Consider the following 229,787-nt stretch of genomic DNA (forward strand, 5'->3'; position numbering starts at 1 on the left):
GCCTTCCTTGTAGGGCCAGTTCTCCTAGTTTGTGTTCCAAGTTTCTCCTAGTTTGGGTTCCTGGAGATATGGCTGGGAAGCACTCTCAGCGTACCTCCCATGACTTGGCTTACATGGGGCTAGACGCAGCCCAGCTAAACCTTGGAGCTGCTAGAAGGGGAATTTTAAGAAAGAAGGGCTCTTTCAGGCTTTGGGGAAGCCAGGTAGGGTTAAACTTATCAGTGAACCCAGAAATGTACCTTTGGCCAAAGGGGTTAGGATGAGAAAAGAAAGGTTTTGTGGGTGTGATGGGTTGTGGGGGAAGACTGGGGAGCCTGAAGAAGACCAGGACATGGAGGGGCTAAAGTGAGGCAGAAATGGTCAAGATGATCCAACTTGGGGTCTCCAGTTCTAGGAAGTTGCCCCCTTAAATATCTGTGTAAATGTGAAGGAGGAAGCAAAGTCCTGCTCTTAGATAAACAAAGTCCTGCCTCTGAAGAGTGAACATAGACTTCAAAGTCCTGATCCTGGGCTGGGATGAAAGCTAAACTGAGGGACTCTTCCTCTTAGTCTCATTCACATGTGGTATTATCCTGGGAGGGGTAGGGTGTGGAGGTTGATCAACAATCCCAGTTTGATACTGGGTGGGTGACTAGAGGGTAGGGGGTGGGGGCTGGGAGTTAGCAGGAAGGTTCCTGGTCACCTTGAGCTTTGGCTTAAGAGAGTGTGCAAGAACCTCAAGGGTTGGCTCCAGGACTGTGTTGTCCATGCATGTGTGTCTGCCATGGCCGATACCCGCTCTGAATTCCCTGGTTAGAGTGAAAGTGAAATAGAAGCCAGTACTTTCCCAGAAAGTACATTCTGTCCTTCCCAGAACCAGCTCTGGCCAGTTGTCAGCTCTCACTCTATTACAGGAAACAATGAAGAGAGCACTGCCTCCCTATGAGACTAGGTAAGTCCCCAACCCCTCTTTATGCGTCAGTTTCTCCATCCCTATAATGAAGGGTTTAGATTGGACTAGGACGGGGCTGCGGAGCTTACAGGAAGGACAGGGCCTCACGTGTAACTGGGATCTAGACAAGCTACTGAAGATAAAGGAGGAGGAGTTCATCATTTTCCCTCATCGCCCTGCAGAGAAAGGGGGAAGTTGTCACAGATATAGAGCCAGGCGCACCAGCACCTGACACATGCATCATGACCCTGAGACAGCACTGGACACCAGGTAGGGCTTTGGGGCTGTGCATGTGTGAGTGGGGTGGGGTGGGATCTGTGACTAGAATGGAACAGTGTGGCTAGCCCTGAGCCTTGGCCTCTGGGTGAACTCCACCCAACTGTGTTGCTATTATTTTATGCCTCTGTCCAGGTGTTGCGGCTCTACAAAGCCTACCTGTGCTCCATTCAAAAAGGGCTAAGGGGTGGGACTGAAGGGGTCTTGTGCCTCTGATGCCCTGGGCAGAACCCAGGAATTTCTGAGCTGGAGTTACATCTTCATCTAGGCACTAACTCCCTCTCCAGCCAGAATCCACCCTTTACAGCCAGGATGCTGGGTATTACCAGGCAGCTCCGATAGCTGCTGACCTCTATGACTGTCCTTTCCTTAGACCCCAGTCCCTTGTGGGTACTGCTTCTGTGTGCCCACATCATCACTCTCCCAGCCAGAGCCACGCCTATACCACCAACCACCACAGCTGCCACTGCCTCAACTGAGATCGCCCGGGACCCTTGCCCCTGCCGGCCTCCAACAGTCCCAGCAGCTAATCAGTGCCCTACATTGTCGATGACCTGGCCAGAGGTGGAAGTACCACTGAGTAAGGAGCAAGTATGATGGGAGCCTAGGAGTGCACAGTGGTGAGCGGGAGGGCTATGGGCAAAGAAGGAACGATGGTGGAGTTGACTCCTGAGCCCCTGCCCCACATTGTGGGGCGGGGGCTCAAGGCTGTGCATCTTGAGGAAACAGATTCAAAAGAGGAGTCATCACATGAACCAAATACTCTTCCCCCAAATTCCCCTTGCTCAGGCCTAGGGCCTCCCTGTAGGCAGCTGTACTTCCCCTTTAATGGACTTCCCCATCTGAGTGGTGAACACAGCAATGCTCCAGGTTCCTAATTTTGGTGGACTGGAATTGTGGGGCAGGGTGGATAGAGCAGAGGGGAGGGCCTGCTCTATGGAAGAGCTAATAGCCACACATGTCCCCAGATGGAACGCTGACCTTGTTCTGTACTGGCTGCAGCCGCTTCCCTCACTTCAGCATCCTCTACTGGCTGGGCAATGGTTCCTTCATCGAGCACCTCCCAGGCCGGCTGCGGGAAGGCAGCACCAGGTGAGAGACACAGCCAAAAGGCCAGCAGGAGGGCAGGCTCCTCCTGCAGTCCTCTCATGGCCCTTCCTTCCCCTCTGCCCCAGCTGGGAGCGTGGGAGAACAAGCACTCAGCTGTGGAGGGCCTTGGTGCTAGAAGAGCTGAGTCCCGCCCTGCGCAGCACCAACTTCTCCTGTGTTTTCGCGGATCCCGAACACATTGCCCAGCGTCACATCGTCCTAGCCCAGCTCTGGGTGAGGAACCTGAGGGGAGGTTTCTAGTGACAGGAGGAGCTCTGATGGGTGGCCCACATGGCAGATTTGGGAAGGAAGGCTCTGCCCAGCTTACCATTCCCCCAGGTCTCCATGCCTGTGGTGGGAACAAAAAGGATCTTAAGACTCTGGGGCAGGGTGGACACAGCCTGGAGGAACGTGCCAAGAGATATCCCTTGGCCCTGATCCTTGTCTGCCTTCACTTCTCCAGACTGGCCTGAGGACAATCCTGCCCCCCAACTCAAGAAGCCCTGCCCTCCAGCCACAGCTGCCCACATCAGCAGAGTCAGGAATCAGCACCCAGTCCCAGCAGCAGGACAGCAACCTTGACCAGAGTCTGGGCACCACCTAGCTCATCGTGACCCTTTCTTCTCTCAGGCTGTGCAAGGCAAGCAGTACAGCCTTCCCCACCCTATGCCTGTCCTGCCTTGGATTTGGCTCTGGAGTCCCTCTCCTCTTAAGGTTCCTGCTTTAATTCTCTCCTCTGCATCATCCCTGCTCTCATCAAATTCAGACTCCCCTCCCATCTACCTAGGGAATCATACAGTAACTTCCTAAATGTTTTTTCCTCCTGCCTGCTGCTCTTTCCACCCACTGATTTCATTTTTCTAATGTCCTACTCTGACCACACTGCTGTAGTACTCAGCAACCTCCAGGAACCATCAGTGGCTCAGCCTCACATTTCCAACGTAACCTTCCAGCATGCCAAAAAAGTATTCTTCTTTGTTCCCAGAGTACTCTTTTGTGCCTTTGCTCATTTGGTCCCCTCTGCCTAACCATCCCTACAGTTGAAATCCTTCCAAGCCTGTTGAAGTACCTCTTCAGTGAAGTCTACCCTGTCTCAGCTCTGGCCACATTCTGCATTGATTTACTATTGTGCCTGTATTCTGTTTGTATTTTTCTCTAATGGACTGCCCTCAGGGAAGCAATGGAGCAGAGGCTGCTTCTGATCCACAACTGTATCTTGGTCATTACCAGCTGAGTACTCATAAATGATTATTTACTGGAGGCCTCTGCTCAGTCATTTAGGTCCAAGTTCCAGTCACAGGAATTTGGCCTTGCCCAAGGAGGGAGGGACTGCCACACAGAAACTAAAGACAAAACCAGATTCAGGAGAACCGTTCAAAAAGAGAAGAGAAGAGAGAACAATTCTACACTGTTCCTCAGGAGCACAGGCCAGAAGGGATTTGAAGTAGGTGGTTCTAGAAGACTCAGCAGGGACAAAAGGTCAGATGATGGGGGTCAGAGTTGAAACCATTTTCCGGAGGAAATAGTAAACATGGTATGCCTCAAAGAGCCCAGATTTCCCTTCTTTTCCCACACAAGTCAAGGCAGCTCAGCACTCAAGGGAGAAAAAATAGACTTTATTTACAAGTAATAATATTTAGAAAAGATCCATCCCTGGCCTTAAAAAACATTCCCATCACTCCATATCCCACCCAGCCGAAGGCTGCCCCACCCTACCCGAGGCCCAGGGTCCATCGGTCCTGGAAAAAGAACATCCTCTGTATAACTCTGTCCTTGGGAATGGGAAGTTCCCATAGGTCAGTGCCGAGTCCTGGACTTCAATAGCAGGGGGTCTCTGCTAGGCCCCATCACCAAGAGCAGTAGGAACCAGGGCCTGCTCCTCCAATGGTCCCTTCTAGATCCAGAGGCTGAGTGGAAGACAGGCCAGACCCAACAACCCAGCCACTCAAAGCCAACCTGAAATCTGGTTCTGATGGAGAAGTGACTGCTTTAAGAAAAAAATCAGGAGGCAAGGTAGGGAAAGGGCCTGGAGGCCGCGCTGGTGAAGGTCCAGGTACCAGGCCAGGGTATGGGCAGGCATCACTAAGGGTTTGGCCACCACTGGCCTACTGGAGCTGAGAGAAGGCACTGAGAGGGACAGGAGTAGGACCAGGTAAGGTCAGCATCAGGGACACAGATGGGGCCACTCACTGCTACTGGCCCTTTAGTGCTTTGCCTGTAAGAGAGAAAGAGAGTGAGCCACATGGCTAGCTCAGGAAGACCTTTTCTGCTCCCATACATGCCTGTCTAGAATCTTCTCTTCTGTGAGGCCCCGGACACACTATTCAGTTACTGGCTGTGCCCATGAAGCTCTGGGAGCTTTCAGTAGGAAGAGAGTCATCTATGTTCTCTCCTCTTCAATAATGAGTAGCTAACTAGGATACGGACCACCTCTCTCTTCATGCCCCAGAGGCCCAACTTGGCCCTGCCTTGGATGCTTCCCCAGGCCCTTTCCCCGCTCTTTCCCCCTCCCTGCCAGTGCCTCCACCTTGCCCTTGGCCCGGGGAGTGGCAGCAGCAGCGCTTGCTGAGGTGGTGGCAATGCGAGGAGATCGGCGGGTTCCACTGCGGGTATTGGGGGATGCCTTGGACGGGGCCTTCTTTGAGGCCCCCCTCCGCAGAAGGCTATTCCCAAGCTTCTTCGGTGTGTTGAGGATGCTGAAGGCCATTGACTGACGCCGGTCAGCCTGGGGGGGAAGGGACTTGTCAAACTGGGAAGTCCACCACTGCCTTCCAGGCCAGCTGGTCCACAGCTCTGCCACCAAGTCCTCTAGGGCTTTCATCCTCCTTCACTCCCAGACTAACCTGTTTAACCACAGCTGGAGCTGTTTTCTTCTGGGCCTCCGTAGTGTTCTGCTTGCGCCCTTCATGTCGGTCACGGGGCGTCATAGGGCGTGGGAAACAGCTGGTGGCCTTCTTAGACTGTGGGAAAGAGGAAAAATTAGGCAAGGGGACTTTCAGGGCTATGTGGACCTTATAAGTTAACCTCTCCAACTTTCCCCCTAAATGCTGAGCCAAACCTGGGCAGAGTGCTAGGTAGAACAAGACACAGAGGAGTCAATATCGCTCACCTCAGGGGTGCCAGGGCCCTGGTGGGGCTCTGAGGAGACCCGTTTGCGCTGCTGCCGGGTGGTGATGCCAGCACCCTCAGCTATCTGAACTGGCTGCATGCTGGCTCGGCGCAGGGTTTCCCGGGGATCACCAGTTTTCATCTCCTCATCTGTGATGGCAACCAGGCTCAGGGAAGGCTGTATGGGGTGAAGAGGTCAGTGGACTATAGCTATAAGAAGATGGAGCAGGAGCCAGGGCTACCTTAGTACTCTCCTCACTGGCCCGACACTTGGAGCTGCTGGATCCTTCCTCAAAAGGCCTCCCTTTCTATTGTCTTCTACCCCTACAGCCTGGACACATGGCCATGAGAAGGGCAGCTCCAAGCAGACTCCTACCCACCCAGAAATTTCACTCCTGAGCAGGCACTAGTACAAAGGCTGGGTCAACAGGCAGCACTGGAAGTGGGAGTGCCAAGGAGGGAGGAGTCAGCCAGTGTGGATAGGCCCTGCTCAGAAGACCCCAGGCTCACCCTGGACTCCAGGGGATAGCAGGTCTTCAGGTGTGGGGGGCATACTCGATTGCGCTGCTGCAATTCTGCAATGCGATTCCAGTCATCCAGCTGCTCTGGCTCATCCTGGCAAGTGCCCATGTAGAAGCTGTTCCTTCCTGTGAAGGGCAGGGGTTTCAGAAGTGAGGATTGGAAGCAGCAGGTCACCCACTGGCCTTGCTGCCACCATTCCCTTCCACCTTCCCCATGGACTTCAAGCCCAGTACACCAGAGTGCTGCTCTGATTCAGTGCTGCAGGTACAGGGGCACCAAAACCCACTGTTCTTTCCCTGCAAAGGTCAAAATAGGTCATATGCAGAGATTGTGACTACATCTTATTCACCGGCAAAAACTTAGGTCCCAAAATCAAAAGAAACTAATTGAGGGCCAGGAATTGCTACACAGAGGGATCCTTGGGTCCAGCCTAACCCTTCCAGCTGTCTGTCACCACCTAAGAAGGGGCATAAAGGATTCCCAAAAGCAGCCAAGCTGTCAGTATCATGCTAGAAGTCCTAGTGCCCCGTGTGAGAATCCCTGGTTCACCCTAGCTGAGATTTAACATCAGACCGATGGCCCCAGCATGGCTCCCAGATAGACAGGCAAAGCCCGGAGGCTGCAGGGAACAGAGAAGGTGCTGGAAGGTAGCAAGGAGCCCAGCCCTGGATTTTCAAAACCACCTTGCTTCTTCTTGTGCCAGGATCTAGCCTAATTCTAGCTTAACATTGGGGTGCATTAAGTCCCCACAGTCCCCTCACCTGGAGGGGCCCCACTGGACACCCCCGCCTGGGAACGGCGAGCAGAGCTGCGAGTGGTGGGCCGGTAGCCAGGCAGGCTGAGCAGAGCGGAGTTGCCATCATCAGGAGAACCCAGGCGGGCTAGAGACTGGGTAGAGGAGGTAGCTCGCAGGCTGGCCTGGGACACAGGGGCAGACTGCGTGCTATAGAAGGATGAGTTGGCACTGTCTGGCTCCTCCACATCTAGCTTCTGGAAGAGAGAACTGATCTTTTACAGTGGGATGGGGGCTCTGACCCTCTATTAAGAAGTCCCCCATTACTCCTCCCCTAAAGCCCCTCAGATCTCATGGTGTGCCTGCATGTGTTCCCACACTGCTTTGCAACGGTTCTTAGCTGGCACATCACTAAGAAATTACTGCCAGAATCCCTCACCAGAAGCTTCCTATGCCACTGACCATCTATAGCTTCTCCAACTTCTTACCAGCAGGAAGGACCACTGTGAGCAGGGTCTTGCACCAAAGACACCTCCTCCCCAACTGCCTCCTTGGGCTATGGAAACAAAGGCAAAAGCCCACAAGCAGGCAGTCCACTGGGCAGCCACAAAGATACAGGGTGTGGTGGAAGCCACAGGATGGGTGCTACACAGGGAGAGGGCCTTAGAGTCAGGCAACAGGGATCTAGCTCCTGCCCGGATTACAAAAGAGGGCATAAGTAAGCCACGTCCCTTCACAGCATCCTAGTCTTCTCATTTGTAAAATATGGGTGGTAATCACAGCCTGCTTGCTGCCTTCTAAGGCTGAGGACCCAAGGAGAGATGCCCACTGCTGGCCTCTCACTGTCATTGCAGGAAATCCCTCCTGCCCCCTCCCAGCAGCCTGACCTTGGTCATGGTGATGTTGATGATTTGTGTGGTACGCCGACGAGCAGAGCGGGTCTTACGGCCAGAGTCCAGGAAGACATCCCCTAGGGAGTCCAGGCTGCTCTCCAGGGGGGCCTGACCCCGAGCAGGGATGGGTGTGAAGTAGAGACTCTCCAAGGATTCTACCTTGCGGGGTAGGCGCTGGGAGATGGGTGAGGCTGGCTCTCCAGGGATGCTGGTACCATCTGGCTGAGTACGAGGCAGCTTGCTGTGGAAAGCAAACCTACTGAGGTGACTTGGGGCCACAAGACATTTTATCTAACCCTTTGCTCCAAAGTATCTGTTTCTTTTTCTTATTAGAAGATGAGGTCAAGCACCCCATTCACTTGTTCTAGCCCTTGACCTGGGCCCTCCCTTTCAATCCACCCTCTCCCTAGGGAGCTCATTTCTTCCCTTGGCATCTCTTAATTAATCAAATGCTGGCTACTCCAAAACCCTGCACTCCACACCCATCTATTGAACTGCCCCCAGATGCTCAGAGGTACTTCACAATGAACATGCCCCAAACTAAGCCCGTTGGTCTCCTCCTTCCATATCAGTGATTGGGAACACCCCCACCCACGCCCCCAAGCCAAGCACATGGGCACAATCCCTACCTCTTCCCTCTCCTGCCAAACCCAATCACCAAGTCAACTAAACAGTTCTCCTCACCACACTCCTCCTCCATTCTCACATCTGTCCTGATTCTGCCTGTTCTCCTCTCACCTATAACAATGACTGAGAGGCAGCAGATCACCCCTTTAAGCCCCAGGGTCACTTATTACAGAAGATAATAATGGAAGCTACCTCAGGATTGTTGAGGGACAAATGAATTAATATTTTTCAAGCGCTTATAATACCATCTGGTGCATAAGTGTAATATAAGTGTTTTTAATAAACTAACATACATAAATATATTCATGAACATATAAATAAATGTATGTCTAGTCGCATCCTCTACACTGGCTATCGGAATACTCTAAGATCTGACCATATGTTCTTCAACTTAAAGCCCTTCAGAGTGTCCTCAATGCCCTTAAGATCAGGTCCGCATGACAGCCTCCTTCACCTGAGAGTCCATCTGGCCCTACTGAAACCTCCCCACCCTCACTCTTATCAAGCCTTGCCAGCTTTGCTCACATTGTTCTCCTTTGTCCACCTAGCGCACACACCTATGTATTTTCTTTGAAGACTCAGAGCAGTAGCAACAGCCTCCATGAAGTCTTTTCTGACCACTGGCTTCTTTTACTCCCACTGTCCCCTCTATAGGCATCTAGCATAACACCTATAATACTTTATTTTTCTTTATTCTCTTCTAAGAATAAGCTCCCAGAGTGCCACGGGACCACATCTTATTTATCTCACTAGCCCCAGTGCCCAGGATGCAGCCTAATACACATTAGGCACTCAATGAATAATAGACTTAGGGAAGAAGGGTCCTCCTGACCTGGTCATAGGAAGTGGGGTCCCCTCATCACAGCTCAGATCCAGGCTGTCAATGCTCAAGTCCAGCTGGGGCTTAGTCTGGGGTTCCCGGCTCTTTAAGGCATCAGTTGCCACTTGGAACTTGCCCAAGTCTCGAAGCTGCTGGTCAGCATGGGCAACCTGGGAAGGAGGGCCAGAAGAGTGAGAAAAGTATGAAGGCAGCAGGGGTAACTAGAACAAGAGGGCACAGAGGTCTAATGTGACAGGGGTAAGGGGTCTGGCCAGCAAGGAGCTTACCTGGGCCTCCAGGCTGCGCACCTGGGCAGTAAGGTGGCGGCAGGTCTGTTCGGCCTCCTTGGTCTTCAGCCCAGCCTGTTGCAGTTCACGACCCAGCCGCTCAGCTTCAGCCCGCAGCTCCTTGTTTTCCTTCTGCAACTGTTCTAGGCCCTGCAGCTGCTCCTGCAGCTCTTGGTTCTGCTGCTTCTTGGCATCATAGTGGGTCTTGGCTTTATCCATCTGTGTGGACAGAGGTGCAGGAAGGCCACGTGTGGCAGAGGTAGGAGGGCAGGAGGAAGGGCAGGGTGGGCCAGGATGGGGCTCCTCACCTGCAGCTTGTAGTGCTCGGCTGCCTGCTCCTTCTGTCTCAACTGGGCCTGCAGCTCATTGAGCTGGGCCTGAAGGCGTTGGGCCTCCAGCTGACTCTCACTGCCCTGGGCCTGGAAAGCATGAGGAGAACAAGGTCTGTCAGGGAGGCTGGTCTGGCTGTTCCACCCAAACCCACTGACTTGCCCTGCACAGGAATTCTCTCACAATACTTTAGGGGAAAAAAAAAAAAAAAAAAAAATCACTTCCTCCCTCTCAAACACACATTCCTCCCAACTCCAGCCTATCAAAACACCACACACCTTTTAAGATCCAAACTCTGGAAGCTTTCCCTGACCAGCTCATGCCATTGTGCTCTCTGACAGCTACTAGCTTTGCTGCCCTTGAGACAAGGCACCGACTCTCTCATTCTCTTTCCATGAGAATACTGTCTATCTCCCCAAGGAGGAAGGGAAACAGAGTTTCAGGGAACAGCTGGATGCCGAGTATGGAGCTAGACATGTGAGCTATCTGAGAATACAGGAACTCATTTTCCTCAAGATCACTCATTGTCCCCATTTTAGAGGTCTAAGCAAACTGACCAGGGTCAAAGTGACTAAATAGCAGAATAAGAGCTGACCTTGGTTCACCTAACTCCAAAGATGATGTGGGCTCACATATTATGACAGTTCTGCCTCCTATCCAGATCATAGGCTCCTTAAGAGCAGGGACTCTGTACACCTGATTTCCTGTGTACCTGCAATGCCTTGCACAGTGCTTAGCCTGTTGTGGATGCTGGACAGGGCCATCCTGCCCTTGCCTCTCCTACATCTAACACACGGCAGGCGCCTAAAAGAAGCATAATAAACATCTGTTTATCACCTAATCACGATGAGTATGGCATGTATGAAAGGGGGAAATGAGATTTTGAGCTCCTGCCAGCTCCTGGGACCCACCAGGGCTGTGGTGAGTTGCAAGGCCAATGGTGCCCATTTCCTTTATCCCTGACTAAAGACCATGAAGCCTAAAACTGCAAAAGCAAGTATTAAACAAAAGAAGGTAACATCACTGAAAACATTAAGAATATTATTGAGTTGCATTAAACTATTTAATGCCATCACCATTCACCCTGCACCCAAACTATCTAGATCAGCACTGTCTGATATATCTTTGTGATGATGGAAATGTTCTGTATCTGTGCTGATATGGGAGCCACTAGCCACACATAGCTATTGAGCATGTGAAATACGGTATTGTGACTGACTTTTTAATTTTATTTTATTTAAATTTAAATAGCCACACTTGACTAGTGGATATTGCACTGGACAGTGGTGAGCTAGTGGGATGGGAGCCGCTCCAGTCTACCCTCGAGCTTCCAGATGGCACAGGCAGATTGGCTAAGGTTGCCAGGCACCCAGGGTGCCCCACCTCTGCCCCATCACCCACTGCAGCCTGAGGGCACAGACAGCACCTCCTCTCCCAGTCCTCACTGGGAGGTAGAACAGAGGTCAGGCCCACTCCCCACCTGCCCCACCTTCAGCTTCTGCTGCTGTGCCTTGCTGGCTTGGTCATGGTCAGCTAGCTTCTTACTCAGGTCTTCCACCTGGGGTAGGGGGAGGGAAAAGGGAAAGTAAAATCTCGGGAAGCCTCCCCCTGGATGTCCAGACAAATTATGGCATTCCCCCTAAAAGAGGAAACTCAAGCCCTTTCTCTGGCCTCCAATTAGGGAGTAGACTGCTGCCCAGGCTGGATGACAGGACCTGAGTGAGGCAACCCAACCCACCACTGCTTCCTGAGCCACCTGCCCACCCTCCCCTCTACTCCCAAGTCAACAGAGACCCCTGTGGTTGCTAGAATCCGCTGGATTTAATGGGGAACTGACACCTCATCACCACCCTGCTGCTGCCACCACTCCCAGCCCAAACCTTCCCAGGCTGGGGGTGAGTAGAGGGGATCTTGTCTAGCACTCTAGCAAACATACTCCATGAATACTTCCCTCCCTCCTCCCAGAAACTGTCAGAACAAAACCCCACAGATGCTCAGACCTCTTCCCAACACGCACAGGCTGTTAGGGGCTGGTGCTAGCAGTGTGGCCACTGTGATTAGCACTGGGGGAACAGACTGCTGGAAGACATGAGAAGGGGCGGCACACATCTTCAAAGCCCACCCCATTCCCACAAAGAAGAACAAAGGGAGGCAGGAAATGAGAGGAAATGTAACAGCCACAAGCACCCCCTGGGCATCTAGGCATTGAGGGAACTCAAGCACGACCAGGCAAAAGGAGAGGCAAAGGCTCCATTGCTAACTGTTTGCTATTCAATCTGATTGTCCCCCATCATTTCAGCTCTTTGGAAGAGGAGAGGAAGGCCCAATTCCTCAGCAAGCCCGAGAGGCTGGGTAGGAGGGGTAGGTAGAGAAAAGGTACTCTCACTGAAAACGAGGTTCATAGCCTTCGTGTCTGAGGCAACATGTCGATAACCTTGTGACCTCCACTGCCTGGCAAGGACCCTCCTGCTCCTCTCAACCTTAGCTTCCTGCTCCCAGACATCTTTATCTTCTGGGGAAGCTGGGTTAAAACTCCAGAGGCTGACGGGCAGGCATCCTCAGGTCACAACCCTCCCTAACCTGTGAGGGGTGCCTTGCATGTCACCTTTAAGGCTTCAATAAATCCATATTCTCTGTGGGAAAAGAGGAAACAAGGCCCACAGGTAAGCCTGCTATTCCTCTAGTGAGTATCCCTAGCTTGAAACATGACTTGGAGGTTCTAGAACCCTGGGGGCTGAGTCTGTTATTGGTTCAGAAATGGGAAAGATGAAGCCCCTCCTACCCTTCCTCCCTAACAGGTAGATGAGAGAAAGTGCAGAAGGGTGGGGAGGCCGACCTGGGATGGGTGGGATGAGGCCCGAGAGCAGGCCCAGCACACCGCACGCCTGGGCAGCCCGGGCCTGGATTCCATGGCTTGACCCTGCCCCCTTCACAAACAGTTCACAACGAGAGCTGGCGGAGGCAAGCTGCAGCCGGGGTCATGCACCGAGACTGGTCACCGCTTAAGCAGCCAGCATTTAGCAAGGACCCCAGGCATTACCTGCTTAGTTTGCTCTCTCTGAAATAGCTCTAGCTGCTCCACCTGTGCATGGGGAGGAGCAACAGAGACAGAGTGAGATGGGGGCCAAAGAGGCACCAGCCTTGCTGCTAGGCTGACCTCACTGAGCTCTGAGACTTGCCCCCAAAGAATTAGACATCTAGTAATTTTTAAAATACCAAACTGGCTTATTCTAGCCCCCACAACACTATGGTGAGCTGATGGCCTTCACAACTTGACTCTCCAGGGGTAGCACCTTCAGGGGAGAGGAGGCTACTGGTATTTTTAAGACAATAGGGGGCAAGGGACTCAAACTCTCTTCTCCTCTGCCACCTGGTGAGTGAGGGTAGGTCCTTAACTAGCTCAAAGCAAGACACTATTCAGTAATATGGGAGCCAAAGGTCCTCGAATGCAGAGGGAACAATGTGCTCTCTTCTCTCAAGATCTGGATCTTTGGGGGTGTAGTTGAGCTGGGCACCTTACCTGGGCAGTGAGTTTCTGCCTCTCTTCCTGGAACCGCTGCCTCTCCTCCAGGACCTTGACCTTGGCACCCTCGTACTTGGCAGTCATCACCTCCAGCTCCCGAGCAGTGCTCTGTGCTTCCTGCCGCATCTCAGCCAGATGAGTCTCAGCATCAGCACGCACAGCTGCCAATTCCTGGCCATATTTCTCCCGGGCCTGGTCCAGCTCCACTTCCAGAAATTGCCGGCCAAGGTTGGCCCGCTCCCCCAGGCCCCGGTTCTCCTCTGCCAGCAGGCCATGAGCCTTTTTCAGCAAGCTCAGCTGCTCTGCATAGCTGGCCTTCTCTGCCCGCAGCTGCTGGGCTGCCCGCTCCTGCTCTGCTACCTTCTGCCGCAGGGGCACAAGCTCCCCAAGCTCCCGCTGCGCCCGCAACAGCTCAGCACGCAGCCCACCGGCTGCCTGCTTACTCTGTTCCAGCTCCTCACGAAGGCGTTTCTCAGCAGCTGCCTGGTCGGCCTGCAGCTGCTGGCAGAGGTGCTTGACAGGCAGCAGCTCACTCACCAGGGCCTGTGTGCTCGTGTGCTCGAGCTGCAGGGCAGAGAGGGCCTGCTCCTTCTGGAAGAACTTCTCCTGCCATGCCTTCAACTCTTGGCCCAGCTCCTCCGCGCGCTCTGCCTGCGAGGCCAGCTCCTGCCGCAGGTTCTCTGAAGCCAACCGCTGTTTCTCCGCTTCCTCCCGGAGAGTCTGGACCTCTTCCCGCAGAGCAGAGCTGCACTCCGCTGCTCTGGCGCTGCTGCTGGCGGTCTCTGCCTGGAGCAGGCGCAGCCTCTCTTCCAGCTTTTGGCTCTTCTCTGACTCGGCTATAATCAGCTGCTTCAACTCTTTGCTCTCACCCTCCTTCTCCAAGACCTGGCGGTTCAGGATGGATACCTCCTCCTCCAGGCTGCTGATGAGGCTGTTTTTTCTCTCAGACTCCTGCTGGCCCCGGGCCACCTGGGCCTTCCACTCATCCTCAGCCTTGCTATGGTCTTGGGCCTTGGCTCGGAGGGTGGCCAACTCCCTTTGGGCTGAGCCTAAGGCCTCCTGATTGTGCCCCAGCGCCTGGATCTTCTCCTCTAACTGGCCCCTCAAAGTCTCCAGAGTATTGTTTTGCTCGGCTTGGGAGGCCCGCTCACACTCTAGGCGGTGCTCCAGCCTGGAGGCCTTCTCCTGATGCTCCTGGCACTGCTGCTCCAGCTTGCTCACCTCTGCCCGCAGAGCTTCCAGCTCACAATCCAATGCCTCTGTCTTTCCAGTAGCCTCAGGCTGAGCATCTTCTCCACTGGCCATGCCTGGAGACTGCTGGCACTCCTCCTTCTTAGCCAGTTGTTCCTTCAGTTGCTCCGCTGTTCTCTGAAGTTCCCTCAGCTCTGTTCTCTGGGCTGCCTCCTGACCACGAAGCTTGGCCAGCTCCTGGTTCCTCTCTTCCTTTTCCATCAGAGCATGGGCCAGCGCCTCTTGCAGGGAAGCAAACTCCACACGCTGCTCATTGAGGGCATTCTGCAGCCGCATCTCCAGCTCTGCCTTGGCCGCCTTCTCCAGGGCAAGGTCTGCTTGGACCCGGCCCCGCTCCTGGGTCAGCCGCGCCACCTCCCTCTCCTGCTGCCCACGTTCCTCCTGCTGCTGACCCTGGCTCTCTATTAGTGCAGCCCGCAGCCTCTCCAGCTCACTGCCCATCTGCTCTGTCTGATGCTCCATGGCCTGCAGCGCTGCCTGCGTGCTGCAGAACTGGCGTCCCTGCTGCTCTTCCACCCACTCAGACTCTCTGTTTCCTGCCCTTGGATGCTCCTTGCGCAGCTCATGGGAGGCTGTTTCCTCCTGCTCTCCTGCCTTGCGCACCAAGGCCTCCAGGCGGACCACCTCTTTGCTGGTGGCAGCCATCTTCTCCTGCAGCACGGAGAGGTCATCTGCAAGCTTCTGGGCCCTGACCTCCTTCTCCTGGACCTGCTGGAGGGCTCTAGCCAGGCTGGCATGGAGCTGAGCTACCTCATTCTGCTGCCGGCTTATCTGGAGCTCACTGTGAGCCTCTATCCCTGTCACTTTCTCCTTTGCCTCCTGCAGTTCCTGGCGGGCCTTCTCGCATTCCTCTTTCAGAGCAATTAGCTGTTCCTGAAACATGGCACCATACTGCGCCTCCTCTTGCTGGCTTTCCTCATACCGCTCACGCCAGGTAGCTATCTCCTTAACGAGCTGCTCACACTCACTCTCGCCCCTGCACCGAGAGGCAATGGCCTCTGCCAGCTCCCGCCGCAGCGCTTCAGTCTCAGCATGATGAGTCTCCATAAGCTGCTTTAATTGGGCTTCCAGCCCATTGCGCTCAGTTGTCTTTTCTTCTAACTCCTTCTGTTCCTGCTTACATTGCTCCTCCAGTCTCCGGGTCTCTGACTCTAGCTCAGAGATACAACGCTGCTGCTCCTCCAGAGCTTCTGCGGCCCGGCGCTTCTCCTCTTCAAGGCTGCCCTTGGTGATCTTCAAGGACTCCTCAAGGGCTCGGAGCTGTTCCTGGAGATGGCCCTTCTCCTGGGCCACTCTTTCTCTCTCAGCTGCTTTTTGCTGCTCAGACCTCAGTTGGGTCTCCAGCTCTGCCACCTGAGCCTGGGCCTCACGCTGCTCCTGGTGGGCTCTCTCAATGCAAGCATGGAGTTCCTCCACCTTTTGGCTCACTTCTGCCTTTTCCCGCTGGGCCTGTGTCACTGAGGTCTGGGCACTGTCCCGGGCTTCATTAGCAGCCTGAAGTTGCTGTTGCAGACTCTCCAGCTTGGCATTCTTCTCCTTCTCCAATGCCTCCAGTTTCTGGAGAGCTGTATCTCTCTCCCTTAAGAAAGCCTCTCCCTCCTTGGCAGCAGTGGCCAGATGCTGGGCATGGTCTTGTCTAGTTGCCTCCTGCTCCTTTGCTGCCTCTTCCAATTGCTGCTCCTTCTGCTTCAGTCTGCTGCTCAACTGCTCCACCTGGTGGCGGAGGCCCTGGGAGGCCTGCTCGTACTGTTGGAGGGTCTCAGCTAGCTTGGCCTTCTCCTTTTCAACCTGCTGCTTCAAGCCAGCCAGTTCTTGATCCTGCTGCTGGAGGGTGGCATTGACTGTGTTGAGCTCGGAGGTCAGACTAGCCACCTGGGCAGTCAAGTGGGCCTTCTGAGCCTGGGAAGCCTGCTCTAGTTCTTCCTTGGCCTGGCTGAGGTTGGAAATGGAGCTCTGCAGTTCAGCAACCAGGCCAGCCAGCTGCTGCTTTTCTTCTTCAAAGTGATCCCGCTCAGCAAGCAGCTTGGTTTCCCGTTGGCCCTGCTCAGTCTCCAGTTCCTCTACCCTGGCTTGGAGCTGGGCATTGTTTGTAGCAAGAGTGGCTGCCTCTTGCTTCAGGGATTCTAGCTGGTGGGATAAAAAGACAAACAGAGATTAGAATGACTCCTCAGTCACTATGGCCCCTCTGGGAATTGAGGAGAGCTGGGAACTGGAACACACTGAACGTGTGCCCATGCCAACCCCAGCACACAGGGCTGACTGGCCGCTCCTGTGTATTCCTACCTGCAAAATGTCACCTAGTACCTCGCCCTTCTCCTGGGGTGGGTTCTCCTGCAGCTGGGCCAAATGTTCTTCCATCTGTGAAAGTTTCCCCTGAAGGATTTCATTCTTCTCTTCTAGGCATTTCTGGGAGTAAGCAAGAGACTCATGTGAAGAGAAAGGTGGAAGAGCCACTGGATTATACTACAGAGGTCCTTGTGTACATCAACAAAACTATCGTCTTGTTACCAACACTTCTTTTGCTCTGGCCTAGAAGACTCCAGAAACTGTGGACCTGGGACAGTGGAGGACCTGACTTTCTAGCCCTAGTCCCAAGACTGAAATAAGTTACAACGTGAAGTGCTTACTTCTCCAAGGCCTAAGTTTACTTCTAATTTCCTTACTGTATATCCCTTCTTGAACAAGTCTTGGCTCCCAGATTATCCAAACCACCAACTGCTTTAAAATATCCCCCGCCTGTCTAGGCATCAGCAGCAGCAGCAGCAGCACCCAGGCCCGTGCCCACTCCCCCACCACTGTTCACTAAGCACCCACTACAGGCCAGGCACTGTGCTTGGGTATGTCTCTGAATTTCTAATCTGTATAATAGACCTGGGAGGCAGCTATTACTATCCTTCTTTTACAGGGCAAGAAACTGAAGCTCAGCTAAGTTTTTTACTTACTGTTACGAAGAGGCAGAGTTGGATTTGGGTGATAACAACAATAATAGTAAGAGCAGCTAATTCACTCCGCACTTACTTTGTACCACACAGTGTGTTAAGCACTTCACCTTAATTCTCTTACAATAATCGATGAGGCAGCTATTCTTATCGTTTCCATGAAAGGAAAGGATGCTCAGAATGCTTAGTGAGATTAAGAAAGATTAAGACCACACCTTGTAAATAAGAGTCAGGACTCAAATTCAGGCATATGGACTTAAGCCCACAAACTCTCCACTGCAGCCCACTATTAAACCTTGAAGAGAAGTCAGCTTAGTTCCCAAAGGCCCAAAAGAATAGAGTGGATGACTGAATTCAGCTTCAAACATGTAGTCAACACTGTGGCTCTGACTCCCCAGAGCAGACGTTACCTTGTCTTGCAGGGCTGTGCTGAGCTCCTTCTCAAGATGGGCCTCCTTCTCCACCCACTCCCTAGTGGCCTTGCTGTGCTCCTCTGTCAATTCATCAAGGGCACCCTGTAGTTGCTGCAGGTGACTGGTAAACTCTCGCAGCTGAGGCAAACAAATGGAAATCACTGTCACCCAGGGTCAAAACTGTCAGCACCACTGCTGGCCCATCCCCTGGCCTGCAGGAGTTGAACACCTCCAGCTGTCCTTCCCACCCCTATTTTGAGACAACACATCAAAATTTAGGGCCATAACCCAGTACCATGGCAGCAGCCAATTATGGGACAAGAAAAGGGGCAAAGCACGCAGGTGTCTGGGGAAACTGAAGCATACAACAGGTGGTGGGACATTCTTTTCAACCCTCTCTTGGGGAGCTTTCCTGACCACCTCAGTCAGTCCTAAGGGGCTTCCATGCATGGACCAGGCCTCCCATCATTCACCTTAAAGGCAAGGTCCCCATTCTCCTCAGAGAGCTGGTTAATCTTGCGATCCATCTGGCTCTTCTCTGTCTTCAGGTCCTGGCACTGCTTCAGAGTTTCATGCAGCCGTATGGTGAGGCTGCAAGGAAGGGGAGCAGTGAGAAGAGAGTGGGGCTCCACCAATGGATGTGGGGGGCAGCCGGGAGTCAGGAAGGCAGCAGGGAGCACTATACCTCTCATTCTTGCCACGTAGCTCCTCAAGCTCCCTGGGCTCCAGCGGGCTGGCCGCTTGTTTCTCGTGCAGTAGAGCCAAGCGGTCAATGCGCTGCTGCATCATGGCTATCTGTGCATCTGCCCCAGAGTAGGGAGAAAGTAGAGGAGAGTCACAACAGAACTAAAGGGAGGGGCAGGAGGGAGTGGGGCAGGGAGGATGTGCTTATAAGGACAGAACCCAGCTCAGAGGTGGTCAGCCTGACAAAGGAGCAGTAGAAGGGAAAACATGAGAGGCTAAGGGGACATTCCCCAAGCCTGGCACTTCTCTGGATGCAATTCCCAAACACTGCCCATTCACACCTACCTGCCAATGTGCCAGTCACCTACCCTTCTCAGTGAGGAGTTTGCGGTTCTGGGCCAACTCCAGCTCTAGCTCATCCCGATTATTTCTCTCATCTGCAAGCTGCTTCTTCAGCCGTCTCATCTGGAATTGTGGGGTCTGCAGGATGTCGCCCATGGGGGAGGCTGGAGAACCTGACAGGAAGCTGAGGAAGGAGACAGCTCAGAAGCCATGGTCAGAGCCTGAAATCTGAGGCCTGAAGCAACCAGCAACAGCCAGCGTAGCGCAGAAAGGTCTCTAGACATGGACACTGGCTGGGAATTCCATGCAAATGGGTTCTGTTTATAGGGCTACTTCATGCCTCATGACATGACCTTAAGAAAACTTTTCTTTTCCCTTCTCCAGCCCTTAAGTTCTTTGTCCAATTAAAAGAAAAAAAAAAGTGATGAATTCTTCTTGTCTCTGCAGAGCTGCACTAAGAGAAGGGACAGCAGCATAGTCTCCAAGGAGGAAAGGTATTCCATAAGTGGAGGAATAGCCTTTGAGGGAGGCCTTCTGCCCAAAACAGATCCCAACCGATTGTCCCAACTAGTACTAGGTCAGGTGAGGAAATCCCAAATCTAAGGATACTCATATCATTCCCTGATGATGCCAGAGGCTGGTCAACAGCTTAGCCTCTGGAATGTAGGGATATGAGGATGGGATATTGAGGCCCCACCTCAGGAGAAGTAGCGCAACAACACATACTTGTTCCCACTGGAAGAGGAGGCAACCTTCTGTAGCTCTAGGAAGCAGACCTCTCTCTTGGCCTGGTGGCTGGGTGGAGAGAGCTCTTCAGAGACGGTTCTGGAACATGTGGAAGGGACAGGAGCTGAGGGGAAGAAGCAGACAGACAGACCTTAGAGAGGTTACCAAAAGGGTGAACAGATTTGCACTGCTATGCAATTTAAGAATTCGCCTTGGTGAGAGTGAATCCAGAGACACTTACATGTCAACTATGCAGGGCGGCTATGGGCAGAACCTAAAACTTGGTGTCTGGGTTATCCAGAGGTCAACATTCCTAAGCAAAATTAAGTGATGGGCTTCCATTTCCACCGATCATCAGTGTTCAAACAGAGCACTGTGGAGTGAGGATGTCCCCCATGCTCAGGAATAGAACCAAGTGTTCTTGCTTTTCCCTGCAGCGAACAGGGCAGAGGCAGCCTGGGGCGCTGAGCCAAGACCTCTCAGTCCCTCATGACCTCTCATTCAGAGCCACTGGCCTCCTGTCAGAACTCTTCCCTTCTGAAATCTCACAGAGCCAACACAACATGCCTTTTTTTTCTTACCCTTCTCTTCCCCTGGTTCCTGTGACCACTTTCACGTGGTTCTCCCACCCTTCTCATCACCCATTCTCAGACACCCTCATTTGCTCCTCCCTCCTCCACCCACCCTTTAAATGTTTTGTGGTTCTCCAGAGTTATGATGGGCCTTGTTGTCTCTGCCCACAGTGCCACAGCTTCAATGGCCATCCACACACTGTCTTTCAAACCCGTCTTCTGGCCCAGAGCCCCTCTCCTGCATTATAGACACATTTTCAAAATCTCCACCTGAAATTCATGCTTATGAGCAATGTGAATTGAAGGAACCTCAGATTCAATGGCTACAAGAGACTTTGCCTAGACCTACCTCTTACATTTGTACCAACATTAGATGATGTTAGTTGACATCTTAATTGGATGACAGGCAGAACTTTCACTCTATCTATTGTACTTCCAGCCGAGATACATCTATTTGGTATCTCTGTTTTAGCACTTACATTCCTTATCATGCTTACTGTTTATGAATCTGCCTTCCCACCTAGAACGTGAGCTTCACAAGGGTAGAAACCATGTTTTTTAGACCTTTTCTAAGCCTAGAGTAATGTTTGTTTGGGGGAAAAAAAAAAAAAAAAGTGGGGGTTGGGGGTAGAGAGAAGGTTTGTGATCAAGGACAACCTAACAGCAGGTATGATCAGTTAAAAATCACCTGCTTAACAGCAGCCAGGCGGCAAGAGGCATTCCTTCAAAGCTGGAATGACTGCCACATGGCCCAGAAATCTACCTCTTCTGTTACTTACAATTTTTCTAAAAACTAATTCTGTGCCTTGTGTTGGACACAGAAACCCCCACTACACTTCTCAACAGCTCAGGATCCTAGCAGACCTCAGCTTAGGGATGAGGGGGTCCTCAGGAGTATACCCCTACTCACCTTTCTGCAAGAAGTTCTCTAGATCCTCATTAAGATTTAGTCCATCCTCATGGTCCAGCACAAATTTGAGAATGACAGCTAACTCCGCCTGGGCCACAGAGAGAAAAAGGCATCACGGGTGTTAGACAAGTCCCTGAAGGGATGCAGCACTCCATCCTGGCAGTCCCGACCCCAGGTTTTTTGAGTCCCAGGAGCCTGAAGCCCCATGGCCCATCCAAGAACATTCGACTAAAGACATGTTCACTCCACTTGCCTCTTCTCCCTCTGCCTCCCCTAAATATGCACTCAGAGTCAGAGTTCCTAACTGACTCCACTCCTGACCACAAGAGAAGTGACCAGGCAAGGAAAGTAATACATTCAGAACGCTTTCTTTTTTTTTTAATTTTTATGTTATAACATATATATAGTCAGTCAGAAAGCTTTTATCCATAACTATGTCGGCCTCTTCCAGATTACGATTACTGTCTAAGACAGAACATCTCTGGGGCTCATCCAAAGATCCACCAGTTCAGCTGTAAAATCTTCCTTTCTTTGAATTTCAGAGCTACAGAGTTGATCTGATTTTCCTGGTCAGCTCTGCTATAGTTCCTTATATTTTAGAATTTCTGTTTCTACCAGGTCTATGATCAGCTTGGAACTGAGGAAAGGTCAGAGAAATGAAGGAGCTACCTATCCCTCCCAAGCCACTAAATTTCACTGCTAACCTCAGATAGGAGCCATGAGACGAGAGCATGAAATGGGATAGTACCTAGCAGATGATTCGACATTTCTGCCAGTACATGAAAGACCATGACTCTCTGCACACTGCCCCAACCAATCACTTATATTACTCACACTGGCACCACCCATTTGTTCTGGGAAATAAAAGATAGCTGTTGACACTGGAAGCAAAGCCAACATCCAGACCTACATGGCAGGTCGTACCTGGGAACTGTGTTAACTCCCTCTAAAATGAAGCTGGTGCCAATTCCTCTTCTCCCAGAGAGCACATAGAGGAGAGGATGGGAGGTAGCTACTCTGAGCTAGATTACTGCAGTGGACAAAGACATTCTATCTCATTAATCTTTCCTACTAGAGGAAAAGATTAAATAAAGAGGGGGGACAGTTTTGTGTAAAAAAATTATGCATGCACATATACACATACATGTGCATGTATACATTTGGGAACACATGAAGACTGAACAATTTCTATGTAATATTCAAATACATAGTACAGTTAAGGGGTACCATTAAACACATGCTTATAAAAAGGACTTGGAAGTATATCCTTTAAAAAATTAGCACTTATCTTGGAAATGAGATTATTGCCAACTGTTATTTCAATTATTTCCAGATTTTCTATAATAAACAGCTGTGATTACTATAATCATTTAGAAAAAACAATATATGCTTTCTTTTTATTTAAATTTAAATTTAAACAATATATGTGCCTAAAAAGAAACAAATGAAGTGAGGAAAGCATAGGGTGCAGGCCCAAGGGCTTACCTGAATCTTATATTCAAATTGGTCCCAGTCCCTGGGGCTTTTGGAGCTCATGGTAGAGTGGTACAACAGCAGCATGGTCATCTAGAAGCCAAACAGGAGGCAGTCACTGAGTGGGGCTGTTTCTCTTCTCAGAGCTCCCCCTTGGGCTGTTCTGGGGACTCAGGCCACTGCCCTTAACAACACCAGGGAACACTTTATTGACGACCCAATGTCCACTGTGCATAAAGCTGGGTGTTAGGACACCAGCCTGGCTACATTCCTGTACTCATGGAATCTTGGGTATGAAGCTTAGGCACCCTCTATAGACCAGCACCCAGAAAAAGCAGAAGGAATGAAGAAACTGAGATCAAAAGAAAAATATGATGATAGCCAGGGTGAAGCCTGATTCCTGCCAGGTGTCCATCAAGGCCCCAAGTAATGGTCTAATAAACTTTTCTGTCATAAGGCTGTGGCTCCTCGACTTCTTGAGCTGAATTAGCCTCTGCTTCAGGCAGGTGCCTATCAGCCCTACTTCCAATCTCTAAGAGCCCCAGAAATAAAGCACCCATGAACTTCCCCTAGATTGAACAAAGGCCCTGCAGGTCCCTCAGGTACCACCCTCATGCTCCCGCCAGTCTGGTGTTCCACAGGTACCTTGGCCAGTTCCAGCTCTGACCCCTCCATCAGCTTCTGCACAGATACTGGGCATCTCGGTGAAGAGGGATGTTTTCGATTTTCTGCAATAGCAACAATGTGGAAAACAGGGTGAGCTTCCAGGAGACCTTCCCCAAGATTATCAGAATGCCTGGGAGTCTAAAAACAAGAATCGCTGTCTCTGGTGAGGCTATGACATGTTGGGCTCCATGTTCCTATGTCTTCTTTCCCCTCACATACACTTTCCCATCTGAAGTCAGGTCTATCCTAGTTCAGTCCAAGGGCTACGGGGAAAGTTCAAGAAAAAAGCAGGCTGGGAATTCACAGCAACTGAGTTATGGCATTGTACTCACCCACCCACTCACAGCACCCACTAAGCACCATACAGAAGCAGGCAAAAAACTGCAACTCACTCTCCAGTCCTGTTCCAACTAGGGTCTACAGCTGAGTCAGAGAAGGAAATTGGGGCATACCTGGCTCTCATGCCACCCTAGGGCCTTGACCCAGTTACTAACACCTTGCTTTATCTAAGGATATTATCACCTTTCCTATAATTCTCTTGAAGTGGAGATGACAGGTAGCAACCTATGTTAAAGATGAGGACTCCATGGCCCAAGGCTGTACAAGGGAGCTGACAAGAACTGTGCTAGAAGCTTTGCATGTGTTCTTATTTAATCCACCCAATAACCTTAAGAACAATTATTATTTCTACTTTATGGACAGGGAACCTATGTCCAGAAAGGTCACACAGAAGTGCCAAAATCTCAGCCTAAATCTGTCTCTGTCCTATCACCTAAGCATTAATTCAAAATTATCTGGGGAATATTTTTTTTCCCCCAAGGGAAAGAGGGTACTACGGAGCCTTCCATCTCCTCTAACTCCTAACAGTGGGGAGAATGGGAGTGTAAGGTGATGAGTCTCAAAAACAGACCCTATGGCTCTACCTGTCTGGTGTAGGAATCACCAGACCCAGTTGTCGTCATCTCTATGCTAAAGAATCGGGAGCCCTGAACCTCTTTTCTCCTCTACTCCTCTGGACTCCAGTCCCAGGAACTGAGGAAGCAGACCCTTCCCAGAGAGATAAGAAAGGTGCTTACTCTGCAGAAAACTGCACACAAAATCCAGTCTCTCTGGCACTGGCTGTTGCAGGATTTGCTGCCCTTCTTCAGTGCCAAGGCTAGAAACAGAGCAAGAATTAGAAAAAGATTATTTAGCAATCCTTCCCTCTTTGCTGCTGCTTTACATACTACCTCCTCCTTCCTCAGGGCTCAGTCGACACTGGATTTAGAGAGAAAGAGCCAGATCCTGGAGGCAGGGAGAAGATACCAAGATATCATCTATTCAGATTGGATTGTGTAGAGGGTGAGAAGTAAGGACTTAAGGCATGAGGTCCTTCTGGAAAAGACTGCACTCTGCCATCCTATTTGTGAATATGAAAAAGATCTGGGGGAAGAGGGCCAAAAAGAGATAGTGGTGGCGCAGATGAATGGGAAGCTAGGTCAAATAGTCTGGAATGGCTCAACTATAAAAGCCCAGGAAGCCTGGAAAACATGGATAGTTGAGGGTGAGAGAGGACTACAGGAAAGAAACACCGGTTCAAGGACTGAATGAACAGGAGGGAACACGGCTCTGAAGTGATAGGGCCAAGTTCAACACACAGGAGGCTGAAGGCTGAGATGGCTAAAGCTTCCTAGAGGCCAAGCCAAGGGGCAATCATTCTTAGTCAGGAACTGCTGAGGGAGCTTAACTAGAAGGGCAAGCCAAGTGCAGAGAGCAACACAGGGAGGGAGACAGCAGGGGGAGCTCTCACACAGCCCAGGGACCTGGCTGCTGGATGCTCCAGCTGTCAAGTTTCCTTTTCAGAGATGAGTATCTTCACTTTAAGTTAGAAAGCTACCAAGCAGAGCCGACTTCCTTATCTAGGCTTCAGCTGGTAATAATAGCTAAAGGGCCTCCTGGTCCTCAGAACCCGGATCTCCAGATTTCAGCCGACTTTCTGGAGGGCACGGCAGGCCCTGGAAACTTCCAGTGCCAGAGTCATCCTGTGAAGAATAAGAGGCATCCCAACCAAGACCAAAGTTTACCTCCCCACAGCTCCCACATCATTACAAAGGCTTCTTCCAAGCTGAACTCCACAAGAGGCATTCTGGTTGGCTGATCTTGATTAGGAACTCCTACAAAGTCTTAAAGGGGTGCTTATTTCCTCATGGTCTCCCAAATAAGCCATCTTTCCCAGGCACACACAATCTGGAATGCTGTGACTCCTTCCCTCAGCCTAGAGCAGTACTTAGCTAAATGTAGTCCATTAGATAAAACAAAGAGGGTTCTCAGATTAATCATTTGAGAAATGCTGGGTTAAACCAATTGAACATTTTCTAAAGAAGTCATAATATGCATTATTTTCTAAACCTATTTAACCACAGCACCTCTTTTTCCCCACTACGTCCCTGGTGTAAGTAAAGTTCCACGGAACATGCTTTGGAAAATGCTGGTCCTGGAGAAATCCAGCCCATCCTACAATATTACATTCAAGTCTTATCTCTATTAGGAAGACATCCATAACTAATGCTAGTCAAACTTCCATTCTCCTTCTCAAGAATTCCTGTAGCACTCCTGGATATAACCGCACTCTTTAAAAGTGACTGCTCTCTGCAAAATCTTTATTTTCTGTAGCACACTAAATAATTTAACTTGTATGGTCAGTTTATTCAAACAGCATAATTACATGGAACCTTGAACAGGAAGTGACATCTGGTTGGTTTGTACAGGTTACTGTGAAGCTCCAAAACATCCCAGGGTAATTTGTGCAGAGAAGAAAACAGCATTTACAAAGCCCCCTTGAGGGACTGGGGGAAAACGTGGAAATAATAAACTTCTCCATGTGGGGAATTCCTGATATTCTTACAAGCACTGAGGACTACCAATTTAGAAGGCTGAGCCCTCGACCTTGGGGCTTGCCTTCATGAAGCTCGTTACTGCACAGGAGAAGTTAGGCCTACTTATAATTTTGCCTAAGTGTCACCCCCAGAGAACCTCTTTTGTTGCTCAGATGTGGTCTCTCTTTCTAAACCAACTCTGCAGGTAGACTTACAGCCCTCCCCACTACGTGGGACATGAATCCCAGGGGTGTAAATCTCCATGGCAACATGGGATATGACTTCCAGGAATGAGTCTGAACCCAGCATGGTGGGATTGAGTAAGCCTACTTGACCAAAATGGGGAAGAGAAATGAAACAAAGTTTCAGTGGCTGAGAGATTTCAAATGGAGTTGAGAGGTCATTCTGGAGATTATTCTTATGCATTATATAGATATCCCTTTTTAGTTTTTAGTGTATTACAATAGCTAGAAGGAAATACCTGAAACTGTTGAACTGCAATCCAGTATCCTTGATACTTGAAGACGATCATATAACTATATAGCTTATATGGCGTGATTATGTGATTGTGAAAACCTTGTGGCTCACACTCCCTTGATCCAGTGTACAGACAGATAAGTTGAAAAATGGGGACAAAAATTAAATGAATAATGGGGGGGAGGGAAGAGATGTTTTGGGTGTTCTTTTTTACTTTTTATTTTTATTTTTTGGAGTAATGAATATGTTCAAAAATTGATTGTAGTGATGAATGCACAACTATATGATGATACTGTGAACAACAGATTGTACACTTTGGATGATTGTATGGTATGTGAATATATCTCAACAAAATCGCATTTCAAAAAAAAAGAGAGCAGGGGTAGCTATACTAATATCAGACAAAACAGACTTTAAATGCAAAGATGTCATAAAAGGCAATAAAGAAAACTATGTATTAATAAAAGGGACAATTCACCAAGAAAAAATAACACATAAATGTTTATGTACCCAATCAAGGAGCTCCAAAGTACATGAGACAAACATTGGCTAAACCGAAGGGAGCAACAGGTGTTTCTACAATAATAGTGGGAGACCAATACACCACTCTCTTCTATAGATAACAACTAGACAGAGGACCAATAAGGAAACTGAGAACCTAAACAATGTGATAATGAATTAGACTTAACAGACATATATAGATCATTACATCCCAAAGCACCAGGGTATACCTTCTTCTGTAGTGCTCATGGAACATTCGCAAGGATAGATCATATGCCGGGGCACCAAACAAGTCTCAATAAATTTAAAAAGATTGAAATTATTCAAAGCACATTCTCTGACCATAATGAATACAACTAGAAATCAATAAAACACCAAAGAACCAGAACATTCACAAATATGTGGAGGTTAAACAATACAGTCCTAACCAATCAGTGGGTCAAAGAAGAAATTGCAAGAGAAATCAGTAAATATATAGAGACGAATGAAAACGAGAACACAACATATCAAAACCTATGGGCTGCAGTGCTGAGAGGGAAATTTATAGCTCTAAATGCATACATTAAAAAGGAAGAAAAAGTTAAAACCGAAGACCTAAAAGAACAATGGAGGAAGCTAGAAAATGATCAGCAAACTAACCCTAAAGCAAGTAGACAAAAAGAAATAGCAAAGATTAAAGCAGAAATAAATGATCTGGAGAACAAAAAAGCAATAGAGAAAATAAATAAAACCAAAAGTTGGTTCTTTGAGAAGATAAACAAGATTGACAAACCCTTAGATAAACTGACAAAGTAAAAAAGAGAGAAGACTCAAATAAACAATATTAGAAATGAAAGGGGGGACGTTACTGTGGATCATGAAGTAATTAAAAAAAAATCCTAAGAGGATACTATGAACAACTGTATGCCAACAAATTAGACAACTGAGAGGAAACGGATAATTTCCTGGAAACACATGAACAACCTAGAATGACCCTAGAAGATAAAGAAGACCTCAACAAACTAATCACAAGTAAAGAGATCCAATCAGTCATCAAAAACTGGTAGCAAAACATTGTGAATCCAATTAACAGCACTGAAAGCTGAATATGATTAAAAGGGAAAATGTTGGTTTCTATATATGGAAATAGAATAAACATTGTTTAAAAATCCACAGAACTACACTACATGAACAGTGAACTCTATGTTAATCCATGGACTTTAATAGTACAATTACATAAATTTTTTTGCTATTCTCAATTGTAACAAATGTACCACACCAATGTACAGTGTTGATGGTGGGGTGGTGTAAGGGAATCTTATATTTTATGCATAATTGTTCTGTAATGCCATATCTTCTCTAATTAAAAAAAAAAAAATTCTCAAATTAAAAAAAAATCTTCCTAGAAATAAAAGCCTAGGGCCAGATGGCTTCACAAGGGAATATCACCAAACTTTCCAAAAAGAACTGACACTACTTCTGCTCAAACTCTTTCAAGAAACTGAAGAAAAAGGAACACTTCCTAACTCATTTTATGGAGCTAACATCACTCTAATACCAAAACCAGATAAAGATACAAGAAAGAAAAACTACAGGCCAATCTCCTTGATGAATACAGATGCAAAAATTCTCAACAAAATACCTGCAAATCAAATCCAAAGGCACATTAAAAGAATCATATACCACAACCAAGTGGGGTTCATTCCAGGCATGAAAGTGTGGTTCAACGTAAGAAAATCAATGTAATTCAACACATTAACAAAATGAAAGGGAAAAATCACATGATCATCTCGATTGATGCTTAAAAAGCATTTGAGAAAATTCAGTATCCTTTTCTGATAAAAACACTTCAAAAAGTAGAAATTGAAGGAAACTTCCTCAATATGATAAAGGGCATATATGAAATAGAATAAAGACCTACAGCCAGCATAGTACTCAATGGTGAGAGACTGAAAGCCTACCAAGATCTGGAACAAGGCAAGGATGCCAGCTGTCACCACTATTACTCAACAATATGCTAGAAGTTCTAGCCAGAGCAATCAGACAAGACAAAGAAATAAAAGGCATCCAAATTGGAAAGGAGGAAGTAAAACTGCCATTATTTGCAGCTGATATGATTGTACATTTGGAAAATCCTGAGAAATTGATGACAAAGCTACTTGAGCTAATAAATTCAGCAGAGTGGCAGGATACAAGATTAATGCTAAAAGTCAGTAATATTCCTATACCCTAGTAATGACCTTATTCCTATACCCTAGTAATGACCTAACTGAAGGGGCAATCAAGAAAAAAATTCCATTCACACTAGCAACTAAAAAAAATCAAGTACTTAGGAATAAACTTAACCAAGAATGTAAAAGACCCCTACAAATTACAAAATTTTACTAAAAGAAATCAAAGAGGACCTAAAGAGGTGGAAGGATATTCCATGTTCATGGATAGGAAGGCTAAATGTCCTTAAGATGTCAATTCTACCCAAACTGATCTACAGATTCAATGCAATTCCAATCAAAATTCCAACCCATTTTGCAGACTTGGAAAAGCTAGTTATCAAATTTATTTGGAAGGGAAAGGGACCTCAAATTGTTCTTCTTTTTTAGAATTTTTTTTTGGCAAAGTGGGAGGACTTACACTTCTAGACTTTAAAACCTATTATAAAGCCACAGTGGTCAAAACAGCATGGTACTGGCACAAAGATAGACATATTGATCATTGGAATCTAATCAAGAGTTCGGAAATAGAACCCGAGATCTATGGTCAACTGATTTTTGATAAGACCCCCAAATCCACTGAACTGGGACAGAACAATCTCTTCAACAAATTGGGCTGGGAGAACTGGATATTACCTGTATCCAAAAAGAATCAAAGAGGAGTCCTACCTCACATGCTATACAAAAATCAACTCAAAGTGGATCAAAGGCCTTAATATAAGAGGCAGTACCATAGAACTCCTAGAAGATAATATGGGGAAACATCTTCAAGACCTAGTAATAGGAGGTAACTTCTTAGACCTCACACCCAAAGCAAAAGCAACAAGAAGAAAAAATAGATAAATGGGAACTCCTCAAAATCAAAAGCTTCTGTACCTCAAAGGAATTTGTCAAAAAGGTGAAGAGGCAGCCAACTTAATGGGAGCAAATATTTGGAAACCATGTATCTGATAAGAGACTGATATCCAGCATATATAAAGAAACCCTACAACCCAATGACAATAGTACAAACAGCCCAGTTATAAAATGGGCAAAATACATGAAAAGACATTTTTCTGAAGAGGAAATGCAAATGGGTAAAAAACACATGAAAAAATGTTCATCTTCACTAGCTATTAGGGAAATGCAAATCAAAACCAAAAAGAGATATCATCTCACACCAATAAGAACGGATGCCATTAAACAAACAGGAAACTATAAATGCTGGAGAGGATGTGGAGAAATTGGAACTCTTAATCATTGCTGGTGGAATGTATAATGGTACTGCTGTGGAAGACAGTTTGGTGGTTTCTTAGAAAACTAGTTATCGAGTTACCCTACAATCCGGCAATTCAACTTTATCGGCATATACCCCGAAGATCTGAAAGCAGTGACCCGAACATTTGCACACCGATGTTCATAGCAGCATTGTTCACAATTGCCAAAAGATGGAAACAATCCATGTATCCTTCAACAAATGAGTGGATAAACAAGATGTGGTATATACATACAATGGAATACTACGCGGCAGTAAGAAGGGACGAGGTCCTAAAATATATGGCAACATGGTTAACCTTGAAGACATAATGCTGAGTGAAATAAGTCAGACACAAAAGAAGAGATATTGTATGTTAGCACTAATATGAACTCCCTGAACAATGTAAAATCATTGTCTTATAATGTAGAATATAGGGGACCTAGAGATAGAAGCTAGTGAAGGGGATATGATTACCTAATATGTACAGACATGTTAATGAGGATGAACTTAAAGGTATGGGAATGTACAGGGGTGATGATTCTTCATTAATGGAATTATAAGTATCAGTGCTGCATTGAAGGCTAACATGACTGAAAGGTGTTGTTTAAAGGCATCTATCCCACAGATTAGCACTACAAATAGAAATAAGTGCTTGTATGATCTACTTCTAAGGTATGACGCTGGTACACAGAGTGGTATATGGGAAAAACTACCTATTGAATATTATAGACTATATTTAATAGGAATGCCTTATCAGTACCAAACTAATACTAAGGATAAATAATTGGGGGCTGATAAGAGCTTTGGGGTATTTGGGGTTATGATAATTGTTTAAAATTGAGAATGATGATTGTACAACTAAGTGAAGATAATGTGAGATATTGATTGTTTATCCTAGACAGAATATATGCTATGTGAAATTAAGAACCCCTACTTTACAATCAAGCCCTCAATCTTGAGGCTTGCTCTTGTGAAACTTAAAGCTGTCAAGGGGAGGCTAAGCCTACCTATAATTATGCCTAAGAGTAACCTCCAGAGAACCTTGTTTGTTGCTCAGATGTGGCCTCTCTCTCTAAGCCAAACTCTGCAAATAAATTCATTACTCTCTCCTCTAAGTGGCACATGACTCCCAGGGGAGTGAATCTCTACCTGGAGACATGGGACACAACCCCCAGGAATGAGCCTGGCCCTGGCATTGAGGGATTGGGAATGCCTTTTTGACCAAAAGGGGGAAAAGGTAACAAAACAAGGTTTTAGTGGCTAAGAGATTTCAAACAGAGTTGAGAGGCTATCCTGGAGGTTACTCTTATACAAGCTCCAGCTAGATATTCCAAATGCCCACAGTATGCCAAGCCCTAACCAACAGTAGTCCCAAAAATACTAAAGATTACCTAGGTCCCTATCTGAGACTCTATAAAAGTTTCACTCACTACATTTACTTTTCAGACACTTAAATCCTCCAGAGAGTTCCTATGCCAAAAAAGTCCCCAAAACCAGAGGGAACAGCCTCTCCAAGAATATCAACTAGATGCATCCCTCTTCACCATAATGTTGACAACCCTTTTCAGTATGAACAAGTTAGAGTGGTCCAGTTTAAGAAAGTGATCAAATGAGAGAGGTAGCAACAGAGAGGTAGCAACAGAGAGACAAGACAGGACTTAACAAAGGATTATGAATACTGAATCTTTATATAAATATATTTTTTTAGTTTCTAGGGTACTAGAATAGCTAGAAGGAAATAATTGAAATTGTGGAACTGTAACCCACAACATTCTTTGAAATTTGCTCTATAACTACTTATTAAATTGTACTTTGAAACTTACCACTTTTCTGTATATATGTTGTATTTCACAAAAAATGTAAAAAAAACAAAACAAAACAAAACCCTCACACCAGAAATGTTATAATGGCTTAGAAAGGGGTATATCTGTGCTGTGCTAACCAGTTAGTGATGAGATTTCTATTCTACATGTTTCTTATTTCCCTTGAGTGTAAGAGCTCCCTCTTCCTCCTCCTAGCCCCCGAGGTTGCAAGAAGGGCTTGTGAGATAGTGATGAGTCAAGAACAGAGGGTTGTAGAACATTCCCTCCTGTTGAGGAAGGAGGATAGGGAACCACCCTAGAGCAAGCTCTCGGTAAAGTGTGAAAACACAGAGACTAGGAGGCTCTTCTGTGAAGGGGTAAGGAAGTTGCAAGATGGGACAGAATGCAACCTCTGCCACAGCCAAAGGCACAGTGACTGGAGGAAGAGGTCAGTGTGTTCTTGCCTCTGGGTGTTCCACATTGGGTTATGACATCCCAATCCTGCCCATGCTATCTGGCCACAGCTGTCACCAAAGAAAGAGAGCAATACAGTCCCCAACCCAGCATGCAGCTTTGAAGGAAAGGCTCTGGTTCCCTTGAGGCTGGAGAGGGTGATGGGCACATACTCACATGCTGTCAATGATCCTGATGAAGATGCTGCAGTCCTGGAGCTGCAGCACAGCTTCCACAGGATCAGCCACATGCAGACTGTTCACCTGCGAGACAAAGGGAAGAGCCTAGTGAAATGTATGATAAAGGCCAGGAGCAATGTGGTTCACTCATTTTCCCAGATGTTGTCAACTCTCTGTTCACTGTGAGTGCCTACAGTTGTAAGCTACTGGAATGAAGAAACAAATGATTCTAGGAGTTTTAGTTTCAGCAAAGAAATGCTTCTGTAACCCACTTATCCCATTAATGTTAACTAATAACAGCCACATGAAATGCTACCATCAGAGAGTCCTTCCTTTGGCTTAAACTAAACAAGGGCTTAAATTCTCCTAGGATGTTCCAGTACTTTAAATATAATTAGGCATAAAATGATTTGGAAGGATATACAAGAAACTGGTACCACTGGTTATCTCTAGAGAGATAAACTTGATGGCCAGAGTCAGAGATGGGAAAAAGAAAGATGTTTTACATTATAATCCTTTGTGTCTCTTGAGTATCTACATTATAACCCTTTGTATCTCTTGAATTTTTATACTGCTTTGTATCTCTTGAATTTTGAAATACCTATTTAAAAATTACATAAATTTGTACACTCACACATGCACATAAAGTCTTGTTATAAATGCAATCCTAATTCTTTTCAACTTTGACTGAGAGGAATATCCTGGGGGAACAAGTTAATTAAAGGAGAAAAAAAGAGGAACCCTAAAGAAAAACTTCACAGTTCTAATTCAACTGAACCTTGAAGACATCATGTTGAGTAAAATAAGTCAGACACAAAAGAACAAATATTGTATGATCTCACTGATATGAAATAATTAGATTAAGAAAATTCATAATCAGAAACTAGAATACAGGTTACAAGAGGCACAGGTGGGGGTACAGAATGGGGCATTAATCCTTAATTGATACAGAATTTCTATTTAGAGTGATGGAAAAGTTTTGGTAATGGATGGTGGTGATGGTAGCACAACACTGCAAATGTAATTACCACCAAATTATATATCTGAATGTGGTTAAAAGGAGAAATTTTATGTGGTATATATATTACTAGAATAAAAAATTTAAAAAAAAACACATAAGACTGTACAACACAGTAAACTCTAATGTAAAGTATGAACTATAGTTAATAGTGCAATTATAAGTCTGTCATTAATTATAATGCAAATGTTAAAATGCAAAATGTTAAAAATGGTGGGTGGGTATATAGTATATGTTTTCTGCGTGATTTTTCTGTAAACCTACTACTTTTCTACGGAAAAAAAAGTTAGGAACCCCAAAGAAAGAAAAGCTTCACAACCTTGATTCAACTGCCCTGTTCCCCTTCTTTGGCTTCAGGCAGGCCTTCATCTAAATCAGTCTTTACCACTAGAAAATTCACCCAGCGCCAAATGCAAATAAATCAGGTACACGGTTATTCAACAGAAATATATGGTCTACTTTTACAGGAAAATTTAATGAATTCCAGGGGCACTAAAGTTCAGAAGTAACCTGGGCTGAAGCTTACCTTTGTATTACCCAAGGAAGGAAAGGTTTGCTAAACTATTTAAACACATATGCAAGATTAAGGGAGGAGGAAGAGATTTAACCTGCTTAAGAAACAAGGTATTTTTAAGAACTTCAGCATGATGATTATGTGCAAACAAGTAGATTCTGTTGCTTATAAATATGTTCTTTAAAAAGTACTGGGCTAGACACCTCCTCACACCAGGCAAGAATTATAGGCTAACAGGCGTCACCTGCTGGGCAGAAAAGCACAGTGACCCGAGGCATCAAAGGGTGGAGCAATTTTCTAAGACACACCCTCAGGGAAACCAGATACTGAATATTTCTTCCCTCTGTTCTGGTCTGGGAAAACCTGATTTGGATAAACAGGGAAACCATGCCTAGAGAACAGAAAATTACAACCTACACTAAGAAAAACAAAGTTATGGCCCAGTCAAAGGAACAAACGTACACTTCAACTGAGATACAGGAATTTAAACAACTAATGCTAAATCAATTCAAAAAGTTTAGAGAAGATATTGCAAAAGAGATAGAGGCTGTAAAGGAAGCACTGGACATGTATACGGCAGAAATCAAAAGTTCAAAAAACCTACTGGTAGAATCCATGGAAATGAAAGGCACAACACAAGAGATGAAAGACACAATGGAAACATACAACAGCAGATCTCAAGAGGCAGAAGAAAACACTCAGGAACTGGAGAACAAAACACCTGAAAGCCTACACACAAAGGAGCAGATGGAGAAAAGAATGAAAAAATATGAGCAACGTCTCCGGGAACTCAAAGATGAAACAAAGTACAATAATGTACGTATCATTGGTGTCCCAGAAGGAGAAGAGAGGGGAAAGGGGGCAGAAGCAATAATAGAGGAAATAATTAATGAAAATTTCCCATCTCTTAAGAAAGACATAAAATTACAGATCCAAGAAGCGCAGCGTACTCCAAACAGAAGAGATCTGAATAGGCCTACGCCAAGACACTTAATAATCAGATTATCAAATGTCAAAGACAAAGAGAGAATACTGAAAGCAGCAAGAGAAAAGCAATCCATTACATACAAAGGAAGCTTAATAAGACTATGTGCGGATCTCTCAGTAGAAACCATGGAGGCAAGAAGGAAGTGGTGTGATATGTTTAAGATACTGAAAGAGAAAAACCACCAACCAAGAATCCTGTATCCAGCAAAGCTGTCCTTCAAATATGAGGGAGAGCTCAAAATATTTTCTGACAAACAGACAATGAGAGACTTTGTGAACAAGATACCTGCCCTACAGGAAATACTAAAGGGAGCACTACAGGGTGATAGAAGACAGGAGTGTGTGGTTTGGAACACAATTTTGGGAGATGGTAGCACAACAATGTAAGTACACTGAACAAAGGTAACTATGAATACGGTTGAGAGAGGAAGATGGGGAGCACGTGAGACACCACAAGAAAGGAGGAAAGATAATGACTGGGACTGTGCAACTTGGTGAAATCTAGAGTATTCAACAATTGTGATAAAATGTACAAATATGTTCTTTTACGAGGGAGAACAAGCAAATGTCAACCTTGCAAGGTGTTAAAAATGGGGAGGCATTAGGGGAGGGATGCAATCAGCATAAACTAGAGACTGTAACTAATAGAATCATTGTATTATGCTTCCTTTAATGTAACAAAGGTGATATACTAAGGTAAATGCAGAAAAGAGGGGGGGATAGGAGAGGCATGTTAGACACTTGACATTGGTGGTATTGTCTGATTCTTTATGGTGAGCAATGTCCATGATCAACTGTACAAATACTAGAAATCACTTCATGAACCAGAACAAATGTATGACAATACAATTAGAAATTAATAATAGAGGGGCATATAGGAAAGAACTATATACCTATTACAAACTATATACTACAGTTAGTAGTATTTCAACATTTTTTCATAAACAATAACAAATGTACTATATCAATACTAGGAGTCAACAATTGAGGGGGGTTGGTTAGGGATAGGGGAGGATTAGAGTTTCCTTTTCTTTTTTTCTTTTTTCATCTTTCACTTTATTTCTCGTCTAGAGTAATGAAAAGTTTCTAAAAATTGAACAAAAATTAAGTGTGATGGATGCACAGCTGTATGAGGGTACCCAGGGGCAAGTGATTGTACACTTTGGATCTTTGGATAATTGTATGGTATCTGAACAATCTCAATAAAAATGAAAAAATGAAAAAAAAAAAAAAAAAAAAAGAGTAAAAACTAAAAAAAAAAAAAAAAAAAAAAAAAGTACTGGGCTAGGAAAAAATCCAGTCATGGATTTAAGGCCCAGATGCTCCACTAACTTGCTGGGATCTTTGTTATCAGCTTCATCTCTCTGTGCCTATTTTCTCACTTGTCAAATGGATGGAATTTCTATCTTATCTACCTCAAAGGAACAGTGTGGGCTCAAATGGGAGTATGGATGCAAAAACGCATTAAAAAATATAAAGTGCAAATGCAAGGCACTATTACTAGGTTAATAAAATTAAAATAATAAAGTTGATCCAGCAAAACTTCTACTTCTTAGCAGTTATAATAGCTGCATGCACTGAACAATCAAGATAAAAAGAAATCAATGATTCAACTACCAAGATGATAGTATTTATTGCAGTTAAATACTTTTCTATTAAAAACAACTTCTAGATGGATTGAAATTAAAGTATGTTAAAAGTAAAAAAAAAAAAAAAAAAGTATGGAATATAAAATACGACCTCTCATTGAAGTCTTAAAGATAATATATTTATACCATCTTTTGAAAAGTACTCAACCTAATTGATCAGGACAAGCCAGTGTAAGTTTTCCAGGAAGATTCTGAAAACCCCAGGCCAAGATCCCTTTTTCACCTGCTGATATTGAAGAGACAGCCAAGACTGAAGCATCCAAAAACTCATCTCTCTTTTATACCTGCAATCTAGGTAAAACATTCAAGAGATATGAATGCTTGTTTACTAACAAGACTGAAAAATCATACCAATTAGCTGATTTAAAGCCACTTAATCTGGATTTATCTCTTACACCAATGATCAATCTAGTAAGAGTTTCTTTTGTGGACATAAAAAAATATATATATATATTTTCTTCCTGTGAATTATTTTGCTCTCAAATGAGAAATCATTTGTAAATTGAGGAACAAGATATGCTCTCCATCTCTAGTCAGTGTATAAAACATGAGCATGAGAACCAAACTAACCCAAGAGCTGCATATAAGGTTGTTGAATCACAAAATTCCCTGTATCAATTTATTCATGACAACTTCTGGTTACAGAGTAATTTCAAGCTACACTTTAAGTAAAATAAAAAATATTTTTACATCATAAAACTTAGAAATTGCTGGAAATTTGGAAAGCAAAACAAACAAAAACACCACTCATTCTATTATTTTATGCATTTCCAGCATTTTGAGATATCTCTTTCTAGTCTTTATGCAATTTTTTAAAAATCAGTTATAATTACTATGTGTGTGTTTTCTATGCCACTCTTCTCGTTAGCATAACAGAAGCATTATTTCATGCTGCTCTAGTTTCATAAAATTCACTTTAGCTGCAACAATTTTTGTTTAAATTGAGAAATTCTATGTAACTATAGTTTAAGATTTTAGTGAAAGTTCATTGTGATTTTTGAGAAAAGTATACAAGTATTTGCTGTTAAATGAAACTAGTTTTGTGTGTAATGGTATTAGTCACCATAAAAACAAACTTGGGACCTAAATAAATAACCATATCAACTTAAAACAAGGTAGCTAAAGGATTTCCCAATATTCATAGTAACCCTGTTGTACTTTAGATGTAGCTCATGATTCCCCCAACCCAGCCATCCTTTTTTTTTTTTTTGGTGGGGGGTGGTGCAGACAGGAGGAAGAAGAGACAAAGTTTCTAATATAGGTATGAAACAATGAAATCTAATATATTAAAAATATAAATATGAAAATAAATACTTTAAAAATTCATTCAAAACTCTACAACTACTTCAGAAACTGAAGACTAAGAATGTACATTTTGAACATTAAACACCTATTTCCTGACTAGAGATTTGATCATTATTAAGAAAATCTGCCTTATTAAACCCACCCTAATTGGAAATTAAAAATTCATCTCCTTGTATCTGCCACCATATTAAGTGCTGAGACTACGACATGATACTCTGCAGAACTCAGCAAAATGATTCACAGCAAAATAAGAAAAATGGATTAAAATAGAACAAAATTAAGTGAAATAAAAATCAACTGGTAAAAAAAAAATTCATTTCCTTTAAAATATTCTCTAATTAAAAAAATAAAAGATAGCTTTTCAATTAGTCCTGACTGATCAATAGTCAGGGTGACTACTAAAATACCCGTTGCCAATCAGCATTCCCAGGCTATATTTTAAGTATCAAGAACTAATATTTATTTAGATACTGTGTTAAATGGTTTTGAGTATGTGTGTGCCAGATGTATTTTTACACAAATTATCCCATTACCCTCATAATAACCCCATGAGGTGGTATTATCATCTACAACATCATCATCATCATCATCATCATCCTCCCCCATTTTTTAAAATGTGGTGCTGAGAGGCTAAGTAACTTTCCCTGGGTCACACAGATAGGCCAGAGCTGGGATTCTAAGCTGGGCTGTCTGACTCCAGGGCCCATATTCAACAATACACTCCTTGGCCTCTTCTGTTTCTCTGTAGCTTTAAATACCTAATACTCTGTATTATTTTTTTCATTTGCCATTGTCTCTGGCAGAAAATATATGAAAGATCTAGTAGGGGGATTTTGGTGAAGTGATCAAGAAGGCAATAGGACCAAGTCAAAGCAGACAGAAACACGGTAGAGAGAGCAAAGAGAACCTTGTCCTAGGATTAAAAGCCTTTTAGAGACCAAAGTCCCTGTAGCTATCAGTCAACTACAACCTTTTAGTCAGAAAAATGCACAGGAAGCAGATGAAGATGGGTTTTCCATGCAGTCCTATGGTCTTCCCAAGGACAAAAGGGAATATATGCTTCAGAAAAGCCACTCTTCTAAGCAACATAAGTAGAGTCATGGATCACTGTCAGCAGCCACATCTTCAGAAATAGTAACAGTTAAAACTAAGGGGAAAGCAAAGGAAAACTTTATTTACTTAGTCTGGAGATGAGAAGATTTTACACAGCCCTGGCTCCTAGAAAACTCTGCTCCCTTCCCTCCCAAGCTTCCTGGAGAAGCTGAGCAGACAAAGGAGAGGAAGACCACTCACCCAAGAGAGGAGTGCAGCCGCCCGGGTGGCGTGGAGCGTCATCTTGGTGATGCCAGACAGTCACCCCAACACACCTGGAACCCAAAAGATGAAGAAGAGCAGTTAATCAATCAGATATCCATGATGAAGGAGGAGAGGGAAAATGGCTCCACTTATCAGCTCTGAACACTTAAACATATCACTCTTTACTCAGCACCTAATCTACCAAGGCACCATGGGAATTTTTAGAAATTTTAGAAATTTCAAATTTAGAAATTTTTAGTAAACACCAAAATTACTACAAAACTTATGTCAGAGCTGACAGTAAAGAATTCTGCATTTAATTCAATGTCCACAAGCTCCACCCACAATCATTCAGTTCCACAAAAAACACAACATTTAAAATTGGTCTTGAACCCTGCCCTATGGGACACGGCACCCTTAAACATGGAGTAAACATGGTTTTTCAGACAGATCTGAGTCTGAATGCTGACTCGAAGTGACCATGGTCATGTAACCTTAGACAAGTAACATAACCTCTTTTAGCCTCAGTTTCTTCACCCCCAAGACAGGATTTGCAAACTCTGTAGGTTATTGTGATCCTTAAAGATATAACAGATAAAGCAAACAGTGCAATGCCCGGCACATGGTATTCAATAAATGATCACTGTTCTTAAGCAGAAAGGTTGATTTCTGGATCTTTCTGCAGGTACCCAAATTCTACCTAATTTACAATAAGCAAAGTCCTTGCAGAAACCTCTCCAAATTCTGGATTTTTCTATCTCCACAGATATGTCAAAGACATGGATATCTCAGTAGGGGATTGGGTATATCCAAACCAATGTCTCTGGATGAGGCCAAGCCCAATTCTGGAGGAGATCCCAAGGGACATTTAATGAAACAATAGGTGCTTGTCCTGGTATCCTTAGCCTCAATTTCCCTTCCCATAGGGAATCTGCCATCTGCCTGCCAACCTGCCCAAGAAACCACAGACCCCTACTCCCCAGCAGCTCCTAGCAGGCCCCAAAATTCCCACAAGTCTCCATGGAGAAACTCACTCAGCCCCTCCCATCACCTCCTTCCATAGGTATGCAGTCTGTCACTACTCTAGAAGGAGGAATAACCCGGGGAGAGGCTTATCACCTATAAATCCCACATACACACATACACACATATTAGCATATCCAAGGTATGGGTTCTCTGGAACCAACCTTTGCTAAGAACCTATTGTATGCAAGGTGCTAGGAATAAGAAAAACACATTCTAGCCCAAAAATGTGCTGGCCAGTTGGGGAAAGAGATACATAAATCTGATAATTCACTCCCCATCATCTCTTGATCCCTCCTATCCAAGTATACTCTCATTATTGACCAACCAAAAAGGTATTGCTTTCATGCCTATATATGTTAATCCTATGCTGGAAGCTACAGAAAATGGGAGACAATCACACAGTCCCTGCCTTTGAGGGGCTTACAGCTGGCTGTAGAGTAAAATTAAACATTTATGAAGCACTAAATAATTGGAGAAAATAATTAAATGCTAAATATAACTAAAAGCTAATTAAAATTGCTTCCTGACTCTGCAAGACCCAACTTGATTTAACCTATCATACCAACATCTTGGAAGTAAGTCAATTCACCTGGGCTTCGATAAACGCAAGTTAAGTAGTTAAGGGAGCGCTCAGGAGGGGAGAAAAGGTAACGGGCTTATGTGTCCCTCGGATTTAGATGATTTTCACCAAACATGGCCTATCCTAGCCCTTGGGGCCAGGCAAGGATAAAGGCAGATGGCCTCAACTACTACACTGCAATAAAGTTTTTCTGGTGGCTGGCCATCTGGAAGCTAGAGGGACCAAGCCTGACCCTTGTGGTGAAGGGGGCAACAGCGTCTTTAAAGAAAATATTTTTAAGTCTCTGAGATATTCAGTAACAAAGGAAACAAAACCCAGATCACCACCCCACCATCCTTCCGCTGCTTATCAGACGTGCCCTCCTTTTGACAAGGTCCAAAACTTCAGTAAGAAATTTTATTTGCAACCAGAGATAGATCTTGCCCGCTTTGGGAGATTCCACAGTTGTGCAACTAAAAATCACCTAATGTTTAACCAACCTCTTCCCTTCACCTCAGAGGCAAAACATACATCCCCTTTAGATCCTCACAGGAGAGCCTGACTAAAACTGGTTCCACCCCTCAGGAAAAGTGGTGTCAAGTCCAAAATGCCTTTTTCTGTGTTCCCCAGGCACAGAAACAGAAGAAATCCAACACTCAACACCAGGAACTCCTGAAGGACCTTGTCGGCTCAAAGCCCACAGAAATGCACTTTCTCAGTGACGGGACACCCAGGCGAGTGTCTGGGTAATGAATGATTGAAGCCAGTGGTAAAGTTAGTCCTCGGCACTGGGACTATAGCTTTAAGCAGGCCTTGGCTTGGAACCCGAGGGCTCCCAGCCAGAGCACCGTCCTCCCCCCCCCACCCTCCCCCTGAAATATGAGGCAGCCCCACCCAAAAGACTGGGTGATGGTGATGGAAAAACAGATCCCCGCGATTATAGCCTGGAACAATTTCACAGAAGGATCCTCTGAGAGCCACCCCAACTTGATTAATTACACCTGCAACCTGCAATCAACAATCAACCAAACAAAATACCAGGATGAAGAATGCAGGCCCTCTGAGGGTACCTTCAGAGTTCCCACCAAGCTGGTTCTTTGAGAAAGAGAAATGCCCCCAGAATCCAAAACAGAGGCTTCACTGAGCTAGTAAGATGCCTTCTATTTTTTCTGGGCTCAAGAAGGAGCCATATCACAGAAGCAGCTTCCTTATAAACTAAAGGCCTTATATCCTCTTTACATTTTCCAAAACTGACATGAGGTAACTCTTCCACATCAGGACCACCTCCCACATTTACAGAAACCCCTTTCTGTTTCCAGGGAAGATCTATCAGGACAAGGAGAGTCACACACTAGACACACAGCCACCTGGACTGAGCCATTCTCCTGGGTCATAAAGAGTTAAACCCCAGCCACAGTTTCCTACCAGGGCTGAAGCTAATGCAAACCACCTGCTCAGACGGAAGGAACAGGACTGGAGGGTCAGGCTGCTAAGCTCTGGGGTCTGGTCTGAAAGAAGCTTCAGTTTTAGGGGCAGACCAAATGATAAGCCGAAGACCAAACCTGAGTTGTGGCAGCACTGCTCTCCTCACCCCACCCCATCTGGGGTGCCAGCTCCTTTTGAGACTGCCTTTAGCCACTATTGCCTGCCTGAACACTACCTCAAGATAACACTGAAGTGACCTTTGGTCCTAGAGAGCTGCTAAATTGTTCTGATCTCTCTCAGCTCATGGACACTGCCTGCCCTGACATTCCCTTAGGTGCCAGCTCCTACCCTCAGATTTCAGGGCCCAAAGCTCACACAAGCTCACACCTCAAAGGATCCTTCCACCTGGGCCCCAACCCTCTCTACCCAGTGGTTCTGAAGGCCCACAGACTCACAGCTCATAAAGGAAACGGCTGTCCCATCTGTGCCCACGCTCAGTGGCAAGATTTACCATCACTTACCCTGAGAGCCTGCCTTCCTGAAGCCATAAGAATCCCACAGTCTGCACCCATTTCTAAATGGGATACTTCTCCATCTGAGGGACACTTACACCCAAAGAGTGAACATCCTGATCTTGGGGCTCCTCCCCCTCTAAACCTGAGAGGGATAGGTCAGGAGGAACAGCCAAGCAAGCACCCAGTCCTCACCTGGTACGTTACTCCAGAGGGGCCCAGAAAAGGCCAAGCTATCTCACTGTAAGAACAGAATAGAAAATAACTTGGCTAAGGGCTTGGGGAAGGTAAAAGTCAAAAGACCAGCTGCTCCAAGAGAAGACAAGCAGGGGAAACCACAATCCTTTTCAACTCCTGGGGAGTCCTGAGTAAACTGTCTGGTCCAAGTCCAAAGGGTCCAGCTGGACCCCTGAGGTCCGAGGCAAAACCAGTTTGCTGGATGTTTTCCCTGGTTCCCCTAAAGAAACTAGCTCTGGGATCAACCTTCCTCCTCTTTATACAGACCATCCCTTCTTTGTAGCCTAGAGTTTGGCCCAGAGCCCCAAGGCCCTAGAGAGAAACAAGGAAGAGATTGCAGAGGAAACCAGGATTTCCCTGGTTTCTTCAAAAGTAACTTACTGATATCTATCCCTTTCCCCCATGCCTCTGTAGGGTTCAGATCAGAAGGATGTGGGCAAAAGGGTTGTAAACCTGAATCAGACCTGAGGCCTGCAGCCATGTATTTTACACACACACACACACACCCCAAGCCCACTCCTACAGTTCATCAGCACCTGCCCCCACGGCTCTCTTCACAGCCCCTGGTCCCTACCGGCTGAAAAAAATGAACCTTTCGCTCCCCACCACCACATACACACCTAGGGCCTCACGCAGCAATGGAGAAGCCCTCTCCTGAGCTGTCTCTACAGCTCAACATGCAGGCACACACACTTTCCCCCTCCGAACAAAAACACCCTGACATCTACACAAGGGGAAAAGAAAGCAACCCTTTGCTGTGAAAGGCTCCAACTCCCGGATGTTGGCAAGCTTTGCTCCCAGTGCCTGTTTCTGAGTATGTTTACGTGCTCTCCCTCTCCTCTCCCTCCCCTTTAAGGATGGCGCAGGAATGGGAGGTGAAGGGGGAGAATCCACCCCACCCCCTCGTCCATGTTTGAACAAAAACCCAGAGAAAGAGTGAGCGAGAAAAAGTCTCAGTGCGGGGGGGGGGGGGGGGGGGGCCTTACCAGACTCCTAAAGCCAACCGTATCTACAGGTTTTAATCCGCCATTAGCATTTAAATCTTGAAAGGAGAGGAGGGGGGGCTAGTGGAAAGTAACCCCATACACAAAAGAAAAGTTGTTGGTTTTCTTCTCAGTCAGCCTGGCAGGAGCGATCTTCCTGGCTGACAGCCAGAAGTGCGTCACAGCCAGGAGTCTGCTTTCTTTAAAGGCACAGCAAGCTTCCGCCATCTAAGAGGACAGCGAAGCAGGGAGCTCCGAGGGGAGGGGGCCGGCCAGGGTGAGGAGGGAGAGGGTGTTCTGGAGAAGCGGGGCCGCCAAGGCTTGGCCCACAAACAAGAGAATCAGACGCATTTACAAGGGGAGGGGGCCACGACCCAGCAGACAAAATTCCTGAACTGCAACAGCAGCAAGAGCCAAGCCAAACTGTGACACAAACACCTAAAACACATCTCACAGTGGCTTGCCTGAAAACCTGTTAATCGCCCGGACACTCAGAGCTTAAATCAGCAGTGATGGTCTGCCTGTCCATCTCTCTGGCCAGCACTGCAAGGGTAGGCCAAGGGCTGCCCTGATGATAAATAAGATCAGCCTCTGCTGATCTTAGCAGAGAGCAGGGCAGGGAGGAAGACCCAGGACCAGGGGCTTTGAAGAGCAGGCAAAACGAAGGCCCCTTTAATGGGGCCGGTCCTTACGCTCACACGCTGCTCTGCTCGCATACAAAGCGCCTTGCCTGCCCTGGGACATGGCCACCCCCAAGCCCATTCCCCAGGGAATCTCTCCAGCCCATACCTTCTGTGTGGCAAGGCCAGGATGTGCTCTGTGACCGCTCCTCCCCCAAACAAGAAGCCAGATTCTGGCCCTGGAGCGCAGGCCTGCGCTGTCCGGTCCCGGTGGTGGCTGCGTGCTATTGTCGGCTGTGGAATGGCCGCCAAAATCCCAGCTGTGCTGCCAGAACCTAATCCCCTGTTCCGCTGAGCATCTGTGGGGAAGGGCAGAGGGGCCACAGCACAGTACTGAGTACAGCAGGCACTGACTGGAGCCCTTAATGGACACAAGCACTGGGACCCGCTGACCAAGCCTACAGGGTCTGCCTCTCCTACAGACGCGAAAAGATGTCTGACTCTCAGAAGGCAAAACCACAGCATTTCCACCTAGTGAACAGCTACCCTCACCCAAGTCTGAGAGAAACCCAGTAGACAGTTTACTGGAACCCCCTCATCTTACACTTATACCACAAACATTTACTGAGCACCTACTATGTGCAAGGCACTGCTTTAGGGCACTGTAGAGAGTATACAAAAATGTAATTAGACCCAGCATCTGCACTGAGGTAACTTATAATTGCAATGGAGATGAAAAATGTAACTCAAAAATTACATTTCACAACATGTAATAACTACAACAAAAATATATAGAGAAAAATTCTAAACAGTTGTGGGTAAAGCAGGACTAAGAAAATGAAGTATTATTTTAATTTGGATCTTGAAATACATAGATAGAATTTCCCCAGATGGAAATGGGGAGAGTTGTGGGAAGAAAGGGAAAGCAGAGACAAGGTATGGAAGCAGGGGAGAACAGGCTAGAAAGGTGAGTAGGGGTCAGAGTTGGAGAATTTTGAACTTCAAACCAAGGAATTAACTAAAAGTTTGAAAGGTTATTTTGTTGTTTGTTTTTCATTTTTAACAAAGAAGTGTAGTACAAGAGCTGTGCATGAAGAAGATTATTGTGGTATATAGATGAATGAGACTAGCAGCAGCGAGATGAGTTAAGGGGCTGTCACAAAAGAGGTGACAGGGGACGAAGATACCTAGGATGGTGAGGTAAGAGAGAACAGAAAGATGGGGAATGATGAAACATTGTGGAGACACATGAAGAGACATTAATAACTGGACGCAGGGGGAGGAACTATAATGGAGAAGAAAGTGTAAGTGATGTCTGGAAGGATGGAGAGGCCATACACAGAATCAAATTAAGTGGGGACTCAGGTTTGGGGAGAGATGATGTGGACCATGTTAGAATTAGAGAGAAAGAGGGCATAATAAATGGCAGCTAATACATACTGACAGCATACTACGTGCCAGGCACCAGTCTACTAACCTAACGTGTATTAACTCATTACTCCTGAAAACTCCCTTTAGTAAAGGTGCACAATATCTGCAACTTACTCTCAAAAAGTTCAGAAAAAAATGCATATTTAAAGAGAGAGAAAGAAAGAGATAAAGCAAATATGGTAAAATGCTATTATTTGGAAAATCTGGTTACAGGGCATATGAGAATTCTTTGTTCTACTTTTGCAACTTTTCTGTCGGTTAGAAATCATGTCAAAATTAAAAGTTAAAAGGAAAACAAAAGTAAATTTACAATGGCATCAGAAAATATCAGATACCTAGAAATAAATCTGATAAATGGTATACAAGACCTTTACACAGAAAGCTGCAAAAAAAAAAAAAAAAAAAAAAAAAGTCACTGAAATTAATGAAGGCCTAAATAAATGAAGTAATATACCATGTTCATGGATGGAAAACTAAATATTGTAAAGATATCAGTTATCTTCAAATTGACCTATACATTCAATCCAGTCTCAATTAAAATCACAGTAGCTTGTATGCGTGAAGTGATAAGCTAATTTTAACTTTTTAATGGAATGCAGAAGGCCAAGATTAGCTAAAATAATCTTGAAGTAAAAAATGTTGGAGGACTTACACTATTAGATACAAAGTTACAGTAATTAAGATGATTTAGAATTAGGGCAAGGTAAAACAAATAGAAACTGGAACAAAATAGTGACCCAGACTTTTACAGTCACTTGATTTATGACAAAGATGATACCGCAGTACATAAAGGACAGTATTTTCAATAAATGTTGTCAATTGCATATCCATAAAGGAAAAAAATTAATCTTCACCCCTATCTCCTACAGTAAGTGGGGAAAAAAAGGAATTATACATCTTAATTTAAAGATTAAAAAGTGGCACTTCTGCAAGATAAGATAGTAAAATATATTCATCAATTTGAAGCAGGCAAAGATTTCCTAAATAGGACACAATAAGCACCAACTCTAAAGGAAAATACAAATACACTTGAATACATTAAAATTTAAAACTTTTGTTCACCATAGTCACCATTAAAAGAGTGAAAAGGCAATCCAGACTGGAAGAAGATATTTGCAATACATAAACCAACAGAACACTCATATCCAGATTAAATAGAGAACTTGTAGAGATCCATAAGAAAAAGATAACTTAGTAGAAAAATGATCAAAAGGCCTTAAGAGTTACTTTAAAAGTAAGTATAAAGGAACTCACCTCATTATGATCAAGGAAATGCAAATAAAGCCACAATGAAGTACTACTACACATTCCCCAGAATGGCTAAAAAGGATGCAGAAACCTCCTATATTCCTTGTGTGGATGTAAACTGACACAATCATTTAGGAAAAGTCTAAGTATTTACTAGAGCTGTTCACAAACCCCAAGGCCTAGCAGTTCTAATCCTCACTATATACCCAATTGAAATGCAAATATATAGGTACCAAAGATGTGAAGAATGGTCCTAGCAACACTATTCATAATGGCTAAAAATGGAAAACACAATATCCATCAACAAGAAAACCAAGAAATACATTCTGGTATATTCATTTAGTGAAATACTGCACAGTGAACTACTGTAACATGAAAAACATGGTTAAATCTCACAAACATAATGAATGAAGGAAATGGGTATAAAAGTACATATAGTATGATTTCATTTTTATAAAATTCAAAAAAAGGTAAGTCAGGAGAGTGGTGGAAGGGACTGAAGGGATGAGGGGGCCGTGTGGAATGCTGGTAGGTGCTCTCCGCCCTGATCTGCATGGTATTTACACAGTTGGGCTCAGACAGTAATGATTCATAGAACTTTTCATTCATGGTGTGCCTCTCTGTATCTGTGTTTGTGGTAGGCAGCCTCTGAGATGTCCCCCACTGATCCACGCCTCCTGGCATTCATGCCTTCCTTGAGTGCAGGCTGAACTTAACTCAATCTTAAAATGAATAGAACAGAAGTAACAGAATGTCACTTCCAAAATTAGGTTATAAAAAGACTGTGGCTTCCATCTGGGGTGTGCTCTATCACTTTCTGTTGGCTGGCTCACCACAGGGAAGCCAGCTGCTGTGTCACCAGGTAGCCTTATGGAGAGGGACACATGGTGAGAGATCAAGCCCTACCAACAAGCACGTGAGTGAGCTTAGCAGCAGATCTCCCTTCCACACCCACTCAAGCCTTCAGATGAAACTGTAGCCCCAGCTGAAAGCTTGACTGCACCTCCTGAGAAACTTTAAGCCAGAGTGAGGCATCCAACTAAGCTGCACCAGGATTCTAGACCCACAGAAATTGTTCAATAATAAATGTTTATAGCTTTAAGTTGGGAGGAGGGGGTGCTCCCTTAGTGAGGGAGGTACTACTATCACCTCATTTTAAAGATGAGAAAATTGAGCCACAGAGATTAAGTATCTTTTTCAAGATCACCGAGCTGGTAAGTGGCAGAACTCTGTACCACTTGTTGCCATGTGACCCTGACAAGTAACCTCTGAGCTTCAATATCTTTGTTTATAAAATAAGGATAAAGATACTTTATAAGGTTATAATGATTAATTCAATAACATATATAAGGTACCCAAGACACTGGCTAGCACATAAGGCACAGGTAGGTGCTTAACAAATATTATTTCCTATTTGGGCATCTTGGTCCCCAGTCACTGAAGAGTCTAAGCAGAAGCTGGATCACCGTTTGTCAGGGAAGCTAGTGAGGGTGCTCCACCCTGGAGAAGCCCACCTTCCTTCCATCAGTCTGCCTCTCTGGGTTTTACTTTGAAGTCCAGCTCAAATCCCAACTCCTCAAATATTTCCAGTTAATAGTGGTTATCCTGGGGGCAGGGTAGTTAGGTTATGAGGGACTTTCACTTTCCACCCTAAATGTTTGTACTTTTTAAATAACCATGTAATATTTTGGTGATCAGTAAAATGTGTCTACATCCTCCATTTGGTATTGGCACAGTCTTAACATGTATTTGCATGAACGTTGCCTTCATGTCTAGAACGTAAATTCCTCAATGGCATAGACAGTTCCATCTCACTATGATCTCCCACAGGACCCAGCACACAAGGGCTACTTGAATCTGTTCCTCATAACTACATCTCGATAGCAAGCTTCCAAATTCAACCTGCCAGCCAACCAAGAATGACTAGGCAGAGTGGGGGAATCAAACCAAGGCCCAATGCTGCAGAGACCTCCCATCACTCTGCTTCTTTTCACAAGCCCTTTAGCCAATTCCCACATTACCGTTTTTAATCTGTGGATAGCAATTCCCATTAGTAGGGGAAGTTCTTATTCAAAGGAGCATCACAAAAGCAAAAGCAAAGCAAAAACCAAAAACTTTTATAGGAAAGCAAAATGGCAAACACAATGCCATGACTGGCATAATCAACATTCCAGAAACATATGACAATTCGTGAAACATATGACAACATGGATGAACCTGAAGACATAATGCTGAGTGAAATAAGTCAGACACAAAAGGAGAGATACTGTATGTTACCACTAATGTGAACTCTGTGAAAAATGTAAAATAAGTATCTTATAATTCAGAATGTAGGGGATCTAAAAATAGAAGGTAGTGAAGGAGGAACGATAATCTAATATGTACAGATATGATAATGATGGTATGGGAATGGTCAGGTGTGACTATGGTTCTTTAATGGGATTATAAGGATCAGTGATGCATTGAAGGCAAACATGCTCATAAATGGTTGTTTAAAAGCATGTAATCCACAGAGTAGCACCACAAACCTAAATAAGTGTTAGCATGATATACTTACAAGGTATGACACTGGTGCAGAGGGTTAACAACAGAGTGGTATGGAAAAATTACCCATTATGTATTAATGATTATTTTTAATAGGAATATCTTACCAACTCTACGCTAATACTAGGATGAATAATTAGCAGCTGATAATTGTTTAAAGTTGAGATTGATGATGATTGTACAACCCAATGAAGATAATGTAAGAAACTGACCATTTATCTTGGAATAGAATATATATTAAGTGAAGTTAGGAACCCACTACTTAATAAATCAAACCCTCGACTTGAGGCTGGCTCTTGTGAAATTTAGGGTTGTAAATAGGAGGCTGAGCCCTCCTATAATTATGCCTAAGAGGCATCTATCTCCAGGGAACCTCTTTTGTTGCTCAAATGTGGCCTTTCTCTCTCTAAGCCCAACTCAGCAAACAAATTCATTAACCTCCCCGCCCCCACCCTGCCACATATGACTCCAGGGGAATGAATCTCCCTGGCAATATGGGACATGACTCCCAGGAATGAGCCTGGCCCTTGCAGCAAGGGATTGAAAATACCTACTTGACAAAAAGAGGGAAAAAAAGAAAGGTAACAAGCTGAGGTCACAGTGAAATTACCTGTATGACAGCTTGTTGAGCTGTACATCAAGATATGATACCTTTCTGTATGTATGTTAAATTTTACAATAATGAAAATGGCTTAAGTTGTGGAACTGTGACCCAGGACATTCCTTGAAATTTGCACCAACTACTTGTGAAATCGTACTTTGAAAGTTATCACTGTTATGCATATATGTTAAAGTTCACAATAAAAAAACAAACAAACACTCCAGAAAAATGTACAAAGTGCAAATAGGAGGCAAGTCTGCTAAAACCACTCTGTCCACATCTGGCATTGTAGCAGCCCTGAAGCTCCCAAGGAAACAAAAGAATTGATCTGTCTCAAAATAATTCAAAAGGTTCCTCCCCCGCCCCCCACTCCCACCCCAGCCCCTTGTTCTAAACTCAAGGTAACAGCTTCCAGCTGTGCAGCCTCAGAGATTCTGAACTCTCCTCTGGAACTTCTCTGCTGGAGTTGCCAAACCACCACACTGGGCCAGCTCTTCAGGACAGCCCAAAGAGCCGGCCAGTTTCTCCAGCCACTTCCCCCCACCACAGCCCAGCCACTCCCCTGCTGTGGCATCAGCAGATCCTCCCCAGCCCTCCTCTAGCCCAGCCAGGCAGCAGACAGGTCACATGGCTCCCGTCTAATTCTACCCACCCCTGCTTATTGTCTTCCAAAAGCCTGAGCTATGAGCGGTAAAACCATGTAAAAAAAAAAAAAAAAAAGAAGAAGAAGAAGAAAATGACTAACACAAAATTCAGGACAGAGATGTTACTGGGCTGTAGGATGGATTAGTTAGGAGTGCACAGGATACTACGTCACAGGGCCTGGTAATGTTCCATATCTCCTGAGCTGGGTGGCAGATGCACGGGTATTCATTTTATTTTATTCTTGTTTAAAATATCAACAATATAGTTTTTAAAGTATACTACCATTTTTGAAAGTTTAAACAAATAAGACTGGGAGAACAATTCCCCTATGTCTGTGCCCAGCAATGGGATGGTTCTAATACAAATTGATGTGGCATCCAAGTTCCTCCAAGACCTGGCACCAGTCTTACCTTTACTCAAACCCTCCACCATGCCAGGCTGGTCTTCTCACTGAAGGCCCTGTGAACTGCCCACTTCAACCTACTTGCCTGGAAGGGGAGCTTGCTGTAGGCTAGCGCCCAGTGAGAGCCTCTCCAACAGTTCCTACAAGCCGTCTCACCAGAGAAGTTGGCAGAGAAGATGCTCTTATAGGTCCACTGCCCTATGCAATACCTTCTACTCTTTTCTCTGCCACTTGATGTCCTCGCATAATAAATACCTAACAATTATTGTTATTGTTGTTGTTACTATTATAATTAACAGTATAAATTACTCAGCACTATGTGCCAAGCACTATGCGAAACACTTCCCGTGCTTTGTTTAATCCTCACAGTTAATCCAGTGAGGTAAATACCATGATTATTTCTATTTTACAGAAAAGAAAACAGAATTATTAAGATTTAAAAACTTGCCTAAGGTCACATAGCTAGTTAAGTGTTGGAGCCAAAATTTAAGCCCAACTGGTTGTGTCTCCGGAGCCCATCCTCTTATTTGGTCACTTCATCTAATCCTTGGTCAATATATAGGGTAGGTTTTATTTCTAATTTATAAAGAGAAATCCCAAGGCTCAGGAATTAAGTGATTTAGTTACATGACTTAGACACCTAGGTAGTGAGTTGTCTATCTAATCTCTACATTATTCTCTACTGTTCTTAAGCAAACAAACATTGAATGAATAAATAAAAGCAAGCACATTCTCAGTGGCCCAAAGAAACCATGTCCTTCTACATCCTAATAATTTTAAGATTTTGTTTTCATCAAAACAGAATCAAACATTTATAATTTCAAAGGTAATTCCTAAAGAACTTTTCTGAAGATATGAGAGCTTTTATAATAAACATTAAAGGACCAACACTCCCCTGAAGCATCTTACTAGAAGGGATGCTAGAGTTATCTCAAGGGTGCAAAGCCACAGAGAAAGGAGGCTAGAAGGAAATGATGGTGCTGTTTCAAAGGTCTGACCTCAAGCTTATTTACCACCTCCTCATTCTCCCTTCTCCAGAGGATAGTGATTAATGAGGCAATGTTGGTAAGCCTAAGGCTTCCTGGGGAGAAAGGAAGAGGACAAATCAAAACCCAGAGAGGGTTCATTATAACATCCAAGAGACCCATTCAGTTCTCCCTCAAGAAGGTTCTTCTACAAAACACCTAAGAACCTGTTCACCCTGTTTCATTGACACAGAGGAGTAAATATCCCTGTTCCTAGAGGCAAAATATGTAGCACAATGTTTGCTCATACACACCAAACTGATGATGACAAAAGCAAAAGAAACTGAAGCAAGAGGGTTTTACTGGTAAAGATTTGAACCTCCTAAAGACAGCCTCACTAGCAATAGAAAACACTAGATTTGGTGTTTGGACACTCTAGGCAAGTCACTTTCCCTAGTTTGGGTCTCATCAGTAAAAGAAGAGGATTGGGTTAGATTATACCTAAGGTACCTTTCCACCTCCCAAAATTCCCATGATTCTTTCCCCGGGACACCATTTTCAACAACAATGACAAATCTTACAACAGAAGTATTCTACACAGAATCTGGTCAAAACTTCACTTCAACTTCTGTGTGAGACCAAGGGAAGAGATGTTTATTTGATGCAGGGTATATATCTTCTACAGCACACTAAATAATTTAACTTGTACGGTCAATTTATTCAAACACCATAATTACATGGAACTTTGAATATGAAGTGAGATCTGTTAGGTTAGTACAGGTTAGTGTGAAATAGCGATACATCCCAAAGTAATATGAGCAGAGAATAAAAATATACACACAGGGCCCCCTGAGGAGCTGGGGGAAAATGCGGAAATGGTGGACATCACAACCTGGGTTATTGCTGCTATTCTCACAAACATTGAGGACTGACAATTTGGTGTGCCAAGCCCCTGATCTTGGGGCTTGCCCTTATGAAGCTTGTTGCTGCAAAGGAGAGGCTAAGCCTACTTACAATTGTGCCTAAGAGTCTCCCCCAAAGAACTTCTTTGTTGTTCAGATGTGGCCTCTCTCTCTAGCTAAGCCAACTCAGCAGGTGATCTCACTGCCCTCCCCACTCCACTCCATGGGACCTGACTCTCAGGGGTGTAAATCTCCCTGGCAATGCAGGATGTGACTCCGGGGGATGAGCCTGGACCTGGCAAAGTGGGACTGAAAAAATCTTCTTGACCAAAAGGGGGAAGTGAAATGAAACAAAATAAAGTTTCAGTGGCTGAGAGATTTCAAATGGAGTCGAGAGGTCACTCTGGAGGACACTCTTATGTACTACATAGATATCCCTTTTTAGTTTTTAGTGTAGTGGAATAGCTAGTAGTAAATACCTGAGACTGTCAAACAGCAACCCAGTAGCCTTGATTCTTAAAAACGATTATATAACTATGTAGCATACATGGGGTGATGGTGTGATTGTGAAAACCTTATGGCTCACACTCCCTTTATCCAATGTATGGATGAATGAGTAAAAAAATGGGGACTAAAACTAAATGAAAAACAGAGGGATAGGGAGGATGGAATGATTTGGGTGTTCTTTTATACTTTTATTTTTTATTCTTACTTTTATTCTTTCTGGTATAAGGAAAATGTTCAAAAATTGATTGGGGTGATGAATGCACAACTATATGATAGTATTGTGAAATTGATTATACACGATAGATGATTGTTTCGTATATGAATATATCTCAATAAAACTGAATTTTAAAAAAAAAGCTTCACCAGTTTGTTATTTATTTCCAAATAAATAGCAAATCTTCTAGAAACAGGCACTTTGTTACCCTACTAGGTCGTGTCTCCAAAGCGCAACACATGTAAGTGCTTCATGGATACTAATAAAAGGAGGAGGTCCTTGGAAACTGGTAGTAACAACTTTGTATGATGGTGACTAGAGCTATACTCAGGGCTTTACAAGGTAGCTTTTCATAAATAAGACACAGAGAAAGTACAATTTCTATTTACATCTGTCTAAAGAGCCTAAAATAAATGAAGCTTTCCATATCTGGTCAACAGATCACAGAATCTCAGGGTTGAAAGAGACCTTAACGGTTTATCTAGTCCAACTCTCCATCCATGCTGGAATACATGTAACCTTGGCTAAAATTTTACTATCTGCTACCTAAGGCAAACATTTTACAACTTACTTGAATGCCATGAGCAAGATCAACTGATTTGAGACAATAAAATTGTGATTTCAGGAGAAAGCAAGTGTAAAGAACAGGGGTCTCCCTACGATCTTTCATCTCCAACAGGCTGTGAGTAACTCCAAAGCTCAGACTGGATATCTATCTATCTATCTATCTATCTATCTATCTATCTATCTATCTATCTTTCTCTCTCTCTCTCCTTTATCTTTCATTAAAGACACATACCTCCCACATAGTACTGGGAACCATATTTTTCTGGTTCCAAATCAACTTCTCCTTGTACCATACCAGGATGCCTTTGATGGAAATGGCGTCTAAGGTGGGAATGATAAAGAAAAAAAAAAAAAAAAAACCCTAACATTTGAACAGACCAAGAATTGAGAGAGGCTGTCTCTCACATCTCAATTAACCACTCCCCCCCCTCCGCCACCATGCCCCACAAAGGAATCCTAACAAGAAAGCATGTTTTTTCCAATTTCATAGATTAGGAACCTAAGGCTCAGAAAGAAGAAACTACCTGCTCAAGGTCAAAATGCCAAGGTTACAGAGCCAAACTCATACTCAAGTCTTCTAAATCCATGCTCTGTCCAGCACACCTCAGCTACATGCTATACCATTTATCAGTATAGTCCTTTATATATACAAAACACTTTCACATTTATCATTCATTTTGCTTCTACCACAGCCCATGAAATGGGCAGGCAAATAACTTGATCAGCATTAGATGAAATAACATCCCCTGTACCTGGCATTGCTGAGAGGTGCCAAATTCCACACAAGCAATTTTCCAAATAATTGAAACTCCCAGCCCCCTATTTAAAAAAAAAAAAAAAAAAAAAAAAAATTGAGATAAAAATTCTACAAAATACATGACATTTTACTCTTTACTTGGAATTAAGAAAATTTAATCAAGGATATTCAACTACAAACATGAAATAAATAAATAAATTCCTCTACACACTGTGCTGTAGGATCAAAGTTGAATCCATCTTTGCACTTTACCATATAATCCTTTGGAGGAAGAAACATATCTATAACTAATAATAATACAAAGCCAAAAAAGGGTGCTGAGGAGTGCTGAAAGGAAGGTGAGATACAGTGGAAAGTCTGGTAGAGACCAAAGCAGTGGAAACAGGTAGCAGTTGTAGTGGTAGAGATAAAAGTGCTGCTGTTAGGGCATGGATAGAAGGAATTAAAAAGAAAAGTATATCTGAAAGGCTTGCAGAGGTGGATTCAGAGTTATAGCACACAGGGGTATTGAAGATGTGAAGTTGAAGAGGCTCTAAGATTCATCCTTTGGTGAAAAGATATCAGAATGGGTAAATAGGAGAGGAACTATGAGGGACTGATTAACTAAGGATGGGATGTTGGGGAAAGCAACATTTAAGCTGGGTCTTAAAGTATGAGTAGGATGAGTAGGGTTTCACCAAAAGAGAAGAAAAGAAAAAGCATTCTAGGCATAGAGAAGAGCATGTACAAAGACCAGAGCATATTATATTTGAGGAATGACTGCAGTTTTAGGAAGGTTAAACATATGATAAAAAGGGTAAGCAGTACCTAATCATGAGACATTGGCATCATGCTATGGAATTCAGATTGTAACCCATAGTTGTGGGAAACATCATGGTTTCTAAAGGGGGAAGAGGGGATAAAGGGGCGTAACATGACCAGATCTTTGTATCAGAAAGGGAACTGGCAGCAGCACGAAGTACAGACTGGAGTGGTAAAAAACAAGAGGAAAGAAACAAGAGTAAGGCAATACAGCAAAACTAGGAGCAAGGGATCTTAAAGTTAGACTATCTAATTCAAATCCTAGCTTTATAGCTTATTAGCTGTGTGACCTTGGCAAGTTACTTTATAGCTTATTAGCTGTGTGACCTTGGCAAGTTACTTAACTTCTCTATGCCTGTTTCCCCATGTGTAAATCAGGGACAATAATAGTACTCTCTCAGAGGGTTGTTAAGGCATCTACGAGATAGCATGTGTAAACTGCTCAGCACAATAACTGGTACAGAGATAAATGCTAGCTCCTATTAGAGGCTGCAAGTTCTTAGTAGAAAGTTACATCCGCATATGGTCTAGTATTGTCCATGCTCTTCCTTCCACCTGAAGCTTACTTTTCCTACATCTTCACCTAGCTAACTCCAAATGATCCTTGATATCTTAGCTCAAATGTCACTCCCTCATGTAAATCTACCTAACCCTCTAGGTTAGGTCAAGTGCCTACCAGGCATTCTTCTCTTAACACATATTCCTTTCCTTCACGGCATTCACCATTTCTAATTACACCTTTTTGTATTTGGTTAATTACTCTCATTCTTACCACCATAAGTTCCATGAGATCACACAGTGTGTGCTCACCACTGAATTCTTAGAACTTTGTACAATGCCTGGCACATAGTAGGTGAATGTAAGTATTTGTTGAATAAAAGGTTTCAAACTATATTTCTTCAAATGAAATCTTTATATAGAAACCCAGGATACAAAAGAGATAAAAGGAGACAGCTTGAAGTAAAGGATGTTTGGAACCCTGTCTCCTCAGCTCCCACCTAGTTCCTGAGCTGGTTTTGTACTTCTCTTAAGTTTTGCAGAATGCAGTGCAAAAGTCAGTTTACTCCTAGCAAGAAGTAAGTAAGGCAGTGACAATAGAGTAGAGGTGATGGCTTTGAGAATTACTTATGACAGGCCCTGAGAATCAATTATAAGAACAAGAAATGTCTTAACTTGAGTGAATGCAAAGATGAACATGTGTGCCAAAAACCAAGAAAAGAGTCCAAGAGCAAAAAGAATAGCTTCTATTAATTGAGCACTAGTATCAACCCTATCAAGTATTAATAACTATTAATAACCTCATTTATAGAAAAAGCAGCATGTCCAAGATCAGAAGGCTAATAAGTAGCAAAATTAAGATTCAAAACCAGGTCTGTCTCACTCCAAAGTTCATTACCTAAAACATCATACTATCCAAATAGTCAAAAATATGATTCAGGGCTAGAGTTACAGATTTGGGTCACATTTGGAATAGTATGAGTATAATCAGAAGAAGGTCTGTGGTAGAATCCATGCTTGCTTCTTAGGCCTAAAAAGGGGCAGTGTCATCATTTGCAATTGAAATTTGTTAATCCTTTGCCAAGGACTCTGTGCTGCACAGCTTCAGGGGTCACCAGCATTAAGAGAGGATGTGAGAGACTTTAAGAGAAATTCCAGATCTCTGGGGACTCCTTTTAGATCCCGTATATTACATCATCATTTCCATTTTGGGAGAATTTAGCCAGCGACCACAACAATGTCAACAACAACAACAAAAAAAAGGAGGCGGCAGCACAGCCTAGGATTAAGAGAATGGATTTGGAGTTCGAATGGATTTTGGGTTCAAACAGACTTCTTCAGTTATGATTTGTGTACTTTTCTGCAATATTTTAATAAAAATTAAAAAAAAAAAAAAAAAAAAAAGGCAAACACCTGGCAAAATTAACATAAAGAGACTAATCAAAGTTCAAGAGCACTAAGGTGATTCAGAGCCATGCATATATTTACCTTACTTCTGAATCAGTAACTACACATAAGATATCTACTAGTTAAGTAAGGATGCACAAAATCCTGGCATGCTCAAATAATTCATTCACACCTCCCCACCCCGAGGGTCTTGGCAATGTCAGTGAATCTGACGAGGTTGGGAGCAGGGAAAGCCTGAGGGTGGGTGGTGGTCAAGACAATATTAATGAAAAAAAATGGCATCGAAAAATGAAACTATTAAGTATCATATATGAGAAGATATCTCAATTTCAGAGTTATTCAAATATCAAAAAACGGCCAATGACAATTGAAAAATGCCACCAAATAAAAAATGCATACCAAATCAATTTCAAAGTGTTAAAATGTGGGATAAAAATAGCATTTTAAAATAAATGAAATACAGGAATCTAATCTGAAGAAGTGGTTTAATTGTGAGATTACAGACTCACAGTGTCAGGGCAAGAAAGGACCTTGAAGATCAGTGTCTCCTTGTACAAGTTCTTCATTTTAGTAGAGATGAGAAGACGAGGCTCACTAATATTAAATGGTCTTATTAAATGAAATCTTATCTACTGAATGACAAGATGTTCACAGTGAGAAGAGTGGGTTTTAAAACATTCTGTGTCATATGATCCTACTAAGATATGTGCATGGAAAAGGCAGCTCATCCATCAAAATATAAGCTGTCTCTCTCTCAAAAAAAAAAAAAAAAAAAAAAAAGCTCATGCATCAGAAAGTTTACTGCAACTACAAAGTTGGTTCTCTGCCTCCTGGTTCTCATTCCACTAACCAGATGCTTCCCTTAAACCCAGAAAATTTACATATTAACTCTATTTTTAGTTTCATAATTCTTTACTTCATTAACTCACCAAAAAAAGAAAGAAAAGGTACCTCTTAAAAGGCAATTAAAATGAAAAACTGATTAGGGAACTTGATTTCTTGTTTATACAAGTTTATTTTCCTTATTCTCCAAAACCAATGAAGTAATATAAAATTAAACAGAAGACAAAATTAATAATCTCTCAGCCTCTTTCCATTCCCCTCAAAGCCCTCCCACAAGATAAGAAATGTTAACAGATTTTTTCATGCTCCCAAAACATAAGTACACATATATTAGAGAGAATTTTTTGTTCCTTTCAATTTTTAGAAAACTAGAATTACACTTTACACACTGCTCAGCAATTTGTTTCTCTCAATTTATCCGGGACATCCTATCTCCCTCCCCAACACAAAAACTTGAACATACTTTTTAAAGCTGCATAATAATGGTCCATATAATGAATAGATCATTACGTATTCTCATATTTCCCTACTAATGGGACTTGACTATTTTCAATCCATTGGCATTTCAAGCAATAATGCCATATTTCTTTTTAAATGAAAGAAAAAAACATTTTCTACAAACACGCTTTCCTTGCTGTACCATGTTTTGATTGCTTCCTTTCCTATCATCATCCCTGCCTCACTTGCTCACAGAATTTTCCTCAGGGTCCAGTGTAGTACTGAGGGCAAAGCAATTTGGAGAATGTTAAGATGTGACATGTGATAGTTACTGTTGGTAAATTAGAACTGCCTTGTCTTGGCCGCCTTTCTCAGCCACCTGTGCAAGATCCCGCCTCCCTACCCCCCCCCAACCCCCACCCCATGCGCCCTGCTCTCCTCTCAACAGCTGCTCCCAACTCAGCTGATGAGGGCCAGAACTGCCTTGCAGAATTATTTCTACATGTCATATTCTTGATCCTGGCACACATGGATAGGCCCACAGTTATCCAAACAAGCAGGAAGGAGACAGGGAACACTGTCACTGTGAAATAATATAAGAAAAAAGCATCTAAAGTAAAATGTAAAAACTCCCCATTCACCAAACTTTCTCATCCACATTCACCAATACCTCTTCCCCTCTCAGAGGTGACCACTATTATCAGTTTATTGTATACCTTTTTGACTCTTCCTAAGCACATGCATGGTGTGTGTGTGTGTGTGTGTATATCTGTGTGTGTCTGTGAGTGGAGACAGAAAGAGTATGTGTGGTCTACATGCCTGTAATCATACTGCATAATTTGTCCTGCAACTTGGCTTTTTCACTTAAAAATTTCTTTTGCTGTCCGGACATTTAGGTTGTTCATTTAGAGTTTTGTCATGACAAAGAATGCTACCAATTATTCTGTACACACTTCTTTTTACACACAAGCAAATGTTTCTCTAAGGCAGATCTCCATCATTGGCATTGATGAGTCAAAAAGTTTGTGCATGTCAAAATTCCAACAAACAGTATAAAAATTCCTGTTTCTACACCGATCCATCAACAGATATTATTTTTAGTTTTACCAATATGGATAAAAAACAATATTATTGTTTTAATTTACATTTTCTTGATTTCCAGTAAAATTACACATCTACTCAAATGTGTAATCATTCATTCTTATTTCTTAGGGAAGGTAGTATTACCACTTCGACTGTAAACATGGGAACTCAGAGAGGCTAAGGTGACAGCTCTAGTAAGCAGTACACATCAAAGTTAAGTTTTTGAACAACTTCCCATCAAAGGTAGGCCTTCTGACTCTAGTCTGTCTAGTACTTTCCACTAACCAGGGGTTGGGACTGGGAAACTACAGCCTGGGGGCCAGCCACCTATTTTTGTAAATCAAGCTTTATCATAACACAGCCATGCCTATTCATTTGTGTACTGTCTATGACTGTTTTCACTCTCCAATGGCAAAAATGAGGATGTGCAAACATATGGCCTGCAAAGCCTAAAATATTTACTCTCTGGGTCTAAATAAAAATTACAAACTCCAGAACTCCATCCCCCTAACAGCTTTGAACAACCAGCAAGAATGGCAGAAATATCTTTCTAAAAAGCTCCAGGAAACAGTCAAAGGACTGCAGAAACACGTCGAGGGCCAAACCAAGAAAAAAAGGCTACTTAAAAGAGGTAGGATTTCCTGGCACCTGGCTGCCCCCTCCACCATCCCTCATCGGCTCAGCCAGCTCTCCAAGGAGCTGGGCCACTCTCCCGGTATGGATCCCTGGTCCTGGTTCCAGAGGGACCAGAGTAACCCTCATCCTGGCCCAATGTGTCTGGTAGTGGCCTGAGGAACACATTATCCCAGAATTTGCCCTCAGTGGCTCCCAGAGCTCTCCTACAGATCACTGTGAGAGCAGTCAAGTCATGCTGCCTGGGGCATGGGAATGGAGACTATAGGACACACGGTGCAGAGCCTGGGACAGTGAGGAAACGATTTCCTAAGGAAGAGGGGATATTTGTATGCATGCAAATGGAGGAATTCCTAGGGCCACACACACACAGGGCCAAGAAAAAGGCATGCCTGAAAGGATCAGGGAGAAGTGCCCTGGAGCTATTCTCCAAACCCATTGTATGGATAAGCCCTGAAGGAGAACGCAGGTAAATCCGTGAGACTGGGAAAGGTGGTTTTTTCCTCTTTTGTTGTTGTTGTTGTTGTTAGTTCCCGCATTCAAGGTAAACTGTCACAACACTAGCTGCATACAAACTTAAGGAACACATGCCTCAGAGTCTAAATTCCAGCAACAACACACTGAAAAATCAAAATGTCCAGGTTTCAACAATAGATTACAAAACAAAGAAAAGGAAGTGATGGTCCAAGCAAAGGAAAAGATTAAAGCATTAGAAACAATAATTTGAGGAGGCTCAGATCTGACATTCCAGACAAAAACTTTTAAAAAATGGTCCTAAATATGCTCAAAGGGCTCCAAGGGAAACACAGACAAAGTATTAAAGGAAATCAGGAAACTGCTAGATGAACACAAAGAGAATATCAACAGAGAGATGGAAATTAAGAAAAGTAACCATACAGAGTTGAAGACCACAATAAGAGAAATAAAAAATTCCCTAGAACGGAGAACATCTTCTTGACCAAAAGGGGGATGTGAAAGGAAATGAAATAAGCTTCAGTGGCAGAGAGAATCCAAAAGGAGCCGAGAGGTCACTCTGGTGGGCACTCTTACGCACACTTTAGACAACCCTTTTTAGGTTCTAAAGAATTGGGGTAGCTGGTGGTGGATACCTGAAACTATCAAACTACAACCCAGAACCCATGAATCTCGAAGACAGTTGTATAAAAATGTAGCTTATGAGGGGTGACAAGGGGATTGGGAAAGCCATAAGGACCACACTCCACTTTGTCTAGTTTATGGATGGATGAGTAGAAAAATAGGGGAAGGAAACAAACAGACAAAGGTACCCAGTGTTCTTTTTTACTTCAATTGCTCTTTTTCACTCTAATTATTATTCTTGTTATTCTTGTGTGTGTGCTAATGAAGGTGTCAGGGATTGATTTGGGTGATGAATGTACAACTATGTAATGGTACTGTGAACAATCGAAAGTACGATTTGTTTTGTATGACTGCGTGGTATATGAATATATCTCAATAAAATGAAGATTAAAAAAAAAAAAAAAAAAAGACATAATGCTGAGCAAAATAAGCCAGGCACAAAAAGAGAGATATTGTATGTTACCACTAATGTGAATTCTTTGAAAAATGTACAACGTTTTATACTGTAGAATGTAGGGGACCTAGAGATACCAATTAGTGGAGGGGGAATGATAATCTAATAAGAACAGATAAACTATGGAGGGTAATCTCAAGGTTATGGGAATGCTCAGGAATGATTATGGTTTGTAAACTTTCTTGGATATAGTAAGATCATGTTGGAAGCAATAGAGTTATTTTAGGTTTTTTTTTTCTCTTATTGCTTTGTTTTCTTAGGGGTTGTTAATTTTCTTGGGGTATGGTAGGAACATGTTGGAAGCAATGTAGTTATTTTAGATTATTTGTTTTTCTTACTCCTCTGTTTGGACATGGTTTATTAATTTTCTTGGGGTATGGTAGAAACATATTGGAAGCAAAGTAGTTATTTTAGGTTATTTGTTTTCCTTAATCCATTGCTTTGTTTGAAATGTTGTGGGGTTTTTTTGGTTGTTGTTTGCCTGTTTGTTTTTAATTTTTTGATAAACAAAGTTAAAAAATTGAAAAAAGATCAGTAGAAAAATGGGAGTAAAAACTAAATGACACATAGGGTGGGATGGGGGGATGGTTTGGGTATTCTCTTTTCACTTTTATTTTTTATTCTTATTCTGATTCTTTCTGATGTAAGGAAAATGTTCAGAAATAGATTGTGGTGATGAACGCATAACTATATGATCATACTGTGAACAGTTGATTGTATACCATGGATGACTGTATGGTTTGTGAATATATTTCAATAAAACTGAATTAAAAAAAAAAAAAAAATTCCCTAGAATGATTCAACAGTAGATTGGAGCTGACAGATAAAAGAATCAGAGAACTTGAAGACAAGGTAATTGAAACCATTCAGTCTAAGGAGCAGAAAGAGGAAAGAATGAAGAAAAGTGAAGAGAGCCTCTGGAACTTCTGAGACACTATCAAGAATACCAGTATACACATAATGGGGGTCCCAGAAGGAGAAGAAAGAGAGAAAGGGGCAGAGAGAATATTCAAAGAAATAACAGCTGAAATTTAATAAATTTAATAAAAACATGAACGTATACATCCAAGAGGCTCAATGAACTCCAAACAGGATAAACCCAAATAGACCTACGTTGTACCATGTTAGAATCAAACTGTTGAATGCCAAAGATAAACAGAATTCTGAAAGCTGCAAAGAGGAAGCAACGTGTCACATACAAGGGAGGCTCAATTAGATTAAGTACCGATTTCTCATCAGAAACCACAGAGGCAAGAAGGCAGTGGGAAGACATATTTAAAGTACTGACTGTACCAACCGAGAATTCTGTATCTGGCAAAACTGTCTCTCAAAAAAAAGGGAGAAATTGAGACATTCCCAGGTAAACAAGAGTCTTTGTCACCATGAGACCACCAAAAAATGCTAAAGCGAGTTCCTTCTGCAGGCTGAAAGGAAAGGACACTAGGCAATTGACTGAAGCCACATGAAGAAATGAAGATCTCTGGTAATGATAATGCAATGGGTAAACATAAATACCAGTACTATTGTATTTTCGATTTGTAAGTTCACTTTTTACTTCCTACAGGATTTAAAGGCAAATGCATAGAATGATAAATCAATTGTTTTGGACTCAGCGTATAAACATATAATTTGTGACAAGAAATACATAAAGGGGGGGAGAGAAGAGTAGAGGAACACAGTTTGTGTACGCTATTGAAATCAAGTTGGTATCAAAGCAAACAAGATTGCTATAGATTTAGGATGTTAAATTTAAGCCCCATGGTAACCACAAAGAAAATATCAGAGACTATGCAAACTCATAGAGACAGAAGGTAGAATACAGGTTACCAGGGTTGGTGGTCGGGGTAATGGGGAGTTAATGAAAAATTAATGTTGGATTTCTGTTTGAGGTGAAGGGAAAGTTCTAGTAGTGGATGGTGGTGAGGGTACTGCAACATTATGAATGTGATTAATTTCAATGAACAGTATGCTTGGGAGAGATGGGGATGGGAAGGACTACATTGTATGTATGTTTCCACAATTAAAAAAAATAAGAAAGAAAGAGAAACAAAAGAGATAATGACAATTAAATGCAATACATGATACCAGGTGGGATCTAAGAATGGAGGAGAAAAGGCTCAAAAGGACATTATTGGGACATAAGAAAAACTGGAATTCAGAATGTAAGCTTTATATCAATGTTAAATTTCTTGAACTTGATAACTGCACTTAAGGTGATTATATAAGTGAATATCCTTCTTCATAGGAAATGTACATGGAATTACCTGTTCAAGAAAATAGTTCAGGAAGTTCAGAAAATAGACAGGCGGGCAGCAGATAGAATGAATGACATGGCAAAGTGGCAAAATATTAAAATGGTGGATGTGGGTATCTAGGGGATGGGGATATGTTGGAGTCTTGTGCATGGGATTTGTATTACAGGCATACCTCAGAGATACTATGGGCTTGGTTCCAGACCACTGCAATAAAGCAAATATTGCAATAAAGCTAAGTCACACAAATTTTTGGTTTCCCAATGTATATAAAAATTATGTTTACCTTATACTGTAGTCTATTAAGGGTGCAATAGCATTATGTCTAAAACAACAATGTACATGTCTTAATTAAAATGTGACACAGAGATATGAAATGAGCATATGCTGTTGGAAAAATGGCACCAATAGACTTTCTTGACACAAGGTTGCCACAAACCTTCAATCTGTAAAAAAAACGCATTATCTGTGAAGCACAATAAAATGAGGTAAGCCTGTATTTTCGCAACTGTCCTGTAAGTCTGAAATTATTTCAAAATAAAAAGTAAAAAAAAAAAAACCTATAACTCATATTTGACATCTAAAGAAAAGCTTCTCAATGGGGATTAATTATGATCAAATTGTCTAGAATGTGGCCATATTAAAGAGTGTGGCTCATTTTCAAATATATTTATATGCAGTGTAGGTCTGGTGTATAGTATTGAAGATAATAGTCGCAAACACTCAAATGTCAGAAAAAAGAGACATCTTTCTACTTCTGGGTTGGGACACTTTTCCAAAGGGTTTCTCATAAGCGATCCTTCACCTTCCTTGTCTGTTTAATTTCAGCCAATGGGACACAGACAGGCAGATCTTACTCCTGCTGTCCTTCAACGGCTTTGACAAGCAACGTAGCTCCCACCCACAGACCACAATGATAATTTGTGCAAACTCTACTATGTCTGCTGTTAAACACTCCAAAACACAAAAACTTGTGCACACGTATGTGTGTACAATGCAACACAGGTGTCTCTCCTTCCCTTTTGCTTGTAAAGAGGAGATTCACCAGAAAGCAGCTGAAGATTTCCAGCATGTCTAGCCAACAGCTAAGAGTTAGAGCCTTACAGAAGCTATGACCTTTGATGGAAAAGAAGGCTAATTCTTCCCTCCAACTTCTACCCTTCTGAAGTCATTTCTACCAGGAACTTTGGGCCTTCAGTTCCTATAGGCAGACAAGGAAGGTGCCACCATGCCCGTTTTATAAATGGGCAAATTGAGACATTAAGTGACTTGTCTCTTTCCTTTCATTTCCAAAAGTCACTTTAGATAATAGGACTTCCTATTTGTAAGCCCTCCAATCTCTCCTCCCATTCTTCCTATATTTTAATTTTGTATAACAATGGCAAAGAAAGCTATCATACTCTCCAGGAAAGTTAACTTGATCTAATATTTTGAGTAAGAAACTGATAATCAAGGAAAGAATAGCATAGTTTCTGATTAGGCAAAAGTCACTTTTTCACACAGTAAGCAGGCATTCTTTAAACGGTTCTTTGGAAAGAAATTTGGTAATATGTATCAAGAAGCTTAAAAATGTTCATATTCTTTGAGCAAATAATCCCACTCCCAGCAATGAAGGCTTAGAAAATAATCTGAAATACTAAGATATATATATGCATTAAGAGTAGAATTATTTATCATTATGAAAAACCAGAGAAAAACTAAATATCTAACAATAACTCAAGTAAGTTCTGATACAGCCATGTGGTGAAACATTTTAAATGTTTTAAATCATTTTAAAATGTTTTAAATAATTTTAAGGACAAGGAGAAATGCTCAAGAAATATTGCTGAAGTGAAAAAAACAGGATATAAAACTTTATTATGGTATGATCCTAGTTTATTTTAAACTATGTATGTAAACGTTTATGTATATATATCATACACACACATATCATACACCTTCATATTTGTGAATGTGTAACTGTATGTGTATATTGATAACTAAATACACCAAATAATGTTTATTTCCAAGCTGTGGGATTTTGAGTGACGTCTACTTTCTCCCTTAAGATCTTATTTTTCATGTTTTCTCAACTGTGCCAAGATATACAACCAGGAAAAATAAATAAATTTCATACTCATTGACCCCATAATACACTTGCAGACACATGAGAAAATAACCAAAAATATGGACAAAAACTTATGCATAAAATGTTCATCCAAAGATGTTCCAGAAACTATTAATAGTTGCTGAGCAGGACAGGGTAAAGGGTGAAGTACACGGGACTTCTTTATTATATATATCATTTGTTATACATATTACTCTTATACTTTAGGGAAAAAATTCCATTACATGGTTGTTTAAAATAGGAAAAAAAAAAAGGCTGAAAACACTCTAAAAACCCAATATTTTAGACTAATATGCAGCCATTAGAAATACTTACGAAGTTTTAGTAAAGTTATAAATACATTATAAATTCCATTTATATAATGGAAAAATGAGAAATGGAAAAAAAATGGAGAAAAAGCAGAAAATAAATTGTAGGTAATGTATGATCTTGACAGTGCAAAACAGACACATGCAAAGGTACCAAACACTGGGAGGAAATACACTAAAATGTGAATGGCAGTTGTTCCGGTTTGCTAATGCTACTGTTATGCAAAAATACCAGAAACAGATTGGCTTCTATAAAGGGGATCTATTCAGTTACAAATTTACAGTTCCAAGGCCATAAACGTGTCCAAACTAAGGCATCAACAAAAGAATACCTTCAGTGAAGGAAGGCCAATGGCATCAGGAACACCTCTGTCAGTTGGGAAGGCAGCTGGCTAGCATCTGCTGTTCCTTTGCTCTCAGGTTGCATTTCTAAATGGTATTCTCCAGACTGTACCTCTGGGTTTCTATTAGCTTCTCCAGGGCAAACTCTGGGCTAGCATCTCCAAACACTTCCAAGCATCACTCAGCATCTCTGTCAGCTCCCAAGCATCAAAAAGTCTCTCTCAGCTGCTCTCTGTGTGAGCTCCCTTTAAAGGACTCCAGTAAACTAATCAAGACCTACCCTGAATGGGCAGGGTCAAATCTCCATGGAAACATTCAATCAAGAGGTCACACCCTAATTAAAAAGATTAATAACTATGCCCCCACAAGACTGTAATATAGAGCATGGCTTTTCCTGGGGGACATAATATATCCAAATTGGCACAGTAGTTTTCTCCAGAAAGTGGGATTATGGGTGACTGCTGTTTTCTTCTGTATACTTTTGTATAGTTTTCCTATTTCCTACCAAGAGGATATATTATTCTTCAATCAGGTTAAAAAAAATGTTTGTTTTCCACTCTCCAATAAAAAGTCCATCCCTTTTTCTTTCTCCCCTTGTGAGAAGTTCTATCTTCAAAGGATAAGCAGTAGTAAGTAGCTCACTAGCAAGGAGATGGGGCATCATGTATATGCCTAAGAAAACCATCTTTGAAATGGGGTGCTTAGTGTAAAAGGACACAGCTCTGACCACCTCCTGTCTTCTTGCTTTTGGAGTTGCTGTAGCATACATTAATGAGGAATCAAGTACCCAAACAGAATACACCTGACTATACTCTATGAACCAGATCCCCCCAGCTTCTCAACCCTAAAATCTAAGCCCTTACATTTACAAATATACCAAGACCTAAGAAACATGGATTGGCTCATTATTCCTTCTATAAAAACATCCAACACCTGTATACAGAGAACTACAAAGCATTGCTAAAAGAAATCAGAGAAGAACTAAATAAATGGAAGGACATTCTGTGTTCATGTGATTGGAAGGCTGAATGTTGTTAAGATGTCAATTCCACCCAAATTGATCTAGAGGTTCAATGTAATACCAATCAAAATACCAACAGCCTACTTTGCAAAAATGGAAAAGCTAGTTATCAAATTTATTTGGAAGGGTAAGGGGCCTTAAATAGCCAAAAGCATCTTGAAAAGAATGAAGTGGGAAGACTCACACTTCCTGAATTTAAAGCATATTATAAAGCCACAGTGGTCAAAACAGCATGGTACTGGCATAAAGACAGACATATTGATCAATGGAATCAAATTGAGAGTTCAGAAATAGACCCTCAGATCTACGGTCAACTGGTTTTTGACAAGGCTCCCAAGTCCGCTCAACTGGGATGAACAGTATCTTCAACAAATGGTGCTGGCTGAACTGGATATCCATATCCAAAAGAATGAAAGAGAACCCCTATCTCAAACCCTATACAAAAATTAACTCAAAATGGATCAAAGACCTACACATAAGAACCAATACCATAAAACTAGAAGAAAATGTAGGAAAGCATCTTTAAGATCTTGTGGTAAGCAGTGGTTTCTTCGACTTGAGACCCAAAGCACAAGCAACAAAAGAAAAATAGATTAAAGGGACCACCTCAAAATTGAATATTTTTGTGCATCAAAGGACACGGTCAAAAGGGTGAAAAGGTAGCTGACTCAATGGGGGAAAATATTTGGAAATCACATATCTGATAAGGGTTTGATATCCAGAATATATAAAGAAATCCTACAACACAACAATAAAAAAACAAACAATCCAATTTAAAAATGGCAAAAGATATGAACAGGTATTTTTCCAAAGAGGAAACACAAATGGCTAAAAAGCACATGAAAAGATGCTCATCTTCACTAACTACTAGGCAAATGCAAATCAAAACCATAATGAGGTATCATTTCACACCTATTAGAATGGCCACTATTAAACAAACAGGAAACTACAAGTGTTAGAGAGGATATGGAGAAATAGGAACTTATTCACTGCTGAAGGGAATGTAAAACGGTACAGCCAGCTGTGGAAGGCTGTTTGGCGGTTCCTCAGAAAGCTAAGTACAGAGTTGCCCTACAATTTCCAGCAATCTCGCTATTCAGTGTATACTCAGAAGAACTGAAAGCAGGGATGCAAACAGACATTTGCACACCTATGTTCATAGTGGCATTATTCACAATTGCCAAAAGATGGAAACATTCCAAGTGTCTATCAACTGATGAATGGATAAACAAAATGTGGGATATACATTCAATGGGACATTATTCAGAAGTAAGAAGGAATGAAGTTCTGAAGCATGAGACAACATGGATGAACACTGAGGACATTATGCTGAGTGAAATAAGTCAGACACAAAAGAACAAATACTGTATGATCTCACTAATATGAACTAATTACACTATGTAAACTCATGGACACAGAATCTAGAATATAGGTTACCAGGAGATAATGAGGCCAGAGAATGGGGAGCAGTTGCTTAAGATGTGCAGAATTTTTAACTAGGTTGAATTGAAATGAGTGGAAATGGATAGAGGTGATGGAAGCACAGTATTGTAAGCATAATTAACAGTGCTGAATGGTGTGTGAGTGTGGTTAATAACTGAAGTTTAGAGTTATATATGTCAACAGAAGGAAAGCCAGAAGGGAAAATATGGGAATGTATAACTCGGTAAATCTTGTGGTAGACTATGACTATGATTAATGGTACAAATATAAGACAATTCCTCCATTAACTAGAGCAAATGTTTGAAATTATTACAAGAAGTCAATAAGAGAGTGATTTATAGGGAAAAAAACACACCGACTACAAACTATGGACTACAGTCAACAGTAATATCATAATATTCTTTCATCAACACTGTGCCGGTTTGTATATATTACATCCCCCAGAAAAAGCTATATTCTTTAATGCAATCTCGTGGGGGCAGATGTATTAGTATTGATTAGGTTGGAACCTATTGATTCAGTGTTTCCATGGAGATGTGACTCAATCACCTGTGAGCAAGACCTTTCATTGGATTATTTCCATGGAGGTGTTGCCCCACCCATTCAGGGTGGGTCTTTATTGGATCACTGGGGTTCTTTAAAAAGAGCCACGCAGGCCCCAATGCAGAGCAGCTGCAGCTAAGAGAGGACAAAACGCCCCAAGAGCAACACTTTGGAGAATGCCATTTTGAAACCCAACCTGGGAGCAAGCAGACGCCAGCCACATGACTTCCCAGCTAACAGAGGCTTTCCAGATGCCAATGGCCTTTCTCCAGTGAAGGTGCCCTTTGTGGATGCCTTATCTTGGACACTTTTATGGCCTTAAGACTGTAACTCTGTAACCAAATAAACACCCTTTATAAAAGCCAATCCATTTCTGGTATTTTGCATAAAGGGCAGCATTAGAAAATCAGAACAGTCACAAACATACCGCACCAATGCTCGGGATCAATGATGGCAGTGGGGCAGGGATACAGGATGTTTTGGGCTTTTTTTTTTTTAATGCTTCCTTCAGTAATGAAAATGTTTGAAAATTTATTGTAGCAATGAACACACAACTATGTGATGATACTGTGAGTTATTGACTGTATATTTTGGATGGATTGGATGGTGTGTGAATATATCACAATAAAATTGCATTAAGGGAGGCGGGGCAAGATGGCAGACTGGTGAGCTGTAAGTTTTAGTTACTCCTCCAGGAAAGTAGGTAAAAAGCCAGGAACTGCGTGGACTGGACACCACAGAGCAATCTGTCTTTGGGCATACTTCATACAACACTCATGAAAACGTGGAACTGCTGAGATCAGCGAAATCTGTAAGTTTTTGCGGCCAGGGGACCCGCGCCCCTCCCTGCCAGGCTCAGTCCCGGGGGAGGAGGGGCTGTCAGCTCCGGGAAGGAGAAGGGAGAACTGCAGTCGCTGCTCTTATCGAAAACTCATTCTACTGATTCAAACTCCAACCATAGATAGACTGAGACCAGACACCAGAGACTCTGAGAGCAGCCAGCCCAGCAGAGAGGAGACAGGCATAGAAAAACAACAACACGAAAAACTCCAAAATAAAAGCAGAGGATTTTTGGAGTTCTGGTGAACACAGAAAGGGGAAGGGCGGAGCTCAGGCCTTGAGGCGCATATGCAAATCCCGAAGCAAAGCTGATCTCTCTGCCCTGTGCACCTTTCCTTAATGGCCCTGGTTGCTTTGTCTATTAGCATTTCAATAACCCATTAGATCTCTGAGGAGGGCCGTTTTTTTTTTTTTTTTTTTTTTTTTTTAAATCCTTTTTGCTTTTTCTAAAACAATTACTCTAAGAAGCTCAATACAGAAAGCTTCAAAGAAATGCAATTTGGGCACGTCAAGTCAAGAGCAGAACTAAGAGAGCTCTGAGACAAAAGGCAATAATCCAGTGGCTGAGAAAATTCACTAAACAACACAACTTCCCAAGAAAAGGGGGGTGTCCGCTCACAGCCACCATCCTGGTGGACAGGAAACACTCCTGCCCATCGCCAGCCCCATACCCCAGAGCTGCCCCAGACAACCCAGTGTGACGGAAGTGCTTCAAATAACAGGCACACACCACAAAACTGGGCGTGGACATTAGCCTTCCCTGCAACCTCAGCTGAATGTCCCAGAGCTGGGAAGGGGGAGCAGTGTGAATTAACAGAGCCCCATTCAGCCATCATTTGAGCAGACTGGGAGCCTCCCAACACAGCCCAGCAGCCCAGAACTGCCCTGGGGGGACGGCACTCACCCGTGACATAGCACAGTCATCCCTCAACAGAGGACCCGGGGTGCACAGCCTGGAAGAGGGGCCCACTTGCAAGTCTCAGGAGCCATACGCCAATACCAAAGACTTGTGGGTCAGTGGCAGAGACAAACTGTGGCAGGACTGAACTGAAGGATTAGACTATTGCAGCAGCTTTAAAACTCTAGGATCATCAGGGAGATTTGATTGTTAGGGCCACCCCCCCTCCCCGACTGCCCAGAAACACGCCCCACATACAGGGCAGGCAACACCAACTACACACGCAAGCTTGGTACACCAATTGGGCCCCACAAGACTCACTCCCCCTCTCACCAAAAAGGCTAAGCAGGGGAGATCTGGCTTGTGGAGAACAGGTGGCTCGTGGACGACACCTGCTGGTTAGTTAGAGAAAGTGTACTCCACGAAGCTGTAGATCTGATAAATTAGAGATAAGGACTTCAACTGGTCTACAAACCCTAAAAGAACCCTATCAAGTTCAGCAAATGCCACGAGGCCAAAAACAACAGAAAATTATAAAGCATATGAAAAAACCAGACGATATGGATAACCCAAGCCCAAGCACCCAAATCAAAAGACCAGAAGAGACACAGCACCTAGAGCAGCTACTCAAAGAACTAAAGATGAACAATGAGACCATAGTACGGGAGATAAAGGAAATCAAGAAGACCCTAGAAGAGCATAAAGAAGACATTGCAAGACTAAATAAAAAAATGGATGATCTTATGGAAATTAAAGAAACTGTTGACCAAATTAAAAAGATTCTGGACACTCATAGTACAAGACTAGAGGAAGTTGAACAACGAATCAGTGACCTGGAAGATGACAGAATGGAAAATGAAAGCATAAAAGAAAGAATGGGGAAAAAAATTGAAAAACTCGAAATGGACCTCAGGGATATGATAGATAATATGAAACGTCCGAATATAAGACTCATTGGTGTCCCAGAAGGGGAAGAAAAGGGTAAAGGTCTAGGAAGAGTATTCAAAGAAATTGTTGGGGAAAACTTCCCAAATCTTCTAAACAACATAAATACACAAATCATAAATGCTCAGCGAACTCCAAATAGAATAAATCCAAAAAAAACCCACTCCGAGACATATACTGATCACACTGTCAAACATAGAAGAGAAGGAGCAAGTTCTGAAAGCAGCAAGAGAAAAGCAATTCACCACATACAAAGGAAACAGCATAAGACTAAGTAGTGACTACTCAGCAGCCACCAAGGAGGCAAGAAGGCAGTGGCACGATATATTTAAAATTCTGAGTGAGAGGAATTTCCAGCCAAGAATACTTTATCCAGCAAAGCTCTCCTTCAAATTTGAGGGAGAGCTTAAATTTTTCACAGACAAAGAAATGCTGAGAGAATTTGCTAACAAGAGACCTGCCCTACTGGAGATACTAAAGGGAGCCCTACAGACAGAGAAACAAAGACAGGACAGAGAGACTTGGAGAAAGGTTCAGTACTAAAGAGATTCGGTATGGGTACAATAAAGGATATTAATAGAGAGAGGGAAAAATATGGCAAACATAATCCAAAGGATAAGATGGCCGATTCAAGAAATGCCTTCACGGTTTTAACGTTGAATGTAAATGGATTAAACTCCCCAATTAAAAGATATAGATTCGCAGAATGGATCAAAAAAAATGAACCATCAATATGTTGCATACAAGAGACTCATCTTAGACACAGGGACACAAAGAAACTGAAAGTGAAAGGATGGAAAAAAATATTTCATGCAAGCTACAGCCAAAAGAAAGCAGGTGTAGCAATATTAATCTCAGATAAAATAGACTTCAAATGCAGGGATGTTTTGAGAGACAAAGAAGGCCACTACATACTAATAAAAGGGGCAATTCAGCAAGAAGAAATAACAATCGTAAATGTCTATGCACCCAATCAAGGTGCCACAAAATACATGAGAGAAACATTGGCAAAACTAAAGGAAGCAACTGATGTTTCCACAATAATTGTGGGAGACTTCAACACATCATTCTCTCCTATAGATAGATCAACCAGACAGAAGACCAATAAGGAAATTGAAAACCTAAACAATCTGATAAATGAATTAGATTTAACAGACATCTACAGGACATTACATCCCAAATCACCAGGATACACATACTTTTCTAGTGCTCACGGAACTTTCTCCAGAATAGATCATATGCTGGGACATAAAACAAGCCTCAATAAATTTAAAAAGATTGAAATTATTCAAAGCACATTCTCTGACCACAATGGAATACAATTAGAAGTCAATAACCATCAGAGACTTAGAAAATTCACAAATACCTGGAGGTTAAACAACACACTCCTAAACAATCAGTGGGTTAAAGAAGAAATGGCAAGAGAAATTGCTAAATATATAGAGACGAATGAAAATGAGAACACAACATACCAAAACCTATGGGATGCAGCAAAAGCAGTGCTAAGGGGGAAATTTATAGCACTAAACGCATATATTAGAAAGGAAGAAAGAGCCAAAATCAAAGAACTAATGGATCAACTGAAGAAGCTAGAAAATGAACAGCAAACCAATCCTAAACCAAGTACAAGAAAAGAAATAACAAGGATTAAAGCAGAAATAAATGACATAGAGAACAAAAAAACAATAGAGACGATAAATATCACCAAAAGTTGGTTCTTTGAGAAGATCAACAAGACTGACAAGCCCCTAGCTAGACTGACAAAATCAAAAAGACAGAAGACCCATATAAACAAAATAATGAATGAAAAAGGTGACATAACTGCAGATCCTGAAGAAATTTAAAAAATTATAAGAGGATATTATGAACAACTGTATGGCAACAAACTGGATAATGTAGAAGAAATGGACAATTTCCTGGAAACATATGAACAACCTAGACTGACCAGAGAAGAAATAGAAGACCTCAACCAACCCATCACAAGCAAAGAGATCCAATCAGTCATCAAAAATCTTCCCACAAATAAATGCCCAGGGCCAGATGGCTTCACAGGGGAATTCTACCAAACTTTCCAGAAAGAACTGACACCAATCTTACTCAAACTCTTTCAAAACATTGAAAAAAATGGAACACTACCTAACTCATTTTATGAAGCTAACATCAATCTAATACCAAAACCAGGCAAAGATGCTACAAAAAAGGAAAACTACCGGCCAATCTCCCTAATGAATATAGATGCAAAAATCCTCAACAAAATACTTGCAAATCGAATCCAAAGACACATTAAAAAAATCATACACCATGACCAAGTGGGGTTCATTCCAGGCATGCAAGGATGGTTCAACATAAGAAAAACAATCAATGTATTACAACACATTAACAAGTCAAAAGGGAAAAACCAATTGATCATCTCAATAGATGCTGAAAAAGCATTTCACAAAATCCAACATCCCTTTTTGATAAAAACACTTCAAAAGGTAGGAATTGAAGGAAACTTCCTCAACATGATAAAGAGCATATATGAAAAACCCACAGCCAGCATAGTACTCAATGGTGAGAGACTGAAAGCCTTCCCTCTAAGATCAGGAACAAGACAAGGATGCCCGCTGTCACCACTGTTATTCAACATTGTGCTGGAGGTGCTAGCCAGGGCAATCCGGCAAGACAAAGAAATAAAAGGCATCCAAATTGGAAAAGAAGAAGTAAAACTGTCATTGTTTGCAGATGATATGATCTTATATCTAGAAAACCCTGAGAAATCAACGATACACCTACTAGAGCTAATAAACAAATTTAGCAAAGTAGCGGGATACAAGATTAATGCACATAAGTCAGTAATGTTTCTATATGCTAGAAATGAACAAACTGAAGAGACACTCAAGAAAAAGATACCATTTTCAATAGCAACTAAAGAAATCAAGTACCTAGGAATAAACTTAACCAAAGATGTAAAAGACCTATACAAAGAAAACTACATAACTCTACTAAAAGAAATAGAAGGGGACCTTAAAAGATGGAAAAATATTCCATGTTCATGGATAGGAAGGCTAAATGTCATTAAGATGTCAATTCTACCCAAACTCATCTACAGATTCAATGTAATCCCAATCAAAATTCCAACAACCTACTTTGCAGACTTGGAAAAGCTAGTTATCAAATTTATTTGGAAAGGGAAGATGCCTCGAATTGCTAAAGACACTCTAAAAAAGAAAAACGAAGTGGGAGGACTTACACTCCCTGACTTTGAAGCTTATTATAAAGCCACAGTTGCCAAAACAGCATGGTACTGGCACAAAGATAGACATATAGATCAATGGAATCGAATTGAGAATTCAGAGATAGACCCTCAGATCTATGGCCGACTGATCTTTGATAAGGCCCCCAAAGTCACCGAACTGAGCCATAATGGTCTTTTCAACAAATGGGGTTGGGAGAGTTGGATATCCATATCCAAAAGAATGAAAGAGGACCCCTACCTCACCCCCTACACAAAAATTAACTCAAAATGGACCAAAGATCTCAATATAAAAGAAAGTACCATTAAACTCCTAGAAGATAATGTAGGAAAACATCTTCAAGACCTTGTATTAGGAGGCCACTTCCTAGACTTTACACCCAAAGCACAAGCAACAAAAGAAAAAATAGATAAATGGGAACTCCTCAAGCTTAGAAGTTTCTGCACCTCAAAGGAATTTCTCAAAAAGGTAAAGAGGCAGCCAACTCAATGGGAAAAAATTTTTGGAAACCATGTATCTGACAAAAGACTGATATCTTGCATATACAAAGAAATCCTACAACTCAATGACAGTAGTACAGACAGCCCAATTATAAAATGGGCAAAAGATATGAAAAGACAGTTCTCTGAAGAGGAAATACAAATGGCCAAGAAACACATGAAAAAATGTTCAGCTTCACTAGCTATTAGAGAGATGCAAATTAAGACCACAATGAGATACCATCTAACACCGATTAGAATGGCTGCCATTAAACAAACAGGAAACTACAAATGCTGGAGGGGATGTGGAGAAACTGGAACTCTTATTCATTGTTGGTGGGACTGTATAATGGTTCAGCCACTCTGGAAGTCAGTCTGGCAGTTCCTTAGAAAACTAGATATAGAGCTACCATTCGATCCAGCGATTGCACTTCTCGGTATATACCCGGCAGATCGGAAAGCAATGACGCGAACAGATATCTGCACGCCAATGTTCATAGCAGCATTATTCACAATTGCCAAGAGATGGAAACAACCCAAATGTCCTTCAACAGATGAGTGGATAAATAAAATGTGGTATATACACACGATGGAATACTACGCGGCAGTAAGAAGGAACGATCTCGTGAAACATATGACAACATGGATGAACCTTGAAGACATAATGCTGAGCGAAATAAGCCAGGCACTAAAAGAGAAATATTATATGCTACCACTAATGTGAACTTTGAAAAATGTAAAACAAATGGTTTATAATGTAGAATGTAGGGGAACTAGCGATAGAGAGCAATTAAGGAAGGGGGAACAATAATCCAAGAAGAACAGATAAGCTATTTAATGTTCTGGGGATGCCCAGGAAGGACTATGGTCTGTTAATTTCTGATGGATATAGTAGGAACAAGTTCACAGAAATGTTGTTATATTAGGTAACTTTCTTGAGGTAAAGTAGGAACAGGTTGGAAGTAAAGCAGTTATCTTAGGTTAGTTGTCTTTTTCTTACTCCCTTGTTATGGTCTCTTTGAAATGTTCTTTTATTGTATGTTTGTTTTCTTTTTAACTTTTTTTTCATACAGTTGATTTAAAAAAGAAGGGAAAGTTAAAAAAAAAAAAAAGAAAAAAGACAAACAAGGAAAAAAAAAAAAAGATGTAGTGCCCCCTTGAGGAGCCTGTGGAGAATGCAGGGGTATTCGCCTACCCCACCTCCATGGTTGCTAACATGACCACAGACATAGGGGACTGGTGGTTTGATGGGTTGAGCCCTCTACCATAAGTTTTACCCTTGGGAAGACGGTTGCTGCAAAGGAGAGGCTAGGCCTCCCTGTATTTGTGCCTAAGAGTCTCCTCCTGAATGCCTCTTTGTTGCTCAGATGTGGCCCTCTCTCTCTGGCTAAGCCAACTTGAAAGGTGAAATCACTGCCCTCCCCCCTACGTGGGATCAGACACCCAGGGAAGTGAATCTCCCTGGCAACGTGGAATATGACTCCCCGGGGAGGAATGTAGACCCGGCATCGTGGGATGGAGAACATCTTCTTGACCAAAAGGGGGATGTGAAAGGAAATGAAATAAGCTTCAGTGGCAGAGAGATTCCAAAACGAGCCGAGAGATCACTCTGGTGGGCACTCTTACGCACACTTTAGACAACCTTTTTTAGGTTCTAAAGAATTGGGGTAGCTGGTGGTGGATACCTGAAACTATTAAACTACAACCCAGAACCCATGAATCTCGAAGACAGTTGTATAAAAATGTAGCTTATGAGGGGTGACAGTGGGATTGGGAATGCCATAAGGACCAAACTCCACTTTGTCTAGTTTATGGATGGATGTGTAGAAAAGTAGGGGAAGGAAACAAACAGACAAAGGTACCCAGTGTTCTTTTTTACTTCAATTGCTCTTTTTCACTCTAATTATTATTCTTGTTATTTTTGTGTGTGTGCTAATGAAGGTGTCAGGGATTGATTTAGGTGATGAATGTACAACTATGTAATGGTACTGTAAACAATCGAAAGTACAATTTGTTTTGTATGACTGCGTGGTATGTGAATATATCTCAATAAAATGATGATTTAAAAAAAAATTGCATTAAAAGAAAAGAAAATTATACTAAGCAAATCTATAGAGGCAAAAAGCAGATCAGTCATTCTTTGGAGCTGCATGTGGGAGCAGGGATTTGATGCAAATGGACTTGAGAGAATTTGGAGGGATAATGGAAAGGTTCTAAAACTGTTGTGATGATTGCACAACTGTTTGGCTAAAAAAAGTCCTTCAACAAGTACACTTCCAATGGCTAAATTTTATGATATGTAAATTATCCTCAATAAAGCTTTTTTTTGTTTTCTAAATCTAGATTATAGGTTACCAGGAGATAGAATGAAGCTAGAGAATGGCAAGTGGTTGCCTAATATGTGCAGAATTTTTAACTAGGTTGAATCTAAATGTTTAGAAATATAGGTGATGATAGTTCGTTACTGTGAGTGTAATTAACAGCACTGAATTGTGTGTGAATGTGGGTGAAAGGGGAATTTTAGAGTCATGTATGTTACCAGAAGGAAAGCCAGAGGTTAAAACAAGGGACTGTGTAATACAATAAAACTTGTAGTGGATGATGACTGTAATTAACAATAAAAATACTAAAAAGTTCTTTCGTGAACTAAAACAATTGTATGACACTATTACAAGCAGTTAATAGAGTGGTATATTGGAAAAAATGCACCAATTGCAAACTATGGACTATTAATATTTTAATACTTGCACTTATTTAGTAGAAACTTATGCTGCCTGACTCAGTGATGGCCTACTGGCCCTAGTCTAGTGAACTATTTCAGTGAGGCAGCCAGTGAACCCAAACTGTCAAAGAAGATAATCCCTCTAATTTAAAGTCACACACCTAGCATGAGTGGACAACAGAAAATGTCATGGACCTGCCACTTTAAGGAGACTGGCAAGCTGTGTTTACACAATCTTAATTAAAACCAAAGGGCACTGAGGGAAAGAAGAGAGATAGGGAGTTTAAGAGGTGTGGATTCTACAGATCACCTTGCCTATGTGTGAAGCCCAGATCTCCCAGCCTAGTGTCTAAAGAGCTCACTAAATGGTTTATCCTCTTTTTGGTGTCATCTGTAGGATCTAAGAATCGAAAAGTCACTTTGTCACTACAATAACTAGCTCTGCTCTTGGGCATCTGTGTAACTTCTAACTGGGGCTTTTTCTCTGAATGAATCCCACTGCACCAATCACTAGGAGAATCCCTTTAAAAAAAGACCTGAAATTAACAGCAGCAGGGAACAAATCCTCTAAACTAAATCCTCTAAATCACAATATCCAGGCTATCCATTTTGATGAAATTCACTCCCACCTCCTTCGAACAATAGGTCCTCCCTGGGAATGATTTCTCTCAGAACCAGCATGTCCTGTGATTGTTTTTCAGGGGAAAGCTCCCAGTGCCTGCTTCTCATTAAACAGCTACTTCATGTTTGATTGCCCAGCTGTAACTGAAAGTAAAGAGTAAAGTCACTATAATCTAGGGGTTAAAAAGGAAATTCCACTCCTACCCCTAATCCAACAGTCAAACCCTGATCAAGCAGCTGCAAACCTCCTTAGGTCTATCTGATTTCAGATCTAGAACAACCCCTTAGCATCTCTTTTATGAGCTTACAATATAAGAATAAGGAAAATGAAGCCTAGAGTAAGAAGGAGAATTGTAAATGATCCTAGACTAACTTAGTGACAGAACCTTTCCAACAGTCTGCCTAACATCTCAATTTACTTACAATTTATCAACAAGACCACCATTTCCAGGAACTGATTCCAGGATACTATGATCTGCCAAATTTGAATGCATTCAAGAAAGCCCCTCTGCTTTCATCACCCCATACCTACCATCTTCCCACCCACATCCATCCTCTCTCAAACCCACAAATGCTGACAAAAAAAAAAAAAAAAAAAAAAATCAATTAAGTGATTTGATATATCATTTCTCCTACAAAAGACTGGAACTACTAAACCATCTACTTGAGCCACACCACCGGGGATCATCCTGATCAACCACGATGGGCTATCAAGTGGGGGCTGTCACGGTCTGAAGAACTCTGTTTGACAGTAGGTGTTCTGGAGGTGCGACTACACTGGCTCCTCGGCTACAATTTCCTAAAGCAATACATCCAACCCTTTTTGGTCCTCAACACACTTGTGATTTGGGAGGACTACCAGGAGAAAGGCTAATTTTCTCCACTATCTAGTCACCTTGACCTAGAAACAAGCATATGCACAGTGAGTAAGTATAAAGGAAAGTGACTCCTTTTTTAGAAAACATTTCCAATCTCATTAAATCAAATGGAAACTGTAATCAAAACAGTCTCCTTAGAAAGCTATTTACTTATTCTAACAATTTTATCATTGCTCAAAATATTTATGAAACACTCCTTTGGGAACTGCCTTTTAAAGTCTACTTCATGTGAGACACTCTCAAAAATTAGGTCTTAACTCTTTTATAGTCACACCTCATTCTTCACCAAAAAAGGTACTGCCTTGCTTGATTCTTTGGCTTATGGTATCTTCTGGCTATTACCAAAAACTGAATCCACCAAGCAAGAGTGAAGATTTGCTACTCTGGAGAACACTCAAAAGATTGCATCAGAAACCAAAAATGTTCTGAACACTGGCAGCATCACCAGAATAATTGTAAAGGTGGAGAACACAATTACTTTGATAGGGACAAACTTCATGTGGATGTGCAATATGTCACATGTGCTAAAAATGAACTATTTGTTTACTTTACAAACACACATTATTTAATCATAAATTGCAGCTCTGGAGAAGTCTTCAAGATTGTATAATCCAAACTGTTCATTTTTACATAAGAGAAAATTTGAAGTTAGGTAATTTGTCACTGGTTACACAGCTGGTTAGCAATAGTTAGGTCTAGAAACCTAGTCACCCATAATATATAAATATAGATAAATAATACATAAATATATATTTATCCATACCCCTCTTTCTTCCCTGCTCCTCACTTCTCTCTTTCATTCCCCTGGTCGAAGGAGGGGGAGGCAACTTAGCAGACCAAGAAGGGTTCTGAAACCCAGGAACCGAAACATGATGGCTTAAGACCAGGGTCCCTCTGCATCTGCCCCACTATGGGTATGAGCCATTGTTTAGTGTCTGATTCACAAGAGTTCTGGGTAATATACCTCACAGCAGGGACCAGTGAAAACCTCATAACACAGCCCCCACAATGAAAGGAATATGCTTATGAAACCTCTCTGCCCACCTTTTGGCAGTAACCGAGACAGCTCAAGCCTTATTTGTTTCTGGTGGCTGGCTGAAAGGTTACTTTGAAGAACCTGGATCAGGGGGAATAAACAGTAGGAGAGATCCTGTTCAGAGAAAAAGCTGACCTATGAAAAAGCAGAGAGGTCAGGAACCATCTAGACTTACCTTGTGGCAGTCTCCTGAGGCTTGGACAAAGGGATCTCTGGCAGACTGGCTTGGAATTAGCCTCCACCCCAGCAGAGGAACAGGAGTGCGTGTTCATTCCCCCATCCCACCCACTGTTGGTCAGCTCAGCCTCACATCATTCTGGACAACTCCAGAGTTCTGTAGATCAGACAGCAACCGGAAGGGAAGCCACGCAGCCCAGGTCAACAGGGTGAGTCAGTGGCAGAGCAGGAAGAGTCACTGGGGCAGAAATTCTGGCCTCCCATGGCAGGTCTGCCAAACCACACCCCCGCTTGGTCAGCACTAAGAAGGCCCTGCCCTTTCAGGATTCATGTCTCCAAACCAGGAAAGGTCCTTCCCTGGGAGGCTCCATACCATTTCCAATTATCTCTCTTCTGTTCAAAAAACTTCCATGGTTTTCTTCTGCCTAAAGCATCTTATCTAAATTCTTTGGCTTAATTTTCCAAGTCTTCCATTACCTGGCCTCAATCATTTATTCAACCTCATTTTCCACCATTCCAGAGCAGATACTCAACTAATCAAGTCAGTCTTCCTACTTCTCTCCACATGAGCCAAGCTTATACTCATTTCCATGCCTTCAGTTATCCAGGACTGGTAAACTGAAACACTTAAGGGATCAGGCAGGTAATAGAAATGAATGTTCCAGTGGGGCATATGTCAGAAAAAGGGAGTGTTGCTCCACCTAAAGGCATTCAAATATTTCAATTCAGATATTTATGCAATATTTTATTGTGAGCTTCACAATAATCTTTTAAGTAGTTATTAATACTCATCTTGCAAGTGAGGAAATTTCGCCAAGGTGAGGGAGCTAACAGCTGAGAACAGCTCCCAGGCCTGTGTGAAGCCAGAGCAAGAGGTCTAAACTATTAGGCTTCTCAACAGTGCTAACACCATGGAAGAAAAAGATTTCTAAGCTCTTAAGAGGAAATTCAGTTTTCATGATATTCATCCTTAATAGAGGGATGGAAACTCCAAACTGGGGGCTTGTCTCACCATACTTCAACTGCCTCAAATTCTATTCATCTTCCAAACCCCTCTCCTCTTAATTCCCTCTCCTTTCAACTCCTATAGCATTTATAGATTAGACAGCACAATCCACTGCTGAATTATATACTCTTGCAAAATTGGATACTAATTCTCCATTTGTCTGTGTCTGCTTCACAAATCAAACTCTTGTATTAACCTATATAGTTCTCCTATTAACAATGTTTGACCTGATCTAATCAAGAAACAATCATACAAATCCAAAATAAGAAACATTCTGCAAAAAGACTGACCTGGACTCTTCAAAAACGTCAATGTTGAGAAAAACAAAAAAACATTCAAGATTAAGATATTAACAAACTGTTCTATATTAAAGAAAATTAGAGATATGACAAAAACATGACAATGATACAGGCATGTTCCTTCATTGAATCCTGAATAGAAAAACAAAATCTAAAAGATTACATTGGGAAAATTTGAGAAATGTGAATAAGTATTATACATGAAAAATGTATTGAATCAATGTTAAATTTCCTGAGTGTGCTAACTAAATATTATGGTTATATAGAAAGATACCCTTGTTTGGGAGAGATAATTACTGAGGTATTTAGGGATAAAGTAATATGATGTATGTATCTTACAACAATCAAAAAGTTCAGAAAATAAAGGATAGATAAGGGAGGGCAAATATGGCAAAATGTTAGTGAGTCTACATGAAAAGTATATAAATATTCATTATAGCATTCTTGCAAAGTATCTATAGATTTGAAATTTTTCCAAATAAAAAGTAGATGAGGAAGGAAATTCTGTATTATACACTTCTTTATACACTCAGCTTTCTAAGAGATATAATAGGCACTAATTTCCTATCTGCTGACTACCTGAGCAAACTGGGCTTTAAGGATCAATATCCAATCAAGTCCATTTTGCTGCAGTTCATGAAAGGTACAGTGGGAAAATTTTAGGGAACAAGGTTTCCCCCAAAACTAACATCTTCACACCACAGTAAATACTGAAAACTGGGGAAATCAAAGCTGTATTACCTCACCTCTCACTGAGGACATCACAAAAGTGCAAACACTTGATAAGTGCCCACTCACAATGCAGAACACTGTGTTGCCCACACAAAGGGCCAAGAGCTGAGATCACACTGCATCCATCTTGCCACAGGCACCAAAAACTTGCCAGCCTGCAAAACAAGTGTCTCTGGCCAGTCATAGGAAGAAGGCACTCAACTGGTCAAATAAATATACTGTACTTTAAATATGCAGTTTTTACTCCTAATCCAGAAAAATTAGTCCTTGGCTTCAGCCAGGCAGAGGAAATCTGCAAGGCTGAATCACTGGCATTTCCTGCACTGGCTTCAAAGAAACTAGCCCTTAAATAGGACAGAAAGGGTGGGCAATGCAACTGTCAACGGACACCTCAATTCAGAGGGAGCAAGCTATGGAATAATGCCCTCTTTCCTTCTACAATCACCAGTTCATCTTACTTCTGCAAAGTAGCCATTTATTAGAGTTACTGACTGCCCAATGGCCGCCAACCCTTAACCTTGGCTCTCTCCTCCCCTCAATTATAGCCAAAAAACCCTGCCCTTTCCAGAAAGCTCCCCCCACACTAATTTTTCAGAAGGAATAGTCAAAACTGTTCCCCCAAAACCTCTGTCAACTGGAGTAATCTATGCTGGTGTGACATAGTGCTTGCCTCTCAAACCCACCATTTTTAGTATATTTACCAAAGTCTTACAGTGAAAACATATAAGGTCTACTTATCGAGCTATGGAATTACAAGCTGTGAAGGACAGAAAGTCCAATGTTATAAGATAGGATCTGGATTCAAAAAGATCTCAACAGGTTTTATGCTACCAAAAATAACAAGATACAATTTAACAGGAATAAATGTAAAGTCCTGCATTTAGAATAAAAGATTCAACCAAACAAATCCAGGATGGAAAGACCTGGTACAGCAATCCATATCAAAAAGGCTGCCTTTAAAGGGGGGGGGGGGGGGCTGTGGGTGTTGGTGGAGGAGAGGATGTTACTGAGTATACTCTTAATGAGTCGTAAATCTGGCAGAGCTACCCAAACACCAATATACCAATACAGTCTCAGGTTGCAGTAGAAGAGGATGACTCTGTGTCCCCCTTTGAAAAGTCAGAGCATATGCAGGGAAAGAATGCCAACAACCATGGTGTGCCAGTTTGGATATATTATGTCCCCCCCAAAAGCCATATTCTTTAATGCAATCTTGTGGGGGGCAGACATATTAGTGTTGATTAGGTCGGAATCTTTTGAGTGTTTCCATGGAAATGTGACTCAATCAACTGTGGGCGAAACATTTGATTAAATTATTTCCCTGGAGATATGGACCCCACCCATTCAGAGTGGATCTCGATTTAATCACTGGAGTCCTATAAAAGCTCACAAACAGAAGGAGCTCAGAGTGGCTGAGAGGGACATTTTGGAGAAACTTTTGGAGAGATGCTTGCTGACGCCTGGAGATGTGGACAAAAGGACATTTAGAGATGCTAAACTGAGAGATGAAGCCCAAAGTTTGCCCCAGAGAAGCTAAGAGAGAACTCCCATACACTTAGAAAGAAACACCCTGGGAGAAAGAAGCAATGACGCACAGGAGCCAAGAGAGAGGAGCGAAGGCAAAAGCCCGGAGACATTGCGGAGAAAGGCATTTTGAAACATAACCCAGGAGCAAAGGAACAGCAGACACCAGTCACATGCCTTCCCAGCTGACAGAGGTGTTCGGACACCATCGGCCATTCTTCAGTGAAGTTATCATCTTGTTGATGCCTTAGTTTGGATACTTTTATGGCTGTAGAACTGTAAACTTGTAACCAAATAAACCCCCTTTATAAAAGCCAAACCATTTTGGGTATTTTGCATAATGGCAGCATTAACAAACCGGAACACATGGTGAAGGGTCTAGAAGTCATGTTGTGTCAGTATCATGTTACTTAGGGGACACATGGAAGCTTTTTTCAAATATATGCATACCTATCATGCAGATGAGGGGAAAGACTTATGGGTTCTCCAAGGAGACAAAACCAGAATTGGCAGGTACAGTTATAGGAAGACAGATTTTGGCTTGACATAGGAAGAACTTTTAGCATAATGTAGTAGTTAAGAATATGGGACATGAAACCCAGACTGCATGGGTTAGAACACCAACTCCACAGTTACAGACTATGTGGCTTTGGGAAAGTACTTTATTTGTGCCTAGGTTTCCTTGCTTATAAAGGGAATAATGATACTACCTACTTCCTAGAGCTTTGGGAAATAGTTCAGGAAAAGTACTTATAGCAGTGTCTGGCACACAGTATATGCTAAAAAAAAATGTTAACTGTTGCTATTACTGATTGTCGATATAATGAACCAGATAACCTGAAAACTTTTGTATAAAATACATCTGGAAATGCTTAGTAAAATGCAATAAACATTCTTTCAGATTGTGACAGTTACTAAATTATTGTCTCTCAGCTCCACAGCTACCCTGTTATACTCTGCTTTGTGATGCCAGGGCTTGGACTCCACCAACACCACACCACCATTTCACCTTTACCAGCTGGTGCCCTGCTAAGTACTGTCAATATGGGGCGCTAAAGGGAAAACAGAAGGCATGAGAAGGCTACAAGGGACTTCCTTCCTGTGGCTTGCTGTTTCTTGGCAACAGCAGTTGGTTCCTCTCAACTTCTTTCCAAACTCCCAGAACCAGCCTCATTGTGACCCCTCAGAGGTACCAGCATCAGCTGGGCAGGGCCAAAGTGAACCTGGCTCCTCCATGCCCCTTCTTTGAGTTCCTGAGAAACCAAGAGAATCCATGCAACACCCTCTTAGTCAATCTGGTTGCAGCTCCTCCAGATTCCTCCAGACGTCTAGGTCTGACAACTCCAACTCCCTCCCTTTGTTTCCCAGTCCTGAAGGAGGTAGCTGCTTAATGCACTTATGATATCAAAGTTACTTTAAGATTCCCTTTTGCTTCTTCAGCCCTCCAACAAGGATTTAAAAACTAATTCCCTTTATTGAGTTCACACTATTAAAATAACTAGTGTGTGGTTTCTGTTTTCCTAGTTGGATCCTAACTCAAAAACAGATAAACTGAGCTCACTTTCGGAAAAGTAAAGGAAATACCAGAAACTGAAAACAAAGAAGCTGTAAACCAGAGCAGTTTTCAGATATGAGCTGATGGCATATTTGTCACAACAGGGTAAGGAATTACGACAGACTCACAGTTATGGGAGACAGATCTTGAGTCCACAAAAGGCAATTAATATCCCACACAGAGGATCGACATGGCAACATAAACAGCTACTGAAAATTTCTCTCTAGAAATTCAACAACAAAAAGGACAATTCTGAATTGTTTGAATCTCTGGAAGAGGATATAGACTGGAGAAGGACCCTGCAAATGCTGAATTGAAGAAAGAGAAGAAATATCAGGTAGGAATCTTCCATCCTGGACCAGCCGGTCCTCTCCCCTCCCCCTTACTCAGTCTCATGTGGGAAAGCCACAGAATCAGCAGATCGGACCCCTCCCACCACAGACACAGACTACAAAATCTCTCAAGCAGTGAGACACACCCCCACTGTTTGAAGACCCAGGGGACAGGGAAGAATATTTCAAGGCCCAGGTAAGTGAGGGACAAAAAGACTGAGAAAACGTGGACACAGACTGTGTTTCCAGCCCTGGATCTGAAAGCCCTTTCCCCACCCTTGAGGGAAGCAGCAGCCAGCCGTTTCTTTGCCTGGGGGATGGCTGGAGTACTGGGTCAGCTGAGGGAGTACTTTGCCACAAGCAGAACCCCACATCAAGCCAAATTTTGGCCATCAAAGTGAGGGCATAGGAATCCCACAGTTTCACCTCACCTGTGTAGATGCAGCCTGTGGTCAGAGGCAAAGCAGCTTCTGAGATTAAGTTACCAAACAGCATCATCTGCTAGAAAGTCCAGAAGATGCAAGGGAATTGAAAAACTTTTAAAAAGATGCTCTGGATGCTTTCTTACAATGATAGGAGCTGCTCTACCTGCCCAGTACAGAAACCCAGCCCTGTTTTGACTGAGAAATATGGAAGATCCAACTGTTAAAGTAGGCCTCTAAAACTAACCCAGGTCTTGCTGGCCAATGGAAAGCAGAGCAGCACTGAAGCCAGTAGATTTGTATTATCACACACAATGACCTTGCTGGGGTGCCCAGCGCCTACCTCCCATCCCTGTGGCAGGCTATGGTGGGTACCTGATTTGGGTGGAAGACTGGGGGACAGAGCCAATCTAATAACTGGCCAGTGACAGACACAAAAAAAAGATAGAGATCAAAGACAAACCAACAAGAAAACCCTAAACAACCTCCAGAATAAACTAATCAAGAAAATCAGATGCTTAGACCGCAAAAAAAATCAGGAGCCACACCAGAAAACAAGAAGATATGGCCCAGTCAAAGGAACAAACTAACACCTCAACTAAGATCCAGGAGTGAAGCAACTAATTAAAAATGTCCAAACAAATCTTCTAATTCAAATCAATGAGTTGAAAGAATATGTGACAAAAGAGATGAAAGATATAAAGAAGACATTGGGTTACCATAAGGAAGAATTTGTACGCTTGAAAAAACAAATGGCAGAATTTATGGGAACGAAAAGCATAAAAGAAGAGATGAAAAACACAATGGAGACATACAACAGCAGACTTGAAGAGGCAGAATAAAGGATCAGTGAACTAGAAGACAAGACATCTGAAATCCTACACACAAAGAACAGACAGGGAAAGGAATGGAAAAATATGAGCAGGGTCCCAAGGAACTAAATGACAACGTGAAGCACATGAATATACATGTTATAGGTGTCCCCAAAGGAGAAGAGAAGGGAAAGGGGGCAGAAAGAATAATAGAGGCTATAATCAAGAAAATTTCACAACTCTTATGGAAGACATAAAATTACAAGTCCAAGAAGTGCAGCATACCCCAAACAGAATTGATCCAAAAAGACTTACTCCAAGATACTTACTAATCAAATTTTCAAATGTCAAGGAAAAAGAGAGAATTCTGAAAGCAGCAAGAGAAAAGCGATCCATCACATCAAGGGAAGCTTGATAAGACCAAGTGCTGATCTCTCAGCAGAAACCATGGAGGCAAGAAGGCAGTGGTATGGTATACTCAAGATACTGAAAGAGAAAAACTGCCAACAAGAATCCTATATCCAGCAAAACCGCCCTTCAAAAATGATGGAGAATTTAAAATATTTACAGATAAACAGATACTGAGAGAGTTTGTAAACAGGAGACCTCCTCTACAAGAAATACTAAAGGGAGTGCTGTAGACAGAAAAAGACAGGAGAGAGGGGTTTGGAAAAGAGTATAGAAATGAAGATATCAGGAGATAGAAAAAGGGTAGAGATCAGGCATTTGATGCTGACGGAGTATAGAATGTCCAAGAGGACTGATTTTATAGGTCCAGAAATAGCACAATACTGTGTGATGGTAGCCCAATATTGTAAGTACACTGAAAAAAATGACTGTGAGTATGGTTGAAAGAAGAAGGTTAGGTGTAGGTATGACACTAGAAAGAAAGAAGATAAAGACTGGAACTGTATAACTTAGAGAAACCTAGAGTGGTCAATGATTGTGATTAAATGTACAAATATAAGAATGTTTTTACATGAAGGAGAACAAATGAACATCAACTTTGCAAGGTGTTGAAAATGGGATGGTATTAGGGAAAAAATAAAATCAATGCAAACCAGTCTATAGTTAACAGTAACATTGTAATATACTTCCATTAATTGTAACAAAAGCAATATACCGAAGCTAAACATCTATAAGAGGGGGAAACAAGGGAGGGGCATGGGACTCTTGGCATTGGTGGTGTTGTCTGAACTGTTATATTTTATTTCAATTTTGGTTTTTTGTTGTTGTTGTCTTTTTTTTTTCTTTTTTGTCCTCTACCTCTTTCTTTGCAGAAGAAATGGAAATGTCCTCATACAGATAGTGGTGCTGAAAGCATAACTATGTGATTATACCGGGAACAGTGTTTTAATACTTCAACTTCTGTGTGAGACAAAAAATAAAATAAAATAAAGCATACTATACAGAGGCTGAGACCCTCAATGTTCCACCCAACAAAAAGACAGACTAGAAAAAAAAAATCTGTTCACAGGGATATTAAGGAAGCTTGCCTTGACTATCCAGTGAATGAAACCGTCTAGGAATTCAAAACCATAGGTGTACAACAGGTGGGTCTGGAGTTCAAATGTAAACTAAGCTTGTGGTCTGGAAGTTTATGAGTAGAGAAAATTTACATACATTTTGGTCCTAGATTAAGAATAGTCTTGGGTGCCCAGCAGAAGCAAACACAAAGCTGCTCTAGGAGATATACAAATGGCCAATAATCACATGAAAAGATGTTCAGCATCAGTAGCCATCAGGAAAATGCAAATTAAAAGTACAATAAGATTCCAATACACCTCCATGACAATGGCTAAAGTTGACAAGATTGAAAATACCAAGCACTGACAAGACTATGAAGCAACTGGAGCTCTCATACTGCCAGCGGGAACATCAAATGGTACAACCACTTTTTGGGCCATTTCTTTAAAAGTTAAACATACACCTGTCATACAACTCAGGCATTCCACTCCCAAAAGAAAGGAAAACACATACACTCAAAGACGTGTATGTGAATGCTCACAGCAGCTTTATTCAGAATAGGCAAAAACTGGAAATGACCCAAATGTCCATAAACAGGTGAATGATAAACAATATGTGATATAGCCATACAATGGACTACTATCAGCAATAAAAAGTAACAATAGTAGCCAATGTAGTAGCCATACAATGGACTACTAGTCAGCAATAAAAAGTAACAATATGTAATATAGCCATACAATGGACTACTAGCCAGCAATAAAAAGTAACAAATTACTGATACATGCAACCAAATGGATGAACCTCAAATTACGCTATGTGAAAGTCAGGCACAAAAAAGTAAATCCTGTATTATTCCATTTTTTATAAAATTCTAGAAAATGCAAACTAATCTGTAGTGAAAAAAAAGTCAATCAGGGGGCAGGGCAAGATGGCAGACTGGTGAGCTGTATGTTTTAGTTACTCCTCCAGGAAAGTAGGTAGAAAGCCAGGAACTGCGTGGACTGGACACCACAGAGCAATCTGACTTTGGGCATACTTCATACAACACTCATGAAAACGTGGAACTGCTGAGATCAGCGAAATCTGTAAGTTTTTGCGGCCAGGGGACCCGCGCCCCTCCCTGCCAGGCTCAGTCCCGGGGGAGGAGGGGCTGTCAGCTCCGGGAAGGAGAAGGGAGAACTGCAGTGGCTGCTCTTATCGGAAACTCATTCTACTGATACAGACTCCAACCATAGATAGACTGAGACCAGACACCAGAGAATCTGAGAGCAGCCAGCCCAGCAGAGAGGAGACAGGCATAGAAAAAAAACAACACGAAAAACACCAAAATAAAAGCGGAGGATTTTTGGAGTTCTGGTGAACATAGAAAGGGGAAGGGCCCTGAGGCGCATATGCAAATGCCGAAGAAAAGCTGATCTCTCTGCCCTGTGGACCTTTCCTTAACGGCCCTAATTGCTTTGTCTCTTAGCATTTCAATAACCCATTAGATCTCCCAGGAGGGCCCGTTTTTTTTGTTGTTTGTTTTTTTAATCCTTTTTTCTTTTTCTAAAACAATTACTCTAAGAAGCCCAATACAGAAAGCTTCAAAGACTTACTATTTGGGCAGGTCAAGTCAAGAGCAGAACTAGGAGAGCTCTGAGACAAAACGCAATAATCCAGTGGCTGAGAAAATTCACTAAACACCACAACTTCCCAAGAAAAGGGGGGTGTCCGCCCACAGCCATCATCCTGGTGGACAGGAAACACTCCTGCCCATCGCCAGCCCCATAGCCCAGAACTGCCCCAGACAACCCAGTGTGACGGAAGTGCTTCAAATAACAGGCACACACCACAAAACTGGGTGTGGACATTAGCCTTCCCTGCAACCTCAGCTGATAGTCCCAGAGTTGGGAAGGTAGAGCAGTGTGAATTAACAAAGCCCCATTCAGCCATCATTTCAGCAGACTGGGAGCCTCCCTACACAGCCCACCAGCCCAGAACTGCCCTGGGGGGACGGCACTCACCTGTGACATAGCACAGTCATCCCTGGACAGAGGACCCGGGGTGCACGGCCTGGAAGAGGGGCCCACTTGCAAGTCTCAGGAGCCATACGCCAATACCAAGGACTTGTGGGTCAGTGGCAGAGACAAACTGTGGCAGGACTGAACTGAAGGATTAGACTATTGCAGCAGCTTTAAAACTCTAGGATCACCAGGGAGATTTGATTGTTAGAGCCACCCCCCCCCTCCCTGACTGCCCAGAAACACGCCCCATATACAGGGCAGGCAACACCAACTACACACGCAAGCTTGGTACACCAATTGGACCCCACAAGACTCACTCCCCCACTCACCAAAAAGGCTAAGCAGGGGAGAACTGGCTTGTGGAGAACAGATGGCTCGTGGACGCCACCTGCTGGTTAGTTAGAGAAAGTGTACTCCACGAAGCTGTAGATCTGATAAATTAGAGATAAGGACTTCAATTGGTCTACAAATCCTAAAAAAAACCCTATCAAGTTCAGCAAATGCCACGAGGCCAAAAACAACAGAAAATTATAAAGCATATGAAAAAAACAGACGATATGGAGAACCCAAGCCCAAGCACCCAAACCAAAAGACCAGAAGAGACACAGCACCTAGAGCAGCTACTCAAAGAACTAAAGATGAACAATGAGACCATAGTACGGGAGATAAAGGAAATCAAGAAGACCCTAGAAGAGCATAAAGAAGACATTGCAAGACTAAATAAAAAAATGGATGATCTTATGGAAATTAAAGAAACTGTTGACCAAATTAAAAAGATTCTGGACACTCATAGTACAAGACTAGAGGAAGTTGAACAACGAATCAGTGACCTCGAAGATGACAGAATGGAAAATGAAAACATAAAAGAAAGAATGGGGAAAAAAATTGAAAAAATCGAAATGGACCTCAGGGATATGATAGATAATATGAAACGTCCAAATATAAGACTCATTGGTGTCCCAGAAGGGGAAGACAAGGGTAAAGGTCTAGGAAGAGTATTCAAAGAAATTGTTGGGGAAAACTTCCCAAATCTTCTAAACAACATAAATACACAAATCATAAATGCTCAGCGAACTCCAAATAGAATAAATCCAAATAAACCCACTCTGAGACATATACTGATCACACTGTCAAACAGAAGAGAAGGAGCAAGTTCTGAAAACAGCAAGAGAAAAGCAATTCACCACATACAAAGGAAACAGCATAAGACTAAGTAGTGACTACTCAGCAGCCACCATGGAGGCAAGAAGGCAGTGGCACGATATATTTAAAATTCTGAGTGAGAAAAATTTCCAGCCAAGAATACTTTATCCAGCAAAGCTCTCCTTCAAATTTGAGGGAGAGCTTAAATTTTTCACAGACAAACAAATGCTGAGAGAATTTGCTAACAAGAGACCTGCCCTACTGGAGATACTCAAGGGAGCCCTACAGACAGAGAAACAAAGACAGGACAGAGAGACTTGGAGAAAGGTTCAGTACTAAAGAGATTCGGTATGGGTACAATAAAGGATATTAATAGACAGAGGGGAAAAATTATGACAAACATAAACCAAAGGATAAGATGGCTGATTCAAGAAATGCCTTCACGGTTATAACGTTGAATGTAAATGGATTAAACTCCCCAATTAAAAGATATAGATTCGCAGAATGGATCAAAAAAAATGAACCATCAATATGCTGCATACAAGAGACTCATCTTAGACACAGGGACACAAAGAAACTGAAAGTGAAAGGATGGAAAAAAATATTTCATGCAAGCTACAGCCAAAAGAAAGCAGGTGTAGCAATATTAATCTCACATAAAATAGACTTCAAATGCAGGGATGTTTTGAGAGACAAAGAAGGCCACTACGTACTAATAAAAGGGGCAATTCAGCAAGAAGAAATAACAATCGTAAATGTCTATGCACCCAATCAAGGTGCCACAAAATACATGAGAGAAACACTGGCAAAACTAAAGGAAGCAATTGATGTTTCCACAATAATTGTGGGAGACTTCAACACATCACTCTCTCCTATAGATAGATCAACCAGACAGAAGACCAATAAGGAAATTGAAAACCTAAACAATCTGATAAATGAATTAGATTTAACAGACATATACAGGACATTACATCCCAAATCACCAGGATACACATACTTTTCTAGTGCTCATGGAACTTTCTCCAGAATAGATCATATGCTGGGACATAAAACAAGACTCAATAAATTTAAAAAGATTGAAATTATTCAAAGCACATTCTCTGACCACAATGGAATACAATTAGAAGTCAATAACCATCAGAGACTTAGAAAATTCACAAATACCTGGAGGTTAAACAACACACTCCTAAACAATCAGTGGGTTAAAGAAGAAATAGCAAGAGAAATTGCTAAATATATAGAGACGAATGAAAATGAGAACACAACATACCAAAACCTATGGGATGCAGCAAAAGCAGTGCTAAGGGGGAAATTTATAGCACTAAACGCATATATTAAAAAGGAAGAAAGAGCCAAAATCAAAGAACTAATGGATCAACTGAAGAAGCTAGAAAATGAACAGCAAACCAATCCTAAACCAAGTACAAGAAAAGAAATAACAAGGATTAAAGCAGAAATAAATGACATAGAGAACAAAAAAACAATAGAGAGGATAAATATCACCAAAAGTTGGTTCTTTGAGAAGATCAACAAGACTGACAAGCCCCTAGCTAGACTGACAAAATCAAAAAGACAGAAGACCCATATAAACAAAATAATGAATGAAAAAGGTGACATAACTGCAGATCCTGAAGAAATTTAAAAAATTATAAGAGGACACTATGAACAACTGTATGGCAACAAACTGGATAATGTAGAGGAAATGGACAATTTCCTGGAAACATATGAACAACCTAGACTGACCAGAGAAGAAATAGAAGACCTCAACCAACCCATCACAAGCAAAGAGATCCAATCAGTCATCAAAAATCTTCCCACAAATAAATGCCCAGGGCCAGATGGCTTCACAGGGGAATTCCACCAAACTTTCCAGAAAGAACTGACACCAATCTTACTCAAACTCTTTCAAAACACTGAAGAAAATGGAACACTACCTAACTCATTTTATGAAGCTAACATCAATCTAATATCAAAACCAGGCAAAGATGTTACAAAAAAGGAAAACTACCGGCCAATCTCCCTAATGAATATAGATGCAAAAATCCTCAACAAAATACTTGCAAATCGAATCCAAAGACACATTAAAAAAATCATACACCATGACCAAGTGGGGTTTATTCCAGGCATGCAAGCATGGTTCAACATAAGAAAATCAATCAATGTATTACAACACATTAACAAGTCAAAAGGGAAAAATCAATCGATCATCTCAATAGATGCTGAAAAAGCATTTGACAAAATCCAACATCCGTTTTTGATAAAAACACTTCAAAAGGTAGGAATTGAGGGAAACTTCCTCAACATGATAAAGAGCATATATGAAAAACCCACAGCCAGCATAGTACTCAATGGTGAGAGACTGAAAGCCTTCCCTCTAAGATCAGGAACAAGACAAGGATGCCCGCTGTCACCACTGTTATTCAACATTGTGCTGGAAGTGCTAGCCAGGGCAATCCGGCAAGACAAAGAAATAAAAGGCATCCAAATTGGAAAAGAAGAAGTAAAACTGTCATTGTTTGCAGATGATATGATCTTATATCTAGAAAACCCTGAGAAATCGACGATACAGCTACTAGAGCTAATAAACAAATTTAGCAAAGTAGCGGGATACAAGGTTAATGCACATAAGTCCGTAATGTTTCTATATGCTAGAAATGAACAAACTGAAGAGACACTCAGGAAAAAGATACCATTTTCAATAGCAACTAAAAAAATCAAGTACCTAGGAATAAACTTAACCAAAGATGTAAAAGACCTATACAAAGAAAACTACATAACTCTACTAAAAGAAATAGAAGGGGACCTTAAAAGATGGAAAAATATTCCATGTTCATGGATAGGAAGACTAAATGTCATTAAGATGTCAATTCTACCCAAACTCATCTACAGATTGAATGCAATCCCAATCAAAATTCCAACAACCTACTTTGCAGACTTGGAAAAGCTAGTTATTAAATTTATTTGGAAAGGGAAGATGCCTCGAATTGCTAAAGACACTCTAAAAAAGAAAAACGAAGTGGGAGGACTTACACTCCCTGACTTTGAAGCTTATTATAAAGCCACAGTTGCCAAAACAGCATGGTACTGGCACAAAGATAGACATATAGATCAATGGAATCGAATTGAGAATTCAGAGATAGACCCTCAGATCTATGGCCGACTGATCTTTGATAAGGCCCCCAAAGTCACTGAACTGAGTCATAATGGTCTTTTCAACAAATGGGGCTGGGAGAGTTGGATATCCATATCCAAAAGAATGAAAGAGGACCCCTACCTCACCCCCTACACAAAAATTAACTCAAAATGGACCAAAGATCTCAATATAAAAGAAAGTACCATAAAACTCCTAGAAGATAATGTAGGAAAACATCTTCAAGACCTTGTATTAGGCGGCCACTTCCTAGACTTTACACCCAAAGCACAAGCAACAAAAGAAAAAATAGATAAATGGGAACTCCTCAAGCTTAGAAGTTTCTGCACCTCAAAGGAATTTCTCAAAAAGGTAAAGAGGCAGCCAACTCAATGGGAAAAAATTTTTGGAAACCATGTATCTGACAAAAGACTGATATCTTGCACATATAAAGAAATCCTACAACTCAATGACAATAGTACAGTCGGCCCAATTATAAAATGGGCAAAAGATATGAAAAGACAGTTCTCTGAAGAGGAAATACAAATGGCCAAGAAACACATGAAAAAATGTTCAGCTTCACTAGCTATTAGAGAGATGCAAATTAAAACCACAATGAGATACCATCTAACACCGGTTAGAATGGCTGCCATTAAACAAACAGGAAACTACAAATGCTGGAGGGGATGTGGAGAAATTGGAACTCTTATTCACTGTTGGTGGGACTGTATAATGGTTCAGCCACTCTGGAAGTCAGTCTGGCAGTTCCTTAGAAAACTAGATATAGAGCTACCATTCGATCCGGCGATTGCGCTTCTCGGTATATACCCGGAAGATCGGAAAGCAGTGACACGAACAGATATCTGCACGCCAATGTTCATAGCAGCATTATTCACAATTGCCAAGAGATGGAAACAACCCAAATGTCCTTCAACAGATGAGTGGATAAATAAAATGTGGTATATACACACGATGGAATACTACGCGTCAGTAAGAAGGAACGATCTCGTGAAACATATGACAACATGGATGAACCTTGAAGACATAATGCTGAGTGAAATAAGCCAGGCACAAAAAGAGAAATATTATATGCTACCACTAATGTGAACTTTGAAAAATGTAAAACAAATGGCTTACAATGTAGAATGTAGGGGAACTAGCAATAGAGAGCAATTAAGGAAGGGGGAACAATAATCCAAGAAGAACAGATAAGCTATTTAACGTTCTGGGGATGCCCAGGAATGACTATGGTCTGTGAATTTCTGATGGATATAGTAGGAGCAAGTTCACAGAAATGTTGCTATATTAGGTAACTTTCTTGGGGTAAAGTAGGAACATGTTGGAAGTTAAGCAGTTATCTTAGGTTAGTTGTCTTTTTCTTACTCCCTTGTTATGGTCTCTTTGAAATGTTCTTTTATTGTATGTTTGTTTTCTTTTTAACTTTTTTTTCATACAGTTGATTTAAAAAAGAAGGGAAAGTTAAAAAAAAAAAAAAACAAGGAAAAAAAAAAGATGTAGTGCCCCCTTGAGGAGCCTGTGGAGAATGCAGGGGTATTCGCCTACCCCACCTCCATGGTTGCTAACATGACCACAGACATAGGGGACTGGTGGTTTGATGGGTTCAGCCCTCTACCACAGGTTTTACCATTGGGAAGACGGTTGCTGCAAAGGAGAGGCTAGGCCTCCCTATGGTTGTGCCTAAGAGCCTCCTCCCGAATGCCTCTTTGTTGCTCAGATGTGGCCCTGTCTCTCTAGCTAAGCCAACGTGAAAGGTGAAATCACTGCCCTCCCCCCTACGTGGGATCAGACACCCAGGGGAGTGAATCTCCCTGGCAACGTGGAATATGACTCCCGGGGAGGAATGTAGACCCGGCATCATGGGACGGAGAACATCTTCTTGACCAAAAGGGGGATGTGAAAGGAAATGAAATAAGCTTCAGTGGCAGAGAGAATCCAAAAGGAGCCGAGAGGTCACTCTGGTGGGCACTCTTACGCACACTTTAGACAACCCTTTTTAGGTTCTAAAGAATTGGGGTAGCTGGTGGTGGATACCTGAAACTATCAAACTACAACCCAGAACCCATGAATCTCGAAGACAGTTGTATAAAAATGTAGCTTATGAGGGGTGACAAGGGGATTGGGAAAGCCATAAGGACCACACTCCACTTTGTCTAGTTTATGGATGGATGAGTAGAAAACTAGGGGAAGGAAACAAACAGACAAAGGTACCCAGTGTTCTTTTTTACTTCAATTGCTCTTTTTCACTCTAATTATTATTCTTGTTATTCTTGTGTGTGTGCTAATGAAGGTGTCAGGGATTGATTTGGGTGATGAATGTACAACTATGTAATGGTACTGTGAACAATCGAAAGTACGATTTGTTTTGTATGACTGCGTGGTATATGAATATATATCAATAAAATGAAGATTAAAAAAAAAAAAAAAAAAAAAGACATAATGCTGAGCAAAATAAGCCAGGCACAAAAAGAGAGATATTGTATGTTACCACTAATGTGAATTCTGTGAAAAATGCACAATGTTTTATACTGTAGAATGTAGGGGACCTAGACATACCAATTAGTGGAGGGGAAATGATAATCTAATAAGAACAGATTATGATTATGATTATGGTTTGTAAACTTTCTTGGATATAGTAAGATCATGTTGGAAGCAATAGAGTCATTTTAGGTTTTTTTTTTCTCTTATTCCTTTGTTTTCTTAGGGGTTGTTAATTTTCTTGGGGTATGGAAGGAACATGTTGGAAGCAATGTAGTTATTTTAGATTATTTGTTTTTCTTACTCCTCTGTTTGGACATGGTTTATTAATTTTCTTGGGGTATGGTAGGAACATATTGGAAGCAAAGTAGTTATTTTAGGTTATTTGTTTTCCTTAATCCATTGCTTTGTTTGAAATGTTGTGGGGTTTTTTTGGTTGTTGTTTGCCTGTTTGTTTTTAATTTTTTGATAAACAAAGTTAAAAAATTGAAAAAAAATCAGTAGAAAAATGGGAGTAAAAACTAAATGGCAAATAGGGTGGGATGGGGGGATGGTTTGGGTATTCTCTTTTCACTTTTATTTTTTATTCTTATTCTGATTCTTTCTGATGTAAGGAAAATGTTCAGAAATAGATTGTGGTGATGAACGCATAACTATATGATCATACTGTGAACAGTTGATTGTATACCATGGATGACTGTATGGTTTGTGAATATATTTCAATAAAACTGAATTAAAAAAAAAAAAAAAAAAAAAAAAGTCAATCAGTGGTTGCCTGAGGCTAGGGTGAAGGGAAAGATGGATTACAAAGCATGAGAAAACTTTTGGGGATGGTGGAAATGCTCTGTGTCTTTACTGTGGCAGCTTTTCACAAGTGTACACATCTATCAAAACTCTTCACTTTAAATAAAGTTTACTGTACATAAGTTATTCCTAAACAAAGTTGATTTGGAAAAAAAAAAAAAAAAAAAACTGCTTAAAGGAGAACTGACCTCAACCCAAGCCACATAAGATTACCATAGATAATACTTCTCTGAGATGAATATGACTCAAAATCACAAAACCTTTGAGGAAACAATTCATCATGAGCAAGAGTTAGTTATAACAAATGGCAGGATAATTCCAAAAAAAACTTCAGATAATTGAACAATATGATAGAGATTATAAATTAACTTTATATAAAATTATAGACATGTAAGAATTGAAAACACAAGACAAAAACAAGATTCCATAAAAAACAAACAGGTAGATTTGAACATGAACCAAAGAATACTTCCAGGAATTAAAAAGTTACCTAATGAAAATAACTCAAAAAACAAATTAGACCTACATAAAGAGTAAATTAAGCATACTAGGAGACAGATCTAAAGAAATTACCCAGAAGTTTTCACAGAAAGATAAGAGTGGAAATTATGAAAGATTAAGAGCTGTGGAGGACAGAATGAGAAGTTAAATATGAGATCCATAAGAGGCACTACTTAAAGAAGTAATGACTAGGAATTTTTACAAAATTGATGAAAGATATGAAATCACAGATTGAAGAATCACTATATGCCCCCAGTAAATAAATAAAATTAAGTAAAACTGCAGAACAAAAATGACAAAAAAGAGGGTCTTAAAAGCAACCGGAAAAAATGTTAAACTGCGAGCAGAGTTCTCAACAGCAACAAAGACAAAAAGGCAGAACTTCAGTGAAATTTCAAGAGAAAATAATTAAAAGCCCAGTACCCAGGTAAACTATCATTCAAGACTGACAATGAAATAAAGACATTTTTAGACAAAGACAGTGCTTACTACTAACAGAATCCCATTAGAAAACAACTATTCAACACAAAAGGAAGGAATGAAGTGCAAAAGTGAAAAAAAAAATCAGTAAACACATATGGGTAAAACTAAACAATCACTTTAGTGACAGAGCAAAACAATAATTGTTAATTACAATTGTTCAACACTGAAATGGAATACCTTCTGGAGTGGTCTCCTTATTCTCGGAAGTGTTCATTTTGAGCCTGGAAAACACCTTTTGGTATATTTAATGCATAGTGGGTAAGAGGCTGAATTAAATGGCCTTCTGACCATAGGGTTTGATCAGATACAGCTGTCAAAACAACCCTTGATCAGCTCTGTTCAGCCATCTGAGCAGAGCTTTGCCCCCATTCTAACAGTTCTAGAACCAAAGCTTAGTTCAAAGCATTCTTCCTACTCCCCTATTTCACAAATAAAAAAGAACATTCTAAACAGAAATGTTTTTTATATGAGCTCTCAGGTGAGATCTTCCAGCTTTTGGGGAGTACAGCATTTGGCTGTGGGTTAAGATTCAGGCATAGCAATTAGCTGCTGGAAATTGAGCCAAAAGCACTTTGGAGGTTTTCAAGTATGTGCTCCTTCCTGGCAAAGGAGACAACACCACATAGGAACAGAGAGGGAGGGAACACATACACCCAACTCTGCTGATTAAAAGCTACCTTACTTGGTTTGAATGTTCCCCCCAGGTTTCTGATCTATTCAAAGCAGTAGGGAACCCCAACTCCTTTAACTTCAAAGGGTTCTGCCCCACCCTAGAAAGTAACACGCTTGACAAACTTTAGAAACACAGGACCAGGAACAGAGGACAGAGAGAGGGAAGCAAGGAGTAAAGCAAGTAAGTATTATGTTTCCAAGAAGCTGTGCCACTCCAGGTGGATGGATAGCTTACTACCGAGGCTCAAAAGCCATTAAATGAAGAGGAAAATTTATTCATTCCAAAGCATAGATTAATGACCATAACATGTCTCAGATCTTGTGTGGCATCAGGACACAGGGGCAAAAGACACTTTCTCTTATTATCTAGGAAGGCACACAAACATGCAGACTCCTGGAATACAGGTGACAAGTACTACCTTAGGACTAAGCAACAGAGGGAGCCTAGGAGAGCAGAATCAACTCTGCTGGACTCTCTCCCACCCACAATCTTCATATAGTCACACTACTTAGAGTCATCTATTTGTACTACACAAGGTGCCTTCACGAAACACCTTATCTGACTTGACCCTTACGAAATAGGTAAGACAGGTAAGATTTACATATATGAAAGGACCAAAATAAGCGACTCATCCAAGACAAGCCGCATCCTCACCGAATCCCTTCCCCCGTCCCCGTTTATGCCGAACCCCCCAAAACTCCAAATACAGCCAACCACGCACCAGCTACATGACCCTGGCCAAGTTAAACATTATAAACTTCGGATTCTCCATCCGTAAAACGGGGATAATAAGTATAATAAGGATGGGAAGATTAAAAAGATGTGCACAGTGCCTGAAACGTAGTTGGTGCTCAGAAAATGTTTGCTGCAGCTGCTACTACCTCTGCTACTATTGTTAATAACAGGCGAAGAGTTCACATTACAGCACCCCTCGGGTACAGGCCTTTCAGGAACCTGGACCATCCCCCATCCCGGTCGCCCTCAGACAGTATTCCACAGACACGCCCCCAAACAGACCCTCCCTCTGGGCACCCCCAAGCTCCTCCCCCTCGGACAAGCCCCTCACTCGACGCCCCCACAAACCTTACCCCCGATTGTTCTCCCCTTTCACACTCGGTTACGAAGGAGGCCTCCCGCTCGCACCGGCCTCTCCAGCAACCTTTTTAGGTCTGGGCATCCCTGAGGATCCCAGGCCCGACGCCAGCCGCGGGCCCGCGCCGGTTACCTGGCCGCACGCTCCCGCTCCTCCTCGCGCTTTCTCCGGATCGCAGCTCGTCGCGGGCTCGCGCCAGCGCTGAGCACACAATTAATTTAAACTATGGCCCCGCCCCCTCGCTCCGCCCTCTGATTGGCCCCAGACGACTGCAGTCGTAAGCTAGGGCAGCTTGAGGACCCGGGAAAAGGAAGTGTGCGTGAGGGCCTCTGGGAAGGAAGGAGTGTCACAACTTCCGGATCCCGGACTGGACTTGAGCCCAAAGGCAACTACAAATCCCACCACCTTCCGCGGTCTTGGAGCCTCTCCTCTGTCTTGTGCCAGGGAGAACTACAGGTCCCGGAAGCCACCGCGGCAGCGCTTACGGCGCCCGACAGGGACGTGGTGGCGAAAGCGGTTACCATGGAGTTGCGCTGAGTAACCCAGAGGTAGTGGGACGCCGAGGCTGGAGGGGAAGCAACTGCGGGTGAGTTGGGCGGGAAAACAGGGAATCTACCCCAGGGGACAAGAGCGCAATGGAGTGGAGAGGGGGCAACACACAAAGACTAGGGGACCTGAGTTACCCCCAATCCTAACCCCCTGTCTCATTGACCATGATACAACACACGTTTGGCATAAGAGATGGGCGAGGGAGGAGGGCGCTGAGATACATACCTATACACATCCGGGAGTGCCTGAGACCCTACCCCGTCACAAACATGAGGTCTCCTAATACGGATGCCTCAAGTCCCTGACACACCCTAGGAGATCTGAAATGCCCTCAGACATGGGGTTGTTTTTCCTCTGAGGAACTGAGACCCTCTTCAAGACCGGGAGTAAATCACGGTCCCTAATTCTGGAGTCTTTGTGCGGGCTTGAAGTATCCCCCTTACTTCCTCTCCCAGGGCCTCTTCTCAGAGAGTCAGTAGGAATCTCCCACTGCCCCCAAGTTACCTCCTTTTCCTCCACCTCCTCCATGGTCTGCTTATCAAAGCTCTACAGTGAGAGCTTCATTCCCTTTACATCCCTCAGACAGATCTATTATCCTTAGTAACTTACCTAGAACTGTCACATCCAGTTTCTGTTTTGACACACATAACATCTCAGTGAGTTGGGGTATTCATCCCCATTTCACAGATTGGAAAACTGAAACCCAGGGAGGATCGTTGACTTGCCCAAGGTAACACACCAAGTCAGTGACAGAACTAAGGCTATACCTAGTTCTCAAACTTCCAGCTGAATCTCTTTAGCTGTGCCTACTACCTCTATAGCTTAAGGACTTGTTCCAAGGAGTAGATTAAACTGCCCCAGTGAGAAGGAACCTGCATGGCCTGCATTGTGTTATTTACACTTCAGCCTGAATAGTTTCAGATCTTGCCCTGAAAGTTTAAATGGGGAAAGGGAATTAGAGAGACTGAAGACATTGGCAATCGAACAGATTTAATTAAACTAAACAGGAAACAATCTGTATGGCTAACACAGCACTCATGTCTGATGCTATCATGATTAGCTGGCCTCTAGCTAGCCCTGATCAGTCCACTTACTATCTAGGCCCACTTTCCCCCTCGCTCTGTATTCTCTTCTTGGGTGCTCTCATCCACATCCACAACTTCATTTACCACATGAATGCAAATATATATGAAAATTTATCTCCCACTCAGCCCTCACTCTAAGCTCCAGATCAGTATAGCCAATTGACTTCTCCATCTCTTCTTCAGGATGTCAATGGTAACCCAAACTCAAGTTCTGAAACTGAACTCCTAAACTCTATACACCCCAACCATGGATCCCAAGCCTGGATCTCTTCCACCTCTATCCACCCGTGTACACAAGCCAAACACCCAGGTTTTATCCTTAATAAGACCTCTTTCATTTCCGTCCATCATGAAGACCTGTCAGTTTTACTTCCTAAATATCCTTTCTCTAGAATCACCATCATTCTTTTGTCTACCCACATCCTTCCTGCCTTACTTCCCAGCTATTTTGTATACTATAGCCAGAGTAATCCTTAAAAATACAAATCTGATCTTTAGTCCCCCCCACCCCACCCCCATTTTGAAATATACTTTGTGGCTTCTTATTGCACTTACCATAAAGCAACATTTCAACGTGGCTCCTGCCTACCTCTCCAGCCTCCAAACTAACCATATGTTGTTCCCCTCCTTCTCTCCCTTCCAGTTCTATGGCATTCTTTAAGGTCTTCAAAATTTCCAAATAACCTCCCAGACTTTGCACATGCTGTTACTTTTGCTTGGAATGCTTGTCTTTCCCCCTGCTACAGTTGATTTGTACTTATCTTCCAGATTTCTCTCAATCATCACTTCTTCAGGAAAGTCTTCCCTGACTGCTCAGACTAGGTCAGATCCCTGAATTATAGCAACATTATGTTCCTCTTCATTATAGTGCTATTCACTGTTGCAGCTTTTGATTTATTTGTTAAACATCTACTACTTGTCACTACTACAGGGATACAGTCATGAGAAAAACATGGTTCCTGTCCTGGTGGAGTTTACTGACATACAGATAATAAATAGATTAATATAATGCTACCATGGCAATAAGTATAGGGTGCAGTGAAAAACTAGAAGAGAGGTTCTGCATCCAGATTTGGGAGTAAGAGTAGGCTCCTCAGAAAATGTGACACCTGAGCTGAGTCTTAAAGTATGAATTAGTAAGGCAAAAGGGGGAAAGAGGAAACTATTACAAGCAGAGGGAGCTATATGTGCAGAGGCCCAGAGGTGGGTTCAGTAAGCTGCAAGTAGATATATTTGGCAGGACCGCAAAACTGGAGGTGAAGATAAAATTATGTGTATAATCTCATACATAGAAAAGTGGAGAAGTGAGCAGGAGCCTGGTGGAATCTTGGGCCTCCCTTGGGTACCTGGGAATGTAACCTCCCAGAATACATTAGTTTACATGGCAGAATTTTCATGACATTCTTTGATTTTTCTTCCACCTGTGGCCCATAAACAGAAACCTCTCTAAGCCAGGCAGTTGAATCAGATCCCCTCAGGCTGTGGATTATTCCTCACAACCTTCCTGTACCATCATGTTGTTACTTGTCAGAGCAGACAAGAATAGGCTACCAATGAATCAAATTCCAGTTGTAATTTTCAAAAACTGAAAACAAATTTACATCAGCTTGGGATTGGTTAAAGCTAAATTAAGTAAAGTTGAAGTATGATACATCATACTATGGAACTCTTCAGCTGTTAAAAGGAGTAAGAGAGTCTACAACAATTTTACAAGAAAAAATAGGTTTACAAAAGAATAGAGTATGTATGCGCTTGTGTAAAAATATACATCATCTTGGTTATATACACATTCCAGGGGTTTGTGTTTTCTCAAACTGTTAATAGTAATTATCCTTAAGAGAGTGAAATGGAGATCCAGACTTTGTTTCTACTTGATATACTTCCCTATGTTGTTCAACTTTATTCAGCTATCGTATTAACTTTTACACTTAAAAAGTTAAAGACATTTCCAGCTTGGAAAAGAAAAAGTTCAGATTCTAAAACACAAGGCAGGTATGCCCCAACCCTGTCATTCATCAGATCAGCCTCATCAGATGAGCAAGGTCCTGGGATCTGGTCATGAGGCAGAATAGCAGCTGGGAAGGTCTGACTCCAAAAATATAGCCACAGGAGTAAGACAGCATCAAGGCCTCGGCAGTCCTCCCCAGCAGTCAGACCCTCTATGTGTCACCTTGAAGATACCATTAATTTATTCCTTCATTTCTTCTTTCATTTTGCCATTTATCAATTTGTCCTTAAAGCGTTTACTGAATACCCATTGTTTGCGAGACTCAATGCAGGGTCAGAGAAAGAGGTCTGACTGTCTCTGTCCTCAAGGTTACAGGGAAGGAATGGGAAATAGGTTATAAAGAAATAAGTGCAGAGTGCAACTACTTACATTTATTGAGCACCTTCTGGAGGACATACAACAGCTCTCAGGGTAGAGTTTGTCTCTGTTTTACAGATGAGGAAACAGATTGCAATACAATTTTGTTCAAAATATAGTGGGGGCATTTTGGTTAGCTATTGCTGCATAACAAGCCACCCCAAAACATAGTGGCTTAAAAATTATGCATTTATTATTGATTCCAAGCTTCTGAGTCAGCTGGGTGGTTCTTCTGGTCTTGGCTGGGCTCACTCATATATGTCTGCAATCATCTGTGGGTTGGGTGACTCTCCTGATCTTGACTGAGGACAAGCTGGCTATAGGCTAGTCCAGGATGACCTCAGCTGTGATCACTGGCTTTCTTTCTCATCTCTCATATCTCTCCAGCAGGCCAGCCATGTTCTCATGGCACAGGCAAAGATCAAGAGGGCAAGTGCCCTTTTAAGTTTCTATTGCCTCATATTTGCCAACATCCCTTTGGCCAAAGCAGGTCACATGGCTGGGCCAAGAATCAGATGAACTACAAAGTCACGGGGCAAAGGGCTGGGTACAGGGGAAAAAAACATGAATAGGGATCATTAATGCAACCAAAATAAAACAGGACACAATTATTTTTATCTGGAAAAGAAAGGCTTCATGGAAGAGGGTACACTAGAGCTGTGAATTGAAACATGAGAGAGTATTCACTAAGTGGGCAGCTATTACTTGGAACTGGGTGCAGGCTGGTTTGTCACAAACCAGTAGGAATCCAGCAAGTCTTTCTGCGCTTGTGACAGTCAGGGTTTTATTACTTGTTTCTTGGCTTCATTCCTTCTGGTCAGACACGGGGCAGCAGGCATTCAATAAATGTTTGTAGAATTGAATTGAATATCTTACTATGAATGAGGTGTGGACTCAAACAGCTGAACCTGGGAGCCAATTGTTAGAAAGAGAAGCTTAGCATCAACTCTACCAAAACAGAAATCCTTGTATTTGGCAATTTCTCATTCATTCATCCTACAAACAGCCTGGGCTACTGTTTACATGGACAAGACTAATAACCCTTTCCATCTGGCAAATTTATCCAGCTACCTGGGACTCCTTTTTTAAATTATTCATACAATAAGTATTTATTGCCTGCATTTTGTGCACCAACCTGAGCGCTAAGAACTGGGAATGTTTTGTGAATGAATAAAGCTGTTTCTTGGGAGCAGACTCCATTTTTAATGCTAACTCATCCAGAAAAAAATGCATCAGGTGAGAGTGCTAGACAAAATCAGAATTTCTTAGGAACTGTGCTGAGTTCTCTGTTGGTCAAGGAGGCTAACTGGTAAAAAATTTGGCCTTAAATATTTTAAGCTAAAATCCATGTCCAGTATTGCAGAATTCTGGGGTCCCAACCCAAGACCTACCCAAAGCCTAGGGCAGAAAATGCTTACTTAGAGAAAAGTATCCAATCCTGCTCAAAGGCATCAAACCTGATATTGGTGCTCAAGCAGGATGGGCTTCTGTCTGGTGAGAACATACACCATTTTCTCTTTTTACAAAATAATGTGTTCTTTGTTGTCTGCCCATAGATTTGGTGTATAAAAGATTCAGGTCTTCCTAATCAATGTCCTGTGCCCAGCCGGCCAGTCCAGCATTTGGCAGAGAATTTAGCTGTGAAGTGACTCGAACCAGCACTTCCCCTAAACTCCATTGAGACTGCTGCTTTTTGAGAGGAAGACAGTCACTTTCCATTCCTCTAAACCTGTTAAACTCTATCCTTGCATAACTTAAAGCACCAAAAAAAGGAACTTACCCAAACTGTATTAAGTTTAACCTGAATTACAAGCTGTTAGGTCCTTGGTTTTTCCACTTTAAGAACATTTGCCAATTTCATTATCTCTGCATAAAACTATTTGCTTCTTTGAATCGCAAGATAAAAATCACATATCCCTTTTTGCTTTGGCTGCCAGGAAATTCAGAGCTAAATTAGCTAATTAGCTGAGCTTCCTAAATTCCCTGGTACCTCTCTCTCCCCCATCCTTTAATCTGGCTTCTGAACTTTCTCTTCCATTTTTAATTACATCTGCTCTGTCCAATACAGTAGACACTAGTCACATATGACTATTGAGTACCTGATAACTAGTCCAAATTGGGATCTGGTGTAAAATATCTTAATTTTTAATACTGATTACATGTTAAAATATTTTGGATATACTGGGTTAAATAAAATATATTATTAAAATTAATTTCACCCATTTCTTTTTACTTATTGTGGCTACTAGAAAATTTTAAATTACGTCTGTGGCTTACATTATACGGGCAGCACTCTTCTACAGATTGTCCTGTTTCATGAGTGTATTAATGTGAACTATATTGAATGCTTTTGGAAAGCAGGTGGAGTAAATGCAAAGGAGGTGGTGACAGTGGATGGAGTGAAAAGGGGAAGTTAACTGGATGTGTACTTTTCTTTGTCAGTCTGTGTCTTTTGTATATGCACATACAAAACTCCTTGTTAATGTTTGTCTTCAGCCCTCTTCTCCACAGGTGAGTTGGTTCTCATGGCTCTCCCATCTCCAGCCAAACCTGTTCTTAGCTTTACTTTAGCTAACAAGTTGGAAAGGGTCTAATAAAAGATACCACACTGTAAATGACTGATAACATTGTGTTTACCCCTTTCAGGGGGTATTTCCATTTTAACAGGGAACAATCCCTGAACCCAAAGGAATGAATCTCTAATGGTGGAATTTCAGGCATCAGTGACAGGTGAGTGAGAGTGAGATAGACTCTGGTTTTAAGTGTATGTGTGTATTCGTGCGTATGTCTACACTCAGGATATGGCTGAAGGTAGGGTCTGTGTATGACAAGGTAACGGGGTTGACAGGCAGGCTGAGCAGAGAAAGCAGCAAATCCCCAGCTGGGTCAGACTGCAAAGGGCTATCTGACATCAGATGCAGTTCTGGCCTATAGGCATTTGTTAAGTCATAGAATAGTCCAGTCACCAGAGGATAGGTACCAAGGCAGTCTCCATGGGAACCACAGTGGGGTAGAGAAAAGGGCTCAAAGTAGGACTTAAGAAACTATCAATGCAGTCCACAACTGACTCACTGGCTTAACTTTGGGCAAGTCCTTTCACCACTTGGGTCTCAGTTTCTTCATCTGGAAAATGGAAATGGGTGTTGTAACTATCAAATAAGCCCTAAGAGATGAAGATGCTCTGAGAAGTAGAAGTGCCCTACAAATGCAAGGAATCATGATGAATATTTTAAAATGGAAATGCAGCCAGGGAGCTTGGAGTAGGGGAGGGTAGAGAACAGGGGCCAAGGGCTATGGGGAAGCTTGAGGGGCCAAGGCCCCATGTACCTGGAACACCAGTCCTTCTCTGTCCTCCCAGGGCCCATACTTGCACACAACAAATGATGGCCTGAGAGATGAACAAACGGGACCACATGAAGACTTCGGTACAGGAGCCCCCCCTGGACTACTCCTTCAGAAGCATCCACATCATCCAAGGTCAGCCCACAGAGCGCAGCATTCCACTCACCACAGCAGTTGGCCTGCTGTGGGCCCAAGGGAGAAGCCACAGGCGCCTATTGAAAAGCCTAAAGAGATTTTTCCTGTATGCCTGCAGATTTGTTATTGTTGTCTTCTTGGGGGCGGGGATAAGGTGTAGGAATGGAAGGGTTTGGCCTTTTTAAAAATTAGCAGCAAATTTGAAAGGAACCAGGGGACTCAGTAGTTGATGGATAATCTTCAAACAAAGCCAGACTATGACAGAAAACTTAGGTAGAAGAAAATCAGGAAGGCAAGCTATCAGGTAATAGTTTTATTCTCCTGTTTTTATCTTGAGAGAAGAGGAAACCAGTGAAAGGAAAACACAGGCTGCTGCCGAGTCCCAGCCAGCAGGCAGAACCCCATCTCCTCAGGGACATGCCTATTCTGATCACTGGTTGTAAAACATGAGAGGACTTGTTATCAACAAACTGGCATGTTTCCAGTTTAAATATTTATTGACAAATTTCTTATATTCTTTCCAACCATACCCAAATTGATTCATGATCACCCACACTTACTGCAGGTTCCAACACTGCCCACACTCATTCCCATCTACCATTCAATATATTTGTAAATGAGTAATTATTAGCCTTCAGGAGGGGACACAGGGCTCTCAGCAATATCATAGTCTCAAGGAGTCATCAGTTCTTCCCAGGGAAGTTCTGCCACCCCTGGCTTTTGTTATCTGGTCTCATAAAAGCGTCAGTACATCTGTCTTCACAGAAGACATGTATTCATCCACATATCCTAGCCCCATTATGTGGCTTTAGTCTTCTCTCTCAGGCAATTGGTGTCCACTTTAAGGCCAGCAAGCTGGTGAGTAGTTCCTCAGGAGGCACTAGCCTTGGCTTGGGTTTAGAACACTACTTGGGCTGGCATCTGCCATGATGGTAACTCAGTTTGTTCTCTCATGAGCACACACACCCCTACCATGATCTTTATTGTATACAGCATCACTTCTGATTGATGTAGTCCATGTTTCACAAGGGTTTGGGCTGCAATAATAGCTATGTACAAGATAGCTGAGGTTACAGAGGAGGGACGTTAAGTATGGCTCCTATGTACCCTAGAAATGTCCAGCTCTCAAAGGGGAGATACAGCTCTGCCCTCATTGGAGTCTTCACAATGAGGGGAGACAAACTACCAAAGATAAGTCCACAGCACAAAACATAATCTGTACATTCAACTGTTAAATATCTACTGAGCACTTATATACATATATGTATATTCTGGTGTATACATATAGGTGACAGGCATTGTACTTCTTTTTGAGTTTTTTGTTTTTTTTGGGGGGGGTGTGTATTAGGAGAGGAGGAGTGGTGCATTCCGACCCCAAAAGGCACTAGGTCCCCTCAGGTTCCTTGGAGCTTCCGGAACACTTACTAAAGATGGGTTAGAAGACAGGGTAGAGTTTGGGGGTACTTAGCACAACTCTATTTGGACCATAGAATCTGAAATGGCAGTGATTTTAGAAGGCATCTAATCTGCACTACCTCTAAATTATAATCCTCTAACTTCTGCTCACAAGTTAGTGGTAAGGGCATCTCCAATACACATATACCAACCCCTTCCAATATGGGATGAAGGATGACCCAAGTTCTTCATGTCAAACTGACTTCTGCAACCCGGGAACAAGTTGCATGGCAAACCTTCAGATATAGGAAGACCAGATCATGATTTCCCCAAGTCGTCTTGGGGCTGAATGCCCCCCAGCTCTCTGAACTTTGATATTCATGGGCCAGTTTGCAGACCCTTCAGTGCTCCTGGACTACTATGAACAAGAAGTTTTGACAGAGGTCCTCATGCAGTGCATGAGTCTGGGGGGAGCAGTAACCTATAGTAGTAACCTATAACCTGGATACCCCACCCCATCCCTGATTAACAGTAGCTCCAGGTGGCCTCAAGTTTTAGGCAACCTTATCTCACCAGTGACTCCCTCTGATCTTGGGTTCAGCCCCTGCTTGGAGGCATTCCCAAGCTGCTGCCGCATCAAACTGGGTGATAGTCCATGAGTTAGCTTATTTTAACTTATACTTGTATTCAACTGTCATTTCTTCTTAAGGTTTTCAGTCAGGAGGTATGTGTGCAGGGGTCAGGATGAGGAGTCAGGATGAGTTTATTGACAAACTGGAGTACTGTGCTTCACTGAGGCAAATAGCCCCCTTCTGCCACCTCCCGGCAGTCTCAGACCCAAAGTGTAAGATCCTGCTCTCTCCAGGACTCAGACAGAGCCCTCCGGTGGATGCTGACTGAACTGCAGCTGAGGAGAGGAAGTTGATGTTGGGTAGGGGTAGAATGAAGTATGTCCAGTAAGAGGGCTGAGGGGAAGGTGAAGACAGGCTGGTCAGATCTGCCGAATTCCAAATACTTCCCTGAAGGCAGCTTTGGACTAGTAATCAAAGCTTTACCGATAATGGGGGGGAAAAGTCAACTCTGGTTCTGGCTCTGCCAGTGACTGACCCCATCCTCTCTCTGGACCTCATTTGTTAGGAAAAAAAAAAAAAAAAAGGGTGGGGGGAGCCATATAGAGGAGTTCTAACCTCTTTCTTCCAGCCCCCACCCTTTTCCCTCTCCTCCTGAGCCAAATTTTCAGTGTGCTGTTTTTGCTACATGCTCATTATATTTACTTTCCTTCCCTTCATTCTCAAACTCACTTCAGTCTGGCTTTTGCCCCCATGCACTTGTTCATTTCACTGAAAACAGCCCTCACCAAGGTCACCAGGGACTTCTTAGATGCCAGAACTACTTTTCAAAACTGCTTACTGGATCTCACTCCCCCTACAAACGAATAAGTCCCAGTCCATCTCTAAAACTGCACTCTTCCTGCCACCTGTCCACTCCTGACTCTTAACTTCTCTCATGGCCCCCCTCTCCCTCCTTGACCCTCTTTACCCTCACTCTCCCTGAGAAATCTCATCTGCTCCCCTAGCTTGTATAGCCCCTATGCTAATGATTCTCAAGTCTGTCTCCTGGGCTTAAGACCTGCATATCTACCTGTTTGCTTGGCTACTTCACCTGAATATGCTATAGGTACCTCAAACACACCAAGACCAACCCTGAACCCATGAGCTTTCCAACTCTGTCCCTCTTTTGCTAATTCCTTATCAGATAATAAAACTGGTACCCAAACCAGAAACCCAGCACCATCTCTGAATGCTCCTCTATCCTTACACCCAGTCCATCATCAAGTCACACTGATTGCAACTCTCCCATAGTTCTCTATCCCTTTTACCATCATCTTGTTTCAGGTCTCTTGCCTGGATGACTGAAACTGACAAATTAGTCTTGCAGTCCACTCCCCCCTAAAATCCATACTTCACAATAATGCTTCAAAATTATCTTTCAAAAATGAAAATTTGGGTCTTTAAACCCACCACTGATTTCCCATCACCTGCAGGATACAGTCCAAGCTCCTTAGTCTGACATTCAAGGCCTTCACAACAGGGCTACTACCTCCTTGCTCCCCTTGCACAACACACACACACTCACACAAACATCACCATGCTATTCAGACTATGCCCTTGCTCATGCTGTTCTCTTACCCTTTCCTCCCTTTTTTGCCTAATCCACTGAGATCCAGCTTAGGCATCCTTTCCCTGGGAAACTTCTCTGAGCTCCTGTACTGGGTTAGGAATCTCTTCTGTTTCCATGACTACTACAAAGCACTTTCCACATTATATTGCCAGTTTATTCCCATCTTGCCCACACGAGCTCTTGTAGGACATAAGCGTCTGCTTCATACCTGCACTATTATTCAAAGCCTGGCACAGAGTATGTCTCCTTTTGCTTACCATTGTTTATCAAGTATCTGGCACACAGTAGTTACTCAACATTAGTGGAAGAGAAAGAAGACATGAGAGTCCTAAAGACTCTACTAGTAGATAATTGTGGATTCTGTGCTGTAATCTTGGTTGAAGCCCAGCAACTTTGGTTCTCAGTTTCCTCATCTATAAAATGGGAGTGGTTTTCCCCCCACACCCTTATTGAGTTGCTATACAAAGAACCCAATGAGACAGTAGACATGAGAGGGCCATGTGACCTGCAAAGCTAAGAGCCTGGGATGAGAAATCTTGAACCTTTAGTTGAAACTTACTGACTACTGGGTCCTATGGGACAGGGTCCTGAATTAACAGCAGATAGGGTCACACTAAGCTCAAGCACAAAGCCATGGCCCTGTCAGGCCCCTCCAGCTCCAGCTCAGGCTGCTAACTCTCCCAGCTTCACCCCTCCCAATCCTCCAGAGCCAGGAAGGCAAAGATAATGTATCCAAGCTTCACTCTGCCCCTGCAGATCTGACAAGTGAGGAGCCAAGGACAGGGCTACGACCACTGAGGCATTCAAAGTCAGGGAAGTCGCTGACCCAGTCCCTGTGGCTGAACAACAATGTTCTTAATGACCTGAGAGACTTCAACCAGGTGGTCTCACAACTGCTGGAGCACCCAGAGAACCTGGCCTGGATCGACCTGTCCTTCAATGACCTGACTTCCATCGACCCTGTGAGTTTCTGGCCCTGAGAGTTATCAGGGTGGGCACAAGGCCACCTTGTCCAGCACCCAGCCTCTCCACTTCCCAGGTGTCATTAAGGAAGTAGCAAGACAGCATGGTGCGGGGCAAAGCACATGGCTGTGGGTCAGACACATCAGTTCAAATCCTGGGTTTGCCTCTTACTGGCTGTGTGACTTTGGGCAAGTTATCTAACTTCTCAAAACCTCAGCCTCCCTGTCTGAAAAATGGGGATAATATACCAGCTTCATTAAGGTTTTGTGAGAATTAAAGTAGTTTAAAAAATCAACTGACACATAGGAGGCTGAAGTAAAATGGTAGCTCTCATTATTGGACACCCACTGTGTCTTGTGTGGGATTTTGTTATGGAAGAAGCAGGAAGTAAAAGTACAGCACTTGCTTTCTATGAACCTCAGACCCAAGTTTTAAAAAATAAACAAAACTGGCCCTTTCTTCCTGTCTAGGATCGCTGGTACGGGGGGAAAAAGCTGGAGTGTGACTTGGAAACTGTTCCCTTAGTGTAGTGATCTCAATTCAACTAATATTTTTTCAGTTTCTCTTATATGCCTAGTATGATGCTTTGTGTTCCTGTCTCCCTGCTGTGATAGAATCTTAGATCATCAAAGCTGGAAAGGTCCTCAATGAAGGGGCAACTGAGGCCCAGGGAGAGGCAGGGACTGGCCCAGTCACCTGGCAAGTCAGTGACAGAGCCGAAACCCAAGCCCATACCTCCTGCCTCTCAGATCACGGCTCTCTTTCAGTGTGATGCCCCTGTACCCCTTAAAAGGTAAACAAAAGTAGGTTAGAGTCATCCAGTATGGCTGTGGGGGGTGGAGGGCAAGTTATTCCTCAAACTCTTCCTTCTCTGTCCACATGACAGTCCTAAGCATAGATCCAGGCCCTTGACCAGCCTGGTTTTCGGTGTCTTTCCCCAACAGATCCTGACAACTTTTTTCAACCTGAGTGTCCTCTATCTCCATGGCAACAGCATCCAGCGTCTGGGGGAGGTGGATAAGCTGGCTGTCCTCCCTCAGCTCCGGAGCCTGACACTTCATGGGAATCCCGTGGAGGAAGAGAAAGGGTATAGGTAAGTGCCTTGATCACAGAGCTAAGTTCTAGCTAGGTTCCCCTGAGGAAATGGGGGAGGGGAGACAAGAAATTCAGACCATTCTTCTGCCACACTAAGGCCAGGGAATGGAGCAGCAGGCCTTAAAGTATTTCTTGCTGTCAGTTGGGATAAGCCCCATCTCCCCAAGACTTTACCCAAGTCCCTCCATTCCTTGCAGTCACGGAAAACAGCAGCAACTGGTGGGGGGGGGGTTCTGAGGGGGGGGGGCTGGCCCCCAGCCCGAGTCTTCCCCACAGGCAATACGTGCTGTGCGCTCTGCCCCACATCACCACATTCGACTTCAGTGGGGTCACCAAAGCAGACCGCACCACAGCTGAAGTCTGGAAACGCATGAACATCAAGCCCAAGAAGGCCCGGAACAAACAGAATGTACTCTGAGGTTCCCAAGACCCCAGCATTCCTATAGGCCTGAGAATGGTCAACTTAGTTTGACAATAAATGTGATTTGAACTGTTCAGCAGAACAGAAGTCACTTGTACCTTATAGCTGTGCCGTCCTACTCAGGCAACTGAAGGAGGCACTGGAGGAAAATGCCTGCTGACCTCAGTCACAGGAGACCTGGGTTTACTGCAGGCCTTGAGAAAGTTATCTACCCTCTCTGGGTCCCTTTTTTCACTCAGCCCAGATATCCTGGGATTAGAGTCAATCAGTAATTTCCAAACTCTTCACAGAGTACCAGGGATCTGCAGAGCTGCCTCAGAGGCTTCATGATGTGAGGCCAAGAAGGTGGGCTGTGATCTCTCAACCCCACTTCAAACGTATCAGAGTAGTTCCACTATTATGTTTGACATTTTGGGATTTTGCTTAAGATTTCACTTGATAAAAAGATTCTTCTGCTTAAAACATTTGTTTGCTGACTCCAGATCAGGTGCTCCCAGCAGAGCTTGGTCTGGTCCCTACGCCTGCCCTCCACTCCTAGGCTGCTGGTAATTCCACCAAGTCTGAGGCAGTGCCCCCAACAGTGACAGCTGTCCCAGAGTCAAGTCTGTCCAGCTTTGACAGTATCTCCATCACTGGAGAAAGGACAAGTCGAGTCTTATCATCCAATCTGAGGTTAACCTAGGTTGAGTCTCAGCTAAGACCTGGGAACACTGCATCCCCTTATCTCCTGTGCAACTCCTTAATGCCCCTAGAGGACACCCTGTCCCCCCATGTCACTGCTCAAAAACTTGAGTAGCCAGAAGTAAGTACTAGGCTGATGGGCAGGACAGAGGGACTGGAACCGGCACACAGATGAATACATTTCCTTTATCAAGGGTGACAAATCAAAACAAAAAGAAAAAAGACCAAACATGTAAAAACCCAGGGTGCTAGAAATACAAACTCAATTCATTCAAATTCAAGCTCGTCCAGACCCTGGTCACAAACCCTAGTGAGGTGCATGTGAGCACCAAGTCAGGGAGAGAGGGATGGGAGTGACTCTGAGGCCAAGAAATGGGGTGGGAAGAGGGTCCCCTGGGCCTCCAGGTGATTACCACCCCCACAGTGGTACCTCTACCTTCCCAGTGACTATGAAGACCTACCAGGCCCCGTCCTTTTGGTCCCCACCCCACCCCTGGCCAGGGCTTTGAAGGCTAATTCCAAACGGTTCTACCCTCCCTTGCTCCATCCTCATTTGCTCAGGCCTATGGCCTCACTCTTCTCTTCCTTCTCCACGTTCTTCTCCGTGATTAATAGCAGGTTAGGGTACTGTATAAGCCGCAGTGAGGCTGGGGGCCAGGGGAGGTGGGATGGAGACGGGGTGAAGAAAGGAGAAGAGCTGTCCAAGGACCCCTCTCTTCATGGGATCCCAAACTGCACAACCAGCTCCTCTTTTGCGTCCACACGGATCTGAGAAAGTGCACTGTAGGCATAAGCAGCTATCCTGGAGACCTGAGACAGAGAAGGGTCAGGAAGGAGAGGAACAGAGAGATGGGTGAGAGAGGAGATCAGGAAAGAAGGGGGGGAGGATGGTAATGGAGGAGGGAGGAGGGAGGAGGGAATGACAGAAGACAAGACACAAAAGAGAAAGGGATGGGAAAGGCAGAGGGAAAAGAACAAAGGGGAGAAAAAGAATAGAAGTTGAAGGTAGGAGATAGGAAGAATATAAAAAGCAAGAGAGTGAGATGGGAGTGAGTTGGGGCCCCCAAGCTACCAGGGCCTCTAAATCCACTTCCCTACCTCCTTTGAGGATGGGAGAGTGAACCCTTCTGCCATACCCTGGGCAGGGTAGGAAGGGTAGGCTGGGCTGGGGCATGGGGTGGCTCACCTGCTGCAAGTCGGAGAAGGGGATGGGCTCGCTGGCCAGCACTTGGTGGGGCTGGCTGGTAAGAGATGGCAGCGGCGGCAGCTTCTTCCAATGGGTCAGGCTGCTGCTCAGCACAGCCAGGCGGGTGCTGGCCAAGAGGGAGGGGTGGGTGTGGAGAGAAACAGGCTTACAGGGGGTCTCAGTGCATTACATATTCACTATATGCCCACCTCCCCTGGCCTCAGCACCCTCAAGAGCATAATAGGGCAAACAGACCTAACTTGAACACCTACTGAGGCACCCAAACAAGCCTGATTTGGGGTCCAGGCTCCAAAGCTGGATCAGGGAAGGGGGCTAGGGAAGAGCCCAAGTAACCTGTGGGACTGAAGCTGGCCAGGTGCTCACCTGTACTGCCTTGCCCGGTCCATGTACTCATGCTGCTCCATGCCCTGGGAGTCCGCAGCAGACACATCAATGATGTTGCTTTGCAGGGAAGAGACAGAGATGATGTGACAGGTGCTCCCGGGAGGGACAAACAAGACTTACTGGAGGGCGTCTGACTCCAGGGCTATCTGATATCAGTGTCCCTGCCTGCCCACTGGAGAGGCACCTCTCCCCACTGACCTTGTCCCAGCTCCCATGTCCTGGGCCCAGCAACCTCTATCCCAGCCTTTAATCTGTATGGAGAAATTTTGCCACAGGCCTAGTCCTGTGATGCTTACCTGGCTGTCTTGGCGAGGATGGAAGAGAGCAGGGCCTGCTCATCTGTGCGAGCAGAAGGCAGGCTGTGGTAGTTGGGCTCAGCTCCATTGAGGGCTTTGGTGGGGGGGCTGCTAGGATCCAGCAGCAACTTCCGCTCCTCTCGATCCTAGGAGAGGCCATGGTGGAGAAGTCAGGTTGGCTCAGTCCAACCTACCTTTCCTGAGGCGCTCCTTCTCTCAGCCCAGCTCTGACCTTTAAGCACCAATTACATTTTTACTAGGAATATTCAAAGTGCCCAATTTGGTGGAATGTCAGATAGGACTCGGTTCCTGCCTGCCTGTGGAAGCTTGGCTGAGTTGGCACAAAAGGGATGAACTGGAATGGAACTGAGCATTCCCAGAGGCCCTGAAAAGACAGACAGAGGCACTTAGCCTGGATGAAATGGCCCAGTAGCCAATGACAATTCTGAACAGCCCTGGAGCTTCAGAATAGTCCACCACCCAGTGAAGAAAGGATAGTTGAGGCTGGAAGACACAGGAGTTGTGAGCTACTGAGAAGAGTTTAGAGGGGAAACTGATGCAAGTCAGAAGCCCATGAATGGCCCTCCTGATCCCCCAGGACCAGGCCCTCCCCAGCAAGGCCCTAAGCCCCAAGGAAAAGCAAGCCCAACCTCTCAGTAGCCATTCCTCAAATCAGCTCAGGACTCCCAACCCCATCCTCTGGATCACACAGTCTAAGTGTGCTCCCTTTGTGAGGACAGGTGCCTTCTATTCTCAGGTGTTCACCATCCTCTCCTCTGAGGCTCTCTATGTATGTTATTCCCAAACCCAAACTGAGTATACCTGGTGTATCCTGACCTGAACAGTAGTGCTGTTTCCTCTCTGTCAAGCCACCATTGATGTGTCCTGAGAGGCTTCCTTAATTTTCAGCAGCCCTGTTACCACTAGCCTATGCTAATCTGGGGCCAAAGAAAGTCTTCCCAATCCTGTGTAATTCTGTAAGTATTTCTTCTTGTCCTGTTTCATCCCTTCTTCTAATCTACTATAATCTTTCTGGATATGATTCTGCCTTGAGCTCATCAGCTGCAAATCCCTGCTGACTTTGTGTCAGCAGCAAATGGATAAGCCAACCTGTTGGGTATCTTTATCCAAGTCATAAAGAGGACGGGTGCCAGGACAAAGTCAAGGACAGGAGAACCATCCTGGCTAATGCTGACTCACCAAACCTCAGTGCCAAACCCTGAATGCTCAGTGCTCCTCAGTGCTCCACCACAGGCCTATCTCAGCTCCTACCACACTTTCCTGCTGCAGGCTCCCAGCTCCCCCCAGCCCACAACTCTCCTAACCAGGGCTACTTCCTCCTGCCCTTTCTGTCCTGCCCTAGGCAGGCCCAGCCTTTTTACCTCACTCTTCCTCCTCAAGAGTCGGTTACCCAAGTGTACTCAGGCCATTTGATCCAGTTCCCAACATCACAAGACAGAAGCTGTAAGCTTCTATCTACCCCTTCACTTCCAAACTCCAAGATACCCTCTTTCCCTTCCAAAGACAAGGCACAGGATTAAAGGGCTAGAAAGACAAAATGCTTGCCAAAGATTAAACTGTCTCTAAGAAAGCCGACTCCATAATGGGGCCTGAGTTTGCTTCCCTTATGTTTGTCCTTCCCTCAGCCCCACGTTAGATGGATCTTCCTACAGGACAGGGCAGTTTCTCCCCTATCAGGAGTTCTCCAAGAACAAGATTGTTTCCTTGAGACCTAGACTCCCAGAAGACCATCAGAGTTGACAAATGTCACCCCACCCCCAAGGGCGAATGGAGCATGAGAGAGGCAAAGGCACTATGGCTTGTCCCCAAGTCAATGTAACCCAGGAGTCAGGGTTTCACTGTCTACCCTTGCACAGACACAGATGTCCACTGCCTGTGAATGGCCACCTAGTCTGTAAGCACAGCTGGAAGAGAAAGCTGGGCCGAATGGACACCAGAACACCGTGGCTATGCCACTTCTCAGCTTTGTAACCTTGGCTAAATCACTCAGCTTCTCTGAACCTTTTGCTCCCCTGTAAATAGTGATAACCCCCTACCTAGCTGATGAATGTATAGTAAGAATCAAATGAGATAAATGTAAAAGCCCTTTGCAAACAAATTGTTACACACTTTTTTATTATTATTATAATAAAGGGGCAGAAATGAGAGTAGGAGAGGAACTTGTCCAAGAGCTGAAAGAGAGGCTTGGGGGCAGAATCCCCACTCCATGACAACAGGATAATGATAATTACTGCTTTTGCCACATGAGTCCTCAAATCATTAAACAATGAGCAAGTGCCTTCTCTGGGGGTTAGAAACAGAAATGATAGCCCATTAAAGAGAAGATGAAGATTAAGGACACCACTCTATTCAGCCACAAGCTGGTATTCTTTCTCTCATGAGGCATTAACTCTTCTTGACTCACTCCCTGCAAGAGTCCATTGTTCTGCTTTAAGGAACAATTTCCCACTTCCAGATGCCTTCTCTGGCAAGGTCTTTCCTTCTCCAACCTCAGCGACTGAGAGGATACACAAATTCCTGATTCATCTCAAATTTCTCACCACTCTCCCAGTAGGCAGGGATATTGTCTCCTCCTCCTCTAACAAGCTGGGGTGAAGTGAGAAGAATGGAGCATGATTCATGTCTAACATAGGGCCCAGGATATATGAATATATACTCAACGGGTGTTTGGTCTATTAATGAGGGCCAGGTCTCCCACACAAATGACATTTTCCAAGTTTAAATCCTTAATCCAAGAACTGGGAAAGGACAGACTTTCCAAGTACCACTGACAATCTATTTCTGTGACCATCTTCCCCACCAGAATGTGAGCTACTTGATAAAATCTATTTATTGTCTCTGCACCCAGAATGTACTGAAGTGTAGAACCAGCCTTAGAGGCGATCAAAAACGTTGAGTAGCCATCAATTTTGAGACTTCATCCTTGGAAAGTTCTGCCCCTCCTCAAATGAGGGCAGGGATTAAAGTGGGGAGAGAAGTGAGACCCCCACCAAAGGGAAGAGGAGGCACTTAAAACTGTACAGGTGTCCCCAACCTAGTACTTTCTCCCAGGAGGTCAGATCTACAGCCAAATTCTCAGGGGAGGCACCCCTCTCGCTAGAAGAATCCTTAGGCTCGAGGCAGGGACTGCACTGAGGGAGGCCAAAATCAGTACCAAATAAGCACCCCATCCACCTCTCTTCCCCCAAATCCAGCCAAATCTAAATCCTATTTGCTCCTTTCCAAACAACTTTCCCACATGTACCGCGGCCCTCATTGTCTCTACCTATTAAATCCTTCACTGGCTAACTCAAATGCTACCAACTTCCAGAGACCTTCTCTGGCAAAGCCTTTCCCTTCTCCAGCCTCAGGGACTGAGACGATACACAAATTTCTGATTCATCTAGGGACAGGCTAACTTACAGCCTCCACTTACCCCCGTCTATTACGGATTCATAACGCCCGCTAAAACAAGCACAGAGAAGGCACGGGAAGCTGAAAAGGAAGTGCTTGTCAAGGACCTAGGGTGAAGATCCTTGAAGTTGTAAATAAAGTTTAAAGGCAGACAGAGAGAGAGAAGGGGCAGGAGCGAGTAGTTACAACGACAGCCTGCAGGCCCCCAAGGCACGGACTGTGCAGAGACCTAGGGTTTTAATAAGAGCAAGAGCCCAGCCTGGCCTCCTGTCTGTAACCTGTCCCCTTCAGGCCTCCGTACTAGCGAGCCCCGGGGTCCGACTAACCCCTCCCTGCACGGTATTTTTCTAGGCCCCACGCCCCAGGGTCTTAGCCCTGATTCTCAAGCCCCGCCCGCCCCGGCTGCACCTGATCCGAGTCCTCGTTCTCGCTGCTGTAGCAGCACCCCATGGCCGGGGTCGGGCCGGGCGCTCAGGCCGCGCCGAGGAGGGACGGCGTCCGTCAGGAGCCTTTCCGGTCACATGACCCGTGGCTGCGTCCCGCCGGCAACCTCCACCCCCGTGCCTTCCCCTTCCGAGCCTCTTCGTCGCCACCGCCAAGCCCCGCTTTCGGCCCCGCCCCACCACGTGATCGTCGCCAGCCAATAGGAAGACTCACCCTGTGGATTAGACGCAGGACACGTGACGCGAGGAAAGGGCAGGGTAGATCACGTGGCTTTATCTTTTCCTAGTTTCTAAGCTCCAGAGCTACTCTTTGGTTCTAAAAGACATGTAGAATCATTAACACTCGAGTCGTGTTATGTGTTTATGTGGCCTCGGGACCACCTTTCCGGGCCAGAAAACGAACTCTTATCCCAAATGCTGCCATTATACTCTCTTCTAAGTGCCGTGCGAGGGGCGAGTAAAATCCAGGCCCTACACTCCTAGAGCTTACAGTCTCGGTGCACACACTTAAGTCCCTGATGACCGGCGCGCGAGTCGAGGTGGCACCCAGAGGCGTTCCCAACCTGGCCTGAGGCCTGAGACCTACTGGAAGAAGGGACAGTATGCCTTCACCAGCCGAAGCAGGGTGGGATGAGTCCTGGTGAAAGAGATAGAAGCCTCGTCACTTGTCTCCTTGTCCTCAGCCATCTATCTCCCTTCAATGCAGCCATTTCAACATAGTAATCTAACACATGAAGCTGACTATCAATCCTTTTTTTAGAACCCTCTCGTATGTTCCCTTGGGCCCTGAACACTTGTCCAAGCCTGCCAATTCAAGATCTTGCAGAGCCTGAGACCTGCATCCCACTCCAGGCTGGGGTTGAAGGGGGTGCAGCGGGAAGGGTACTCACCAGCAACAGGGAAATACTTAGTTTCCCGACTGACTTCTTGGACTTTGCACATGCAGCCTGGTACACTGTCTCCCTACTGTACTTTTGCCAAGCCAATACAAATAAACTATCTTCTTCATTACCGTCTTTGACCCCATTTTCTGGGCATCTCTAGCTCCCTGGGTTTAATCCCTATCCCGTGTTCATTTATGAAGTCAGTATTCATTTATTATCAACAAATACTTTCAGGGTCTACTATACGCCAGGCACTGTTCTATCTGGATATGTAGCAGTTCACAGAACAGTCTCAAATCCTTGTACTCATGGAGCATCCAATCTAGTGATCACACTGTTTCATATTCTCTGTTCCTGGTCAGTCTATTCTACCAAACTGGGAGTTCCTGGAGGACAAAGGCAGAATCTGACTCTTCCCTGTGATCCAAGCATAGGTCATGCTTAGAGAAAACTTGAATTTTGAGTTAATGAATAAATGGCAGCCGCCCCCCCCCCCATCACCTTGGCTCACACCATCCCCCATGTTCTGATCCAAGGGGTTGCAGCTACCAGTTCCAGTAGCTCTTATTACCCCTCAAATCAAGACCCTCGAGTTCTGTAAGTTCTTTGAGGGCTCCTAAAGGGTTGAAGACAGCTCTACACTGTCTCCGGATCTAGTAACTCGAACCACAGGACTCAAGTGACAGCAGCAGCCTCATCATCAATAATTGAGAGCAGGTTCAGCCTCCTGCCTCAGAGTGCTCCCCCACCCAAAGTACTCCTCCTGTCCTGTGCTCTGGTCTTCCCCAAGAAGCCTCCAGCCCAGGTAAGCTGGGACCTTGAGTCTGGGTTCCCAGGCACACTGGCTTAAGCTCACCATTACTCACCTATTCACACCCATTCATACACTCTCTCTCACCTTTCATTTTTAGTCTCCCTCCACCACTACCACCACCACCAGGGTCCTTACAAGGGTCAGATCTGTAGGAGGAAGAGGCTGGCTGAGGGCATGGAAAAGGAGAGGGCACCCATCTCCCAAAGAGGACCCTAGGGAAGAGGGCTGAGTAGGGGGAAAGTGTGGGGTGTGTGTATCTGTGTGTATACTTATGTGCAGAGAATCCTGAGGGAGAGAATAGAAGAGGGGAATGCAGGGGGTGGGAGAGAGGACTGGAGAAGAAATATAGAATCAAGGTTTCCTATCACCTTCAGGGAAGAGTAAACAGAGGGAGAGTCCTCGGATGGGAAAAAGGATATTTTACCTTATTGTATAAGTGTTTTGATTGACTTTTACTGAGGCAAAAGGCAGTGACAGTAAAAGGAATTCCAGACCACAAAGCTGTGCTCTCTTGCTACACAGTGATGGGTCAGAGGAGACCAAGTGATGGGGGGCAGGGAGGACATCCAGAGAAGAACTGGTAAAAGGAGTCTGAAGAAGGGGTGACTATAGGAATGAAGGCAAATAGATGAGGGGAGAAAGGTGAAGATGGAGCTGGGGTCAGGACGGGGAAGAGGGATTTGGGGACAGCGTGGAGTCCTTGAAAGTACATGGGCTTGGGATCATACCAACCCAGCATATCCCAGTTCTATGTGACTCTGGACAGATAGCCTTTCTGATCCTTGACTTGTAGAATATAAGAGTAATAATTGCTACTGGTAAGGGCTGCACAAATGGCAGGCAAATCATTGGTATGGATTTTCCTCCCTCCCACCCCAGGGCACAGGAGGGAACCATGTCCCCTGCCATCGCACTGGCCTTCCTGCCACTGGTGGTGACATTGCTGGTGCGGTACCGGCACTACTTCCGGCTGCTGGTACGTACGGTCTTGCTGCGGAGCCTCCGAAACTGCCTTTCAGGGCTGCGAACCGAGGAGCGGGCCTTCAGCTACGTGCTCACCCATGCCCTGCCCGGGGACACTGGTCATATCCTCACCACCCTGGACCACTGGAGCAGCCACTGTGAATACCTGAGCCACATGGGGCCTGTCAAAGGTCAGTGTGTTGTAGCTTTCTGCTCTAGGAAGCCTTCCCAAAATGACCGTCTAGGACCTGCCTCTGCCTTACTGTGTGAAGTGGACCCCAGCTGATTGGGGGTGGCAGTGAGGCAGGTGAGCATTCTAGATCCCTTTCTATCAGGGGCCCTGCATCCAACTCCCATGTCTTTTGCAACAGCCATCTCATTGTACAGGTCAGATCCTGACCCGGCTGGTGAAGGAGAAGGCTCCTACCTGTGTGCTGGAGCTGGGAACCTACTGCGGATACTCCACACTGCTTATCGCCTGTGCCCTGCCCCCTGGGGGTCACCTTCTCACGGTGGAACGGGACCCACGTACAGCAGCAGTGGCTGAAAAACTGATCCGCCTGGCTGGCTTTGATGAGTGCACGGTCAGTCCCCCACCTCCTAAAATCTGGTCTCCTCTCTGCCAACCCTAGGCCTTGCCCAGGCCAGGCCTCCCCTGTGGGGGATCCCACCTACAGAGAAGGAAGCAACTCCGTTTAGAGGGCTCTAATCCTGGAGGGTATGTGAGCTCACGTTCTCCTGTCCCAAGTCATTTACACATATTTTCTGCTGAGTGACAGAAACAGTTAAGAAGTTGGTCTCTGGCTTCTGGCATATCTGGTCCCACATCTTAGCTATGCTTCTTGTTAGCTGTGTGACCTCTTCATGGGCAGAATGGGAATCACAATAGTGATCCTGACTTCTTGGGCTGTGAGGCCAGAGGAAACATGGGCACACTTGTGGGGACGTAGGCCAGGGCTTGGTATGGAGTAAGCCAGATCCTGGTGGGGTTTGGGATGGGGGAGCATTCCCACTCATCCTCACGTCCAGCTCCTCCCACCCCCAACAGGTGGAGCTCATCATGGGTAGCTCAGAGGAGGTGATCCCACACCTGCGAGCCCAGCATGGGCTGCACCAGGCAGAGTTGGTGCTCCTGGCACACCAGCCCCGATGTTACCTGAGGAACCTGCAGCTGCTGGAGGCCCATGCCCTGCTGCCAGCTGGTGCCACTGTATTGGCTGACCATGTACTCTTCCCTGGTGCACCCCGCTTCCTGCAGTATACCAAGAGCTGTGGCCGCTACCGTTGCCGCCTCCACCACACGGGCCTCCCAGATTTCCCTGCCATCAAGGACGGTATTGCCCAGCTCACCTACTCTGGACCTGGCTGAGGTCCAGGGTCAGGGGTACTTAGTGCTGCCCCACCCACCCAAGCAAGGACCTCAGAAACTCCTCTCCCGTTTGTAGCTTGACACATGCTGAGCTCAGGACTAAGGAGGCTCTCCTCCCACCTTTGCCCTCCCTCCAGGCTCCACACTGACCTGAGGAACCAAGCTCTGTCAGGCTGCTTGGTCCCACTGGTCCCCCTCCTTCCAGAGAGAGCCATGGACTGAGAGGCAACAGGCCTGAGCTCCCAACCCAGTCATTCACTGGGTGACTCCAGGAGTCCTTGACCCCTCTTCCCTGAGTTTTAATCCTCTCTTCTAACACCAAGGGAACAGGTTGAGAGAGCTCCAGGGGCCTCCCAGCTCCGGCCCTCAGAAAGCCTCCCTTCCCCAGCCCATGCAGTTCTGGGAAGGATCAGAGGAGAGAGCAGATACTGAGAAAGAAGCCCTGCAGGAATGGCTAGTGCAAGCTGGGCCAGGGGATATAGCATAGGAGCCTGAGCCTCCCAAGCCCACCTGACCAATTAGGTTTTGCCTGGAGTCCCTTCATTGCCCTCTTCCCAAAGCTCAAGAGAAGATGCTGGACTCCTCTGGGACCCACCAACAAATAGGGAATAGACATGGGGGAAAAAACAATCAGTCCTGTGTCTTTATTAAAGAGAGTTAGAAAGAGGCCAGACCTGGGAATCATGGGTTGAGGTACTAGCTCTGACCCTAGGGATTCAAGGGCAGGCTGATGGCCTGGGAAGGGCCAAGGAGACCAGTTCCTGGCAGCAGGTGAGGAGGTACCTGAAGTTGCACTTTCAGGCACTGGAGCCATCAGCTGGTTCTGCAGATGGTGCAAGGCAGGTTGGGCTAGCCAGGGATCTCCCTGAAACCACCCCTGCCCTGTCTAGCTAGATCATCCACTGGTCCTGATCCTGTTCATTGCCTTCCATGTCCACCTGGGGAAGAAGCAATGTGGGGGTAGGAAAGAAACTCAGCCGCCCAGCCAGCCTCAGGCCCAAGGACCTCATCCTTTCTGCCCCAGGCTGAATCCAGGGTTTTGGAATCCCTTGGCCACTGATTAGGTCAGAGGCAGGGGCCCAGGAGCAGTGGCCCTCCCCACAAACCCTCACCTACCTCATTGACCTCTCCATCATCAGGTGACTCATTGTAGTCATTCATCTCATCCATGTCCTGCATGTCCTCATCATCCTCTGAGTCTTCTTCACTATCCTCATCATCTTCGTCATCTTCTTCCTCCTCATCATCATAGTGCTGGTGGGGTAGGGGAGTGCCTATGGGCCTTACAGGCCTGCCTGGACTAATTCAGGGGCTGGCCTACTTGGAGCTACTCTCTGGGACCAATGACTGACCTCCAACTCCCCAACCCCACCATCCTTGGTCCAGCAGCCTGGTGCATGTTCTGCAGGACTTCAGTGGTGAGGCCAAGAGGCCAGCTCTTCACTGGCCCCAACACCCACCCACCCTCACCCACCCAGAGCTGAGGACCACAACTGCTCTGGTGCAAGAGGCAGTACCTTTGGAACTAGGGCAGACTTTGGCCCACCACTTGGCCCCACGTGCTAGAGCCACTCACCTCGGAGGCTGGCTTGCCAATAGGTACCAGGTTGTTGTCTTTTTCTGCGATGCTCTGGAGCTATGGCCAAAAGGGTAGGGGAGCAAGCCCAGGGCCCAGGAAGGGCAGGTTAGACATGGGACTGACCCACCCTGCCCCCAAAAAGACTCCAAAGTGAGGGGGTGGGGAGGAGACACTTTCTTCCAGTTGTCAAGAAGACCCAATCCCTTTCTTTCTTGTCATCTGCCACTTATGAATTGACCCAACTACTTAAACTCTCTGGGTTTTGGTTTCCTCATAGGATTATGGTGAGGGTGAAATGAGAGAACATAAGCCTAGAATATGGTATTTGCTAGGTTCTCAGTAAATAGTCAAACTTATCTCCTATGCTTTAGGGAAAAGAGCCTGGGCTAACTGTCAGGAGCCTTGGCTCCAATCTGGGCCAGAGGTCCCATGGTCCCCTAGCAATTTAAGGCAGGACAAAGATAAGAACCTAGGTCCCCTGACTCCCAGCTCCAGATTTTGTCTAGCTCAGGGCAAAACCCCCCCCAGGACAGGTTTCCAGAGCAAGGAAACCTGCTTGCTCTCCAGCAGAGGGGACTCCTTGACTGAGACACTCACCACTGTGCCCCTACCAGGCTAGATCTTCACTCACCCAGGCCTGATGTTGCTGTTCCTGCTGTTGCAGCTCTGTCTCCTCCACACAGGGTCGATCCAGATTAAACCACAGTGTCTCAGTCACACGGGGGAAGAGTGAGGGGAACAAAGTTGACATGACTCCTAGACTGAGGGAAAGGGTCAGGTGAATCCAGTCCTCAGATTTGGGTTTTTTATTTGTTTTGGTTTGGTTTTTATTTTGCTTGTAATTTGATCTGGGGATGAGGTGGAGTGGAAGGTAGCAGTGAATCAGCCCTTCCCTCTGAGAATCAGGAAGACTTGAGTTCAAGTTGTGATTCCATCACTTACTGGCTGTTTGACCTTGGCCAAGTCACTTAGCCTTTCTGAGCCTCAGTTTCCTCATCTGTAAAATGGGAATAACAATTATACCAACCTCATGTATGTTTGATAATTAAATGAAGTAATGGATAAGAAAAGCTGTTTATAAGCTGCCAAGGAGGGAAGAGAATGGGAGCCAAGAATAGAGAGAGGAATCCAGAATGCAGACTGTAATTACAAACTTGTACAAAAAGAAAGGTAGCAGGGTTCTCTATTGAAATATCTTTACCTCCTCCAAACACTAAAACTTTCTGGTACTCTATTACAGTTCATACCACACCGGCAGAAATTGAGGATACTAAATTTAGGATACTAATCCATCTTTCTCATGGACCACAACCAAATTGGGAGTGGGATGGGGAGGAAGGGCACTATCATGTGCAGACATGGGTTCAGTAAGACGTTCTAGAAAGCCTGAGTATATTAGTTGGTAAACGGATAAATAAATAGATGGAACATTGAATGGATGAACATGTAAGAGAACAAGTAACTTCAGCCCTGTTTGAGTGGCTGAGGGAGCCACCCAGAAAGGTCCTAGAGATTCTAAATTAAAACCCCTCGGCTCAGTTTTCTGAGGCCCCAGAGACAGACAGCTACTGGCCAGTCGGGGCTCAGACTCAGGGGCTCAGAATTCCCGTAGAGACGGGCTCTAGGACGGTCACCAGAGACGATGAGCAGAAAAGGATTTATGTCTAGTCCTGCTTTTGCCCTGATTTATTTTGACCGACCCCCGGAGCCAGCCACTGCTCTTCTCTAGACCTCAGCTTCCCAACCTATCCATCGAGTACGGGATAACCCACCCTCACCTCCCAGAAGTACTGAGAGGCCAGAGAATGTGGATCCGAAAGCCCAACCCAACGCCGCAAAGCCTCCACCCATTCTTCCAGTGTTTGCTCGCTATAATACTGTGGGGTTGACCAACAGGGAGAGGGCAGGGGTGGGACTTGGATAGGAATTTCGCCTTATAGGGCTGCTAATCGCAAAAGGAGCGGGGCCTGAGTAGGGCCAATTGACTAGAAGAAATGTCGGTTGACAGGAAGTGACACCAATGAATAACGGACCTTGTGTGCTGGGGTGGGGCTTAGTCTCAAGGAAGTGGCAAATGAACTGTATCTCTTTAGTAGTAAAAAGGGTCTGAAATAGAGCTCCTGAGCAGCCGGGTCAAGGGAACTAGGTTTCTCTGGAGAAGGGAGGAAGGAAGAGGCAAGAAGACAGCAGCTGTAGTCCTACTTCGGTACTTACCGCTCCGCAAGGCGGTAGCCGCCGGCGACCCGGAAGCGCTTCCACCTGCTTGAGCGGAAGGACCCACCAGAATCCGGGACCTACCAAACGCATGCGCCCTTGACCTCCTTTTGTTTCCCGCTCCCGCCACACCAGAACGGGTGTAATGTTAGACACGCCTTGGTTCACGTTGTTGGGGAGGGAACTTGCCGCGCCCACTCCATGAGCCCCGCCTTGAGTCTCAGCGAATCGACCTCTTCAGCCTGGCCCCGCCCCATTATCTCCACTTAACCACGCCCCTGTCCCCTTGGGCAGTGTTTGCTCACCAATTCCGGTTGTAAAGTATGTGCTAGCTGCCTGCGTCAGTATGAGGGCTGTTTGTCTTGTTGCTGCGCTCCCAGGAAAATTAGTCTGCTTCTGGACTGAATCTAGAATCGCTGGGTGACTTTAGGCCCCTCCACTCTGTCCGCTCTGCACCTCCGTTTCCCGTTTGGGCACAATTAGTATTTTATTTATGCCTTCAACAAAAATATTTGAGCCCTTATTCCAGGCTCTACTAGAAGCTGGGGATAAAATTATGACCGTGGTCTCTGCGCCCAAAGACATCACAGTCCAGTTGGAAAGCCAGACCATCCAGACCCGCAGTGGCTTCACGGTTTCTTAAGATTCCGACGGGGAAGACGCTATTCAGGTTTGAGTGACTAGTCAGCCTCAGGCATAGCATTCTGCTACCGGTGAACTCAGATGCCCTCCTCAGGCCTGGGCCCAACCCCCTTAGAGGTCAGCCTCGTCATCCCCCCCACTCCTTTGCTGACGCCTGTCCTAGTTACCTCTGACTCAGCCTTCCTATCAGAGATCCTTATGCCTTCTGGCAACAGAGGTCCTTACAACCCAACCCCCATTAAGCTCCGTCAGCCATCAGCCTCTTCCAGGGCCAGCAGTCATCCACAGTTCCACTCTTGTCTCGACCAGATGTGTGACCTTTGTCAAGTCCTTTTTCCCTATTGAGACTCAGTTTCCTCTTCAAATGGCATCATAATCTCTGCCCAGCCTTCCTTCTATCCTGGCTGATGTGAGGATCTGATAACAAATGCTTAAGCTGTAAGTGTACTGAGAATATCCACTGTGATTATGTTGCCAAGCATGTCTGGCTATTATAAAGTTTTCTATTAACAAGTAAAATTTGCTCTTGGAAACCTCCATCCTTTTCATTCATTCATTCATTCAACAAATACCTATTGAGTGCCTTACTGTATTCTGGTCACTATTCTAAGTAGTGGGTAAGCAGTAGTGAACAAAACATTCTAAAAATCCCTATTCTCATGGTGCTTCCATTCTAATGAGAGAGATTAATAATAAAGAGAGTAAGTAAAATGTATAGTTTTAAGATTGTGATAAATACTGAGAAGAAAAATCAGAAATATGGGAATACGAGGTTGGGGTGTGGGGTGTTTTATTTTAGACAGGGAGGCCAAGGAAAGCCCCACTGGGAAGGTAACTTTTGAGTAAAGGTCTGAAGGAAGAGGAATAGAGCCATGATGATATTTGGGGAAGAACATTTCAGAGAGAGAGAACAGAGAGTGTAAAGGGCCTCGAGTGGCTAAAGCATAGTGTGCTCATGAGGAGAATAACAGATGAGGGAGGAGAGGTAGTAGAGGCCAGAAAGGTAGAGCGTTACAGGTGATAAGAAGAACTTTGGCTTTTACTCTGTATAGGGGAACCAGTGAAGGGTTGTAAGCAGAGGATCCAAGCAATCTGATTTACATTTTAATAGTGTCACTCTGACTGTTCTATTAAGGATGTATTCAGGGGGACAAGAGCAGAAGTGGAGAGAGGACTTGGGAGCCTACTGTAATAATCTAGAGGTGGCAGACGAGATATAAATCGAATTCTGAGTATATTTTGAAGGTAGAAGCAACAAGATATGCCAACAGATTAGATATAAAATATCAGAGAAAGAAAGGAGCCAAGAATTTTAGCCTGAACAACTGGAAAATAGAGTTGTCATTTTTGAGATAGGAAAGACTGGGGAGGTGCTGGTTTGGGGGCACTATCTCGCGCTCAGTTTGGGGCATTCTGAGTTTGAGATGCCTGTTAGAGTAAAGATGTTGCGGGTGCAGGGGGATATATGAGTCTGCGGGTCAAGGGAGAGATCAGGCTTGAATATATATATTTGGGAGTCATCAGCACAGAGATGGTATCTAAAGTCATGAAACTGGGTGAGATCACCAAGGGAGGAGTGAGTGTAGATGGAAAATAGTTTATTCCAGTATTCAGAATTTGAGGAAACTAGAAGCAGCAGTAAACAAGACTGAGAAGGACGGCCCAAAAGGTAGGTGGAAAGCCAGGTGAGTTGGATGGTGTCCTGGAAGCAAAGGAAAGGAAAAATATTGGGATCCACTACAACCTAGTTCTGTATAAAACTGTATTTCTGTTGTTACCCCAGCAGACTCTGAGCAAACTTGAGGGCAGGGACTGAGTGGTTTCTGTGTCCTCAGGGCCCAGCCCGACATCTCTCCCCTGGGCCTCTCATCAGTTCCTCCTGTGCCCATGTCTCCACCAGGGTCTTCTCATGCTCCTCTTCCTTACAGGATCCCTACCTCATGTCCTTCTTGACAGCTCTCACCTGATGGAAATTCCCCAGTATCGTTTCTTTCCAAGATCCTCAGCCAGGTTCAATAAGTAATGGTGACTGTTAAGCTGGGGGGGGGGGGGGGAGAAGAGAGGGAGAAGTGGAAATCTTGGGCAACTGCCTATTTTGGGGCTGAGGCAACTGAGTCAATAATAGCCATTTTGCTTTATCCATCATTTGCATTACCCATCATTTATCTTTGCCAGTGTTAGACTCCTTTCATTTCAAAGATAAGAAAACTAAAACTCTGAAACATTAAGAATTTTGCCTCAGCTTTATTCATTTGTTCCACTGTTAGGTCAACATTTATTAAGTGCCAACTGAGTACAAGACACTTTGCCAGACCCGGGGGGCAGAGAGATGAATCAGAAATAATCCCACCTTAAAGAAAAATACAGTCTAAAGAGGACCAAGGAAAGTATAGACAATTGTAGAAGAGTGTGGTAAATGTTAAAATCTACACGTGAACAGAGTATTATGAGAGCATAGAGGCATAAACTGAGTTAAGACTTTTGTTGCAGGTAAGGAGACATTTGAATGGGTCTTGATGGTTGAGTAGGAGTTCACCTGGTAGAGAAATGGAAGATGGGGCTGCAGAAAGAGGTGCATCATTTGCAAGGGCACAGAATTAAAAGCAGATGGTGTGTTTGGAGAATAGTGAGAATGTATTTGGGCAGAACTAGGTGTCTGGGAATGGAGAGAGATGAGGAAGAAAGTTACGGGGACCCGGATGGGTAAGGGCCTTGATGACATTGAGATATAGTAGACAGGGTGGGAGCTGGGCAGCCTGAATGACCTTGGCCCTGTTAATGACTTGCTGAGACCCCAAAGAGATCCCTCCCCATCCACAAGCTTCAGTTTCCTCTAACCTAACCATGACTCTAGCTCTGAAGTGGGTCCCTAGAAGAGACTCCCCAGGCCTGGCCCTTTCTGTCCTGAGATTTTACCTGCTGTTCCTTTGTGTTTCGCATAAGCCAGGATCTGGTAACTGAAAACAGGGTAAGGATGGGGATTTCTCAGTAGTCAGAAATAAATCCAGAGCCCATAGGCTGGAGAGGGAAACTCGTGGCTCTGTGCAGAGAATTTGTAAGGATCCAGGAAAGGCCAGAGCTCAGCGAGGTGAATTCCATTCCAGCAAGGGCTATTTACTCATTCATTCCACAAGCCTTGAGGAGCATGACTGGCCATGGAGTGTCACAGTCACCATCTCTTATGCATACCGAGCATGTTTGGTCTCCTGAAGGTCTTTGCACTTGCAGTCTCCTCTTATCCTCACCCCAGCTACTGATGAAGTCACAGAGGCATGCTCAGCAGCTATTCCCCACCTCCTCCTCTTCTACTGTGCAACAATGTTTCAGTCTGTTTCCATTCCACAACCTGGAGGAGATGTTAAGTCTAATGAAAATGCTGGGCCAGACCTTAAAACCAGAAATGGGGAACAAGCAGTCCCAGATGCTAATCAAGGCAGGAATTCTTAGTGGCAAGGCCCTCATCCCCAGGGGATAAATACGAGGCTCAAACAACATAGATCTCTCTTCTCTGACAAACTGGAGCCTATGGACCTGCCATCTACTGACCCCAACTGGAGCAGTTTTTGGCCACCAGGGGACTGGCCATGATGGGGTCTCTTCCCCTGCTCTTTTGAACCCTTTGTGCTGTGTAAGTAATAAAGTGGTCATTTGCTGAAAGTTTCTGCTGTGCCCTGAGCCTGTGTTTCTCCGACACACCATGTAGCAACTCGTTTCACACCGGCCCTTGGGATCCTGCCCCCATTTGGCAAATGAGGAACCTGAGGTTCAGGAAAGTGAAGTGGCATGTCTGAGCTGAAGCTACAACCCAAGAATGTTGGTCTTGCATTCAGTCCACAAGGCTTTGTTCCATTCTGTGCTTGATGATGAAGACCCACAGAAGAATCAGATCTAAGACCTAATCCTCTGGAAGCTCCTCATCTGGTGAGGCATAAAGCAAATAATTAGGCCTTTGAGGATAGATCTCTGTCTTATGCTCCTCCATTTCCCCAGCACCTAGCACAGTGCCTGGTACAGAGTAGCCACTCAATAAATGTTTGCACAGTATTTTTTTTTAACCAATCTAACAACTGAATTATATATAGTTCATATGATGAATGCCATGATGGAGTCAGGTTCTGAGAAGAGTGGGAACATTGAGAAGAGAAGGGCAATTTGTGAGAGGAGAGGTGGGGAAGGGTCCTCAGAGGAGCCGAGACCTTGCAGGAGGAGAAGTTGGGAAAGGACATTCCAGACAAGAGGGAAGAGCATATACAAAAGCACAGAGGCCTAAAAGGGTGTGGTGTGTTCTGGACATGGCACTGACTCAGGGTCTGTGTGATTCTGTCTTGGTGAGGGGCACCGTGGGAGAAGCAGGATCCGAAGACTGTACCCGTGTCTTCAAAGGATGACACACATCCTTGGAGGAAAATGAGGAGACTTCAATAAAGGCTTCCTTGAGCAAGGGAGACTCCAGCTGGGCCTTGAAGGATGCTTCAAAGTTGGGGAGTCAAGAGGAGGAAGGAAAGAGGAAACATTCCAGGTGGAAGGGAGCTCTGTGAGCAGGCGCTGGGAGGTAGAGTGGGAGACGGGAATGCCCAGGCAGGAGAGTGTGCTGTGTGGAAAGGGTGCTGGAGGGAGAACTCCTCTGGGTGGGCTGGCTGAGGGATTGCCCCTCAACCTGGGTCACTTGACATCTCCATTTATTTTCTGATTGGCAAACAGTCATGGAGGGCTCTCCGGACAGATGGTTACAAGTGCTCTTTGTGTTTCTCTTCCAATTCCCTTGAGAGCTAGTCCCAGGAGAGGTCCTCAAGCCTAGCCCCAATTTGCATAGTGGGTTTGCATATATTATTTGCTTATGGCAGCTAAGGTTTTCTTACTCTGACAAAATTTAAAATAGACAATATGTAAGAAGAGAAGGCCTCTGTACTGGAGGCTGAGGGGACACAAGCATGCACACACGCACACACACCATCACACCTGCTCAGCACACACAGGTGAGGAAGGGAGAATAATAGCCCTCTAGAGATGCCCAGGTCCTAATCCTGGAACCTGTGAGTACGGTGCCTACATGACAAAAGGGACTCTGCAGATGTGACTGAGGTTAACAGACCTTGAAATGGGAGATTATTCTGCATTATCCAGGTGATTCCAATCTAATTACATGAGTCCTTAAACTTAAGAGAACCTTTCCTACCTGTGGTCAGAAAAAAAGATATGACAACAGAAGAGCAGTCAGAGAGATGCTACATTGCTGGCTTAGAAGATGAAGGAAGGGGACCACCAGCAAAGGAATGCAGGTGGCCTCTAGAAGCGGAAATGGACAAGGAAATGGATGCTCCCCTGGAGCCTCCAAAAGTATCACAGCTCTGCCAAAACCTTGATTTTATCAGGAAGACCAGCTTGTTACCTACAGAACTGTAAGATAAAAAAAATGTATATTATTTTAAGCCACTGAGTTTGTGGTAATTTTTTACGACAGCAACAGAAAACTAATACACAGGTATACACCTACATCCTCACACCCAGACAGAGGCAGAATCACAGTGTCATACACTCGCAGACACACACAGGCAGGGTGACCTGGAGACATCAGCAGGCTCTAAGTGGGATGGTAGGGAAGAGTGAGCCTTCAGGTGTGCAGCAGGGGCGAGCAGTGAGTCCTGCTCCTTGACTCCTAGGAAGAAAGCACAGAGCAAAGGCCTCGCTCTTTGACATGCTTCTCGGTCTTGCCTTCATCCGCTCCCTCTAAGTCTTTACCTCATAATTTTAAAAACATTTACACCAACATTTTACCTTGAAAATTATTGAGTAGGCACCTGCATTGGGGTTTTCTAGGGAAACAGAATTGACAGGTGTGATGGTGAGGTTCATGTGTCAACTTGGCCAGGTGATGGTGTCCAGGTGTCTGATCAAGCAAGCACTGGCCTAACAATTACTGCAAGGACATTTGTGGCTGGTTAAGAAACCAGTAGGCTTGTTTATTAAATCATCAGTCAGTTGTAGCTGTGACTGACTACATCAATGAAGGGTGTGTCATCCGTAATGAGAGAATTCAATCAGCTGGATTTAACCCAATCAGTTGAAGACTTTTAAGCAAGAAAGATAGAGGAACTTCACTTCTTCAGCTAGCTGGTGAAGCATTTCCTGGGGAGTTGCCAGTTCACTGCCTGAGGAGTTCATCGAACACCATCAGAGTTGCCAGTTTGCTGCCTGCCCTATGGAATTTGGACTCATGCATACCCACAGTTGTGTGAGACACTTTCATAAAATCTTATTTTTTAGATATCTCTTGTTAATTCTGTTTCCCTAGAGAACACTAACTAATATAACTTGGTACCAGGAGTGGTTCTTGAGAAACAGAATCTTAAAATGGGCTTTTACAATTGGTTTTCTACTCTGATTAGATTCAAAGGCACTAATGACTCCATTTCTAATAATCAAGATGGCACTGACAGTCCATGGCATGAGTTGGCAATAGAGATACGCAAAATAGCACCTTTTGATTCTCCTGATCATACTCTTGTATGAAGCAAGACTCTGGGTGACAGTGTTTTTGACACCTTCACAGAGTTTTGCAGAGTTAAGAGGTATAATGATGTTGGCTGGTTGCTCTTAGATACCCTGGATAAATTTATAAGAGAAAGGAACTAGCTAAAGGCTTCAAATTTGAAACTTAAGCACTGTATGACAGACGTAAAGGTTTCTGTGTGTGCCCTGAAAGAAAATCTTATTTCCTGTGGTGGCAGATTGAGATTTCCAAAAACCAGACCCAGAGTCTCACTGTACGAGTAGCAGATTTACAATGTAAACCTAAAATCTCAACCTCACAGGGTGTCTGCTGTTAAAGTAAAGGCATTGATTGGAAAAGAATGGGATCTTGAAACTTGGGATGGGGACAAATTGATTGATAATAATGGCAGTGAGGACATTGGAACCCTGGATTCTGCTGAGTCTTTGTTAGATATACCTGAAGTGGTCTGTTCTGAGGAAATAGCCCCCCCACCTCCAGTCTGCCCTGAGAAGACAGCTACCCAACCTCCAGTCTGCTTTGAGGAAACAGATTCCCGACCTCCATCCAACCTCCACCTAAAGAGATCAACCCTTCAGTGCCTACTAAACCTGTAATCACCACCCCTGAGGAAGCAGCCCTCACTCCTCTGTCTGGAGAGATTAATCCTGTTTCACGAGATGAAACTGCAACAGAATGTCCTGAGGTAAGTGCCTTGAGGGATACTTCTAATCCTTTTCATGGCCCACCCCCACCACCAGTCTTTGCTTCAAGACCTGTAACTAGACTAAAGTCCCAACAGGCCCCAAAGGGTGAGGTACGAAGTGTGACCCATGAAGAAGTATGCCATACTCCAAAAGAACTGTATGAGTTTTCCAATTTATACAGACAGAAATCAGGGGAATATGTGTGGAAATGGATACTAAGGGTGTGGAATAATTGTGGAAGGAACATAAAGTTGGATCAGGCTGAATTTATTGATATGGGCCCACTAAGCAGAGATTCTGCATTCAATGTTGTAGCTTGAGGGGTTAGAAAGGGCATTAATAGTGTTTGTCTGCGTGGTTGGCTGAAATGAGGATCCAAAGGTGGCCAACATTATCTGAGGTTGAAATGCCAGAACTGCCCTGGTATAATGTAGAGGAGGGGATTCAAAGGCTTAGAGAGACTGGAATGTTAGAGTGGATTTATCATGGAAGACCTGTTCTCACACCCCTGGAATGTCCAGAGGACACACCTTTTACCAGGACTGTGAGGAATAAATTTGTGAGACTAGCTCTGTCATCCCTTGAAGAGCTCTGTAGTTGCCCTTCTCTGCAGGTCAGATATTATTATGGGAACTGCTGTCACTGAGCTGGAATCCTTAAACACAATGGGGATAAGCAGATCCTGAGTTGGCACAAATCATGTGGCAGCAATTAACAGTTAAAGACAAAGTGGGCGTGGCTACCATAATGGAAAACAGGCTCAAAGCAGCAGGCAAAATAATCTGACTCACAGAGACTTATGGCGTTGGCTAGTAGATCTTCGAGTACCTAGCAGTAAAATAGATGGGCCGTCTACTAAATTCTTGTTTGAGCTGTATAAGCAGGATTCTAGGTCAAGTGAACAAAAGTCTACCTTGAATTACAAAAACAGAGAGTCATGGCCTCTTATCAATTCCCAGACTTGAGACAGTTCACAGATCCAGAGCCCCTAGAATGAGGGGAAGGCTGGGTACCCTTGGGGAAGGACTCTGTTACACTGCCAAAAACTTAAACTGTTAATCTTCCTCCCAGCCTTCCTCAGGGAACCTACAGCCTTTTAACAGGGTAACTGTGCATTGGGGAAAAGGAAATGATCAGATATTTTGGAGATTATTAGACACTGGTTCAGAAGTGACATTAATTTCAGGAGACCCAAAATGTTACTCTGGTCCGCCAGTCAGAGTTGGGGCTTATGGAGGTCAGGTGATCGATGGAGTTTTAGCTCAGGTCCATCTCACAGTGGGTCCAGTGTGTTCCCAGACCCATTCTCTGGTTCTTTCCCCAGTTCCAGAATACACAATTGGAACAGACATACTCAGCAACTGGCAGACTCCTCACATTGGTTCCCTGACTCGTGGAGTGAGGGCTATTTTGGTGGGAAACGCCAACTGAAAGCCATTAGAACTGCCCCTGCCTAGCAAAATAGTAAACCAGAGGCAATACCAGATTCCTGGAGGGATTGCAGAGATTAATGCACTCTTAAGGAATTGAAGGATGCAGGGGTGGTGATTCCCACCACATCCCCATTCAACTCTCCTATTTGGCCTGTGCAGAAAACAGATGGGTCTTGGAGGATGACAGTGGATTATCATAAGCTTAACCAGATGGTGACACCAATTGCAGCTGCTGTTCCAGATGGAGGTATCATTGCTTGAGAAAATCAACACATCCCCTGGCACCTGGTATGCAGCTATTGATCTGGCAAATGCTTTTTTCTCAATAGCTGTTAGTAAGGACCACCAGAAACAGTTTGCATTCAGCTGGCAAAGCCAGCAGTATACATTCACCATGCTACCTCAGGGGTATATTAACTCTCCAGCCCTATGTCAACATTGTCCACAGGGATCTTGTTCATTTCTACCTCCCACAAGATATCACATTGATCCATTATATTGATATCATGTTGATTGGACATAGTGAGCAACGAGTAGCAACTACTCTAGATTTGTTGGTAAGGTATTTGCGTGTCAGAGGATGGGACATAAATCCAACAAAAATACAAGGACCTTCCAACCTCAGTAAAATTTCAAGGTGTCCAGTGTTGTGGGGCATATCAAGAGATCCCTTCTAAGGTAAAGGATGAGCTGTTGCATCTAGCCCCTCCTACGACCAAAAAAGAGGCACAATGCTTAGTTGGCCTCTTTGGATTTTGGAGATAACATATTCCTCATTTGCATGTGCTACTCTGGACCATTTACCGAGTGACCAGAAAAGCTTCTAGTTTTGAGTGGGGACTGGAACAAGATGAGGCTCTGTGACAGGGCCAGGCTGCTGTGCAAGCTGCTCTGCCACTTGGACCATATGATCCACCTGACCCAATGGTGTTGGAAGTGTCAGTGGCAAATAGAGATGCTGTTTGTAGCCTTTGGCAGGCTCCTATGAGAGATCACATTGCGGGTCCTCAGGATTTTGGAGTAAAGACTTACCATCATCCTCTGCAGATAACTACTCTCCATTTGAGAAACAGTTTTTGACCTATTATTGAGCCTTAGTAGAGTCAGAATGCGTAAACATGGGCTACCGAGTTACCATGAGACCTGAGTTACCTATCATGAGCTGGGTGTTGTCCAACCCCCTGTTCTAGTTTGCTAATGCTGCCAGAATGCAAAACACCAGAAATGGATTGGCTTTTATAAAAGGGGGTTTATTTGGTTGCACAGTTACAGTCTTAAGGCCATAAAGTGTCCAAGGTAACACATCAGCAATTGGATACCTTCACTGGAGGATGGCCAATGGTGTCCAGAAAACCTCTGTTAGCTGGGAAGGCATGTGGCTGGCATCTGCACCAAAGTTCTGGTTTCAAAATGGCTTTCTCCCAGGACATTCCTCTCTAGGCTGCAGTTCCTCAAAAGAACTGTCACTCTTAGTTGCTCTTGGGATGTTTTTCCTCTCACAGCTTCTCCAGACAAAAGTCTGCTTCAATAGCTGTCTTCAAACTGTCCCATTATCTGTAGCTCCTCTCTCAGTTTCTGTGCATTCTTCAAAGTGTCCCTCTTGGCTGTAGCTCCTCTTCAAAATGTCAGTCACAGCTGCACGGAGTTCCTTCTGTTGTCAGCTCATTTATATGCCTCCACTGATCAATTTAGACCCACCCCAAATGGGTGGAGCAACACCTCCATGGAAATTATCCAATTAGAGTCATCACCCACAGCTGGGTGGGGCGCATCTCCAAAGAAACACTCAAAGAAATCTAATCAAAACTGATAATGTCTGCCCACACAAGATTACATCAAAGATAATGGCGTTTGTGGGTCACGATACATTCAAACTGGCACGCCCACCAAGCCATAAAGTCGGGAGTGCACACCCAGCAGCACTCCATCCTAAAATGGAAATGGTATATACAAGAGAGCTCGAGCATGTCCTGAAGGCACAAGTAAGTTACATGAGGAAGTGGCGCAATGCCCATGGCCTCCACTCCTGCTACATTACCTTCTCTTTCCCAGCCCACAGCTATGGCATCTTGGGGAGCTTCTTACAAACAGTTGACTGAGGAAGAGATAACTCAGGCCTGATTTACGGATGGTTCTGCATGATATGCAGGCACTACCTGAAAGTGGACAGCTGCAGCACTGCAGCCACTTTCTGGGATGTCCCTGAAGGACAGTGGTGAGGGGAAATACTCTTAGTGGGAGGAACTTCAAGCAGTGCGCCTGGTTGTTCACTTTGCTTGGAAGGAGAACTGGCCAGAAGTGCATTTGTATACTGATTCATGGGCTGTTGCTAATGGTTTGGCTGGATGGTCAGGGACTTGGAAGGAACATGATTGGAAAATTGGTGACAAAGAAGTCTGGGGAAGAAGTATGTGGGTAGATCTTTCTGAGTGGGCAAAAAATATGAAGATATTTATGTCCCATGTGAATGCTCACCAGAGGGTGACTTCAGCAGAAGAAGATTTTAATAATCAAGTGGATAAGATGACCCATTTGGTGAATACCAACCAGCCTCTTTCCCCAGCAACTGCTGTCATTGCCCAATGGGCTCATGAACAAAGCAGTCATGGTGGTAAGGAAGGAGGTTATGCATGGGCTCAGAAACTTCTATTCTCCAAGACTGACCAGGCCACAGCCACTGCTGAGTGCTCAATCTGCCAGCAGCAGAAACCCACACTCAGTCCCTGATATGGCACCATTCCCCAAGGTGATCAGCCTGCTACCTAGTGGCAGGTTGATCACATTAGACCACTTCCATCATGAAAGGAGCAGATATTTGTTCTTCCTGGAATAGACACATACTCCAGATATTGGTTTGCCTTCCCTGCACGAAATGCTTCTGCCAAAACTACCATCCATGGACTTACAGAATGCCTTATTCACCATCATGGTATTCCACACAGCATTGCTTCTGACCAAGGAACCCAATTCACAGTAAATGAAGTGAGGTGAGGAAATGGGCACATGCTCATGGAATTCTCTGATCTTACCATGTTCCCCATCATCCAGAGGCAGCTGGGTTGATAGAACGGTGGAATGGCCTGTTGAAGACTCAATTATGGTACCAACTAGGCGGCTATACCTTGCAGGGCTGGGGCAGTGTTCTCTAGGAGGCTGTGTGTGCTCTGAATCAGCATCCACTCTATGGTGCTGTTTCTTCCATAGCCAGGATTCACAGGTCCAGGAATCAAGGGGTGGAAACAGGAGTGGCACCACTCACTATCACTCCTAGTGATCCACTAGGAAAATTTTTGCTTCCTGTCCCTGCAAGCTTAAGCTCTGCTGGTCTTCAAGTCTTAGTTCCAAAAGGAGGAGTGCTTCCACCAGGAAACACAACAATAATCCCATTGAACTGGAAGTTAAGATTGCCACCTGGCCACTTTGGTCTTCTTATGCCTCTGAATCAAGAGGCAAGGAAGGGGATTACTGTACTGGCTGGGGTGATTGATCCTGACTATCAAGGGGAAATAGCACTGCAACTACACAATGGAGGTAAAGAAGAGTTTTCCTGGAATACAGGAGATCCCCTAGGGCGTCTCTTAGTACTACCATGCCCTGTGATTCAAGTCAATGGAAAACTGCAACAACCCAATCCAGGCAGGACTACCAATGGCCAAGAAACTTCAGGAATGAAGATTTGGGTCACCCCACCAGGCAAAGAACCACAACCAGCTGAAGTGCTTGCTGAGGGTAAAGGGAACATGGAATGGGTAGTGGAAGAAGGTAGTGATAAATATGAACTATGACCATGTGACCAGTTACAGAAATGAGGACTATGATGGCATGAATATTTCCTCCTTGTTTTGTTATGATTATGTTTTTATTTGTCTGTAAAGCAAAGTCTTTGTTTTCTTCTCTATCTTATCCCCTTAACATATGACATAAGCTGTATTGTTCATTTTGCAGTATTTAAGTTAAAGAAAATCAAGTTTAAGAGTTAATGTCACCCAAGGACTTGCACCCTATTCTGGAGAGATTTAGTGCATTTCCAGTTGTACACAGGACAGCTGAGTATTGTTAGGTAAAAAAGACATCTGTTATTGTTCTCTACTTAGAGATAAAGTATGGTTTAAGATGATGTGCATAACTGCCAAGTTGACAAGGGGTGGACTGTGATGGTTAGGTTCACGTGTCAACTTGGCCAGGTGATGGTGTCCAGGTGTCTGATCAAGCAAGCACTGGCCTAACCGTTACTACAAGGATATTTGTGGCTGGTTAAGAAACCAGAAGCCTGGTTTAATAAATCATCAGCTGATTGGCTGCAGCTGTGACTGATTCTATTAATGAAGGGTGTGTCTTCCATAATGAGAAAATTCAATCAGCTGGCTTTAATTCAATCAGTTGAAGACTTTTAAGTGAGAAAGATAGAGGAACTTCACTTCTTCAACAGAGGAACTTCACTTCTTCTTCAGCTAGCCAGGGAAATGTTTCCTGAGTAGTTGCCAGTTCGCTGCCTGAGGAGTTCATCTAATACCTTCACCGGAGTTGCCAGTTTGCTGCTTGCCCCTGGAATTTGGACTCGTACATACCCACAGTTGCATGAGAAACTTTTATAAAACCTTATATTTATAGACATCTCTTGTTGATTCTGTTTCCCTAGAGAACCCTAACTAATACAATAGGAAATATATATATATATATACACACACACATACAATGTAAATATTATGAGATTTTTTTATAGGAATTGGCTCACATGACTGTGGGGATGGGCAAGTCCAAATTCCCTGAGGGCATGCCACAAACTGGGATTCCCCAGGAGAAGCTGGCTGGCTGAAGTAGAGATGGAAATTCTTCTGACTGCTGAAGTCATCAGTTCTTTTAAGGCCTTCAACTGATTGAAGGAGACATCTCTCAATGTTGAAGGTAATCTTCTCACCTGATTGTAGATGTAATCAGCCTTAGATGCAATCAACTTACTAATGATTTAAATCCATGAAAATATCCTCACAGTAACAATTAGGCCATTGCTTGCTTGAATAAACTGGACACCATAACCTGGCTAAGTTGACACATGAACTTAACCATCAAGGCACCATTTTGGAGAATGGACTCTGTTGGAGCAACCAGCCAACCTCCTCCCATTACAGTGCTCCTATCAGAATTGGGTCCCTGACACCTCCCTCTCACCCCAACCCTACTGCCACTACTTCTTCTATCCATTCCCATCCTCCCCCTCTAGTCCAGAATGTCATTCCTGGTCACCTGCACCACTGGGATAATTGACTAGCCTCCTGCACTCACTCCAACACCCTGCCCCTCACCCCCCAGCAGCCTAAAACCTTTGCTTGGCTTCCCATTGTTTTTAGATTGTGAACTAAAATCCTTGTCAGTCAAACTCTGGCCCTGCCTTCCTGTCTACCCTCACCTACAGCCAAACTCCTTGCTTTTTGCACCCCAAATACACCCCAAGAGGCTTGCAGTTCTTCAGATCCACGAAAACTCTTGCTGCCTCAGGGCCTCTGCGCAGTAGTTCCACTTACCTGGAATGCTGTCCCCTTCTTCACTGGGCCAGCTCCTTCCCTTCCTTTAGGTCTCAGAGATGCCCCCAAGAGGCCCTAGACCAGGTGAGCTCTCCTTCTTTCATATTTCCATGGCACCTGCTTCTCTTTTCCTCACAGCACATCACCTAATTTAAATTATATATTTAATTGCATATTTAATTGTTTAAATTGTGTCCCTCCTACTAGTCTCTGAGCATAATGAATGTTCAATAGTGTATCCTCAGCACTGAGCACAGATATTCAGCAAATATTTGTTGAATGACTGTATGTGACATACAAATGTATCTACTTCAGCACACACATGTCTGTAGTATGCAAGGAAGGCAAAAGGACCCGGTTTGGGGGCCCAGAAAGGCCGGAGGACTTGGTTAGGGAACCCAGCTCACTGATTCCTCAATGTGTGCTCTGACCTTGACCAAGATGCTTCACCTCCGGACCTCAGGTTCTCTCCATGTAAAATAGGGAACTGCCTGCCCCACAGGGGCTCTTGTCAGGAACAAATGAAGCAAAACAAAACAAAACATGGGATGAGGGTCTCATTATGACACAGGGAGATGCACAGGGACCTGAGGCCTGGATCTAAGGACAGAGGGAAGTGGAGATCTACTGGGAGAGTTGGAATGACTGAGTATCCCGCTCCTAGGTCCACCATAAATCCCCCAGTGACCTCAGGCACTGTATTAGTTCACTTCTGCTGCTGTAACAAATAACCATAAATGTAGTGGCTTAAAAACAATACAGTTATGGAGGTCAGAAGTCAAATTAAGGTGGCAGCAGGGCGGCATGCCTTCTGGAGTCTTCAGGGAAGAAACTGTTTCCTTGTCTTTTCCAGCATCCAGGAGCCACCTGCCTTCCTTGGCTCCTGGCCCCTTCCTTGCATCACCCCAACCTCTTGCTTTCCCCCCTCACATCTCATACTGTTCTCACATCCTGTCCTCCTTCTTGTAAGGACCCTTGTGATTACATTGGGCCCACCTGGATAAGTAGGCTAACCTTCCCACCTCCAGAGCCTTAATTTAATCACACTTGCAAAGTCCCTTTTGCCATGTAACAGCTTCTGGGGATTAGGATATAGACACCTTCGGGGGGCTGTTATTCAGTCCTACTGCAGGAATCCCCTCTCCTCTTTTCTGGGTCTTGGTCTTTCTTCAGGAAAATAATAGCATCAGTTCTGCTCTGTCCTTCCTGAAACCACCCCCCTGTGGAGCTCTCCTGGAGTCAGGAATCTTGTGTGGGATAAAAGAGAGAGAGAAGGAGAGAGGGGGAAAGAGATCTCCCTTCCCTCTCACTGGGTCTTCCACAGTCCTGACACTCATGAGCTCTGTAGACTTTTGGACGAGACTGGTGATATTAATGAATGTGGTTTTCTGACTTTATATAGCTCAATGTGTTAACATTTGGAAGTTCTGCATAACTCAGTGAACCAATATTTTCCAGGGCTTTAGTTCCCGCCTGCATGACCACCTCTAACTCTCACAGATTCCCCCAATCTTGTCACATTCTCCAGGAACTACCTACCCCCCTGCCCAAAATGTGCTCTGCCCTTCCCTCCCCTTTCCTGGGCACTTCCAGACAGGCAGGCTCATCTCCCCCACCCCAATTACCAGCCTTTCATAAAAAACCATGCTTCACTACTAAACAGCAAACATTTGCTGTCCCACCCTATCCCCAGCCCCTTAACCCCCATCCTGCCACTCCAGGAACCTTGATTCCTCTCTTTCTCCCAGGCCAGTCCACTACTCACAGACCCCTAGGGAAGTCACGCCTCATTTTACACTATCTTTATCTTTAAGGTGAGGACTCTGAAGCTCTTCTTCCTCACTCAGCTCCCTGTTACCTGCTGCCATTACCCCCTTCTTCTCTCAGCCTCCAGGGACAGGTCAAGTTCACCATGGCTCACCTAGTCCAAAGTGGGAGCAGCCTCAAAGAAATAAAAATCAGGGTTGGCCTCCAGAAATGGTCCTAGCCTCTATCCTCCATTTTTTCAGAGAGCAAATATTTATTGAGCGCTTACTATGTGCAAAGCACTGTTCTAAGCACTGGGGCGAAGTAGTGGACAAGCCCCACCCCTGCCCTGGTGGTGCATAAACTGTAGTGTAATATGAAGAAAAATAAATCCAGGCAACTGTGAAGGTGAGGATGGGCGGAGTATTCAAGAGAAGGTTAGGAAAATCCTCCTTAATCAGGTGACATTTGAGCAGATTCCTGAGTAAGTGAGGGAAGGAGCCAGTGGAGGTGGAGGAAGGATTTTCTAGGCCAGAATCAGTATTACTGCCAGCAGCTGCCCACCCAGATTTCTGATTCCTGAACTCCTGCAGCACCGGCTAGCACCTTCCCCCTTCTACATCTCAGAAAATTGCACCAACAGCTCCCCAGTTCACAAGCCAGAAAACTAAGAATTTTTGTCCCCCATCTCTCCTCCCCCCCATCACACACACTCAAAAACCCTCCAAGTTCTATGGATGTTATTTATGAAATATCTCCTGAATTCGCTGTTTCTCTTTTCTAAAATTCTTCTTTCCCTATCTGTCTCCAGCCATATCCCACTCCTAGCCTTTCTCATCGCAGTGAATGGCCACACCACTCTTCCAATTGCTCAGGCCAAAACACCTTGGAGTCATCTCTGATCCCTCCTTTCTCCCACACTCCACCTCTAATCCATCAGCAAATCCCATCAACTCTCCCTTCAAAATGCATTTGGAGGACAATTAAATGCAATACATGATACTAGACAGGACCTACGAATGGAAGAGAAGAGGCTCAGAAGGACATTACTGGGACATAAGAAAAAATTAGAATGTAGAATGTAAGCTTTATATCAACCTTAAATTTCTTGAACTTGGTAACTGCAGTTAAGGTGATTACAAAGTGAACATCCTTGTTCTTAGGAAATGTACCTGAAAGTACTATGTGTTCAAGGAGTATGAAGTGTGCAACCTATTCTCAAATGTTTGGAAGATGAAGGAAGGAAGGAAGGAAGGAAGGAAGGAAGGAAGGAAGGGCAGGCAAAGGTGGCAAAATGTTAAAATTAGTGGATCTGGGTATCTGGGGGGTGGGTATGTTGGAGTTTTCTGTATGGGGTTTGTATTATTTTTGCAACTGTCCTGTAAATGTGAAATTATTTCAAAATAAAAAATTAAAAAGGAAATACATTCAGAATCCCATCCTTCTCTCCACCTCTACCACTTCCTGGCCTTGGGTCAGATCATGTTCATCTTGAGGCTTGACTGTTGTTAATAGACCTCTACATTGCTTGTTTGCTTCTCTTGTCCCTGGAATATATTCCTAGAGAAGATGCTATATTGAAAAAAAATTAAATAAAAAGTTTCCATTTAATTCAGAGTAAAATTGGAAGTCCTTACCTAGTCTGATGCATGGAGCCCTCCAGGTGCTGGCCTGGCTCATGCACTCCTGCTCCTCTCCCTGCTCACTGATGGCCAGTCATCAGTCAGAGGTCAGCTGGCCTCTGAGCTGCCTGTTCCTAGAATGCACTAAGTACATTCCTGCCCCAAGGCCTCTGGACTTACTATTCCCTCTGTCTGGAACACTCCCCCCTCCATATCCACATGGCTCACTCCCTCACTTCAGTATGGTCTCAGACCAGTTATGACCTCATAGGCCTTTCCTACATCAAATATCCCCAAGTCACTCTCTATCCCCTTACCCTGATTTATTTTTCTTCAGAGCACCATCATCATCTGATATATCACATTATCTGTTTGTTCAAACACCCCCAACCCCTGCACTAGAATGTCAACTCCCTGAGAGCAGGGACTTGGTCTAGCTCACTGTTGTAGCTGAAGCTCCTAGAACAGCCTAGCAATTAGTAGGCACTCAATGACTAATCAAATTAATTGCTGAATGAATCCCCACTGCCATGCTTCTGGTCCAAAGCACTATCATCCCAGGCCTAGACTCCTGAAATAGTTTCCTAACTAGTCTACCTTGCTCAACTCCTGCCCACACCCAAATCTCTTCTACACACAACAACCAGGATATCTTGTTTGACTACCAATTGGATTGTGCCATTCACCTGCATAAAACTCTTCATGCTTAAATAATTTGCATTGATGAGATTATGTGGAAACAGTTGCTTTTGTTGGTATATAGGCATATAGAGGGCAATTTGATAATATCACTTAAATTAATAAGGTAACATACCCTTTGATTAGCAATTCCACTTCTAAAAATTTATCCTCTATATAGGTTCTTAGATCCAAATACAGACAGATATACAAGGCCATCCACTACAGCACTATCTATGATAGAGAAAGATTAGAAGTCACTTAAAGCCAATAATTTAATTAAGTAGAATCACATAGATTTATATACACTGATATGGAACCACCTCTAGCATATCTTGTTAAGTGAAGAAAGCAAAGTGAAAGACAACTATCCTGGGAACCGGTACCATGGTGTCCTGCTACAAAATTGTCCCATTCACTCTTGACAAGCAGCCTGGCTTCCCTAAATTGGATGCTAAAATAAGTGGATGACAGCATGATGAGAAACAGTCCTAGACGTGGGACTCAGGGCTGACCATCTGTCCTTGAGGTAACGGCCAGGCATTTTGGTCCTGGCATCATCTTTGGTTCCCTGGGATGGGTAGCCTTTGAAAGCAGCCATGCCTGCACATAATGGTCTCCAAGTCAGACGAGCAAGTAAAAAACCAATGGCTGAGGTAGAAGAGTCAGTATCAGAGTGATGGGATATGAGAAATACAAGACAGCTACTGCAGGCTTTGAAGATGGAAGGGTACCATGAGCCAAGGGAATATAGAGACCCCTCTGAAGTGGAAAAAGCAGGGAAATGGACTACCCCTAGAACATCAAAAGGGAATGCAGCCCTGCTGACATCTTGATTTTAGCCCAGTGAGACCCATTTTGGACTTTTAACCCCCCGAAACGATTTCTTTAATAGTCCAAAATTGGAAGCCAACTTGTTCATCTATAGGATTAATTAATAGTGAATAAAATAAATACTATGCAACTGTGAAAGCATATGAGGAAGCATTATATGTACCACATATTATGGAGACATAAAAAATCTAAAAGATCCATTGTTATGTGCAAAAAGGCTAGTTGTAATACAGTATGTTTAATAAGCTGTCTTTTATGTAAAATGTGGAAAATAGAAGAATCTATTCATATTTTCATGCATATGCATAAAGGAACTCTGGAAGGATACCCAAGAAAAGTGGCTACCTATGGGCAAAAAAATGAGAGATGGACAGATGGGTGGCAAGGATGGTAGGGAAATTTTTTACTTAACACAATTTTATAATTTTTTCATTTTGAAGCATGTGAATGTATTATGTATTGCCTATGCAAAATTAAATAATAAAAAAGAAAAATGTAAACTGACAACCAAGGATAACCAGACATTTGAGTAACCCTTTAACCTGAAAGAGAAAGACTGGAACAGACAGAAAAAGAAACTTTGAGGAAATAGAGACAATGCAGGAAGCAAAAGAAGAAAGCTTTAAAACATGAATATGCTCAAGAGATATGTTAAGATAGTGTATCTAAAGATATGTGAAGATATTGTACCTATGACATATGAACAGGATATTCTTAAAAAGGAACAGTAACAGAACAAGAATGAACTTTTGAAAATGAAATAGCAGGGATAAAAATTCAACATACATAAGTATTAGAAGATAAATTTGATAAAGCTCTCAAAGTTTGACAAAAATGCTGAAATGCAAAGCAGAAAACAAGACATAGGAAAATTTAAAAAAAAAAATGGCTGTAGTTATAGGTATAGCAAATCAACACACAGAAGCTACTGAGACCCAAGGGCATTGATTAACGATATTTAGGAGACTTGGATGAAGGTTGATCTTGGCATTCAACCAGGAACTACAGCAGAGTATTTAGCACCATTGACAAATCTGCCAGACCCGGTCTTGGCCGTGACAGTAGAATCTGAGTTTGGATGGCATGAAGCTAATGGAAGATGATGCCATAATTTCATTGGTTGAGGCTACTACTGTCCTTCTCTGAACCCTGCAAGTATGGTGGGGTAGGCCCTAATAGTATTTATAAACATGCAGAGGTAGGATTAAGATGACTGTGGTTGCTGGAATCATTACAAGTGAAGACCCCAGATCTGTGATCAGCCCCCATAGAGGTGTTTGCTCAGAAGCTGCTCAGAAACATTCTCATGATTGAAGAAGCCTCAAGGAGACTTTATTTTTATCTATGAAATCTCCTGTTAACCGATCACAAAGACAATGACTAGTGAGTCAGAAAGTAATTGAGGTCATGCTGATTTCCTGAGCAATTATTCAGTCTGCTGTTGTGCCAGTTTGAATGTATTGTCCCCAGAAAAAGCTATATTCTTTGATGCAGTCTTGTGGGGCAGACATTTTAGTGCTGATTAGGTTGGAATCCTTGAGTGTTTCCATGGAGATGTGACCCACCTAACTGTAGGTGATAACTCTGATGAGATAATTCCCATGGAGGCATGGCCCCACCCATTCAGTGTGGGCCTTGATTACTGGAGCAGTATATAATCTCAGACAGAAGATGCAAGCTTGCTACAGCCCAGAGGGACACTTTGAAGAAAGCACAGGAGCTGCAGATGATAGACAGTTTGAAGATGGCCATTGAAAGCAGACTCTTGCTCCGATGAAGCTGAGAGAGGACAGATATCCCAAGTGCAACTAAGAGTGACATTTTTGAGGAACTGCAGCCTAGAGAGGAACATCCTGGGAGAAAGCCATTTTGAAACCAGAACTTTGGAGCAGACGCCAGCCACATGCCTTCCCAGCTAACAGTTTTCCGGACACCATTGGCCATCCTCCAGTGAAGGTACCTGACTGTTGTTACGTTACCTTGGACACTTTATGGCCTCAAGACTGTAAGTGTGTAACCAAATAAAACCCCTTTATAAAAGCCAATCCAGGAGGTTGGGCAAGATGGCGGCATAGAGAGGAGTGGAAGCTAAGTATTCCCCCTGGAACAACTACAAAAAACGAGAAACAACTAGTAAATAATCCAGAATAACTGCAGGGGGACAAACGAGACCGTCCACTCATCATACACCAACCTGAATTGGGAGGAATGCCCGAGAACACAGCATAAAATCTGTAAGTAAAACCTGCGGATCCAAGTTGCGAGACCCCCTCCCCCATAGCCTGAGCTGCAAAGCCTTGTGGTACCAGAGAGAAGCTCTCTCCCAGCAAGCGAATACAGCTCAGCTGAGCTCCAACTGGGGTTTTAAGTAGCGAGTGTGAACTGCTCACTACAGGTACAAATCCCCAAAAAACAGACAGAGGCTTTGGGTGATGACTGACCTTGGAGAGCCAGAGGGTCGCCTTGGACTAGGTTTGAAGGGGACTATCTGTTTCTTTTTCGGCTCAGTGGAGAAAGCCCCAGTCATTTTCAGTTTCCAGGACTGTGACTCAGAGAAGGGTGGAGACAGCACAAGCAGAGAGAGAGAAACCATTGAAATGCTAATGACCTCCCCCTAGGGGGTCTATCTTCTCTAAGAGGAAAGGGGTGGGGCCCTTTCCATTCAGAACCAGACCCCAGAGCCTGAGGGAACACAGCCATACTGCCTCACACCAGTCAAGAATTATAGGCTAACAGGCATCACCTGCTGGGCAGAAAAGCACAGTGACCTGAGGCATCACAGGGTGGAGCAATTTTCTAAGACACACCCTCAGGGAAACCAGATACTGAATATTTCTTCCCTCTGGGACCTGAGCCTGTTCTGGTCTGGGAAAACCTGATTTGGATAACCAAGGAAACCATGACTACACAACAGAAAATTACAACCTACACTAAGAAAAACAAAGTTATGGCCCGTCAAAGGAACAAACGTACACTTCAACTGAGATACAGGAATTTAAACAACTAATGCTAAATCAATTCAAAAAGTTTAGAGAAGATATTGCAAAAGAGATAGAGGCTGTAAAGGAAGCACTGGGCATATATAAGGCAGAAATTGAAGCTTCAAAGAAACAACTAGTAGAATCTATGGAAATGAAAGGCACAACACAAGAGATGAAAGACACAATGGAAACATACAACAGCAGATCTCAAGAGACAGAAGAAAACACTCAGGAACTGGAAAACAAAACACCTGAAAGCCTACACGCAAAGGAGCAGATGGAGAAAAGAACGAAAAAATATGAGCAACGTCTCCAGGAACTCAAGGATGAAACAAAGTACAATAATGTACGTATCATTGGTGTCCCAGAAGGAGAAGAGAAGGGAAAAGGGGAAGAAGCAATAATAGAGGAAATAATTAATGAAAATTTCCCATCTCTTATAAAAGATAAAATTACAGATCCAAGAAGCGCAGAGTACTCCAAACAGAAGAGATCTGAGTAGGCCTACGCCAAGACACTTAATAATCAGATTATCAAATGTCAAAGACAAAGAGAGAATCCTGAAAGCAGCAAGAGAAAAGCAATCCATTACATACAAAGGAAGCTTAATAAGACTTTGTGCGGATCTCTCAGCAGAAACCATGGAGGCAAGAAGGAAGTGGTGTAATATATTTAAGATATTGAAAGAGAAAAACCGCCAACCAAGAATCCTGTATCCAGCAAAGCTGTCCTTCAAATATGAGGGAGAGCTCAAAATATTTTCTGACAGACAATGAGAGACTTTGTGAACAAGACACCTGCCCTACAGGAAATACTAAAGGGAGCACTACAGAGTGATAGAAGACAGGAGTGCGTGGTTTGGAACACAATTTTGGGAGATGGTAGCACAACAATGTAAGTACACTGAACAAAGGTAACTATGAATACAGTTGAGAGAGGAAGGTGGGGAGCATGTGAGACACCAGAAGAAAGGAGGAAAGATAAAGACTGGGACTGTGTAACTTGGTGAAATCTAGAGTATTCAACAATGGTGATAAAATGTACAAATATGTTCTTTTACGAAGGAGAACAAGCAAATGTCAACCTTGCAAGGTGTTAAAAATGGGGAGGCATTGGGGGAGGGATGCAATCAACATAAACTAGAGACTGTAACTAACAGAATCGTTGTATTATGCTTCCTTTAATGTAACAAAGGTGATATACCAAGGTAAATGCAGATAAGAGGGGGGGATAGGGGAGGCATGTTAGACACTTGACATTGGTGATATTGTCTAATTCTTTACTCTACATTGATTTAAGGTTATTTTTCCTTTTGCTGCTTCCTAGCTGTCATTTTTTTTTTTTCCTCTTTCTTTTGCCTCTCTAACTTCTTTGACTCTCCCTCCTGCCTTGTGGAAGAAATGTAGATGCCCTTATATAGATAGTGGAGAAGGTGGTGAACACATAAATATATGACCATACAGAGAACCATCGATTATTTACTTAGGATGGAATGTATGGTGAGTGAACAAAAACATATTAAAAAAAAAAAAATGGGTTGATGACAAAACCTCAAGGGCAATATACTGAGTGAAATAAGCCAAACACATAAGGACAAATATTGCAGGGTCTCACTGATAGGAACTAATTATAATATGTAAACTCATAGACATGAAATATAAGGTACCAAGATATAGTACGAGGCTTAAGAATGGGGAGCAGTTGCTTAGTATGAGCAGAATGTTCAACTAGGATGAACTTAGATGTTTGGAAATGAACAGAGGTGTCAGTAGCAAGATGTGAGAATAACTAACAGTGCCGAATGGTGTGTGAATGAGGTGGAAAGGGGAAGCTCAGAGTCATATATGTCACCAGAAGGAAAGTTGGAGGTCAAAAGATGGGAATGTATAAAACTGAATCCTATGGTGGGCAATGTCCATGATCAACTGTACAAATACTAGAAATCACTTCATGAACCAGAACAAATGTATGACAATACAATTAGAAGTTAATAATAGAGGGGCATATAGGAAAGAACTATATACCTATTACAAACTATATACTACAGTTAGTATTTCAACATTTTTTCATAAACAGTAACAAATGTACTATACCAATACTACGAGTCAACAATTGAGGGGGATTGGTTAGGGATAGGGGAGGATTCGAGTTTCCTTTTCTTTTTTTCTTTTTTCATCTTTCACTTTATTTCTTGTCTGGAGTAATGAAAAGTTTTTAAAAATTGAACAAAAATTAAGTGTGGTGATGGATGCACAGCTGTATGAGGGTACCCAGGGGCAAGTGATTGTAAGCTTTGGATCTTTGGATAATTGTATGGTATCTGAACAATCTCAGTAAAAATGAAAAAAAAAAAAAAAGCCAATCCATTTCTGGTGTTTTGCATCCTGGCAGCATTAGCAAACTAGAACAGATTTTGGTAGGAGTGAGGTACTGCTGAGTTTGCAAATATCAAACATGTTGGAATGGCTTTTTAAATGGATAAGGGGGAGATTCTGGAAGAATTGTGAGGAGCTTGATAGAAAAGGCTTACACTGCTTTGAAGAGACTGTTTATGGAAATATGGACTCTAAAGGTACTTCTGATGAGGCCTTGAGCAGAAATGATGAATGTGTCATTGCCAACTGGAAGAAAGGCAGTCCTTGTTGTAAAGTAGCAGAGAATTTGGCAAGATTGTGTCCTGGTGTCAAATGGAAGGCAGAATTTGAAAGTGACAATGTGGAATACTTAGCTGAGGAGATCTCCAGACTAAATGTGGAGGAAGTACCCTGGCTTCTCCTTGCGGCTTATAGTAAAATGCAAACAGAGAGAGATAAACTTAGTACTGAACTCTTGAGTTCAAAGAAACCAGAAGCTGATGGTTTGGAAAATTCCAGGCTTCCAAGGGATGGAACCCCAGAAGCTACAGCCCAACATGAGGATTTAACCAAACATGGAACCCCACTGCCATTTTGGTACAAGCCAAGTTTGGAGATGGAGTTAAGCAGAAAGGATTCGTGGAAAGTCCTATTGTCTGACAGCTTTGACCCCTGTGTGCTTCATGCGAAGCCAACAGAATTTTTGTGAGCTCTTTACAGACAGAGCCGCTGCTGGTTAGGACTGGAGGAGACAGACAAGGAACAAAGTGAAGGAAAATTTTCTTCAAAGACAGAGCTATGGAGGTTGAGGTCTGGAGTCAAGAGGCCTTGGGCTGGGAGAGCAGAGTGGCCCACATGCATGCAAAGGGTGAGTTTGCCCCAGAGGTCAAGGGTGGGCCTTCTGCCTCCATGCTCCAGAAGAGTTTTGCCACCCCAGACCCCAAAGAAGGTGGAGCACAATCCCAGGGAATTGGGGAGAGCCTGGCTGCCACCCCACTGTTCTGAAGGGGTTAAGCGTGTGCCCCAGAGATGGAAGGGAATCTGGGTGCTGCCCCGATGTTTGAGGAGGGTGGGGCCGAGAAGGTGGTTTCCCCAGTGTGTGGATATGTTGGAGAACTCACCCCAGTGTTTGGAGAGGAAAGGCTGAAAAGGCCCTTAGGAGGTGTTAGACTCCCGCTCTTCCAAGCCCCTTCTATAAATGACTCTCAGACTTTGAAATCTAATGGAGTTTGTCCTGCAGGTTTTAGGAACTGTTTTGGTCCTGTGAACCCTGTTTTCCTTTCAGTTTCTCCTTATGGCAATGGGAATGTTTATCCTATGAATGTCCCTCTTTTGTATATTGGAAGCACACAACTTGTTCTAAGTTTACAGGTACAGAGCCAGAGAAGAATTATGCCTTAGGACTGACCACACTTATAATTGACTTTGATAGGATCTTGTACTGAACTATTGCTACTGAAATGATATAAGTTTTTGTGATATTGTGATGGGATGAATGTGTTTTGTATTTGGAAAGAATATGTTTTTCTGGGGTCCAAGGGGTGGAATGTGCCAGTGTGAATGTATTGTCCCCCAGAAAAAGCTATATTCTTTGATGCAATCTTGTGGGGCAGACATTTTAGTGCTGATTAGGTTGGAATCCTTTGAGTATTTCCATGGAGATGTGACCCACCCAGCTGTAGGTGATAACTCTGATGAGATAATTCCCATGGAGGCATGGCCCCACCCATTCAGTGTGGGCCTTGATTACTGGAGCAGTATATAAGCTCAGACAGAAGACACAAGCTTGCTACAGCCCAGAGGGACACTTTGAAGAAAGCACAGGAGCTGCAGATGATAGACAGCTTGAAGACGGCCATTGAAAGCAGACTCTTGCTCCGGTGAAGCTGAGAGAGGACAGATACCCCAAGTGCAACTAAGAGTGACATTTTTGAGGAACTGCAGCCTAGAGAGGAACATCCTGGGAGAAAGCCATTTTGAAACCAGAACTTTGGAGCAGACGCCAGTCACGTGCCTTCCCAGCTAACAGAAGTTTTCTGGACATCATTGGCCATCCTCCAGTGAAGTACCAGATTGTTGATGCATTACCTTGGACACTTTATGCCCTTAAGACTGTAACTGCGTAACCAAATAAACTCCCTTTATAAAAGCCAATCCATTTCTGGTGTTTTGCATCCTGGCAGCATTAGCAAACTAGAACAGCTGTCTTAAAACCATTTGCAGAATGTTCTAAGAAAGTAGAAACAAGTGCGGCTATTACAACTGATTGAATTTAAAGATTAATGTGGCTAGTACCCTGTTGTTTCTTATAGCCTTGTTTCATTGAGTAACTGCTATATGGCTATATATAGGTATAAACAGAATTGTTTCTCAGGGTCTAAAAAAAGCAACGTTAACTACCATGGTATTTGCGATCAGTTATCTATTGGTGCATAACAAATCATTCCATAACTTTGTGGATTATTGTTGCAAACAAGAATGGATGCTAAAATAAATGGATGAAAGTATGATGAGAAACAGGGTATCTGCATAGTCTCAAGGTATCTCCCCACAAAATACTGAAAATCACAAAGGGATAACTATTAATTTTATGGTGACAAACATGACAGACACCACCTTAACATGTTACCAAAGTAAACATCACTAACAATAATACATAGCAACACCACTGATATGATGTACCAAGAAGGGGACAAATCACTTCTCTGGTTTTCTTTCCAAAAATTCATAATCTCAATCTAATTGTGAGAAAGTATCAGAAAAATTCCAATTGAGGGACATTCTAAAGAATAACTGACCAGTATTCTTGAAAGGTGTCAAGGTCATAAAAAACAAAGACAGACTGAGGAACAGTCATACATTGAAGGAGACTAAGAAGATGTTCTAGTTTGCTAATGCTGTCAGAATGCAAAACACCAGAAATGGATTGGCTTTTATAAAGGGGGGTTATTTGGTTACACACTTACAGTCTTAAGGCCATAAAGTGTCCAAGGTAATGCATCAACAATCGGGTACTTCACTGGAGGATGGCCAATGGCATCTGGAAAACCTCTGTTAGCTGGGAAGGCATGTGGCTGGATTCTGCTCCAGAGTTCTGGTTTCAAAATCGCTTTCTCCCAGGACATTCCTCTGTAGGCTGCAGCTCCTTAGTTGCTCTTGGGGCATTTTTTCCTCTCTTAGCTTCTCCAGAGCAAAAGTCTGCTTTCAAAGGCTGTCTTCAAACTATCTCTCATCTGCAGCTCCTCTCTCAGCTCCTGTGCGTTCTTCACAGTGTCCCTCTTGGCTGTAGCAAGCTCGCTCCTTCTGTCTGAGCTTATATAGTGCTCCAGTAAACTAATCAAGGCCCATGCTGAATGGGCGGCGCCACACCTCCACGGAAATTATCCAGTGAAAGATCTTGCCCACAGTTGAGTGATCACATCTCCATGGAAACATCCAATCAAAAGTCTCCAACCCAATCAACACCAGTGCGTTTCCTGCCCACACAAGACTGCATCAAAGATAATGGCGTTTGGGGGGACATAATACATTCAAGTTGGAAGAGAAGACATCTAGTGGGTTCCTAGATTGGATCCCAGACCAGAAAAAGGACCTTAGTGGGTAAACTGGCAAATTTGTAATTTGTAGATTACTTAATAGTACTGCATCAGCATTACTTTCCTGATTTCCAGAATTGTATTTTGATTATGTAAGAGGTCAAGATTTGGGGAAGCCGGATGAAAAGTATATGGGAACCTTGTTTTACTACTCTTACAATTTTTTCTGTTTAAAATTATTTCTAAATACAAAATTAAAAAGCAAAGAAAATCAGTGACTGAACACTATTTTATTATATTTCAAGATTTTATGGATCAGGAACCCTTGGTTCTTGACATGCTCTCATCATTGGCCCAGACATGAACTGCTTTTAATTATTTGCTTGTGTTTTTTGCTTTGCTGTTTTCAAAAAAAATAAGGAAGTTCTTACGTTTTTCCTTTTTGTGTCATTTGTGATTTGTACACATGCTTGATAATATGGCTAGGAAGAACTTCTGATGAAAAATCTAAGTTTCTCTCTGGTTTGGACAGGGACATGATACTCTTATTCCTTAACTATCTTATTTCCTCTATTTGCCTTGTTTAGCAAAGCTTAGCAGAACTAAAAATAATTTTACAGTCAAAGGGGTTTCTGGTGGGGAGTAGGTCTGAAGGCTGTTCTGGAATGTTGACACAGGCTGTGTTGATTTTCTGGGTGATTTCTCAGCTAAATTGGCTGGAGACAAGGCAGGAAAAGGAGAGCCTGTATCTGGAAGCAGTATTACTGTGTAAAGGGCATGGGCTCTGCAATCAAACCGACTTGGTGAAATCCTGACTCCTCTACCTCCTAGCTGTTTGACCTTGGGAATTCATTTACTTCTCAGAGCCTCAATTTCCTTTTCTGTATGTTGGGAAGAATAAATCCAGCTCTGCAGGCAAAATAACGTAGGCATCCATCTACTGTGCCTGTGTGAGAAACAAGCACTCTTTCTAAAAGGAATGGTAGATAGTGGGCGGATAAACAGGGGGACTGACCATGGACTACAGTTTGTTTTTTTAACTTTCTGCCAACTCCTGAACTGCCCCACCCTGCCAGGCACACCTACCCTGTGTGAAAGCTAAACTTAATCTTATTTTTACAAATCCCCCCTCTTTCTTTTAAACTATCTTTAGCTTTCACTTTCCAGTTTTTCAAATCTCTGAAGAGCTTTTGCACATTCCTCATCGTATAAATCCTCCTCTCTGAGGGGGTATACATTATTTCACGTGTATTGAACCAGCATTTGTTTGGTTAGGGCTGTCTCAATAAGTCTTTGAGTTAGCCTCTGGACACATGGAATGATGCAGCAGCTGACTGCTGTGAGTACTCCAGCTACAATGATAAGAGAGGTCAAGACGGACAACGCACCCTTTCCACTTTTTACACCAGCTTTTCAACTATCCAGTAAGAGATTGTTAATACTTGAATTCTCTGCTAATTCTTCAGATAAAGCGGTTAGACCTTGTAAAGCTTTGGTGATGGTTCCATTAGGTGCCGTATTATTTGGGATAAATGTACAACAACTGCTGCCAATTATTACACAAATGCCTCCTTTTTCAGCCAGCATCATGTCTAAGGCTATTCTGTTTTTCCATGCCATTCAGCTAGTAGCATCTAGCTGCTTTGCGATGCCCTTAACTGCATCTTTGGTGTAATTGATAAACCTTTACTGGTTATAATATATATAATTAATCCAGTTTACATTCTTATTAATTGTGACCCACCAGGACAAAAATGACTCAAATCCTGCAGCTATTTGATTCCTAGCCTTAAACTCATTTGGGATCCCCCGTGGAACTCCTATACTGTTTAAATATATCCGGTTATCGAAAGAACCAGGTAAACCCTTTTTCTCCCTTTTCTCTCGGGTTTTTACTTCCTCCCCTTTCTCAAATGCTAGGGTGACTGGGATGGCCAATTGAACCAGAGCACAGGTCCCTTTCACTTTTCAGGTAACACTGGTTGGAGGACGTCCTTTCTGCAGTACCACCAAAGGTTTGCTCAGGGTGTGGTTAGACTGGAGGAATTGCCAGTACTATTTTCAGTTACATCCCACACTTGGGTACATGAGGCCATGGTCCTGAGATCCTGGAGCCCCTCACCCCATCTAGAGAGACAGGCAGAGTGGTTTCCTGAACCAGGGTGAGGAGCTAGCCTGGCCTTCGTGTTTCCTCTCCTGATTGGAGGAAAAAGGGAGGACAACGTACTACAATTTTTACCAGGAGTAGTATTTTGGAAAAGGAGCACCACACACTTGAACTCCTGCTCATGCTTTTTTACACTAAAGGGAAAGGGCATGATTCAAACAGTGGGTCGGTCTGTTGCACAAGCATAGCAGTTACTTTTGTCTAGGCTTTGGACTATATATTTAACCCATTCTACCCAGGCATTTGCATTCCCATATTCTGTTTTTATTTCTATGGTTTGCTTTAAGTTTTCTGCTTTAATTATTCTAATTACCTTGGGATCAATCTGAACTGGGAAACTGACCTCCGATTGGACTCCCTCCAGTATTACTGAAGGGTTAACTGGAGAGAATGTGGTTAATGACAAGTTTAATGGAGAGGAAAGAACTTGTACATGGAATCTCCCCAGAGGATCTCTACCAGTAACTTCTACCCTTATGCCATATAGTCCATTAACTCCCCCACTGGTAGTGGGTTATTTATCAGCTCCTTTAATAGTTATTACCACTGGGTTGCATTGAAGATTCCTACAATTTGGTGGGGTGTTACCTTTGTAGAAAGTTATTTTATTCTTTAATTTCCAGTGGGTTGGGCAGATCCAACTCTTATCTACAGTTTATCCCTTGTATTGGGTAGTTCACCATACATCAGCCCAAGAGAGGCAAGGGGAATCAGCTGAAAACACTTTTTACTGGCTCTGGGCATAGATATTTACCCTTCCCACTCAGCCACTGCTGGTACTCCAAATTTTCACAGTTCACTACCTGACATGCATCAAATTGCAGTGTTTGAAACTTTAAGCCTTCAGTTATATTTATTACTAATTTGACTGGACTTGTTGCATTCTGAACTGGGAACATTATGACTAGCATAATTAGCCCCATTTTTAATCTGAGATTTAAACTGCCCATTCTTCAGTTTTTTAAAGCACCCAACTAAGTGGTATGGAGACACAGAATTAGATCCCCCCCTTCCTTTTTTTTTTTTTTTTTTTTTTCTATTGTCTTTTTAGAGTGATTCTTAAGGGATTTGAGGTTGGAGTTATTGTCCAAGATTTGGGTGGAGTTGCTGGGTACTTACCATCCAGTTCAGACACCGGTCCCTTACTAGGGTGTAGTGAATCCAGCCTTTTTTTGCTGTCCAGACTGCTGTTTCAGTTGTTAACAAAACTTGATAAGGTCTCTCCTAGGCCGGTTGAAGTCTAGATTCCTTTCACGACTTGATCAGGACCCAGCTGCCAGGTTGGTGTTGATGGATAGCAAATTTAAGGTGTGGAGTCTGGGCCAGCAAACCAGGGTGCCTGAGGGATGACAGAGTAGGAGACAAAGCCAGTACATAATTTTTAAGGAAGACGTCCATTGAATCTAAGAAAGGGAGAATTTTAGTTTTCCCTGGAAAAGGCAAGCCAAAGAGCATTTCGTAGGGGGAGATTCTTAGGTTTTTTTTAGGGGCAATTCTAATTCTTAGCAGAGTGATGGGTAAACACTTAGTCCACGGTAATTTGGTCTTTAAGACCAGCTTAGAAAGATGTTTCTTTAAGGTTTGACTCATTCTTTCCACCCTTCCTGAGGATGGCAGATGTCAGGGTGTGTGGAAATCCCATGCAATATCCAAGCTTTGCATAACATTTTGCAATACACAGGAGGTAAAGTGGCTGCCATTGTCGGAATTAATGTTCTCTACTAACCTATAGCGAGTAATGATTTGTTCTAGGATAATTTTGGAAGTTTCTGATGCTATGGCCAAGGCAACAGGATGTGCCTCCACCCACTTTGTCAGATGGTCTAGAAGACCCAGAACATATTTTAGCTGCCCCACTGGGGGCATCTCAGTGTAATTAACTTGAATACTTTCAAATGGTCTGAGGCTTGGTTCCCTTCTCCCTTGTACTTGTTTTTTTAGGACTTTCTTGTTAACCTTTTGGCAAATAATACATGGTTCACATATTTGTTTAGCTACAGTATAAAGGCCCACACATCCAAAATGCTTAAGAACCAGATCACACATAGCCTGTACTCCCCAGTGACTCCCCTGGTGTAAAACTGATAAGACCTCCCTCATTATTTGCTTATTTAACATTTGTCTGCCGTCTGGGAGGAGCCATTTCCCCTGATCATTTAGGTTTGCTCTCAATTGCTCCAGTTTTTTTACTTCTTTCTCAGAGAATATAGGGACCCCAAACTTTTTGGGGATGGAGGGTATCAGAACCATTAACTTTATAGAGGGACAGAGGGAGGCTTCCTTAGCTTTTTCATCGGCTAACCTATTGCCTTTTACCTTAAAAGAATAACCTTTCTGGTGTCCATTTATTTGCACCACTGATATTTCTCTAGGTAAGAGTAGGTTGGTTAACACTTGTTTCATTAATTTCCTGTGGACCAATTCTTTCCCTTTGCTGTTAAGTAATCTCCTTTCTTCCCAGATCTTTTCAAAGGTGTGGATTACCCCAAAGGCATGCTTAGAGTCAGTGTAGATTGTACCATCCTTTCCCTCTAATAATTTGAGGTCTTGATTCAGTGCATACAGCTCACAAGTTTGAGCTGACCACTCATTGGGCAGTCGGCTAGCATCCCTTACTGCACAAGTTAGCCCATCCACAATTGCATAACCATTATGTCTTTTTTCCTCAAGGACCCTAGAGGACCCATCTATGAATAATTTTTCCCCCGAATGCAACGGAAGATCTCTTAAGTCAGGCCGAACTCGATTTTGATATTCAATTAAATTTAAACAACTATGTTCAGGGCTTCCTGCCTGGTCAGGCCCTTTTCAAAGGAAGGAGGCAGGGTTTAAGCTATGATCTGTGGGTAAAACCAAGTTATCTTTTTTTCATTAGGATTGCCTTACACTTCAGCATTTGAGAAATAGTCAGCCACCTCCCTGCCCTTTGAGATAAAATCGTCCTGACTTGATGAGGGGTGCTGACCACTAATGCCCCTCCAAAGGTTAATTTTTTACTTTTTTTCACTAGGAGCGCAGTTGCTGCAACAGCTTGAACACACTCAGGTCATCCTCTAGAGACAGGGTCTAAAATTTTGGAAAGAAAGACTACAGGTCTCTTTTGACCTCCCCAGGTTAACTATAGCCTGAATTTTGGGGGGGTTAATTTTCCTTTTTTCCTCACTGATGAGATGGCCTGAATACAACTTCCTTTTTCATAAACTGTAGTTTACTTTTTGACACCCTCAGGCCTTGATCTCTCAGAAAGTTTAATAGATTCTTAGTAGCTTGAGCCACCGTCTACCTTTCCTTACTTGATATTAACAAATCATTTACATACTGTAAAAGGGTGATTTTCAACGGGATTGAAAATCTTTTTAGGACTTTTTCTAACTCCTGACCAAAGAATTTGGGGGATTTCACGAAGCCCTGGGGTAGGACTGTCCATTGGTATTGCTGCCTCCGCCCAGTGAAGGGATTCTTGCATTCGAAGGCAAATAGGTCTTTACTCTCTGGATTAAGGGGATGGGCCCAAAAGGCATCTTTTAGATCTATTACACTAAATCATTTATGATGGTAGGGGATCTAACTCAAGAGAGTGTAAGGGTTAGGAACCACAGGATGTCAGACCTGAACTATTTGATTAATGGCTCTTAGGTCCTGCACTATCTTCCAACTACTATCTGGTTTTTGGACAGGCAGAATAGGAGTATTGAAAGGGGAAATACAGGCCTCCAAGAGTCCATCTCGAAGGAGACCTTCGATGATGGGTTGAAGTCCCTGTCTTCCCCTTAGTGGAATGGGATATTGTCTCTGGCAAACAACTTCCCCTTCCTTCTTCAATTTGATTTTAATAGGGGGTAACTGCAACCTCCTCTATTTTCTTCCTTTACCCATACTTTTTTTTTTATATTCCTTTTATTTTTTTTGGTGAGGAAGGCTAAAACAACCTCAATTTGCTCATCCCTTACTTTTAAATTTAACCTCATGGGTATTATTAGGTCTCTTCCCAGAAAATTACTCCAGGCTTCTGGGATATACAACAAGGGGGTTACAATTTGGTTGTCCTCCCAACAAATATTAGTTAGCTCAAGGATGGGAACTTTAAATTTCTCCCCTTTTACCCCCAAAACCGCAAAGGAACTACCAGAAAGCTCGATCCCCTTTGGGGGATGACTTACAGAAGATCGAGCTGCCCTGGTGTCCACTAAAAATGTAATTTCTTCTTGAAATGGGCCCACTTTCAGATTTACTAGAAGCTCCCTGTAGGCTCTTGGGATAAGGAGCCTCTGACCCCCCTAATCCTTAAAATTCATCAGGGGTACCACCGACCTTTTTTCTTTAAACTCGGGCACTCTCTTTTGAAATGACCAGGTTTCTCACAGTGATAGCACCCTGTGAAGTTTTGTACCCTTCTCCCTTCTTTCCAACTGGTTCCAACTGCTTCTCTATTTCGCCCGTCTATCTCCTCCCTGCCTCGTCCCTAATCTCTCCTTGACCATGTGATTAATCGTACTTATCATGACCTTAGCTTTCTGCTTCTGCTTTTCCTTCTCCTTACAAACACTTTCTGAGACTCTCTCAGTAACTCCTCCAAGGGCTTATTCAGCCATCCTTCCATTTTCGGGATCTTTTTCTGAATATCAGGCAAAGATCTCTTTACATAGCTGATCTTTAGCATTCCCTGGGCCACAGGATCATCAGGGTCCATCCCTGAGTATTTTCTCACCTGGTCCCTCAACCTTTGCAGGTGGGCTGAGGGGGTCTTATTTTTTTTCTGATTTACCTCAAAAGACTTAAGTTTTGGAATTTGGGTGCAGCCAATTTAATTCCCAGTAAAACAAGTTTTCTAAGATCTTCCACGTGTGTTTTAGCCCCCTGTTCATTATTATCCCAATTGGGGTCCACATTGGGGAACTTCTGCTCTGCTGCCATTACCCCTTGTCCGGGCGGGTGCTGCCTCTCCCATTCTCTTATAGCCACCTTCCTCACCATTCCCCTTTCGTCTCCTATAAAGAGGATGTTTAGTATGGACATTAGTTCAGACCAGGTATATAAACTGGGGCCTAAGAATTAAACTAATTTTTTGGCTAGCCCCACTGAGTCCTCCATTAATGATTTCATTTTCCTCTTGAACTTCCTTACTTCTGTACTTGTCAATGGGACAGTTACATAACCAATTTCTCCTGGCCCAATAGGTACTTTTCTGAGAGGGTACAGAGACTCAGCAGGTTTGTATGCTCTCATACTCCTCTCCTCAGGAGCCTCTGGAAACAGAAGCTCCTGTATATATTTTTTACAGTTTCAGTTCTTTTCTTAACTGTTGGTGGGTTGTAACTGGTGGAGCAGTCCACACTGATTGCCCCTCCTATTGCCCTTTTGATTGCCTAGGGGCGTGGCCTGGTTCCATTGAATTTTTAAGGTTCAACTGTTTCTGCCCCAGTAGGGGAGGGGAAACATAAGGTGGGGAAAGCTTAATAAAGGATCGCAGGTTTTAGTCTCTAAAGATTTAGTCCCTGAATCTGGGCTCTTAACTTTCATGGGATAAAAACTGGTCTCCTTTTCCTGCAGCCAGCACATGGCATAGCTAGATTTCTCTTTGGAAAAAATGTTTCTTTTTGTTAACATAATGCACGAGATTGGCACAAAGCCATTTCTCATCTGCCTCGTATTTTGGCCAGAAAACATCGGGCAGCAAAATGCTTTCTTTTGTCCAGAGGTAACAGCAATATTTAATCATTTTCCTTTTATTCTTTCCCTTGGTCCAATCACTTTCAGCCCAATGTTTCAACATCCTCCCTAATGGACCATTCAGAGGAATGTTTCTGGGAGACCCTACAGGTACCCTTTTGCCTTTGTTCCCCAGCCAGCCAACTGCCTCAATTCCCCCGTCTGAGTCTTACCTGGGCGTTTTTCCCTTAGGATCAGCCTCAGACTCAGCAGAATGTCCCCACCACCAAGGTAATAATAGTCCTTTTTTCTTACTTTGGTCTGTGCACAGAGTTACCTGGTGGCTGCAAGGCACATTTTTTTTCCCCTTTTCTTGTCCACAATCGGCAGACTTAAGCATCTGATTGCGGGTCTCACCAGCAGTTAGAGGTTGTCCCCTGTCTTAGTTTGCTAATGCTGCAGAATGCAAAACACCAGAGATGGACAGGCTTTTATAAAACGGGGGTTTATTTCACTACACAGTTACAGTCTTAAGGCCACAAAGCATCCAAGGTAACACCTCAGCAATCGGGTACCTTCACCGGAGGACGGCCAGTGGTGTCCGGAAAACCTCTGTTAGCTAGGAAGGCAGCTGGCGTCTGCTCCAAAGTTCTGGTTTCAAAACGGCTTTCTCCTAGGACGTTCCTCTCTAGCAAGCTTGCTTCTCTTCAAAACATCACTCCCAGCTGCACTCTCTTTTCTTCCCCCAAGTTAGCTCATTTATGTAGCTCTACCGATCAAGGCCCACCCTGAATGGGCGGGGCCACACCTCCATGAGAACATCTCATCAGAATCATTGCCCACAGCTGGGTGGGGCACATTCCAAGAAAATCCAACCAACACCAAAACTTCTGCCCCACACAAGACTACAAAGATAATGGCATTTGGGGGACACAATACACTCAAACTGGCACATTCCACCCCCTGGAACCCAAAATGACACTATCTTTCCAAATACAAAATACATTCATTTCATCACAATATCACAAAATCTTAAATCATTTCAGTAACAGAAGTTAAGTACAAGATCCCATCAAAATCAATTATAGGCATGGCCAGTCCTAAGGCATAATTTTTCTTTAGCTGTGAATCTGTGAACTTAGAACAAGTTATGTGCTCCCAATATACAAAGGACAGACATTCATAGGATAAACATTTCCATTGCCATAAGGAGAAAGCATAACAGGACCAAAACAGTTCCTAAAACCTGCAGGACAAACTCCATAAGATTTCAAAGTCAGATAGTCATTAACAGAACGACGTTGCATCCTTGGGGCTTGAGAAAGCGGGAGTCTAACCCTTCCTAAGGACCTTTTCGGCAGCCCTTTCCTCTCCAAACGCTTAGGTGAGTGCTCCAACATACCCACACATTGGGGAGACCACCTTCTCGGCCCTACCCTCCTCAAACATCGGGGCTGCTCCCGGATTCCCTTCCATCTCCGGGGCACACGCTCAACCCCTTCAGAACAATGTGGTGGCAGCCAGGCTCTCCCCAATTCCCTGGGAATGTGCTCCACCCTCTTTGGGACCTCGGGTGGCAAAACTCTTCCAGAGCATCGAGGTGGAATGCCCACCCTCGACCTCCGGGGCAAACTCACCCTTTCGATGCATGTGGGCTGCTCCACTCTCCCAGCCCAAGGCCTCTTGACTCCAGACCTCAACCTCCATGGCTCTGTCTTTGAAGAAACTTTTCTTGCAATTTGTTCCTTGTCTGTCTCCTCCAGTCCAGACTGGCAGCGGCTCTGTCTATAAAGTTCTCGCAAAAATTCTGTTGGCTTTGCATGAAGCACACAGAGGTCAAAGCCATCAGACAATAGGAGTTTCCACAAATCCTTTCTGGATAATTCCATCTCCAATCTTGGCTTGTACTGAAATGGCGGCTGGATTCCATGTTTGGTTACATCCTCATGTTGGGCTGTAGTTTCTGGGATTCCACCCCCTGGAAGCTCATAATTTTCTAAGCCATCAGCTTCTGGTTTCTTTGAACACAAGAAATCAGTTCTAGGTTTATCTCTTTCCGCTCGCATGTTACTATAAGCTGCAAGGAGAAGCCAGGTTACGTCCTCCACACGTAGTCTGGAGATCTCCTCAGCTAAGTATTCCAGGTTGTTGCTTCCAGATTCCTCCTTCCATCTGACACCAGGACTCAATTTTGCCAAATTCTCTGCCACTTTAAAACAAGGATCGCCTTTCTTCCAGTTTACAACAACATATTCATCATTTCTGCTCAAGTCCTCATCAGAAGTATCTTTAGAGTCCATATTTCCACAAACAGTCTCTTTAAAGCAGTTTTGGCCTTTTCTATCAAGCTCCTCACAACTCTTCCAGAAACTCCCCCTTATCCATTTAAAAAGCCATTCCAAAATATTTGGTATTTGCAAAGTCAGCAGCAAAAGCACCCCACTTCTCTGGTACCAAAATCTGTTTTAGCTTGCTAATGCTGCGGAATGCAAAACACCAGAGATGGACTGGCTTTTATAAAAAGGGGTTTTATTTGGCTATACAGTTACAGTCTTAAGGCCATAAAGCGTCCAAGGTAACACATCACTAATCAAGTACCTTCACTGGAGGATGGCAAATGGCGTCTGGAAAACCTCTGTTAGCTGGGAAGGCACGTGGCTGGCGTCTGCTCCAAAGTTCTGGTTTCAAAACGGCTTTCTCCTAGGACGTTCCTCTCTAGCAAGCTTGCTTCTCTTCAAAACATCACTCCCAGCTGCACTCTCTTTTCTTCCCCCAAGTTAGCTCATTTATGTAGCTCCACCGATCAAGGCCCACCCTGAATGGGCGGGGCCACACCTCCATGAGAACATCTCATCAGAATCATTGCCCACAGCTGGGTGGGGCACATTCCAAGAAAATCCAACCAACACCAAAACTTCTGCCCCACACAAGACTACAAAGATAATGGCATTTGGGGGACACAATACACTCAAACTGGCACATCCCCCAACAACGGAGTTTGAGGTTACTTAACTGGCAGGGCATGCCTTCCCTTCTTCCGTCCTGGGGGTCCTCCTCAATGCTTCGGATCCTGGATGAACCCCCAAGAAATTGTGAGAAACAAGCACTCTTCCTAAAAGGAATAAATGCTTACCTGATTGTGGAGACGAAAAGAATTTATTCACGATTTTGCAAGAATGGGCGCCAACCAAAATGTGGGGGGTTGGCGCCCAGAACAATAGACTCAGCAGTATTTATTCTCTACGCCTAACTCACAAGTCCCTCCCCTGTTTCTCCAGTGGCTGGATACTTCAGAGGTTACATTTTATTCGACAAGCCTAACTAGCCTGGGCAGATTTGAAACATGCAGCCCTGGCAAATTGGAAACATTTGAAATAAGTTTCCCCTATGAATTTGCAACATTTGAAGGTTGGAACAAATTTCCACCCCTGATTATAATGGTTATGCACAGGCCTCTTTACAGCCAGTCTGGGCTAGTTTGGTAACAAGTTATGAGGCTATTTTAGGAACCTTTACCCCGAATCTCCACCTTGCAAGGATAGTAGATAGTAGGCAGATAAACAGGGCGACTGACTGTGGATAGTGGGCAGATAAACAGGGCGACTGACTGTGGATACTGGGCAGATAAACAGGGGGACTGACCATGGACTACAGTTTGTTTTTTTAACTTTCTGCCAATTCCTGAACTGCCCCACCCCTCCAGGCACACCTACCCTGTGTGAAAGCTAAACTTAATCTTATTGTTACACCTGGAGTAGTTTTCAATAAACAACATGATCTTGTATGTTAATGTTTAGTAAGCTACAAAAATACTTTCACATACACCTTCAAACCACTCCTGAGAGGGAAGATAGGTAAGCATCCCTACTCAGGAAGTAAAGACACTGTCAACCTAGAAATAACAAACTAAGCTGCAAGACAATGACGGCATTTATTTGAGGTCTTTAGAATTGCAATTTGGGGAGCAGAGATTCAGGTAGCAACCCAAATCATGCCCAGTCTTGGCATTTCCAGGCAATGGTTTTTAAAGGAAAAGAAGAAGATTACACAATTTAATTGTAGTTGGTGGATATTTGGGGTACCTGTCCCTCAGGTTAGACAGTTAATTGATTTCTTTATCTTATGGTTTGTTTATGGTGTCTGGATGTCCTTACGTTTTTCAGGAACATTGTTGCTTGAGGCTCTGCATACTATGGCAGTTTGTGACATGTGGCTGAGACCTGCATAAGAGTAACCTCCAGAATGACCTCCACACTCCATTTGAAATCTCTTAGCCATAGGAACTCTATTTTGTTGTGTTTCTTTTAACAACACTAAGACCCAGTGCTACATTCAAGGTCACAGGCTGGTACAATGGAAGGAGGGCAGAGGGCTGCTGGTTATGGTCCAGTATTCATCAGTTATAGAGCTCTGAGGAGGTGGGAAGAGTAAGGCAGCGCCTCATAACCGGATACTAACCTTGTCACCTTAGACTCACCCGAGGCAGGACCAGGTAGTGAGAAGAAACCAAAACCACAGACCCTGCTCCAGGGAAGGCACCCTAAGTATTAGTTAGGGTTCTCTAGGGAAACAGAATCAATAAGAGATATCTATAAATATAAGATTTTATAAAAGTGTCTCACTCAACTGTGGGTATGCATGAGTCCAAATTCTGTAGGGCAGGCAGCAAACTGGCAACTCCAATGAAGATGTTCAATGAACTCCTCAGGCAGCGAACTGGCAACTCCAATGAACTCCTCAGGAAATGCTTTGCTGGTTAGCGGAAGAAGAAGTGAAGGTCCTCTATCTGTCTTGCTTCAAGTCTTCAATTGATTGGATTAAATCCAGCTGATTGCATTCTCTCATTGTGGAAGATACGGCCCTTCATCAATGTAATCAGTCACAGCTGCAGTCAACTGACTGATGATTTAATAAGCCAGCCTTCTGGTTTCTTAACCAACTACAAATGACCTTGCAGTAACGGTTAGGCCAGCGCTTGCTTGACCAGACACTTGGACACCATCACCTGGCCAAGTTGACGCATGAACCTAACCAACACACCCTACTTGTTCAATAAATAATGACAATATCATAATGGGAAAACATCACTACCCTTACTATATAAGCAAAACCAGGAGCAGTACCATTCATTTTCCTAGGTTAGTAGGAATTTTAGTCTGCAACAAAGTTTGAGAAATAAAGACTAAGGATTAAGCTCTTTTAATTTGAAAAAGTGAACTTTTCTTTCTTAACTTTTTAAAATAATGGCTAATGAAAGGCTTTTGCCATGGAGAATAATTTCATGAATTTCAGACCATACAAGGCTGTTTTGGTTTGCTAAAGCTGCCAGAATGCAATATACCAGAAATTGGTTGGCTTTTACAACTGAGATTTATTAACTTAAAATTTATAATTCTTAGGTCATGAAAATGTCCAACTCAAGTCATCAACAGGATGATACCTGGACTCTGAAGACAGGATGTCTTCAGGACATCTCTGCCACATGGAAAGGTCTGTGGCCGGCATCTGCTGGTCCTTCTCTCCAGGGTTTCCTTGCTTTCAGCTCCTGGCTTCAGTGACTTCCTCTCTGTTTTCTGTGTTTCCTCTCTTGTCTCTTGGCTTCTCTAGGGCTTTTTCATTGAGGTTCTCTGGGTTTTCTGTATGTCCTTCATCCTCTTATAAAGGACTCCAGTGAGAGGATTAAGACCCATCTTGAATGAGGTGGATCACATCTCAACTGAAAAAAATCTAATTAAAAGGTCCTACCTACAATAGGTCTGCACTCATAGGAAACGATTAAAAGAACACGATCCTTTCTGGGGTACATACAGACTCCAAACTACCACAAAGGCCTAAAGAAGAAACTTTAAAGTGTTATCATACATGACAGTAAGATTCAAGTGTATAAGTATGGGGAACTTGGGTTTTTGAGGTTTTTGTTTTCTTTTGTCAAAAACATAAATGTGTTGTGAAACTACCCATAGCATAAAATAGTATGCTACCATTTGTGCACACAAAAATGGAATATAAACATGACTGCATAGAATTTCTCTGAAGTATATCCAGTGATTCAGTACTATCGGTGACCTTCTGTTTATACTTTTCAAACACAAGGACAGCATCCATAACCATTATATGGCATTGTTTTGTGCCTACCCTGGTTATTGAAATTTACATAAATGGTATCAAGTCAGAGAAATCATTGGGTATCTTGTTTTTTCAGTCAACATTTTACATATTTATATACATATGCATGCATATGTACATTACATATATTTATATCTAAATAGTGTTGTTCTAGTTTACTAATGCTGCAGAATGCAAAACACCAGAGATGGATAGGCTTTTATAAAACGGGGGTTTATTTCACTACACAGTTACAGTCTTAAGGCCACAAAGCGTCCAAGGTAACACCTCAACAATCAGGTACCTTCACCGGAGGATGGCCAATGGCATCCGGAAAACCTCTGTTAGCTGGGAAGGCAGCTGGCATCTGCTCCAAAGCTCCGGCCTCAAAACGGCTTTCTCCCAGGACGTTCCTCTCTAGCAAGCTTACTCCTCTTCAACACATCACTCCCAGCTGCACTCCGTTTTCTCTCCTTGAGTCAGCTCATTTATATAGCTCCACTGATCAAGGCCCACCCTGAATGGGTGGGGCCACACCTCCATGGGAACATCTCATCAGAATCATCTCCCACAGCTGGGTGGGGCACATTCCAAGCAAATCCAACCAGCACCAAAAATGTCTGTCCCACAAGACTACAAAGATAATGGCATTTGGGGGACACAACACATTCAAACTGGCACAAGTGTATATAGTCATATGGTCCAAAAGTCAAAACAATAGAAAAAGGTTACAGAGAAAGGTCACATTCCCACTTCTGTCCCTTCCCCAAGGTAAACACTTTATTAACTTCCTGTGTACCTTTCCAGAATTTCCTGTGGCAAACACATATATTCTCCCTCCTCCTTTTTAACACAAAAGATAGCTAGCTATTTTTAAAATTTTATTGTGGTGACGTATATACAACCTAAAGTTTCCCATTTTAACCACTTTGAAGTATGCAACTCAGTGGTACTAATTGCAGTCATGCTACTGCCCACCATCCCTCACCACCCATTAAGGATAGCATTCTTTCAGATACTTTTCTGCTTTCACTTAACAGTGTAATCGGAGATTTTTTTCATATTCGTACATCAAGAGCTTTATCACTTTTTTACCAGTTGAGTCCCACTGGATGAATGTACCATAATTTATTTAACTGGTCCCTATGCATAGAGAAATTGAGCTGCTTCCTAGACAAAGCCTGCCCCACACTCCCCACCAGAGAGGCCAGCCAAGCAGTTCCGATGGGGTTATAAAGAGGGTTAAGAGGGGAGGGAAGTCGGGAAGAGGCTCCATCTTCCCAGGTGGGCTGGGAACAGAGGTGAGGCTCAGGAACAGGTTAGAGAAGGAAAGTGAGGATGGGAGGTGGGAGGTGAGGCGGGGTCTCCCCCAGGTCTCCAGGGAAGCTGGGTTCTCTGTTGACTTTTCCTCCGGTGTCTGCACTGCCCTTGTTCAGTTTCCTCCTCCACGTGCCTCTCACCCATTGGCCTTCCCCGAAGAGCCCGTTCTCTGTACAGGCACTCTCACTGGCTTTCCACATCTTCACCCCACCCCGGACCCCCGCCGGTGTCCACAAGGGCACCTGGACAGCCATCATGAGCAATAGCTGAATGGTTCAGTGGCCTCCACCTGGCCCCGGCTCAGCTTCCCTGTGCATCCCGGTCTCCCGGGCCTCTCAACCTCAGCTGCCCTGGGGCAAGGAGGAAGGACTGAGAAAGTGGGAACCTGAGGGAACTAGAACTACCTTTTCTCATTCCACACCCACCATTAGCCCCATGCCCTGTGATTTCTCCTTATGCAGATTTGAGACAATCTGCACGTTGGTGGGGCCCTTAGATTATGGACAAAATCTAGAAGGGAAGTCCAGCAAAGCACAGTGGCTCCTGGCAAGGTTACAGAGCCAGCTAGTGTCAGAGCCTGGACTGGAAGCAGCTAAGGGGGAGGCCAGGATTCCTGCCTCCACGTCCAGGAGGAGTTCTGGGCTGCCACCTGGGAAAGAGCTTGCTCTCACTTCTATCCACCCCTCAGTCCTTGACTCAGCTGCCCTGTGGGCATCTCTCTTAACATTAGTGAAAATACAGAGCGGGGAGGGAGGAAGATCTGGGCTTGGGAGGGGGTCAGGAGGCCTGGGCTAGATTTGAGGGCTCGTTGCCTCTCCCTCAGGCCTTGCCCAACTCCAACCGTGGCTCCCCCACAGGAACAGATGGACATGGCCTGGCAGGTGGCACAGCTGTTGCTCTCGGCTTTGGCGGTCACTGTGTGGGGGCACCCAGCCCAGGGTTCCTCGGGCCAGGATGGACCTGCTTAACATCTGCATGGATGCCAAGTACCAGAAAACAAAGCCAGCCCCTGAGGACAAGCTGCACAAGCAGGTGAGGAAGGCATGGAGTCTGGGGTGGGGGAGAGGGGCTGATCCTGACAGCAAAGAAGTTTGGGGTCAGCTGTGGGGGAGATGGAGGCAGGGATGGCTGACGTGATTCTGAGGGGCCTCCCCACCAGGAAGCCACCAAATCTACAAGAACGGAGGGACCATTTGCCTAGCACCCACCATGAGCCACGTGCTTTCCTTACACCATGTCAGTGAATATGTCCCAACGGTCTGCTTGGTAGGTGGGTGGTGTTCTCTACTTACACAAATGAGGGAAACTGAGGCCCAGAGCAGGCACAGATACATGTGGAAATTGAGAGGCCAGTCATTAGCAGGAGCTAGGAGAGGGCCTGGTGATACCTTGCCAAACCTTAAATATATGCCGGCCTAAGGAGCTCAAAGGTAAAGTTGACTGGGCAATGGGTCCCCTTCCCCCATCAGATAGTGAAGAGACACTGCGAAGGCTTCCCAGTAAACGGGACGTTGACCTTGGCCTTGAAGGATGAGTAAGAATTTTCCAGGAAAACAAAATAAGACAGAGCAGCCAGACAGAGGACAGCACATGCTGAAGAGAGAGCACCAGCAGTGGCAGGAAGTCTGGTGTGGCCAGGGCCAAGGATGCTGCTAAAAGAAGGGGAAGTGAGGCAAGCGTCCCCATTTTTCAGGCAAGGCCACTGAAGCAGCTCAGAGAATATGAACTCGAATTTGAACTGCGGGTTCATGGGAGACACCAGCATTTCATTCCTTCCAGTCTCCTGTGCTCCCCACAAGGTTTCACATTGTCAGAGAGTACCGATGTTCCCAGGGAGAGACTGTGGCATAGCCAGACATCAGGAGCTTGGCATGGAACAGGGCAGCCCGAGCAGCACATGACTTCTGAGTCAATTCCAACATTTTGTTTCCTTTTAGAAACTTCTGGAGGACTTCTTCTAAGCCAAGAGATGGCACAGATGCAGACCTTTGAGGGAGATGGGGTGATTATAATTCTGAGTGATATGGGCTGTTTTTGTGAAGTCTCTACCATAGACTAGGGAGTGGGTTAGTGCTTTTCATTTTATCGAGTAACTCTTTTGGAGGCAGGAACTACTGACCTGGCTTGCAGGTCAGGGATGATGTGGATGGGGTCTGGCAAGATGACCAAGAATTGGGGGCATCAAAGGAAGAGCATGCACAAAGTAGGGGAGGCCTGGAGATGTCCTGTGCCAGCCAGCACCAGGAGTGGGCGGGGTTGTTGGAGAGGGGTAGATTAGGCCAAATCCCAATGGATTTTCCTTACAGTTTCTCCTGGATGCTCAGACCTGCCACATCTCCCCTGCCACTTGACCCTGGGTGCTAGAGCTCATCTCAGAGAGTTTAAGCAGTTGGCTCAAGATTACCCCACACATCAGCTCTTCTGGGTCTCAGCCTAGAGTGATTTCTAAACAGAAACTTCCACCACTTCCACCTGCCTTACCTGCTTTGAATTTACCTTTCTGGGATAACCTCCCCACATTTAGTCAGGTCCATGTATATACCCATGTGCAGGCTATGGCTCCTTTGTTCCCCACTGCTTTCCGAACCTAACCTGGAGTGCCAGACCCTGAGAGAGAAAGCTCTGCCCCTTTGGCCTCCACCTCCCACCACAACCTGGGGCCAGCATTCTCTCCTCCCTGTCCTGAGTTAAAATCTTAACTCCACCCTTTATCAGGGATATGTTTAACTCTGCAAATTGGGACAATGATGATTTTTTACTGTTTGTTTGTTTGTTTGTTTGTTTGAGAGGATAAAGTACAAAAGCCCAAGGCCTTTGTTTGCATCTGCTGTTATCTGTACCTAAAATGTTCATCTCCTCTTCCACCCCTGACTAAAACCATAAGCTCCATGAAGGCAGAGATTTTTATCTGTTTTGGTCACTGCAGTATCCACAGTACCTAGCACAGTGCTTGATATATAAATATAAAATAAAAACTCAATTAATATTGGCTGGATGCAAAATGAATAATATAAATAACCCAAATAATATAAGATTAACCTTGTAAACTGCTAAGAGATGTATAAATAAAATTGCTCCCCTAGACACAGCCCCTGTGTTACTCTCTGTTAAAAGCCAGTACTCCTCTCAATAGGGGCTCCTCCAGAGCCAGGTATAGAGGGGTCCTCCCCAGCAAGTGCTTCTTTGGATAACCTAATGGGGCTGGGGATCCAAAACTATATGGAGGAAATGGTTGTGGTAGGGAAGGGACTTAGTCCTGTGCCTTACCTGCCCCACCCCACCCCCACTGCAGTCCCTGGAAGAATAATGGCTGCTGCTTAGTCAACACCAGCCAGAAGTCACACAAGGATGCCTCCCCCATCTACAAATTCAACTGGAACCACTGCGGCAAGATGGAGCCTCCCTGCAAGCGCCACTTCATCCAGGACACCTGTCTCTACTAGTGCTCCTGCAACCTGGGGCTCTGGATCCAGCAGGTACGAGTGCTGTCCCCACAAACATGCAGAAGGCAGGGCCTGCCAGCTGCTTGCAGGGAGAGCTTGGTCTAGGGGTTCTCTCTGAGAGTAGTGGAGGCACAGTCTCCTCCCTCAAGTCTGGTGTCCTTCAAGACTGTGGCTGCCACCATCCCTGGCTGAGAGGAGCCCTTCCTTTCCAGCCCCCATGCAGGTGGACCAGAGCTGCCACAAAGAGTGGATCCTGAAATTGCCCTGTGCAAAGAGGACTGTCAGGGCTGGTGGGAGGACTGCTACACCTCCTACACCTACAAAAGCAACTGGCACAAGGGCTGGGACTGGACCTCAGGTGAGGGCCTGGGGAGGGAGAGATGGAACAGGAGTAGGGATTAGGGTGGGAAGAGATGAGGTCTGGCCTAGTAGCTAAGTATCCCATGTTCTCCATCAGGGATTAATGAGCGTCCAGCCGGGGCTGCCTGCTGTACATTGGAGTCCTACTTCCCCATGCCTGCCACCCTGTGTGAGGGTATCTGGAGTCACTCCTACAAGGTCAGCAACTACAGCCGAGGGAGCGGCCGCTGCATCCAGATGTGGTTCGATCCAGCCCAGGGCAACCCCAACGAGGAGGTGGCCAAGTTCTATGCCGCAAACATAAGGGTTGTAGAAGTGAGTGCTGGGACCATGCCCCATGGGACCTGGCCTCTCCTGCTCAGCCTGGCCCTCATGCTGCTACGCCTCCCTGGCTGAGGTGGCTCCCACTGCTGACACCTGTACATCTGGACAGCAGAGCCCAGACTTCAGCCTTGCCCTGCACACAGCCTGGGTGACCCAGGCTCAGCCCAGCTCTCCCAGATGATGGGGCCTCACAACAAATTCAGAGCCCATGCCCTGGTCATTTGTTCCTGATCCAAGGTGGGGGCCCTGGGGTTCCTCTGACAATGAATTCTGATAGACAGGTCATGTGTGTCTTGTGTCTTGTAAATAATTTGGGGATTATTCCGGTTTGCCAATGCTGCCATTTGCAAAACGCCAGAAATGGATTGGCTTTTATAAAGGTGGGTTATTTGGTTACAAAGTTACAGTCTAAAGGCCATAAAGTGTCCAGGTAAGGTACCTTCACTGAAGGAAGGCCATTGGCATCCTGAAAACCTTTGCTAGCTCGGAAGGCACGTACTGGTGTCCACTTGCTCCCAGGTTGCGTTTCAAAATGGTGTTCTCCAAAATGTTGCTCTTGGGGTGTTTTGTCCTCTCTTAGCTGCAGCTGTTCTCCAAAATGTCAGTCTCACTTGCTCTGCCCCTGTCTGTGAACTCCTTTATACGACTCCAGTGATGCAATTAACTGAATGGGCAGGGTAACACCTCCATGGAAATTATCCAATCAAATGTTTCACTCACAGTTGATTGAGTCACATCTCCATGGAAACACTCAATCAAAGGATCCAATCTAATCAACACTAATACATCTGCCCCCACAAGACTGTATCAAAGAACATGGCGTTTGGAGGACATAATACATCCATACTGGCACAGGGATGAATAAGTTGAGGTGGTGGGGGGGGGGATGCCTCAATGCTTTTTCATTCCAATTGAAAGCTCTAAAGAAGGGCTTGGACTAGCCCCAGGTTTACCAGCAAGTAGGGGGTGGAAGGTGAATAACAATCTATGTACCTGATCCCTTGGCTTGGGGCTCTTTCTTTTGCACGAGTCTTCCCCCTTGTTCCAAAGTTATCACTTCACACTATAAGGGGACTGACAAAGGGAAGGGGGACAGAAACTGGTGGATGAGTTCCTGGGTTCTTGGTGGGGAAAAAGTTTCTTTCCCCTTCCCTTACTATATATAGGGTGGAAACATTGGTGGAGAGCTGAATGAACACTTACATTGTTTCCTTTTTCAAAAAATTACAAATAATGCTGCAATGAGCAATCTTGTACACAGCAGAATGTTATACTTGAAGGGTAAATTTCCACAAGAGGGGTTGCTGCATCAAGGAATATTATGGGTGGAACTGTGTCCCCCAAAAAGATATGTTGAAGTCCTAACCCCCGGCACCTCAGAACGTGACCTTATTTGGAAACAAAGTTTGTTGCAGATATAATTAGTTAAGATGAGGTCATACTGGACTAAGGTGGTCCCTTATTCCAATATGACTGGTGTCCTTATAAAAAGAGGCAAAGACACAGGGACAGAGACACAGGGAGAAAACAGCCAGGTGAAGACAGAGGCAGAGACTGGAGTTATGCTTCCACAAGCCTGGAGCCACCAGAAGCTGGAAGAGGTGAAAAAGGATTCCTCTAGAGCCTTCAGAGAGAGCTTGGCCCTGCGAACACCTTGATTTCAGATTTCTAGACTCCGGAACAGTGAGAGAATAAATTTCTGTTGTTTTAAGCCACCTAGTTTGTTGTAATTTGTTACGGCATGTCTGGGAAAATAATACAAAGAGTAAATGGATTTATAATTTTGATAGTTACAACTTGAGTGGAGTTGTATCAATTTGTTCTCCCACCAGCAATGCATGAAAGTGTCTTGTTTCCCCACAGGTTTGTCAACTCAGTAGTAACAAACTTGGTTCTCTGCTAAGCTGATAGGTGCGGGAAAAGGGGCATCTCAGTGTAGTCTTCATTTACCATATGTTTTATGAGAACACGGCTTTGGAGATCTGTCCATATTATCTATCAATATCTAGTTTATTCTTTTTAATTGCTGGGTAATCCATCTAGGTATATGTCACATCTTATTCAGTCTCCTACTGACAGATATTTGGGGGAGGAAAGCTCTTTTCTGACCTTGACATCTTTGAAACACATACTTATTTGGCAGAATATCCCACAATTTGGGTTTATCTTGGGTTTATCATGATTAGACTTAAGTTATTCATTTTTGGCAGGAATAGTCCAAAAGCAACATTATGTCCTTCTCGGTGTACCCTAATGGAGACAGTTGATGCCAGATTTTCCAGTTTCTGGCAATAACTTTGATCTTTCAGTTGAGATGGTGTCTACCAGGTTTCTCCACTACTTTTTGTAATTATTAAGTATTTTGTAGGAAGACACTTTTAGAATGGTAGATATTCTGTTTATTATCAAACTTTTACCTATGTTTTACTATCTGATGGGCTTTTTTTTAAAAGGTAAAAACAAAAGCCAAAAATATCTTATGTAACAATCCTCTCTTCAATCCTTCAATGCTTTCCCATGGTATTTGTTGTAAAAACCAAACTGCTGTAAGGTCTTATCTACTAATAAAGTATTCTCTAAATCATGGGGGGGGGGTGCTGCTGCTTCAATGGCATAGAAGGCCCTGCCTCACCTTTTTTTTAATTTAAATTCAGTTTTACTGAGATATATTCACATACCACACAATCATCGATGGTGTACAATCAACTGTTCACAGTACCATCATATAGTTGTGCCTTCATCACCCGAATGCATTTTTGAACATTTTCTTTACAACAGAAAGAATAAAAATAAGAATAAAAAACAAAAGTAAAAAAGAACACTCAAATCATCCCCTCAACCCACCCCACTCTTCATTTAGTCCCTGTCCCCATTTTTCTACTCATCCATTCATATACTGGGTAAAGGGAAAGTGAGCCACAAGGTTTTTACCATCACACTGTCACCCCTTGTAAGCTACATGGTTATACAATCGTCTTCAAGAGTCAAGGCCACGGGGTTGGAGTTTGATAGTTTCAGGTTTTTACTTCTAGCTATTCCAATTCACTAAACCCTAGAAAGGATATCTACATAGTGCATTAGAATGCCCACCAGAGTGACCTCTTAACTCCATTTGAAATCTCTCAGCACTGAAACTTTATTTTGTTTCATTCTGCTTCCCCCTTTTGGTCAAGAAGATGTTCTCAATCCCACAATGCCAGGTCCAAGTTCATCCCCGGGAGTCATATCCCACGTTGCCAGGGAGATTTACACCCCTGGGAGTCAGGTCCCACATAGAGGGGAGGGCAGTGAATTCGCCTGCCAAGCTGCCTGCCCCACCTTTTTGATCTCACATGAAATCATGCCCCTCGTTCTATCCCCATATATAAGCTCCATTCCAATCACACTTTCCACCTTGAAGCCTTTGCTCAAACAATTCCTTTCCTAGAATGTGCCTGGAACATTCTTCCTTCACCCTCTGCAGGCTGGCTCCTTATAACCACTTAGTTCTCTATTTAAAATCTGCCCCCTCTAAAAGTCCTGACCACTCAACCTTAAGAAGTCATCCAGGGGCTTTCTAGCATATCACTCTGTTCCCCTTTTGCATGTATATTCCTGCTGTGATTATTGTCTGGCTTTTCCCTAATAAAACACACACTCCTGAGAGAAGGGGCCATGTCTACTTTTTTAGCACCAGAATCCCAGTGCCTGGCTCAGTAAGTTAAGGAATCCAGGCACTCATTCTGTCAGTCAACAAGTAGTTTCTCAGCACCCAGTCTGCTAGCACATACTGGTCTCAGGGACAAGAAGGGAATTGAGTCCCTTGTCATGGACTGTTGGGCACAAACAGATCTAAGAACCAGTAACTCTCAGAACAATGAAATGAGGCTTTGCTAGAGGGAAATACAGCATATGGTGTTCTATGGGAACCCAAAGAGGTCAGGGAAGGCTTCCAAGCAGAAAATGGCAGGGGGAAACAGCATTCCACAGAGAGGGTTCAGCAAGTACAAAGGCTTGGAGGTAATATAAGTGCAAGTAGAATTTCTGGGTGGCTGAGATAGAAGTTTCAAGGGGGTGTGGGCAGGAGATGAGGCCATGGAAGAAACACTGCATCTGCAATCCTTTAGTTTGTGGTCTGAGAACCCCTCCCAGAGTTTGTCTCCTGCAGCTGCTACTTGAAAGAAGCCTGATTTAGACTCAGATCCAAATCCTAGTCCTTCCACTTGCTAGCCTGGGAGCCACAGTTTTCACACCAGTGAAGGTGGTTGATATGAGATAGTATACTCAAAGGGCTGACACTCAGGTAAAGCTCAGGTTTCTCCCCTATCCCCCACTCTGAGGCCACCCTCCAGCTCCCTGAAGCCCAGAACTCCCACCCTTGCAGGTCAAACACCTTCATGCTATCTTTGCCAGGTCACAGGGAGGTCTTCCGGTTGGGGCCTGAAGAGATGCCAATTGCTCATCTTGTTGATGTTATGCTTCCAACCCAGTGCAAATACTCTCCAAGTCGGCTCCAAGGTGGCTGCCGGACTCTGTCTCTCCCTGGTGGCCAGATGGCCAGACGAGGTGGGGAAACTATACCTACAGAGCAGGGCCCTGAGACTCAACAAGGAGCTGGGACTCACCTGAGGATCAAAACTTGACCTCCCACTTGCTGGTCACTTATTCTGAAGCCCTCTCGGTCTAGGGATCTGGCTCAGGAGACAAAAGCCCTTTTAAAGATCAGGCCCCAGGGGCTGGAGGATGGGGGTGGGGGTAGGGAGCAGGGGTGGGTCACAGTTAGGGAAGCTCCTACCCTTCAGACATTCTTAGACACATGGCCCACCCTTCTCCAATCAACAGGCTGAGCTGGGATTATAAAGAGAGGAGGGAGGTGTGAGCGTTTCCAAGATCCTCTACCAGCTGGGATCTACAGAGGATTTCACCATCCCAGCTTGTCACAGGATTCTAGTAAGGCTCAATGCAGAGGGAGAGGGAAAGCCAGGCACGAGCTGGGGGCGTCCCGGGAGTAGGTTCTTTGCAGGAGCTTTAGAGTCTGCCTTCTTGGCTGATTTTTCTCCAATGACCCAACACCCAGGTTCCCTGGACCCAGGCCTGTGGCATTCCCCAGGGCATTGGGCCCCCCACCTTCTCTGCACTTCCACTGCCATCCACACAGAGACTGATGGTTCCCACATCTGCACCCACCCCAGACTCTTCCCCTAGACTTTCCATCTTGCCCCTGGGGCTCATATAGGCATCTCAACAAAATGGGGCTTTGTGTTTCATCCTGCCAAAATCTGCTCCTCCTCCCCTTTTCCCCCTTCCCCCCCAGTGGCATCACAGTGGTCTAAGGGTTTCTGTGCTTGGCATGGGGGAGAGCATGTGTGGAGGATGTATAAATTAGATCAGATTCTGGCGGGATGCTGTAGAAAGGAAAACCTGTGTGGGTAGTGAGAGGGAGCCACAGGGGACCATTGCCTTAGAACAGCCAAGACTCTGGTCAAAAGATTTGAAATGTTTGTGACTTTGCTGACAGAGGTGGGTGACACCTGGGGCTAGCAGGGATGGAACAGTTGGTGGCTCTCTAGCTTGGGGACTTGGGAATTTCTTGTTGTCTATATCTGGCTGGGAAGTTGGAAGTCTGAGTTCCAACTCTTGCCCTGCAATTGGCTCTGCCCTGTTTCTCTGGGTCTCTTTCTCTTCTGTTTAACTGGAGAGGGGTGGATTAGAATATCTCAAAGGATTCCAGCAGCTCAGGCTGCAAGATTTTATCAGACCTGAGCTTTTGGGATACAATGCAGTTAAGCAGGGCTTGGGACTGGCCTTAGTCCTACACTATTAATCCACCCCCCATTGAGGCCTGGCTGGTGCCCACGTGCAATAATTAACTGCTGAGTGGCCTTCGCCCGATCCTAGGCTCCACTCCAGGCCCCATTCCCGCTGCTTGCTCCACTGCCCGTCTCCAAGGCCACTAAACCGCGGTTGTCTTCTGGAATAAGGAAAGGGGAGTGCAGAGCAGAAGTCTGAACCAGACTGAGAGTCACCTCCTCTCCCAGGTATGCCACTCCCCACCCTCTCCATCAGAGGTGTCACACCCCTTGGTATGTGTTAAAGCACTTGCTGAGCTGGGAGGCTCCTCTGCCTAAACCCCAGAGTATCCAGGAGGGCGATCTGAGGCCCAGGCTGGGAGCATGGGCTGCCCAAGGTGAAACTACAGGTTAGTGCTCATGCAGGGCTTTGCTTTCCAGCCAGCACTGAGTTCTCAGCTCTTCTATGTGGGAAGAGAGGGAAGGAGGGTTGTTGAGGGGAGTGGTCATAGCTGGATCAAGATTTGAAGGTGAGACTAGAAAGGTGGGGAGGGGGCTTACAGAGTGATGTAGGTCACAAGGAAAGGGAGAAAGCTCTGGCCCCGGGAAATCAGCCATAACAAGAGAGGCTCCTAACCCCCACCCCAGAGTGGGATCCACCAGGAGCCAGGTGAAGGGTCTTCTCAGACCTTCCCAAATGTTTGGAATTCATTTCCCACAGTTCCCCTCAGCCCCTCTCCCCTGGGAGAGCCTCAGCACAGCAAGGTTCAGGGGGAAAAGTCGGAGGAGCTCTGGACTTGAGGGTCTGGAGTCAGACTTGGGTGGTCTCTGCTATGTGGCTCCAGGCACATCCCTCAGTGTCCAACTGATTCCACAGATTAAGTTGGCTATCACTTGTTATTTCTCTATATTTACTCCTCAGATGACGAAACTAAGCCTCAAGGTATTTGAGCGTTTCCCCCCCCAAGGCAGTGTGAGGGCTGGAATCCAAAACAGGCTCACCCTGAGCTGGTTTCTCTAGTTCTCCTCGGTGATTAGTGAGTGAATGGGTTAATGGTTAATGAAGGGATGACTGAGTCCTGGAATGAAGGAATTAGCATGTAAGAGAATGAATGAACACTGGAATAAATAGGATAGCATAATAATGGTTTCTGGAAGGGCAGGGCAGGGGGCACAGAGGAGGAGGGCTGTGTGGGAATTCAATTCCAGGCTTATCTGAGTTCAAAGGTGACCAGCTCAGGCTCAGTAGCTACCAAGGGCCTGGAGGGTGATGGGGGGCCCTGTGGAGGTAGGGAAGGTGCATAAGCTTTTGCAACTCTTGGGTGGAGAATGGGTTCCTGGGAGAGAGACTGAAAGGAGCTGCAGGAAACAAATTCCAAGCATTTTAGGAGGTACACCAGGTGGCTAGTGGTGTGAAGGACAGGTCCCCTCCCACAAGTTAAAGGATTAAGGTGCCACGACAGCCTAGGGGAGTTGGCTCTATGGTAGAGGGACACAGGGGCTGTCCCATGCCCTGGAATCTGCCTGTGTTATGTCCCAGATCACAGTGTTCCTTGAAGGCACTTAATGTAGTAGGCCAAATGACATTGGGAAGGGCTGGAACAAAAGGCTTTTTTTTCTGAACAGGATTTTTTAACACAGGTGTTTATAAAAACTTGAGCAAAATTTAGTTAGATCTCAGGGTTTTATTGAAACAATTCACCAATTGGAAAGATTCCAATTGCCACAAGGTAGGGAGGAGTTCCGCTGAAATAAGAGAGCAATGGGCTTTTATAGATGGAACAAGGGAATACATTGGGAGGAAATTTTCATTGGTTAATGCAGACTACGTTTCCTAGTAGGGTTAGTGCAAGCAGTTGCTTAGCAATGAGGAAGTTAGCTGGCGTAAGAATAGGGAGTTGGCGATAGCTGATTGGCTGTATTTAAATTGTTTTCAGGGTGTTTATCCCCCTAGTGTAAATATTTCACTACGGAATGTGTGCTTGATTATTGAGTGCAAGTGCATTGTATTCCCTCCTTTATACTGCCTTTTAAAAAGTTCTAAAAAACTTTTTAACCCTAAACATTTGGCTCCAAGGATTTCAAATAAGGTATTGTGGACCTATAGCAATCTCCTTGCTATTTCTGCCTTTGCCCAAACCCTTAGTTGCATCATTTGGTCCTCAAGACCACCTGGAGAAGTCAGTGAGGCTCCAGCAAGGGGCTGTGCCAGAAAGAATGGAAATAATCAGGGCGCTGGGTGGGAAGCTGAGCCTCTTCTCCTGGAGAAGGGCGCACAGTTCTATCAACAGGGTTTTCCCTCACACCAAGATGGGGAACTCCAGGGTCTCAGGGGAGAGGGCAGGGAGCCCCCTCTGCTAACTTTCCAGACCCTATGCCTAGCCTCGAGGATCCTCAAGAGCACACACAATGAAGGGGCGGTGTCTAATCCCACCCCTCACTGTGGCTGGATGCAGCGGGACAGCTCCAGACTTCACCGTCCAGGCTCCTCCCACCGGGGCTGTTCCCACACCTTGAAGCCTCACTTTTCCCTTGGTGCCGCTGATCACAGCTCTTCCTTCAGGGACAGACATGGCCCCACTGATGACAACACAGCTGCTGCTCCTTCTCGTGTCGGTGGCCGCAGTATGGGGTGGCCAGCCCAGGACTATGCGGGCCAGGACTGAACTTCTCAACATCTGCATGGATGCCAAGTACCAGAAGGAAAAGCCAAGCCCTGAGGACAAATTGCATGAGCAGGTGGGTCAAGTGGGGCTCTGGGGTGGAGAGGAGCTGGCTCGGGAAGATGAGTCAGGAGACGGAAGTGCCCAAACCCCCATGTGGGTATTGCTGGCAGGAGAAGGGTGGAGGCTGAGAGGCTGCCTGAGGAGATCACCAATGTGGAGTGAGGTGCCACATGGAGCACCGTGGGAACAACGGGCTCTTTTCTGTGAGAACAACAGAAACTTTCAGCAAATGACCCCTTTATTACTTACACTTGGCTGGTCTCCCAGGGAGGCCAACTGCTCAAGTCAGGTTGGTGGGTGGCAGCTCCTCACACCCCACTTTGTGTTGGAGGAGAGACAAATTTGTGCTGTTTGAGAGTTACGTATTTATTGACCCCAGGGTGAGGGTCCCTGCCACTGAGAATTCCTGCCCTGATAAGCATCTGGTCTTCAGGTTTAAGGTCTGCTCAGGCCTTTTCATTAGACCTAACATCTCCCCTGGAGTTGTGGAATGGAAACAGACAGAAGTATCTCCCAATAGGAGAGGAGGTGGGGGGTAGATAAGGGTTGGGAGATGTCCACTGAGGGTGTCCATGACTTCCCCAGTAGTCCACCCCTCGTCCTCTCAACCAGGCCTGGCCTACTCCTCTGTATCATCTTCCACAACATAAGCCCACCTCCCACCTCGGACACGAAGACGGAGATGGGCCAGGTCTGTTGGCCTGTGGCTCTTGACAATGTTGGTTAGCAAAGGTTTGGGAACAACAGTGGCTATGGCACCTTAGGAGGGCCTCATGTTTGCACACCATGACTCCAAGCAGGGTGATCAGGCCTGTCAGAGTAATGGTTGTATCCATATTCCTCTAAACCTCAGGAGAAAGCTGAAGAGGCCCCATGTAGAATTTCTTGGTACACTTTGCAGGCAGTGGGCTTGCTGTTGGATTTCAGTCACCTGTTCTACCTCCCCTGAGGTAGCAACCACAGCTAGCAGGTGGTGTTAGCAATAGTACACGTGCCTCCTTGTTAGCCTAGGAGGAAGTCTAAGGCAATGTGATTATCAAACACTACTTTGGTCAGAGAGTCGAGATTTTTGATGAGCCTGAAGGGCTTATGCTGTGAATTCAGCAATGTTAGCCAAGGTGGCTGACAGATTGCATGTTGTGTTCATTGGTGAATAAATTGGAAAGATGACTGAGCCACTTGCCAGTTTCATTACATCAGGAATTGTTGCATCCTGACAGGTTATCCAGATGTGGAAAAGAGTGGCTGTGCTGTTGTCTTTGTCACAGGGCATAAATGAAGGACTTCCTGGTGTTAGTTAAAATGTGAGTCAGGGAAGATCACCTTTTTGAATGTCAATCTGGACTCGGCAAAGAGGAGAAAGGGAGTGAGGGATCAGAAGGCAGATTCAGTGGTTGGTCAGGTGCCCTGCTGCCATGCTGGCCTTGGTCAGCTGGACAAAGGTGTTTTCCTTCCAGGTTGCTGGTGGCTCAGATACGGAGAGAGGAGCAGTAACTAGTCCTGATAGGCTGGTCCTCAACCACTGCCCACGGGAAACACTTTTCTTGACCTATCTGCAGTAACATTTTGTCTTTCGAAGGCTACCCGGTCTATCTGCCCCTTGTCCTGAGCTGTAACTTCACCCCTTTTCCACTGATCTGAGTGCCTAACCCATATCTTCCAGCCCACTTCCATCCTCTATGACCATTCCCAAGGGGACTGGTGGACCAACCAGGGTAGGCATCACCCACACTTCCAGTGTGCAGGTGTCAGGTCCTGCCCACTGGATTGTCACCTTTGTGTGTCAAGCACTTCTAGGCCTACTCTCCGCCTGGTGGCCCTAACCTCCCACCATCCTGGGAATCATGTGAAGGATATAATGGGGTAAAAAGAGGGACGATCTCCAGACAGTGGCTGGAAAGCAGAATTCCAATGGCTGGAAAGGAGAGTTCCAAGTGGTGTGTCCTCGGATCCCGTTTCGGGGCCAGTTCTCATCCTGGTGGGTGTAAGGGCAATGCACAGCAAAGCCTGGGTTCCTCCCCCACCCTAGTTCCTCCCTGAGCTAGGAAGCAGGAAAGGTAATGTTTCTCTTCTGGGCAACTGTTGAGTTCAGCTTCCAGAGGGCCTGAGTAAGACAGAAAGACAGACAGTTCATCCAGTCAGGGTATAGACATCAAAGCTCCTTTTTCAGATGGCCATTAAAGTTCTCCACAATGCCAATTTCCTGTGGGTGGTGGGTGACATGGAAGATTCGTCTAATTCTGTGAGTCTGAGTCCATCGTTGAGTGGATTGTGCGGTAAAGTGGGGGTCCTTGGTCAGAGGAGATGTCATCTGGGTGGCAAAGCTGCTTTTCCAAGGTATCCCATGTGTGCACTGCATCTGCACAAGCTGGAAAGCAACACTATAGCCTGAATGGGTGTCTACAACAGCTGAGGCATAGGAATACCTGGGGATGGTGGGAGAGGGCTGATGTAGACCACTTGCCATGAGTGGCCTGGTGCGGCCCCTCTGGGAATAGCTCGTAAATGCCCTTTGGGGGCTATGGGTTGTAGTTGACATCTCTCACATCAGTAAATGGCAGATTGGGCCTCTTTTAACAAAAGAGTCATTCCATGCTCCTGGGCCCATAATTTCCTGGTGTTGGAATTTCCATGTCCAGTTTGGTAGTGAATCCATCCAGCAGCATCCATGGGAAATTCAGCTATTTCACGGATGTTGCGAAGGGTAAATTGTTGTCCTCATCCTCCAGGCAGTGCTCATCCTCTGCTTCTGCTCCAGGAGGTCTCCAGCCTCATCTGGTGTGAAAAGCAGCCCAGTGCATCCTTTATTGGCTAGGTCATTCCAATGGTGTTCATCGTGATATGGGCCCTTGCCATGTGCATCAACATGAGTAACATAGACGGTGACTTTTCATGCCACCAATTGTTCCAAAGGTCCATTCCCCACACTGGGGAACCTTGAATTCTCCAGTTATGCTCCCTCCATGAATCTGACCAGATTGCTAAGCCACTGGTGACTGCCCATGAGACAGTAAACAGGTATACAGAGGTGCCTGGGTCTGAGTGTTTCAGGCTAAGAGGACTGTGATAAATGTTCACTGCTATTTCCCTAGTTCCTGGAAGAGCATCTGGCTTAGTGTAAGTAGGAATTAATGAGTTAAATTAATGAATTTTGTAATGACTGCACCTCTGAGCAGTGGCTCCCTCCTGTGCTCCCACAGTCTCCAAGAGTCCCTTCCCCCAGAGGGCCCCAACAACAAGGAATTTCCCAAAACACCTTGGGTAGGGGTAGCAAGAACTAGATAGAGAGAAGCTTCATGTGGGAATATTCTGGCTGTGGTAGGCATGAGAGTTAGTCCCTATGACTTCTCCCATTCAGTGCAGTCCCTGGAGGAACAACGCCTGCTGCTCCGTCAACACCAGCCAGGAAGCCCATAAGGATATCTCCTACCTGTACAGATTCAACTGGGACCACTGTGGAGAAATGTCATCTGCCTGCAAACGGCACTTCATTCAGGACACCTGCTTCTATGAATGCTCCCCCAACTTGGGGCCCTGGATCCAGAAGGTAAGAATGTCTGCCCCTGCACCCCCAACCCAGCAGAGGAGCTTTCCAGACATCTCTGCAAGCTTCTCTCCCCCAGCTCTATAGTTCTATTCAAGGATGGACTGTTGAGATTCTTGAGCCTAAGCCCTTCTTCTCAACCAACATCCCCCAGGTGGACCAGAGCTGGCGCAAAGAGAGGATCCTGAATGTGCCCCTGTGCAAAGAGGACTGTGAGAGCTGGTGGGAGGACTGCCGCACCTCCTATACCTGCAAGAGCAACTGGCACAAGGGCTGGAACTGGACCTCAGGTGAAGACCAGGGGGAGTGGTTGGAGGTGAAGTGAAGGTGGAAGTGAGAGGGTGTGGAATGGTTTATGTGAAGATTTGGGGTTAGGGGAGCTAGCAGAGCTATAGACAGTTCTGGGTCCAATAGCTGATCTTCCTTCCTCCTTACAGGGTATAACCAGTGCCCAGTGAAAGCTGCCTGCCACTCTTTCAGTTTCTACTTCCCGACACCTGCTGCTCTGTGCAACGAAATCTGGACTTACTCCTACAAGGTCAGCAACTACAGCCGAGGGAGCGGCCGCTGCATGCAGATATGGTTTGACCCAGCACAGGGCAACCCCAATGAAGAGGTGGCGAGGTTCTATGCTGAGATGATGAGTGGGGCTGGGTGCCATAGGATGGGGCCTCTCCTGTTCACCCTGCCCCTGTTGATGCTCCGGCTGCTCAGCTGAGTTCCTTCCCCTTCTGTTATTTACACATCCCTGCCCTGTTCAGCCTCACAGCTCCTAGCTATGAGTTCCTGCTCCATGGCGGCACTTCTGACAACCTGTTTAAATAAACAGACACTTCACATATGTCTTAAGAATGGTTTGGGGGTGAATGGGGATGTGACTATTTAGTTTCCCAGGTCCCATTGATTGAAGCCAGTTAGACTAAGTTGATTCCCAACTCTGACACTTGCTGTGAAGTTGAGCCAGAAGCCTAACTACCCTTCTCACATAGGATACATTCATAGCTGTCAATTTCATTTTTCATTATAGCACTAATCTAGAGTCAGGCCCAGGATGTTACCATGTAAACTGGTCGCAAGTCTCCCAGTGTTGACTGTCCTGCCCTGTGCTCAGCTCTGCAATAGACGAGATGGGAGTGGGACAGGGCCAGCAAGAGCCCTACTTCACTAACAGCTGATACCCACAAACACTATCCACCAGGCACTCCTAATGCTTTATATTTATCCCTACAAGGTTAGGTACTGTTAGCTGCATTTTACATATGTGGAATCGGCCCCAAATTAAGAAACTTGGCCAAAGGTGCCCCCCCATAAGAACTGGAATTCCACCCCAGGCAGTCTGGCTCTTGAGAGCAAGCTCTTTTCCCTTGACAAGAGGAGCTGAGGCTGAGCTGGTTCCTGGCAGAGCTAGGACTGGAACCCAAACCTAAACTCTTAGAGCAGGTCTCCAACCAGTGACTTGAGAGGTTTTTTTAGGCTTTGATCCCATGTTAAGTATAGTTTATAACAGTTGGAAGAAGCCAGGCTATGTTACAGTAACATCACTAATATCTCAGTGGCTCAACAAAACAAACGTTTCTTTTTGCTCAAGCTACAATGTTTAATGTGGGTTGTCAGGGGGATTTTGCTTCTCACTAAGGGTCCCAGGTTGATGGAGGCTTCCTTTTGTCACACACTTCCCTGAGACAGGAAAAGGGACCTTGATGAATTCCATACAGGCTCTTAGAAATTCCACCCATCATGTATTTTATTGCCCAAACCGAGTCATAGCCATGCCTAACTTCAAGAAGACGAGGAAAATTCAATCCTATCATATGCCTGGAAGGAGAGAACTGGAATGTTTATCAATAAATCCAATGACTACTACAAAGACCATGTTATCTTAAGGTCAGTTTACATTTCTGGAATGGTTATGGTTACAAATTTTTCAGCTAGATTCTAATGAGAAGGAAGACCAACTCATTGAAACTATATACACAACGATATCATGGAAAATGAAGCAATCCCCTGGTCACTATCCTAAGTAGTCTTGCAAACAAGGCCAATTGGTAGGTTATATTCTCTACAGAGCCAGTGGCACTATTTACAATTATGATTTGTTTACAGATTTTTACAATTAGTGAAATTTAAGATTAGTGCTGTCTCAATTTAATATACCTTATTAAAGGCCTGATGTGCTATTTCTGAACCATTTATAAAAGTACTTGTCTGAATCCCATTTTTTGTAGTTGTCATCCTCAAATTCTGAGAAGTCATTAGCTTGTAGAAGGTATTAATAATTTTCTATATTAAGATCATATTTTAAGACTACCTAACAGTACTGGTATTGGCATAAGAATAGACATATAGGTCAATGGGACAGAACTGAGCATCCAGAAATAAATCCATATATATGATACATACATATATATATATATAATATATAATATATAATTCAATTGATTTTTGACAAAGGAGCTAAGGCAATTCATTGAGGAAAGGAAGGTCAGTATTGGGACAACTAATTACTCACTTGCCAAAAGATGAACTTCAATCCTTACCTCATACAATACACAAAAATTAACTCAAAATGGATCATAGACCATTAAATATAAGACCCAAGACAATCAAACTTTTAGAAGAAAACAGATTATCTTCCAGTCCTTGTGTTAAGCAAATATTTCTTAGATTAAAATGTCCATCCATCACTTATTTCTGTTTTGAACCAAAAGTTCAGTCCATAAATGGAAAAACTGACAAATTGGACATTACCAAAATTCAAACTTTTGCTTGGGGTGACTGGAGCTTTTGGTAATGAATGGCGTTGATGGTAGCTCAACATTGTGAATGTAATTAACACCACTGAATTATATACCTAAAAGTGGTTAAAGTGGGAAATTTTGTGTTTATATATGTTACCAAAATAGAAATTAAATTATAAAATTCAAACTTTTGCACTTCAAAAGTTACCATCAGGAAAATGAAAAGACAGACTGGGAGAAAATATTTGCAAAACACATCAGATAAAAAACACGTATCTTTACATCTCAAACAGTATACATCCATAATACACAAAGAAGTCAACAGACATTTTACCAAACAAGATATGCAAATGGCTAATAAGTACATGAAAATATATTCAAGATTGTTAATCATGAGGAAAATACAATGAGTTACCATTCCACACTCACTAGAATGGCTATAAAATAAATAGGACAATAACAAATGCTGGCAAGGATGTAGAGAAATTGGAACCCTCACATATTGCTGGTAGGAACAAAAATCAGTGCAGACACTTAGAAAAACACTTTGGAAAACTTCTCAAAAAGTTAAACATAAAATTGCCATATAAGCCAGCAATTCAACTTCTAAGTATCAACTCAAGAGAAATGAAAACATATGTCCACACAAAGATTAGCCTGTGAACATTCAGAACAACATCATTCATAATAGTCAAAAATGTGGAAAGATCCTAAATGTCCATCAACTGGCGAATGGGTAGACAAAATGTATATCCATAAAATGTAATACCATTCAGCAAGAAAAAGTAACAAACTACTAACACATGCTACATCCAGGATGAATCTCAAAAACATTATGGTAAGTGACAGAAGTGAGACACAAAAGACCATGTGTTATGTGATTCAACTTACATGAAATGTCCAGAAAATGCAAATTTATAGGAACAGAAAGTAAATTAGTGGCTACTGGGGATGGGGGTAGGAACAGGGATTAATTATATATGGGCATGAAGGATCTTACTGAGGGCATAAAAATGTTCTAAAACTGATTTATGGTAAGGTCATAACACTTGACAAAATAATTGAATTTTATATATAAAATAAAATAGAATTAAATTAAATAAAATATAAAATAAAATATTGTCTATAGGATAATCTCCTGTGTCATGTTAGCACATCGGGAATTTTACATGATTCTGAATTTCTGTGATTCTGAATCACAATATGATTGCGAATTTCCTGTGTACCCATGAGGGAAAGTATTCTAAGGAGTTTAGTCTATAACTCCATAAAAACCTATCACCTGAGACAAACCATATTCCGTCATGAACTTTGTGAGATTGGTTGGAACATGGCAATCAAGAAGGGAGTCTGTTCTTGGTGTAGGTATTGGCAATGCCAGTAGAAGCATTTAAGAGTGTGGCCCAATGACTAAGGAATTTTTTTAGAAAGAGAGTTTAGTCCAGTTGGCACACGTATGGTCTGCTAAAGTGAGGGTTAGAGACTATAATAACAATTATAAAAAGAACATGAAGTTTATTACCGAAAATACCAAGACAAATAATCACAATCAAATCTCTCTCATTAAGTTCCCTCATTCCTTTGAAATAACTTCTAGCTTCATTCTCTTGGGTTGGCTTTTCCCTAGGTAGATATCTTCTGCTATAGGGCTGGGATTTTCTGGAAATCCCTATCAACCTTTGATAGGTATAATCATCCAAATATTAATTTATGGTGGCAATGTCAGATTCATGAGTCTATTTCCTGTCAGTAAATTTTGATAGGGATCTTTAGGCAAACAAAAGGGGAGACTAGAATCACCCACTGACAGTACCAAGTGGTCTGGTCGCCCTATTACAGTATCTTCAATATCAAAATGAAAGAGATAAATTTTTGTTGGAGTGTAACACATTATAGCACAGACTTATTGGTGACTGCTGTATCTTCTGAGATCTCAGTTGATGATTACTTTGAGGAGAACATATTATTAGAACCTGAGGCAGGAGAGGGGGATAGGGAGAGTTAATCTTTTTAACTAATTTAATAAACTGTTACTACTTCACATTAAGAACAGACTATATATTCAAAGACCATTTTTCTTATGACCACCAGAACCTAAGAGAGAGGCATAGAACAGACTCTCCTTTTGGAGCCTCCAGAAGGAACCAACATTGCTGGCAACTTGATTTCAGTCTTAAAGACTCCTAGAAAATGTGAGGAAATAGATTTCTACTGTTTTCAAGCAACCCAGTTCATGGTAATTTTTTATGGTAGTCCCAGGAAACTAATACAGTACTCAACAAAATTTAAACTTCAAATTCACTTCTTAAAATACAAGTAATCTGAAGAAGTAACTCTGGAACGGAAATATAAGGACTTTTGAAAATCTGCTCCTCCCTAAAAGCCATAAGAACACTGTAAAGTTGTCAAAAGCAACCTTTTCAGAACCCTGGGAATTAACTAAAGGTTTTCAACAACCTGAGGAGCCTTTATTTGAGAAAAATGCCTGAATTTCAGTAAGAACAGTGAGCTTTGTAGCATTTGAACTTGTTTCATTCCCATCCTCCTCTGCCCAACTCCATGAGTAGTCTTCAATGTCACAGCCTCACAACCACAGCAGGTATAAAAACCAGCAGCCCCGTAGCTACAGGAGGGCTGAATGGCTTTGGAACTACACAAAAAGCCCCATTCCTGCAGAAGTGTCACTCTCTCTGGTAGCTCCCTGTAAGAGCCCCAGCCACAGGCTAGTCTTTATTTGACCTGACTCAGAACTGCTCAGTGAGAAACTCTACCCTCAGGATGTTTGTCTAAACAATCAGTAACAAGTTGTTTAATATGCAAGCTGCCTGAGGTGGGAATACAAGTGGGACAAACAAGATGCTGGCAAAAAAAAACCCAAATAAAACAAAAACACAAAAACCACCTAAAGGAATACCTGCGAAGTGAGATGTCCATGGGAGCTTTGAAAAGCTGTAACATTTTCCTGGAGATCTATATATAAGTCTACACACAAGTGCAGGGCTGTGTGTATGCCTAGGAAATACTTGAGAAGGCCCCAATCTCTTAACTCTGATGATCTTGAAACCCTACATAAGAAGGAAGTAAGTCTGGCAGAGTAAACTGCCAGAGGATTGAAGGCTTAGACCAATTAACATATAGCTGCCCTCAACAGAGTGGGAGACTTATTGGTTCAAGGCATTTAAGTAAATCTCTGCCTGATCATTAACTGACCACCAAGCGAATGGGGCAGAGACTTTATGACCAAAGGCAACAAAGAAAACAGACTTTAACAAATTAGTCCATGTAAGTCACTAAGCAAATAAACAACATCAGCAGCAGCAACAACAAACAGTAAACACAATAAGCCCTGGCAGGGTGGGGGTTCTTATTCCCAGAGTTGTCACATTCTGTTATTTATAATGTCTGGTTTTAAACAAGAACTATGAGACATGCAAAGAAACAGGAAAGTGCAGCCCATACGCAGGAAAAAAAGCAGTCAATAGAAACTGTTACTAGGGAGCTCAAATGCTGGACTTACCAGACAAAGACTTTAAATCAGCTACTGTATTATAGATAAGAACTAAAGAAGACCATGTCCAAAGAATTGAAGAAAAATACGAAAATGATGTCTCACCAAAAATAGAATATCATTAAAGAGAAATTATTCTAAAACAACCAAACAGGAATTCTAGCATTGAAAACTAAGTAACAAATTAAAAATTTACAAGAGGGGTTCAACAGCAGATTTGAACTGGCAGAAGAAAGAATTTGCAACTTGAAGATAGAAAATAGAAATTGTCCACTCTTAAGAACAAAAGAATGGAGAAAAATGAGCAGAGCTTTAGAGTTGCATATCAAAATATACCTAATGGGAGTCCCAGAAGGAGAAGAGAGAGAGAAAGGGGAAGAAATAATATTTGAAGAAATAAAGGTCCAAAATCCCCCATATTTGATGAAAAACATCCAAGAAGCTCAACAAACTCCAAGTAGGATCAATTCAAAGAAATTCACACAAGACACATCATAGTCTGACTATCCAAAAACAAAGACAAAGACAAAGAGAGAATCATGAAAGTAGCAGAAGAAATACAACTCACTGTGTCCAAAGGATCTCAATGAGATCAACAGCTAATGTCTCATCAGAAACTATGGAGGTCAAGGCAGTGGGGTGACATTCAAGGTGCTGAAAGTAAAAGACCATCAACCACAAATTCTATAACCAGAAAAAAATGAAACTTCAAAAATGAAAAAGAATGGTTGTACAACATTATGAAGGTAATTAATGCCACTGAATCGTATACTTAAGAATAGTTAAAATGGCAAATTTTATGTTATATATGTGTTATCACAATAAAACAAAAAGGAACAGTGTTAATTTAAGAAATGAAGGAAAAATTAAGCCATCTCTAGATAAACAAAAACTGAGCTAATTGTTACTAGCAGGCCTACCTTAAAAGAAATACTAATGGGAGTCCTCCGGGATGAAATGAAAAGATACTAGACAGTTACTTGAATCCACATGAAGAAATAGAGCACTGGAAAAGGTTACCACATAGATAAACATAAAATACAGCATAAATGTATTTTTCTTGTAATTCTTTTCTTCCATCTAATTGAAAAGACAATCTCATGAAGTAATAATTATAAAATTGTGTTGATGGCCTTAAATTTATAAAGATGTAATTTGTACGACAATAATAGCTCAAAGAAGGGTGGGAATAGAGCTAACCTGGAGCAAATGTTTTATATACTACTGAAATTAAGGTGTTATTAATCTGAACTAGATTGTTATAAATTAATGTTAATTGTGGTTCCCAGGGCAACACCAAGGGGAAAAAAAAAAAAAATATATATATATATATATATATATATATATATATATATATGGAGAGGGAGAGAGAGAGAAACTACAAAGGAATTAAATTAGTATAAATAGATATTTATACCAGAAAATATCCACTAAATATAAAATAAGGCAGAAATGGAGGAATAGAACAAAAATGACATAATAAATATATAAAAAAAGCAAAATTGCAGCTGTAAACCCTATTCATCAGTAATTACATCAAATATAAATGGATCAAACACTCCTCAAAATGCAGAGATTGGCAAATTTAAAAAAACATGATCCAATTATATGCTGTCTACAACGGGCATACTTTATATTCAAATAGGTGGAAAGTAAAAAGATGGAAAAAAGATATGTCATGCAAACAATAACCAGGAACTGTGAAAATTGATTGTAGGTACTATGAACAATTGATTGTACACTGTGGATGACTGGTTTGTGAATATATCTGAATAAAATTGAATTTAAAAAATAACAAAAGAAGATCTGGAGTGGCTATAACATTATACAAATAGACTTTAAGACAAAAATTGTTATGAGAGACAAATAAAGTCATTTTATAATAATGGAAGAGTTCACCCATTGAGAAGACCTAACAATTATAAACATAAATGTGCCTAACAGCAGAGTCCCAAAAATAGATGAAATAAAAACTAACAGAATTGAAGGGAGAAATATACAAGTCAACAATAACAGTTGAAAATTTCAAGGCACCACTATCAATAATGGATAGAAAACTATGCAGAAGATCAACAAAGAAACAGAACAACACTATAAACCAACCAGACCTAGCAAACATCTATAGAACACTCCACTAAACAACAGCATAATATATATTCTTCTCAAATGTACATGGAGCACCATAGATGAGGTAATAGAGCAAGCACCAATAAATTTACAATAATTAAAATCATACCAAGGATATTCTCCCACCACAATGGAATAAAATTATAAATCAATAACAGAAGGAAATTTAGGAAATTCACAAATGTGGAAATTAAATGACACACTCCTAAATAACCAGTGTGTCAAAGAATAAATCACAAGGGAAATTAGAAAATACTTTGAGACAACTTAAAATGAAACAGATACCAAAACTTACAGGATTCAGATAAAGCAGGACTCATAGGTAAATTTATAGCTGTATACACCTATATTTAAAAAGAAGAAAGATCACAAATCAATTATCTAACTTTTTACCTAAACAAACTAGAAAAAGAACAACAAAGAAAACTGAAAACAAGTAGAACTAAGGAGATAAAGATTAGACAGAAAACAAAGGAATAGAGAATAGAAAAACAACAGAGAAAATAAATAAAACCAAATGTTGGTTCTTTGAAAAAATCAACAAAATTGACAAATCTTTAGCTAGATTGATCAAGAAAAAAAGAGAGAAGATTTAATTTACTAAATTTTCATTGAGAATGAAAGAGGGGACATCACTATAGACCTTATAGAAATAAAAAAGATTATAAGGGAGTCATGAACAATTGTGTATTAATAAATTAGATAAATTAGGTGAAATGGACAAATTCCTAGAAAGTCCAAACCATTGACACTGACTTAAGAAGAAACAGAAAATCATAATAGATCTATAACAAGTAAAGAGATTGAATTACTAATTTATAAACTTCCCACAAAGAAAAATTCAGGTCCAGCTGGCTTCACTGGTGAATTCTACCAAACATTTAAAGAATACCAATCATTCACAAACTCTTTCAAAAAAGAAGAGGTTGGAGTGCTTCCCAACTCATTCTTTGGAGCCAGTATTACCCTGTACAAAACTAGACAAAGATATCAAAAGGAAAGAAAACTACAGACCAATATCCTTTATGAAAAAAGACACAAATCTCCGAACAAAATACTAGCAGATTGAATCCAGCAACATATAAAGAGGATCATACACCATTACTACCTAGGTTTTATCCCTGGAATGCAAGTTGGTTTTTCATGTGAAAATCAATTAATGTTTGTTTCTTAGATATGACACCAAAATCATAGCAACCAGAGAAAAAACAAATTGGACTACATCAAAATTTAAAACTTGCCTGCTTCAAAGGACAACATCAGGAAAGCAGAAAGACAATCTAGCAAATGGGAGAAAATATTTGAAAATCATATATCTGATAAGGGACATCGATTTAGAATATATAAGGAACTCTTACAATTCAACAATAAAAGAGACAAATAACCCAATTTAAAAAATGGGCAAAGTACTTGAATAGATGTTTCTCCAAAGAAGACATATAAATGGCCAATAAATGCATTAGAAGATGCTCAACATCATTAGTCATGAAGGAAATGCCAATCAAAACCACAATGAGATACCACTTCATATCCACTAGGATTGCTACAAAGAGCTGGACAATAAAAAGAGCTGGTAAGGAGAAATTGGAACCCCCATACACTGCTGGTGGGGTGTAAAATGGTGCAGCCACTTTGGAAAACAGTTTGGCAGTTCCCCAAAGAGTTAAACCTAAAACCCTAAGTTAAACCATGGACTACAGTTAATAGTACAATTATAAAAATGTGCTATAGTCAGTTGTAATAAATGGTCCACACCAATGCAAGGTGTTGATAATAGGGTGGTAGATGGGAATTGTGTATTTTATGCATGACTGTTTTGTAAATCCACATCCTCTCTAAAAAAAAAAAAAAAGTTAAACATAGTCTATCCATATGACCCAGCAATTCTATCCTAGGTATGTGCCTAAGAGACATGAAAACATATGTCCACACAAAAATTTATATGAATGTGCACAGCAGTATTATTCATAACAACCAAAAAGTGGAAACAGCACAAATGTCCATCAAACTGATGAATGGATAAATAAAATGTAGTATATCCAGATAGCGGAGTATTATTTGCCAATAAAAAGTACTGCTACCTGCTACAACATGGATGAATCTTGGAAACATGGTAAGCAAAAGAAGTCAGTCACAAAATACTACATATTGTTTAATTCCATTTATATGAAATACCCAGAATATGGAAAATCCAGAGAGACAGAAAGTAGATTAGTGGTTATCAGGGGCTGGGAGAGGACATAATGAGGAGTGATTGGCAGAGGATGACAAAAATGTAGTATTGGATGCTGGTAATAGTTGCACAAATGTGTGAATGTACTAACAGCTACAGAACTGTACATTTTAATAGAATGGATCATATAGTATGTGGATTATATCTCAATAAAACTATTATAAAAAAGTGAAATCATTCTTATCAAGCATCCTATAAGACACTGTTAATACTTTGATCTTACCCCATTAAATTGAGTGTTATGAAGAATAAATATGTTTGATATAGACAAGAATATGTAAATAAGAACTTTTCTGTGGTTACCAAGTACTTTAAAAAGTGGGTTTTAAAATTTCAATACATAAAAGTAAAGAGAATAGTACAATGAATACCAATATATTCAAAACCAATTAATCATTATCATGGTTTGCCACACTGCCTCATCTAGGCTTTTCTCTTCTCATTCTGAAATATTTTAAAGCAAATTTCAAAAATCACTTCCACATCAGGGAATTCAATTGCTAGTCTCTCCAGAACTCTCTTTCTTCCCTGCCACGGTGACTAGGCAACATTCAAAATGGTGGTTGCTCCTCCAGCCTGGATTCTACAGTGGAGAGACAAGTACAGCTCCCCAAGTTGACGTGAGATAGACATTTAGAGCAAGCAAAAGCAAAACAAAACAAAACAAAAACCTTATTGCTCTAAGCCACTTAGGATAGTTACAGCTGCTTCACCTTAGCAACACAGATGCATACACCTTCTGTATTAAGACTTTTAACCAATGTGTATCAAGTTTTAATATTACTTAATTTATCACTCAGAATTGCCAGGGGTATGCTGTGGTAACAACAATAACAACGATAATAACAACGATAAACCCCAAATCTTATTGACTTGAATAAAAGTTTCCTTCTCACTTGTGCTCCCTGCATGTTGTGGGTTAGCTGGGAGTTTTGTTCCTCATAGTCACTCAGAAATCCAGGATGATGAAGCAGCTATGATCTTGAACACTGCACAATGGCCAAACAGCAGGAAATTTCCTCCTGGAGGCAGAAGACAAATACAGGTAATCACAATACTGCAATGGTTATCTGCTCACCGAGCTTGTGTTTGTCCCCTGGGTACTTAAATAATCTCTCCAACATATAACAAAGACTCAGATGTCTATGAGCCATAAATCTGCCTCCCACCCATGGAATTTCATAGTTCCCATACCCAGGAACACAGACACCTGTGAGCTGATACCCTAGTCCACTGTCTGGAGCTTTCATCATCTCTCAGTCATAAAACTTCTTTGGCACCACAACCATCTCCCAAGTCCCTAAATGGTAAGGCAGATGTCAAACAACCACTCCAGATTCCTATCTTGTAGGGACTTGTCACCATGGTGACCCCCACAAGGATACCTAATTCTCTAGGGACTCAAAACCCCCCTCAAATTTTTCATCTCAGATAACAAGATGTCCTAATCAGGATAAAGTTCCTTTAAATTGCCCGAACTGATCTTTAGAGGCTGGGCTGTCAATCAGATTAATATTTCAGTCATTCTAAGATATACATTTTTTCACATTTTAACCACTAAAATAGGAATGCATCTTATAATCAATGTGATAAAAAGGCACTGCGAAAAAAAAAAAAAGGCATTGTGCTGATTTAATTGGCAGCTTTTTTTTTTGTCTTTCTTTCTCGTACATTAAATAATGGTGACTCAGATTTGATGAAATATGGTGCTACCAATTGGTGGAAACTTCAAATATAAAAAACAAAGTTCTATTTAAAACAGGCACAAAAATTGCTTAATTATATTCTCAGAAATGCTGGAGTGAGATATTGACATTTATCAGATTTGAGACAATTTTTCTTACTCTATGACTCTCAAGAAATCCCTTGACTTCTGTACCTCAACTTCCACCTCTGTCCTCCTAGCTACTCATAAATTAACCTAATAGTTATCATTTAAGCCCATTCAGTATGTATCAGGCTTTTCCATGTGTAATTCTCAACAATTTTCTGATGAGGAAACTAAACCTCATCAAGAGTCAATGTTTGTTTGGCAACGTCATGAAAGGGATGGAGCTATCACCGGGACCTGTTGGCCTTACCCTAAAGCCTGGGTTCTTCTCCACCAGACCTTATCTCCACCAAACTAGCCTCATCCTAAGAACGACTTGAAGTATCTTAAAAATGCTGATTTCCCCTTGGAGAACGAGTGATTCTCTAGGTTTTGATGAATGTTGAATGAGTGGATCCTAGAAGGCATGAATTAGCAAAGAGATGAATGAAAACAGGAACGAATACACTGACAGACTAAAGCAGCCTTGAAGAAGGCGGAGTCTGGAAGAGAAGATCAAGAGTTTAGGGAAGGAAGAACGGAAGAAGAGCTGAGTGGGGAAACTACACTCTGTGCTCTCCAGGACTCTTATAGTCTGTCCTGTGCTGAGGACAGAGACCACGGGGGACAGCCCTGGAGCCTGGAGTTGCAGCCAGCCTGGAAGATCAACCCAGACACAGCTGAGCGTGCTCACAGCAGCAAGGGAGATTCAGGCAAGATGCCTTAGGCGGGAAGGGTGACAAGGACAATGGGGAGAAATGGCAGGTTTGTGCATAGGGGATGGGCATATTTTTCTTTAGAAAGATCACTCTAACTCCTGTGGGGAAGGTGATCTGAAGGAAAAGGAATCGGAGGAGGGAAGACCTGAGCCCAAACATACAGCCATGGGGAAGTAACTTCCAGAAAGATTTTTGGAGGGATCCTTGCCAGGGCTTGGTGACCAACTGCATGTGGGGGTGGTGGAGAGAAACGGTTTCCTTTATCAACTCTTGGGTACTAGTTGAGAGGACCCAAAGGAACAGATGCTAATGGTAGGAATGGGGGTGAGGGATGGTAATGAACAGAGAAGGGAGCCATCACTTTTCTCTGGCTGTCTCCCATGACTCCAAGTGTTTGCCTGGTTGGCTGCTCCACCATGGGGAACTTTTATGCCATCCCTCAGGCCCAAGGGTCTCTGCATTTGTTTTTTGGAGGATAGGATAGGGAGCTGGTGCATTAGCCCAGGGAAGCTGAGGAAGTCAGAGTCAGGATGGGGTAAGAAGGGGGAATGGATTTCAGAAAATAGGGAAGGAAAAAAATTGAGGAAACAAAATTAAATACTATCACTTTTCCTATTTCTGTATCATTTAATCAAATGGCATCCTGTGTATTACATCCCTTGATCCTTATAACAGTCTGGAGAATTCAGCAGAGCTAAGTCACTATCTTTCCCTGGGCTAACAGGATTTCTAAACTGACCTGGGAACCCAGGTGATCCAGGATCTAATCACAGGGTCTTTCCTGGGCAAAGGATGAGGACACTGCGTGCCCCTGGCCCTCTCCAGGGGAGCAGAGATGGACCTAAACTACTTAATTACTTTTCATAGATACGATCCAGAGGGAAAGTGAGGGCAAAAGGCAGCTCCTCCCACTTGGGACATGTCTCCGCCAACTAACCTCAATTTATCTTTTGAGGGGATGGGGGTCCACAGTTTTCCAGCCTTTTCTACCTCAGCCTCAAGGAGCCCCAGGGAGCCTCAGAACCGCGACACTGAAGGGACAGGAGCTGGGTAGATTGAGGCAGGAAGTGAAGTGGGGCACCCTGCATGGGGCTCTTTTCCCTCAGGCCTTGTTCTCCCTAACCACAGTGCCCCCTGCAGGCACAAAAGACATGACCGGGAAACTGACTCTGCTTGGGCTGCTTCTGGCTTGGGCAGTCGCCACGTGCAGTGCCCGGGACAGGACAGACCTGCTCAACATCTGCTTGGATGCCAAGCACCACAAGACAAAGCCTGGCCCTGAGGACAAGCTGCATAACCAGGTGTGACTGGAGTGTGGCTCTGGGTCGAGGAGGGCGCACATCCTGACAGGGAAGAGGAAGTTGGGTTGGTTGGGGAAGGGTCAAAGGGTCAGACACCCCCACACCCTGAGTTATTGCTGTGGGAGAAGATAAAGGTGGGGCGGGGGAGAGGCTGAAGTGATCCTAGTGCTCCCCTCAAAAACAACACCATGTCATCAATAACGTGGTTATCTGTGGGTGCCACTAGATACCATGTGTTTTCTGTACGTGATTTCATAGTCCCAGTGGCCCTTTGATGTAAATACGGTTCTCCTCCACCTGACCCAAATGAGGAAACTGAGGCCCAGAGAAGCACATGGGCACACAGAGGAATTGGACATGACCAGCCCTTGTAGTGGGCTAGGGGTAGGACTGGGGAAACCTCCTCTAGGTATTTAGATTGAGAAACTGTAGGGGCAGATGACTCTTCCTACGTTCACTACGTCCCAGGCCCATAGAGTGCCAAGGCTAGAGAAGGAGAAGGTCCCTTACGACTGTGTTACAGGGTATAGTGCTTGTACATTCATAAATCCTATAGAAATTTATGCCTATGGATTGCAATCCTATTACATTCAGTGTCTCCTTTTATGACAAATATTTTTTATACTATCTTTACTATTTGGGAATGAAATTCAAAGCTAATATAACCTATTTGCACATGCAATTTTAAAATATCAACATAATGCTCTCTCTGTAACACAAAGGAGAAGCAAACAAAGTAATTTATAATAAAATAATGTATATTTCAATATGTAAATTCTCTGGTATGACTATATTAGAAGACATGAATAGCACATGCTTCCTTTTATTCACAAGATCACTATGAATGGAGTGAAGATTCTTACAGGTGTGTTCTGACAACTCAAACACTGTAAGATACTATAAGCAGTATGGCCATTGATGACATAATTTTCTGAAATAGTGAAAAACTACAGTGAAACAAAACATATAGTATAGCCTTTGTAGTCCTGGAAATCCCGTCTATGTTAAAAACTTGCTAAAATATGGTATATCTATATAGAAGATGGAGTTAGGTTCTAGATTTAGGAAGTCATACATAGGTTCTTCATTTATATTTTCAGCGAATATTTCTGAGGCCCTTCTGTGTGTCTAACACTGGCCTAGCCCCTGAGGACACAGATCTTAATACTTGCCTGGAAGAATAAATTTATTCAACATTCATTACTACATAGTTCACTCCTTTTTCTCCTTTAAGTCTTTGCCTAAATGTCATCTTTCAGTAAGGCTTTTCCCAATCACCTTATTTAAAATGTCAACAATCCCCCGAACTACCCATTCCCTGCTTTCATTTTCTCCGTATCATTTATCATATCTTGACATACCATGTATTTCTCTTTTAGTTTTTTATTGTTTCTTTCCCCTGACTGGAATGTATTTCTCTCTATTTCATTCTCTGCTATCTTCCCAGCATCTAGAACATTGCCTGGCAAACAGTAGGTGTTCAATAATTTTTTTAAATGAATAAATATAATAACTTTTTAGAAGTAAGTGCTATATAAATGATAGCTATTTTCCCCCAAGACAGGGCTCTCCCTGGGCTCCCATAGCCCCCTGACCACATGGTTGTAACTGTCTCTCCCGAGATGGGGTTCCTGGAGGCCCTCACAGTGAGCACTCCTAGGGAACTCACTGGGGATTGGGAGCAAGAACCAAATGGGGAGAGGCTGGAGGTGGCAGACAGTTGTGGCAGGGGAAAGTTATTCCTGTATCCACTCTCCTTCCCCAAGTGCATACCTTGGAGGAAAAAGGCCTGTTGCTCTGTCAACACCAGCCAGGAGCTGCACAAGGACACCTCTGCCCTGTATAACTTCAACTGGGAACACTGTGGCAAGATGGAGCCTGCCTGCAAGCGCCACTTCATTCAGGACAACTGTCTCTATGAGTGCTCCCCCAACCTTGGGCCCTGGATCCAGCAGGTACTGGTATCTCCCTCACCCAACCCCAGCAGGCTGCCTTCAAGGCTGTGGCTGCCACCATCCCTGGCTGAGAGGAGCCCTTCCTTTCCTCCTTCCACGCAGGTGAACCAGAGCTGGCGCAAAGAGCGGATCCTGAATGTACCTCTGTGCAAAGAGGACTGTCAGGACTGGTGGGAGGACTGCCGTACCTCCTACACCTGCAAAAGCAACTGGCACAAGGGCTGGGACTGGACCTCAGGTGAGGGCCTGGGGAGAGAGAGGAGATGGAAGTGGGTTTGGAAAAGGAAGCTTGAGGATTCAGGATTGGATGAGGATTTCTGGGGGCAGCCAGAAATGGGGAGCTTTGGGCCTAGGGGATAAATGTCTGTGTCCATCATTTTCTCTCCCCACAGGAAGTAACAAGTGTCCAGCCGGGGCTGCCTGCCGTACATTTGAGTCCTACTTCCCCACGCCTGCCACCCTGTGTGAGGGTATCTGGAGTCACTCCTACAAGGTCAGCAACTATAGCCGAGGGAGCGGCCGCTGCATCCAGATGTGGTTCGATCCAGCCCAGGGCAACCCCAACGAGGAGGTGGCCAAATTCTATGCCGCAAACATAAAGCCTGTATTAGGGAGTGCTGGGGCCGTGCCCCATGGGACCTGGCCACTCCTGTTCAGCCTGGCACTGATGCTGTTACTCCGGCTTTTTGCCTGAGTCCAGACCTGCCCAGCTCTCCCCTTTGCCTGCCCCCAGCAGGGGTGAACAGGCCGGGCTCAGCTCAGTTCTCACCAATGAGGGAGCCCAACTCATGCCTGTGTCCATTACTCACCCCACCCCTCCAATGCCCAGGTCCTGCTCCATGGTGGGAATTGGGGTTTCTCTGACAGCCAGTTCCAATAAATAGATTGAGACATCCATGTGTCCGACGAATTATTTTGGTTGTGAGTTCATGGTGGGTGGGGGACAAATTCCATAGCTTTTTGGATTCCTTCAGATTAGAGCAACTAGATCTGGGTGTGAATCCGGACTCTGCCACTTACTAGGTGAAAATGAAACGGTCACTCCACTGTTCCAACCCTTAGTTTCTTCTGAGTGTAAGAGGAAAAGGAGCTGCTGCCTAGAAAGCATGGGAGCCCAGTGCCTGCACATTACTAGTACTCAAGGATTCTGTTACCCTTGTAGTCCCAAGACTTATTTCCATTGGTCCCAAAATATCTCCCTTCTCCTTCTCCCCAACCCTAGTCTGCCTGGCCCTGTGCTCAGCCTGCAATGGGAGAGCCAGGAACGGGAGTCCAGGGAAGGATCTGGGGGTGAAAAAATTCACACTGCCCAATTATGATGTGGATTGAAAGGGCAGAGCTGGGGCTTGGGGCCTTCAGAAAGGAGAGAGCCGACTGGGGAGGAAATACTCAAGAGCCTGGAACTGGCCCAGCCCTGCTGCGCCCTTCCCAGAGGGCTGGGAAGGCTTAGGGGCTTCCCAGGGGCAGGAGCCAGGCCTTTGCCCCTTCCTGGGATTGGTAGATATACCTGTCCGGGAGGGTTGCGGTCTCTTCTTAGCCCCCAGGGGCTGGGCCTGAGTTGGTCTCTGGGCCTTCCATCTCCCTTTTTCCCTCGAGGAAGTCTGTCTCCATACCTTGACCGTGAAGCGCAGGGACCTGCCTGAGAACACCCTCAGGTGGGTGGACGTCTTAGGACAGATGTGCAGGCTCCTAGTCCAGGTCTCCTGCCTCCACACCAGGGTGCCCCTCACGCCGGGCTCCTTCCCTCATATCAGAAAGTGACTGATGAGGGAAGCCGGGTACAGTTTGGAGGATGAATTACTGGGTCCTGGCGCGGTCTGGGGACCATGCTGGGTGTGGGAGAAGGCTTCTTATTTATTATATTTATCTGGTTTGGAAGGTTCCACAAAGCTCCCTCCACGTACCAGGCTTTGTACCAGAGGGGCTAACCCAACGGATATTTGAGTTGGAGAAAGGAGGTCGTTGGAGCTCGTCGGGACTGACCCGCACTCGGTCAACAGGTTTAAACTAGTAAAGGGAAAGTTCTCTCAGAGGTTAAAAGGGACGGCAGACCAGAAGTTGGCGACATCGAGAGCCCGGCTGGATGCCTGCGCCTTTAAGGAGCCAGGGGGCGGGGGGGCGGGGCAGGAAGCGGACTCCCCAGAGACGCCGCCACGGGCTAGGTCTTTTTTTGGGAAAGGGTGGGCCAGACCCTCCTATACGCCCCGCCCCCTCCCCGGCGGCCGCCTCTTCCCCCAGCCCACCGCCAGAGGGGGCCGTGTAGGGCCGGGTAGGGCCGGGGGCGTCGGAGCGTGCAGAGCGCTGGGTGCAACCAGCTCGGCGTCCGGCCCACAGAAGAGCAAGTTTATTGACTTGGAGGGAGTAGCTACGGCGGGGGTGGGTGCTAATAATACCCGTTCGTTCCGCAGCCGCGCTTTACAGTTTACACAGCTGTCACCTTCGTTACTCCTTAATTAATAATAAAAATAGCCGCCGTTGGGGAGCGCCTGCTGGGTGCCAGGCCCTGTGCCGAGAGCTTTACAAGCACAGTCCCACTGAGTCTGCGCTCCTAACAGTATCCCCATTTTACAGAGCGGGAAGCCGAGTCTCGGAGAGGTGCGGTGACTTGCCCGAAGTCACTGCGCGGGTCAGTAGCTCCGGAACCGAGACGGGGGCACGGCTGAGGCGGCGCGCGAGTCCTCCCCACTGTCTCCGCCGGGAGCCGCGGGGGCGGAGCGGCGGGCGGGGCGGAAGGCGGGGGCTGGGGGGCGGCGGCGGCGGCGGATGGCCATCTTAAGTGGCCGCGGAGAGTCCAGGGCCGCTTCCCCGGGGAAGGGGGCACTGGAGAAGCCCGGAGGTGGGGGTCTGCGCGAGGTGACTGAGGCTGTGAGAGGTCGGGGATTTGGGGGAACTTTTTTCTAGTTGGGTGAAGAGGGGGCTCCTTGTCTCGGACCACTGAACCCCCCAAGGCCGGGCCTGCGAGTGTGGGGGAGTGGTGCCAGGGGACTTGGCCGAGAGGGGATTAGGGCCCTACTCGAGCCGGGAAGGGCTGCCGGGGATGGGGAGTGGGGGGTTCGGGGGCACAGGCCCTTGTCTGGGGGAATCGGATCCTTGTGGAGGGTTACCGCCGCGGGATTTGTTAGGGGCCAGACCCAGTGGTGTTCAGGGTTCGGGTCTAAGAGGTGGCCGGACTTCATGAGAGTTGAGGGTCCGGCCCCCTCGGATGATGGGGAGACGGATGAAGGGAGGCTCATTCTTCGCAGATTTTGGAAACCCGATTCTGCGGTGCTGTAGGGGAAACGGATGGAAAGGATTTGGGGTAGAATCAGACCTTTATGGGACTTGGGAGTCATATTATTACGGGCATGGAAGGGAGGCTGAATTCTCGGGGGAGAGGTGAGGGGGGACGGGGCCCCGAAGAGACTGGGTACGGGATGGGGAGACTCGGACTTCGATAGGGGATTTCGGGACTGGCTTTCTGCGGGGTGCTGGTGGGGAGGGGGCAGGATCACTGTGGGGTTTGGGAGATCGGTTACCGCTGCGGCTGTGGGGGTTCCGGGTCCTTGCAAGAATGTGGGGTCCAGGAGCCCTGCGGGGAAGAGGCTGGGGCAGGGGTGTCTGGGCCGTGGGCCGAGGAGAGGGGGAGGGAGGCAGCCGCCCGGCGCTGCGCTCCGCTCCCGCCCCTCCCCCGCCGCCTCCGAACAAACTTTTCTTTCTCTTCAAGTTGAGGCCGGCGCTGCTGGCGGCGGCGGCTGCGCGGTGAACTAGGCGGCCTTCGCGGTGGGGCACGGAGCCCCGATCCCCGGCCCGGTCGCGCTCGCGGATCCTCAGCCCCGGGATCCGACTCTGGCCCCGGCCCCAGCCCAGAGCAGCCAGGGACGGATGGCGCGGGACGGCCGGCGCCCGCAGCGCTGAGCCCTGCGCGGGCCATGGCCGCGGCGTGCGGGGCGCCGGGCCCGGGGGGCGCCGGGTCCGGGGGCGCGCTGGGCAGCCCGGCCCCCGCCTGGTACCACCGCGACCTGAGCCGCGCCGCCGCCGAGGAACTGCTGGCTCGGGCGGGCCGCGATGGCAGCTTCCTGGTCCGCGACAGCGAGAGTGTGGCGGGGGCCTTCGCGCTCTGCGTCCTGTGAGTGGGGCGGGGGCTCCCGGCAGTCTGGGCAGGGGAGGGGGCTGGAGTGCGATCTGGGGTTCCGGGAGTGTGTGGAGAGGGCGGGCTCCGGGTGACTGGGGCGGTGGGATGCCAGCGCCCCCCAGAGTAGGGGCTTTGGCATTATCCTGGAGCTGAGGAAGGATGCAGGGCACTTCCTGCTGTGTATCTGGGGTCACTTTCTGGGGCCTGGAAGACAGAGTGTGTGGGGTCCTGTGGCCCAAAGTGGCTGTGGTGGGAAAAAATGCAGGCAGTCCCCCGTAGACTCTCTCAGGCACCCTCCAGCTCCAAGGTGCCAGAGGAGAAAGTATGTGTATTCCAAGATTGTGTTCAGTTCCCTTTATATGGGGATTGAGTGTCGGAGTGGCAGGCAGTAGAGGGAGTTGGGGACAGAGGGACTGATAGGATGTGTGAGGATCCCCAGCAGCTTTGTTAGGATCCTTTCTGTGCCCCGAGGACTGAGGTTGGGACATCCTGGCTGTGCATAGCTGGGACTTGGGGGTTGGTGTTGAGAGGAAGGTTGGGGAAGAGGTGGAGCATGTGAGGCTGCACTGGCTATGTCATTATTTCATGGATCCATGAGTAGGTGTGTACCCCTGGCTTAGTGCTTGAGCCCTGCAGTATGGAGCTGGTCTAGCCCTGAGCTTTGGGTGCGAGGTGTGGGGCTGAACTTGGCAGCTCTCAAGATGGGCCTGGTCCTGTGGCTATACCCCTTAGCTGTGTGTGGTAGTGGTGTTGGAGTTTGCACTTTCAGTTTTGGAGTATTCTCTCAGATCTGCTCCCTCACCCCCCATTACCAGCCCCCCACAAACACTCAATCTGACACTGAGTGGGCTCCTGTGGGCCTCTGGAATGGGAGGTAGATGGTGGGAAGCTATAGGGGCTGCTTTGTTTAGATCGAATTATGCTCCTTAGCCCTGTGAACTCCCCTCCCCATGCCCCTGACCCCCTCTCGCCTGCTTCCCCCTCTGTTACATTTGGCAATGTCTAGAGACAGTTTTGATTGTTATTACTGGGATGGTGCTACTGACGTCGTAGAAGCCAGAGATGGTGCAAACATCCTACAATGCATAGGGCAGTCCTCCACAACAAAGAATTACCCAGCTCACAATGTCACTAGTGCCAAGGTTGAGAAACCCTGACCTGGGCAGTTCACCTGAAGAGGAAGGAACCCTACACATCTCAGCTCATCCCTCAAGCCTGAGGCCCAGTATTGGGACTGAAGAGGGTCAGCCTAGGCAGATGCATGTCCTAGGAGTCCTGCCTCCCAGCCTCCTCTGAGGTGTACCCCCTAATTAGGGAGGGGAGGGAGGCAGGTGCTACGTCAGCTGCTGAGGGGAGAGGGACAGCTGGGGCCTGTGTTTGGGTGAGGGACATTATTGTCCTGGGAGGGGGGAATCCCGGCTCCATTGCCAGGGGAGGAGGTGGGTGGGGTGAGAGGCTGCTCTCTGCCTCTCAGGAGCCTGGGGGTGGAAATCAGAAATGAGGAATTTCTTGTATTTCCCAAACAAATAGGTACTTGCTGATCTGTATACGTACCCTCATGTTCACAGATAACATTCAAAACATAGCCCTGCCTGGATAGGCACAGGCCCTGGCTTCTGCCCTGGCTTTAAATCCCAGCTCTGCCTTTTGCTGGCTCGGTGACCTTGTGCAAATCATTTTTCCTCTTTGAGCCTCAGTTTCCTCATCTAGGGAATAAGAATGATAATATCTGGCTCAAAATATGAGGATTAAGTGAGGTGACCTTTGTAGGTTGCTTAGTACCCTACCTACATAGAGATACAATTCAGTTAATAAGATGCTGTTATTGTTATAGACACAGACTGAAGTCTGCAAACCAACACACTCAGCCACGCAGATACCACACCGCTTGTGCTGGGTCCAGCCTTGAGAGCCCTGGGGCTTGGGGGGGAGGGTGGGAGTTATGTGAGGGGAGAGATCAGCCCTGTGACCCTCTCTGGTACCAATGTTCCCTCCCACCCAACACACACAGGCTGGGTGACTCCCTTGGGCAAGGCTACCCTGAGGTGTGGTGGAGGCAGAGAGAACCCTCCGCCTCCCAGAGTATACGCCTGAGGAAGGCCTAGCTCAGCTGTCACCTGCTCAGCTGTTGCTGCCATCTGTCAGCACCCCCTTGTCCCTTATCAGCTTGGAGCTCCTAGAGGCTTGGGTCTCCCATAAGGGGACCCCCTTGGGTCATCCCAGTTTCCTGGTATCTGGGGGAGGAGGGTAGAGAAGGTCCTCAGGTGATGCCCCCATATTCACTAGCCAGACTCCCACAGACACACCCAACTCCAGCAGAGCCAGGCACCAGCATAAACACACAGCAGGCGTGCATGTGTTTGCACATTGCCTGTGTGCGCAGACAAGGGCAACCAGACTTCTGAGGACTCTTACTCTGGCGGGGGGGCCCAGGCGGTTACCACAGCCCAGAGGGGCTGTTTAGACAGCTGTGAAGGCCACAAAAGAACTGCCTGTTGCTTCCCAGGCCCTGTGGTGGGTGTGGAGTCTGTGCAGGTCTGAGGGTGGTGATGGGGGAGGGAGGTGGAAATAGACTGGCCCCATCATTAACCTTGTGCAGCCTGGGCAGGCACTCTTAGGGAAACCATGCTAAGGGGCTGAACCTGGTGGCAGGAGGGGGTGCCTTGGGGGCTGGTTTTGACAGAGTCTGACCCCACCTTCCCATCAGATATCAGAAGCATGTGCATACTTACCGCATTCTGCCTGATGGAGAAGACTTTCTGGCCGTGCAGGTAGGAGCTCTGACTCCTGGCCCCTCACCCCTAACCCTGATTCCAGCTTGGGGCTTGGGACCCTCTGGCTGACCCCTCTTCCCACCCTGGTGGCCCACAGACCTCGCAGGGCGTGCCTGTGCGCCGCTTCCAGACGCTGGGTGAGCTCATCGGCCTGTATGCCCAGCCCAACCAAGGCCTCGTGTGTGCCCTGCTGCTGCCTGTGGAGCGGGAGCGGGAGCTGGACCCCCCAGATGACCGTGACGCCTCAGGTACTGCCCAGGGCAGTCCCCTTTCCCTGCCCCAGACACTGCGGTGCCTCGGGTGCCACCTGCTTTTTCTCATCTGCTTTCTCACCTCCCCCCTTCCCTAAAGCCCCCTGCCTCCCTAACCATGGTGCCAGGGCGCCTGGCTCCTTTTCCCATGGAAGTCTCCGGCAGCTGTGACTTAACCCCCCTGTCCCACTGACCCTGTCCACAGATGGGGAGGATGAGAAGCCCCCACTGCCCCCACGCTCTGGCTCCACCAGCATTTCTGCTCCCATGGGGCCCAGCAGCCCCCCGCCAGTCCCCGAGAGCCCTGCAACTCCAGCTGCTGAGAGGTGAGACCCCTACCCCTCCAATGAACAGGAAGTCCCTTTCTCATCTGGGAACTGTGTCCCCACCAAGGGTGGGGAGACCTTCTAAGTCCTTGCACCCCTAGGGACCCCCAAACCCATCTCAGCCCCAGAGGCAAGACGCCCTGATCTGTCCCATCCATTTGCCACCAGTGCTGTCTCCTGCTAGAGATGGAGTGGGGATGCTGGGGCAGGGCCAGGCAGGGCCCCCACTGACTTCTTATCCCCTCCCCAAAGTGCCCCCAATGGGCTGAGCACTGTCTCGCACGAGTACCTGAAGGGTAGCTATGGGCTGGACCTGGAGGCCGTGCGGGGTGGAGCCAGCAACCTGCCTCACCTCACCCGCACCCTCACCACCTCATGCCGGAGGCTGCACAGGTACCTGGGACATCCAAACCCATGCACTGAACCCTGACCTCTGATGTGTTCTCACCCATTCCCTTGCTGCACAAGTGCCCTGACCTTTGACCTCTGACCCTGAACTAGCCATTGCCTCTCGACTTTTCCTCACCTGTACCCTTGTTTTCTTCTGGTGGTGGCTGAGGCTACGCTCTCAACCCCCATCCCCTGTACTTAAGCTGGGGTGGAGGGGTGGTTCTGACCTGATGTCTCCCCTAGTGAGGTAGACAAGGTCCTGTCAGGCCTGGAGATCCTGTCCAAGGTGTTTGACCAGCAGAGCTCACCTATGGTGACCCGCCTTTTGCAGCAGCAGGTGAGATTGTGGGAAGACCCCAGGGGGACAGATTCATGCTCTGGGGCTGAACTTCTCTGGGGGAGAGGTACTGCTTGGTAACCTCATGTACAAGCCTCATTCTTCTGCCCTTAGAGCGCACCGCAGACTGGGGAGCAGGAACTAGAGAGCCTGGTGATGAAGTTGTCGGTGCTAAAGGACTTCCTGTCTGGTATCCAGAAGAAGGTGGCCTGAATCCTGACCTCTGTCCCCTGACTCCTCCATTTCCTGTCTCCTCACAATGGCCTAACGCTGATGTCAATCCTGACCCTCCAGTTTAGCAATGACCCCCAGTATCAACCATGCCCCTTCCTTCCCCAGCCTTTAGCATGCACCTGACCTAGTCCTGCCCCTGCTCTCTCCAGGCCCTGAAGGCCCTGCAGGACATGAGCTCCACAGCACCCCCAGCTCCACAGCAGCCATCCACACGTAAGGCCAAGACCATCCCTGTGCAGGCCTTCGAGGTACATGGCAGGGCATGTCAGTTGGGGCCTCATGGGGCAAAGGGTGGTTGCAGGTGAAGAGGTGCTGCCTGCCCCAAGGTCTTTTCAGCAGCCTCCCTACTTCCTGCCCCTGGGCTGCAGGTGAAGCTGGATGTGACCCTGGGTGACCTGACCAAAATTGGGAAGTCACAGAAGTTCACGCTGAGCGTGGATGTGGAGGGTGGGCGGCTGGTGCTGCTGCGGAGGCAGCGGGACTCGCAGGAGGACTGGACAACCTTCACGCACGACCGCAGTGAGCTGGGGCCAGACCTGGGGAGGGTGGGTGGGGTGGGGACCCCTGCTCCAGGGGTGTGGGCCTGTGTGACCCATCCTCTATCTCCTAGTCCGTCAGCTCATTAAGTCCCAGCGTGTCCAGAACAAACTGGGTGTTGTGTTTGAGAAGGAGAAGGACCGGACCCAGCGCAAGGACTTCATCTTTGTCAGTGCCAGAGTGAGTGGCAGGTGGGACCAGACCATTGGGAACTGCAGGGATCCCGAGATGGGCGTTTTGGAAAGCATAGTAGGTGGGTCTGGCAGGGTAGAGAGAGTCAGTACTGAGTGGGTGGCCTGAGGGTGGATTTAAATATTCATTCAATGGACGTTTATTGAGCACCTATTGTGTGCCTGAGTTGAGTAGTGGGTATGCAGTGGTGAACCAGACAGGCATGCCTCTCTCAAGGTACTTGCTATCTAGCAGGGTATCCCTGTGGGAGGTGGGGGTTCCTGGCTGTCCCACCTGCCCCTGACTGGCTGCTGTCCTTCTAGAAGCGGGAGGCCTTCTGCCAGCTGCTACAGCTCATGAAGAATAAGCACTCCAAGCAGGATGAGCCCGACATGATCTCTGTTTTCATAGGCACCTGGAACATGGGTCAGCCTGGGCTGGGGGCTGGGGTGGGAGAGAGGGACAGTCCCAGGACAGGGGCCTGACTCTACCCCTGCCCGTCCCTTCCTCCTCCAGGAAGTGTGCCACCTCCGAAAAACGTGACATCTTGGTTCACATCGAAGGGTCTTGGGAAGGCCCTTGATGAGGTCACAGTGACCATACCGCATGACATCTATGTCTTTGGGACCCAGGAGAACTCGGTGGGCGACCGCGAGTGGCTGGACCTACTGCGCGGGGGCCTTAAGGAACTCACAGATCTGGATTACCGCCCGGTGAGGGAGACATGGAGGGCATCTTGTCCATTCCCTGTCCTCACATACCACCCTAGACTATCCTTCGTGGGCAACCCTGGGCAACCAAAGCTCGGCTGGCTCCCCCTCTGTTCCCTAAGCACATCCCTGAGTCCTCCGTGCTGTAGAGAGGTCTGTGTCTCTCTGGTCCCTTAGGGAAAAAGGTAGCAGGCATTCCTATTCTGTGACTGAGGACAGTCTATACTAGAGGCCTGGGGGAATGGGGCGGTGGCCCCAGGCCAGGACAGGCTTGGTGACCCCACACCTTCTATCCAGATTGCCATGCAGTCCCTGTGGAACATCAAGGTGGCTGTGCTGGTCAAGCCTGAGCACGAGAACCGCATCAGTCACGTCAGTACCTCCAGCGTGAAGACTGGCATCGCCAACACCCTGGGTGAGCAGGGCAGGCTGGGCCCCTCCTGCCCACACCTCCTGCTGCCTCTTGGCCCAAGGTCTTCTCCCTTTGGGTGGTCTCAGCTTCCCCATGTATAGGGTACTTTCAACTTTGTACTGCATATTTATATTCTAAATTTATTCCAGCCCCACCATGAAGGCAGGGCCAGGATTTTACCTCCATCTCATAGATGATAAAACTCAGGCCTAGAGTGGTTGAGTGACCTGTCCAAGGTCACACAGCAAGTAAGTGGTGGAGTCAGGCCTAGTGCCCAGGCTTCTTGATTTGCAGCACAGTGCTTCCTCACTGCTCAGGTCTGCAGGTCCTTCCAGCCTCACCCTTGGGATCTGCTCACACATACAGAGAGACTCAGGCCCTCCAGACAGACCCTTTGTGCCTTGTGTGGACCAACAGGGAGGGTGTGGGTGTGTGTTCAGGGGCCCTCCTGCTTTATGGCCTCTTGAGGGGTTGGAAGGGTCCTCCTACTGCTGCTTCAGGGGAGAGCTAGGGACCCTGCCAGGGTGACCTGGGCCCTTCTCTCTTGCCCTGGCAGGGAACAAGGGAGCTGTGGGTGTCTCCTTCATGTTCAATGGTACCTCGTTTGGGTTTGTGAACTGCCACCTCACTTCAGGAAATGAGAAGACTGCTCGGTGAGGGGCACCTTTCCCATAGCTCTTCATCCCCTCCCCTGCTCTTCTGAGACCTTATCTTTCTCCCACACCCCAGTGTGTGACTCTCCCGCATGCCAGTCCCAGGTGCCACCTTCTCCCTTATTCCAAACTCAAGACCCCTCTGACCTTGTCCCTGGCTCCTCCCTCTGGCCTCAAGGACCCCAATCCCTACCCCATCCCCAAACCCAGAGAGGGAACTTTACTCCTATCCCCGACTCCTGACCCTGGGGACCCCACCACTGTAGGCGAAACCAGAACTACCTGGACATCCTGCGGCTGCTCTCGCTGGGCGACCGGCAGCTCAGTGCCTTCGACATCTCTCTGCGTTTCACTCACCTTTTTTGGTTCGGGGACCTAAACTACCGCCTGGACATGGATATCCAGGTGTGAGCAGGGCCTGGCGGGTGGCCAGTGGGGAGGCTGGGCTGGCTGTGTCTTGGGAGGAGAAATGGCCAGACTCTGTGTCCCCCACCCCAGGAGATCCTGAACTATATCAGCAGGAAGGAGTTTGAGCCCTTGCTCAGGGTGGACCAGCTCAACTTGGAGCGGGAGAAGCACAAGGTCTTCCTTCGATTCAGTGAGTGTGGGGCCCAGCAGGTGGTCCCTGAGGGAAGGGGGCTGTGGAATCCCTGGACCTTCGGGGCCCTGACCCCCACCTTTCTCTAGGTGAGGAGGAGATCTCCTTCCCACCTACCTACCGTTATGAGCGGGGTTCCCGGGACACGTATGCCTGGCACAAGCAGAAGCCAACTGGGGTGAGCGAGCGGCGTGGGGAGGGCCTTGGGAGACCCCAGGACTACAGTGAATTAGTGTGTGTGGGGTCACAGGTCTGAGCTTCTGCAGCCACCACTCCAGCTCCTTTGGCCCATCAGGGTCTTAGGAGTGACCCGGGGTGTTGTGAGGGTCTGAGAAGGAGGTGGGCGCAGGGGCCCAGTGGAGGGGGAGCGTGGAGCTTCACCAACTCTGAGCAGCACCCAACTGTCAGCTCTGACCATCCTGCCATCCCCTGCCCCAGGTCCGGACCAATGTGCCCTCATGGTGTGACCGGATTCTGTGGAAATCCTACCCTGAGACCCACATCATCTGCAATTCCTATGGTCAGAGCCTCCCGGATGGGGTGAGGGGACATCCTGGGCAGTCACTGTCCCAGTCATGCTCGAGCTCTTCCCGCTGAGTCCCTATTCCTGTCCCCTCTCAGGTTGCACCGATGACATAGTCACCAGTGACCACTCCCCTGTGTTTGGAACATTTGAAGTTGGAGTAACCTCTCAGTTCATCTCCAAGAAAGGTGACTATTCTGGACGTACTTGTGGGCGTAGCATACGTTCTGAATGGACACAGGTGGTGGCCTGGGAAAGTGCATAGGTCTGAGTATATGTAAGGAAGTGTCTATGTGTGATGCACATGTGCAGGAGTGTCTGTGAATGTGTGAGGGTGTCTGTGTGGGGTGCATATCCATGAGCGTGTGTGGATGTGTGTGAGTGTAAACATGTATATGTATGTCTGTATCTGCCTGGGCCTCACATGTGCCCATGAGTATAGCTGGTGGATTTGGGGCAATCCCTGCAGGCATTCTGGTCCCCAGACCCCTCTTAGATGGGTGTCATATCCTTAGGTAGTCCATTTGCTCTGTCCAGGGTCTGGGCTTTCAGGTGTCTCTGTTGGTGGCCTGGGGTTGGGAAGGCCCCTCCTGGCCTTCCCTCTCACTCTGCCAAGGCTCAGCTTCTCTGCCCCACTCTGCCTGTGACCCTCTCATGCCCACTTGGCTGTTCTCCTGTCTGTCCCACAGGACTCTCGAAGACTTCAGACCAGGCCTACATTGAGTTTGAGAGCATCGAGGCCATTGTGAAGACTGCCAGCCGCACCAAGTTCTTCATTGAATTCTACTCCACCTGCCTGGAGGGTCAGAGGCAGGACCCAGGGCTGGGTGTGGGCTAAGGGGGATGGGAGGCCAGAGGGTACCAGAGCAGTCAGCCCCCTACTTAGAGGGGAGGAAAGAGGGGAAGGTGGTGTTCAGTTGGATGTTCCCCCTCTCCACCCAGAGTACAAGAAGAGCTTTGAGAACGATGCCCAGAGCAGTGATAACATCAACTTCCTCAAGGTGCAGTGGTCCTCACGCCAGCTGCCCACGGTGAGGCTGCAGGCAGAGCCGAGGCTTGTGGGAGCTGGCACAGAGAGGGGCATGGGAACAGAGCAGGGTGTGGACACACAGGGACGCAGGCACTGGGGGGGTGAGCACAGAGAGGGGCACAGCAGAGCACATGAGGGAGCCCCCATCAGAAGGAGGGCAGTCTTGCAGAACCCGTGTGTGTGGGGGGGGGGGGTTGGGCATGAGTGAGAATGAGTACATTTGGGGAGTGAAGGACCAAGTTATAGTTCCTTCCTTCATTCAGTAAAAACCACTTGGGCCTTTGCTAAACGTCAGGTCCTGTGTTGGACACTGAAGATGCAGAAAATTAATTAGTTATCATGTTGTTGAGTGCTATGAAAGGCCCATGCAGGGCTGAGTCTTCTATACTAAGCCTTTGGGATCTTTCCTTAAGAGTTAAGCGTGAATGAGCATGGAAGAAGCTGAGGGAGACGTGAGTGGAGTCAGGGGTCACGTGGGAGCAGGAGTTGCTGGGGTTCGTTCCTCACTGGGCCTCTCTGCTCCCCAGCTAAAGCCCATTCTGGCTGACATCGAGTACCTGCAGGATCAGCACCTCCTGCTTACAGTCAAGTCCATGGACGGCTATGAATCCTACGGTAAGGGTTGCGAGGTACTGAGAGGTATGGGAAGCTGGGCAGGGGTCTAGAAAAATTTGGCAACTTGCTGGTCTGTCTCACCTGCCCTCAGGGGAGTGCGTGGTTGCACTCAAGTCCATGATTGGCAGCACAGCCCAGCAGTTCTTGACCTTCCTGTCCCACCGGGGCGAGGAGACAGGCAACATCCGTGGCTCCATGAAGGTGCGGGTGCCCACGGAGCGCCTGGGCACCCGTGAACGCCTCTATGGTGGGAGTTCTGTTGGAGGGGTGTGGGGCATAAGATGGAGTGGTGTGGAGGTGGGATCTAGGAGGGGAGGACCTGGGGGGCATGATGGAATACCTCGGACACTTGAAAGTTCTGTAGCCAGAGCTGGGAGTGGACCTGCCCTGGGGAGTAGCTGGGAGGGGCTGGCAGGCCCGGCAGGTGTCTGGGATCCAGGATCCCAGGTTCCCTCTGAGCCTCCCTTTCTCCCCCTCCCAGAGTGGATCAGCATTGATAAGGACGAGGCAGGAGCAAAGAGCAAAGCTCCCTCCGTGTCACGGGGCAGCCAGGAGCCCAGGTGAGCTGGGGCTCTGGTAGTGGTGGAGTGTGTGAGATGGTGCCTGGGGTTTTTGGTCAGCCCCCACTTCATCTCCCCTGCCCTATGCATCCCTGGCAGGTCGGGGAGCCGCAAGCCAGCCCCCGCAGAGGCCCCCTGCCCTCTGTCCAAGTTATTCGAAGAACCGGAGAAACCGCCACCAACGGGGAGGCCCCCAGCTCCACCCCGAGCAGCTCCCCGGGAGGAGCCCCTGACCTCCAGGTGAGAGGAGCTACCTGTCCTCCCCCGACTTTAGCCATCGCTGTTTGCTTTCAGGACCAGCCGGGGGTCATCTGCCCTTTGGGTGTTGTGCTACCCCATGACCAGAGGTACATGCTGGCCAGCTAGGCCTCCCTTGGTTGTGGTTCCGAGTCAAAGAACTCAGTCGGCCTTTCCTCTCTGTTCTGCCTTAAAAAATAGAATCAGCACTTGCTTTTAAAACAGCTCCCTCCATGTAAACAGACTTCACTGGAGCCTCCTGTTTAGAGAAAGCACATGGTAAGCGCGGGATTTCCCAGGGCGTTTTCTATGGAACACTTTCTGATAAGATGCCCCACTAAAACCGGTTTGTGGTCCGATGAGTTTGGGAAATGCTTCTTACTAGATTCTTTTCTTAGATATTCACAGTGCACATTAGTATTAGCAGAAGCTCAGAGCATGTTGACAGGAAGGAAACCTTTTTTCCAACTCTGTTTAATATAGCTTCCCAACCTTCACGGGCCAGGAAACTTTTTCCCCCTACATAATAACTATTAATATCTTGTGAACTAGTGTTCCATGGCTCATACTTTGGGGAAGTGAGGCTTGCTACCTAACTATATACAGCTTTTGCTTGAACTTAACTAAAACTCCCAGATATAATTTGGTGCCTTTTCACTCATCTTCAGCTGTTGTCAGTCACCTTGGCTTTACTTATTCCTTGGCTTTGTTCAACTGAGGAAGAGTCCTCGGCTGGTAGAGCCCAGATGCCTCCAACTGGTATGCCTCTGGTCTACCAGTCCAGCCCATCATTCTCATTGAAGGCCTTGATTGCCCTGCTCTCTGGCGCTGCTTGTTTTTGAGCTCAGGTGTCACTGTTACAAAGTCATAAAAGATCTGAGAATCTTAGTGAGTGAGGCAAAGGAGTTTAGGGATGATTCATTCAACACCCCCCATCCCACCTCTAGATTTTGGAGACGAAGAAACCAAGGGTGAGAAAGGGAAAGTGGACTTGCTCAAAGTCAGCCAGAGGTCTGGGGCCAGGGGCCCATCTCCTGACTCAGTCCAGTTCTGCTCCCACTGTGCCCTTTGCCCTCAGCTTGGGTTTATGGGTCCTGACCCAGTTACCCTGCTTCCCAACGCAGGTCCAAGCCAGAGGGGGCTCCAGAGCTGGAAGGGGTTGTGGCCCCTCCACCCAAGAACAGCTTCAACAACCCTGCCTACTACGTCCTTGAGGGGGTCCCGCATCAGCTGCTGCCCCCGGAGCCACCCTCACCTGCCAGGGCCCCAGTCCCACCTGCTGCCAAGAACAAAGTGGCCATCACAGTGCCTGCCCCTCAGCTTGGGTGCCACCGGCCCCCTCGTGTGGGAGAGGGCAGCTCATCAGATGAGGAGTCCGGGGGCACACTGCCCCCTCCAGACTTTCCACCCCCACCGCTGCCGGACTCGGCCATCTTCCTGCCCCCTAGCCTGGATCCTTTGCCAGGCCCAGTGGTCTGGGGCCGCAGTGGGGGTGAGGCCCGGGGTCCACCACCTCCCAAGGCCCACCCAAGGCCCCCACTGCCCCCAGGCCCCTCACCTGGCAGCACTTTCCTGGGGGAGGTAGCCAGTGGGGATGACCGCTCCTGTTCCGTGCTGCAAATGGCTAAGACACTGAGTGAAGTGGACTACGCCCCTGCTGGGCCTGGCCGCTCGGCGCTCCTCCCAAGTCCCCTGGAGTTGCAGCCGTCCCGGGGACTGCCCTTGGACTATGGCCGGCCCCTCAGCTTCCCTCCACCCCGCATCCGGGAGAGCATCCAGGAGGACTTGGCAGAGGAGGTGTGTGGATCAGGGGTGGCTGTCTGTGTGCATGTGTGCGCATGGTCTGTGGTATCTCTCCCTCCACCAGGCAGCACTCACTGGTGCCCTTTCTGCCCTGAACTGGGCACTGCGGAGTCGGGGACACATGTATCAGCCCCAGTCCTTGTCTTCCCCCAGGGCACACTATAGCGTGTGCTGTCTGCAGGTACCCCTGTGTGTCTGTGTATGTGGGCACCGGCAGTGCTCCCCTGACATGCCCTATTCCCTCAGGCTCCATGCCCGCAGGGCGGGCGGGCCGGCGGGCTGGGCGAAGCGGGCATGGGTGCCTGGCTGCGGGCCATCGGCTTGGAGCGCTATGAGGAAGGCCTGCTGCACAATGGCTGGGACGACCTGGAGTTTCTCAGGTGGGGGTGGAGCTGGAAGCGGATGGGGTGGGACTGGCTCTGGGGGCGGGGCTACAGGCACTTGAGGATCCTCTCGCCCACATGCAGCCTGTTATCCCCACAGCGACATCACTGAGGAGGATCTGGAGGAAGCTGGGGTGCAGGACCCGGCTCACAAGCGCCTCCTCCTGGATACTCTTCAGCTCAGCAAGTGATGGCAAAGGCCAAGAAGCTGCGGGCTCAGCGCCTCCCGGGCTCCCAGGAAGGCCCAGCCATAGCCCCGGGGTTGAAAAGATAGGAGGGGCGGGGCAGTGCTTTTCTGCCTATTTATTGGGGAGCCACGTTCCCCACTGCCCAGTCAGTTGGAGGGCCCTGATTGGGACATCCAGCCCCCCCACCTTACAGGCCCAGGGCTTGGGAGATCAGTTGTCACGGTTACCAGGAGTCTTGGTTACTTTGGTGCTGTCCTCCCTTTCTGTACCCCTCCTCCCAGCCCCAGGGGTGCCCGTGTGTGAGGGGATAAGTTGGGTACGTCAGGGCCCCCATTTTCACCGCTGTTTCTGTTGCCCTTCGTGGGGCCCGAACCACAAGGGGAGGGGGTCAGCTAGGGCCTCCCCCTAGTCCCCCTGCTCTGGGGGTGTCCGTCCGGATATTATGGACGTTCAGAGATGAAGGAACAGCCTGAGGACTGGGCTGAGGTTTATTTAAACTTTTCCGCGTGGGTCTGGGGAGGGAGGGCACCTTAATCTTATTGGGGTCGGTTGGGGGGTGGGGATAGGCTCTCAGCCATATAATGGCAGTTTGCTTGGTTCTCGCTGGGGCGGGTCTAAACCTCCCTGCGCTGGGCAAGCATGGCAAGCGAGTCCGGGGTGCCTCGCTAGTGGCAACTGGGGACAGGGCTCTTGCAGCGACCCTGTCCCCATCCTGGGCACGCAGAAGGCCGCCCGCATATCTTCAATAAATTAAGTTTTATTTGACTCGAGAAGAATGCACCTCAATAAATTACAGACAAGTTTCTCAAAGGAAATGAAAAAAAAAAATCGGGAAAATGGGAACCCACTCTGTCCCACTGCCTGGGCAGCCTTCCACCCCTCTTGCAGGCTTGCCCTCCGAGCCAGGCCGGCTGGGATGGGAGGGCACACGTGAGGGAGGAAGAGGTCCCGGCAGCTCTCCCAGCGACGTCCCGCCCGTGCCTGGGTGGGGTCAGTGCGGGTTGGCCCGGGCACGGCCCAGCGGGCACTCAGTCCCCAGGGTAAGGACCAGCCAGCTGCAGGGTCGCGGGAGGGAGCTGGGCCGCTCGTCTTTAGGACCTCCACGTTCGGGAACTGTTAGGGACGGGTGTTACTTGATCCCGGTGAGAAGTACCGCCGCACTGCCCCGTGGGGGTGGGTGAGGCGCGGAGTGGCCCGGACTCGGTCCCCACACTAGGGAGGGCACACCCAAGGGCCGGACACGATGGGGGGTGGGGTGGGGACGGATGGTGGTTTCCAGGCCGGCGGCCACGATGGGGAGGGATTCTGTCGGGTCGTGGAGGGGCAGGGGCGGCTCTGGGGGACAGGCCCGCAGCCTCTCAAGTCCGGTGGCTAGAAGAGGTTGGTCTTCAGGGCGGGGCCGGGCTTCCTATGGAAGGAGGACAGAACCCCCGAGAAGGGTCCCGGCCCGGGCTCCGCCGGCTGCCAGGCCTTAAGTAGCTCCGCCGCTCCCGCGCCCGGACCGCCGCCCCCGCCGCCCGCCACGCCGGCCCACAAGGGGCCCTTGAGCGGCTGTGGGCCGGGCCCGGAACCGAGGGCGGCGGGCAGCGGGCTGGGGCTCAGGCGCGGGCTGGCCAGGCCGGGCGCGGGCGGCGGCGGCAGCGACGCGGTGCTGTCAGGCGTGGGGCTGCACGTGGACTCTTTGGAGTCGTCGTCCTCCGACGAGCAGCGCGCTTCGCCCTTCTTCGCGCCCGCCGCACCCGCCACGCCCTTGGCGCTGGCCGCACGCTCCTGTTTGCGGAACTTGGCTCGGCGGTTCTGGAACCAGACCTGCGAGCACAGGGGCCGGTCAGCCTGGCGGAGAGTCGGCGGGCGCACGCATTGGGTCAATCCCCTGCCTCAAGGCGCGGGAGGAACCTCCGTCTGGAAGGTGCCAGGCCTTGGTTGAGGCCGTTCCCAGCTGTTGAGGAGGCCCTCCCCACTCGTCCCATTGCCGCAACGTCTCTCCACTCCCCTCCTCCTGTTGCCCCCTTCTCCCTTAAGATCTTACCCTTGGGATCTGCTTTCCGTTGGGTCCCGCTGCCTCCCAATGTTGACCTCCTGGAAGGGATTCTGTCTCCGTTATTCCCGTCACCCTAAGCCCTTCCTCCCAATCCCCTCTTTTAGGAGGCTCCGGGAGTTCCTGCCTGGAGTATCCCAGGCCGGTGGAGAATGGGATAGGGCCCTAGAGAAAACCATTTTTCTCCGGGCTTCCGGTAAAGGCCTGCGGCTGAACATCTATACTCCGGATTTTTACAGATGGACAACAGGGTCTGCCCGGGCCCTGCTTCCGTCGGCCTTGCGGCCTGCCCCAAACTTAGGCTTCCCAGGCTCAGGGGTTTCATAGTTGCAGAGCGGGTGGGGGTGGGGGACCTGGAGGCACTGGTCGGCTTGCCCCACTCCCGCGCCGGGCTCAGTCCTGAGAACGCCTGGGCCCACCCCTCTACGCTGTCCCGCATGCCCGCCCAACAGGGGATCAAAGGGAAATCAAAGCGGAGGTAGTGTGGGGCGGAAATAGTTCTGATCTCCCGAGGGCCTCAGGTCTGCCAAATCACAGCCAGCTGCGTCCCTCAGGCTGCCTGTCCTCTTCTGCCCAGACGCCCAGGAATGCACCCTGGTCTCGGGCCCTGAGCTCCCCAACCCCAGGCTGCATCTGCCCGAGGCTGGGGTGAGGTCCCTCTGTCCCGCGGTCAGCCAGATCTCCCTCACTAACCTCCCGCGCCCCCCACCCTGCACTTACACTCCAACACACACGCACCTGCACGCGAGCCTCGGTGAGGTCGATCTTGAGCGCCAGCTCCTCACGCGTGTAAATGTCAGGGTAGTGGGTCTCAGCGAAGACGCGCTCCAGCTCCTTGAGCTGCGCGCTGGTGAAAGTGGTGCGAATGCGCCGCTGCTTGCGCTTTTCGTGCAGGCCCGACGGCTCCGGGAAGAATTTATAGGGCACTACGGATGTGTGCGGGGAGGGAAAGAGGGAACGTCGGTGGTGGTCCGCCAGGTCAGGCACTGCCCCCCGTCGCTGGACTAGCCGGTCAGCATCGTCCTCTCAGCCTCCCACTGAAAGGCGTCTTTCCCCTCACTCAACCTATCCATCAAGGTGAAGGAGGATAGGGCATGGGGAGACCTGGGGCCCAAGAGAGGTCTCAAGGGAACCAGACCTATCATCGCCCCCACCCCCTTTCCCCCGTCAGTTCCCCACCAAGGAGCCATTCCACCTTTCCCTCCATGTGTTTCTCTCTTCTGGTTCCTGTCCGCTTGCCCCATTTCAGGTCCTACTCAGTCTACCACAGTCCTGACTGTCCCCTCTCATCAGCATCACAAGTCTCCCTAGTAGCCAGTCCTGGGCCTCAGTCCCTGCCCTGGACTACTTTTAGCCCTGCCATAGGCTCTCTGACATTTGGACCCCTCCACCTTGCCCTCTCTCTCCTTCCCAGATTTTGTTTCCTCAGCCCTATCTCACTCCCACCCCGGTCCCCATTCTCCTTCAGGTGTCCCTCTCTCCCCTTCCTCATCTCTCTCCATCCTCATCTCTCTTCAACCTTCCCTTTCTGGACCACTCTTCCCTTTACATCCATTAAGAAGGGTTCCTATTTCTCCCCACCCACATTCCTCCATATTCTCTTCCCTCTTCTCCCTCCCAGGCCCTTCTCAGTGTCCTTTCTCTCCCCAAGCTGCCTCACCCCTCCCTCTCTTCCCACTCCCCACCCCAGTCTTCACTGCCCCCCACAATAATGATTCTGCTGCTATTTTTCCATCCCTGTCTCCACCCCGTTTATGTCTCCATATTCTCCAGGGAGTACCAATCTCTTTCACCTTTGTCCCATCTCCCTAGGTCCCTATCTCCCCTAAGCCTTGTCTCCAACACCCCATTCTTATCGCCATCTTCCTCATCTCTGCCCCCAATCTTCCTTAGTCCCCATTTCCCATAATTGTTGTTCCCATCACCAGGTTCTTATCTCTACTCACCAACCCTGGGTCCTCATTTCTCCCAGAGTCCCCAATATTCCTATCTCTCCTCCCAACTTTCTGTACCTATCCCCATCTCAGAACCCCTTCTCCCCAGGGTCCCATCTCTTCATTTCTTTCCCATTTCCCCAAACCTGGTCCTCATCTAGTCCAAGGTCCTCAATCTCTCCATCTCTGTGCCAGTATCTGTTCCCACACCTCTGCTTTTCATGTCTCCAAATCCGGGCCCCTATCTCACCCCCTCTGCCGGCCCTAGTCTTCTCTCGAGGTCCAGGAGGAAATGAGATTGGGTGGGGCAGGCTGGGACTCTCTAATCTGCCTAAGTGATGGGGATGGCTGGGGCGCTCCGCTCCATGAGGATGAGGGTTCGATGATGACGGGGACTTGGGTCAAGGGACTTGGGGTCACAGGGACTGCTTGGTTTTGCAGGAAGGACTCTATCTGGGAGAGCCTCCGAGGGGAATGGCGAAATGAAAGTGGCTTAGAGACACAGCCCCCTTTTCTCTGGAGGTCACATACACGATTTCATCAGCAAAGAAGGATTTGGGCCCCGGTGGATGGGGCCAGGTGGGGCTGGAGGGGACTGCCTGGGCTCCAGGAAGGTTCCCATCTGGGCAGCTCAGCTGTCACAGGGGTCCTTGCTGTGGATCTCATATGAAGGGGGCGAAGGTGTTAAGGATGGGGGTCAGACGGGGCTCAGTTGGGAGCCTCTCAAGAGGATAAAGAAGATGGAAAGGTTTGGTGGTTAGTCTTTGCAGGAGGGGAGGGGAGGGCCTGGTGAGGGGCTTAGGGGGATCTATTCCCTTGGCCTGTAGGGCACAGGATAGGGATATGATAGTGACGAAGGTGGAAGGGTAAGAGATCGGGGCTCATTCCTGCCGAGGGGAACCTTGTCCCTACAGGAGGACTGGGGATCCCACAGATTGTGGAGAGCATGGCCAGGACAGGATAGGGGCGGTGGCGGGGGGGACAGTCGCAATCACCTGTCGAATAGGGTAGGGGCTGGGGATTCCTTAGGATTTGTAGAGAGGGTTGGGCCGGGGCTGCGCTCACCTGCCGAGTAGGGCGCGGGTTGGTGGTCCCGTAGGGCGCCAAGCGCGCAGTTGGAGGAGCCGAGCGCGGGGCAGGGGGGCCCGGCAGCGGGAAAGGCGGGCCGCAGGGGGCTGTACTGGAAGCCACCAGGCTGGCTGCAGGCGCCGAAGTCCCCGTAGGCGGACGCCTCCATGGCTGCCACGCACGAGTCGTACGAATTGAGGTAGGAGTAGTCCATCGGCCCGGGGGGCGGGGGCGGGGCCGGGCCGGGTCGGGGTCCCGCGCCGCGTAGGGTTCGGGCTGGGTGTCCGGACGCCAGACGCCGAGTTCTCGAGGTCGGCTCTGAGCGCCTGCAAGTCCGCCCGCCCCGTCGCAGCCGCGCTAGCCCGGGTGCAACGCAAGTGCAGCTCGGCCCAGCCCGCGCGCCTTTTAACGCGCAGGACCCCCGCGGAGGGGGCGGGGCGGGGCGAGCTCCGCGGGGGCGGGGTCTGGGCGATCAAGGCCCC

At 45.2% G+C, this 229,787-nt stretch overlaps 9 protein-coding genes, 1 long non-coding RNA gene and 1 pseudogene across 25 annotated transcripts; 6 read left to right on the plus strand and 5 right to left on the minus strand.

The window, feature by feature from the left end:
• The first annotated feature begins 633 nt into the window (after positions 1-633).
• LOC119537903 (interleukin 18 binding protein) lies at positions 634-3,844 on the plus strand. The gene is given in 6 exon segments (XM_037840515.1): positions 634-1,201; positions 1,581-1,787; positions 2,176-2,299; positions 2,383-2,530; positions 2,760-2,780; positions 2,782-3,844. Coding segments are annotated over 6 exon segments (657 nt in total). The 5' UTR covers positions 634-1,173; the 3' UTR covers positions 2,911-3,844.
• Positions 3,845-3,891: 47 nt separating this feature from the next.
• NUMA1 (nuclear mitotic apparatus protein 1) lies at positions 3,892-103,502 on the minus strand. Of its 6 annotated transcripts, none has more exons than XM_037840509.1 (27): positions 103,434-103,502; positions 45,109-45,298; positions 39,575-39,648; positions 32,807-32,892; positions 24,192-24,271; positions 23,095-23,177; positions 22,462-22,542; positions 20,977-21,064; positions 19,495-19,618; positions 18,795-18,952; positions 18,428-18,545; positions 18,216-18,333; positions 17,740-17,880; positions 16,674-16,796; positions 13,137-16,517; positions 12,657-12,698; positions 11,106-11,174; positions 9,595-9,705; positions 9,287-9,505; positions 9,012-9,169; positions 7,547-7,793; positions 6,688-6,916; positions 5,915-6,051; positions 5,406-5,582; positions 5,140-5,256; positions 4,824-5,021; positions 3,892-4,511 (listed from the first exon to the last, which is right to left on the minus strand). In XM_037840509.1, the coding sequence occupies exons 3-27, from the start codon at positions 39,614-39,616 to the stop codon at positions 4,500-4,502; spliced, it is 6,339 nt and encodes a 2,112-aa protein (XP_037696437.1). In that variant the 5' UTR covers positions 39,617-39,648; positions 45,109-45,298; positions 103,434-103,502; the 3' UTR covers positions 3,892-4,499. The 6 variants fall into 6 exon arrangements, with proteins under 6 accessions (XP_037696437.1, XP_037696438.1, XP_037696440.1 ...); XM_037840510.1 differs by lacking the exon at positions 103,434-103,502 and adding an exon at positions 103,297-103,372; XM_037840512.1 differs by lacking the exons at positions 45,109-45,298; positions 103,434-103,502 and adding an exon at positions 44,323-44,476 and having other exon boundaries at positions 6,688-6,844.
• A 133-nt stretch (positions 103,503-103,635) lies between these two features.
• Positions 103,636-127,287, plus strand: LOC119537905 (leucine-rich repeat-containing protein 51). 3 transcript variants are annotated; one of them, XM_037840516.1, is made up of 8 exons: positions 103,636-103,887; positions 109,947-110,030; positions 110,659-110,777; positions 115,110-115,315; positions 116,261-116,409; positions 125,835-126,109; positions 126,306-126,502; positions 126,967-127,287. In XM_037840516.1, exons 3-8 carry the CDS (start codon positions 110,696-110,698, stop codon positions 127,285-127,287), a joined length of 1,230 nt encoding a protein of 409 aa, XP_037696444.1. In that variant the 5' UTR covers positions 103,636-103,887; positions 109,947-110,030; positions 110,659-110,695. The 3 variants fall into 3 exon arrangements, with proteins under 3 accessions (XP_037696444.1, XP_037696446.1, XP_037696445.1); XM_037840518.1 differs by lacking the exons at positions 125,835-126,109; positions 126,306-126,502; positions 126,967-127,287 and adding an exon at positions 116,688-116,906 and having other exon boundaries at positions 103,649-103,887; XM_037840517.1 differs by lacking the exons at positions 103,636-103,887; positions 109,947-110,030; positions 110,659-110,777; positions 115,110-115,315; positions 116,261-116,409 and having other exon boundaries at positions 125,851-126,109; positions 126,306-126,528; positions 126,948-127,287.
• Positions 117,680-123,410, minus strand: LAMTOR1 (late endosomal/lysosomal adaptor, MAPK and MTOR activator 1). The gene is made up of 5 exons (XM_037840519.1): positions 123,223-123,410; positions 119,401-119,546; positions 119,084-119,161; positions 118,700-118,826; positions 117,680-118,323 (listed from the first exon to the last, which is right to left on the minus strand). Exons 1-5 carry the CDS (start codon positions 123,262-123,264, stop codon positions 118,231-118,233), a joined length of 486 nt encoding a protein of 161 aa, XP_037696447.1. The 5' UTR covers positions 123,265-123,410; the 3' UTR covers positions 117,680-118,230.
• A 615-nt stretch (positions 127,288-127,902) lies between the features above and the next one.
• On the minus strand, positions 127,903-131,204 carry ANAPC15 (anaphase promoting complex subunit 15). 6 transcript variants are annotated; one of them, XM_037839004.1, is made up of 5 exons: positions 131,081-131,204; positions 129,498-129,622; positions 128,864-128,923; positions 128,404-128,541; positions 127,903-128,225 (listed from the first exon to the last, which is right to left on the minus strand). In XM_037839004.1, exons 2-5 carry the CDS (start codon positions 129,615-129,617, stop codon positions 128,178-128,180), a joined length of 366 nt encoding a protein of 121 aa, XP_037694932.1. In that variant the 5' UTR covers positions 129,618-129,622; positions 131,081-131,204; the 3' UTR covers positions 127,903-128,177. The 6 variants fall into 6 exon arrangements, with proteins under 6 accessions (XP_037694932.1, XP_037694931.1, XP_037694930.1 ...); XM_037839003.1 differs by having other exon boundaries at positions 129,498-129,627; positions 131,081-131,200; XM_037839002.1 differs by lacking the exon at positions 131,081-131,204 and adding an exon at positions 130,645-130,738.
• A 31,703-nt stretch (positions 131,205-162,907) lies between these two features.
• Positions 162,908-209,295, minus strand: LOC119537911. Its single transcript, XR_005217480.1, has 3 exons — positions 208,930-209,295; positions 202,534-202,659; positions 162,908-163,131 (listed from the first exon to the last, which is right to left on the minus strand). It is a non-coding gene; the product is annotated as an uncharacterized LOC119537911 (long non-coding RNA).
• Positions 175,730-179,065, plus strand: LOC119537910 (annotated as a pseudogene).
• Positions 185,086-191,872, plus strand: LOC119537909 (folate receptor alpha-like). The gene is made up of 5 exons (XM_037840522.1): positions 185,086-185,171; positions 187,325-187,500; positions 190,846-191,034; positions 191,186-191,321; positions 191,469-191,872. The coding sequence occupies exons 2-5, from the start codon at positions 187,333-187,335 to the stop codon at positions 191,747-191,749; spliced, it is 774 nt and encodes a 257-aa protein (XP_037696450.1). The 5' UTR covers positions 185,086-185,171; positions 187,325-187,332; the 3' UTR covers positions 191,750-191,872.
• Positions 203,990-208,317, plus strand: FOLR2 (folate receptor beta). 2 transcript variants are annotated; one of them, XM_037840521.1, is made up of 5 exons: positions 203,990-204,160; positions 205,295-205,467; positions 207,234-207,422; positions 207,525-207,660; positions 207,815-208,317. In XM_037840521.1, the coding sequence occupies exons 2-5, from the start codon at positions 205,318-205,320 to the stop codon at positions 208,114-208,116; spliced, it is 777 nt and encodes a 258-aa protein (XP_037696449.1). In that variant the 5' UTR covers positions 203,990-204,160; positions 205,295-205,317; the 3' UTR covers positions 208,117-208,317. The 2 variants fall into 2 exon arrangements, with proteins under 2 accessions (XP_037696449.1, XP_037696448.1); XM_037840520.1 differs by having other exon boundaries at positions 205,307-205,467.
• Positions 209,296-210,164: 869 nt separating the features above from the next.
• INPPL1 (inositol polyphosphate phosphatase like 1) lies at positions 210,165-225,035 on the plus strand. Of its 3 annotated transcripts, none has more exons than XM_037840526.1 (29): positions 210,165-210,258; positions 211,126-211,527; positions 214,241-214,304; positions 214,405-214,555; positions 214,764-214,884; positions 215,137-215,277; positions 215,518-215,611; positions 215,726-215,815; positions 215,995-216,093; positions 216,214-216,364; positions 216,456-216,562; positions 216,877-216,979; positions 217,070-217,266; positions 217,561-217,678; positions 218,232-218,328; positions 218,595-218,733; positions 218,827-218,926; positions 219,016-219,104; positions 219,365-219,446; positions 219,548-219,637; positions 220,139-220,252; positions 220,392-220,480; positions 221,007-221,094; positions 221,186-221,341; positions 221,576-221,654; positions 221,754-221,894; positions 223,016-223,688; positions 223,941-224,074; positions 224,178-225,035. In XM_037840526.1, the coding sequence occupies exons 2-29, from the start codon at positions 211,331-211,333 to the stop codon at positions 224,266-224,268; spliced, it is 3,795 nt and encodes a 1,264-aa protein (XP_037696454.1). In that variant the 5' UTR covers positions 210,165-210,258; positions 211,126-211,330; the 3' UTR covers positions 224,269-225,035. The 3 variants fall into 3 exon arrangements, with proteins under 3 accessions (XP_037696454.1, XP_037696455.1, XP_037696453.1); XM_037840527.1 differs by having other exon boundaries at positions 210,183-210,275; XM_037840525.1 differs by having other exon boundaries at positions 210,193-210,294.
• Positions 225,036-225,219: 184 nt separating this feature from the next.
• On the minus strand, positions 225,220-229,519 carry PHOX2A (paired like homeobox 2A). Its single transcript, XM_037840528.1, has 3 exons — positions 229,303-229,519; positions 227,042-227,229; positions 225,220-226,074 (listed from the first exon to the last, which is right to left on the minus strand). Exons 1-3 carry the CDS (start codon positions 229,517-229,519, stop codon positions 225,637-225,639), a joined length of 843 nt encoding a protein of 280 aa, XP_037696456.1. The 3' UTR covers positions 225,220-225,636.
• Positions 229,520-229,787: the final 268 nt, after the last annotated feature.

Source organism: Choloepus didactylus, chromosome 6 (genome assembly GCF_015220235.1).
Source record: "Choloepus didactylus isolate mChoDid1 chromosome 6, mChoDid1.pri, whole genome shotgun sequence".
Taxonomy (NCBI): domain Eukaryota; kingdom Metazoa; phylum Chordata; class Mammalia; order Pilosa; family Megalonychidae; genus Choloepus; species Choloepus didactylus.

Bases quoted from the DNA above. Each gene is read 5' to 3' on its own strand.
- NUMA1 (XM_037840509.1), bottom strand. From the start codon at position 39,616: ATGACGCTCCACGCCACCCGGGCGGCTGCACTCCTCTCTTGG. The intron at 24,272-32,806 runs GTGAGTATGTGC...CTCTGTTTCTAG, and splicing joins ATCAGGATCATTGACAGCAT to CCTTGGCACTGAAGAAGGGC. The intron at 9,506-9,594 runs GTGAGGAGCCCC...CTGTCCACACAG, and splicing joins CCGAGCACTACAAGCTGCAG to ATGGATAAAGCCAAGACCCA.
- LOC119537905 (XM_037840516.1), top strand. From the start codon at position 110,696: ATGAACAAACGGGACCACATGAAGACTTCGGTACAGGAGCCCCCCCTG. The intron at 110,778-115,109 runs GTCAGCCCACAG...CTGCCCCTGCAG, and splicing joins AAGCATCCACATCATCCAAG to ATCTGACAAGTGAGGAGCCA. The intron at 126,503-126,966 runs GTCAGTCCCCCA...CACCCCCAACAG, and splicing joins CTGGCTTTGATGAGTGCACG to GTGGAGCTCATCATGGGTAG.
- LAMTOR1 (XM_037840519.1), bottom strand. From the start codon at position 123,264: ATGGGGTGCTGCTACAGCAGCGAGAACGAGGACTCGGATCAG. The intron at 119,547-123,222 runs GTGCAGCCGGGG...GGCCTCTCCTAG, and splicing joins AGAACGAGGACTCGGATCAG to GATCGAGAGGAGCGGAAGTT. The intron at 118,324-118,699 runs GTGAGCCACCCC...TCTCTGTCTCAG, and splicing joins CCTTCTCCGACTTGCAGCAG to GTCTCCAGGATAGCTGCTTA.
- ANAPC15 (XM_037839002.1), bottom strand. From the start codon at position 130,717: ATGGGTGGAGGCTTTGCGGCGTTGGGTTGGGCTTTCGGATCCACATTC. The intron at 128,924-129,497 runs GTGAGTGAAGAT...TTTTGGCCATAG, and splicing joins AACAGCAACATCAGGCCTGG to CTCCAGAGCATCGCAGAAAA. The intron at 128,542-128,863 runs GTGAGTGGCTCT...CTACCCCACCAG, and splicing joins TTGGCAAGCCAGCCTCCGAG to CACTATGATGATGAGGAGGA.
- LOC119537909 (XM_037840522.1), top strand. From the start codon at position 187,333: ATGGCCCCACTGATGACAACACAGCTGCTGCTCCTTCTCGTGTCGGTG. The intron at 187,501-190,845 runs GTGGGTCAAGTG...TCTCCCATTCAG, and splicing joins AGGACAAATTGCATGAGCAG to TGCAGTCCCTGGAGGAACAA. The intron at 191,035-191,185 runs GTAAGAATGTCT...AACATCCCCCAG, and splicing joins TGGGGCCCTGGATCCAGAAG to GTGGACCAGAGCTGGCGCAA.
- FOLR2 (XM_037840521.1), top strand. From the start codon at position 205,318: ATGACCGGGAAACTGACTCTGCTTGGGCTGCTTCTGGCTTGGGCAGTC. The intron at 205,468-207,233 runs GTGTGACTGGAG...TCCTTCCCCAAG, and splicing joins AGGACAAGCTGCATAACCAG to TGCATACCTTGGAGGAAAAA. The intron at 207,423-207,524 runs GTACTGGTATCT...CCTTCCACGCAG, and splicing joins TTGGGCCCTGGATCCAGCAG to GTGAACCAGAGCTGGCGCAA.
- INPPL1 (XM_037840526.1), top strand. From the start codon at position 211,331: ATGGCCGCGGCGTGCGGGGCGCCGGGCCCGGGGGGCGCCGGGTCCGGG. The intron at 216,563-216,876 runs GTGAGTGGCAGG...CTGTCCTTCTAG, and splicing joins TCATCTTTGTCAGTGCCAGA to AAGCGGGAGGCCTTCTGCCA. The intron at 217,679-218,231 runs GTGAGCAGGGCA...TTGCCCTGGCAG, and splicing joins TGGCATCGCCAACACCCTGG to GGAACAAGGGAGCTGTGGGT.
- PHOX2A (XM_037840528.1), bottom strand. From the start codon at position 229,519: ATGGACTACTCCTACCTCAATTCGTACGACTCGTGCGTGGCAGCCATG. The intron at 227,230-229,302 runs GTGAGCGCAGCC...ACACATCCGTAG, and splicing joins ACCCGCGCCCTACTCGGCAG to TGCCCTATAAATTCTTCCCG. The intron at 226,075-227,041 runs GTGCGTGTGTGT...CTGTGCTCGCAG, and splicing joins TCACCGAGGCTCGCGTGCAG to GTCTGGTTCCAGAACCGCCG.